This window comes from Caloenas nicobarica, chromosome Z (genome assembly GCF_036013445.1).
Source record: "Caloenas nicobarica isolate bCalNic1 chromosome Z, bCalNic1.hap1, whole genome shotgun sequence".
NCBI lineage: Eukaryota > Metazoa > Chordata > Aves > Columbiformes > Columbidae > Caloenas > Caloenas nicobarica.
Window position 1 is genome coordinate 91688483 of NC_088284.1, and position 247736 is coordinate 91936218.

The window sequence follows — 247736 nt, forward strand, 5'->3', positions numbered from 1 at the left end:
AACTTTTGTACTGACTTCTAAGTAATGACTTGAGTTATTCGGCAGCTTATTTTGAAAACAAACAGTAATGATTTTGTCGCGAGAACGGCGAATAAATGAGAACAGTTCAGGTTTGATTACCCAAATGCACTATTTGGAAATTCATGTTTTTCAAAACTGTGTCACAATCCATGTTATCTATTAATTATAGTGAACACCCTCTTGCATATCCAAAACCTTCCTTTCCGATATTATTATGTCACTCACTTCACTCTGAGATTTATCTTCCTTCGTTAGCTTAATTGCAATTGGCATACTAGCTCTCTTGTTTTTTGTTGTTCAAAGTAGTCATAGCTCTCTTGACCAGTTTTGTTTCGAGAAAAAATTTAGAGAAGACAAATTAGTATTTTAATAGAAAAATTCTTCATTCCTTCAGTGACATAGCTTATCACGACAAAGGGACTTCATGTGACACATGAATATGCTTATGTTTGCTGTTACATAGCTTAAAGTATCAGAAACAGAAAACCTATCTGAAAGAAATTTGAATTCTCCTGGACTAATAGGTATAGTACATTCCTTACTCTGGCATTTGCTACAGGGCTTAGTCCATCTTGCAAAAGCTGATCTTAGAAAAATGAGAATTGAAAACCAAGTCCACCAAACACACATCATTTCCAGCATTCTGCTGCTTCGGGAGGTAGAAGAAAAGAGAGATGAGATTTCCATGCTGTGTCCTATAGGCTAAGAGAATGAGTTAAGGCAACCCAAGCTTTCATGTCACAAAGAGATAATAAACTGAGTGCTGATTCAGCCTAGGATACTGCTCTGAATACAGATCACAAGGGCACTTCACTGGACAGTCACATTTATGTTTTGGCAGGGTTTTCAAAAATAATATAACCGGTACTTTTTTTAGAAGTTGTCATTCAGAAAAGGCTCCACTTTTATTTCGCTTTCTATTGCTCTCAGAGTCTTAAGTTTAAAAAGCTGCAGTAATGTTAGCAGACCATAATTGATGGAAGACTGTGTCATGAATGTCTTCCTCGCTTGGAAAGATCATATCAAAAGGTCTAAACCAAGGTGGTTTGTGTATATGCCACCTCATCCCTGGTGAGGGGAGAGAAAGAGTACTTACACAGGCAGTTTTGATTCTCCTTTTCCATTAGGGACTTTGCTATGAATTAAGACTTGATCACTACATCTTTTGTTGCTTTTATGATGCTTTTATCAGTTCAGTATCAAAATTCAACTCAAGTTCTTGAGAACTGGAACAAGCCCTGTAAAACATTCTGAGTGGAATGATATAGTGAGATGTTACTCAAGTGTGACTTATTATACAAGATATTTTGAGAACAGTTAACAAGATATGGATATTATGCAGTCTGCCCCAAAATTCTAAAGATCACTGGCTAAGGCTTTTACAAATTTAATGGGAATGATTTACTTGGCTAACATTCCTGCTTTTACCCTCTCTTGGTTAAAATAAACAGACTTTTGGAGCATGGGTAAAAATCGAATATTCATAAAATGTGTTTAGCAACTTTAACTTTTCAGGAGAAACTAGAACCGGTTGTGTACAAGTAGATCAGTGTATTTTCTCAATGTTTGCTGAGGAGTTCAGATTTGGTTTAACAGTTACATAACTTCTACAATTCTTTGGTTTAACTTTCTTAAAATATGAATATAAATATGACATATTTGTAACTGCTACCGTGAACAGATTAGGAGGTTATTCAAGTTTATTACTGCAGTGTGAAACTAGATGTATTTCAATCAGAATCTATTTTCAAGTGGTTTGGGGAATGCATTTTGTAATTTTCGGGTGCTGGAGTGAGGAATATATTACAGTTCCTAACGTAACATTATTTCAGAGGAAAGGACTGTTCAAACTGTCATTCACATGGTGAATTGATTTATAGATAGTTATATAACATTTCAATTAACTCACTGGAATGTTCCGAATTCTATTAATGTAGATTCAACTATTAATACAGATTCAACAACTATAGATTGTTCGGCTTCAGATGTGTTAAGCTAAATCTGATCTTGCTGTACTGCTGATGATTTCAGTGAATTTTAACTTGACTCAAACATTTTATCTCTGAAGTAGAGTGTATGTAGTTTTTGATCTCTGGACATATATCTTGCAAGGAGACAAAATGATGCCATTTGTTTATTTTTATTTGGCAGTGAAGTGCTAGAATTCTGTAAGGTAAGTTCAAGTAAAAGTAGTGGTGGTTAATATTTCTATGGGCATTTATCTTGGTGAGTAGTGTTTCTGTTCATTCTCTGGTTTTGGCTAATGAAAACAATTAAATGTATAGTTGAATTATGTGCTTGAAAAAAAAGAGCTGAATTGATTTCTGAGTTGTTCTGTTTACACCAGGATATTTACATCCTAGATAGATTTACCTATTGTATTAAAGAATTCTGGGAAGGCTGCAAAACAGGTCGATTCAGTCAGTCATACATGAGTGCAGACCGTTTTGTTTTCACAGTAGGGACTAATGGTGGTTAGCTAGTCTCCAGCCTATTATGACATGGTTTTGTTTTGTGTCTGTCTTTGACAGAGTGCTGTGTCTAAAAGCAAAGTGCCTAATCAGTTACACTGAAATGCTTGTTTTCCAGCAGTGAGCTGTACTGAAGTCAGACATCAGAAAAAAACATTAAAAAAAAAAAAAGTTAAATAAATACTAGTGTACTTACCAGGACAGAGCAAAGGCTATATTATTCTGTTTGCTGTTATTCTGAGCTTTAAACAACAGCATTGTATTTGTTGCTGGTTCAACAGTTTGCAGACAGTGCTTGATGTGATAAGTCACTTTAATATGTAAGCATTTTCACGAGGTTAATTTTATAGGACTAAACATTTCTTTGTACAGGGAAGTTAAGTTTTGGAAAAAAATAGTCAAAACGCTTTCTATTTTCTAAAATGATAACTGGTTCTGAAACTACTTTGAACAGAACATGTCTCACTACACTAAGATTTGGATTCATCCTGTCTAACTGCTCGGGCTGTGTTTCCACAGTTATTAATACCAAGATGCATTGACATAATGACCAGCAACACATTTGACCTGGATTAAATATGTGCACATGATCACCTATCTGTTGAATTAGGCAGAGTACACAAGACGAAGTTCACTGCCTTTACGCTTTTATGCTATCTTTATGCCAGCCAATAGTAGGGAAGTGATTAGAATAACTCGTTTGACATGAGTAGCATTAGCTAATCAGTAGAAAAATAACCGTTCGAAATTGTTAAACCACTTCAGTCTAGCAGAATGAATTTTATAGTGGATCAGTGCTTTGAATAATGGAGCTCTGATATTTTTCATCTGTATTAGAAAACTGAAAGGCAGCTGTGGCACTGACTCTTGACCTTAATTGAAGCTGGGGTTCCAAAATGCCAGCCTAAGCAGTCTGTGCCCTCTTCAGCTTTCTTTTAGCTGCTTTGTCCTGTCTCTGCATCATTCCTTTTGTTGTCAGTAAAACTATCCTGCAGCTGCATGGGGAGCCCGTTGAGAAATTTATCTGACTGAAAACCAACTTTTTTTCCCTCAAATTCATCCAGATCAATTCCTCATGCCACTTCACTGTTCAGTTGCACCAACACATGTAGGAGTATGAATGGCCAAGGAAGAGACAGCAGAGCTGAGCCCTGGTGCCTGAAACAGCCACGCTGCCTAAAGGGAAGCCACAGCTGAAGGTGTTGTAGAGTCACTCTGTGCTCACTCTAGGCATTAGAAAGAGAGAGATGAATTCAGCAGATTATTCAGTCCACTTTCAATTTGTATTACCTTATGTAGGTGTCTCTCTTTTTTTGTTGATTTTAGAGATATCCCAGGATGGCTGACTTCCTGGCAGGTCGCTCAGCAAGTGCTGACAGCTGGTGGAATGAATTTATGCCTAAAAGCTACATCTGCAGTTGGCCTGGAACATTTCATCTCTTCTTTTGAGTGCAGCCTTCCAAATTTCAAGAAAGCCTTTGTTTCCTTTTCTCTAAATCCCGATGATCTCAAATATTTGCTTCGGGCTTATAACTATGTTTCATTTCCTTGCCAATCAAAGTACACAAGTGGAAAAATGTTTCCAGTCTCTGCAAACTTTCGTCCTAAGTGCAAAATTGTTACCAGTTCTGAAGGTATTTCTTACCAATGTTTCACCAAGGGAAGACCACACGGCTGTGTACGGAGTCAAACTGATAGGTGCTCAAGCCAGGATCTTGTATCAGACAGTCGCAAAGCAGGTGTCAAGTGAAACATGAAAGGGCACACCAGCCCGTAGTGATGCTTTCTCATACGTTCTCAGCCTCTAAGCCAGCATCTAGGAGTAGTTACATTTATAGAGTCCTAAAATTACATTCAGCCCTTTGAAGGCAATTGCAAGACTGATGTGGCCCAAGGTGAAAATGAGTTTGACACCCCTGCTCTAAGCATTTAATCCAACAAAAATGAAGTTTCAAAAAGGTATGAATATGAAGAGCCATAAATACTCTTCCCATAATCCCTTTGCCTGTATCTTGCCTTTTGATGTGCACTGCAGCACATTCTGGATCTTGGTGTCCTGCAGTCTAGGCCAGTATCCATTCATGTATTCACAGCATGCTGTGGCTCCTTTGACATGTATGTTTTGGTTTCTGTTCCAGGGAAGTTGTAGAGTCAGAAGGTGGGGCCTGCAGCTTGCCTGGACTTGTCCCAATAGGGAATCAAAATGCATTCAAAATTTGGGTACTAAACCACTCGCAAGTAAAGCAAAATATGGGCTCTGCTTCTATCTGTGCTTGTAAGAATAATATCAGTGGCTAGCCAGCACCTTTTTGTAGTCTTGGAAATATTTATTTGGCATTGTGAAGAAGACAGGAAATAACATATCCTCTTCTAGAAGTAGCTTCTTCTGGTATGAGAGAAACTGATGACAAATTAAGTGTAATCCGACTCCTGTATTACACAAAAAGAACTTCCTTCCCAGAGCATGAGACATAGCACTCTGTCCTTTAACAATCAGCAGTTCAAGAGAGACATCCTAAAAGCTATAGCCCAGTACTTAGAGAGTAGTGCTCCAGGAAGAGACCATGGTTTTTTAAGTATCCTCTAATACAACTAAAGCAGGGTTTGATGCTCTGTGGGACTGGGACAGAGTGATATTTAAGCATGTTACCATATGATGCTACACTTTTTAGGAGTGTGGTTTTATTATTCTTTCTTATGACCTATAAAAAAAAAGAATAAATTGTGCTTCAGATGTGTTGAGGAATCCCACCATTATGTGACTAGCTCCTTCAGTGTGGTAGAAATATTACCCTTAGAGAGGATAATGTAAATATGTAGATGTAAATGTCTATTTTGATATAATAAAAACATACCTCAGATATTGCCAGACATGAAAGCTATTTCTTAGTTCCTTTATAACCATGAATTTAAATATAGAATTGTTTTGAAATGCTCTGTATCATTTTACTACTAAAATGTTTGTGTATGTATCATAGAATAGTTTGGGTTGGAAGGGACCTTCACACGTCCAACCCGCCCGCACTGAACAATGAGGGACATCTTCACCCAGATCAGGTTGCTCAGAGCCCCATCCAACCTGGACTTGAATGTCTCCAGGGATGGGGCATCCACCACCTGTCTGGGCAACCTGGGCCAGTGTTTCAACACCCTCACTGTAAAAAATTTATTCCTCATGTCTAGCCTGAGTCTCCCATCTTTTATTTTAAAACCGGTACCCCTTGTCCTATGGCAACAGACTGTCTCCCTCCTTCTTATAGGCCACTTTTAAGTACTGAAAGGCTGCAATAAGGTCTCCCTGGAGCCGTCTTCTCTCCGGGCTGAACAACCCCAACTCTCTCAGCCTGTCCTCACAGGAGAGGTGTACCGTCTTTGATCATTTTTATGGCCCTCCTCTGGACCCTCTCCATTTGTGAAGATTCATGATGTACTTCTCTATACATCATTGGTTGAATTACGAGTAGAAAGATATATAGAAAGCTAAGTGACAAGAAGTGTTTTTCTGAGGTGTTCTGAGAGCTAGAGCTTTGCTTTTCCAGTATCTTCTTTTACTGAGCTGAATTCTGATTAATAAGATTTTATGGCTTAATATGATTTCAATAACATTTTATAGTGTTCTCCTTTGGGAGGCTAAAGGTATAAAGAGTCTTTCCTTTTTGTCTTGTACAGGTTTTCTTATACAGAGAGACTGCAGTTTTAATAGGATATATATTTAGATCTTTCATAATTTTATTTGTTATACAAAGAAGGCCAGCCTTCCTGGATTTAGATAAAATATATGCATTAACATAATTTATTGTGGGTGAATATAAAATAACGTGCAAAACCTGAGTTAGATTAAATGTTACTAGTATTCCATAACTTCCTGCTTTTTGTGGGACAAAGTTTTTGCATTTAAATTCTTAAATAACTGTTTCTGCATATGTTGTGTTTCTTGCTCTGCTACAGTAGTGTAAAGTTAAATATGCCATGTGGATCTTCTCCTTGCTGTGTATTGTATAGAACACCTAAGATGTGCGCTAGTAAGAGGGAAGTTGAGCAAGCAGTACAGATCCTTGCTTGTGACAATATAAATACAGACAAGTCCATTTTCAGAGAAGGAGAGAAGGCATAAAATAACTGAGGGACTCTCTCGTGTGTTTTTGTTAGATGGCCAAAATAATTAGCGTAAAGCCATAACTGCTTTTGCCTTGTCAAACCCAAATATCTTGCCTTTGTCACTCTCATATAAAGCCCTTTTACTCATTCTGGTTCTTCTGCTTCCCTTTGAAACATTACAAACACAACCAGAGTGCTTTGGAGTAGTGGTATGTGGTGTCAACCTGGGAGATTCCAGAGTAGAGCTAAAGTATTCTGGTAGCTTTGCCAATAGATGGAGAGGAGGCTTCTTTGCACACTTTCATCTGCATAATAGTTAGAGGTGGTATTGCTACCTGTGTGGTCTATTTTGCTCTCACTGAGAGATACAAGGTTTTTGCCATTTCTGTTTAAGGAGGTCAGAAATGTAGATGCTTTTACAAAGTTGTAAACATACACCTCTGACTGTACCATTTCATCTGTTGAAAGTTCCAAATTCCTTTACTGCTCCTTTCTGGCCTTCTGTTTATCCTTTTCTCTGCATCACTTATATTCTAAGTGAAAAACTCCCCAACATCTGTCACATGCAAAAGAGAGACTGTTAATTCTCTTGTATTTGAGACTTTTTACAGAAACATGGGAAAACAGAGCTTACAAGGAAATATTAGCTCCATAGTAACAGTTCTTCCACTGCTAGAAGGAAAAAGAAGAAAATAGAGCCCCTGGTAAAAAGGAACCCATAAAACTTTGTCCAGATTCTTTCTGGTATTGCCATTTACCAAAACTAGTTAATATAAAGCAACTGGTTTTAGTGAAGTTTTACTCATCTATTTCAAACTTCTGAAATAGGTCTGTCTAATCTATGTCAGCACGAGTTGTTTGATATGATTTTTCAATACCAAATTGAAGGAGAGGGAGGAGCACAACATGTTATTGTCACAGAATATGTGCAATAATTTATTTTTACTATTTTTTAAATTACTAATTGTTTGTCGTTAAAGACGATACTCAGTTTTCTTGTATTATATCTGACATGGACTGCACTTATTTTTATTATTCTAGCAGTGACTGATACTAGCCAACTCAAAACACATGGAGTTCTGCAGCTCTGAAAACTTCTGATAGCTACAGTGAATTTTTTTTTTAAATCCTTCCAAAAGTTTCAGCTTCTTTCTGACTTAAGATTTACAATAGTGAGCTTCAGATTAGAGGAGTTCAAAAATAAACCAGTGCCTATTTTGTCAAAACTAAAGTTTTTAGCCAGTAGTAAATGAAGATCAGACATCTGGTATTACATGTACCCAGTTTGTACTCTTCTAGGTCTGTAAAAATTAAACATGCTGTAGCCAGAAACTCCAGCATGCCAGGGCACGTTCATGCTCCAGTTTGTCACTGCATTAGCTAAGGTTTATATAACTCCTCCAACTCTCCTTCTTTACTACAGCGTTATTTCCAGGATCATCAGTTGTGGGACATTTCTGCTTGCAAACTTTTCCAAGGCTAGGAGTCACGAGGCTTCTTGACTCTGACTCATAACAGATAGCTCTTTGGGAGCTTCTGAAAGACCTCACGTCTCGAGACCTAAGGCAGACCAAATAGCAAGACTGGATGTTGGTAGTTTTATTATGGAGGTCTGGATAGCTGCTGAACTAAAGTTGTCTGTTTGAGTTGGCAGCCAAGGAGGGACCTTAGAAAGCACAGTTGCTCACAGTTTTCAGACAAAATATTGTCAGATTTTGAGTACTGGAGTGTTTTTCACCTTGTATTGTCATTCTAATTAGGGCAGATATATCTTCAAATAATTTGAAAATTACCAGCAAATAAACTTGATTTCCTAAGCAATAGTTATGCTGATCATTATTTTTTTCTATGTGGCATCTGTGGGAGTTGAGGGAATGTAGCATTTTGTTTGTTTGAGTCCTTTCTCTTCTAAGACAAGTCTACAGTAGAAACTCGCTTTGACTTTTGTTTATCAGAAAATCTGCAAGAATTGCTGTGTGAGCAATCGGTGCATACCAAGTCCTCATCTTGTGTAGCTAATTCTGCATTTTGTCACTGAAGCTGCACAGCACTGCTTTTAGAGTAGATTAATTTTCTCCCAGTTATTTTGGGAAGACTGGAGTTCTGTTGTTTAAGGTCAAACCGAACAGTCCAAATGAATCCTCTTGTTTTGTCCCATCATCTCTTCTGTTATCATAAGCCAGGCACATTTTTAAAATGGTCTCTCAAGAACTGACAAGTACCCAACTCTTGGCGTGATTAAGGCACACAAGCTCACCTGGTTTAGATGGCTGCTTGTATAGGTGTCTTTGTGTGTGAGGTTGGAGGATGCACCTGTACATACTCCCTTCATAAAGCAGAAGTCAGGGGTGACCATAGAAGGCTACATCATTGTGTGATGTGTGGCCAGTGATGGCCAACACACTGCTGGTTTCTCAGCCTCCATCACCCCTAACAATTTTTGTGGCAAGCTGATAGACAGCATGATGCCATAGAAATAAACAGATGGGTAAGGGGTACAGTAGGTCAACATGGGATACTGATGGGAAGGGTTTGACAGAGGTGCTGTGCTTGTTTCAGGACATTGGTGCTTCCAGACTTCATCCCACATCTCAATAAACCCATTTCAAAAGTAAATATAAAGTATGAAAACAACAAAAATTTTGCAACAAGGAATCTAATCTAGCTTAATTCAATGTAACTCACAACTAACATAGCTAGCATAGGCAGTCCTGTGAATTCTTCATTCTTACAGGTTGCAGGCAAATTCTGCTTAACAGCTTTGCATCAAATATGTACAAGAATGGGTTGTGTAAATTATCATATGTGAAGACAAAGACCAATTTTTAATTTAATATGAAGACAGAATAAAACTCTTAGGAAAAAGATGTAGTGACTCATGCAAGAGTAATCACAGTTTATGCAGGGCTGCCGAGCTACCAGTCCCATAACTTAGCGCTCAGTCGTGTTACTAAGGAGATTGCTTCTCCTTTTCTAGTTCTTATTCATAAAATGTGACAATGAAGCATGACATTCCTTCCTATGTAGTTACAGTGCCTGAAAATTTCCTAAGGTTTTAGAACCAGCCAATAGAAACCATCTTATGTGCTAACGAATCTGAGTTTTTGCCATGCTTTTAGTTGTTTTTTACCTTAACTTTTGAACATATGATTCAGATAGAGAAGCGAGACATTTTCCTTTATGCAATGAGGAAAATAATAGTATGCACTTCTGTAGCATCTTCCACTTGTTAAGCTGATAAAGCACTATACAGTCTTTCCTGTGAAAAATATCTACCACTCTGATGCATGTTACAAAAATGTAAGTATAGGTCATACAGGAAGTGGGGCAGAATGCTAAAACTGAAAGTGTAATCTGGGTATCTCAACTCCTCTTTCAGTATTCTCACCATAATTCCATTTTTCTTGTACAAGACATGTTACTGATACATTTTGGTGTCCAAGATAAGATGACAGTCTGTTGGGTTTTGGTTCCTTTCTTCTCCCTCTGCTCTTCTCTTCCCTCACCCAGGTATATTTAGAAGAAAGATTGTGCCTGAAACGTCCTGTGGAAAATCTCTGTGTATCGGTACTTGTGGCAGTGAAATTCTGGAACCTGTCACTGTGCCTGAAACACTTCTGGTACCTCTGTGTCTTCAATACTTACCTGGTTTTGCACAGCTGGCAACAACAAAAGCAGACAATGCCATCAGCTATTCAAGATTTACTAGCTGTCCTAGTTCACTGGTAGCTCAAATGTCATTGCATTTGGGAAAATACATAATTGAAAAAAGATTGGAGTGAGTTTTTGTTGTGTGTTTAGGTGAAATTGGTTTGAATTTTGATCTTAACTTCAAGGTGCTGTTCGGTGTCAATATGATGTTATAATTTTCTGTAACTTGAGGGGATAAAGTTATGTAAGTGTAGAAGTCTGTGACCATCAATATGCCACAAGTGGTGACTGAAGTCCTAGCACCAGTGAATGAATCCTTTGGGAAACTGTTGTCTTTCACATTTACCTCAACTTTTCTGTTTCAGAAGTTGTTATTGTAAAAGGTCTGTGGCAATATGAGCAGTGATAATGCTTTCCTCCTGCTCGTGCCTGCCTTAAGGAACCAAATTGGGGTTGCTATGGGAAGGGGAGCACTGGTCAGAAATATCACTGTGAGCTTCCTTTACCTCAGTATATTAGATACATTTAATTTTCTAATCTGCTGCTGCTGCTGCTTCTTCCCTTACTGCATATTTGAGCACTCTCTGCCTTTAGGTTTTTTCTCCCTTATTTTATACTGAACTTCATCTTATTTAAGCTTTCTTATGCGAAGATTCTACTCACTTCTATGAAAATTCAGACTTTTCCAAGAACATTCCTCTCCTACTTCTGCAACATACATGATGGTTAAAGAATCTTTTCTTGATGAGCTACATGTTTCTTAAGCTCTATCTAATCTTCAAAGGAAGGTCTAATGCTCTTTCTGTTTTGAATTGCTTAATTTAAAAAAATAATTTTGCTGTAAGATATTTTAGGTAACTCAGATTGTAGAATTCAATACTCTGGATAATGCATAAAACACCAAACTACAAAGAGGTAGATGTCCTAGTTCTACCCCGTACCCATAGATGTCACTGTGGTAAACTGCCCTATGGAATTTTAATCCCGCTGTTGTCACTGGATGTAGTTTAACTTGTTTGAAGTGAGAATACCAGAGTTTCATTTATTGTTGGTGATTGTTTTGATAATACACAGAGATCCTGGAAGATGAATAATCCGCTCCTTAATGAGATTTATCATTTAGATAGTTTAGGACCACAACTTCAGCTACATCATATGATCAGGTTCTGAAGTAGATACATCAGGAGAAGCTTATTAAAACTAGTCCTGGTAAAAATGGAGAGAGCGAAAGGATTGAACATTGGAGTGAAATGAAAATAGTACACAAAGGGGATCTCCCAAAACAGAAGAACTATACAACTAGTAGGGATGAAATATTTAATGTCAAAATGTCTGGTTAGGTATATAAATATTTGCCTCTGGAAAGCTAATTCTGACAAGAGGGAAAGAATGGTGTTACCAGAGTTGCTTTGGAATACTGGAATAGCTGCGGCAAAACCAGAGAGATGTTGGCCCGGCAGCCTGGAAGAGTGAGCCAACAGGAAAGAGGCAAACACAATGCTGAAGAAAAATTTGATCTGAACAGTGCTTTAAAAGTCAACTGAGCGTGCCTTGATTTCTATTTCAGCAAAAGCCCTTTGCCTGAGTCAGTGGTAATTTGTTAAAGATGAATGTTCTATCTATAATTATCTGATTGTTTTAAATTATATACTTTACAAAAGGAGGTTAACTAGCCAGCTCTTCTGTCAATAGATGTCGATCCTTTACAGCTATTTGACTCATTGTTTTAGAAAATGCCTTTTATACCACCAACCTGTTGTACAGATAACTTCATGTAACTTCGTCAGATGAGGGGGAAGTCTGCTAATGTAAGCAAAAAGCGTATGTAAACTACGTAATAGACCCTGAATTGTCTGTGAACAGCGTGGATTTAGGAAACTGTTAATTTTTGCTGTAGTACTCGTTTGGGAGACCAAATTATGGAAGTCGAGTTCTTAAATCCACAGAAAAGGGCAAGGAGAGGTCACTGCATGTAAACGGCTTGTGTGCCGGGGGTTCGGCGAGACTCAGCCTGAAGAGCCTGCGGAGGGTGTGGTTGGAGAGCCGTAAATCACGGCTCGGCGCTGGCGGGGCGGCTGGGAGCGCCTGCGGCCGCGGCGCTGCCTGAGCTGCCGCACGCACCGCACGGCCGCGGGGGCTGGCCCGCGCCCACCAGGTGAGTGGCGCCTGGGAGTCGGTATCGTTTGCTGGGTTGGAAACGGCAGAGTCACGGAACCGGGCCCGTATTTTCGCGGCCCGGGCGAGTGAGCGATAAGGCGCTCTTAGAAGGCTCTGGTTGAGTCACCCTTAGTTTAGCTATCGCGAACTGCTCCTCTTTAGGGCAGGCTGGTGCAAGTGTACGCGCCGGCACCTACTGCGGCACGGCCATACCTCGCGCTCTCCCGACAGCGTCCCAGTTCATTTACTGGAAGCGCTCCGGCCCGCTGGCATTGCGGGTCCGGCCCCCGGCCACTCCTTTCTCCTGCCAGGCTGCCCCCTCCCGCCGGCTCCGCGGCCCGCAGGGCTCTACAACCCCAAGGGACCCGGACGGGACTCGCTGCCAGGAGGTCGCTTGGCTGGGACGAAACCTCCAGCCGATCCCCAGAAAGCCTGGAAAGAAGCAGCAGTGATCAGACTGGTAACTGTGGGGACAGCGTTGCTTTCTCGGCCTGAGAATGAAAAGCTGGTGTGTGTGTGTGAGCGTCCTTCTGTCCCTCTACCTCTCTCGGGCAGGAAACGGAGGAGCAGGGCGAGCCCTGACCCTGGCGGCGCTTGACTTGCGGGCTGCGGGAAATGCCAGAGCTGTGGCAGTAACTACTGAGACGTTTGATCCAATGCTTAGGTTTTACAGGAATGGATCCTGTGGAAATCTATTAAATATTCTTTAAGTATAAAATGCTGGTGTACTTGGGATACCAAGATCCTTCGCTCAGTAGAGGGAAAGGAAATGCTGTGGTGGTTTTTGGTGGGTTTTTTTTTGGTGGGGGTTTTTGGCCTTTTTCTTGGGGGAGAGGAGGAAGGTGTCAGTTAAAGAGGCGTTTAAATATAAGCACTTATTTCTGCCCAAATTTGTTAGTTCAAAATGAGTGCATACTTACCGCTGAAAAGGTTTTCTACCTACTTCATTTTCAGTTAGAGTGGGTAATTTTGTGTGTGTGATTTTTTTTTTTTTTTTTTTTTCTTCCCAGTAACATTGTGGGAGCAGAGGAGCAGGCAAAATAATAAATTACTTCCTATACTAAAGGAGGAACAAAAGATTGTATTTTGAAGCATTAGCTGAAAAATGCATAGATTTGGCTGTAACCTTGGTGAAGTCCTCCACTTCTGCCAGCGAGATGGGGAGAGAATGTTTATTTCAAGTCAAGGCTTCATACCATTCAGGATTACTGAGCTAACTGGTTGGGCACTTAAGTTTCTGAGATAATTTCATAGTATAGGACAAATGAGGAGTTCTCTACTTATTACTGAATCCTCTTTGATGATTATTTTTTCATGGTAGTTTTTATAGATATCAAGGCATTCTGTGTGTGAAAACTTGCAAAGTTTGGGGTTTATCTGTTTCTCTCACCTCAAAACAGAAATTTCAAAGATAACTTATCCTGGCCTCTGTGTTTTCTGTTTCCTGAGAATAATAGCTAAAAATAACATTTTAAATAGATTGTCTGATTACAGTGCAAGGATGTATGGGGGGGAGAGGTGTGGAAATTGTATGACATATATAAGGAGAAAGAGAGCACAAACATTGTGATAGCGCTTCAAGACCCTTTGGAAGCACTGACCTGGCTGTAATCTAGTGGGGAGTTTTTGATGTTTGACAGGCTCATGTTTTTTTCTGATAGTAGTTTAAAGCCTTTGAACTATTGCATATGCTTTCTCAATCTATTTCTCCTTATCATAACAGGCTGTAGGTTCTTGAACCTTAATATTCTTCTCAAAGTCCTGTGACCTGTTTGCTATAGCAGCTGCTGCATCAGTTTATCTTGTTTTTAAAAAAGCACAAAATAGAGGTTGTAGAAATCTGCTTGTAAGCTATTTTGGGAGCAGGAATCCTCTCTTTTTTGTTATACTAATGAAGAAAACTATGTTGCTTCTAGGGAGACAGTTAACGTGTAATCTACCTTGAGTTTATAGTGGCTATAGTTTTAAGTGTATTTCTTCCTATGATGTGTTAACTTCGGTGGCTTTTCAGTCGTGCTTTTTCTGTTTCCATAACTTAATCTCTTACTATACAAAAAATAAATGCAAGGAAATTGATCTAGTTTTTGTCCCGAACTTGACTTTCTTCACCATTAAGGTTGATCACTTTCATTATTTCCTGTGTGCATCTGTATAGTGCATGCAAATGTGCCAAGTTAACCTAGCAGGGAGAAAACAGTCTCATGCTTCCCACTCATTGTAATTTATTGTTACTGATTTTGAGAAAGGAAGGGCAGGTGGGTGGTAGGAGGTTGTGAGGAGATTTGCTGTGTTAAAAGTGAGCAGAATTTTCACAAAAGTTGACTCCATCTTGTAAAGACCTGAGAACATAAGGCAGTTGTTCTTCAGTTGGATGTATTGAACTATGTTCAAGCGCTATTAGCTTCATAGCATATATAATGCTAAAGACATGGTAAGATGGTAAGACTTCAAGTATTGTACCATTGGTGATATGATAACACCAGGTATAGACATTAGAGAGTTTGATCTAACAGGGAGAATCACCCAGACTGCAGATCAATAAGGCTTCAAGAGAAATATGGATCTTTTGATGTCTCAAACTGGTTTAGATATAACTCAGAGATTTGAGATAGCTTGAGAGTCTGATTCAGAACTCTGAAATTGCTCTTCTCTTTCCTTTTATGAGGTTTCTATTAGCATGAGCATATACAGCCTTGTCTGCTATTCATGAATCTCTGAGGCCAAACTGGAGATTTCCCTTTCCCTCCTCCAGTGTATTGAAACAATAAAGTAAAAGCCATTGCCACTAGTTGTGTTATGTTGTGGTATGAAAGGGGCGCTTATCTTGTACCTGTATCAGGTTGAATGAACCACCAGAAATCTTCTTCAAACTACATGAGCATCAGAAAGCTTTCATGAAGATAAGCTGAGCCAGAAAGTTTTTGTTTGCATCCCAAAGCCAAGAGGGCATGAGTAGAAGGCTATTTTATATGTTGTTTTGGGGAAGCGAAGGTTGTTTGTTTCATTATTCATATGGTTCTTTTTTGGTTTGAGCAATGATGTGAAGAGATGCACACCCCATCGGACTAGAGCTTGATGCATGTTTGGTGTTGCCCACCAGATATGTATTTTCTTCTATGCCCAATCTCATACAGTTTTCCTAAATGCTGTGTTGATTTTAGGCCTCTTAATTTTTATTCCCTTACCCTCATTCATAACAAAAAATCATGACACGTCAGAAGCTACCTGGAAACCTTTCATGCCCTCCAATTCTCTGAATTCACAGTCTGACTCCTGCCAATTCTATTCCCATATACTTTCCCAAATTAGACTGAAGAAATGCCACTCTATAGATAAATACAAATTCAGCTAGCATTTTAAACATTATATTGGCATGAGTCAATGTTGTTTGCATCTAGTTAGAGGAAACTTGTATGACTTCCAAAGTGCCCTGTTTTGTTAGATGCTGCATTTTAACAAATGGGAATGTTTACAATTTAATTTCAGTTCTTCTTGGACTATCATTCTGCTATAATGTCTACCATTTCCATTGTTGATTGCATGATGGCAGGTGTTCAAAGCACACTGTCTCTTAGGGAGTAAAAATTTCAGGGTTTCTATATGTAGTAGAGTCAAACATTCAAGTATTTGAGACATTCCAGAATCTTCAGCTACAGAGACTCCCTCCTTGCAGTGTTTATATTCAATACGAGAAAAATGGATGGATAGTTTGGCAGGACTTTTGTTACTGAGCTAATTGTTGTAGTTCTTGGTTTAAATTTCTGAAGAATACACAGTACAGCAACAGATAGGCAAGCAGTTGAATTTATGGGTAGAAGTTAGCAGACTTGGTTTTTTTGGTGTTTGTGTTTTGTTTGTTTGGTGGTTTTAAGGGTTTTGCAGGGAGGATTGCTTGAAATACTGGGTATTTCAAAAACATGGACCAATTTCAAAGCAGTATATTTTCAAATTGGGTCCATCTTTTTGAAACACTCTATTATCAAAGCTTCAGCACCCACATAATTGTGGCTGTCTTGCAAGTTCTTGAACATAGGCATTTCTTACTGACTTTGGAACTCGGTTCCTCAAAACAAAACTCAGGTATGAATTTGAGGATTGCGTATTGAATTTGTAAATCATGGGATGTTTCTGAGAGTGACTTGAAAGGTGCGATGATTAGGACATAACTGAGGTAGTTTGTTTTTCTTTCTTAAGAAGGGCTTCTTAGGAGGGAAGGTTACATGGAAAATTATATACTTCAGAGGCTCTGAAAATTCTCAGACTATTGGACTGGAAACCTACTGGATTGCTATAATAATTATCCTGTGATTTGATTAGGAGAGGGAATTTTCAGCTTTCTTTACAGATTCTCAAACATGAAGTGGTTGACAGTTTACTGTCATGGTAAGCCTATTGTGGACTCATCTGGCATCAGCTACTAAACCAAAGCTTTCATTGATTGTATTTATAGTTGCTGGATTTTGATACCCATTTGCATGAAATGTCATGTGTTTCATTTCAGCATAGTAGCATCTTGCAGGAAAGCCTAACTAAAGTCTCTATGACTGGATAACCTGCACTTAAATAGTCAGAATTCAGAAATTTGGAGTTGTTTTGTATAAACCAATAAGGAAGTATAATTATTAAGTACAGAATCTTAGCAGCCCCCAAAAAGAGAATAACAAAATGTTTGTGCAATATGAGCAAGCTAGCCTCCAATTTTTCAGACTCTTTATAAATAGTGTTTGTTGCCTTCCTACAGTAAACAAACCCGAGTTTTCAAATTAACGTGTGAATTCTAAGCAGCTTTTTTTTTTTCTATTGTTTGAGATGACTTTTATCATTCCTCTCTAATTGTAAAGCTGAATTTACTGGACCAAGCTCTGTCAGTTTGCTTTAGCTGTAGGAAGTTATAGCTTTATGGTAAGAATTAGTATTTTACAGCTTTGTATCTCTGGACCAGTTATTTTGCATAGAACAATTGTAATGCAATACTGACTTTACAGCACTTTCAAAAAATTATTTTGAAAGTAATTACATATTATTAATACTAGCCAGCTTAAACTGTGTCCTCAAACCACATGGTAAATGGAGAGGTGATTTAGTGTTTCACATCAAGGGCCCGTATAATAATTTAGGGAAGAGTTTTTTTGTGAGAGTATGGTTTGATTTCTCTAGGATTTCAAATTCTGTTTGGACCTGTGTAACCAAAAATATCCGTTCTTATTAACTTCTCAACTATTTTCTACTCTTTTCGACAAGAAACCTGACTAAAGTCAAATGGATTCTCTCTGGGCAGAGGTGCCATTTCGAAAGGCTTTTCTACTGTAGTATATAGTATCTGTGCTCAGACAAAGCCTTGGCAAATTGAAGATTTAAAAAAAAATTAAATATTATTTATCACCTGTAATTAATGAGTATTTGCTGTAGGACACTTAATAAGGGAAAAGTGGGAAGGGATTTGTTGTCAAAGCCTGGAAACCTTATCCAGCCTGTGAATCCCTGCAATGCAGCTGACAGGAAATAACAAAATTCTTTCATAAATTTGAAATCAGCTTTAGTGTTACTGTAAAACTAAGCCTGTTACGATAACCTCTGAGTAGAAGTAACAGTAGCTTCAGTGCAGCAACACTTCAATAGTACCTGTGATGCTGATGCTGGAGAAGGGAGCAGGAGGACTATAGAGCCAGCTCTGTTTTCTTTGCAACACCTGTGCATTCCCCAAAACCAGAGGAATTCTTGTGCAGCTGTAAGCAGCTGACTTCCAGGCTGCTGGGCCTTCAGGGTGCTACTGTTATTTTTCAGCATGAAACCTGACCGAAATCAGAACAGATTCTCCCTGTCTATAACTCTTATTTCCAAAAGCTCTTCTGGTTTCTGATTTCATATCAATCTCTGCTGCTCCAGTGGCTTTTCCAGTTTTTATAGGAGGCACCTGGGTGACTATCACCTAGGTTAAATAGTGTAGGTCTGGTTGACCTTTAGGTCTGTGTGTATGTTCCATAGAGTGGCTTTTGCACGCTAATGTAACTGGATAGGATGAGGCAGCCTGTCTTCTGTAATATAAAACTGTAAGGTGAGCACAAGGCAGCTTTTTTTTGAGGAACAGAACAGCAATCTGTTAATGTGCCTGAAGTGTTTGTCTCACAAAGCTTTTGCTCATGATAAGAGAAAAACCTCTACTGTACAGCAGGCTATAACTGATTGTACAAGAGACTGACAGCTATGCAAATCCCTAATGTCAACAATGCTTTGAGCCAGCAGACCGTGCATGCTGAAGAAGAGAATTCCAGTAATCTGCTTCTGCCCTTATCTCTTGGGTACAGCCCTTTAGTTTACAGCCTGTTAGAAATATGTGACCAGTTATCTGCTAGATTTATTGCTTGAGCAAGTCTCTTCTTTTCCTCACAGTATGCCAACTACTGGGTTTAGAAACATATTATTCCAAACCAAGCTGTAGAGTGTCCTTTGTATTTTGTCAGAATGTTCTTAAAACTTTGCTTTTTGTTAACAATTCTAAGTTGATGTCTAAGTCTTCAGAGAACATGAAGGACTGAAAAGAGGAACTTTGTGGTTAGAAATGTAGGATTGCTCAGGGCTTGCTCTTGCATGTATGTCCAGGTTGGTTGGGTTTTGTTGTGACTTTTCACGTGTATAAAAGTTAATATACACATATGCTTGATGCGCAGTTGGGTGCAATGTGACCGGATTATAATACAGGCTACATCTTGAGGTGTCTGACTGCCTCAAAGCAAAGCAGAAGTTCAGCTCTAGATGCCTTTGTTAGTGATACTATTTAACTTCTACTAAAGCGGGGGCTTTGATGATTGATGCACTATGATAACTCTTGTGGTTTTTGTGTTTTGTTTTTGTTTTGTTGGGTTTTTTTCCAGAACCTAAAATGATAGCTGCAGGAAAATTTTCAAGTCTTCCGAGAAATGGCCCAGTGAACCACCAGTTCTCATTAGCTTCGTCCATGGACCTTTTGACCACTAAACCTTCACCAGCTGAGCATCGCTCAGACGCCTTTCAAGATATCTCTATCCATGGCACTCTCCCCAGGAAGAAGAAGGGGACAATTCCCATTAGGTCTTGTGATATGTTTAGCCACATGGGAACATTGCCGTACACCAGAACACACCGGCAGCAGCCACCTTTTGTACAGGGTGTTATAGAAGAGTATCCTCTGCAAAATGGGAAGAGTAACAAACTCCATGCCAGGTACCTTGTAAAACCTTAATTTGCATATGTTTGTTGCATATGAATGATTATGTATTTTTCTAGACCTCTAAATATCCTGTTTATAGGTGCAACTGTTTATTATAGCTCTGTATTCTAACAAAGGTTTCTCCCTAGTACTCGATTTATGACTTGATGGAATAAGCCAAGCAAAAAACAGTATGAATCATGTGTGGGATGGGGAGGGGGAGTAGTGAATCTGATGCATAGGTTTCAGGATTCTGAGAATTTCTTCTTTTTTTGACTTACTGAATAGCTCAGGCTTCAAAATAATCTTCCTGTTGCAATAAGATCAGTCAGTATATGGGCTGTTAAATACTCATGCCTGTTTGAAATGTCCTTCTATATCACTCTTTCTGTGGGATCTCCTTATTTGGATTTTTAGTCTTTCTTTTGACATCTACGTAGTTTTTAAAAATAGGTCTCGCCTCTGGATATTTAAAAGGTATAACATTGCATTCTTCCATTCCATGGACGAAACTTCTTAAAGTCACTGAATTGCTTTGAAATGACCCTTTGTATTGTTCTACCAGAGCAGTTTTAACCAGGAAGTCAAACTGTTCAAACCCATTTTGATTTGGATTTGATGCTTATATGGATGCAGTGCAGGGGAAAAGGAGAGTGGTGCTACAGTTGCGTGCAACCTAGAGCTACATGTGAGCTGTTTTTCTTGAAGACTCAGTGGAACCCAATGTACACTGAGCTAATGTCACATTATCCCTGTTTATTATTCTTGCCTGACTTCCTGGTTATAATATCCATGACTCTTCAGAAAGAATTATACTTTCATAGCTAGTGTTTCTTTTCGGAATCTATTCTCATCACTGATATTTCATTGCTTACAAAAAATAATTAATTTCGTAAATGTCTTTTTTTCTTCTCATATTGAGGTCTATAAAATGGGAAAAAATTCTCCAGCTAACAAGAGAAAAATTTAGGGTAATGCAGTGGATCAGTTAAAGGCACAAAGGTGAAGGGAGTGTTAAGTTGCTTGGGTGACAGAGTTAAAGATTGAGAAAAGATAACCAAATGGCAACTTCTGAATTAGAATGTATAATTTTGCTGTGTTCATCACTGTAAGATTTCTTGTTCTCAAATCTTGTGAGGGAAGGACAGTTCTGATTAGGTGGGGTTGTGAGTGTGGAGTGGCATTTGTCTGCTTTTTGCTTGCAGCATACAGGATCAAGCTTTCTTCTCACTTGAAAGTAAGTCTTTCTTCTCTATACCCGTTCACTTTGAAAGAAGAAAGGGCCTCAGTGTGTTTAGTATTCCCCTGTCACTGATCTCTGGGATGTACCTGCTTACATGAACTGGCTTTTTAACATAATTTACTACTTTGATTTGCAGACTTCTAGAGAACACAAGCGGCCAGTGCTGCTACCATAAAAAGCATATGGTAGCATACACTGAAGTTTTATGTCTTCTTCTCAAGAGCAGTTACTAAACATGATTTGCAAGAGATGTTTACTTTTCTTGAGAGACCAAAACCTCCATATTAAATATATTTACAGATATAACTGGTAACTTTCCCTGTCCTGTGAAGAACACTTTTTGCACAAGCAATGAGTAAGAACAGAATGCTTGAGAGGAAAATGTTAAGAAGTTCTGCCTGCTTAGAATTAAAACACGATGCTTTTGAAGCAATAAGAGGTTCAAAGGATGTTGTTAGAGCAGCCTGTTAGTAGAATTTGCATCTCTTGAGTCATAGCAAGTGGTGTTCCCGTGTTTGATCTTCCAATTGCTTTGCTAAAACACACGCGGAATGTTACGGTAACAACTGTTAACTTTTGCTTTCTTTAATTTTTACGGTGGATCTTTATACGTTCTGCTCCATGACTTGACAGGCCAGTTTTTTTAGAGCAGAAGGCACTACCAACTTGACAGTCAGCAAATATATCACTTCTTGAGTCTTCTTGGGATGACTCTTCACCTTTCACTAGTATACTTCAAAAAAATTGAGAGAGTAAGTCTGATTTTCCTGTGGTAAGCATTCTTCCATATATGCTAAGGTATATATTCTAATGCTTACACTCACTGTGAAATTAGTTGAGACTAATAGTATAGGAAAGTCCATTTTACCTAATCAGAGTTTTATCACAAAGCCTTGTAATATTTTTATTTCAGTGTAGAAACTTGTGATTTAGTATAACATTACATAGATATTCAGGAGTAAACCAGTTTTTCATTGCTATAATGCTGTTTACAAAAATTAAAAGCACGAACATGTATTTTAATCAAACCTTTTCATGATGCATTGTTCAACCCAAGTTCTATATTTGAGGTCAGTAGGCCAGAACTAATAGTCATTAGGATTACAGTGTTCATGTGCACACAGATCCAATTTTACCAAACTGTGACTCAGGTATCTCATAGTTTAAGTTTGATTAATTCTAATTAAAGAAACATAACTAGGATAACTTTTTCAGTAATTAAAAAGAAGTAATATAATCTTTAACATATAAATACACATTACATAATTTTGTGGGACAAAAAATAAGCCAAATTGAGGAGAATAGGAAAAAGATAACAAATGGTGTCATTCCGTAATGGAACTCTTTTTTCCTGTCTCATATTACAGCTACCTAATTGCATTATTCTGCAGCCAAGATGAAGTGTATTTATACTAATTTATTTGTAGGATTATATTCCATCAGGATTTTTGCATCTATACAATCAGAAATAGTACATCTTTATGGAATTTCTAATATCTTCGGGGTTAACATGGAAAAATAAAATTCTGATGTACAAAAGTACTCTTCTAATTTTGCAGTAACTAATTCATGCGGTTTCAGGGAGGGAAGGGGAACAAAACCAAAAAAACCCCCACACAGAAAAGATGAAGTCACTTCAAACCCGATAGCCACTTCTGAAAATTTGGAGAAATTATTTTGTTAAATTTCAATACAATGAGATTATATTCCGTTCTGTTTGGTTTGGGAATATATACCTGTGCTAGTTAGTTCGAGGGGGGGAAAAAAGCATTTTCTTTCTTGAGAAAGCCTATATCTGATTTTTTTAGAGTCTCTTGGAAATAATTACATGGCCAAAGTTTGAAGCAGCTAAGCTCCTTAAAGATCTTGAAAATTAGTTTTACTGGCTAAAATTAGAATTCTCTCGTGAAAGTGAAGAACTTTCAGGAGAGAACTCTTATTTTAGCCAGTAAAACTGTAAAGCTGCTTGTGTGTAATATTCTTTATTATCTGACTTTGACAATTAAATCTAAATAAAACACAATTGGAATTTCCCTTTGATACCTGGTCCATGGGTTATCTTTGTTTAGTTAGCTTTGCCTTATATTGTGATACCTTTATTTAAAAGAAAAGTTGTTCAAATGCATATCTATTGCTAGAACCCGTAGTCTTTTTTAGGCCTATGTCTTGTCGCTACCGTCAGGAAATCCAGAATTTCGTAGCTCTTTTTAATTATTGAAATTTCACACCTGTGTGGATGAAGAAGGGAGTCAGCCCACACATCTTTCTTGCTCTTCTTACTGAGGCAAAGAGTACTGACTGCATTCACTATATCAAATGCTTCATTTCATGATGTTGATACTCATGGTCTTGTGCACCTATCTTGACTAGTATCTCTTCCAGGGAAGTAGAATAATTCTTATTTCTATATTCTAGTGTTTTGGGAAGGATAAGTGGTTCTTCCCCCTGCCCCAAATACTTTCCTAGTTTTCACAGGCAAGACTAGCTCATTTATTTGCATAATTTTAGACTCTTTAGATCTTACAAGGCATATTGCAGTTCAAATAAATGAATATTGGAAATGTTAAACTCACTTCAATATTTCTGTGACCAGACACATCAGAAGTCTGCAGTCCTTATTAGGAAGATTTGCCATGTACCTACATTTGGGCAAAAGTCAGATGATGAGTCATAGCCTCATGTTGTTAAAAGCACAAACTTGAACTTACATCGGATTAACAGAAGAAATGGTATTACTTGAAACTACCTGTACATTTGAGCGATTCTCCCTGACTGGCTTTCCAGTTTAACACATTTGTGGCATTTTCATGCTTTCTCATTAATGCAGCCACATATTCCTCAGATAAATAAGACCTAAAAGCAGTACAGAACTAGCACAATCACAGCAAGTTTGAATGTAGTGATGAAGGCAGCTGTCTAAGACCAATTTTGATATTCTGCCCTGTTTTAGTTGGTTGTCAACAATTCTCATGTAGTCTTGGGTTAAGTTAGTAGTTGTCTCTGTGGATCTGGTACTGGCTCTGATATGAACGTACTCCTCATTTCCTCATTGTAGAGATGCAAAGAATTTCTGAGGGTTGTTAAGAGCATGGAATGGAGCAAAGTTTTTTACAAATATTCCAAAGCAGATTCCAGTATTAATACTGTGCTCTTGGTTTCATGAGGCAGTGTGATTGTGAGAGATAGCAGAACAAGTAATAACTTCTTGAATTGTCTGGCATCTGACAGCTATACTATTCTGTGTTTCTAAACTTCCTACTAAAAAATGTAACAAACAGTTTCATAAAAACTAAAAGAATCTGATTCCAAAAGACATATTTCTTTTACAAGGCTTGTGTTTGGTTTGAATTTAAATAGGGCTGCATATGTACTATCCATTATTGGTAAGCCAATTCACATACCAGGGAAAGACGAAAAAGGAGCATAAGAAACATTCGGAAGGTTTTTCTTCCAGTTGAGGTTTTGAGTTGAAACTAGTGCTTTTACAAGACACACAAAAATCCATTCCCTAGTCATGGGTGCTGCTGCATGTATTCTTCAGTACTTAGTGTAGAACAAACATCAGCAAATATTTTTTTCCATGCTTAATGATATTCATTGTGTTTCTTCTTACGCGGATTTTCCGACTAATAAATTTTTAACTTCGTGCCACAGTCTTCCTCTTAGCAAGCTGTCATGGAGGAAGTCATTCCCTCTGCTGTCTCTAGCCTCTTATTTTTTGATATTGTGAGAAATATATTTTTTACACCCCACTGTCAAACAAGTCATTAGTACCAAAGTTGTTTTGTGGAAAGTGAAATAGTGCAAGTGGTATGATAGTTTTGACGTTGTATTCTTAGAGAATCAGGATAATAAAGATGCAATCTTCACAATCAGTTTAAAGCATGATGAAGGAAAGAAAAAGATGCTCCTTTGTCTGTACTTATAATTCCTCTATTGTCTGCAAAGTAACAGAAACAAAACAAAAACCACAGCCTGTATTCCTGTTGAAACAAATAGGCTTTGCAACAAAATTAAGTGAAATTCAGTTTAATAACAGTGCTGGTGTGAGATTAACTGTCAAGAGGCCAGAAATAGGATCCAAATTTGCACCAAGTTGGCATTCTTTTTGTGGTTTTGTTTTTTTTTCATTTCACGGTGCTTTGAAGGAATTTAATACAAATTTCAGGATGGATCATCTAGCACAGCAGTAAAATTAAAGCTGGACAGAATTTCTTATTAATAAGATTATTAATTTTTATGTGTTTGTAGAATAACATGCCTGTTTAAAGCCTTAGTGTTTCATGTGTTTCCAATTTACACTTTTTAGTAAAGATATTTGACTGATAAAAGTATATGTATGAGAAATTTAGCATTTAATGAAAAGAAAGGTTAGTTAATTTTGTCCTTGCCCTGTATGCGTTGTATGGGACTCTGAAGAGTTGAGCTTTGGATGTTTTAGAAGAAACCATATGGTCACACATTTGCATTAGATCACTATCTTCCCTCTGCATAGCCTACGCTTAGGAAGTGTTGAAGTACACCATCTGCCAGAAATGATCACTCTAATTTTTTATGCTAATTAAAGCCTTCAAACAAAGTTGACATTCACTCGCACTGGCTGTTTCCCATTATATGGGATGTTTGTGAATATATAGAATCATAGAATCGTTTCGGTTGGAAGAGACCTCAGGATCATCGAGTCCAACCATAACCTAACTCTAGCACTAAACCATGCCCCTAAGAGCCTCATCTACAGGTCTTTTAAACACCTCCAGGGATGGTGACTCCACCACTTCCCTGGGCAGCCTGTGCTACTGGTTCACCACACTCTTCGTGAAGAATTTTTTCCTAATATCCAATTTAAACCTCCCCTGGCGCAACTTGAGGCCACTTCCTCTCATCCTATCACTTGCTACTTGGAAGAGGAGACCAACACCCTCCATGCTACAACTTCCTTTCAGGTAGTTATAGACAGCAATAAGGTCTCCCCTCAGCCTCCTTTTCTCCAGGCTAAACAGCCTCAGTTCCCTCAACTGCTCTTCATCAGACTTGTGCTCCAGACCCTTCACCAGCTTCGTTGCCTCCTCTGCACTCTCTCCAGCACCTCGATGTCCTTCTTATGATGAGGAGTGATTGTAGCTACCACACTACTTCTCTTTTTATTGATGTGGCTACATAGTATTCCATTTTGTAGGTGGATAAGGCACAACAGCTTCTTTTTACTCAAATTTTCAGACATCAACTGTTCATATCCGAAATTTTTTTTAACGTGGTTTAGGCAAAAGTAGAAAAAAAGATAAGTTTAATTGGGTGGGTGGGGCAGGTTGTGATTAGCTTGATTCTTTCACTGAGGAAATGGGCAAACCAGTAGCTCTAACACACAGGTGTCAAACACCCGGCCTGCGGGCTGGATCCGGCGTGCCTCCTTGTTTTATGCGGCCCGGCACTATGTTTCCACCCAGCAGCAGTGCTGAGCTCCTTGTCCCCAGGCTCCTGCCAGTGCGCTGGTCACGCGTGCAGCGTGTGTGACGTGCGTTGCACTGCGGGAGCAAGAGAACGGCGTTTGAATGAGTTCAACACCTCTGCATTACAGGACTACCATTGCAATAAAGTTATGGTTAGAGAAAACAGCTTTTGGGATTTCTCTGTGCACAGAACAAATGCAGAATAGAGCACAGCATAGTTTTTAAAATAACTTTGTTCTGTTTGTTTTTCTCTGAGGTATTTATATTTTTACCAACTGTATATTACATTACTAAGTGATGCCAGCGTTTCCCTCTTCTGCTTGTGCTAACAGGAATATTTCAAGTTGCTCAAGCAAAGTGTGGAGGAGTAGTATGCTGTAATTTCTATGGTATTTCTGATTAGAAGATGTGTTTGTGTGTAACAGTTTGGAGGATGAGGAAGGTCAGAGAGGAGAGAAGTATCGAAAAAGCTCAAGGCTGCAGAAGAGTATCTGAATGTTTTGTCCCTTTTTATTTAATACGTAATTGCAGTTATTGAGTGGAAACTATTGAGTTTCCACTGGTGGTATTGAAACTTGTGAAACTAGTGCTATTGAGTTGCCATGGAGCGGAAAGAAGCCATACACCATTTCTGATTCTATTCTAAAAGCTTTTTATTTTTCTGTTGTTCTCAAAACCAGTTTCATGTCTAGTAGATTATTACAAATATTTGCTTTTGTTAATTAAACCCAACTCTAGCATTCAAAAATGCAAGATTTAAATCTATTTGATTTAGTTTATACAGATATTTTAAAACGGGACTGTATAAATGTAATTTTAGGACTATTTATACAGTCCTAAAATTACATTTGGCCCTTTGAAGGCAACCATGAGACTGATGTGGCCCCCGGTGAAAATGAGTTTGACACCCCCGGTCTAACATCTTCCAGTGCTCACTGAACCCTGTTGCAAAAGATGAAACTGGCAAATGACCTGTAAACAAGAATGTATTTTATAGATTAGCCCTAAGTATCTACAAACAAATGCTAGGAATACAGTTAACTTCTGTAGTTCTGAAAGTATGATAGGCATGTCCAACTGTATATTTAGCTAGACTTCAGACTCTTAGTTTGAATACTGGTCAGCAGACTTTTTTCTTCCCCTTATTTTTCTATGTGAGGTTTTTTCCCCATTATTTCAGATAAAGTGCTATCGTTTAGCATTGACTTTATATTGCTGCAGCAGAGTGTTATTTTAGAGCAGATTAGTTTATCTGGTCACTTAGGATATTCTGTACTCTTCAGCATTTCTGATCTTCAAGGCTCTTCATGTTTAGCTGGTTGAGACTTGTGTACTTGTCTCATCTTATATAACTGTCCAGGGAAAAGATAAAAATGTGTTCCATTTTAAACTTGACTAGTACTACTGACATTAATAGGGTAACTTCATTAGCATAAAGTTAAGCAGGCTCACTGCCCTCTGCAGGACCTTGTCCTTGGAGGGCAGTACATTTGGAAGTTATCAAGGAGTTATTCTTGAGGTAGAAAGCCATTAATGACTGGATTCTGGGTTCCTGAAACTTTTCCTTTCCTCTTCGTGGTGTTACCACAATAGGTGAGATAGGCTGAAGTCCTTGAACTGACAGTTAATTGATAAGGGAAAGGAGCTGGTAAGGCAGTACATTCAGGGATTTTATTCTTCCTTGTAAGAATTTGCAGCCCATTTTGCTCCACCAGATGCTGCAAATTTTGTTTTGTTTGGCTTCTGAGAATTTGGTGGATTGGGTATTTAGACGGCATTTATTTTGTTGTAACTAGTTATTTTTAAATTGTTATTTGTTGGATGATTTTAGTTTGAATATATGTTACTTTTTATATGAACACTGTGCATGCATTTAAAGCATATGGTTAAGTGCACTTTTAAAATTTAAAAAAATATATCAAGTTAAGATTTGAATATGTCAAGTAAAGTAAGTATTTTATATGTTTTCTATCTGGCAAAAAGTAAATAATACTCTCTGGGTTTATAGAATGAAATGTAGCTCTTCAGGTATGAAAATACTTGCAAGACTAACAGGAAGAAGATGAATACCTTTGGTTCCCTTTGAATTTTAGAGTAAGGTGGGAAGGAAGTTTTTATAAAACCACAGAATTTTTAAAGTAAAAATGGTTATGGTTTTGGTGTAATGCCTGAAACTTCCTTTCAGTATGAATTTTGTTTTCCACAAAACCTGAACCAGACTGTGAGTTTGTGGTTGTGTTTTTTAATAGGAGTAAGACAAGTTGGGTGAATTTAGGGCTGCTGAATATGTTGTTGACTTTTTCCATGCACACATAAATGGTTTTTCAAAAGGAAGGACTCCTTAGGTGTTGCCAAAGCTTCATACTTTTTGTCCTAGAATTTCCCATTCTTTTTCTTGGTCTGTCCTATTCACATACACACCTGTAAATTTGACCTCTGCTGTTTCAGAGGTGGAGCACAGCTGCCCACTAAAGCTGGTAAATGTTTGGGGTAGAAGGAATGCTCTGTTCTATAAGCAGAGAATAGCAAATGTTCTCTGCTTACATTTAGTATCAAGTCATCTTACCCTTTAACTTTTGGGGCTCCTTTCTGTTTTGGATTGTCTGCCTTTCCTTTCCAGCCCCTCTGTCCATCATTGGGGTCCTATTCTTCTGTTGTGAAGTTCTACTCAACACTTCACCCCTTTGTTCCCATTTGATGCTCACATCTGCTGCCTTTGCTTGCTTGAGAGAGACCTGCAGAACCAAAGCTTCACTTCTGTCTTCTTATGGGGATTTTGCAAACCTGGCTACAGGCAACAATTACCAAAACGTACTCATGTGGGATCTTGGGGAAGGAGATGAAGGGAGTGGAACAAAACATTGCGAAAAGAGAGACCATCTCTCCAATACTGAAGATCAATTAAACCCCAGTCCTTCGGCTCCTGGGCAGAGGAGATGAAATACCAGATGGGATGGGCACTGTTGTATCATTGTTTGAAATTAATTGTGAGATCAGGACCTTACTGTTAATGAATGACTTGCAAAGTAAAATTAGGCCCAAATTCCTCAAAGCCCAACCAAAATGAGTGTGTGTTATTTTTTTAAAACTTCCTGAATATTTCTGTCTTTTCAGGCCGTTTTTTCTTTGGGCAGAGGGAACTGTACACAGCGGTTAGTTTCTTGAAACTCTATCGCACCTGAAGTTTTTCTCCTAGCTCTTCTGTTTCCTGGTCTCTTTTGTAAAGAGAGCCTGTCAGTTGTACAAAGTACTGTATTGCTTCCTCAGCTTGCCTCCTGTCCATGTGACCACTTATTTTCCTTTCTGTCCCTTTTATGCTTTATTTAAAGATCAACTTGCCGTGACTACTGCAGGGCATAACAACAGTATGTTGGTACCTACAGCTAACAACCAACAATCTTGCAGATAAATGTGAAAGTGACTATTTTCTTTTCAGTTCCTGAATGAAAACAGGTAGAAATCATATAGCAAAAAGGCAACTACAATTTTAAAATGCCTTTTTTCTCACCTGTGCTTAGGTGCTTACTTTTAGTAAACACTTTTTCTTAATCAGGGCAGAAATCATTTTAGAGGCCTTCTTTTTAAAAACACAATAAGTCAGAAGAGATCATGATAATATTGTACTAGGACAACTGACGTTACATTTTTAGATTATGATAGACCATTTCTGTATCAAAAGTTTTACCAACTGTGTATACACTGCCAGGCACCTGTTAATCTGGTGCCTTCTGGGTGAAACTACCATTTGTAGCTGTACTTCTTTCAGCAAGAAGTGTTTGTTAGCAAAAGATATACTGCATTGCAATTTCTCCTATGGTATGATCTGATACATATTTTTATTGTAAGTTGTGAGATGCCTTATTTTATATAGAATCATATAGAATGTCCTGAGTTGGAAAGGACCCACAAGGATCATCAAGTCCAACTCCTGTCCCTGCACAGGACAAACCCACAGTTCACACCATGTGTCTGAGGACATTGTCCAGTCTCTTCTTGAACACTGTCAGGCTTGGGGCTGTGACATCTCCCTGGGGAGCCTGTTCCAGTGTCCACCACCCTCTGGGTGAAGAACCTTTTCCTAATGTCCAACCTGAACCTTCCCTGGCACATCTTCCTGACATTCCCTCGAGTCATATAATTGATCGCCAGAGAGAAGGTATCGGTGCCTACCCTTCCTCCTCCCCTTGTGAGGAAGCTGTCGACTGCGATGAGGTCTCCTCTTAGTCTCCTCTTCTCCAGGCTGAACGAACCAAGTGACTTTAGCCACTCTTCATATGGCTTCCCCTCCAAACCCTTCACCAACTTCAGAGCCCTCTTCTGGACACTCCCCAGTATCTTAATATCCTTTTAATCCTGTGGCGCCCAGACCTGCACACAGAGCTCCAGGTGAGGCCGCACCAGCGCAGAGCAGAGCGGGACAATCCCCTCCCTGCCCGGCTGGCGATGCTGTGCTGGATGCACCCAGGACACGGTTGTCCTTGTGGCTGCCAGGGCCACTGTTGGCTCGTGTTCAACTTGCCATCGACCAGAACCCCCAGATCTCTCTCCACAGAGCTGATTTCCAGCATCTCGTCCCCCAGTCTGTATGTACGGCCAGGGTTGCTGTGTCCCAGGTGCAAAATCCGGCACTTGCCCTTGTTAAACTTCATGCGGTTGGTGATTGCCCAGTTCTCCAATTTGTCCATATCCCTCTCTGTGCTTGAGAGCATCAACAGCTCCTCCCAATTTAGTGTCATTGGCAAACTTACGTAGTATTCCCTCAAGTCCTGTGTCTAAGTAATTTATAAAGACATGGAAGAGCACTGGCCCTAAGATGGATCCCCACTAGTGACTGGTTGCCAACCCAACATAACCCCATTTACTAGAACCCTTTGAGCTCAGCCTGGCAGCCAATTGCTCACCCACTGCATTGTGTGTTTATCCAGCTGTGTGCTGGACATCTTATTCAGGAGAATACTGTGAGAGACAGTATCAGAGGTTTTATTGAAATCCAAAAAATCACACGAACAGGCTTCCCTTGGTCAGCTAGGTGGGTAACCTTGTCATAGAAAGAAATTAAGTTTGATAAGCAGGACTTTCCCCTCATGAACCTGTGCTGGCTGGGACCAATGACTGCATTGTCATTCAGATGTTTTTCAATAACTCTCAGAACAATCTTCTCCATGATTTTGCCAGGAACACAAGTGAGGCTGACAGGCCTGTAGTTGCTAGGGTCATACCTCTTGCCCTTCTTGTAGATTGGGACAATGTTTGCCAGCTTACCTGCTGGCCTCTGAAAGTATTATAGAAGCTAGAGTCAGTTCTTCACAACTCCTCTTCTTCCATACCCTTGCTGTCCTTCTTAATACCTAAGAACTGCTTTGTTACACTTCACAATTTGTTCTTCTTAAAAGTATTGACAGTCTTTCTTTTCTGTAGCTGAAGAAAAGTGTAGAGCCAGTGGATTTTTGATGTCTGTTCTAGTAATAATATAATTTGATGCATCTGCATTTAAAGAATTTCAGCTACTACTGCAGAAACCACTTAGCACAGAAACATAGACACATGAAATTAAAATAAAGTCTCCCTAACATTTGCTAACTGGCCTCAATAAAGAAACAGTATATGTGCTAAGGTTGCATGCTCTTGGAGTTGTGTGCTGAGCTGTTTGCAACTCACTGGTACAAACTCGTCAAAATACAATTTATTTTGATGATGGGAGATAGTGTGGGCAGATGAGTGATCAACTGTAATACAGGATTATAAATTTCTGTCATTTAGGAGGAAGTCAGTGAAATTGAGTAGGATGTCCCCAGTGTAGTTAAATGTCCTATAGGGGGACATATTTCTAATGCTCACTTCCAATATCCAGTGCAGAGAGGCATTTGATGCAATGACCTTCTTAAGGGAATAGGGGATAAGGGATAGGGATAAGGGAATAGACAGAGACGACAGTTCTTCCCACCATCATCTTACACAGTACCAAAGCAAAGCATCAACTTTCCTATGCTTCAGTCCAAATACATATTCCTGAGACATATCTATCAGGTGACAACCATGCTTTGTAAATAAACTGTACCTAGATTTACATGAATTTCAGATGAATTGATGGAGTCTGTGATTCTACTGAGCATTTGTCAGTCTTTTGGGAATGGGCCTATTCATTTTGCAAGGTTAAATAATTTTTGAACACTTAAAAATTTGTGGAATTTGATTCTGAATAACTACAGCAACTAAAGCACTGACTATAAAGAGTTGCCAGATGAAGGTATAAGTTGAGAGATCACAGCACATGTATAGAGAAGTTTGTATAAACAGTCACCATTTTGGATAAACAGTAGTCTTGCTGCCCAACCGCTATTTTCACAACATTCTAACAGTCTTGGGAATAGAAGATTTAAGAAGGGCTTTGAAGAACAGTTTTGGTTCTGAGACTCCTAAATGTTAAGGAAAATAAAAGAAAATGAATGGGGATGCCTAGTCTGAGCTGTTGAATATGTTCTAGAGACTGGTACTGTACATGGTACAGAAGTAGAAATTTATTTGAAAAAGGTGGAAAAAATGGGGTAGATTTTCTGCTGTGACAGGTAAAATGGAGTGAGTCGGGGGATGCGGAAGAATAAAGTGGTAAAAGTAAATGGCTGTAATGTTACTTCTGCAGGGACATTCTGAACAAATACGAATGAGTGGAGATTTTACCTAATTCAGAGAAAATTACATTGTATCTTTTCTTGCATGTTAATTACTGAAGAGTCCCTACTGTTCTTGTGTGAACTGCAGGTCATTACGCAGTTAGTAATAGCAGTTTGCACGTGTTTCCACTGGTGTTTGAATGAGTCATGTCCATGGTGTTGTGCAGCTGTAGACAGAAGGGCGGAATGGCCTTAGGAATGTAGTAGGAGTGTGTGTGTGAAGCAGAAGCTGCTGGAGGATAAAATCACTGGGTCTTTAGTTTACAGTACAAATAACATCAGTCTGCAGTATATATACTTAAACACAGTATGTCTAGCATGCTCAAACTTGCACCTTCATATTTAAGTAGTAGTGTATTTCTTAAATCTACATAGATGGAGAGATTTCAAAGACACAAATTGAAGAAGGCATTTGATCCCACCTGATCTCTTTATAGAAGTTCTATCCGTGTGAGCAGCCATGCAACAGCTTGGCACACTTTCAGTTTCTCAGGCTCCCTTTGAGCCTGTACTGTCTTCGCTCCGATTTGACATTGGCACTACTGAGAATATTGTTCTTGGGATAGTTCTTTCATTGTGGTAGAAAGGAGATGCTTTTGAAAATGTCCCCAACAAAGGTCACTTTAAAATAAATAAACAAACATACTTTCATACATCAAGTACTGGCAAGATGTCCTAATGTTTTTCCCACGAGTACGTTTATAAAAAGTGTGCAGTAGCACAAAGCTGCTTCGGGGCCATTCAGCTGTTTCCATCACTTGTAAGAACATTGCTATCATAGTTGAATGATGGTGAAGATTTGGGCATCTCCGATAATACTGTTGTGTCTATGCTTAACTTTTGTTTAAGTTATTACAACTAATTTATATGTTATGTATCTGAGAGGATCCCAAAGGCTTGGAGAAAGCAGATGCTTAATATGGCTTAGTCTGTCAAGGTCTGTGTGTTTCAGGATTCTTTACAGCAATGATGATGAGAGGAGATAACATACAAGTGTTAGTAGAAAGATGGAGGTTTTCATAGAATCAGCAGCTAAAGATTACAGGATATCTGCTTAAAGGTTCATTGTTGAAGCAGTGCTATAGAGAGCTATTGGACAAACCTCAGAGTCTGGAAAAAAAAAAGACTGTTCCTGAGTTACTGAGATTCTGGCTATTCTGCACACACTGAACCAAATAATTTGTGTTAGGGTTGAACTCCAGGATTCGGCTTTTCAGTTGTAGCATTGATTGTAAGTACAAAACAATTTTATAAAATGTTTTTAGAAGAGTGACTAGTTACTCAGACTTCAGTGTTTTCTTTATTGGATTTTCATGTTTAGTTGCTCATTGTCTTCAAATCAATGCAGGATTCGAAGTTGGCAGTATTTAGTTTGTCATACCAGAAGTAGGATTCGAGTTGCTTATATGGATTTTTACTTCATTTTAGCTGATGACTGCTGATGTTGACAACTTCAAAAGGCGTTTTTTCAAATTCTTCCCACGCATTTGGCTGTCATGTAGAGGTGTTGGGAAGTGGAAGAATAGCATCCAATAAGATCTGACTTCCGTTTCCTTTTCTCATCTCAGTTAGCTTTAGCTATTTCCTGAAGGAGCCTACATATAATGATATTCCCTGTTTTCTAAGAAGTTTTGTTTGTTCTTACAGTGTTCAAAGTTATCAGTACTTGCTCGTAGACAATTTCCAACCAGTATGACACCAAGTTCTTCATTGTTGCAACAATTTTGTTTTGGGGGAAGCAAAGAGGCAGCTCCACACTTTCTGTTGTCTTGTCATCTTCATCTTTTTGTAGGGTTGCTGGAGCTCCCTGCCAGACTTTCAGGCTGTGTTTTCTTGGCAATATCAGTAAGAAGCCCATACATGCAAAACCCCCCATAATTCTAATAAGAATCTTGTGGCTGGACTGAATAGAGATTGAGATAGTTTCTAAGGACTAGTAGGGAGAGATTAAAGGTTATATGTCTGCAAGATCAGGCAGCAGAGAGGAAGGTGTTGTCAGATGTGAGCAGGGATGCTTTAGAAAAATGTATTTCTGGCCAGGACAGCCTCAGAATGGTTACGGTTAAGATTGTGATAACTAACTGCTTCCTTTTATTGATGAATTATTACCAGAGGAGTGTTTATGCTACTACAGTTTCCATACAGACCTTGTGCATGTGGAGGATGCTCAACAGAGGACTAACACTACTCAGGAGAATGGCTTAATTATATGTATCAAGTCAGGCACACTTTTTCTTTCTATGAGCAAAAAACGTTGGAAAGGGATTTGGGTTTGTCGTGAAATTAGGTCATTAAGTCTGGCAGCAATGTGAATAACTGAAATGGATGTGGGAACGTGTTTGTATCTCTTTCATAAATTCTTTTCCGTGACAGAATGAGTATGAAAAGAGCATGAATACCATGTGTCCTACTGCAGCCCTTACCCAATTCCTTAGCTTGCAGTGTTCTGAAAGCTTCTCCATTCTAGGTGACATTTTTCTGCGTTAAATGTGCTTTTTATCTGAATAGAAGTAGGGCTTATCTGATTATTAGGAAGCCAAAATGTGTAATAAAACCCAATCTGTGAGCCCACAGTTTATACAGTAATGGTTATGTGCAAAGTCTAATACACATATGTTGTAGGTACACAGGTGCAAATGAATACAGCTGTAAAATCAACTTATTATAAACACTAGCGTTGCTTGAAATGTAATAAGATCTGATGAAAGATTAAGTACTTTGTATTATTGAAACAAACTTTCAGTTGAATTTATTTGAGAGATGGCAGAGCCTGCAAGTACATTTCATCTGCTCTGGTAGTTATCTGAAAGTATTTTTTTTTTTCTGCAGATCATCTAACACAAGAAGTGAGATTGTCAGTTTATTTTTATTAAAATCCCTTGAGAGGGAAAATGGAAAGGAAAATAAGTTATTTATATTTTTCTTAGGTTCCTGACTTTATAGATTTCCTCCACTGGGAGGATAGGGCATAAAGGAGCACATCATCATTGCAAACAGAGAGCTGAGATTCAGGAGTTAGTTTGGTGATCTAGTTATTTGGTTAGTTCCTAGTTATTTGGGCTAATTGCTTAATCTATTTTTCTGCATATAATGTGGCAGTATTATGGTGGAATCAAATGGCAGGAAAATGCAGTCGTTTATGTTAGTTAATGCACATCAATGAAAGTTACCACTCCTTGAAAATCAAGTTCAAAAAACTTGCACAATGGTGAAGACTTGGACAACAAGGGAAGATGGGGAGAGATAGGGGTCAGTCTGGCAGGAGAAAGTATCTAAGGTGACCAGGGCTACAAAACAAACATCTTTATGTATAACCTGTACTTGCGGTGAATTGCAGGGTTTCCTACATTTTGTTGTGTGACAGCTTACCAGTCAAATATCATAGTACTTGTGAAGAGATTTGCTACACCTAAAGCCAAAATTTTCAAAACACTTCTGTCATGTGGATGATGTTGGTCACTGTTTTCCCACTCTTCTGATTTTCCTGCTTGATATAGCAGTAAACAGACTGTTTTGTCTTAAAGCTTTTCTGCTTCTTTCATTTTGCTTTTGCTTGGTCTGTCCTAAAGATCTTTTGTCATGTACCTGACAGTGGGAACAGTGGAGTCCCTACAGGCTAGTCTGCAGGAGGGGGGTTTGTAAACGCAGACTGTAACAAAATGTGCTCACTGCCGCAGTAAGCAAATAAAGTAGTTGTTAGTCTTGCTGCTCAGGTTCGTTCTTTTGGAGTGTGTTGCATATGCAGTGCTGGTAGACTCTTTGTCATGAAAGCTACCATAGGCAAGCAAAGAACTAAACTGCAAAGTTTTTCAGAAGCATTTGGTACTGGCACGATTTCCTGCAGATCAATTGAATATGAGAAGAGTTCAGCCATGCTTAATGACTTTGTTGAACTAATTAAGAATGAGATTTTTTTTCCCAGTCAAATTGTAAAGTGTGGAGAAAGAAAACTGTTTTCTGTTTAGAAACATCCTTTTTCTTTTTCGTCTGTGCTTTACCCCTGTTTTCTTTGGTACGCTTGTGCATATTTTATGTGCATACAGTTACCAAGCTGCCCCTTCTTTGTATATTGGCTGGGAAAAAGTTTCAAATGGTCCAAATTCTATTTCCATCAAATTTGGCAGCTTTTTTTTTTTTTTTTTTTTTTTTTAAACTAAGCTGGGAATGGAACTTGAACCTTGATCAATATTGGGATAGTGTGAAGCAGTAACCCATGATACAGCTTGAACAGCTGAGCACCTTTATTTATGGGCATGGTTAAGAAGTGAGAGGGCCCTGTTTTTCCTCTGTATAGGTATTCTGGATTAAAAGCTGTTAGGGGACCAGACTAAAAACTGAGTATAAAACAAAGGTGATATACAATTACATTCAAAACAACACAGGGAATTTAGACTGTATTCTGGGTTCGTTGATTCCACTGAAGCCCAATATTTACGTATCTGAAGCTGCTTATTAGGTTTCCATTGTTACATCATCATAACAACTTTGACCAAATGGGATTCTGTTTCTCAATTTATGAGGCGTATGTTGCCTGTGTGGCAAACTTGATTGCTGTAACAAGCTCCTGATCCCTCTGTAAATTTGCAAGGTTGTCATTGTGTCTGTTACACGTTTGTTTTCAAGGCGGCACCATGTATGTCATCCCAGGTTCTGTAGAAAGCATCCAATCATGCACTGCAAACTCTGTTAACCTGTTAGTTCTCAAAGAAAAACAAATACACAAAAACGTTTGGAAATGTATGTTTGGTTTTTATTTCTCTTATGGAAATAGTTGTAGTTGATCACAGGGCTCTTCACTTAAGCTTCTGTGCCCTTTGCCACCTTTATGTATAGCAAACCTGCAAAGAGATCTTTTATTTTTGAAATAAGGCAATGACTTGATTATCTGACTTTCAAATAATTATTATGTTGAAATGGTTATAATTTTGATAACTTTTTAAAAGAGTGCAAGAACCGTATTTATTTTTCCAAATGTAAAACATTCTACTGTTGCACATCTATGAATTCTTTGTTGTGTTATATAAAAAGTGAAGGTTTTGCTTTTTAGTTTCTTGTGTTAGCAATGCCCTCCTAATGCTATGAGTAGCAGCAGCTTAAATGGGAAAACATACAAGCAAAGAAATAAATTTAGAGGCCATTGGGAGAGCTCTCTTTAAAATTTAGTTCAGATGTTTTAGGGAGTATACAAATATTTTCAGCCATCTGTTGAAATTTCAAAATTGGTTTTGCTTTGCTTAAAACTGTATAATTAACTTTCATTCCCAAATCTATAACACACAGTTTTTAATAAGGATTTTAACATGACCTAGTAGCCTATTGCTCATATGAATGCATCTCTTCAATGTGACATTATATCTGGACTCACCATTTGTTTTGTTTTTATGTCTTCCTCCCTCCTCACCCCATTTTCTTACAGAGATCAGAACATTCTGGATCCTACTTTGGAATATGTTAAGGTAAGGTACCTTTTCTTACCCTCAAAATATTTTATTTGGTATATAAGCAACACTGCCAGAGAAATTCCAGCCGTTTATAGTCAAGTAGTGTTTCTGTCTATCTTTTGCTGCAGAAAAACTAGTTATATCTGAAAGACTATTTTCTGCATGCTTCAGTGAAATATTTGTGGGCGTTGTGCTTTGGGGGTAGGTTGCATTTTTATATTGGGGCGTCTTTTCAGTTATATCGTGTCTACGTATGATCTTGCCTTTGTTAATAGATTAAAAGAATCCATATTTCTTTCTCATGGATTTCTGAGGAAATAAAGGAATATATCTGAGAAGGTCATAAAAATGTCAGATTTAGGTTTATGGTTTTAGCAATGTACTTACTAACATTACAGTCAAAAATTCACTTCTGGTCCAAAAAGTAACTGGAATCCTGGCAAAACTGTAAGTTCTGTTTTCCTTTTGTACAAGATCAGACAGCTGAAAAAAAAATAAATATGTATTTTGTTAGAATAAACAAAAAATAATCTGGGATATTAATGAATTTTATTCAAACATAAGTCTTGGATTGGTAACATAAAAATTTTTGAAGAAACCTTAGGGCTGAGATTCTGCACTGAGAGTCTCTTGCAGTGCTGTAATTTCCACTGAATGAGTACCTTTCAACATGTTTCATTTAAGTGAGTATTATTTCTCAGAACCTTGAAAGAATCTGGCTTCTATGTCATGTCTCTCAACAACAGGCTGTTTTAATTGTTGGGCTTTGTTCCCTGGTTTTTAAAAGACCGTAATCTTCTGAAAAGTGTCTGATAAACACAGGTTATCCTTGAGCTTAGGTTATTTCTGTAGCTATTCATGTGGACAGCCTGAATTCCTCAGACACCTGAATTTCTGCTTCAGCTTAGAGTTCCGGCAAGGAAGATACTGAGGAGAGGTGGTCAGCTGGGTTCTGCGGCTAGAATTCCCTCCGTGGGCGTTCATAGTTGAGAGAAATGGAAGTGTGCCCAGATTAGGGTTCAAGTTGGTTGAAGAAGTAAGCTAGGAGAATGTAATGCAGTGTTGAGAGGGGACTGCCAAAGGAAAGTGCAGAGAATTAATTTGTCTCAAAGTGTGGAGGGTTCCTCTGCTGGACTTCCTGCTTAGGGTTGTGTGAGGTAGGAATTACGGTTTGGAAGAAGAGAAGGGGAAGAGCAGAACACAGAAGTCCATGGAAGAAGGGGCTGCCAAGGGGCTCTCAGGGCTGCTGGTGGAGTTCTGCTCTGAACAGTTAGCTCAGTGTTGCGAGCTCCCTGGCCTCAATGCCAGCCTAAAGCTGGGATATGGTAAAGTAGCCGAGACAGAGAAAGCCAAGAGCTTTCTGAAGAATACTGTAGAAGAGGGGATGCCAAAGGCAACAAAGTGGTGGACATGTTAATTGCTCTATTTAATCTACTGTGTGTCTTGCACTATGCTGTACAGAGTACGTTGTTACAGTTTTAATAATATGGACAAGTAGAAGGCAGAGGTTTCATGTGCCAGTGCATCAATATATGTGCCTTGTCTTGTTGCAGCAAGTTCTATATTATAAATGTGGTTTCTGATCTTTTCAACTTTTCTAGTAGAAGCTTGTCTTGGACCCTTGTCAATAGCAGTGGTGCTAAGTTTAGCTATTAAAACTTTGATGTTAGAGAGGAAAGCCTGGGGAAAAGAGACTTATGAGGGAGGATACAAGAGTTACAATCCCCTTCTCTTCTCCTTCCTCTTTCAGTTTTTCCTGTCTATATCCCTCTCTTTAGTGAACTGTAAGTTTGGTCCCTAGTTCAATCGTATTATAACAGAAATTCTAGACATCTTAAACTACATATTTGAAAAATATGCAGAAATTGCTTTCTAATAAGTATAGCCTCAAACCCCATTTTTTGGCTGTAAAAGTCCAGGTTAGTAACAAAACTGATTCCAGAAATGTATTCATTCACAAAAAATGATCATTAATGCCAAATAAATGAGGACCCTTATCAAGAATTTGTTATCAGTTTACTATGACTGTAAAAGATGTACCTGAATTCATAACAACGGGATCTTGGAACCCCCTTTGTTGGCTTAAGATTCAGCAGGATTTATCCATTGTCTTCTAATACTTAGATAAGGTAACTATTACATACATGTTTATAAATTTTCCAGCTCCTTGAAGAAATATGATGGCAGTGTTAAATCAAGTGTAGACTGCAGAACACTAACCTACTCAAGTTACAAAGCTGAAAGAATAGATTTCTGTAGCATCTCACTATGCTCATACCAATATTGCCATTTGCACAAGTTTATTGACATATAATGTGTGCATATTTAGTTTGAGCAAGCAGGGTTGGTGCCAGTTGGGTAGGCTTTGACAGATGTTGCTTGAGTGGTGAAAAAATACATTTAAATGAAGAAGAGATAATAAGAGAAGAGGAAGAAGACAACAGGAGCACTCTTGGGAGTGCTCATAACTAATCCACATTATCAGGCTGAACAGGCTTACCTAGGCTCCTTCAACTCCAAGAGAAGCAGCTAGTTTAAAACTAATTGTATTTTAAAAGTAATTTTTAGAAGGGAAGCTGGGCACAGAGCTCATCCTGCAGCTTCACGGTTGCACATTAGGACTATTTCTGCAGTGATGCAAACATGCTTGTGAGTCCCATGAGAAAGATAATACTTGTTCAGAATGTGCTTCTGCATCTCTTCAGGATTGGACTCTGTTGTAAATAGAATGCATAGAATTCATTCAGGTATGAGGAAAAGTAACACAGGTTGGTTTTTTTTTTATTCAGTGTGCTCTATTTCACAGCGCGAAGCATATATTGTGGAGAATATAATGGTGTTTATTGTGGCAGTAGTGACTACAAGCAGGCATTGCTGTATAGTGCAGAGAGACTGATGGTAAACTCAAAAGTTGACTGCATCAATTTGCTTTTTATATAAACCTTTCCTTGCTAGAATCCGGTGACTAAAAGCAATACAAATAATTCCTTGTATTTAGGAATACTCTGGACAAAGGAAAGGCAAACTAATTTGGTTTTTCTCCTGTTTTATTCTGTTCAAGATACAAGACAGAAAGCACTGACTATAAAATTAATTATCTAAAGGTGTTTTTTTAGAGAATGTTCTGTATGGATGCACTATGGTTTCTAATACTTGAATCTAAATTACAGCTCAGAAGTGGCAGTTTCCTGCATCTTGAATATTGATGTATTAGTTAATGCAGTATATAAAGAGAGCTAATTATGCAAAAGCAAGTTCTAGGGAAAAAAAAAAGTACTGATTTGCTGGAGTCTGAGTACTGAAATGTCCCTATGGCTTCAACTCTTCCTTTGTCTTCACAGCGTTGCTGAAACCATGGTCACAGTTAAATGGCTCTTTCAAAAACCCTTTTATGGTAGAAGAGAAAACAGGCCAGACTGCTTTGAGTCAGGCTGCTAACCAAGTCATGAAAGAGACTTACGGACACAATAGCACGTTGTACTTTCTGTGAGATTTTTACAAGTTTTATGAGCCAAATAATAGATCCATTGGTAGTCTCAGCAGGTTCTTCCCACACCCTGAGTCTGCACATCCACAGAACAGACTCCTGCAGGGGAGAAAGGATCAAGTGCTGGCAGCTTTGAGTGTGTCAGAGTCGTTTTTATCAAATTCATGTGAACTAAAGATAGCTTTCTGTCCCATTCCTATTCACTATAAATACTTTAGGATCTTTTAATAGAAGTCTGTGCTGTAATTGTTAAGATCGTATCAGGGTGGAATGAAAGAAAGAAAGAAAGAAAGAAACAAAAAACCACAAAACCCCGAGAGATTTCTCTCCTTTCCTGGAAACCTTTTGAGCATTTCCTGTGGAAATAGTGCTAATAATTACAGAAATACTTATCAGTGATTATTTGATTAATATTATTATGGCCTGAGGTTTGGAGTTTTATTTTAATCTATTAGTGGAAAAATTACAAAATTTATGACTGATTGTCTACTCAGCATGGTCATGAGGGAAGTTTATATTTAGGTTCAGACTTGAAAAAACTGTCACTGGTCTAAGGAAGTTACAACTGCAGAAAAACATTATTCCCTTGTGAAGTTCTACTTAAGATTCTTGTTAAGATTCTTAAGATTCTCGTTTATCTCAACCCCATAGTGTTCATTAACCCCCGTTTTTACTCCTCCTTGATTTTGTCAGAAAGTAAACTGTCATAGAAATTGCCATTTATGGTGGCTTTTTGAGTGCAACTGAAAATAAAACTTTGACGTTCCGATGTGTTGGTTGTTATCTGTACCTTTACAAGATAGTATTTTGTGGGTTTAATTCAACTTCACAGAACTTTGATGTACAGTTTCTACAGTTGATCGCATGAATCCATAATATTGCGGGTGCCAGACACATTTATGTGTGGGTGTTTGTCTCATCGTTCTAATAGCTGTGCCAAGAAGATAACATGGTAAGAATACTATCGAAAGCGAAGTTTCTATATATGTTTGGAAAAGGTTAGGGAAAAAAAAATCTGTGTCAGCATGACGAGTAGTCATGGTTTGGGAAAGAATTCTTCCTGATGACGTTGTAATTTGATTGCAAGGAGCCTTTTTTAGACATGGAAATATGTTAGAGACATCCCCGCTTCACTGGAAAAGTTGCCAACTACAACATGTACCTGTTCATGAGCTGCTGCATGTCGCTCTCCTGTGGAGACTTGCCTGTTGAGATGCGAGTCGTGACTTGTGAGCAGGAGGTTTGTTGGGTTTCTGCATTGCCTGATGGCTATGTACATTAGGTATCGGAGCCTGGAGGAGTGCCTGCCACTGAGGCACCAAATGATCAGGAAGTTCTTTTTCAATCTGTAGCTCTATTTTTTTTTTTCCCCTTTTTGCAACTGCAGCAAGGGCAACAGCATCACAGGAAGTGGAATTATCAGATGGAATGTATTTTGTTGAGGAGAAATGGAGTATGCCCATATAGGTGACTATGACTTCATACATCTCTTTCTGTCATTACAGACTTGACATCCAACTCAAAGATCATTATTGGTGTCAGTGATGTTTCAGTCAGAGATGTTTACCTTTTTTTCCATGTTTCTCTGCTTAGCAGAAACTGAAGCTTCGCTCTGTAGCAGTTGCCTCTTGTATAAAAACTGTATCATTCAGAAAAATAAGATCCTGTTAGCACTAATCTAATGTTAATTACATGTACCTGTCTCACAATGAAAATTTCAGTTTTGATGCTTGAGGAGTGGTTGCTGGTTATGCACTGCTCTCTGCTGGAGAAAAAAACACCTTAAGCATATTTTTTTTTAATCAGGTCATGGCTATTAAAATAACATTTTTCATAATAATTTAATTGTAACTTTCATAATAATAAAAATCTGTAGCCTGACTGTTGGAAGTTTGTTGCTCTTTTCTCCAGGGGCACAGAATGGGGGGAAAGATTCTCCCCCCCCAATCGTTAAATTGTAGAAGTAGGTCCTAGAGGGAACTTGAGAAATTTCTTTGTCAGAGTGATACTGAGATTGTTAGAATAGATTTTCTGATTTGTTCAAAGCCTCCAGTAAAAGAGATTACGTAGCCTCCCAATATAATCTGTTCTGCTTCCCAAACTAGATTAGGCTAAAGGTATTTTCATTGTTACTGTGGGAAAGTTTTTCCTAAAATGTGGTGTAAATCATCTTTTTAGCACATGCAGATTATTTTTTTTTGTCCATCTTTATTCTTTTTGTTACCTTGATTTAATTTTCTAGTGGGATAAGTTTTGGCTGTTGCAATAAATTGGACAAATAATCTGTGGGTGTTGGTCTCTTCTCCCAAGTAACAAGTGATAGGATGAGAGGAAAAGGCCTGAGGTTGTGCCAGGGGAGATTTAGATTGGATGTTAGGAAAAAATTCTGCACCGAAATGGTTATCAAGCTCTGGAACCAGTGGCTGAGTCACCATCCCTGGAGGTATTTAAAAGACGTGTAAATGGCGGCACTTAAGGACATGGTTTGGTGGTGGACTTGGTTTACGGGTGGGCTCCATGATTTTAAAGGTCTTTTCCAGACTAAATGATTCTATGATTCTATGATTCTATCTTGTCTTGTACTTTTAATCCTGTTCTGGTAGTACTGAAGTTTTGGGTAGTAGAATTTTTTCCTCAGCCTTACAGTAGGCTTGGTTCTTACAACATGTGACCTTTCTCTACTTAGAAGGGACAACTATTTCTTTAAGTATGTATGATAGTTATTCCTAAAAGTTTTCAGCAGTCCAGGAAAATTTCAAGAAATATTTTGGGTTCCACTACATATGTAGTTGAAATTCAGCAGCTCTCAAGTAGTTAATTCCCCTAAAATCATTATGCAAATATCACCCTATTTATTTGGAGTTAATGAAAACTTTTATATTTGATAGAATGCAGTTATCCATGATCTTACGCCCAAGTTTCAGTATTTTCTCATGTTGAATTTTGTTTGACCAGCTAGACTAGTCTCTGAAAAGATGGTTGAGTCAGCAATTCTGTAATCTTTTGGGTGCAAAGTGATAAATCTAAACTGGTTTTTGCAGTAAATATGGAAGAAGTAGGGTTCTACAGCTCTGAAAGACAATGCACTTTTCAGTCTACTGTCCTAGTTCATGTTTTCCTAGTAGAGAGATTCCCAAGGTAGCCTGTTACCGTTGGGGGCTTTTTATTCTTTCCCAGCCTGCAATTCCTGAATGACCTGATTAGCTCTAAGATCTGGGGATTTTGTGGGCCGTTTGTGGTTTTGTTTGTTTTCTTTTTGAATGATGATCCTCATATGAATTCAGTCAAGTAGATAGTGGCTTTCTAATTATTCTGGCCTTTATTGTGAGGTCTTGTAGCAGTGGCTCTTGCATTCCCTTCTCCTGATGCTGAAATTGAGGGGTTTTTGCTTATGGAGCATCTTTTGTAATGCTGAGTATGCTTTGGTAAATCTGAAATGTTAATAATTCTTAGAGCAGCGTGCATTCTCTCTATTTGCATGCTAAGGATTAATCTTATATCTGCCGTATAATGAATTTGACCCTGTTAATGTCTCTATTCTACTTCTTGTATTATTCCTCCGTGATTCTTAAATTATGTCTGATCTGGAGTCATCAAAAGCTACTACATGTGCTGAGATTGTGCTGAGCTTTGATTTGAAAACTGCCTATAAAATTACTTTATATTAATTTCCTTGGCACCAGTAGTAATGCGAGTGGGAGTAGCCACTTAATTGATCTTTTCAATATCTTTATTAGATGATCAGTAACTACTATCAAGCCCTATTCACAGATGAGAAACATAAGCTGGACAGGTCGGAATCTGAAACACAGGCCAGAAGTTTTGGGGTACAAAGAAATATTCATATTTTGTCTCTAGCAATCTTGTAAACCTTGGATTTAAATGAATTACCCTTTTTCTCCAAAATATTAATGTCTCTGGCTCTCAAATGATGACAGTTACATGTTGCAATTGATAATATCCCCAAGTCAAAACGACAGTGTCAATGAAAGGACTTTTCAAAGAAAGGGGAAAAAATTGGATGTGTTTTAAGACATTGTCTGGTTCACCTTGATTTGTGATCCTTTTTCATGGCAAACAGAGTTATTGTATCTTCTATCAGATACTATGATTGTTGAAGCGACTGATTGTTTCTGACAAACAGTGCTTTCCTGTACTAAATTAAGCCAAGGTGTAATCCCGGGCCCATTCCATTGCATTGCAGTAGGCACTGTATTGCCTCATTTGCCAGAGAAGAACATAGCATTCCCCCCAAAAGTGGTACCTATGGGGAAGAAAGGTAGGTGCTGAATTATACTATTGCCATGCCTGATTTTTTTCTACCTCATCTGTAGTAAACATTTTATCTATCTTGGTAGGTATCTTGCGTAATGAAAGGGATCTGAAGATTTGAGTGGAGACTGAGCACTGAAGTGCATAAAACTGAATCTCCTTTCAAGATGAGTTCAGTTTTCTTTTGGAAATACTTGTGTCAATTCACACAAAGAGAAGGAAAATATCTTTCTATCTGTGTGATGGCATCAGCTGGAATTCTTACAGTAGGCTTTTTTTTCCATATATGAATAGATGTGTGTGTATACGTGTGTGTATGTATATATATAAAATGTATAAGTGCCACACAGAATTTTACTCCTTTTCATGTGAGATATTTGAACTGTTAATAACAGTAGAGATATGACTACAGTCTACCATCTTTTGTGTTGATCATTTCTTAACTGTTGCTGAGCTGTGTCTCCTGTGTGGAATACTTATTTTTCCATTCATTTGGGGCTTTCAGTGTTGTTCTGCAGGAACTATGTCTTAAAGATGCTACTGATGATGTCGGATCCTTTTCATCATTTTGAAAATGGACTAAAAGCAAAAGCTGACTGGGACCTGGAAATTTTTATATTTAACTTCTTTGTAGCAATGCCTTCCAGAAAGATTTTTTAAATGTATATAAGCATATGAACCACAAGGGGGAGTGCATATATAGCTTGTAGAAAGCAAAGTTATTAGTAAGCATTTTGGGTACTTTACTGATAAAGCCTATGGAGGCTCCTGATCTCTTAGGGCTGTGTTTATAGATAATAATTAGAGTAAAACTGGTACATTGTACATTTTGCCTCTTTTTGGAGACATACTGTTTAGATACAGTTTGGCCTGTGGCAAGAGCAGCAGAAGGAGCATTAGTACATTTTGGTTGGGATGCCATCTGTTAATGTGTGCTGTTGAAGGTGCAGGGTTGCCTGAGATTTTTGTATGTCAGATACTATTAGGAACCAAGCACCTGCACAAATCAGGGAGTATATGTTGGCTGTCTAGAATACCCAGAAGTCGTTCACCTCCATGCCTTCTGTTAGTAAAACGTTGAGCAGTGGTGAGCTTGCTGGTTTTGCTTCATCAAAGTGTTTTGTGCGAAAATGTGGGAGAGAGACAGGCCTCTTCAAACTCTTACATGCTGGTAAAGACTTTTGAAAAACTAAGCTCTGACAGAGCCCAAGTGATTTGTGAGTTTTATTTTCAAGTGCTAGAAATCCAAAATCTCTCTTGGTATGAAAGGAAAGTATTTTAGGGTATTCAGGAGTTTTAGATAAATAGCTTGTTTTGAAATGCCTCCAGTTACCCTGATGAATAACAGATTTTTTGATCTTTGAATTGTATTTGGAGTCGGTGTAAATCTCAGACAAACAAACACTTGACGTTGACAGGACTGGGGTCACTCTCAAAACCAGAAATCTGAAGTTAGTGATTGTGGTAATGGCTTCTTTTTGTATGTGAGGGAGCTCTTGTACTGTGTCCAGCAAAGCTGAAGTTAGACTAATGACAGGTCAGCAGGAAAGAGAAGAAAACATGAGCCACAAGTTGTGAACTAATTCTGAACAAAAGGAAATTCATACTGTTTCATATTTTCTTTTTTTTTTTCCCATCCCAAGGAATAAATTGAAGATGGGTGAGACATTACAAAATTGCTTCATGTCTGTACATGGGTTGGCAGACAGTAGATGGAGCTCAAGAACATGTATAGTAGTTTTTAGTTGGCTCAATAAAACCTGGTGGCTACTTAATGGGAAGATGGCTAGTAAGAAAACCAGGCCTGTTGCCAGATGACTTTAAATTTTGTATGTTTTAGTTATAAAAGATCAGATTTTTCAAATGTATTCAGGTGTCTTAAAGTGCAAATTAGGACCTAGTAGGAAGCTCATAAGCAGTTTGTGCACTTATAGCTGCTAATCTGTTTGTTTGTTTTGGGTTTTTTTTTTGGTTTTTTTTAATACGAGTCAGATTTTCAAAGAGATTTATTCAGGCAGCATTGAAAACTAACCAGATGCAAATTCTGTTTTCTCACTATTCCTGTACAACTGCAGCACATTTCTGACTTTGCCTCATGGAACTGCAATAGAGGAGGAAGAATTCATGCTGATCTGCCCCGTACCACACCCCTGCAATGCAAACAAGTATAATTACAGTTGCAGCTGTGTCTATTGATTTATGATCAGAAGTTGCACAAACAACAGGTAGCAGGAAGTGAGGTTATAGGAGAGGATATGAAACAGTCAGTTCTTATAGGAATCGACACAGGAATGGAAGGCATGATCTGGGTGGTGCAACTTTATACACCCATAGACAGTTGAGTTAGGAACAGATAAAAGTAAGCAACACTTTCTGACAGTGTTGTCATCTGCTTTCTTCCACTTATTCTACACCATTAAAAGTGTTCAGCTGTAAACAGTTGGGCACTGCCTGTATTTGGAGACATCCCCCACAGAACTTTTTTAGAGGTGCTGGGCCATGTCTAAAGGCCTAAATACTGAAACTAAGTGGTAGTGAGCATTGTGAAGATGTTGTTTGCATGGACAAATTATTTATCAGTTGTCATCTCCTTTTCCCTGACTTTTTCTCACATTAAAAAGAACAAATAACTACTTAGAGAGAAGTCTCTTATGTATTAAATGAAGAATGTTTCAATCTGAAGATTTAAATGCTTTGATTTTTTTCCTTTTTTTTTTTAAATTTCAAATTTTATTCATATTGTACTTTATTACAACCTTACAGGTGCTGTTTTATAGCCACAGGTGCTCACAACCATAGTTTGTGCATATGCACTGTGTAATTGGGACATATCTGTATTCCATATGGCATCATTAGTGCAGCGACGATGAGCAGCGTGCTCGGGATTGGCTGCATGGTGTAGCAAGTCAGATTTATGTTGTTGACCCTTGTGCAGTACACCATGCTTGCTTTCACTTACAGCTGGCTTTCTGCCTGGTTTGTTTACTTTCATTTAGTGGAGAGAAGTCTACAGCATTACACGTATTTCACTGAATCTTGTTAGACCAATTTAAATGTTTAAACGATTTCTTGATGTAGGACTAAGTAACAGTGGCAAGCCACTAATTCCCTCATCTGCTTTAGTCTGAAATTATTTTGTGTAATATGAAATCACAAATAAAAATTGTGTGAATTATAAGCACTTCCATGAACATGAGTGATACTTGGTTCAAAATAGCTTCTAGTAGATCTGCAGAATGTTTTGATAACTTCAGACTGCTTGTGAGTTTTTGTGTGTTTATACTTATAAGGAATTTGGTAGCTTTGAAGCTGCTTTTTTTTTTGCGATGAGAGAAAAAGAAACCAAACCCCATAGAGAAATTATCCCTACATTCTATCTTGTTTAACCTGTACAATTACAGCAGCCTAAATGGATTCCCCCAGAGCAGGTTCAGACTATTCAGTGCAAAGGCTTCCAACTCCTGTATGTGCAATGTGCTGTGAGTAGAACGGGGCACAGTTTAGGTGTGTCAGAGAAAAGTCCCAATATGCAATGCTTGGTGAGTTTAATTTAAACCAGACCATGAAAACACCCTAAATACCTCTAGAGGCCTTATAATAACACAGATGGGGTCAGCAGAAACACCTTAATTTCTCTTCCTGATGGACTCTTAGGAACCCAACACAGAATATATGATCAAGTATCCTTAAACTCAGAAAACTTAGAAATCCTTTCTTAATAAATTGAGTTATCAAAACTACACTAGTCAGCCATCCTTACAAACAGATGAAGGGATTATCAGATATTTTAAGATTCTTGACAAGGATCTTTGAAAACAAAGAAATGAAGCTGATGGTTGATCTGTTGTTGCTGAAGAGCATTAGAAATACATCAATAGACGGACTTGGCAGAAAAATTGTATTTGATGTTTCTAAGATGCAAGAAACAGATGATTTATTTGTCATGTGCAGAGTTAAAGGCCCAGAAAAAAGTCATAGGACAGGAGATTGAAAATGTGACTAAACCATCCTTTGTTTCTCTAAATCAATATTTACAAGTGTGAATCTTCTCAACCTATGAAGTGTAATTTGAAGCAGCCTGAAGGCTGTTCTTGATCATGGTGGCTGAAAACAGCTTCATGATAGCCAGCAGTGCAGGGACTATCATACCAGACTTCCAGTAGTCTTAATTTTCATACTGCTGCATCACAGTGCCATGCAAAGGTTCTAGTTCTGGCTCTTAAGAATGGTGTCATCCATTCATGGAAACTATATGTGCAGAAGTCATGTTAACCTTTAATAAAAACAAAAATCCTGTCCGTTTTGTTTTGTAAAATCAGATTCACTGTCTAAATAAAGCACCCTCTTCCCTGCCAGTTATACTGTTGATAAAACATGTCAGCAGCTGCTATATGTTACTGTACAGTATTATTTTTTAAGGTTCATTATTTCTGGCATTCTCACAGCATGCATAATTTTTGATTCTTTACTTACTCCATTACAGACAGGAAATAAGGAACTGGCAATTACCATTTGTAATTTATGCCCTGCTGTTCATGTTGAGCTGTGGATGTAACACTTAAGCTTTTTTCACTGCTGCTTGGTAACAAACCTTTCAAATGAAAAATAGGCACGCCCCCATTGAATGCGTACCAGGCCAAATTTACCTTCCAGATTGAGCTGTGCTGTTCCCATTGTAGGGGGAAGATTGTGCCTACAATCCAGGGAATCTGTTGAAGATACACCCATTTTGTCCTTTTGGCTCAGTAGGGAAAAGACTGGAGGGGGAATCTAGGTCCTGTAGAAAAGGTTTGGGAAGATGATTCATATGCAAAAACTTCATTCCTTGCGTCTCTTGTGTTTTTAACTACTTGTTCAGGGGAAGGAACCATATTGAGAATTACATAATTCAAACTAGACCTATAGTACTATAGCAGTAAGTATTCTTGGGTAAATGAACCATACAAGAATTTGCAAAACTAATGGGTCTTTCTGTAAGACATGAATGTAGGCATAAAGTTATCAAGGCCTGGGGAAATATGCATGTTTTGGCTAGTGAGCCACGATAATGGTTGGATTTGCAATCTAGAGTTTAACAAAGTAGGAAAACATGAGTACATAAAGCATACTGCATCCTCTCTATTGTCACAAATACTGTATCACGCTACTATGGGGACTCGGGCATTTTTTTTTCTTTTTATAAAGTGCTTCATGTTTTACTTTATTAGAACTGCCACTCCAACCCTCATTTTTTTGGAAAGCTGGGGGGTTTTATTCTTGGTGATGACTGAGAACCTTTGTCTAAATTCCATTGTAGGTTTACCTAGGTGATAATGCTTCTTGTTCTTTTCTTTTACTCAATAAAGAATTCCTATCCATTCTGGAACTTACTTCTAATTCTTTTCAGAGCAAAAGTGGCCCACCTTATTTTTGCACTGCTAAACCAGTTGGCTTCTGCTGCCAAAAGGGATCAGTTGTCCTAACAGTCCTTCTTGTCACCTGCTATAGTTTTGAGTTACTTGTCTTGATAGTTTCTGTTCGTGATATTCCAAGTGAAACTTTAGTGTATTGTACAGTGATACTAGTACTTTTTTTGTCACCGTTATAAAGCAGAAATGCCTCAACTGATGCATCCTTGAATTTCGTCTCCCTTTTTGTCACCCCCCCCAGCCCACCACCTTCTGTAAATTGGATTAGGGTGTTATTGTAAGAATTTCTTGAGGAAGATTCTTCAGAAATACAATTCTTGATGAGATGTCCTCCCACAGTCCCCAAAAAATCCAAACAAGAAGTCAGAGTTGAGACTTTTGTGTTTGGAGTTCTGCAGGGTATAGTTTTGTCTTCTCTTCTCTGGCTACCTGTGAAAGCAATCCTATGGATTTCCTCAAAGTGGAAAGAGAAAGTAAATTAAAATGGGCTGCAGCATAGAATAGAGGAAAATGAGGATACTTTCATATCCTTAGTATTTTATCTACTCATTCATTGTCTGAGTTTGTCGTAAAGTACTTGGAAAGGCATTTCCTCTCCCCAGCTGCAGCAGGACTCCATCTTCCAAGTCATTATTTGCAACTCGTTGCAGGCGCTGAGGGCACTTCCATTGTTCAGTCAACGTGGGAAGGAAGTACTCTTATTAGGTGAGAAGTATTGCCTTGCAAGTAATACCTGAGGTCATCAATAAGCATTAAATTTATTTGTCCTGCTAATTATGGAATATATTTGTTGCTGAAGCAAAAGACAAGTAACTGTTCCTTTTAACCACTCCTTGGAACTTATTCCTAATCTGAGGTCTGAAATATTGGTGAGTTTTGGAGTTTTTGATACCAACCAAGTTATCAATGACTGATCTCTTCAAAGTTTCTCTTTTTTCTAAGTGTTACAGGCTTTCTTGTACTGCTCAATTGAGTGCATTTTGTTTCCTTTCGCCAACTCCATTAACTGGGCTGCTATGGAGGTGAGGTCTTGTCTCTAACAGCTATTATAATTAATCAAGTTATTTGCCTTCTTTTGCCTTCGTTTTTGAGATGGTCTGGAGGTATGTAGAACAGATTATTTGCTGGTGAGTGGTTTACTAGTCAGTAAGCTATGGACTGTGCTGTCCAAAAGGATAGAATCACAGGTATAAATAAAACTGCTGCTTTTTATTTTGTTTTAGTGTTTATTTTTGCTTTGCCAAATTAGAGGTGTTCTTTAATACAGTCCTTTCTTTCTCTAGCAGTTTGCACAGTCCCATGGGACTATCACCAAGCTAAAGCTGTCCACTAATGGCTTTAAATTCTAAAGGTACCTTGATTGTGCCGCTAATATTGACCATGCTGACAGTGTTGGTTTCTTGCTATTTTTTCCAAGGGCCGCTTGCCAGAAGCTTCCTAATTAAAAATAAACAGATTTATCATTTTCCTTGGTTACCTAATCTTTAAGGATGTGATTATTATTTGAGTATGAAGAGTAATAGTCATCAAACAGTAATCAACTGCTTTTTCTCTTTGCTTTTTTATTTTATGTGGTTTATGTGCATGTTACTGATGATGCAGATAGAAACATTGCATGACTGAGCTGGAGCAACTGATTAAGCCTTTATCAGCACAGGGGGACAGTCAGGTATTGCTTCTCATCAAGAAGAGAAGTTTGCCTTGGGCTGGTGGCTTAAATGCATCTCTGAGCCAGGAGATACCAAATAGAGGAGCTCGGATTTCACTGGTGAGTGAAGCAGTTCACATGGGCATTCTGGCACTCTCTATAGGGCATGCTGGAAGCAAGCGTGCCAGCAGCCACTGAATTGATAGTATCAGCTTCAGCTGTGGAAAGTGTCCCGGACGGATACGCAAGTAGGGGGGGTAGCAGCTCTGGCAGGCAGTGGTGATTCTAAGGAGCTTGCTAAACCTCTGGAAACTGCTAATAGTGATTGTTTATCTTCAGTCTTGAGGAACCACAAACAGCACAATTGAAAATGCCGAAGGATTATAATGTTTTTCAAATGCTGATTGCAGCATTTTGCTGCTTTTATCATCGTAAGTCTATTATCAGAGTCAAGGTAGGTGCCCTTTTTCAATAACAGTGAATACAGAGTGTGCTAGTCAGTAATGCTTTTAGGTTTTGTTCAGAAGTGTTTGTTTTTATACAATGGTTGAGTACAGTGTGTCTCTGTTCTAAAGAACATCTTTAGCATTCACCATTGTCTCAGAGAGAAGCTTAAACAACTTGCAGTTTTATGAGGCTGAAGCTCACTGTCTTTATTTTTAGGCACTGAGTTAAAAATGCCGCTGAAGAGAATTTCAGCAAAGTTTCAAGCTTTCAGGATTTAACTGATCAAACCACTGGGTTCCCTAACTTTTTCACCTACTTGCTGAAAGCGTAGGCAATTGTGCTCAGGAGCTCAGTTTTTCAAACATTTCAGATAATTTTGGAGTTGTCCTTATATGTTAGAACTTTTTAAATTACAAAATGCACAAAATGATATACTCATAGAATGGCTTGGGCTGGAAGAAACCTTTAAAGATCATCTAGTCCAACCCTCCTGCCATGGGCAGGGATATCTTTCACTTTATGCAAAAAAGCACTATGTGTACTGTATGCAAAGAAAAAAGCCTTTATAAACATTTAGAACCACACTTACGAAAGTGTCTAAGTGACTTGGGAATTGAATTGTAATCAGGTGGGGTATTTAACTACTTTTGAGGATCTGTGAGCTACGCTTAAGCTTTTACATCTTTTTATTTAAGTTTTATGCTTGAATTGTTCTTTGAATAACGAAGTGTCAGCTCTGTAAGTCGCTGTATAATGTGTATAGATTTTCTGGAGCACTTGCAATGAGGAAGGTTGTGAAGGTTGCTGTTTTCTGGCCTGTCAGCTTTCAAAATTTGATGGAGGCACTTGAAAGTTGGGAACAGCTGCCCCTCTTCTCTCCACTCCAGTGATGTAGCCTTTTAAGTGTTCATTTCTGAAAGTGGGGCGTGGGACTCAGTCTTTCGAGGACACTGAAAAAGTGACTCTGATCAGACTCTTCTCCGTCTCACTGGGATGAATGTCACAAGTTATCATCAGAATAGAGAGCCCAGGATGCTCTTCTGTTACTGTAATTAGTTTTCATTCAAATTTTAAGCATAAGGCTTAACTTTTCTGTTATAAAATTTTGAAAATGACATTGGGTTTTATTGTTTGCTGTCAGAACAGTTATAAAACTGCTGTTCTTGACTATGCATGCCCTTTGTTTAACTTGGCATGAATTTCTAATACCTAAAATAACGGTGATGTTGTCATGGCAACTTTCCATTTGGTCTAATCCATATAGTCTCTAGAGAAACTGAAACATTAATAGTGTTTGCTGTATGGAGGGTAAAAAATAAATCCTTTTATGTAGAAACAAATTACAGCTGGGCTCTTTCAAAAATAAGGTTCTATTTAAAGAGATTTGCAGCATTTAAAATAGACTTGAATGCATGTGTTCCAGCATGCAGATTTAGCATTAGTTAAATCTGAACTGCTATTTTAAGATGTTCTGATGGTAGTGGAAATGGGGTGCGTTTGCTGAAGAGAAAGTGGCTGCAGGTATAGAAAGAGCTGGTGGTCAAATCAAGTAAGGCCTGCACCTTGGGGCCAAATTATCTATGTTTCATGAAATGCCAAAGTGCCTAGGGATGGTGTGAACAACTGAGCCTGAGTTGTCTTCTTTCTTACTTTGTGAAAACATACCACTTCAAGGAAAATAATTTCGTGTAATTAAATGAGATTAATGCTTAGCTTTAATAGTAATTACACTTGTAATGAAATACCAAATTGATCCATAAATAAGCATGTTGAAGTCCACAACTATCTCTGAGAGATTCAGGGTTTTTTTCTGCACCGATATAAATTTATTGTAATTGTGTTGTCTGATATAATTGAAAACAGTATGTGGCTGAGCTCAGAGATGCCTCCTTATGTTCCATCAAAGCACAGGAAACAGTATAGCACTTGAGCACTCAAGTTGTGCCTTATGTAATTTTAGCATGTGAAATTACAATCTTAATAGCAGATGTTTGATTTGTTTTCTAATAGGTTAATAAAAAAAATAATTATCAGTGCAGGAGGTCTGAACTTGGATCAACTTATTCTGCAGTCATGATATGTCAGTACTTTTTACAATCCCATTTGGTTTTAATAGCTGTTTACAGTTAAGGTCAGCTTCTACATTTGAGGAAAATAAAGGGAAACTTCAAGGCAAAAGGTTCCTGTTTGTGGTTAAAAAAAAGCAAAGAGATAATTCTAAATTGTGACTTAACACCACTTCCAAGGCAAAATATTGTTCTTTAATTTTTGCATTTTTTAGAAGTTAAGAATTAAGACTAAATCGGTGATAAATTGTGACTTTAAAAAGAGGTCTAAGTTAATAAAGTTATCTTTGCCACAAGACAGTTTTTTTAGTTCCAGCTGGTATGGTTGTCATGATCGGAGGGAAAGACCTTGAAGTTCAAGTATTTTCATTCTTAATTCTCTACTATGATTCACCCTCAGCTGAAGCTGCGCAAGAAGGGAAAGCCACTCAAATTATCAGGACTGCCAAGTTTTGAAACTTCCAGCATGTTGATCTAGCTCATTACTGGGTAATGTACTAATGCTATGAATGCGGCGTGTGTAAGAAGCGTTTTATAGGCAGCTACTCATTGCGAGTGCCATCTCTTATCTTGGATGAATCGCAAACACTTTTTATAGATAGTAGATCTTAATTAATATTTCTTCAGTATGTGATGGTCTAAATCTGTTTCACTGGCGTCCTGGGGCTTCATGTATCCAGTTTCAGCATGTATGTGGAGGCAGCTGGATTTGATAACGTGAGTTTACAAACCATCACCACCCAGCGTTATGGGTCTGCCTTTTTGATGTTAGATTTGTTGTTGGAGACAGCCAGATGGGAAAAGAAGACTTATCAAAATGGCATGAGATTTTGTATAGCTCCCTGAACTGTGATTCCCCATTGTCTTGCTTGAGTTTTGATGAGTCTTATACTATATAACTTTTTTCAGTTTCCCATGGTAATTTTATACAGTTTATCAAATTTTCACTGCAGTATACCCTCATCTTATATATATATAGATAGCAGAGGGGCCACTGGAGCTCTATAAGTGATTCCTGTTCAATGGGAATGGGAACATTCTCCAGTAGATATTTATGCATTTAACTTCTTGGTAATACCTTTCATTTAGGTATTTCTCAGATTAAGGCAAAAAAACTACCCAACCTCTAAAATCCTTTTGATTTAGTAGTCAAAAACTTTGGGGTCATTGAGTATGAGGAGATTAGGATTTGACTAACTCTAAATTAAGGATTTCTCAGAATCCATATTCCAGAAATGAAGCTGTCCTCCTAGTTCCAAAAGTGGTCACCTAGAAAATTAAGGAATTGTTATCAGTGTTGTGATGTAGTGGAAGGTGGATGCAGAGTCCACTAGAATTAGGCCTTTCCATTACCTTCAGTAACATTAGACTGAACTTGGTAATAAAAGCCTTTTTTATTTTCCTTCTCCCAAACAGATATCTCCCTTAGTAGTTAATAAAAAATAGCCGCTTTTCTGTGAATGTCAGGAGGTTATGTTGTTCATAGTGGCAGACTGAAAACATGCACATGATGGAGCTTATTTGATTTTAAAGATCTATCACAGTCATGATGGAAGTTTTCATGGTGATTTGTTATCTTTTCATCAGTAACCTCAAAAATTGTCACCTGTTACCTAAAGAAGCACCCAGAAATTTTGTGGCTTCAAAACTGCCATTCTCCCGTATTAATTCATCTCTCTGATTAGTTCAAGATTTCTCTCCTATATCTTGTGCATGGAGAAAGTTTATTTTTGCTATGTCTCAACCAACCAATTAAGCCACTAGAAAGTAAAAATGAAATCCTGCAGAATTGGGAAGTCATCTATGTAAAGAGACTTTCATCATCCATTTTGTACCTCTCATTACTTAATGTAGCACTTGTTACAGTTCTGTGTGAACTTTGTGCACTATCTAACTGTAAATGTAAATTCAGGTATCTTTCTGTCATTGGGTAGGAGACAACAAAGTGTCTTAGGCTAAGGCATAAACTGAGGACATAATACTAAGTGAAGGTTTTTCTTTATAAAGTTAGTGCAAATTTACAGCATACTGTTGCTGTCCATTGACTTTTAGGTGCTATTGGGAAATGAGACTGAAGTACCTGTGTCACGTTGTGTGGAACAGGTCACCTTTTGTTTTAAAAGAAAGTCCATTGACATAGCTAATTGCTGTGTTCTAAGCTTACACTCTTCCTTATTTACAGACTAACATGCTGGCATAGGCTGTGCCTGGAGTGATTTTTGAGCCCTTACTTGCATGATGGGAAGTTCAGCCTATGCAGAGATTCATGCAGGACCAGAGGCCTTGGGTATAGCATTTAGAATCGAAGGGCATATGCTGGTATGATTACAGACAGTTCATCAATCACATTTCTACTTTAATGGATGTAGGTTGTATAAGAAATCAGTCTTAGTCAACAAAAAACTGTCCAGGAAGACGTGCGATTACTAAACTTGCTTACCTAGACAGTTTCCCCCCCTGTGTATTTTGGGATTTATGCTAGCCACAGGAGTTCTTCCACTAAGTTCAGAGTCGTGTAGGGTTATTTAAGCATGTTTGCTTCATCTCAGGAGATGTCTGACCTCTGGCAATCAGAGTATGCTCAGTGTGGCAGACCATGATGGAGAGGAATTTTAACAAACTAATAATCATGAACGTTAACAATTTAGTTGTTTTGGATTCCTTAGATGTTTTTCTTGTTGTGTTGCTAAACATAATTCAAGTGCAATATGTGTCTCATTACGTTGAGTAGTGAAAAATCCACTTCACCACCAGAGGAAATACTGGATTTCTCTGCCGTGTTTGTAGTTCGTGTGTATCTGTAGCTTGATCAGCCTGTTTTTTCCAAGATAAGTTGTGTCAATACAATGGATGAAATTAGTCTGTACGCAAAGACCTGTAGCTCTTTTTGTTAGCTCTCCTAAGCAAATTCAGTTATTGCATTTGTATGCTATAGTCTGTTCCATTTACAGTAGATTTGCCTACCACTGAGATACGGTGAGATGCTTTTGGAATGAGGTGAGCATTTGTACAGTAGTTTGGGGTTTTTTAAGATCTCTGTTCAGTCAAAAGCATATTTCAAAAACTTAAATACAGTTCACATAAAAGTAGTAGTTCCTTTCAGAAGATCAGTAAAATACACAGCTATGAATGGACACGATTCGTATACCATTAAAACTAAATCCTGTTGTTTAGGTTGGAGAGAGTAGTTTAAAAGTTCTCCAACCACTTCCTTGTGCCGTAAGGGGAAAGGTGCTCCTGAAAAGTTTACTGTCAGTTTGTGTGTTCTTCACTCTACATTCAGCTAATGTAAATGATATAATATTTACTGTCATTCTGTAAGATGTGGCAGTGAAATGGTTAATTGTTAATTCCAGTCAGCTTTAAATGGGTACCCAGCCATTTGAGTTGGGAAGTAAAGGTAGCAGGCATGTGCCATTAGCTATGTTAGTCTGCTAGGTCACAGAGGGTTGGAGTGGAGGGAGTATTTTTGGCCTTACTTGACTACATTTTGATACTTTTATGTGCTTTTGGACTTGAGCCCTCACCAAGCCTCTTCTATGACTCTTACACCCATTAACTTAGTCTTTTCATGTTGTACATGTTTTATGAAAGGGGCCTTGCAGTGAGGGTCTTTTTTTGTGGCATGGTTTGTTCTTGCACAGACTTTTCTTCTCGTAAAGTTTGGGAGGTAAAAGACCTTGACTGTACAAAAGCACAAAAGATTTATTCCTTGCTGAAAATGATTGTCCATTTTGAACCACATTTGTATGGGTAAATACCACCCTTTTATGGTTCACAGAAGCAAAACTGAGGTGAAAAGTGATTGTTTACCAGGTTGTTTTTATGTGTTGCCTTCCTGTATAAGCTATTATGCTCATTTGCGTTTGTGTAACAGAAGCCTTAGTTTTCTCTGAGAAAAGCAGAGAGAAGTGGATAATTTATCTCATAATTTCTCTGGGCTCCCAGCATGTTTAAATAATCTTGGCAGCAGGATGCCTCTTTGGCTTTATTCCACCAAAAATCTGCTGTCTAGTAATCTGTTGTAATTCAGTCTGCTTAAAATTGCAGGGAGGATTGTTGAAAGAAGTGCTAAATGTATGCCACCTGCTCCCGTGCTTAGGTGCTGTGAGTGTCCAATATGAAGAAGAAAATGCTATAGAGAGCAGTATTCACATAAAGAAATAGGATTGGTGGGTGAGGATTCCCAGATTTTTTTAAAATATTGCGTATGTTGCATATTTACATCAGTGTGTCGGTGAAGGGAACCTGTGAGCTCATATCCAGAGCTAAGAAAAAAAAAATGCATTTTGCACTTGGGAAAAATGTGGCATTTTAGTCTGCTCTGCAGCTGGAGGGCCCCCTCTCTCCCTCCCACCCTCTCTTTTTTAAAATGTACATTCTTTTAAGAGGGTATACTCAGATTATTTGATCAATATAGAGCACATTCCCTGCAATGAAGCTGTTTTGCTTGGAAATCTTAGGCTTTTGGAACTCTTCAGCAACAATGTAGATGGGTGGGAGTCCGCAGCTTTTGGAGAATGTAAAGAAGTCCAAAGAATTTCCGTCTCAGTGCTTGTGAAAGAGCACGTGACAACTCTCTACAGAAGATGCACGTTTGTTAGCAACACTGCATCTACGAGGACTAATGAGCCAGAGTGGTCCAGTATGGAACCTGTGCTCCAAGAAGATATGAAGACTGAAATTTTCCAGAAAATCTTATCATAGTTGTGTAGTTGTGATGGAGATATGTCAAAGCAGATCTCATGCTTTTCGCACTAAGAGGCAACAAGAGCTTTTTTTTCCTTAAGAAAGGAATATTTTGAACATGTAGCCTGAATGACGGTTAGAAGTAAAGCTTTTAAGGTTGAAAATTTACTTTGGCAAACTTTTTTTTTAGTGCAACAGAACTATTGAACAACTGTGTATGTACAGGTTAGCCTGTCTTGATGCATTTGGAATGTTCTTAATAGAATGGGTTTAAAGGGGTTGTGGGGGGGTAAGAATCTGAATTTACAATGGAAGTTTAAACAGGAGGAAGCATATTGGAGCAGAGCTCCGGTGGTCCAGCTCCATTTTGGGGAGTTATAGTTAGAATTCTTATTGGGAAGAGGAAGTAAGAGAAGTGACTTTGTAGGTGTGTCATGATTAGCTTGGTGTACAGACAGAACACTTTGCTCTGTTCTGTGCAGTGTATAACAATCACATGTTATCTCACCGAATGCTGAGTTTTGCAAATACAATGCAGAGAGCAAAGCCAAGCCAGTCTGCTCAAAGCAGCACCTGCATTCCAGTGGCTGGTGCAGATCATGTGATGGAAGTTATAACCCAGGTAAAATGTTAATCACTAAACTTGGCACAGTTAAAGCTTTTAATCTTTTATTACAGTTTTCTAGGGAGAGGCAGGTTATGGACAACAGCCCAGAAAAACTGAAGAAGGAGTTAGAGGAAGAACTGCAGCTAAGTAGCGAAGACTTGCGTAGCCATGCCTGGTACCATGGACGTATTCCTCGGCAGGTACGTGGTCTTTGCGTTGCCTAATGTGCTTTGAGCATTTATAGACAAGCAGAATTGCACTAAAGTACTATATACGTCTCCTGTATCTGCATTAATTTAGTAGAAACATAATGCTTATTTGTGTGAAAGCTATGGTATTTATCACAGCTTGGCATAAAACGAGCCTGAGGAAGGATTCAGGGCAGACAATGGAAAACACAGATATTTCAGGACTTGTGTGCACTGAACAAAGGCAGAAATTGAATTTAAGATTTATGTGAGGATACTATCCCCACATACTGTTCAGACACACTGACATTAATTTGGTTCGGTATCCTTGGCCAAAGTTAAAATGTTCTTGTTAATTTTCTTTCTTGCACTTAGAGTTTAGGGGATGGGGGGGAACCAAACCACAACAACAACAACAAAACTACAAAATCTATGCAATAACTTAATTTCGATCCTTACAATCATAGCTAAAAATACGTTAAAACTGCCGCTGGACTGGAGCTTCGGTTCTAGGAGCGCCGGGAGCTCCCCCTGCGGGACGCCATGCGGCTCTCGGCAGCGCTCGGGCCGCCGCGCAGCAGCCACGCACACTGCAGTTCAGGTTACTGTTAGATGCCTAGTTCAGCACATGAAAGGACTAACTCAAAACAGAAAAACAGGATTTCTCGGACTCTTCCTTGTACTACGCAGTATTCACAAAGAGTAAAAATGAAAGCTTCTGCCACTTAGGTAATAATGAAAGGACAATTTCTGAGGTCCTGCAGTAATGGCTTCTAAACTTCAGTGTGACTGTCTATTCAGGTGATTTAAACTTTAAAATCCTGAGTCATTCATTTCCCTTCATGCTTTATTTTCTACTAGCAAGCTAGAATAAATATATATGCAAAAGTCGGTCATGCTTCTGGCTGCTCGGCATTTTCCAAGAAGCCCCTCCAGATCTCTGCTGTGGGATGAGCTCTTAATTTTAGAATTAGAGTTATCGTTCTTGCACCACATTCCATGCTTTGCTTTGTTTTTCTGGCTTTGTCTGTCCTCCCAGAGCAGCCAAATTAAGTCCTATGTTTAAGAATATTTTGTTGCAATGTGTTGTCTATTTATTTTCTGATTCTGAAAGTATTTTTTGGTATGATTCTTTTTCCTCAAAGGTGGCAGAAGACCTAGTTCAGAGAGATGGAGATTTTCTGATTAGGGATTCTCTCTCCAGTCCTGGGAACTTTGTTCTTACCTGTCAGTGGAAAAACACCTCTCAGCATTTTAAAATCAACAGAACAGTTCTAAGACTCAGTGAAGCCTACTGCCGTGTTCAGTATCAGCTTGAACTGGAAAGTTTCGACAGTATCCCCGGCTTAGTTAGATACTATGTTGGGAATCGCACACCAGTATCAAAGCAGAGCGGAGCAATTATTTTTCAGCCTATCAACAGGACTGTGCCTCTCAGGTGTCTAGAAGAAAAGTATGGTATAACTCCAGTCCGACAAAAAGAACTGAGTATCTCTGAAGGAAAAACAGAAACTGCAAAAAGGCTGAGCCTTGGTGTATCCGGCATGCAATCCCCAGAGCAGAGCACACCCAGAGGAAATCTTTGGAGGTACTTTAATTTTGCTGTCCTTATGGAGGAGAATGTGGTAACTCTATCAGCTCCTGCTATAGGCGATGTGAATATTCACTCTGATTTTAGATAGAAGACTGGGTGTGAGGGTTTGCTGATTTTTAGGCCTGGATTTTTGAAACTTCCTGATGTTGTTAAGCAGATGGTAACGACTTTGTGGTTATGAGGCTTGATCTTGAGAAAATTTAAGCTACATTAAAGAGGTAAAATAAGTAGGAATAGATGAAGCCGTGATGTAAGTGGCACGGCTGCACACAGACTTCACTCATCATGTGACCCAGAGCACGCCCCAGGTTTATGGGACGCTCTTATCCCTGATATTTGCATTACAATAGTGACAAAATAGTGCTTCCTGAATGCCATTTGATTAGCCTAGCAAAATTCAGTAATTCTAGCAGACTGGTAAAAATTAGTCCAATAATCAGATTCTGAAAATATCTTTAGAAAAACAACATATGCATCTGCAGTTCCAAAGGGACTAGTTGCTAACGATGATGATGGCTTTGGCTCTGGTTCTCCATCTGCAAGTTGATGCATGTTGGGGAGAGGGAAAGGATAATTCATTTGAAATCCACAGAGTGAGAGCAAATCTAGACTCTGGAAGCAAAACAGAAGTGCAGCTTTTCTTCAGTCACTTCGCAAATATTGATTAGTATAAGACAAAGGACTAAAACAAAATCTTGCTGCTGCTTCAGAGAAGTCTTTCTTTCCATATTTGTCTTCTGCAATAAAAATACTAAGTGTGGGATAATGGATCCTAATTTCAGTGTCCCAATCAGATGTTTCATTAAAAAGTCTCAGTGTTCAAAGAAGCACCCTCACAAGTGCCGCAGGGTCACAAATACTATAGCCCATTTCATTGCTACCACAGCAGCATGAAGTACCTTTTATTCTTATAAGCTGCCCAAGTGAAAAGCTAACAATCTTTGTCCTATTTTTGATATATTCTGGCAATTAGGTATGTATGTTAAGAGTGTTGGATATATTGATACATTTTTGTTTGCACTTTTGTTTCCTGTAGAAACAAAGAAAAAAGTGGTAGCCAGCCAGCTAGTTTGGACCATGTTCTGGAGAAGAGATTCCCTCTGAAGACTCACCAGTCAGAGAGCTATCTGCTAATAGGTATGTTTTGGAATTAAATGTTTCACACTTAAAATCTGTGTGTTCCAAGGTGGTCTGTTAGGCTTCAGACCAAAGTGAGCGTTGAGAGTTCTGAGTACTGTATCTACCACTATATTTAATGGCTGATGTAAGCTGTGTTAGCATACTGCTTGTTCTTTAAGTCACTGGAACAGGTTTTTTATTTACAATGCAGCAGCTAGTTGAGTACCTTTAGCACACAACTCAGCAGGTTTCCACACTGAAAAAATGACAGCTACAGTTGGCATGAATATCCTTTTTGACAGTATTACGTTTTCTCACTTCTGCTTTACAAGAACTGGCTTGTTTCACTCATGTGATTCTGACAGGTCTATTAAGTAGAAATGGTGTTTCATGGAAATCCTGGTAACTGCCTTTTTTTCAGGGTAAAGTATGCAGATGTAGTGTTCCTCAGCAGAAGCACTACCATGGCTTTTGTATTCAGTTCTGTCCTTCTGTCTCAATCTCTTTCTCCTCCCCCATCTCTTTTGGTTTTCATTCCTTTTCAATAGTTCTCTGCTGTCTGGTTCCACTGCCTTCCTACCATGATACAAGGTATACCAGTGCTTGATCAGTTGTTGATCGTGGCTTTTTCTTTCTCAGATTCTTCAGAGGTTTAAGCAATTGTTTCCAAAGAAACACAATGTATAAGGAATCTTGCAATGATTCATCTGTTTCCATGTGGACAAATTCTCGTGTTTGACTTCCAAGCCTGCTAGTAATTTCGAATATAGTAGCTATTAAAATTTATAGTGCCTATTGTGGAAAGACTTTTCAAGACAAAGATAATATTAAGTATTTGTGAGTATAGTGAGACTGTATTTTGGTAGAAAGGACGTGCGCCTGTGTTTAATAGTGGGATGGACAGACATTTGTAAGACAAATTTCTGTCCATCTGTAATTGAACTGATTATCCTATTCCAGTCCACCGCTGCAAAAACTTTTCTTTTGGTACTATAACAGTTAACCTGAAGAGTACTGCTGTGTGTTTTGTCATAGGGTCCTCCGATCAGGTTCTGGTATCATACTGCTTATGAGTGGCAACAGGCTGTGATTTGCAGATTTTGTTGTCTGCATAAATGGAGAGTCAGCTGGAAACAAGCGGTGAAGTCCACATGACGCAACTGGCCACTTCACTGTAGATCCCAGCAAATGCACTGAAAATTGTGGATTGGGAATGGCTGATACAGGGTTCAGTTGTTTATTGGATGCAGAGGTTTGCATATGCAATGAGTATAGGAGGAGGCATAAATACACAGAAGTATATGGATGTGTTTCTCCAGCTCTTCAAATCATCTACTGTTTAGCAAAAAGATTAGCATCCCTGAAATTCATTCCTTCCTTCCATACCTTATTGCAGGTTCAGGCTTGACTTTGGGAAGCTTTTCTTTCATCTCAAACTTGTCGTTCTCAGAAATGACTCATCTTTACATGGCGTGGCTGGAAGTTTCTGTTTTTACAGCCTAGATCAGGTTACAAAGAAACCTCCTATTCCAAGCCATGGAGACTATCCAGCTCTGACAGTATAGCCTATGTATGCAGCGGGGACTGGAATTATTGTCAGCATTACCACAGAATAATATTATAGTGCAGCTGTTCTGTGTCTTGTGATTTTGGGAGGATCAGCAAGTGAATGGAATTTGATGGCTAACTCCTTCCTCAAAATATAATTTCATGTACATTTTTGTCAGCAAATAATTTACATGATCTAACAATATTTTCCTCAGGAAACAGCATTAAGATATGAACCCTGGGATAGACATCAGGAATTGTACATGTTTTGGCCGCCTAAACTACCGTTTTCCCCTGCAGGTTCACGACATCCATCTCAATTACCTGAAGCAGATGCAGACTCCTGTCCAAGCTCTCCCGCATTTAGAACAGGCAGCGAACCTTCTCTAAGCCCCACAGTTGTTCAGAAAGTCACCTCTGAGTCACAAGTAGGGGAGGCTCTTAGAGGATCAGACAGTCAGCTCTGTCCGAAGCCTCCACCTAAACCCAGCAAAGCACCCCTGATGAAGCCCCCAGGTTCTCCTTTGGCTTCCCACAGTTCAGAAGAGCACTATTGTGAACTAAGCCCTGCCAGAGATCCTGCAGCAACAAAACAACATTTATGTCAGAAAACCAGCTATGTGGAACATCTGACACGAAAGGACAGGGGAACATACTCATTCAGGAACTCTGATACAAACTATTTGATCCTGGAAGATGACTCTCCAATGAACCCTGCAGATCCTTTAGAAGCTTCAACAGAGTTGGCTGAAGAAGATGGCATCTTTTCTGCACCTGTTTTTGAGACGGTGTCCAGTTTTAAACCAAATGATTTTGAGTCCAAACTACTTCCTCCTGAAAACAAGCCATTGGAAACATCAATGTTAAGAAGAGTTAAGGAGCTTTTCACCAACAACAATCCAAAGATTATTGCACAGCATATTCTTAGGATGGACTGCAAGGTAAAAAAAAAAATCTTGCATTTTATTTTATGTTGTGCAAGTTTAGACATTTTAAAGAACTGATTTGAAAAGATTGATGGGTAGATTTGCAGCTGATGTAATAAATGTATTGACTTGCTTGCAGGAATTTTTAGGTTGCGGGTTTGGGGTTTTTTTTGGGCCTTTTTGTTTGGAGTTTTTGCGTGTGTATGTGTGTGTGTGTTTGTTTGTTTGTGGGGTTTTTTTCCCCATTTGAAGAACAAGAATGTTAACAAACCCTTTGGACTAAAGGTCTCAGACCATTCTTGACTTAAGACTCAAATTCTCGGTGTTCCATACATCTTTTTAATCTCCTATCAGTTGCTGTATATCTGTGATTCAGCCTTTCTCCTATACTCGAGGAAGGGCTATCTATGCTGGAAACCACTGTGGAAAGAACTACTAATGACAGGAAATAGCTAGTTAGTTTGCAGGAGCGAAGTGTAGCCAGACATTACCTGGTTGCCATATGGCTGGCCATAAGACATTCAATGGAACTAAATATATTTAAACTTGTAAAACTAGCTGCTCTTCTAATCTTTGTCTGAGTTTCTGTCTTACAGCTGGATAGGTGGTGTGGGAAAATAGCTATCAGGACTTCTGCACTTCTCTCCTTTGAGAGAACTGTATTGCTAGTGGAATTGTTTAGAAAGTTGTAAAACCACAAAGAACTATTTTTCACAACGTGGACTTTATTCAGCTGTCAGAGCTTGGAGATCAGCTATTGAATCAGTAATATGGAAAGACAGGAGAATTCATCTCCTTAAGAGATGATGACTGTGTAAAAAGAGAAATGCAACTGTAGTTGAATCTGCACCACGTTTCAAGTGGTGCTGCTCCAGAAGAAACGTGTCTGTGGCACTTCCCTAGCGCTGCTGCCCCGATTCCCAGAGCTCCGGGAAGGGGGCAGTGGGATGTGTGTGAGTGCTGCCAGCTGCTGGGCTCCTGCCAACAGCCAGCACAGCTCTTCTCCTCAGTAGCACTGTTGGCTGCTGCCAAATGAGGCTTCATGCAGACATAGTGACTCAGAAGAACTCAGCTCCGCAACTGCTTGGTCTTTTCAGAAGTGAGAGGCTGTGGATGCTTTACTGTTGTTCGAGGAGTCGGAACAGCACTCTCTCACATTTCAGTTCCAAAATTCACCTTTTCCTCCTTCAACCTCATAACAATAACCAGAATGTGTTTTAATATATTGTTAAAGAGCATGTTGCTTGAAAGCATAGGATATGCAACTCTTAGACAACCAGTAAGGGGTTTTATATGTATATATTATATTTAATTAGCTCATTTCTAGTCTCCTTATTTTAAATTCCGTAAAATTTGGAATGGGGCCTAGGAAACTGGCCTGCTGCTATTAGTGTGGGAGCCTCTACAATTACTTAAGAGTCACTGGAGTGTTACAGAAACAGATTTTTGGATTTTAGAGAAGGAACAGTAACTAGCTGGGACATGTAGAGAAGTCTGTTTTATCTCCATCTCACAGTGCTGAGAGCCAATGACTGTAATTCATTGGTAACTTGCTATATACTATTGCAAGTGATAAGAACTGCATGATACAATGAGATTGGCATGTGAACTGGGCCAGAACAAATGCTTTGTGCCGAGATCTGTGATAAGGCTGAAGTTTGTAGGTCTTCTCACGTGGCATCAGTAGCTCAGTTTGCCCTTTAAAGAATTACATTTCTAATAACAACTGAAGCACCGTATGGTGAGTGGTGAATATCTGCCACTTGCATGCCTGAGAGGGCTTTTTGTGATGAAGGATTAGCAATCAGTGTATCTCCAGGGGCTTCGTATCACTCCTGCGTCTCTAGAAGTGAAACAGGTTTCTCTACAATGCTAGATGTTGTACCAGTGAGGCCTGTTGTGTGTCTTTTCATAACCAAGAAAGCCTCCTGATGGATGTATCAGAAATAGCAGGCTGATTGGTTTGTAAATGTGTCAACATATAGGCCTTAAACCAGCAGATAATCTCGCCTTATAATATTAATGTGGTTTTGCTTATAATTAGCATATATAATTGTTATTGATATAACCAGTAGCTAATTCTGTGTGTTTAAAAAGCAAAGACAAATTGGTGAGGGTGTCAGCTTTCACATACTGACTTAATTAGGCACTCACCATTCAGCATCCTCCTTTAAGTCCTTTTACTAATTAACCCTTATGTGAGGACCATGTGCTGTAATCAAAAACACTCTGAGCAGTTGTCTGTTTAGAAATAAGGCAGCAAAGCAAATGGGTTCACCTTGAAGGCCAAAGAGCTGTGCCACCCTGACAAGGATCAGGCCAAGAGAGCCCCACATTTCCTGGAGCTTGCATATTCATCTCCTGAAAGTGAAGGATAGAAGTTTGATAAAGCATTTTGCTCACAACTTTATATATGTTTTCTGATGGCTCAATCGCACACACACAAATATTTATTAGTCATTTTATGTAAGGTATTGAATGTGTGTAATTTAGTTTTTTCTTAGATGAATGTTTTCTGATGTTGCATGCTCTGCACTTAGCTCTGTATGCCCTGCACTAACTTGGAGGACTTCTACATGGCTAGTTTGTTGTTTTTTTTTTTTTTAATAAGTTATGTTTCAAAACTCACGCACAAATTTTTGCATATCACAGGTAGCAAGGATACTAGAAGTTTCTGAAGAGATGAGGAGGATTATGGGAGTGAACTCTGGTCTTGAAGTGATTACCTTGCCTTACGGGCATCAACTGCGCCTTGACCTAATTGAAAGGTAGATGTTCCTGTTACTCATTTCTAGGGCAGATGGCCAGAAGATCAGAGCATTGCTAAATTGTACTCTACATTTCCTCAAAGAATGCTTTCCTGCACGTTTTCTGAACTCGTGTACAGAAGATAATTTAGTGAGATGGTATTTAACTTCTTTTTGCATAAGAGAAATTCCTTAAGGTGATGGAGCAACTCCATACATGTAATACAGAGAAAGGGGAATTGCATTGAAAGCAGGGGCCTTAGAGCTGCTGAACACCGTCAGCTCTCCTTTAAGAGCTCAGGTAAACTAAAGCTCAGGGAACCTATAATCTAGCTGAGAAGGTTTGTGGAAGAGATTGAAGGTAGTAGTCTTCTGCAACTAGAGAAGACGATAAAGGATCTGGCAAAGTAAAAAGTGATCAGCAAAGCTTTCCTGTGAAACCTCTGCACAAGGGGGAACAATTAGGGTCTTCTACCCCAATCTAGCTTTTCTGCTTCTCGGATTCAGATTTCAGTAGTTTGGTTGCTTGGAATTTAGGTGTGGAGGGCAAAGCGAATTGCGGCAATTTTCCTTTAAGTGTTCATTCATTCACTGCTTGAGCAGAATTTTGTATACCAGTAATGCTTTAGGAAAATTTATTAAAACAAAAATTCAAAGGCAATGTATATATATTCCATATAATGGCATTACTGCTCTTGATACAAATAAGTTGCTAAGTTTGCTGGCCACACCAAGATAAATATACCTTTGAATTTATTTTCCTGAACATATGTACAGCATAATGTTATTATTAATTTAATAGTTTGTAACCAGTAGTATGAATTGTTTCACTGACAGGCATAATACCATGGCTATAGGAATAGCTGTGGATATCTTGGGTTGCACAGGAAGTGTAGAAGATAGAGCGGCAACATTAAACAGGATCATCCAAGTCGCAGTGGAGCTGAAGGACTCGCTGGGGGATTTATATGCATTTTCTGCCATTATGAAAGCGCTGGAAATGCCACAGGTAAAAATTTGTTTGTCTTTATGTTCCAAAATATGGAGGAGTTTGGTTTATTTAGTTTATGCAATTTCATCAAGACTAGAGAGATCATCAGAACAGCAACTTTGTCATCAGCAGTGTACTTTTCCTGTGAATTGCTATAGAGTCAATAATTGGTATTCTCTCTTTTGTGTGAACAGATTACTAGGTTAGAACAAACGTGGACCTCTCTAAGACATCGTTATACCCAGACTGCCATTATGTATGAAAAACGGCTGAAGCCGTTCAGCAAAGCTTTGCATGAAGGACAAGATGAGTGGAACAGTGAGTATAGTGACACTCTTTTCTATTTAGCCTCTTAACTCTCCCACTACCGATTTCCTGTCTAGGCCGATGAGGCAGCTGCTGTTTCAATAGGTGTGCACCATATATTAAAATGACTATGTGAGCTTATAGCATGCAGTATAAGACAATGAAACCAAAGGAAGCAGTCTGCCAGCCAAACATCAGTATGTGTTTGTGTGCATGTACCCACGCAGAATTTAACATTCTGCCCAAACCCACACTCCCTCTTTGTGGAGCACAAACTGAAACACTCTGCACTGTCCCAAAGGCAGGCAAGGGGGAGATAACATTTCTCTAAGAGAATGGGTAGAGAATAAATACGGTGTAGCCTCAAAATTTATTTTGATGACTCAGATTTTAAACCTCATTAAAATTTCTGTGCCACTGTATAATAATTCAGCAGAGCTTTCTCATGTAGCAAATACAGTTTCCCAACACTAATTTGTCTTGGCCTTCTCCCCCAGCCAGTTCACTGGAAACTGGTAGGACAGGTGTATCTGAGGTAAGGTGCTAAATCAAAAGATGGAAAACAAAGAGTAGTTTCCATTTATGAAACAAATATTGCAGTTACAATCTTTTTCAATTAGCACGTTTTGTAATGTCTGATGATATACTTTGTTTGTTACTCTCTATACCAGAGACTGCCAATGCTCCGCAGAACGTAACAGTGCCCCTGCTGATGCCTCTTGTTACCCTGATGGAGCGACAAGCCGTCGTTTTTGAAGGCATGGACCTGTGGGAAAGCAGTGACCAAAGCTGTGAAATAATGCTCAAGCACTTGGCCACAGCACGTCAGATCGCACAGAACGCAGAAATGTACAGCCTGACTGCAGAACAGATGCTGGAAGGTAGGGAATGGGACAAACTGCTGCACATTAACGGTGTGTGGGATATGTCTGAAGAATAAGGTCTCCACCTAAGTTGCACTAGAAGTCAGTGCAAGAAATTATTCTCTTCCATAGGAGCTGAGATAGTAGCAGGAAGCTACTGCAGGAAGCTCAAAGGACAACAATATTGTTTAAAAGCTGACAATAAATTTTTCATCACTAGAGTTCTCCAGTAAGCAATAGAGCACGCATTTTTGCTAAACATACTCAAAGGTCTCATGACTTCTTATGCTGACCTTTGTAGCAAATGAATATAAGTACTATAAGGACCAAGGATAAATTCCTGTCTTCTGCAAAATTTAAAATTCCTACTCTGATTTTTGTGAATAAAACACCATGCATCATCATAAGATTCTTTACATCAACGCAAGATGCGACATTGAGATCTCAACTGCTTGCAGCCAGAAAGCAGCAACATGTAAATAATGTGACTTTGTTATTTTAAACTTGCAGTGAAAAAGCTGAAGGAGGAGAAAGGAGTGTAAGTATTTCTGCAGGCAGCACATGTATATCAGTAATTATATTTAAGATCAGGCTATAATGACAATTCTAGGTCATTAGAATTGAGCAAAGGATAGCCTGTCCCGGTGTCCCTAGAGCCATTTGTGTGCCACTAGAATGTACAGATGGAAAGGATTTTCACCGTTTGACTAGCTTGTTAAAGTTGTGCAAAATGAACCCAGTACACTAACACTCCTCTTATTTGGATGGAATGCAGTTTAAAAGCCATTTCTTCTGAATAAAAAACTTGCTGATGGTGATATTGTTGGATTCTTCTTACTTACTAGGTTTCCAGCCAGATGAAGAGATGAGTGAAATATTCAAGACAGAATTTCAAATGAGATTGCTCTGGGGCAGCAAAGGAGCACAAGTTAATCAAAACGAAAGATATGAGAAATTCAGCCAGATTTTAACTGCACTTTCCCGAAAACTGGAACCTCCTTCAGTGAAGCAGGTGGAACAATTAAGTATATAAGACTCTGTAAACACAATTTAAGTGACATACTTGAAATAACCTTTTAGCTTTCTTTTGGCGATTTGATACTGCACAAACTTCTTGCATTTCACAAGATGTTTAGAACTTTTAACTGCACAATGCACACTTGTTTTAAAACTACTGATTTCTCAACAAATTATTTATTTACTGTGTCACCAAGACATTTAATGATCCCTTTAAACAGACAGGTTATCCCTGTAAGATAGTCTTACAGCTTTCTCTATTTCCCCAGAGTTGCAATGTTTTGATAATGCCTAGGAGTAAGGGCATTGGCATCTTAATATTAAAATGAAGCAAATAGTGTAAATAAAATGATAGACTAAGTATGTGACATTGCAGAAAATTTGTTGTATACTACTACTTTAATGAATATAAAACACTGTACATAGAATGGTGAATTAAAGTGTATCTTTATGCAAAATAATTTGCAGGTTGCAGAAATGATCCTTTGTGACCACAACAGAAGGCTCAAATATCACTGCACCAATGAAAGTAGAAAATTAGTTGTGTATGTGTCGGGACAACTTACGATTTTTTTTTAAAGACAGCCTGTGTAGTATTTTGGCTTTTTCTGGAGCCTGCACAACAACTACGCTGCCAGGAATGAATGATGAAATGGCAAGAGCAAACAATCCGGATAATTAAAATGCTTTCAGGTATGAGTAAATGTGGGTGTATGTATATATTAAACTTGCTTCATTTACTGAGGTCAATCACTTTGGTAAGTAGGATTTTTTTTTTTCCCTTGGATGAAGGCAAAACATAAGCTGTTAGCACTTTTCAGCATGCATGGTGCTTATATAGTAAAGACTGCTTTAGCAGCAAATTCCACTTGGTCACATACAGAATTGGTGTATAAGCGTTATCCTCAGAGACTGTAACAAACATTTAAGCAGGAACTATGTTTCGAGCTTTATGTGCTCCTTGTCAGAAAGCATACTTCTGGAGTGAGATGTTACTTACAGCAATTGAAAGTATTTGAGTAGGCTAACAACAAAACTGACACGGACGTGGAATTATCTATTCCCCCATCTACAATCACAGCAAAGGTTCTGCCACCACAACAAGAGGTTACAGACCTCATGCTGTAAGTCTCCTTGTCAGTCTTAACAGAAGACAAATAGGGAAGCTAGTAACTTAGACCATGAAAAGATTTTTTTATTCCATGAAAATATTCTCAACAGAGAACACTATTTTTAAACAAAGCATTTAACATTTAGGAAATCAACTTGTGCACAAAAAAGGATTAAAAATTACTGGAAAGTGTAAGATTCTTTAAGACAACTCATGTTCAGAATTTTAGAATAAGTGATTTATAACTAGCTGTGCAAGTACAAATGTTTTTTCCCCTATCTTTAATAACCCTCATACAAGTTGCACTATCCCTCATGAAAGCAACCTGCCTCCAAAGGAAGCAAATCCTGGTTTTAGAAAAACAAACAGTAGCGTGAAAAGAACATTTAGTCCTTTACCAGGAAGTGTTATTACTGACCTGCAAGGCTGTTAGCCAGGCAAACCACAGGCCCTTTAGCAGAAAATACACAGATCACATTTCCTCCTTTTCTCTAACTTTAAAATAAAAAAGCACTAGATTTTTAAAACAAAAACCAAAAAAAAACCCCAACAGCCCCCCAAAAAGACCCCAAACCCAAAAAACTACCTAAGTAGTTTTGTCAGTATTGAGTAATGTCACATTATTATATAAATAACCCTGTATACAAGCTCCAAAAATCTAAACTTTAGAGTTTAACAGCCCCATAATACACTAGGTCAAGCTGTGTAATAGTGGTATACGTAACAAAAGAAACCTCTACACAAGTCACTCAAATCAGTTTTACTGGTAGTACAGTTCCTAATAACACTGAAATTAAGAAGAATCCAGCACTGCTGCATCCAAATATTGCTTCAGACCCCAGAAAAACAGGATGTTTTGATTATTATTTCATTTCCCTGAACAGCAGGTGGCTGGGTCGACAAGCTTGCCTTGATACAAGTATCCCTCCCCCCAACATCTCTAGTCTAATTCACCCTAATATCACCCTAATAAATCAGATATTATGTATTTTTTAATAGAACCACAAATGGGAGGCAAGACAACATAAGCAATAGGGGCACTGCAGACAACTATATTTACACGTATAAACATATCCAAATTTCAATTGTTTACAAGTAAAAGTGCACATAGATCATTACGAAGTATCACTCAAATTTCAACTGGTCCATACAATGAAGCATCACCTGGAAATCGACTAGCACTGCAGTAATTAAAGTTGGAACTTCATAGTGGAAAAACCAAAAGACAGTTTCCATAAAAATATTTTAAAAATATAAAGTCAAATGAAGAGATACATGTTTCAATGTATAAAATTCATGATGCGCCATGTATCCAGTAAAGTAGAGCTCTAGAAAACACCTACCGTGGCTACCTCAGCAGCTGCAGCACTGTGAAAAGAGCTGAGACACAAAGCCCTTTGTGGGATACTGTAAGTGGTAGTGTTGGCAAACAACAGATTTAGGCACTCTAGTTTAAGGCAGCATTTGAATGGCAAGTGGTTGACTTCCGAAAACAGTCATTAGCTTGCAGTGGTGAGTCTCTCTGGTGGTGTTCCGGGTTTTCAGTGCTCACAACAGGTTACTGAAGTGCTGAAGATGGACCACAGTTCTAGGAGTTTCTCTTGATTGCATTGTAGGCTAGAGCTGACATATATTTTACTTCCCCACATCAAGACAAATACATTATGGTCTCTTAGTTATGTCAAAAACTGGAATGTAATGATGGTTGCGGTGGTAGAGTTATAGCAGCATACATGGATACTGGGATGAAACTCTAGTGCTGAAGATATTTAAACAAAATGATCTGTTACAAAATAAGACAAGCATGATGGCAAAGTGTTATGCAGACATGCCTGACTGTCCTAGGCATGCAGGAGGAGGTTAAGGGCGAGCATGGAGGTGGCACAGGCAGATTGATAACTGAAATATGGGTCTAAATGACTGCCAATTAAAATGAGTTGGAAAAGAACATAATTGAGATAGTCAAAACATAGCACAAGCTAAAATATAGTTTGTGCATCTGGGACAACCTAGGACAATGAAAATAAAGCAATTTTAGGAGCAGTAGCCTTTTTACTCTGGTAGTGGAACTCTGTTTTCCTGTACAAATTGAAGAATTTGTAATACATCCTTACCTATGTATGGAGATGCTAAGATGTTAGTGACTAAATGTATGTCTGCATGCATTCATGCAACTAGCTTTTCCCCTTGGGCCTCCCAGTCTACTACCCCACACCCTCCCACCCCCCCAGCAGCTGCATGTAACCTCCTCCTTCAAGATCTCGCCCATTTTCTCAGAAACCCGCTTCAGGAACCTGCAGTCCAAGAGGAAAAAGAAAAGAACAAAGTTACTGAAGGCCTTTAGAAGACAGAGAAGCGTGCTCAGTTCTAACAGGCCATTCTCAGTGGCTACACATTAGCCTTGTATTTAACTCCACAAATTCTCATTAGAAATACAAGCCATAGTTTTTAGATTAGATTTTTTTTTCCTATTAATCAAGTAGTGCAATGTAGTTTCCAGTCCTCAGTGATTTAACAGTGAGGGAATTACTGTACATTTAAGACCTTGATTTCAAACTAAACACGATACAATTAAAAGACTTAGCTTACAGGCACATATTAAAAATATAAAATCATTCCCTTCTCAGGAGCAGAGAGAGGTTTCAGTAAGACACAGAGCATTACATGCGGTCTCTTTTTTGTTTGTTCACGGTATCTAGAGTTAAAACAATGATTTTGTGTCCAATACACAACATTCTACATTACAAGTACTGAAAAGGAAGGAGAGAGGCAGGTCAGTGGACTTTCTGTCCTTCTTAATCAAAATGTTTTTTCCTGAGTATTTTTCTTGAGCTTTCAGAATCAGAAAACACTTTCCTGTTTAAGAAGTGAAAGCTGCCAAGTATTTGCTATGGAAGGAAATTAAATAATTTTCAGTAACTGGGTTCAGTTAGTTACTACAGGAAAAATCCCTCTGTTTTAAGCAAATAGTTTAGGTCATAAAAGTGGGAACGCTACATTTGAGAAATCTTTAAAACTAAGTAATTTTTCAGTTCTCTATAAAAACAAAGTATTCTATAGAACAAGCAGGAATCCTGGGCTTTTCCAGTTTAATAGCTGAATTGGATTTAGTGCTTTTTAAAGCAGGAACACAACATCAGTTAAACAAAGCAGAAGACTTTGGTCAAAATTACAGACCAGTGTAAGATGCATAATTTAATGTGGTCATCTCTGAAAAAAACTATGGCAAACTCACATTGCAAACAACAGACCATTGCTGACTTCTGATATTCAAACGTTTTCCATGAACCTGTGTAACTTACTGTTTTTCCACTATTTTCCCTGGGGAATGTACAACCGAAAGCTGCCAGTTTACTGTTAGATATAGGTTACTGCACCTTTGCTGTTTTTCTCTAGCGTTACATCTATATATGATGTTGGCACATAGCCTTCCTCTCCGTTATGTCTTCGAGCTCTTGTCCACCCATCTCCTTTGTCCTCCTCAATAATGTACAAAATTTCCCCTTCTTTCATTGCTAGAGTGCCTTCATTATGACCTGGGAAAACACAAGAGGCAAAGAAGTCTCAATGTTCATTCAGAATTTCAAGTCATCTTTTTCCCAGGGTATAGTTTCCAAATTATATATAAATGGAAATAACCAAAAATCTCTGCACGAGAACATATGGCCAAACAGGCTTACAGACAAAAACCTAGTCCAACTTGTAAAGCTGAATATTTGCCAGTAGCTGTGTTAATATTTATCTTAGAACAGCACAAAAGTACTGCTCATGAATTACAGTGATTTATAAAATACTTCCACTGATCTTGTGAGCAACTAGTTGCTCAAACACTTAATTTACTTTAAATCATTTTACCTGTCTTCTCTATAACAAATAATCCATGTCTTACAGTCAAGTTGCCTTATACTCAAGGAATCACAGTGCATGTTGTTAACCTTACCATCAAATGGATATATTGCCTTGCAATGTCCTATAGCTGGTAATGGATCATCATCTTCAAACTCATCATCAAACTCATTTGGATGTGCATGTTGCTGCGGTGGGCCTCGAACTTCCTGATTTGCATCATCCGTGTAACTCCCTTCAGGGCTATAATGCAAGGACAGAGCATAAGGACTCTGAAGAGTTCTTAATTCTAAAACTCAGACATACAGGAACTGCAGAAAGCGTGATCACTGAATTATGCTATAAAACAAACATAATTTTGACATACCTGTTTCGATAGAACTGAGGAAACTGGATAAGCCTTTTGCAATGGAATAAGATAGCATTAAAAGGCACTGCTATTTAACGAGTAGGTGTTTTGATAACACTCACTATTTTTTAATGTTACCATAATGACATGAAGTGACCTCTAGAATTCAGAACCAGTAAGACTTCCCTTTAGAAGGACATAAACTTTCAGTAGTTAAGTAACAACCATCACCTACAGTTAACTATCAAAGTGATGGACTGACTAGTGTAAGATATAAAAGCAGTAGAGATAGAATAGTGACCTCTCTCTGCCCTGTGTTACAAGGTGGTTGATATCACTGCTGTGCCGCCTGTCGCTTCTGGCTGCGACTTTCCCTTCAACTTCAGACAGCCAGGCCTTGGGGAAAAAAGACAAATATTGGTGTCAAATAAAACAATTCTAAACCAGTAAACACGGTTTAACAAATGCACTTAACTGCGTGCAGTTTACTTGCCATTACACAGCCACGCAGGGGCTGCATTCACATGTGAAAGCTCGTAATTACTTCACATGAACTATGAACCTATCCCTCATGCTTAGCCTATACTTCATACTAATCTTAAGGAAAAAGAATAATCTTTACTCACATATGAACTTCAGAATAAGTGATTAATAAGAAATTCTTCTAAACAGTTTACAGCTTTAATAATGTTCATCCTTATTCTAGCTAGATGAACACACTTGAAAATATGGCACCTGACAAAAATTGTATCAGGAATGCTTTCTTCAATCATTTTTCTGGGTGCTATAACCCATAAAACAAACTACAATTTTACCACTCATTTACATTTTCCACAGAATTGGTTTAGAGCCTAACCTCGTTCTTGTGTATTTCCATCCGAAGACGGTCCATGTTGCTCATAGTCTCAGTTAATTTTGGTTGCAAACTGCTTGGATCACCCATCTGGGGATTTTTTTCATAAACATCCTTCATTTTGATGAGAGCATCTCTGAAAACATACAAAACCCATCAATAATTATAAAAATTACATTCATCTCTACTGATTCATTAAAATTAATGTTTATGTGCATGAGATCCTGAGCCATGTTTAGATACTAAGCACGGACATGAAGAACTACTGCTTCCCACACCACACCTCAATCCTTTTCCCATTCTGTCACCTCAGCACTTTGCCTTCCTTTCTTGTGTTGCACACAAGGATTCCGGCTGTCGACTCTTTTCTATCCAGTCTCAATATGGTTTCCCGATACTGCTTCTTAAACACAACTCACTAAATATTAATACTATTCTTTTCCAAGTTGCCACTCTCTTGCTCAACAGACCTATGCACTGATTTTTTTTTAATGCATGCTTTTAGATCCAATATTTCCTGTGCAATGATAGCATCAAATGTTCTGCAGTAATGCAGAAGGAAGCACCGCTAACAGATCCTACATACAATAAACCATGAACTAAAAAATGCTTTGTAATAGCCTGGACTAGCAGCACTGTTGGCTTAGGTAGGGAACTTCAAAAGGAACAGACAGAGAGAGAACCACAACAAAACTCAAAAAAAGCGCACTCACTTTTGGTCTGTTTCCTTCTGTAGTTCTCTGTTGAGTTCATCAATTCTCTGTTGCAGTTTCTTGCGTCTTTGTTCAGGAGGGAGATGGCTGAAGTCTTCTAGTGCAGGGCCCTGCAAGTAGAAATACTATTGAACAAGCAACACGCACTATCAGGACAGCTGAACTGACATACCCCACAGACGGACAGAGTTCACTGGAAGCAGGATGGACCTTCTGAAAACCTCTACTTGACACACAGCTCTATAAAAGGCCACAACAGAATAAATGCATGTTCTTGCTGCCAGATGGTACTCACTCATTCAAGGTTCTTTCTGCCTCCTGTAACAGTTGGCTCACCAAAGTCAGTTAAAAATCTGTAGACTTAATGATTTTTCTGAAAAGGCCAGCTACGTACCTACTATTGTATTCACTGCACTTAAAGCAGGTTTAGAAAGCACAGAATTTAATTACTACGGAGCAATTTCAGAAAAAAAAAATCTAAGATGTGTATATAACCATAACATATATATAACTGATTCTGTCTCTGGAGTGTGTATTCTATGGCAATTTGGATGCTATCAAAAGAAAAATACTACATTTTGGATCCTCATTCCACAGTAGCATTATAGTTCTCTTCCAGAAATTCAGCAATCTTGCTAGAAAAGATACTGCAAAGTTCTTACAAAGTTCTGATGCATTTTACCTCAAGTAAAACTTGTTCACCTCAAGTAAAACTAGTTCATAGAGCACAGGAAAAGCCTTTATAACATTAACATTTTTACTTAAATTCGTTAGTCTCAATGAAAACTTGTTCAAATATTCCAATTCATCTTTTTCATTATAAAAAATGACATTTCCATGGGGGAAGCAACCTCCTCCTTTCCAACTTTTAAAAATTTTTATTAAATGACAAAAAACCCCCAAACAAACAAAAAAACCCCAAACACAAAACAAACAAACCCCACACCACTTATTGTTATGAGTCCAAACCTGCAAAGGTTTGATTGCAAACTTGTGCCAAGATTATAAACAGGATGGAAGGACCTGGGTGTGAAAAGCATGGGAAGACATTTTTACATATATTGTGACTTCGTTATGAAAAGTCTTCCCCTCAGGGTGACAGACACAAATGGTGTTAAGAAGGAACTATGGTACATGTCCCACTAGCAGGGAGCTAAGTTACTTTCTTTGTGTCCTCATTGCCTAAGAAAGTTGGTTTCAGCACAAGAAACCCGCCTGCCCTTACAGTAATCCCTGTGGAGGCAAAACGAACTGGACAGCATTGATTTTGGCAAGAAGAAACTTGACAGTCGAGATGGTGCCACAAGCAGCCTTAGGCTCAGCTGCCAAGTTTCTAAGACCCCCTCTTCCTCTTAAGCTCCTCTTGCTCCTCAACTTTTTGGTTCTTTTGCACTTGTAAAATCGTAATCTCACTGCTTTTTAAGAAGAGTATACAACACAACACAAAAGGAGGGAAATCAAGATATGACATTTCCAAAATAAAGCAGAAGTGTTTCTTTCTGGAGGAAAAAAATATAATTAAAATCCTTTCAGGTGCTTTTACATACTACAAAGAAACAAAAAGACAATCACATCCTCTGTATCATTCTTCCTTGCAGGACAGTTAAACCCAGAGTATCCTACAGCAATCATCAGAAGAACAGAGGTCTTTTTCTGAATTTTTACTGACTTACTCTGCGAAACAATGATATTAATTAAGGTGTGTTTTTCATTTAATATAACAGCTTTCTAGTATTCCTAAGGATACAGGACCATCCCCCCTGCGATGTTTTGGTTGAATTCAAAGGAGTGAGTTTTGCAGTATTCAATATTTCTCCTTTGCACAATTTTTGTAATCTTTTCATATACCTATTTTATGCTGCCTTAACCATTTTCCTGCAAAGAGAAATCACCAAGTATTTCCACCAAGACCAACTCGTGACCACTGGTCAACCCAAAAATTCAAAAATGACAGACTTACTTGCAGCCAGATTGCAAGTCTAATTATCTTACATTAAGCATGGATGATTAAGAAGACTGTGCATATGAGTGGAAAATCTGACGATGTATTTCAGCACCTGACTTAAAGCAGTTATGATATGGAAACACTTTCATAAGATTACTTTCATGCTATCTTAGCAGAAGTACAGCAGACAGATCAGCACACGGGCTTACCATCTTCACCGACCACTGCACAGTTCATTTGAAAACAGAAAGAAACGGGAAATTATTCACATGCAATGACCAGTTACAAAATGATTAATGCCTAAAAATGTATCTTTAAAATATTACTTAAGGATTAAAATTTTAATTTATTAAAAGATATTTACTGTTAGCACAAAAGCAAAATACAATAATCAGAAATGCTGCTTTAAGAATTACTGATTTAAAAATTACTAGGTGATAATGGGTAGTTTAACTTACGAATTCTAATACACAACTTCATTAAACTATTTTTGAATTTTAGTGTTTCGAATAATATGCTAAAGAACTTCTATAGTAGGAGGAGAAACAAACACACAGCCAACACTGCACAAAAGAGCAGAAGTTGATGATGATGAAGGACTGGTCAGCCATATGCAAATTATTAGTTCATTATAGCTATCAATCCACTACCACCGCTTTTACAAACTTTATTTTTACAATGTATTTATTATCACAGGAGAACTACAATAAACAGAGATCTATTTCAAGTTTAGAAGTTGGTAATTTTACTTTCTGAAAACAGCTGCTATCCTAGAAATGTTTTAGTCCAGATAAAAATAAAGACATTTAAAGAGTAAAGACTTTATCCTTAGAGGAAGCAAATAAAACATGGAATGCCAGATATCATATCTTGAGCTTAACATTCACAGCATTTAGAAGATCTACCGTCTTTTCAATGACTTCGGATAACCCTCTCCAGAGAAATACCAAGAAACTTAGGAGATAGAAATCTCCAACATATTTATAACCCTCAGCAATTGTTAAGGCTGTTGATTGGGGCACACACAAAATTAGAATTTCTAGCAATGAGGAAAATAAAGCACCTTGACAAGTGATCCTTTGGTAGAAACCTCAATAAAGTCCAAAGATGTAAAATGACTATAGAATAAACTTCTTGCTCCCTTTAGAAAGAGTCTTCCAAGAAAACACAAGGTTTACACATCATTGCTGACGATGCATCTATTTATGTATCAAGTGGCGCTGAGCAAAGACATCTCATGAGCGCTGTCTGGAAACGTTAAGATTTCAAAGGATGAGCAGCAGTGTGTAACAGCAGCACTCGCAAAGCAAGGTACACTTGCTTACGCTTCAAGCCTCTTTTCAGTAACCTATTCTAGAGCACATGAAGCCCAGACTGAGGACAGGCTGGTTTTGTCATCTCCAGGGCCTTGAGTGAAATCTTGTACAGGGCACGTTAAACAGACTAACCAGGGTGGTTCCTGTCTGGTCGGTACCAACTCATGGATAAATCTCTGTAGAAGCAGCAGCAAATTAAATACCATTTGGTAGTTCTGCATGTCAATACCACTTGGACATGATTTTCCAGGGACAAAACTGTGGAAACCACCATCAGGTACTAGCAGCTATTAAACACTGAATAAAGATTCATCAGTCTTTATAATGTATGAGATTAAACTAATCTATTAGAATTAAGAGTATATATTTAAGTAAAAAAGCACTCAATATCTGATAATGTGATGTCTGCTAAAACGCTAGCAAGGAATTTCAAAATATATAAAAAACAGATGTTCATCCTGAAGATTTACAGATATTAACTCTCTGATATTGTGGGATATTTGAGTTAATCCAGATCTGTAAGATACTAGTGATCCTTGCTAATTTTACGGAACACTACTATTCTATATTCAATCAATTAACTTTTGTGCCATGAACAATGAACTGCAAGAATAAAAAAATTAAATACAGTTTCATTTTCCATTAGGATTCTGTAGTTGTTAGGAGATGATCTTTTGCTTCGGCAAGAGGTTATAGAACTCCTGTTATTACAAGGTGTCAATACATTTAGTGATCAACAAAAAGGAGGTGTGATCAAGATCTGTGCCGTTTCAACTACTATCTAATCCAGTGAGTTCCTCACTGAGTACTAAAGAAGGAACATTATCTTCATAACCAGAACAAACTATGAAATAAGTGACTCAGAAAGGCAAAGTAAAAACTGTCCTCAATCATTATGTAGAGGGCCGTAAGAATTTTCTAAAAAATGGTGGTGGTAGAAAGGGTATTTCCAAGATATCTAGGGGCCTGAGACAAGATGCCACAACATAACCTAAAGAGAAAGAAACTAAGTTTTAAGTGTAACTCATTATATTTCAGAATGACAGCAAGGGAGCCTCTAAATCATTAACTTTACTGCAATATAACGTCATTGTACTTTGATCTCCACGCTTTGTCAACAGTAGTGAGCCATTCTTGATGCACATGAGACAGCAAGTCAATATCATTTTCAAATATCAGAAAATGAATTATATATAATCAAATGCATCCAATTACCTCATTATTTGGATCCATAAATATCATAAAATGTACATAAACTGGGCAGCCTATGTTTCAATGACATAAAAGGAAGTGCCAGTACATTTATCACTAGTGCTATAGATGTTGATAGGAAACCACTTAACATTCCTCTTTGTCTTCCAAACAAATTCCATTTGCAGAATATGCCACTATAAATTAGTGAATGAATTGATAAATCTCAGAAGGTGGCATTTGGTACTAATTTTTCAATGATTTTACCCAAAAGGACCTTGGACAAACAAGAACAATTTATTAATCAGAAAATACATTAAAATTATGATGTTTCAAGAATCAGTGTTTCAAAATCTGCAAGCACCATGTGCTATAGCATTTGATGTACAGAAGAAATGAAATTTTTCCCTTCTTAGTTCAGTGTCTTGTAATCAACTACTATTATTTCAATTAAAAGTCAGCAAATAGACATCTGATGTGTCAGATATTTTTTGTGGTGACTATATACCCAATGATAAATTACTGCAAAAATATGTTACATAATGGTAGGAAAACATTTGTGAGTGTGAACAACAATGAAGAAAGGTATCGAATACATGCTGAGCACCCTCTTTATAACACCTTCCTTTTAGGCACAAGTATTTGGAATGCAGTAAAGTGTCTTTCTATTTCATTTTATTATTAACCTGTTGGTAACTTCTGTATAATATGAAACAAAGTATCCTAACAGTGACCTTGTAGCTGAAGTGTTATTTTTAACAAAGTAGCCTTATAATGAGGGTGAAGAGCATTAGAAAAGCCACATCACAAACACACTGTTCATAGCCCATCATGCATTTCAACTTGTCATCAAACTTACCCCTCTTTTGAGGCTTCTGAAAGAAGGAATTCTGGGCTTCCCTGTTTTTATGTCATTCATGCAATAATGCACTGGTTCAATGGAGAATATGGGATACTGGGACCCATTAGGAGTACTGGATGTGTATAAACTAGTAGGGGTTAGGGGTGGGGATTGTGGCTAATGTGGAAATAAAGAAAGCAATAAATAAGCCAAATGTTCCAAGTGATTTTAAAATGAAAATTCTGTCTTACAAAAATAAAATTTCCATCCAACACAGAAACAGCTTGTAACCTTCCAGACACATTTACACTATAACTGTATTGGTTTTAAAAGGTTTCTGTCATTAATTAATCTTCAGAGTTAACAGGTTGGTGCAGAGAATGAAGGAATATTCAAAACACTTCAGACTCAACACTTCCACAAGATCCTAACAAGATCCCCAAAGCTGCCTGTCTCTTTTCTTAGAACACGAAGTTCTGCTTTGCCCAACTTTAGTCACAGCTGTTCTGGAAGCTTCTGCATTCCTGCTCACCGCTGTGATGGACCCAACCAGCTAACCTGAAACAAATGACTAAACCAAAACATATACTTGTGTCTGTACTCAAGCTGGACTGACACGCTGGCTGCATGGCGACCTTAACCAGTGTCATCACGAGAACTTCCCCCACTATCTTCCACCCTTTTTTCCAAATTGCTTCCCTCATTTTTTGTCTCTCACACCTCGGCTGCTTTTTCCCCATTTGATTTTTCTATTTCTTCTGCTGCACAACTCATTCCCTTTCCAAAAGACTTACATATTTGACAACATCAAAAAATAGGTAAATGTGTATCTGGAAGTCAAGACCAGCCATAGTTTCAGCTAAACGAAGGGCCAAAGGCCACTATGAATACCCCCACCTACAATAAATCAGTATATTTTTTATATTAGCTAATTTAAGAGTATCTTTTAAAACCTGTAAATAGTATTTGGAATTAAGTACGTCTCTCCCGATAATTATTTTGCTCCCAGCTGCTGTTTTGTAGAGCACTCTTTCATCTTTCCCAAAAACAGGTGATAAAGAGGGACATAAGCTTCCATTTCCTCCAGGTCCTTAAGGAAGAGATGCATGTAGTACGTATACACGTATGTGTATCTGTGATTCCATACAGGAAACAGTAAGGCTGACTGACTCTTTGAATGCTACATACAAAGTGAGCAAACTGGGAGAAAGAAAGAAGAGGGGAAGCGCTGTCAGGTTTATTCAGCTGCCATCATACTGAGGAATTTCTCACAACAGTAAATGCCAAGGTCCAGCTTGAAAACCAACACAAATTTTCAGAGCTTCCCTCTCCAAAATTCTCAGAACGATGTCACCTTGTCCAGCTGGTAACCATGACTTAAATTCAGAACAGGCTGAATCTCGCCCACCTCTGCAGCCAAATGCAATAAATATTCTAATGCATTAATAGATTTAAACTATTATTGATCGTTAATTACACCGCATGAAAAGTAAAGTTTTCTTTTTAGCACACAGCTGCAGTTACATAATATAACTGAGGAGGGAATAAAGTATCAGCTATATCCTTTCTTTCTCTGAAGATCTGCTTTCTTGGAATCCTATCAAGTGGAAAATAAATCCTACCACTAACAACCTCTGAGAACAATTTCCTATAATAAATGGCAGAAACTGACTTGGAGCATTAAAATAACCTCGTAGAAATTTGTGGGAATCATTAAAATGACTCACTGAAATGCTCCAATACTAAACAAAGACCTAGCATAAAATTTAAGTAGGTATATGCATAATTATTAATTTATATAGCTAATGCATGTATTGATAATCCTTTTTGTTGATCCATGAAGGCATCTTGCCCAGAAAGTGTTACTTGAAACTCATATAATCATACAAGAAAGGAGTCATTTTCTCTGCTTTCAGTTTTTTCTTGGGCGCAGGAATATTTTTACCTATTTCATAGCAGTATTTCTTCTGGGACATTTACCTGTATGGAGCTTCAACAGTATATTTTATCAATGAGGTATTATAAATTTTTATGTTCTTAGACAAACCTCAGAAGTTTTGAAAACTAGCAACAGATATAATAAAAATCTATACAACACTCCCATATATAAAAATCTACAAAATGTGACATTTAGAAGAGGATTGCTTTCTGTAGTATGTTTTGTAGTACATAGAGAGATCTGAAGTCTGCCTGATTCCAAAGCATACTCCCCCTCCCCTTACTTTTACATTCACAATTAATCCCTTTTCTATGTAATTGCAGAAAGTCTTTACAGAAACTTAGAAACATTACAGAAATGGCAAATAACTACTAAAAACATTCCCAGACACAAATCACTAGAAGAAAAACTGGAAAACCTCCCCCAGTGAGAACTTGATTTTTAAGATAACTATCCAACCCTACTCAAACCTTCAGATCTCCTTACACATATTTGAATAGACAGTGGCAGGCAAGGTTATTTTAAAATAAATTTCTGCTGCCATGCACTCTAGATCTTCACATTTTTATTTTCTAAACAGTAATTTCTTAATTTTTACCTTTGGCTTCTTTCCAAATAGCCACAGCTTTCCTTTAGCCTTGCCCATGGTAGTTTTTGAATCAATTCTCATTCCTTCTTGCTTTGGTGTACTGATGGTTCCATCAGAGATAGTTCTGTAAATATTCTGACTGTAATCTTCAAATGGAAAATCTCCAGGAGGTTCAAAACCGGATTTGAAGCAGTCTATCACTAGTTGAGAGTCCTAAACATAGAACATTGAGTTTTAAAAGCAAAACAAGCAAACCCATCCAGAACCAGAGAGAAAAAAAAACACGGAGACATGCATTTTCCCTTCAACTGCAGCGATGCACAGACGGGAAGCAAGAGCGCGCTCCAAATGCATGCTTTTGGATAGATCAAGGTAAAGGATGTTCTTTTTTCTCAGCAGTGTTACCATGAGTGTAAATCAAAGCATACCGTGCTATTCAGAATCCAGCAAATACTCCCCGAGGGTTATCACAAATTTCAACAGGACACGCTTTAGGGCCAAACTACTACACTACCACCTAATCCTTCAACTTAGCACTGAAATGAAGATAACACTAAGAAACTAGATGCAGTAAGATATCATAGGGAAGAACCCATATAAGAAGGAATAAGAAAGATGTGCCAATAGCTGCCATCAAACAGCACACACTTTGTTACATGAACACCGCTTATATGATTTAATGCTACATACTGGAGAAAATGCCAATCATGCTAGGATTCCAGGGTGTTTCAGGATAACCAAAACAATGCATCCAAAATCACATACAGCAAGAAAGCATCAAAGATCTTCAGATTATGAGAAAGCAATAAAACAGGAAAAGACATCAAAAGTGGAAGCGACCATTTAGGCTAAAACTGAAGTCACAACACTTTTCAAGCAGACAAATAATTGACAACAGAAAGTTAAACGTACAGGCTAAGTCCATCTTTCCCCTCTCCAGAGCTTCCATACCAGTTAAATTGCTCATGCACATTTAAAAAGTGACACGATGCTACTTACTCTGTGTTCATCAACTGATTTTGCTGCAAGGATCATCCCTTCTAAACATTTAGAGATAATCGGAATAACCTTGCGTTCAGAGTCAGCAAAGCCTTTGTAACATTCACTAAGTTTGATAGTCCTTCTTTCATCCATTTCTTGAAGTTGCTGCAAGCGCAAAGAAAGATAAAATAAAGTTTTTATTTGCAGATTTTTCCCCAGTCCTGATGTAGGCAGTTACTGCGGTCACCACAGTGTAGTATGGAATTTCTGTGCTTTCCCAGTATTTTTATCTGCTTAACAAAACAAAACTTAATTAAGTTAAAAATCAAGTCCTTTCAGACATAGACTTAAGATGCTCAGAACAGTAACTACAAGGAGCTGATACTCATTGATTCTTAAATATTACGTAAAGGACTGGACTTGCCTTATTCTTTTAAAAAACACATGTACTGTGCCTACAGCCACCTATTTAGTTTAAAATATTTGCTTAATGAAAAAATGACAACTACAGTAAAGAAATCTTACTTATTTCTACACCTCCTCACTCTCTCCTTCTAGTTCCAAATAATTTCTCTCTGGTGATAAATAGTCTATCTGCTTTTATACTTTCCAATAAATGCCAACAAAAAAATTTTAAAACAGAAATATTAGGATTATATGCTGTTTAGACATGCTCTCCAATTTGAAATAGAAACCATGTCCTTTAGAAGCGTGCAAGAAAATAAAGAAAATAATACCATTACATGAGATTTACAATAGAAGTCTGCTGGAACACAACAAAAAAAGAAATTAAAGAGAAATGCTATTTAGATAATAGCCCTGGACCTTTCACCTAACTGAAGGTGGAAAATAAAAACAAAAGAAAACAAAATGCAATAGTCCATACACCACTAGGTTATCAAAAACAGGATAACAAGTTGGATCTTTCCCGTATCTACTCTAACAAAAGCCAATGTCCTAAACAACAGCCAATTTCATCTCTCCTAAACAAAGCAACAACTTGGTCATGCTAAATCCCTCTCGCAAGGTCTTCCCATAGAATGTTACCAAATACTTGCAAGGAAATAATAAAAATGTAGTCCCAAGAGAAACTGGGACTAGGCCTTTCCATTCTTACTGGAGATTTCAAAAAGCATAAGTAATAACTTATAAGAATAGATTTTAACCCTAGAGAAATAAAGGCAATAAAGCAAAACTCTGGTCCAAGCTACAAACAAAGAGGATCAAACTGTTTCTCCTGGGAGCTGCCTGCAATTTCTCCATCAGTGTGCAGATCTCACATCTACTGCAGTGCTGCTGAACAGTTAAAGGATTAGAAAATGCTTTAATAAGCCATGGAATTCTCCTGTGAACCTTCTAATAAGTATTTTTTTAAAATATGAACTCTCATACTTTGGGAAAAGACCAAGCATTCTTGAGTTGATACATTTTCAAATAAAGTCGGTACTTTCATTTCACATTTCCTCACTCCATGTCTCACAGCCAGTTTCTGCAGAGTGTTCTCCCAAATGGCTGACGGTACATGCCAATGCACTTCTGAATTCTCCCTCCTCTGACAGCCCCCAATTCCTTTACTTTAAAATATTTTTGCAAAGTCTGATCTAAAAGCATCTTAAAAAATAACATATCTTAAGAGTTACATGAGCACCTTGAGAAATCTCCTTTTCAGTGCAAAGTGTTGATCTAATTTGACCTTTAACTTTTATTTTGAATTATTAATTTAGAGTTCTGTGGACTACTGGTATTACTGATGAAGCGATGACCCATTGGGGGCAAGGTGTGTGGGGGAGTATTTCTGCCTCCAATCCACCCATTTATACCTGTACATGAGTGAAATTAAACCACGGTCACTGTTCAGCTTCATCTCTGCCAGATTCAAGGCATTCACACACACACAAATCTTAAGAGAACCAGTGATGAAACTTTACTAGAATGATTGTTTTAAATGTTTGCTCTCACCCAGATGTCTCAAATGTTTATTTTGCCATACCTCTTTAGCAATATTTAAACAAAGAGTCTATAAAACATAAGATCTTCGTAGAAAATGCAACAGAATTATTTTCAGTACAAGTCTGAGCATAATGACCATAAACAGTCTCATGATAAAACACAGGTTGTTATCAAGATTATGCTAATTTCTTGATAGAATTATCCACTAAAATCTCCAAAATAAAGTTTTTAAATTTGAAAAGCTACCTCTTCCCTTAAAGAAGATCGGATATTCTTTTTCTGTTAATTATTTTACCTTGTAAATCTGAGGAATGACAATGTAGTAGTGTTTGTGCTGTTCTCCATTAAAATTCTGTAGCTGTGCAGCATATTCATTTTTGTTTTCATCAGCCATGTGTGTGCGCAGGTTTAACTGTTGCTTAGCCTAGTAGGAAAGTGTTATCAGTTCAAACATGTCTTGTGCTTTTTAATGACAAACAGCATTATTTTAATTTCTTTTACCAACTATGCAAAACCACTAACCACAAGTCATCAAAACTGATATTCTTATAATTGAAACGAAAAGAACGTGCGACTTCATATATACTGACAGTCTACAGACCAGATTTGTCATATACAGAGAGAGCAATGATCATTTTAGCTCCCTTAGCCATGTCGCTTAAACACTGTCCTAAAAAGCACAGAAGTGACTGAACCACAGGATACTCGAAACGTGTAAGCCTGCCTGTTTAAGGCAGACATCATCTCAACAGCATCATTTCGAGAATAACAAAGCAGACTCCCTCTCCCTGCTCTTTTATACTTTACTGTAACTTTGATTTTGCACATAAGCATGCATATTTTATACACCCAAAGAATACTGTTCCAGTACTGATAACAAATATGAAATTTTTTTTTTATAATAGAGAGTAAAGAAAAAATGGCACCGTTCTTACCTTCTCAACATCAGCCTTTGTCGCATTAGTGTCATTGTCCAGTCTTTCGTAGCTTTGCTGTGCCTTCTCTGCCTCTCTGCATTCTCTCTCAAATTTCTTTTTGCTCTAGGAAAGCCACAAACTTACTGCTTCAACAGCCACTATCCCCTTTTGGTTTTGTACAGTAATTTTGAATTCTAAATATGGAAGCTTCCATTTAAATATCTTAAATTCACTAAGTACCTTTAAGTACTTTAAGTACTTTTAAGTACTTGTTCTCACAGCAACCAAGTCTCAAGAACTTTCGACTTTTCTATTTAAAACCTATTTCCTTGAAGTACCAACAAAGAAACAACTGTAATTATGCTATAAAATATCATATACTCAAAATAAAAAATAGTCTATTACAAAGATCTGCAGTTAATCACAAACAGACAAGTCCATGTTCTAGCCTGACTTCAATAACCTAAAAAAAGGCAGGGGGCAGAAAACTTAAACCTGGACTTCTGTAGTAAAATTTTCAAGTTCCCTTCTATGAATTTTAATTTAATCAATTCAACTAAATTATTTTGAAGGTCATTGGAAGGATTTATCTACATCATGAGATCTTAGCATACCCATCCACTGTCATCGGTATTGATATCAACCGGCGTAGCCGTAAGCAGCACAGGCAACGGTATTCAGTGTACTTGATGTTCAATATATCCGGCTGTTGTCAAGACAACTGCTGTAGGAAAAAACCTGCAGCTCAAGAAGTTACTGTGTCTAGAGACAAACTGGCAGCAGAGCCTGTGTGAGCGCTGCTCTCCCCTTCAGTGCAAAGGCAGCAATGGAGGAGAACGTGTTCCCCCAGGGCTGTGCGCAGTTCACACACTGACCCTGCACTGGGGTAGGTACAGAGCACCCAGCACAACTGACTGAGGTGAGCTCTGGAATCGGTGAAGGGAGGCAGCATCTAACACTGCCACATCCTCTCATCGTCTGACCATGAACTGAACTCTTCGACATGATACTGAAGCAAGACATTGCTTATCTGGGTCCACAACAACTAAATGGAAATTCATCTCTGGTACGGCTTCACAGTAATCTGGATCAAAGATACAATACATTTCTAAGACATAAATCCAGCAGAATATCAGAATGCATCTTGAACACGCTTGGTTGAATTTTATATTTTCTCATCTTTAAAAGCATGTGTCTCAAGAAAAAGGAGCTCATCATCTGTTCTAGAGAAATTCACTTCCTGCATTTCTCTGATAGAAAGTAATTCCACCTCCTGAAAGTACAACAGTCTACAGTGGTATTCTTGAATAGACCTCATGTAACAAGCCCCTAAACTCAAGTCAAATGCAGTGACTTAAGATTTCATCTTCATAGAAATAAACTGTCATTATTAATTACTCTCTGAACAAAAAGCAGCCTATGGAGAAGCAACCAAAGAACTCTGTACCCGTTAACAACAGATTCCTTTACGCTGGATAAATGCCAAGGCTCCACTCAAACATACACACAGCAGCTGTTTACAGGAGTTTGTTTTAAGCAGGGAACTACAAACACATTGAAGTGTATTTTGGATGTTACTAAGCCTTATTTGGACATTCAGTAATACATGGATAGGAAAACAAACACCACCACAAACTCACATTATCCATCTGTTTCCAGCACATGTCCAGATACTGTTGAGCCTTTCGCCCTTCCTGAAGATGCTAAAAACACCACAAATAAATTTAATTTACCTATCTCTTTTGTACTATTAACATTAGTTAGTCCCTGCTCTAGTTGACACACTATGATGTGCAGTATCTCCCACAAGTTACCAATACTCTTTGGAAGACATTACTAATCATGTAAGAACAGTACCATAGATGAAAATTACACTGGCAAAAAAGTTACTAGTAAGCACTGTCTCCCAAGATCTTAATTTTTAGGTTTAATCACTGTAGTAAACCAGTACATAAAAATGCATAAAAACTTTAGATATATTTTTTATCACTGTATTACAAAACCTACGTATTGCTAAGTTCATTAAATTGGGTAAACAAATATATCAGTTCATTACAAGACATACCGATTTTGATGTCCTGTTATCAAATCAAAATATAGAAATTACCATTTTCCTCTCAGTTTTTAGATCATGAGAATATCTCATCAATTCTCCGTACACTCTGTGTCCCATTTCTTCTGCAACCACTTCTCGTTGTCCTGCATAGTCATTCAACTCATTAAGGATGTTAAAAAAGGCAATACACGACGTAAACCTGACAGAAAGCACACACGCACAAACATACATATACAAAAAATGAGACAGATTTTTTAAATGGACTTTAGTATAGTCTGTACTCCTGAATAAATTTTTAAAAAGCCCAAAACTAAATCATACATATTTTACAGTAAAGCCTTATCTTAATGCTAATTGAATTATAGTAGCAACGCAAGTTGGGAAAGCCTACATTAAGCCTAGCATGTACTATACGTTGCAATGTCTTTTCAAATACATTTTATAAGAATGTGGATTTTTGTGGATGGAAAAGAAAGAAGAAGATACTACCTGGAAAGCCCTGTAGTATAGTGGTATCTCCTAAGCTGCCAACTGAGAGGCCTGAGCTTGGGAATGGATACATACGTCCCTAGGCTCGCAGGCTGAACTTGCTGCAGAGATGATGTACTTGGTAGTCTTGAGGGTGGAACATGCCAATCATAGCACTCATATGCATCCCGATGGATGATCTACAGAACAAGTATGCTGTCAGCTCTGGAGACAGCTGCCTGTTTGCCTGCCCACCTCTTGGCTGGAAGTAAGGTGCCACTATGGCTGGCACTGAAAAGGGGGAAGAGGAGGGGCAAAGGGTAGAAAGTGTGTGTGGAAGGGAAGAAAGGAAAAAAAAACACAACAGGCACCACATTAAAATATACATCTTTCTCTCTTAACTGTGGAATACTGCCATCTCCATAGGCTTGGCTCTGGGGAATTCAAATGCTACCCTAGCACTAAAAATCCCACTCTCCATGCTGCAGGGTCTTTAAACAGTCGGAAGCACCAGAGGAAATCCCAGCGCGACTTCTCAGGCACTGTGCACAGCATATGCTCTGGCTGCAACCTGAAACCTGTCTACTCTCTTTCCTTCATAAGAGTTATCCCTAAAGAAAAAAAGTACAGTGTTTTTCTAAATAAATTTTAAAATGGCTATGGACATGGACAGAAAAAGAGGCACCTCTATGATAAATAATGATAAAGTTGTTTAGTACAAATTGCTCCTCCACAGTTAGACATTCACTTATTTTGTCTCCTGAGTCAAATAAGTCAGCAGTTTAAAAGCTCTTCTTGACAAAAACACGACAATTTTGTGTGCACTCAAGTCTCAGCATACAAATGTATAGTTACGTTTGTACTGCCATACAAATGCACTGAAAAACTCTACTAAGCTAAGCAAAAAACACAGCCTAAGGACACATAATAGCTTTTCTATATATATTAAAATTCCCCTAATTTAATTGCTTTTCTATTAAAAAAAAATACTAGCCTGTACATAGCATACTAAACTTCTGCTTTCAAACTTCAAGCTAGCTAAAGATAAATTGGAATGGAGCAAGTACAACCTGCCATGTTTACTACTTTAAAATACTAATAGATGTAAACTCTGGTTTCATGCTTAAGAACTACAGCAGAACTATAGGAAGCCAAGCAGAATTATTTTGTTATCTTAGCCAATTAAATACTTTATCTTAAAAAAAAAACATAAAAGGACAGAGTATACTGTAGTCCTTGTTTCTTATACATAGAACTTAAAATGCACATTTTTACCTGGGTTCCTCATCTTTGGGTGAACGTTTAGGACAGTACTTCTTAACCAGATTTCTATTAAGGAAAAAAAAAAGGTGCTATTTCAGAGACTCTTTTGAGAAGAAGAAACATACATATAGAATACTGCATTAACAAGTTATTCTTTTTAATGACTTCAAGAAACAAACCTATTCCGTCTGTCATCTTACAAGGGTCCTTTAGATAACACAAGGCAGAAACCTGTGGCATTGTCAAAGTTCAACTTAGAACAATATAAGTATTTTAAAACCTCTATTGCACAGTGACTAGGCATAAAATAATGAGTTCTTTATTTAACATCCTTTCACACATGCAAAAGCAAGTAGCAGACAAGAAAAAAGCAAATGGATGATCACTGTGTAACATACAGATAGACGCTGTTTGCTATACCCATGAGCACAAAACCGCGTGCCTGAATTAAGCTTTGAGTGTATATTCAGGTCAAAGGCTTTAACCACAGCATCTCCAAATCTTCAAGAAGGGTATTTCCAGAGCAGAAGAGGCTACATCTCTTTTCAGGAAAGATTTTTACATTTTGCCCTACTACCAGTGTTGTAAATATCAGGTTTTCAGAAATCCAGAAAATCTCTAAGACAATCCAAGGGTCAGCACGTTACACAGTATCACAATCCAATTTCACTGGCATGAGCTCATTTGCTTCTCATACAATGCAGGAACAGCACCTTAAAAACATTATACAAACCACATCACATCACCCTAGAGCTTAAACAACACAGGCATACGCTGCTCACACAACCAACCACAAAATATTTGCAGTTACAGATATTGCTACAAATATCCCAAATCCTGTGATGAACATAAAAAAGCCACACATTTTACAGACCGAGGGATAAGAGGAGACAATGTCCAGTGATTTTTCAAATTCTGATCTTCCTGTACATCAACCTTTGCTTTAAACTCCTGAGTACATATTTTTTTCCAGCACAGCATTCTGCCTTACAATATTGTTTTTCTGACAGCAATGAGGTCTTTTAAAAATTCTTTAAATTCAAAATGATACATGTTGTCAGTCTTGGGAAAAAAATTCCAAGTTTCCTTCTCATTTCTAGTAGCTGGATGTTCATACCTTCAATTGGTTTCATTTTTTTATCCTAGCAATTTTCAAAATGGTCAGTTTTTTCCATGAAACAGAAAAATTGAAACTGTAACTCTACTATAGTTCCTTTCCCTGTGAGAGTTTGTCATTTTACAGCAAATAAAGAATCTTTTTTCATACAAAAGACAAACAGGTAAAACATAGGATTCTTCTCAAACTGCTTACCCTCAACCTTTCTGCTTTCTGTGGTTAAAGAGAAACATCTCAGTTGCTGTGCATTTTTAAAACCAGAAAACAGTATTTAAAGAGAGATCTACTACTCAAATCAAATAGAACAGTATTTAAATACAAATGGCCACCCCCATAAAAAACACTTATATTTTCCAAACATTAAAACCACTTCATCAAAATCTTGCTAGTAATGTTTAAACTGTGAACCAGGTTGCCTGTTATGATCTCTCTCACTGTAACTACCAAAGCTGTATTTTTAAGTGTGAATTAACATCTCAGCAGAAAACAATGCATGCCAATCATTTGCTTTACAACCCGCAAATAGAAGCAACACAATGCTGGCCACTTTTTCCCCTGTACACATCTAAATAATCATACCTTCCATGAAAAAAACCCAATGAACCAACCACAAACAAGCAAAAAACTCCAGCAAAACAAGTACACACAACTGAATCATTCTTCAAGAGAGAGTGTTTGCCTTGGGCTTGTCAGGGGAGACTTCTCAAAGTGCACTGAGGTGGACCTGGATTATGTAAAGAATGCTGCTGCTTTTTAGCTGGTGTGAAATAGACTTTATTCAAACTTCTGTATTGTGTAAAGAGATGATATTTTGTAAAGAAACTATTTTACACATTCACACAAGAAGAAATTAAGTACAAAACAATGCAAACCTAGCTGAGCTGCCTCAACAGTTGCCTTTTAATTGGCCTCTGGATACAGTTCTTCCATCTGTCTGCCCAGCAGTAATTGAGACAATTGGCTGTTGACTTCTTAGATTAATTATTAATATAGCCCAAAACAGTTTCCCCCAAAGCAGCAAAGGAGTGGACTACATAAAGCAATCTACACCCCCAACGCTACTGAAAAACAGGGGAGAAGGAGTAAGAAAAGATTCTATGAAACAAAATCTCGCATGCATGTCTTATATCTCATTCCCACTGTCTGTGTGTAGCTTTGGTTGTTATGAACTATGAACTACCTTATCATTAAAACCAGGGTGCTAATCCTGCTTCCATCTAAAATAACCTTGTGCAATTTCTCAAATCAATTTATTTGGAAGTCATTATCTCTATGGTGCAAGGGTCCAAGTTATGAGACTATGTTCAGTCATGAAGCATATAGCAAAATATGAGCGGGGAGCTGGTGTGGGAATAGCAAACTTAGAGCCTTTGTATCTTTCCCTACCCTCAGAGACTACAACCAGAAACCACAGCTGTGGTAAGACAGTCAAGTCCTTTTTATATCAATATGTACTAAGAAACAGAATAAACACTAACTTATAAAATTTGTAGGCACTTTTGAAGAAGAACTTTCTCACTGAAGTTAAAACAAGAACCTCTTTTCGCCATCACCAGAATCCACTGCCTGTTTTAACATTCTACTTGGTAGGGTTTAAACGCAGACATTTTGATTGGAAAATGCATAAACCCAAGTAAAAGAAAAAAAAATAACCTTATTCGCTAACAACTTCCCCATGTTTCATTTTCCCTTACATTTCTGCTTTGCTGATCAGTGTTTATTAATGAATAGGAAACTCCTAAAATTCACCTTATTGTTATTCCAAAGGTAAAATGCATAACAAGCATCCAATGCTGTAGCCAAGCAACCACGCACGAGCCTCTTCAAAGCAAGATTTTCAGGTGTTAAAAATGAGAAAATAAACCACTTAATAAAAAACATATAATTTAAAGTGTCAGGAAAGAAGGCTCAACAATATAGACTATTTACTAGTATGCTGATTTCTGTTCTGGTTTCATTTTTTAAGGCAACTGTTTACTATTTCTAGAAAGACAAAAATATGATATCTTTTCTGCTAATAAGTCAGTTTCATCAGTCAACCTCGTCTGCTTTAGGATCACAGGAACATCCAGCTTTGCGACACTGCGTGATCAGGATTTAAGATTCAATACCAGCACAAGGTACAATAATCAAAGTCAATAAATATGAAACAACAAGCAAATACAGAATTTCAGGTTCAAAGGAAAAAGCCAGTGTTCATGGGAATGATGAAGTATGAATGGCTTTTCCAAGAAGTGAACACTGACATTTAGGAAAAACAGAGAAATTAGATTTAAATTTTTGAAAAACGCAGGTTGACAAGCATCTAGTAAGAGCGTGGATGTGAAGAGTGAAGCGTTATTTCCAAGAGGAGCCAGTTGACACTTTAAGGTGGTATTACATTCTTTAACATTTTTATCTAAACGCGTGTCAAATCCTCAGGATCCAAATATGGATCTGGCATAATTTAGAAGAAAACTGCAGAAGTAATTGCAGAACCATTGGAACTGAACCAAATCTATGGAATAAATTGCTCTATACTTCCTTAGAAAAGTGTACATTGATGACACTTCAGTCCTCTCTGGAAGTACAATTTAAACTTTGTCTACCACACTCTGTCTTCCAGCCATCTAGAAGCAGATTTCATCCATCACATTCAATTGTGCTGCTCCTGTAATTTTATCAACCCCTCTTCTCAGTATAAATTGGTCTCAGGTCAACACCAGTGAAATACCAGCCTGGACTATATTACTGATTTTTAAGAGAAGTAATACTGCAGTCATGTAGCCGGAAGTTTCAAGAAGTACCCTAGTTAATAAATTAGATTTATAGCCATGTACATAAAACATCTACATAAAATTTTACGACATTTGTACAAAAATTGTGTTTAGCAATTCAAAACTAAGTTTTCTTCAGTCAATTAACATAGGACGTAAAGAACAGGAGCAGCAGCATCAAGATGGTAAACTCTGTATTAAGGCAGCAGCTCAGCAGGTCTACTTATACTAAACTCCTGCAGCTTCTACATCATATTACAAACGAGCCTGAGAACAAACCTTGAAGTCTGCTTTCATAAGTTACTAAAAAAAAAAGCAGTTAGTACTTAAAGGCATTTGAAATTTATATGTCAAGTAATACTTTCAATAGGGTTCTAGTGGCTCCAGTGATTGCATATCAACATTAGGGACTGGGTGAAAACGATGACAATGAACTGCATTTAGCAACAAGTCATCAGAGAAAGTCTCAACTGAAGAGATGACTCTTAAAAAAAGTTGTAACACAGAATTTTGGCCTACAAAGCTGAATATCCTTGGAACCGTTGAGAATTTGTATGTTTTGGCTTGCAGAAACATCACTATAAAAAAACCTGCCACATCCATATCTGGATAATAACAGTGTAAATTCTCAGCTCCAATCAAAGGAAGAAAGATTTGAGAAATGAACACATATGGTGATAATTTGTGCCCCCAACTTCACATTTGAGCTTACACCCATTTTACATAATGTTTCCAACTTTCTGCATATAAAAATGTGGTAAAAACGTCTCCATTTGACTAGACATGTGCATATATTAATATTGTATTTAGAAAAAAAACCACTTATAAACAATAGTATGCAGAAGGAACATGAAAAATACATTTCCTAAAATTAACTAGACATCTCCAGAGATCACAACGTGCAGTTTTAAAGGAGAACACTCAAACAGCTCAAGAACAATCATCTCTCTTTTCTTTAAAGTGGCAATAGAGAAAATGACCAAATTCAGAAATCTTATTCCACATGGTAGCTTCATCTATACCTGCCGGTGTAACTTGTATTTCTACCTAACATCACAGTACGTGGAACTCCTCTGTCTTCTCAAGCATCACAATGCTTCAGACAGAACAAAAAGGGAGTGAACCTCCAGAATTACTTTGTGTGTGATGATGTGGGAGTAAACAAAACAGACCTTGACCTCACCCCTTTTAAGCGACCGTGCTGATCAAAAACAGCAGCTGAGAATTCAATTACGAAATTAAGCCGAGAGCCCAGTAATTTGGCACATACTAATTTTTTTTCCAGCTATAAAGTAAGAACAAATTAAACAGTCATATAATTTAAATGAAATCTGTTAATCTACAATGCATATTGCCATATGTTTATCCTGATTCACATCCCTGTACCTCAGTAACTGCCTGTATTAACCTTCGCAATCCTTGGGGTACCACGATACACTAGTTAAGACATATACAACACAAAAGATTTTCCTTCCTTAGCTTAAAATAATGAAATCATTGTTGCTTTTTTTCAGAACAAAATATATTGCAAAGACAAGATAAGCTCTCTAGACATTTTTTTTCCTCTGTAGACATTCGAGGACTCCTCAATGGTTTCAATTTTTCTTACGTGTTTCTCAGTATCAAGAACTGCCTATCCAACAACAGCAAGGAATGAGATGTAACCTAAACCCAGCATTTGGACAGGATTCTCACAAGTTATTATTTTTCGAATTATTCAGTAGCCATAAACTGCAATAACTACATACAGTAAGAATAATGAGTTCACTCAAACAGTTCCTCATATGATGTATGTGCGTGACTTGTCATCTCCTAGAAGACCCAGAGCAGCTGTTGCATCTGGGAAAGTCTCATCACTAAGTGGTGACAGTATACAAAAAATATTTTCTCAAAATGCAAGGGTAAACACAAGTGAATATGAATTTCTGCCAGGACACAGACTCCAATTAGTGAAAACTGTTATGAAAAAGTCACTCAAGTTTTCATCCTTAGGTTTAACTCTATGAGAATAAGAATCATCAACAATCTCAACAGAATGTTCATAGCCCACACTGAAACCAAGACAGAAAAAAATACCACCATACATCACTAGCACTATCTTCCTCATTGAACTTGTTTTTCCTTGGTCTCTCATCCAAATACCGAGAGCCACAGAACTACCAGACGACTCACTGTACTGTTTATACATCTACTAAACAATGGCACAATAAATCTCAGTTACAAGGAAAAAATTATTATAAGCTAGAAATTTCTATCAGAGATATTAATATCTATCTCACAGGCCATATGCTGCTAGCAGTTAATTCACTGGAACCCTAGTCCATCCCAAAGATCTCCTCTCTCAGAACTTGTCAGGAGCAAGCTACAGGATGGCTAACGCTTCTGGAGGTGAAAATTTTGCTTCATCTCAATCTCTCCTGAGACCTCAGGACTGTTTTACATGGGTAAAACAGTGAATGTCCTCAAGAGCATCAATGGCTGAAGTCAAGCTGTTATCACAAGACAGTTCACTACTTACTAACAATAAATTTCCACCTCCCTCCCCGCCAAGGAATACACAGGCAAGAAGATCAAAGAGCAGCTTCATGAACTGGTCTACTGGCAGAAAATCAATCACCCTCTTGTGTACGTGCTGTCCAGACGCTCGTTGGCAGCGGGCAGGAGTGCATGCATGCGCCGTACAACACGTGTGCAGCAAAACTTGTGCTTCCCAAAACTGTCGTACTTACTGCATGTGGACTGGCAGTCCAGTCATCTGACAGAAGGGGTAACTTGACATAGCTCTTTCGTTTTTGAAAGACACTTTGAGAAAAATCACTAGTTTTACCCCAAAGAGTAAAATGCTGAACAGAGGTTTCCTATTTTCAGTCAGATCCTGAAGTAATAATGTGGTGTCTCATCTTGCTAGCTGTGGAATGAATCTTTAAATATAATTAAGCAAAATGGCATTTGTTCATACTATTTAAGGAAAACATCTGGATAGATCCGTGCAAATAAAACACATTTCCATTTTTAAACAGACAACTGAAAATAAATCAAAACTGGGCCATGAACTGGTGCTGTGCATGCTTCAAACTTTCTTTTACCTCCTGAAGTTCTTCTACATCAGCTTTGGAAAAGTGGTATTTATTTCCTTCCTTTTAAGTAAAAAATTCCTTCAGTAAAGTAATGGATTATTATGTTAGGTGAATACACAACTGAATCAAACAAACACGCAAACTGATGAAGAAATCAAAAAGGAAATGAGCAGCCTAGACAGAGAACACTCATACCCTCAGCTGTGAACCTCATTACTGCATTTATGAGCAAGGATTCCTCAACTCTGTATCCGGTGACAATCTAGTTTGCCAATGATAAGATGATGGAAGACACCACAGGAGAGGAGTAACTATGAGTTTCAGTCTGACAAGGGCTAGGCAGCAGCTTGGGCTGAATCCCCAAAGGAGTTCAAGACAGCAGATTATAGAGAAGTCCAAGTTCACAGGAGTGTCTTATTTTAAATCTTGTTCTTGAAGCACTGCGTGCACCTTTCAGTAAAAATCCATCCTACTTTATTCCAAAGAATGTGCTTCTCTGTCATTTCATTGCTGCTGCTCTTCTTGTGTGATACCTGAGCAGAAATTCCTATTGGACCTAAAAGATGTTTCACTGACACCGACAGAAAGTAAACTGGGGAGGTAAGACAAAGGTTGGGTTACAGTCTCACCCAAAGGGACAAGAGCAGCTACGGAAAGGGCGTGCTCGAAGGACAGGAAGATCTGCTGCTTTCTCACGTTGTACTCAATGATCTCAATCAGATTTCTTAACACAATGTAGTGTAGCTCTTGCCAATTCAACATGAGAAATTAATTAGTAGCAGAGGCTTGAACCTGGTTAAACACACACAAAGACATAGATACGGATAATGCACTTTGCAACAAACATGCTGATAGTGGAAAAATATCACCATGGTTCTTTTTGAATCTTAAAATTTAAGTCTTAGACCTTTTTAGTTCAAAGATTTGAAGGGTGATTGGGAATAGAAGGAAGAAGGCAAAACAAGAAAGCGAGTAAGCGCACACCTAAAAATAATTTTCTGGTTTGGAGTGGTAGAGAAAAAATTGGCTGTGATAAAAAAAACTGCTGATCTAATTCAGTCTGTAAATGAAAAATGGTCAATAATCATGACATTTCATACTTGCCCATCATCTGATACAGTAATTTTAAGCGTTAAGATTTTTTTAAAAAAGAAAAAATCCTTACCTCAGTTGTTTTGCATAGTTTTGCTCAATTTCTATCCTTTCTTTTACAAATTTTGCATATTTCTCCAAGAAATCAATGCCCCATTGCGTATGCTTGTCCAAGTTATCAAACTGATCCTTTAAAAACAAAGGGAAACAAAACCAGACAGAATTAGTTAAGAATCACAGCAGCGCCAGAAATGACATATAATTTATGAGTTGTGCTGTGAGGGAATGTGTGCTACTTGGATAGAAGTTATTAAAGTTATTAATCAGTCACATGTATATGTATATGCCAGCCATATACCAGAATAGTAAGCTGTATGTGCAGGCAGTGATCTCCTTCTGTAAAAACTGCTCTAAATACTTGCATTTTAAGTTGTATGCGGTCTTTGATCACTTACAAATGTAAATGTGGGGTTTTTTCCCTCCTAAAAATCTTCCAATTCACAAGTGGGTCTTTTCCACTGAGATAATGAAGACATAACCAAAGATCAGTATTAGGTAAATAAGAAACTGTTCAACAAGAGAGATGTGTTTGACATTTTTAAAAGACATTAAGTTGTAATTTCATTGGATACAAAGAATTACTCCTGCTCTTACAATTACCCACTGAAAGAAAACTAATACAAATTATAGCTGCATGACTACGTTGGGTGTAGTCTGCGTATGACAAACATTTATTAAAGCAAATCTATATACACAGAGTTCACTATCAGCTCTAGCAAGAGATTCCAAAGAAAGCAAACTTGTCCTTAGCCATTAAGAAAATTATAGCAAAACAAAGGCACAAAACAATTAAGTGAAACAGTCAAAAATAGACCAGGCTTCCAAAGAAAGTTGGAGATTTTTAATACATTAAATAATCTTCAGAACCAATCTTTCACTGTATTCTGTACTGATCAATAGGTGGAGGATACGCTAATTAGAACAAGTTGAAAATTAAAAAACAAGTGGAACAAAGGTACAAAATAGAGTCTAGCCCATTTTTTTAGTCTAGTGCATATTGTATTTTATGCTAAAAAATCTGCCACAGTGGAAAAACCACGGTTTTTCAGCTTACAACAGCATCTACAGTAAATTTTTCTTAACAGTTACTTATTAATCCAAAAAGACAAGCAACTGCAACATCGAAGCTTGTGCCCTGTATATGCTGAATCCAAATACATTCCACAGTAAATTTAAAAAATAAAAAGAAGAAAAATAAAAGCTAGAGAAAGCATTTTAAGGCAAAGGTTATTTAACCTGCACAAAAAACTGTGAGCGGTGCTTATCAGAAGCTGTATCTTGCAGATTCAGTAACTTGCCTGAACCTTACCAATTATGTCGAACTTTAGTATTAGCAATTTAAGTTCACTTTCAACATGCAGTGGAGTGATCCCAAGTTAAATCAAAAAATGCCATAAAATGCTGCAGGGCTTAAGACTCAAGGAAAATGTATTCACCAAAACAGACACTGAAGACAACACGACTATATACAACCAACAAGAATAATAAAAAATAACTTAATGGGCGTAAGGTTGTTCTGCAATCTTGCCTTGCAGCTGTTAGTATCCTACACCATGGGCTAACAGCCATGGCTGTTACGCCTCCAACCCTTCAACCCAATGGCATGCAATGGCACCCAGAGCACCCCTCCTGTTCCCCACCAGCCGTGTGCTCCTGCCTCTGCACTATTCCATCAACACCACCGCCACCTTCCCTGTTTCACCAGAGAGCCATAGAAACCACCGACATGAGTGGGACTAAATACAAGATTTTAATATATCTGGGAAACCATGGCCCGTATCTCATATTGTTCTGATGCATTCACCTTACATCAGCTGGACATCTCCACACTAAGTATCTTTGCTGTTTTTAGAAAAGTTGCATATGCATTGTTTGGGTGTGGGAAGAGGGAGACAGTTACCATACTGCAGTGTCAAACCACTGTCGCGTATATACATAAAAATACATCACCAATCAGAAGAAGCCTTTCTTTTTTACATTCCACTCATTTTTGTAATTACTCTGACAACATGAAACTCAACATTAAACTGGCATCCAAAAGAAGTTTCCAAAAGGTGCTTTTTGCCTGAAGCCAACATCCAGTACTATTAAGAAGCGACTTCCCCTAGTGCACAGCCAAACAAAGCCTTTGCTGTCCTACTTAGGCTCTTCAGTCCACAAAGCTCCCATTTGCTGCTAAGGTTTCATTAGCATTACGGAACACCACGTTACTTACATTTCCAAACATGTAACCAGAAAGGATGGCTTTCCAAATATTTTGTTCCAACAAAAAAAGACTCTACTCATCAAAATTCCTTCTCTGCTACTAATATGAAACTGGAATGGAAAAAAGTGAGTGCACTTGACATGCTATTCTCCCCTCATGCTTTACTACAAGTACTTCATCCCTTACCAAGTGCCAAAACCTCTTGCTTTCCTCAATTCCTCTTCATCTAATTCTAGAATCAGTATGCTCTGGGCAAAGACAGCTGTGTAGGATTATCCCAGAGCCCCTCGAGGGAAGAAAGAATTTTCTTCCTCCCTTATGAGAAACATGCATAGAACATACACAGAACAACCTGAGTGGAGTAAATCCTGTGTAAGAAAAAAAAAAAAACCCATTAGCTATCCTCACCGCTCTGCAGACTTTTACATTAGCCCAGCTCCTCCACCATTAGTGACATCTATGAAACTACTTACGGATGCATTCATGATCTCCTAGACAAGGAATGGCTGACCTAATTTAGTGGGCCATTAGTCCACATTTACTGGAATTTAAAAAACAATTCACACGAAACAAGCCATATGTTCCCTATGAATGACCGAAGTCGGATGCCTAAAAAAGAACAAACCCACAAACAAACAAACAAAAAAAATCGCCAAAAACTATAGATGATTTGTAGATTTGTATTCAAAATAAAGACACTACAATAAATTCTCATGTAAAAACTGATTATTGGGATTACATTGGACATCCTGATGATGCCTCAAGTTCTCTTAAGTCATGTATGTAGAACAGAGCTCTCAATTTACAAAGAAAATACATCAAGCAAACACAGCTTCACAATTTTCAAATTCTCTATAAATAATAAACCAGTGAATGAAAGTCTGCAGTCACAAAAATCACCTTACACTGCTCAAGAATGACACTGAGATAAATGAGCAAAAGATAAAGGCAGCATCAATGAATACACAGAAGGGAATGGACTTCCCAGAAAGGCTTGTAGAGGTGAGTCACAAATTTACTCATGGTCCTTTTAACTTCTCTCCAGAGGCACCCATGTTTGAGCTCTGCGTCTTGATTCAGCAGAAAGTTTCCTTTTCATCCAAAAAACACAAGCAGAAAATCTTCCACACTGCTACAAAGGAAATCAAATTAATGCACTGAGACACAAGCCAATCGATATCTTAAATGGGAAAAATTTTAAAAAGGCACAAAAATCAGGCAATAGTGTACAGAGGAGAAAATGGACCAAAGATTTGCGATAAAATTTAAGCCTGGAATTTCAAAAGAAATATATCAGTGTATTAATTTGGCCGACTCCTTTATAAGAAATGTGAAAACTGTATTAACTAAAGGTGAGCAAAAGGCATTTTTTTAAAAAAAGCACATCCTACAATATCTACCTTGATAGCAAAGTATGTTCTCAACAATATTCCAAGGCAAATACATATTGCTGTTTGTCTAGTAACTCCCCACACTTCTTAGCAGCTGAGCAGGCAATTTTTGTAAAAAACTTTATTAAAACTGCAGTTGACTATCATTAAACTGACTAATGTCAGCTAATGGATGGTGACCCTAAGTAGAAACTGCCCACTCGAAAGCTGGAATGTAGTCCAAAGTCTCTACACGATAAACAAACAAATCTGACACTTCACAAAAAAATTTGTAGTAGGTCAACACAGACTATTCCAAAAGAAACGTTACCTCCCTAAATTCTACTTCCAGATTATTTACTGGAACCACAGATCAATGTTATGAAAACTTCAGGTATGAAGTTCTAAACTTATCAGGTTTTTGTAGATAGCAGGAAGCTTTACAATAGCTGAGGCATCAAATCAAGGAGCCAAGCTGAATCAAATCTGCACCAAAGACAAAACAGCCTTTCCTAGGTTAAACCATCTGTTCTCCCCCTCTTACAGATACCTGGGGTTTTTTTCCCCAAACAAGCCCCAAGAACCAATAACGAAAAAACAAAACAAACCACCAAAACACAAAACCACCAACCCACCTACACAGAGAATCTCTTCAGAGGGATGAGCGAGGAGAGAATGCTCCAGCATAAATACCAAACCTTTAGTCTTCCCAAAGCTATCAGCAGCTAGTCCAGACACTATTTTATACAGTAGTTGCAAGTAAATGGCACTAAACCAGACTGAAATTTTAAAAGGTTAGTGTTCAGCTTTCATCAACTTCGGAAAGCATTTCTACTTGCATTAAAAGCTAAGATTGTGGCATCAACTTCTGTAAAAGTTTTACTGATTCCTTTACAATAAAATCCAGTTCACTGCATCAACATTAAATTGCTGATTAGTTTCCATTTCACTGACCTCCATTTTGGCCATCTCCAGATAACACAGCTGAAAGCCTTAAGAAACCTAAACACAGATCTACATACAAGTTTAATCAAACTATCTCAATTAATTACTGTAACTAATGAAATCGGCACTATCTTTAAAATATATTCTTTAATAAAACATTTTATTTTAAATCATGACACTTTGCATTCATTATGCTACCATCATTTTATTCTCTTTTGACTCAATTGTACATCATTATTTCCATACTTTCATCTGACCATAACTTTAGTCTCCAGTTAGCCAAGTGATCCGATTTGCAGTTTTGAAGCACCGGCACAAGATCAGTTTCTTTCCCCAATTCTTGGTTCTCTGGGCTGCTTAGCTTGGCCAGTCTAAACTTCCAATTTAGTGAGTGGGAGATTAAAAACTCAATCCCATATTTTGCTCTCTAAATTCTTAACACTTATGCAGTCCAGTGTAAGGATATACATACTACAGCCTAACGATATTCCACTAATAGTGTTCAGAGCACGGAAAAGCAGGAATTGGGTCTTGTTCACGGAAAAACCCAGAACATTTAGCACCAAAAAAGCCTCTGTGCATTTGTGGATAGAAATGTTGTATTTTATTATCAGTTTAGCAAAAGTAACAAATTACTTGACCACACAAATGCAAGTCCACAGTAATCCAACTAAGAAAATGTGGCTAATGATATAACTCAACACTGATCATAGCAGCTCTTGTTTACTCAATTAAAGCCCATGAGGGTTTCTCAAATGAACCCAAATTATGGATAAATTTAAATGATAGGTTAAATTCTGCGTAATGTCTTTCCTTCCGGAGTCAGCAGTACTCCAGAAGACAAAGAGACTCAACTCTTTTCAGTAAGTTTAATATTTTAAGTTACAAAGCATTACAAAAGCAACTACTTCACATATTAAGAGATGCGAAATATGAAACTCTTATCCTGAAATATCTGAAGTGTTTCTATGAAACATTTTGCAGCTTGCTTTTTTCTGTTATTGTGGTGAGTGGGGTTTTGTGGTGGTGGGTTTTGTTTGTTTGTTGGGGGGGGGGTTGGTTTGTTTGTTTTAATATAGATGAAGGCCTTGAACTAAGTTCAAACAATTCAACAATTTACAAGAAATTACTCCAGGTGAATTTATTTATTTTAAAAATAACTTGCTGTGTTTGTGCAAAGAACTACTTGATGTGATACATTAAAAATTATAAGAAACATAATCAGACATAAACATAAATAATGAGAAGTTACCAGTAAAGTATACTATACCTTGGTCTATTTGTCTTCATGACAAATTAATTATAAAATTGTATTTTAATCAGACTATGTTATGCAAATCTACTTCTGAGAACGTATTTCAGTTTTTCTGATCTTTGAAAGCTCTTCAGTGCCTAATTGTTTTTTTTTTTCTACTTTTGTCTCTATGCATTCCTGCTTCCTATCCTAGAATAATAGCTCTTCTATTTTACTGTCTGAACTGATTATCACTTCTCTCTCTTCCAGCCTGCATGTTTTTGTAATTACCAATTTGGTCTTCTGGTCTCTCTCTTTTTCTTGCAACTGTAACGTGCTTCTTCCTAACAGGCAGACAAGAGCTGCTTCCAGCTAAACAGTAGTTTATTGTTTTTTAAAACATCCTGCTAGTTTTAAATCTAAAAGCTAGAAAAGAACTGTTTCTATACCAAGAGCAAAATAGAAGGTGTCTTGCTTTTCTGCTTTCTGTGAGTTCTGGATTGTAGCTTCCAGACTAACCTGCAAATTATACCCCATTCATCTCTGAAAACGATGTATGTATTGAAGTTAAGAGAGTGGAAAAAATGTGGCTGTTAGCAAACTTAAAGGTTAAGCATTCTGTAGACTAGAAGATTAATATCAATGAGAAGGTTCAGAGCAGCAACACCAAAAGCCATAGCTACACTCGAAACAAAGCAGAGGTGCTCAGAGATTAAGTTGGAAAAAAAAAAAAGTTACAGGTATATGCCATGCTGTATGATAATATATACAGCAATCAGGTTTCTGAAGTGAAGCTAGAAACAGAGAGCCACAACTGAGGAAAAGAAATACAAAGTTTATGCTTTTCTCTTTAAAGATCTCCTCAGACCAGCAGCAAGGGATGGAAAGTCAGGTGTGGCAAGGAAGGCACGTCTGGTTTGGCGGCTAACAACTTCACAGCTGCGACAGGAAAGCGCAGGAACCTACCGCAGACAGAACAGGAATAGAGATGTTTGTGACTGCTTGTGGAATGAACAGCCAGAATCACAACAAAATAAAGTTCTGCATCAGATCAGGTGAAAGACATTAGAGACGGGCATTAGAGATGACAGCTGTGCACTCCAGTTCACCCATGCCACTGAATGGATCAGCTGGACTAACAAGATTTTAACAGCATTCCTTCTACCAGCGGAGCAAATTCATTGAAACAGTTCCCAGCTGGGACACTGACCACCAAAGTTCAGACAAGAGAGGAAAGGAATACGTTGTCACAGGGGGTCTCTCAACAACCACTCCTATTTGTCCAGTTTATGAATTGTCTTCAGAATTCTTCAATTACTGAATGGGCATCTTCATATGAACTAAAACAGTGTATTCACCTCACCGTATCAGGCAGCAAACAAGCTTACCTATGGATCTGCTTTCCATTTCCCTCAGGGGACTCCCACTCACCAGCTGCCCCCCTCCGCAGCTTCTCCTCCTCAGAAAGTTCTACCCAGTGGCATGCATCAGCCACACCACAGCTCCAGGCACCCTTCACAGCCTCTTCACATCCTGCTTATCAACAAACCACCAGGGGACGGATCAGCTTTAATTTAACACCTTTAACTACACGTTAGCAAGGAGGTAAGATACTCTATCCCAAGCAAACAGAATGGACTTCCTTACCACCACCACTGGAGAAAAATATGAACACACACATCTAAAACAGGTATCGCTAATCATACATCCCTGCTTGTAGAATACAAACAGACCAGGAAATCCCACTTTGCAAACTGGATCAGAATCCATTCACTTAGCTTTCAAATAGTCCCTTAATCTGATTAAACTTTTAATTAGGAGGAAATTTGTTTAACTAAACAACTTTTGATTTAAAAAGATTAACCAGATTTTTTTTCACATATGCTTTTTAGAAAGATGTGTAAAATACTTGAGTTCTATTTGCATTTGAACGAAAGCTTAATTCTGAAGCACTAATTCTCCACTTAGTTTTACTTTACGCTTAATTCCTCCTTTAACACATATCAGACCATTCATTATTAAACAGCTCTGTGCAAGATAACAGCAGATCACAAATCATACGTTTTCAAGCATTATTGGATTACAATAGTTGACACTTTAACACAAGGACAGCATTACACTTGCCTTGTACATACAAAGGACTTAACTACGTCCATTCCCCTAAACAGCAAAAAAATCTTATTTTCGCCATAGCCAAGCCAGAAAGCAAGGACTTGCTGAGTCTTCTGAGTGCCTGAATGCTGTTAACAAACAGACAGAAGCATAAATAGATTTTAGTCCCAGTTATGTCACTTGCAAAAGGAGCCAGAAAGACTTCAAGTTAAACCACAAATGAAGTGCGATATGATGCATCACAGTAAAAAAAGTATTAGTGTTTGTACAATGCTTAGAGATGCTGTTGGTCATTTTAAGAACTATCTGGAGAAAATCCCGTCTTTACAGTGACACTGGAATAACATGGAGTATAAGGCAGTGGGGTAATACAATGAAGCAGCAGAATGCTGAATAGTCACACAAGGCCTCATATGAAGCAGAAGTTCTGTACAAAACCAGCACATTTACTGCACAATTAACGTTCGCCTGCAGAAAATCTGCAAGAACAAAGTATGTGGCTTGGAAAACAATGCTGTAAGTTGTTTATTTCTGGAAAACTGTTTAAAGGATCATTTCATTCTTCAGTTAGAAAAGATGTTTTGGTTTGACACTCAGCGTACAAGGTGAATATCTTACTGTATGACTAAGCAATCCCTTGGTGAAGATACTGAAAACTTCAAAAATTTTTAAATGGCTCTCTACAAATTATAGACACTTCCGCAATATTATTAAAAAGGCATCCACAGGAAACAGAATGGGCAAGCAGCCCTGACACTCTCTAGTTCTTGCACATGTGACTCAACAATCTATTTTTGCATTCCAGAGGATCAGTTTTCTAAAAACTTGTAGAAACAGGAAACAGATCTTAGCTACTGCCAGCTTCTCCAGAGAAGGGTTAAGCGCCTGCTCTGGCCAGTCTGGCACAGCATCCAACAGGCAGAGTACGCACTGCTTGCATACTCTGCTTTTTTCCTCTCCATACACTAGGGGAGTGAGAAGAAGGGAGTGACATTGCTGTTACAAAGCTAAATGGTTCCCAGAGAGCAGTGGCTTACTACCCTGGAGGTATAATGACAAAGGGAGAGCTACAGAGAAGACAACAGGAGAAAGATAAAGGTTTTGCAAATGGAATACTACAGAACACCTAGATGCCCTACATGACAAACTGGCAAGAAAACAAGTTCCACAAGGTTTGCTGTGCATTCTTTTGCAATAAGCCTGTGTCCACTGCTTTGCAGGACACAGTCATTGCTTATCAAGTTACATCTCCAGCCCTTTACATGTACATGCACAACTCTGTACAACCTGTATAACAGTATGTCCAGTTGCACTACCATGAAACCCAGATGACACCGCACTATTTTTAGTGAAAGTTTTACTGCACTGAAATGTGACATAAATAAAATAACTACTAGTTTGCATTTAACTTAGCAGAGTCTATACTATAGACTTATAACGGCCATAGGTCTGAACTCACCAAAAAGCCAAGATGACTGTGATAGCAAGCGACACAAATTTAAAACGAGGAAGTACTTTCCGCCAGCTGGGGGAGGTAAAATAGAAGGGAGAGTATCAACTTCCCTGGCATCCAAATATCACTTCCTTGTATTTATCTGCTCAGCTCTTAAGCAGACCATTCTGAGGATATCATTCTTAACTGACTTTAAAACCGTGTTTAACAAGTAGGTTGCACAATCCCATGTAGAAGAGTCAATCTGGTGTGTTTCACATTTGAGGATTTCATGTTAGAGGATGCACATTTAAGCCTTATCTCAGGGGAATAAGTAGAAAGCAGAAAAACTTGTTTGGTGTGGGTTGAATCATACTGTTCGTCATTCCGACAATTAGTACGAACATAGTACAAAAATATCTATACAGAATCCCAGCATTGAGCATCAGCAACTGAACTTCACTGGTTCAAACCACAGAGAGCAAGGTATATCCATTATAACTTTCCTCATACATATTTAATAAAGGTGCACATTATTTAGAATATTAAACTCAACGCATCCTTAAACAAAATATCTTTCATGGCACTATTTCTAAACAGTAATTGGAGTAAACAATGACCTTATAAAACTTAAAGCACAGGAATAAAACAAACATATCCTGGTGTTAACTATTAGATTACTTCTCACAATAGGTGTAATTAAAATACACAGTAAATCTACAGGAACTTGGTACTAAAATAACACATATTGATCTTCTGGTAAATGTGAATCTTTTACCTTTAAACAAAGACATAGAGATCCAGACAGAATCTCCTTATTTAGCACAGCTTTGATAAGCTGTTTCAACTACTCTCACTATTCGTAACGGAGGTACACTGTAGTACTGTGAATGCAACTGGAATATAGGAAGCTATTTCCTAGTGCTATTATCAGCTCCCATCAGATAGATTTATGATGAAGCCATGTACTTTACATCTGTTGTTACTGGTATTCAAAAGATACAACTGTACTATACAGATCATCAAGTATTTGCTCTTCTAAATCACTCAGAGTCAGATATCCACATAGAGGTATTCTGATCAGCTCGATTTTATTGAACTGAATCATTTGCCTTTTATTGTTTAGGAAAGGCTGCTAATATTAACTGAATTAATCACCATAGACTGTTCTGAGCACATGTACTTCCCATTAAAGGGGAGCAGGTGCTGTTCAATACTTCAGAGGATCAGAGATCACTGGGGACTGGGTAAGCAAACAGCTACAGAGCTGGAAGGCTCATCTGTTAACTGATTCACTGTCTGCTGTTTGGTTTTGTCAATTTAATGGACGTGGGGATTTTTCTGTAAAAAGTCCTAATCTAAGGTGAACTTCCCTTTTCAGTGTCACCTGTGAATATTCTAGTGTTCAAGAGAAAGAGTATACAAGCCACATCTTTTTCCCTTCATTAATATCTTGCAAACAACAGTAAATACTTTTCAAACTTGATTATAAAAACAGACTCATACTTAACAGTAAAGTAACATGACAGTAAATTAGAGCCTTCCCATCTTCTTTCAAACATTATTTCAGACAAAGATAACACCTGGGCAGAGGGGGGAACAAAACAACCAAAACCAAACAAAACCACAAAACAATACAAACACATAAAAATCATTCTCTATTCGCAATGCAATCTACTGCACTCATTGTTTTCAAAGCAAAATTTGTAGTAACATTAACATAACTGAATAAAGAATTTAAACTAAAATCAGATGTTATTACTGGCATCTTCGTAAAAATGGAATTTTTCAAGGTTTTGTGATTCAGGTAGCTTATCATTAAGATGTAACACAATTCTGCTCTGTGTCGGTTTGCCTCAGTTTTTAAGATATAAACCTAGAAATATAAAATCCTAGAAATATACAGTCCTCTCATACTTCACCATAGACTTCATACTTTTTTTTTTCTAGTAGAAACATACTTTTTTGCAAGATCAAATAAAACAAGCACCTACTGTTCCCCGTCCAGGTTAACAAGGTGTTTTTCCTTCTCAAACACCTTAAATTGCAAAGGAAATTATCATAGCGATGTAATTGACCCATAAGCATATGCACTTTCACTTAAAAAGTTACATTTTTAAGCAGTTTTAAAAGAACCCTATTACAGCATATTTGGTCACTGAAGTTGCATACACAAAAGCTGAATACAAACCCCCACATTTTTAAACTGTCACAGCTCCATTTCTCCTTCTTTCCAAGACATATACAAAGCCCAAACTCAAACCAGCTCCATTTCATACTGTTTCTGTAATCCAGCATAGCAATTGCATCTGTATTACAAAGACAATGGGCTCCATAAATATATTCCACACGACTGCAGGAGTTCAATACTGAAAACAAGCAATTCTATAGCATAATCAGTGCAAATATTTCTGAAGCAAGATGAATAGTACTCAGACTCAAGACAGAAGTAAACATGGAACAGGGTCACATCTGGCAATAGGAGGCACTAGTCTGCCTCCATTTCTTTTTGAAGAGACAAATTTCTAGAAATGCAAAGGTCCTTCAGCAGGAGCCTACCTTCTGCAGTTATTTCCTTCCTGACTGAACTAATAAAAATATAGGGGTATTCACACTGAAATACAGTGGAGATCAGAAAGGTACAGATAAACAAGCGTGAAATCTGGGTACCTTATGTGTGACTGGAACAGAAGCATCTTGGCCACTTCTTCCTTTTCAGAACTTCTCAGGACCAGTTTTTAATAATCTTCTAATCTCATTTTTTCATCTGTCCATCCACTGCTTCCCTTTTAATTCCTTCTTTAAGCGTCTTTCGCACAATTTACCCTACTGATGTAACTTCACTTAATAAGCAGATACCAAGAACCTTCTCTCTGTCCTAATCAAGAAATAGTTTGGAAAACCAATTTAACAGCAACATTTTAAGCACTATGCAGCTTGTTGCATTGATGACAGCCACAGAAAAACTGCTACTGTAGTAAATAATTATTAGGTCTCTTTCCTAGTGACTTTTCATTATTACCAAATCAGATATAATAGAGAGCAAAACAGAAAAAAGTGTTCAGCAGTATACTGGAGATGTAGCTCAAAATTCAATCGCAGATCAGCACAGTAAGTCACTATGATTCATAGTATTTCCCTTTCAAAATCTAGTTCTAACCAAAGAACCCCATAAAACTAACACTCCTTACTACACATTGACCTCTAAGCACAAGAAAATGGCACAGTCTTTTTCTCGCCTAAAGATGTGGAACCTCTCCTGTATTTTATGTCATTGCCACATCACATTCTTTATGTCCTATACTGAAAAACCAACTATTTGTAACTTCATTCTTCAGGATGAAGTGCTACTCAGGCCTTTACTAAGTACTCATTTTACAAAGTCCTCAGGGAATTAAAATAGAAAAATATTAAACAATAAGTGATAAAACTCAGTAAATAATCAATGTTCTAAGAACTGCCATAAAATGCTAAATAAATTCTGAGAAACAGCCTCAAATATTGAATAAAACATGAAATAAAGACAAAACCACAGAACAGTTCCTTTTACACTGATTAAAACTGTTATGTCTTTTCTTATTACATTGACTATAAAACTGAAACCACCTAATTGCATATGGGAGTTCTAACTTTGGTTTTAACGTTATCAGCTTGATTAAAAATCCACTGAAAATTTACATTTCGTATCTGGGGAGCCTTAATACTTTATATCCTAGCAAAACCATTTTCAAATCAGTGATCAAAGCATGCCTATTTGTAATCAAAAACACATCTGGATTTTATGGTAGAAAAAAATGCAAGAGAAGTGCCTTTCCCCTAAGTATCTGGTTTTTATAATATTCCATCACACTAATGTGTAAAACCAGGCTTATCTTTTAAAAAGAAAATAAATAAAACCAAAATAAAATTAATTAGTCATTTGCTTATCTGTGTCAGTACCTGAATTCAATGCATCTTTAACATACAACGGCAAATTAAAGAAACTAAAGACACTTTCCAGCTGGTCAATTTTTCTGAAGATAATTACTTGCAAAACAAGTAAGAAAGAGTTCAAAACCAACTACATCTCATTACTGCAAAGGACCAGAACACTGTCATGAATGGTTTTTATCTGTAACTGTTGTCCCCATAAGTCTCAGAAACATACTGAATATTTAAAATTTCAAAAGATCATTTATCAAAATATATTTGGCTAAGTTTTGAATGTTCTTCTGTATCACACAACGATACAACAAAACCAGTTGCATATACAGAAGATGAGTTGAGAAAGGCAGAGGAGAAACTTCGCTTAGCTGCTCAGGAAGAGATGTGCCAGCATTATTACTTACACATTTTCCATTATTCCATTAGGCTGGAAATACTCATTTGATATGAACGTGTTACAGTTGAAAATGCACTGCTGATAGTGAAATTAAAGTTTCTTTTTTTCATCACATACAAAGCCAAATTTTTAGGCCTCTCAAGAAAATACAGTAGCACAAACCCATAGTAAATACTGGAATCTCTAGCACTGCACAAACCAGTTCATTCACACAACGATCAAATGAATCAGCCAGTTCATAAACGCAATCACTAGTAAAAAGAGAGCAATTTAAAATTAACTTCATGCTTTCTAAACTGCTATGGTCCTCAGCATCCATCTTTATGGTTGTCACCATCACCAGTTTCATTTGTTCTACTTGCATTTTAAAAATCACACTGAGATACAATATACTACTAGCTTAATAATCATACTTTTCAGTAAGCCTATATAGTGTTTTGATTGATATGGAACTTTGTTGCTCATGAGTTCTGCAAAAATCTCACATCAAGGATTCCAAACTCAACAATAAACTAAAACATTAATTAAAATGTTTTTCACCGTGTTGCAAAATAGTTTTCCCCATTTCAACAAACAACTGGAGAGATTACACAATACATTTTCCAGCACATCTGCATAGTCATCTCTGACTTCTGAATCTGGGTGTCTTAAAAACAACTCATTTTAACAACTGTAACTTGTAAACTAATAATAGCTTTTTTTGCAATAAAACAGATGTAACAGGTAAAGAACTCAAATTGAAACAAGTAGATTCCCAGTAACAACAGCATAATACTGAATAGCAGTAAGACTGGGCCACAACACCAGTAAATGCACAACTAGCACACAAATACAGAGGTGAAATCAGGCATATAAAATCATGGAGAAAATACTGAATAAAGGTGCTTTTCTCAAGATGTAACTCAGGATTCCTAATATTAATGCAGGGTAACAGCATACCAAATGTAATTCAAATAAACTACTTGCAGTTGAAACAGTAAACTGTTTCCAGCCAGAGTAATGTAATTGGATGAGCCGTGCTACCTTCTGTATCAGCTAGTATTAAATACAGCTTTACTGGAAATGTCTTAAGGTTTAAATCCAAAAGATAAACTCAAGAACTGCACATTAAATCACTACATAACATATATTTACCATTGTTTCTGCTTAAAAAAAGTTAAAGCAATGACAGCTATGAAAAGTGTTCTTCATATGGCAACACCGATTATGAAAGACTGCCGAAATATTAACATTAAAGCCTTCAGTAACACCTTTTTAATATGTTGCAATGTTTTACACCACATAATATAGATGATAAACCACAGGTCATACAAAGCCCAGGAGAAAACTGCACACATCAGAAAGCACGCTGTACCCCAAAAGAAGATGACCTTTTCACACATCACTGCGCATAACTTGTACTTCATTGTTAACCTGCCATGCCAACTCTTTATTCTTCTAATTTCCTCATAAAACAGAAGTTAATAGTAAGCAGAATACAGAAACTAATGCTGTTGAAGCAACTGAATGAATTGTAATTCTAAAGAGATAAAAGATTATGAATGAACGTAACATAAGAAGATAGTCTAAACAAACTAAAAATGGAGCAAGTAAATTGTTAGGAACTTCCAGCAAATGAAGATAAAAAGAAGTTGTGTTCAGGAAAAAGAAAAACAGAATCTCACGTCAAAAAATTGCTTATTGCATTAGCTTGTTTAGTGGCAGAGAATATTGAAAGATAAAGGATCCACTTTAAGCAAAGCCTCGAACCTTTTATTTATGACAGGAACACGTAGATTTTTATTCAGATTTTTCAAGTGCCCTCATAAGCTTACTACAAAATACAGTAACATCTCAAAAAAAAATTCTTGAAATGAGGTTAAACTGCATGCCACACTACTTTGAGATAATGGAAATCAACCGGAAATAAATGAAAAAAATTCCAAAGTGCTCTTGAAGAAATGCTTTAAAACTCATCACCAGAAATCAGCGATATGGAGAGCTGTAAGGCATTTCTGCTATGTACATGCAGCTGACTCAACAATTTGTGTACCTTTACAACATATAAAACATTGTTTTACATTGATTGCTTTAGGACGCATGAAGCCTGCAAGTGTTCCATCTTTCCAATTACTAGACAAAAAAAGTACAGAAGTTTAAAAATATGCACTCATTCCTCAATGTTTAAAAAACAAAATATATAACCAGAACTGAAAAGAAAGTATTCCACAACAGACATACAGTGAAATTAATTACTGAAAAGTCAACTATAACAAGTTTGAGGGTACATAGTATTGAGTATGAGGAATTAACAACCTAAGAAAGGACGGGAAGGAATGACATGATGAGAAGCTATGCTGTTTCCCTAACAGAGTAACTGGTACTAGTCTAGAAGTATTGCAGGCAACATCCAAACAACCGTCAGATTAACTTAGAGATACAGGAGCACGGTGCTCTTCCCACAAATGAACAGCAGTCAGCAAAAAGTTAAGCCTCTTTTCCAATGACCCAAGGAAGAAAGAGAGTCATGAAAGCCACAAGTTTCAGGTTTGACTTATGGTCTGATTATATCTCTATGATAAAAGTTTAAAATGCTAAGTACAAAGTACTGCAAATAGTCTATCCAGACCATAAGAAACATTTACAAGCTCTTTGTTAGAAATCCACCATCGTCAGTTTCCCAGCATCCAGCATAGATAAACTGACAGCAGTACTCCCACCTAAGGTCTGTATAAAGATGAAACGACAGCTCATCTTTCAGAATTAAAACTCAAGATTGAAAATTGTGCTTGAAGCACTGATATTCTGTTGAATCTCATTATTGAAAAAAAAGCATGAATGCTGGCCATTCAGTCCTATCACCTTCAGTTGATTACATAGTTTCTCAAAAATTGCAAGGCATTTCATACAAATGATGTCATGATGTATTTGTAACACAGCCCACCATTACAGCCTTGCAGTATAAACCAGGCAGATCATGGAAAAATGTTTTACTTAAGAACCACTAAACACAAATACCACCAGCATCTCATCTTTAAGACTTTATTTTAAACCTCTAAAAAAATTACTTCAGTTCAACTATTGAAATTTCAGTGAAACTAAATGAGTAGCATGCACAGTCTGTCACTGGTTTTGTTTGCACCTACTGAAGGTTTTAACATAGAGAGCCAGTTCCTGGTTTTACAAGACTCCAATTCCAATCCCCTGACTAGATGTTTCTTCTAGTAAAAACTTCTTAGTTACACGCAACAACCCTCTCAGGAATGCAGAAGATAAAGCTGAAACTCCTGGAATCCCACTCATATCTCTCAAGTGCTGGGCTAGTACCTGAGGAACCGCAACATTGTTCCTGGAAAGAGATAACCACTGCACTCCCTAGCACCATTACCAAAGCAAAAACGTTTCTTTTAAGAAACCCATTTTAGAAAGAAGTTGCCCTTGTTCTTAGAGAGAGGTCAGGAAAAAACTACTTAATGTTAATGGCATCTCAAACTCAGGGAGACAGTTTAAAAAAAATCTAGGTTATACAAATGAAATACTTGGGCAGGAATGAGAACAGGAAAAGGAACACAAAAGGCCTTCCAGTTTTTGCGAAACAAAGAAGCAATCAAGCTAAACCAAAACAAATAACAAGCCCTAGTTCTTAGTCTCAACCTAAAGACTTAATAGACCACCACACCTCTTGCTTCAGGAATAGAGATTTGAGTATCATACCAAAGGGCCAGGATATCTCACAAAATTGCTTGGCTTGCCTCACATGGTGACATTTCTATTTACGTTTCATGGAACTGTACAGTGTACATTCCCCTCACATCACTTGTGAAGTAGAAAAATCCCAGGCATTTGGATTTTCCTGATAAGTTACTATTTATTTTCAAGAAACTCATTTCTCCTCTTTTAAATATGTCATCTTCTTAGACAGGAGACGTAACCAGATATTCCAGTTGATTTTTTCCTCATTTTTATTACAAAATGCTGAAGAACCTTTCAACACAAGTTTATCCTTTTCTTCCTCTCCTCCAGATAAATTTGTAACACCTTCCTGACCATATTGCACAGATCTCAAATGTCATCATCTACTGTTTAGCAAATTCTCCAGATAATAAAAGCCACAGATATTAAAATAAAACTTTTAATGAGATTAATTCTAAACCATGTGAGAGTGAAGTTTTCACAATTCATAAATCCAAGTACTAATCTATGTCCTTGTTCTACTAGATCCCAGTTTATAGCAGTCAAAGCTCATAAGCCTGAAAAGAGATACCATTAAATTAAGAAATGACAAAACATCAGTAATTTTTGCTGATTTAAATAATGCTGTGCAGTAAGTATAAGCTACAGGTATAGTCAGGAAGCTCAGATGCAAAGTGGTAACTCAGGATATACTGCACAGAAACACATTGGACAGGCCAGGCAGGGTGAAAAATAGGAGACTGTCCTGTAGAGTTACCTTGAAGAATGCGTTAGTGCTGCAGTGTCACTGGAGCATCTGCAAGTCTCATCAGCTTTGCAATTACGCCCTCTCTTAAAAAAAAACCTCTGCGCTGAAAAGTTCCCAGTATACGATACTTGCTCTCAAGCACACTAATGAGTTTCACTGATCCTGTGAGACCTTTGCTCATAAAATGAACAAATATTGGTAACATTAAATATATGACAAGTACCTGCACTATTAGGATCTAACTAAAAGTAGTCTAAGGGGGATGAGGGAACCCATACCTGACTCTTGAGAACAAAATTGTTTTATCAGTCCTCATTAATGAACCCTCATGTAGTTTTCCATTTACTAATCACAAATTTGAACTTATTTTCAGACAAAAACTAACATAAAGCATGTTTCATTAAAATCCAGATAATGTGTATAATATCTTATCTGCTAGTGCACTTAATTGCTTTGTACATTTTATAAACTAGAGCTTTAACTTTTAACTTTTCTTTCACCTGAATATTCTACTTCTTTCCTGAATCTCAAATCTATCTTCTATCCTAAGGCTTGTTAACAATTTCTACATAATTTTTCGAAAATCAGGCTCTAACCATTCCCATAGCTTCAATCTTCGTCCATTCTTTAGCCATCCCATTTCTCAATTACAACAACGTCCTTTTCTCCAGTATTGGGAGATTATAATTTCACCTGCCTACGTTTCTTGAGTGTCATCTCTCCCTGCCTCTTTGCATCCTTCTCTATTGCATCAAACATGAGCCTCTAACCTCACTTTCGAGGGCACCGCTGGCTGTTTCCAGCTCTCCTACCTCATTATACCAAAGGCTTACTGTTTGCTTTTCATGCGACTCCGACACTCCCTTGTACATTTCAACAAGTATTTCCTGCATTCTCTTGGGTTGCTTATGTGCTAATCCCCTGCAAACATGACCAAGGTTCACCCCATTGCTACCCTTTGCTTGCAAGGCTTACCAAAAGAAACAGTTTAAGGTGCTACAGTTGAGATCACTGCCCCTCATGCTGAAGAATACTTGGGTTTGCACAGTTCCCTCATTTGGCGTGACCAGTAAATGACCCATCTTCTGCTGGAATTGAAAGTTAAGGGAATTGGGGATGGCCTTTGTACCCTGTGTTTGTGTAGAAGGCAGCACAACACAAGCCCACTGTGTGACTAATGGTTCTAGGCCCTGAAGAAATACAAACATAATAAAATACACTCCAACTATTGATTACGGATGTCAAATACCCTAAATATTCCTCTAATTGTGATTGACTTCATATAAATAGGGGGGAAATGCAGGACAATTAGATGTCAAACAGCTACAACAGAAATAATTTATTCACTTACTATAGAAAAAATTGTGTTGGGCACTAGAAACGTTACCATTTCCTCTACTGCAGAGAAAGCCACAAATATTGTTTTCAATTGTTTTCCTACTCACAGTCACAAGAAAGTCCTATGCCACCTAGCACAAATGCTTATTTGAAAACATTGTTAGAGTAAAACATTATTTACCGTCTTTGAAAGTCATGAAGCATCTAGGAGAAAAACAAAGCGTACAAGAATCACACCACACATTCAGAGAAAACCCCCTCTATTACTCTGCCAACCAGAATTTACAAAGTGAGGTTTTCACATCCACATGAGTTGGGCACCCATCATTAAACGGATTCAGCAATCAAATGCTGTCTTTCCAAAGGGTTTACAAAGCAGATAAAGATCCAAAAGGCACACCCATCTTCATCGCTTCACTCACATCTGCTTCCCCCAAGTGTGCCAAAACTAAGGCTGCCTCAATTCTCCAGTGCAACTGCTGTGATATTTCAGAAGTTCTTCAGTATTTAAACAACACTCCAAACTCCAATAAAGGAGACGTCATTTCATTGCACAATGCTGAAAACATATTTACTTAATACGGAACTACAAAAAAGCATCTTGTACTATTTCTTGTGTACCAGCTAATGAGAAGTGATCTGCAGGGTACCTGCCTTCTGAACAAATACTTGTAAGCATTATATAAATAGATACCATGATAAAATGGTAAACTTTCCTGTTAGTATACAGTAGATTTTACCCATTCGAGTGAGGTTTTAAATACTTACTTCAAGTGGATCAAAGAGAAAGAGGACAAGTTATTGGAATTTACTGCTTTTTGTGTTTTACTAACATTTTAAAACACTATATTGCACTTACACATTAAAGAATGTTGAAGGAATGTTGAAGTATTCAACAAATGCAGCTACTGTTGCAATATTAACTTGATTTTTTAAAAAAATTTTTAAAAAATTAAAACTCCACTTTATTCCAATTTTACAACACAACTAGCAGAGACAACAAATAAGCATGCTTGCCCAAGACCACACAAGAGTTGCACAGTAAAGCCCAACAAAAATTCAGGTCTTCCAATCTTAGCTTTTTAGCTCACTGTAAGGCTGCACTTCTCCTTTGAAAGATGTAAAAAGTAACAAAACTATGTACAAACATATAAACTACAATGCCAGAAAGCAGTTCTAGCAGTCTACTCCCCTTTTAATTGTAAATGACAGTTTTAACTAAAGAAAAAAAAATCAAGGAAAAGTTATTAACGAATCTCACATGTAACTATTTCAAAATTTCAATACTATTGAAATAACAGAAAAATATACACCCCTGAAATTAAGCCCTTTCTTGTTCTTGTCACCCAGCAGGAAAGACAATACTGCTGCCACTCTCCTCTTAGAATAGAAATTCTAGTGGAGAAAAATCAGCAACCCAGACTAACAAATTTATTGCAGATAATTCCATAAACAAAGTCAGCGTAGAGGGTCAGCATTTTAATGAAAACCAGAGGGTTTTCATTAGTATAATACTTCTTTTTTTTCCTTCTCCTCCCATCCAGCTGAAGCACTGACATGCATCTGAAGACGAACCTCTAAGCTTTCTGCCAAGAGAGCACTGGGACTGGGGTACGTAAACTCACTAGGGGCAAAATGAAACAAGCTGATTGGAATCTCAGCTTTCACTGAACAATTTGTTCACCAACACAAGGGAAGAGCTGAACATATCTGGACTTTGGGGAATTCTTTTTCTACCAAGAAGAATTCAAACTGCTGAAAAAGTATGCACATGTGTGCTACGAACAATGAAAACTAATCTGAAATGTGTTAAAGAACCTCTCCTCTGAAAAAAAAAAAAAACCTGTGTTACTCAATCAAGCTTTATCAAGCACGCTAAAAAAACTGCTCTGCAAATGTAAGGACTGAAGTATTTAACTACTGTATCAATAATAGAGGGTCTCACTCGGAACAATTCAGTATAAGAGTTAATTTAAATGCACAAATGAACTTTTAGACACTTTTAGACTTCTTTCAACATGTCTATAGCATCACTGACAACCCTACAGAAGCATTAACACAAACCTCCTGTCTTCCAGTATTTACTTGTGAACTGTTGAAAGCACAAATCATGCCTACTTGGACACTCCTCACTAAGAACAGAAACCTGAAGACATTGACAACAGACTGTTCTCTACATATGTTTTTCTCCATCTCAAATTCTGATGGATTTGTCGTTCCAAAGGATCGTTATCTTGACAGGTACACTTTTTAGAGAAATCCTCTGCTTGGCTGACATGCAAGATCTTGCAATCTCAAACAAACTCCTGCTATTCTCACTCAGGAAATCAAACTGCCAGCTGCAGCATTTACAACCTTTTTATAGGCAACTCTCAGACTTCGTTCTATGAATAAGGATGCTACATACATTTTTCAAAAGATGGAAATATTTTTCCAGCATTCAACATCTCCGGATTAGTAAAGTCACATGTATGTTTGTACAAACTTCCTTGAAGAGCATCTACATTTCCCAGTACATACACAAGTGGAGCCATAAATAAAAACAGATGCCATTTTAATAGATATCAGGTGACAAACATTTTTCAAAACTGAAAAAATACTTTCTAAACATGGGCACAAACACTTCTGCATTCTTAAATTATGTCCAACATCAAACCCAAACTGATAAAGTCTCAAGACAATGACTCACACCCCTTCCTGGAAAAATCAGTAAAAGGTCAGATGTTTACGAACCAGACAATTGCTGGAAAAATACAGACAAACATTATTTCTAACTAAAACTCAATACAATTGTTTTCATTCCAAAGCCTGAAGTAACTACACATTCAATAATCAACTATTTCATCCTTACATAACTTTCCATTTGGAAATCTCAGAGGTCTTTGCAAGGATGAGAAAAGCTGCACGATACCCCTTGTAAAAGACTGTAACCTTGCAGAGGTTAAACGTTCTGTCAAGGATCTCACCCATGACAGAGGACATGCACAGCCATCCCATGCATCTGGAAAACTCTAATTTCATACTTTAGCCACAATACACATTCCTTGCACGCATCTGCAGACCACAAAAGCAAGAACACTAAATGAGAAGAGAATCGATAGAGTACGGCTTGCAATCTTTGGGTTACGTTGAAAGAGAAATCTGGCAAAAAAAGAAAAAATAAATAAAATCGGGGTTTCATCTCACGAACACCTATGTATTAAATAAAATACTGCCTTTTACACAGTATATGCTAGCACACTGAAAAAGAAGCTTATGAAAAATTAAGATTCAGAAGTACAGAAGAATTTCCATATGAGATATGGTTTGATATTTAGAATTATTTTCAATGCATTTTTAACTTTTTTAAAAGCCAATTTAATAGCATTAACAATGCTAGTGACTACATAAACACAGTCATATTAATGGGAGAGGAAGGTTTCTCCGTGTCAAAGTGCTTTGAAAAAGATTTTTATCTGAAAAAAATCAAATTTTCTAATCTAGTGAACAAAAGTATGAGAAATTATTACAACAGAAACACGTTTAGCTACTTTCTGAAGTCAACTTTTTCATATTTACATTCTGTGGATATTTTCCATATAATTAAATTTGGCAACTTTCAAGATTAGACAACGCCACACAATTTACTTTCTACTACAAAAAGAGAATACATTATTTTAAAACAAGATGGAAACAATGTCTGAAACAATGATCGAAAGCATAAGAAAAATTTTAACAGCTTTTGAAGAACTGATGCAACTGAAAATTATTTAATATTTTAGTAAATAAAATTTGAGTTCAGGCACAGAATGAATTTTGTTTAAGGAAAGATTAAAAAGAGCTCATCGCCAAACAGACTTTGATCTTTCTTTGGTCAAAAGTAACTCATTTCTAAAACAGTACTCTACAGTGCCAGTGGTTTCTTAATTATAAAAGATAATGTGCTTCTGGCCCCAAGAAGCTCACAATAATAGTATCATTAAATCTTCTATAGTCTTTTTTTTTTAATCATAAAATCTCATCCCAAAAGCCCTCAGCAAAACTTCTGCTTTAAATATTTATCAAGAGGTGAGAAACAGATGGCTAGACTGGTTTCACAGACTGAAAATGTTCTGACATGGTATTCAAACTCTTTTTCTGAAAACTGCTATTAAAGGGTTCACAGAGGTTCAAAGCACAAAACGTGCACCAAAAGTTGAAAAACATCCTGATTTTTTTAAAGAGACAGCACAAACTCTAATTAATTTCCAAGGAAGCCACTTCAGAGTGTCAATCACACAGTTTCACTTGCTTCCACTCATTAAGCCAAGAACTTCATTATCAACCATCCTCCAGTCTCCAAAGCTCAGTAAGCCTTTAGCGTCTAAGCAAACGCACTACATATTCAATTGAAGTGAACAAAATCCAAGACGATAATAACCAGACACAATTTGTTAAAAATCCTATCTTATTAATAATGTTATTTGTAGACTTTATGTCCATCACAAAAAGAACTCCAGATGTACAGAAACACACACACTGAAGAGATGCTTATGCTAAATAGATTCTTTAACATATCAGAATCCATAATTTTTATTTCTAAATATTTCAAGTTACTAAAAAAAAAAAAAAATCGTTCCATTGATCTATTCTATTGCCTCAGATATTGCAGTACAGTTTAACAGAAGTCAGAAAAGGGCACATTAAGCAAGTATGCAAGTCTGCCCAGCACTTCAACGCACAAACCCTCTTACTGCTCATGAGGTGAAGAGAAGCACACTGCATTTGAAAAAAGCATTTTTAAAAAAGCTAAAACTCTGAAAAGTGTATCCAAATAAACAGCAACAATTTTCTCTTACTAATGAAGCACAGCAATGCTATTTTGCAATTATGTGCCCCTTTCATCAGATTATTATTGTTTTACAAACATGACCTAGAAAAAGGTTAAATATTACAGATAGGAAAATTTAGCACACAACAGTCAAATTCTCAGAAAATATAATTTCAACTGGATTACAGAAGGCTAGACTTCCCAGTTCTCACTACTCTGTTCTAATCATTAAGAGAATATTATCGTGCAAGACAGTTCACTGCACACCATAAGGAATATGCTGCAGAGCGAACACAAAGATAAATGCACTAATGAAAATAAAAGTATTTGTGGAATAATACTTTCAAAATTGATCGAAATTTTTTGTTGTCATAAAAAAGCATACAAAAGGGAACACATTTCACAAAGCATAGAAAACACTGTAGAGTGAAACAGTTCTAATGACAGAATGGCTTAAATCAATCAACATTTATTTTACTATTATTAATTCACATTATGTCATACAATGTTATCGAAGGAAATACGTTCATAATTGGAAGCAGTAACACAACACAGAGCATGCTGTTCAGCTGAGACATACTGAAAAGCACAAAGGGCCTCTAACTATTTCACCTTACCCAAGACCACCTACATTTTGGCCAATGCACATCCACTTCAGAGAATGGTGGTATACTGACAAAAATAGTTGCTTGAAAAACAAAAAGCCTCATAATCCATAAACAGAAATAGCAGCTACAGAATTTAAAGAATTAGAAAATACTGGCCCAAAGAAAATCTTTCCCTTGATATGTCCCTGACATAACCATTTAATAAATAAGAGTAGCATATGCATTGCTTCAATACCAGAACAGCCATATTTAATAAGTACCACATAAATACCAGACATGAGTTGTTTTACTAATCTCATCGGTTTTCTTCTGGCTCCTTATTTGTCTGTAAATTCATCCATGCACACCTTTTACTCCAACAGAAATTGCATAAAGACTCCAGCGAAAAAATCAGAACTGTGAATCAGCGCAAAATACCAATAAATCGGCATGAAGATATACAATTTGAGAAGGCAGGATTAAGAAGATATTAAAACATCTGATAGAAAATCATCAGATTTGCCTCAGTGAATCAGCAAAGCCTACACACATTTTGCAAATATTCTGAAAAACTATAATCTAGATACCAGTCTTAATCCTGTAAAATGCCACTTTATGACCACAGGTGCAAGCACTAATGGGAGAGAGCTTTGGGCTCAATGAGGTCTCCAGAAAACCTGTGCAGAACAGCTCCCAACAGCTCGAGCTTCTCCACAGGTGAGTGGGCTGCCCAGGGGGCTTGGGCTGCCCTTGGAACACAGAACAGTGAAGGAAAAGTTCCAGTAGAACACAAACACATCTAATAGTTTATTTACTCCTTCTTCGGTGCCCTGTCTTTGAAGTTCTACAAATACTGGTTTTTCCTTGTGTTTTTAACCTAGGTTTAAGCTAATTTTTAATGAATTTGATTTTGTGCCAGACTTTTTAAAAATATTCTTTGCCCAACACAAGTTGTTAAAACAAGTAAATGTTCAATACTCTTTTTGATCAATAAGAATATTTTTCCAACTAAGAAAACTGCTTGCTTTATAACCATAATAGATTTCTTAAGTATGATTAGATTCAACAGAAAAAGTAACCCAAGTAAAAACTGATATTGTCTGAGTCTAGTTGTATAGTTATGAACAGACCATTTTATGCAGTTACCTCATTAGTGTAGAGTTTCAGGTATCTTCTGATATCACACAAAAAGTATATTAAATTTTGCTGAAATAAGAGTGTTGCAGCAAAACTTTCAGCTTAAAATTCTGATATTATTTCTTCAAGGTAACACATAAGAATTATTGAATTAGGAGAAAAAAACCAACATACAGTTGGTCTAGACAAAATTTAGCTAGTTTCATGACACTACCAATAAAATGTCTTCATTAAAAGGAAGTCTCATGTCAAAATCCACCTGTTTGTATATATTTCTTAAGCACACGGGAGGATAAACACCTTCTTACAAAACTGAATACAAGATAGACTACCAAACATTAACTCTCATTTATAAGCTGAACAAATAAAAGAGGCTACCAAAATGAACAGAGATGAGGAAGCTAAAACTCTCTTTTCTAAAGCAATACACACTTAAATGCTTACAGAAAAAAATTCAGCGCTCACCTAAAATGAAAACCCCCACTCTTCCAAAACACTGACATACAACCCCTCATCTGAAGTATGTACAAGCATGAGCTACAAAGACACACTTCTGCTGCCAAGAAAAATCATGGCTTTTGCTTATTCCTTACTGCTAATATTAAAAGTTTTATATTTCAGTTTTGTTACAGCAGTGCTGTCAGAACTTCACAACTGTACTTTACCTGAATTCTAATCACACCTATAAATCCTAGTTAAGTACAAGGTACTGTACAAAACACTAAAGCAACCCCCAAATATCTTGAACTCAGGCTTCTCCAAATGGCACACCTGATGCAATGCTATCACATTTTCATTTTGCATAGCCAGACACGACTTATTCAGGTGGCTTCAGGAGCTTCCCCGGCCCAAGTGCTACACAGCACCCACATCCCATTGCAATGCCCCCCCAGCTCACTCGGGCAACCAGCCGTCTGGCTGCTGAGCAGATCTTTGCTCCTCTAAAGGCTAATAGTCCTGTACTAGAAACTACTGATAATGGAATTTAAGTCAAATTAAAAAAAAAAAAAAAAATGAGTGTAAGGTGAGAGCTCCTCAATAGCCTTTAAGTTACACTGTTTAGCTTTCTGTAAATTTTCTTCTGAGTGTAAGTGTCTGTGTTTCACAGCGTTTGGTCTTTAAAAGCAAATAAAGGGCAGGCAGCATTTAAATCGGGCACGTTAAACCCTCCTTGGAACTACAATTTTTTTTGCTTAGGCTTTCCCACGATCGGTGTCAGCTCCAGCTATAGCTGCTGCAGCAGTAGGAAATCTGACAGAAAATTAAAGCTCGCACAGCTGCCTGCGCGCAGACATCACTGTGCTCCCTCGGGAGAAGCCCCTTCCCTTCCTCGCCGCCCTCGGCACAGCCGAGAAACCGGCGGAGGACGAGTGGAGGTTTAGGATCCAACGCGACACAGGCGCACAGACACTGTCCCCTTGCTGCCAATTCTTCGTATTTAAAAAAAAAAAAAAAATACAATGCCGTATTAGCCAATGTTCCATGGTACTTTCAGAGACGGGGCTATATAATAGCTGCTCCCAATTAGGGGCGACAGCTCCAGGCGCTTTACTCGTCAGAGCAGTCCGGTGGTTTTCGGGTGAGGAGCAGCTCCGGGACCGCCCGGCACCGCCGCCCACGGGGTGCCCGGTGCGGGCCGCGGCCGCTGCCCCTGCCCGAGCCGCGCCGGGACCCCGCCCCACGCCACCTCCAGGCAGGCCGCCGGCCCCAGCCGCCTCGCACCGAGAGCCCTCCCTCCTTTCGCCTCACGGAATGGCGGCGGGGGGGGGCGGCGGGCGCACAAAGAAGCCCGACCTGCCGCGACCGTTACCGGGCGAGGCGCCCCGCGCCCCCCCCCCCCCCCCCCCAATCCCCGGTGAGCGCCATGGCCGCGCGGGCGGCGCGCGCCCACACCCCGGACGAGGCGCTCCCGCCCCGCCGCCCCGCCCCAGCTCCCCCTCCCCAACGCGCACGCCGCCCCCCGCCGCCGCTCCCAGCGCCTCGCCCCCCGCCACGGCCCCCCCCGGCCCCCCTGCCCGCCACCCGCCACCCCAACGCCGAACAAAGCGCCTCGGCGGCCGCCTCAGCTCCGGCCGCTCCGCGCCTCCCCCGGGGAAGCCGCCTCAGCAGACAAGGGAAGGCGGCGAATCCCAGACACAATGAGAGGCGAGCCGGGACTCACCCACAGCTCCGTGCCCCAGCTCATGGCTGCTCCGCGGGCAGCGCCGGCTCCAGCAGAGGCGACGGCGAGGACTAAGGGTCGGGCGGCGGCCGGAGAAGGGGTCCCGCCGGGAAGCGCCGGTGCGCTCGGTCACTGGGGAGAGGCAGCGGGCGGCCGCGAACGACGTCGCTCCGGCTCCGGCTCCGCCTGGCTCGGGGAGGGGGAGCCGCGGAGGAGACTGGGAGAGGGGCGGGCCCGGCTGGGGCGGCGGGGGTCGGGCCGGGGTGAGGCCGCCGCACAGCGGGAGGGAGGCAGGCCGGGCGCCGAGCTGCCCGCCGGGCAGCCCCGCGGAGGTTGGGTGCCGGCCGCCCTGCGCGGCGCCACACGCACCCCGGAGCCTCCAGCTGCGGCAGGGCGGCGGGCTGCCACGGCCTGAGGCCGCTCCCGTTGCCGGCTGCCTCGTCACTCATTGCCGAGGAGGAGGGGGCGCCTGGCGGGAGGAGGCGACGAGGCCCCGGGTCTTTGTATCGCGCCCGGCTGCGAGGCCTCCTGGGCTCCCCCGGGAAGCGCTGACTCACGGCCGGGACAGGCGGCGGTCCCGCCGGCCCGAGGCTCGCGCCGCCTCACCTGCCGCCATGGCGCCGGAGACAAACGGGAGTGATGGTCGGCTCTTGGGGGGGGTTTGGTTTGGCCCCACCAAAAAATAGTAAACGCGAGGCTGGCATCTGAGGAAAAATAAGCGATTTTTGATGGAGGAGTTGGATTCATATTTTAATAGTTGAATTACCATATCAGAGAGTTTCCTCAGCAGTTAGGAAAGGAGGGATGTTAAATCCTTGTCAAAGATTATATTTTCCACCAAGGTGCCTGTTTTGAAGCTACTAATAGAAAGCAAAGGCTTTGAAAGCCACCAGAATTAGAATCCTCTCTCAGGGCATCGATTTCTTCATTTTCCTCTCATTTTTACTTAAAACCATTTTTATAGACTGCAATAAAAACTCAGTGAAAAGACTGCTGTTCTGTGTCTATATCATGAAACAAAAATTACTTCAATCACTTTTTCATTTCCAAGTCACCTTTCAGGTAATGTGCCTTTGCACCACGCCTAATCTGGGTTTAGTTCTATTTTCCATATGAAAGGAAAATCCAAGCTCTCCTGGGTCTATATGAAATTATTGTATTAGAAGAATATTAATATCAGTATTTATCAAAATAAGCAGATGAGATCATATCAACGATGTAATTTCTGGAGTGAAATGTTTAAGCTGGTCACGTTACACAGGAAATGGATTTGGTCTGTGGGGTTCCACAGAATGAATAATTGTGCCACATGCCATGGTGGCCTACATTTGCATTTTAGCAAGCCAGTGGTCACATAACCCCCAAATTTTAGACTCCAAAGATTAAATTCCACACTTGGGCACACTTCAATTGAACTCTGACACAATAACTCAGTTTGTAGATTGCATACATTACTGAAAATATTAATCAAGCAGAATACATGTTGAGGATTTGGGTAATGAAGCAGAAATAAATTGTAAAAATTATGAATAAATATGTATTTGGATTCACTCAACTTACATGCCTTTCAGGATTAGGAAAAAAACATTTCCATCACTCTAAACTTCAACTTTTTGCTTAGCTACCAATTCATCACATACCTTTATACAATTCTTCAAAAAATATGGTCAGATGATATAATGAGATAACCTGGTTCAAAACATAACTAAGTAAAAATTAAAATAATTTGTTCATTTGATATGCTTTTCAATGTATCTTTTTAAAATGAATACTTGTGCTCTAAGTTGCTACGAATGTCATCATTTTAAAGAGGGATTTAAAAATCTTTGATCATGCATTAATCCATATTCTACTGTATCCTAACCAAGGTTTATAATTGCACCCAATGATCAGGGCACCTTTGGGTTTGGATGCCTGATTTGGCACATTTTTTTTAAAAAGCATATTTTTGAGAAACAAATGTACACTGAACCTTTAAACACGGGGAAGGAGAGTCCTGACTATTTAAGTGAATTAGGAATTTGCTGATGGCTTCAGGAGAGCCAGGATTATTCACTTTCCGATCATTTCAGGAAAATTGTTTCAGCTTAGATATCTAAAAATGAACCCTAAAAAAAACCCAAAACCCAAAAACTTTTGAGTTAAAAATTTCAACCTTAGAAGACCCAATGGAGTATTGAAAATTAATCTACTGGAAAATGGATCATAAATTATGGATCTATGGATCCAGAAGCTTTGAAAGTCAGGCACTTACTTGGCACTCCAATTTGAAATACTGGCCTTTCATTGCATGAAACATACATTAAGAGAGTATTAAAGTGTAATATGTATATTTGTGGTTGATTGATTCATACCTGAACCCTCAGGTTCTTCTACTTAACTCTAAGAATTAACTAAATACTCCTATTTCTGCAAAATGTGCAAGACCAACATTCTAAACATATCGGGATTTGTTTTCAATTCAGAGCACTATAGCAAAATCAAATGTTTTATGATGATCTCTAGTCATTTTAGGAGAAGGAAACTGCAGCCTATACCTCTCTTCAATGTCTTCATAGAAGACTTGGACTCAGGACTTGAGGGAATACTACGTAAGTTTGCCAATGACACTAAATTGGGAGGAGCTGTTGATGCTCTCAAGCACAGAGAGGCCCTGCAGAGGGATCTGGACAAATTGGAGAACTGGGCAATCACCAACCGCATGAAGTTTAACAAGGGCAAGTGCCGGATTTTGCACCTGGGACACGGCAACCCTGGCCGTACATACAGACTGGGGGACGAGATGCTGGAAAGCAGCTCTGTGGAGAGAGATCTGGGGGTTCTGGTCGATGGCAAGTTGAACATGAGCCAACAGTGGCCCTGGCAGCCACAAGGACAACCGTGTCCTGGGTGCATCCAGCACAGCATCGCCAGCCGGGCAGGGAGGGGATTGTCCCGCTCTGCTCTGCACTGGGGCGGCCTCACCTGGAGCTCTGTGTGCAGGGCTGGGTACCACAGGATAAAAAAGATATTAAGCTACTAGAGAGTGTCCAGAAGAGGGCTATGAAGTTGGTGAAGGGTTTGGAGGGGAAGCCGTATGAGGAGCAGCCAAAGTCACTTGGTTTGTTCAAGCCTGGAGGAGACTGAGGGGAAACCTCATGGCGGCTACAGCTTCCTCACAAGGGGAGGAGGAAGGACAGGCACCGATATCTTCTCTCTGGCGATCAATGACATCAGTCAAGGGAATGTCAGGAAGATGTGCCAGAGGAGGTTCAGGTTGGACATTAGGAAAGGTTCTTCACCCAGAGGGTGCTGGAGCACTGGAACAGGCTCCCCAGGGAGGTGTCACAGCCCCAAGCCTGACCGTGTTCAAGAGACTGGACAATGTCCTCAGACACATGGTGTGAACTGTGGGCTTGTCCTGTGCAGGGACAGGAGTTGGACTTGATGATCCTTGTGGGTCTCTTCCAACTCAGGACATTCTATGATTCTACACTATAAAGAGGAGCAATCAAAAGATATTACTGAACAGGCTTTGAGCAAGCTAGCACCGGAAGGGGAAACTCTGTCATTGCATTAGAGCATTACTGCACTTTGGCTAATTATTCATGTTCAAAGGTTAACAATTAGACTTGGGTGGTAAGACTGATTAGGCCAGAAGCTGTACACATTAACATACTGTGGCTGCAACCCCACCCATGAGCCACGGAGCCATATCGTTCATTCACAACTAGCTCAGATCTTGGACCTTTGTAGCGCAATGCAGAAGCACCCCTAGAGAATTAGCACAAAATCCACCTCAAAGGGCACAGTTCACAATTATCTGAGACACTGCTGATAGCCATTGCTTCTTCAGGTAAAGTAAATGAAACAAGTTGGGGAGAGTTGGACAATGTGTATACACTCTATGGAAATGGAGGAACGATTGCTTCCAATATTACTGGAGAGGCAGTAAGTATTTCTTAATCTAATCTAGACATATTATTTTACAACATCAAAAAACCCAATGTAAGCCTGCGTAATATGGGATAAAAATCTTCATAATGCCTTTTATACAGTTTTCATATTACAGGATTCAAACGATTCAACTGCCAAGCCTATTTCTTGGCAACAGATTTCAGTAGCTTTATTAGTGTCTTAATTGAAATATGAGCACAACTGTTTTCAAGATTGGTTTCTGATTTTTAGTTTGCTTCCAACCTACACTTCTTCCAAAAACGGAAGTATATATATGTATCAGGTATATATACAGAGATGTACATTTCAGCTTCACTTCAACCAGGAGCCACCTCTTCATCAGTAAAGAGGATATTATAGATCATTACACCAATAAACTACAAAGGCAGTTGATTTTAAGTTAGTTAAAAGACAAAAAGTACTTAGATATGTTACCACTGAACCTGGACTTCATAAACAATACACTAATTAAGACTACGTGATCAAATCAAATTTTAACTCATTAAAAATAACACAGAAGTCTTAGGAGCATAAGACTTACCATTTCAGCTCAGCTAGCAGGCTGACACCGGTTACCATTAGGCCCTTTTCCTGCTTGAGTTCACTCTTGCTATAGGAGATTCCATCTCCATACTGAGCTACGCTGTCCTCCAGCTCAGCAGCTCAGGATGCAAAATGACCTGGCTGTAAGATGAGGGAAAGAGTCTACTGCATGTCCACAGGATACTGCCAGAAATATTATATCATTTGGAATTATATTTAGAAATATAATCATTTAGAATTTTGCCATTGTTCTCATTATCAGGGATTGCAATTGGCCCTAGGCCTAGAAGTAATTAAACAAACATTACCCTACAGATTTTTATTCTAGTCACAACCTTAAAAACATTAGTCTTGGGAGGGAGGGGAATAAATACAAAAATGTCTCACTAAAGGGACTCAAGAATACATTAAAAGACATATTTAAGTTAATTTTTACATGCAGTAAAGGCTTCATGATAAACTCCATTGTTCTAGTATCCTTGTAAACAATTAGCATTTTCTGGAAGATGATGACAACTTATTTTTAGCTTAGAAAATGTACTGTTATTTAGCTGTTTTCCCCATCACTGACTTATTAATGCAGGCTTTAAAAGAAAACTCCCTGATTTTATTTCTAGACTGAACCCACACCATTCCAGTTATTGCAATAGTTATATTTTGTCAATTCTGTTCACTTCTCGACAGAATCTACTTGAGTTTACAAGCATACCTAAGGATATTATCTTGGCAGAATAATAATTTAGATGATTAATTTAGAGTGGCAGAAAAGCTGTCTGGCACTCCCTGTGGGCGCACTTTCTAAAGAGAAAAGCAGCTTTGCTTTCCATTGCCACAAAAATCCATGGGACCAAACAAATTACTTCCAAATATCTCTTTCTCAGCGTGAGGTGCCATTAATCCTTTTCTCTGCTAGCCAGCAGTCTCTTTGTCATATTAAAATCGGATTTTTACTCCACAAAGAAAATGAAGTGTTCCAAAACACATATTATCTCTTTTTGCTTCAAAACCAAAGTAATTTAGTTCCCTCCCCGCTTTACACATGTATATCCCCCATCACCAGCACTCTGAGTGCTCTAATTTTTTAAAATATTAATGTTCATAACGCCTCCATGTGGCCAGTACATAATCCTTAATTTAAAGCTCAGGAAATACTTTGAGACAAAAGAATCACTGTCTTGACACTTCAACGTGTGCCGAGTTCACCACTGACTTCCTCTGTCTCCCCGAGGCTGGTTATTTAACTGCAGCCAGCAGCTTCCAAAGAGTTTGTAGCTGTGCATCTGACTAGAGGCTTACTTCCATGGGTCTCCTATTTCAGCTATTAGTCAAAATAAATTTACGGTCTGAGTACTGATTTTTAAATTATTTTTTTTAAAGCAGAAAATTAGCAGGAAACTATATTAGTTAGATCACACCACCCCTGCTTCAAGGCTGAAGGAAAACTGCACTTCCTACTGCAGGCGCAGCTACTGCTTAGGGTGACCTAATTCTGATTTTACTACTATCTCTGATTTTTGTGGGAAGAACTGTAGCCCTCATCTTTTCCAGTCTGTACTGAAATGCATTTTATATAGCAGAAGAAAGGTGTGTTTCTTTTCTTCCCCTCGTCTCAGCAAGCAAAACAGAAAGACATCATCAGTGATCGGATAACAGAACTGAAAGGACACTATTCACACCAGCTATAAATAGGAGGAAAATGAGAACTTCCATCTGCTTTTATGAAATATCTTGTGTTCACTCTTTTTGCCTGCACTATAGCCAAGACCACATCTTTCCATGCCACACGTAGCAGAGAAAATGTGGTGTCAATCAGCATCAACTAGCAATATTCTAAGTACAAACAGCCCCTTATCTCACAGGAATTTGCTTTTTTCCAGTAAAGCAAGACTATCACATGATAACTTAGCATTTCCTTTCGACAACATGTAACTGTATTCCAAGCTGGAGGCTGGACAATTACAAAATACCAGGGAATACCCATAAATCATTATCTCAAAATATGATTTTCAATTATTTAATGCTTGCATTACCTGCTTGAATACTATAAATCCATTTGTTTTCATTCCACATACATTCTGAATTATATCAAAACATAACCCTAAGTGCCATGACTTTGCTACCTTAATTTCTGATATCTCCACCTAACCCATGTCTTCTCTGTTCTCACACCAACCCCACCCATGCACACTTCCTTACATGGAAAGAACATTGAGCTGTATCTAATATACTGAGTCAGGTATTGCTATGGTGAATTCTGATAGTCAAAATTTTTCATTACGGTATTATCTACAGGCATAAAGATGATTAGTTTTGTGATAATAACCAAAGAATTGAATAGTGGCTGCTATCTGCATCCATTAGCTAGCTTTCAAGCAAAGTGCATGTATTGACATACTGTATCAATATTGAAAGATGGAGAGTCTGGCGTGGTACTAATTCAAGCTGTAGAAAATGAATAGTGGGTGAATGTGTAGCTAAGGATGAACGCCACTCATTTTCAGACTTGCTAAGATATTTTACTATCATCTGACTTTGAATTATGATCAGAAACACAGATATATTTGCAAAATTTGCTGTAACATTTGAACATCATCAGTATCCTGGGTTACTGGTTAATCTCATTAAAGGAATTTTAATTTAAAACTGGTTCATGGATTATCACCATAGTCTGCAACGTTAACAGGTTTTCAGGAGTTTCAACACATTCAGCTGAAACCCGTGTTTCCTGGACTTGACAGCCACCTCCTGGCAAGCGAAAGAACAAGCAATTTAACATAATACCAACGTGTTTTCTGCTGTAATCAATCAGATCCTGTTTCATTGAATAAGGTGTGAGTTACATTAATTTGAAACTGAGGAGGCCAACGATCCCTTGATTGTCCTACCTTCCGTACCACTGCAGGTCTCGACTCCTCTCCTTTAAAGGATTTAATTTCAGTGGTCAGTGGCTTAATTTCAGGTGTCCCTCCCTTCTTATTTTAAATGTCGTCATTCCTCCTTTTCTCATGAGAAAGTTGATGTCCACATTGTGTAATGCCACATTTAATTGGTGCACGAAAAAACTGTAAAAGGATCACAATCTGGAAAGAAACTCAAGAGTAATTCATATATCCAAGAAAACTCTCTCCCCCACACTATTAATCACTTTAAAAGAACAGGAATCAGTAAATAAATCAACAATGGGAACAAGAACACAGCATGCTGTGCCTAGAATAGTTATCCCACTAAGCAAGTCAATTACCTTCCTATGTCTCCTTCTCACATTAATAAAGATAGCTACAACTCCATTTATCATTCTTATTTGTTCCAAGTGAGATTCTGATCAGAGACTAACTGCAGAAATCTTCAAGTAATCCCAAAGAAACAAAACCTAAAAATAAGGAAATCACTTGTTCAGAAATGAATCTAATTTGTGTGACATTGCATTTTTGGAGGTCTATTTACCTAAATTTAAAGACCAATGCCTGCTCTTTGGACTGAAAAGGCAGAGGATATCTAACAGGTAGTCAACTGAATCCTAATGAGAGTCTTTCCTCCCACACCCCTTTGCCTTTGCATATTCCCTTTGAGACAAGGTGAGATGGAAAGGGAAGAATATACACAATTTCTTAACACTGTTCTTTTCCCTAATACACTCATCTTCTGGTAGCCAGGCTTTTTCTCTTTGGACATACCACTGCCTTGGGTACTCTCCTTATGTCTAGATCTCCTCAGCTGATGAATTTTTGAAAATGAAATACCAGAAGTACACATAGGGCTCACTTGTATTGCTACTGCCTTTGTGTCTGTGCTGGTTTTGGCTGGGGTAGAGTTAATTTTGTTCACAGTAGATGGTATGGGGCTGGTTTGGATTTGTGCTGGAAACAGGGTGGATAACACAGGGATGTTTTAGTTACCGCTGAGCAGTGCTTAACACAGTCGAGGCCTTTTCTGCCTCTCACACCAGCCCACCAGCAAGTGGGCTGGAGGTGCACAAGGAGTTGGGAGGGGACACAGCTGGGACAGCTCAGGACCAAAGAGATTACAGAATCACAGAATGTTAGGGATTGGAAGGGACCTCAAAAGATCATCTAGTCCAATTCCCCTGTCGGAGCAGGAACACCTAGGTGAGGTTACACAGGAAGGCGTCCAGGCGGGTTTTGAATGTCTCCAGAGAAGGAGACTCCACAACCTCCCTGGGCAGCCTGTTCCAGGCTCTGTCACCCTCACTGTGAAGAAGTTTCTTCTCAAATTTAAGTGGGACCTCCTGTGTTCCAGTTTGTACCCCTCGCCCCTTCTCCTATCATTGGTTGTCACCGAGAAGAGCCTGGCTCCATCCTTGTGACACTCACCCTTTACATATTTATAAACATGAATGAAGTCACCCTTCAGTCTCCTCTTCTCCAAGCTAAAGAGACCCAGCTCCCTCAGCCGTTCCTCATAAGGGAGATGCTCCACTCCCTTCATCATCTTTGTGGCCCTGCGCTGGACTCTCTCCAGCAGTTCCCTGTCCTTCTTGAACTGGGGGGCCCAGAACTGGACACAATATTCCAGATGCAGTCTCACCAGGGCAGAGTAGAGGAGAAGGAGAACCTCTCTCGACCTACTAACCACCCCCCTTCTAATCCACCCCAGGATGCCATTGGCCTTCTTGGCCACAAGGGCACAGTGCTGGCTCATGGTCATCCTGCTGTCCACCAGGACCCCCAGGTCCCTTTCCCCTACACTGCTCTCTAATAGGTCATTCCCCAACCTGTACTGGAACCTGGGGTTGTTCCTGCCCAGATGCAAGACTCTACATTTTCCCTTGTTATATTTCATTAAATTTTTCCCTGGCCAACTCTCCAGCCTGTCCAGGTCTCACTGGATGGCAGCACAGCCTTCTGGCATGCCAGCCACTCCTCCCAGCTTGGTGTCATCAGCAAACTTGCTGATAGTACACTCAATTCCCTCATCCATGTCGTTGATGAATATATTGAATAATACTGGTCCCAGAACTGACCCTTGAGGCACTCCACTAGATACAGGCCTCCAACCAGACTCTGTCCTATTGACCACAACTCTCTGGCTTCTTTCCTTCAGCCAGTTCCCGGTCCACCTCACTACCCGATTGTCCAGACCACACTTCCTCAGTTTAGCTGCAATGATGCTGTGGGAGACTCTGTCAAATGCTTCACTGAAATCAAGGTAGACCACATCCACTGCTTTGCCATCATCTAGCCACCTTGTTATGTCTTCATAAAAGGCTATGAGGTTGGTCAAGCAGACCATATGACATCATGCTCAGCATATAAAGCTGGGAGAAGGAGGAAGGGGGGTACATTTGGAGCAATGGTGTTTGTCTTCCCAAGTAACCATGATGCGTGATGTGGCCCAGCATTCCTGGAGATGGCTGAACCCCTGCCTGACCATGGGAAGTGGTGAATTTAATGCTTTGCTTGCGTGCACAGCTCTTGCTTTACCTATTAAACTGTCTTTATCTCAACCCACCAGTTTTCTCACTTTTTACTTTCTCTCCCCCACCCCACTGGGGGAGTGAGCAAGCGGCTGTGTGGGGCTGAGTTGCCGGCTGGGGTTAAACAACAACAGTGCCTTTAATAGCTAGTCCACAAAAAGAAGTTATCATCTGTCACTATTTCCCATGACCTTTTTTTCATACACACAATGAGCGCGTAATTTTCAGCACTAAGTAAAAAATTGGACTGAATTTGAGGACTAAACTGGCCCTCTGGGTTGGAATATATAGACCACTTAGGCAAGTTACAAAAATATATCCAAACACAGATATATATGAAAAATCTATTTCAGCATCCAGAAGCTTTATTCTACGTTCATAAAGGAGAAACTTTTAAAATATGCCATTATAACACAGTCAATACCAGAGATTTCATTCTAGGGCAACGTCCAATTCTCAATCCCTTTTTCACATCACTAAAGCAAAAAAAACAGTTAAAGCATTAAACTAAATGTTCTCTCCCTCCAGGCTTGTCTGCTACTATAGTTCTTCCCACAGGACTCTGGGATTCATGCCCTAGATTCTTTTCATCTACGAAGGGAAGCCAGTTCATTTTACTGAAAGAAAAGGTTGAGGGGTGATTTTTGTCCCAGAACATCAACTAACACTTTTAAAATAGGTAAAATAACATTTTTTCACATTTTGGAAAAGATAACTAACAGCCATGACAGTTTAGCCCATGTTTTCAAATCCTTCAGACAGAATAAATATATTTTTCACATTCAGTCAAAAATTGACCCTTCTATTTTAATGGTACAATATATTAAGATAAACCAAAATTGCTTTAATAAGCTTTAATAAAATTGCTTTAATAAGCAATAAAGCTTTAGTTTTGTTTGAATTTTATTTGGAACTATGTTTAAGACAATTTTGTAAGCATCTTAAAAAATGTAAAGTTTTTGTAGAAATTTAAATGATTGTTTCCAACAGTTTCAAGTTTCAAAACATTAGAACATATTGAAAGCAAATAACATTCATAATTTAAGGGTAACGAGTTTCGCTGTATGCAGTTTACCCAGCAATCCCAGACAATTAAATTACCATAGGTATAAAATATATAACACCATTAGAGAATACGGAAGAGTTATGTAAGTCCATATTTAAGAAGCAACTGTCTTTATTTAAAATATTTGAATTTTACATGCCTGAAAAAGAATTACCTCTGCATGAAAAGTCATACCAGTTAGCTGTTTGCATAACAGTAGGGGGAAAAAAAAAACCCAAACGAACCAACCACATCTTTGTTGGTCATATTCCTCTTTCAACATACAGATTTTCTAACCTTTTTAGAAGTGAAGCCTTCTTTACTGCAGAATGGGATTGTGAAGACACTTACAATTTTTGCATTAGTAACACTGCCACTGCCCTAATAAACTTAGTTCTCTTCCATGGGTTACACTGTTGCCTGAGAAAACAAATTTGTACCTGAAACAAAAAGGATAATGAATCTGATTTCTAATTCAGCTGTGGTTTTTCACTCTGTAGGTGACAGAACGAAACTTGAACGCAAAATATTAATAAATGAAACCAAGTCCTGGCCCATAACCAGCAATGCCAAGCACTGTGCTATTACAAATAAATGCATTTGTCGCTTAACAATGACTTCTATGACATCACTGCTTGTTTTCCCAATTACTTGCTCTCTAGATGAGTCAACCGTCCATGAAGTCTAACATGAAGATAACATCTTTTTCCTCTACAAAGTGTACCACCTTTTAGTTCTGCAGCATGTGAAAGTGTTAACTTCAAAGCACAGCATGGACTGCTCAAATACCAACATGATGACACTGGGCAGCGTAACACTGCCTATGCCTAATTAATGCTTGTAGAATGCTTTGAAGATATAAAAGTTTACGATTACTGACTAGTAACTGTACTGAACTAATACAAAAATTGCATTAATTCCTACTGAAATGAGTGTGGAAATCATTCAAATTTACACCACGCAATACTACTACTCCAACAATAGGTATCCTAGTTGGGGGCTGCAGAGGAAGGGGAGAAATCAAGTCCAGACCTTGCAATGGTGTGATTCTTTTGTCTTTGACACAAATGGAGTTCAGTGCCTCTAGTTTAATACCCACAACTTTCTTTGAAACAAGAAAAAACAGCATCTCTAATGTATTACCACATGAACATTCAGCCTTAAAATTAATCTTTACATAATTTAATATGCTTCTTATAAATCTTCACCCCAGATACGTAAAGCGTAGTAGCTCTTCACATTTAGAACTCAGGAAAAAGGAAACAGGTTGTAGCAAGTACTGTCAATCCTTACTGGAACATTCCATTCAGGCTGTGGGATAGAAGTCTGCATGTTGTATTCCTGTATTTGCCGTGAGAATATATCACAGTCGTGAAGTATTAATATCAGATGTCCCCTTCCCCAACACACACAAGAGCATGATCCGCTACATATTTCTACCATAGGTTATGCAAGTTTATGCTAGACTCATCCACATAGCAAACCCCACACTTATGTGATTTATGAATGATTGATGTGTGGGATCTGGTGTATCCAATTGGGTCCACTGTCTAATCATTTTGCTGCAAAACCTCCACTCCCCAAGTATTGGCTCAGTTGCATTCTAGCAGAGTACCACAGAAAAAAACAGCTTCCAAGTCAAGCATTCACTGGCTCCGTTTCCAGGAATGCGCAGCTCTAGCTTACTTGTTTCCCCACATATCCAAGAACTGGGATAACTACTTCCAATGACATTATTAATTTCTCAAAATCACTCATTTCTGTAGCTACGTTTGCATGGAACCAAAAAGATAACCACTCATTTCAATCAGGAAAAAATAATATTCAAACTAAGCACAAACATCTTTTGAAAAGGAACCTATCATTCCTGATGTCCAGCAAACCTCAGCTGGCCTAGGCTAAGCCTCACTGATACTCCTTCTAATCACGGAGTTAGACCTGGAATTCTTCAGTCACAGCTGGCACATTCACTGAGTAGCCTCTTAGGGCAAGTCCAAGGGATCAAAGAGCTAGACTGTCTAATTTATCTGTAGGCAAAATCCATCTTAAGACTGACCAGTATCCCACTGATGTGCCCACTGGGTAAGGTGTAAAGTAAAACTTTTCCATCTTAGATTAACAGTGTAATACTAAAAGTAAATTCAATCACACCATTCTCCACCATTCTTACACTCTTCCTTCAACATTGTTTTTTACATGGTTTACACAAAATCACACTCTGACACTGGGAGACTAAGCTGAGGTGCACATTTTAGAATAAGGGTTTTCCTGTGCCATAATGATCATAAAGTCACTTTATACCCTTGACTTGGCACTGTTTCAAAACTATGAAAATATCAACACAGGCATTATTACGTAGAGTCCTCCTTAATGGAGGTGCTTTTACAAAATCTGAAGAGCACCATTTATAACTGTGGCTTCTGGAGACTTTTTCCAATCTTGCAGAAATTACTTTCCAGTGTTTCAATACCAAACTCAACTAGCCACATTTAAGTAGTAAAATTCAAATACCATTTTAAGTATCTGACGTCTAGGATCCTTAAGACCCCTCCTTTGAAAGTACCTCAGTGTAGTAAATACAACTATATTCATTATCCACAATGTCATGCAGACATTCGCTTTATTAAAGTAACAGAAAAGAAAGATTTTGCAAGGAAGTCACTTCGTGAAAGCACTCTGAAACGGACTGTCAGAATAACTAGGGGAAATCTCATCAACTCAGTATTTAAGAAACAGACACATCCTTACATGTTTCTCCTGAGACAAAGTAACAATACAGTTCACCAACCAAACTTTACACTACATGTATCTGGTGTACCAAAAAAAGTCAGTGGTACCACAAATTCAGAAATCTCATCTTCACTGAACAGCTAGTACATGGAAGCACAACAGGAAAGTAATACCAAATTCTTAGTTTGTTGAAAGCTCAGTGTGAAGATTCTCCCCCTGCAACTGCCAGAGTTTACTTTTCATACTTGAGGTGGAATGGCTGAATAAGTAAAGTATTCTCTGCACAAGACTATCAACATGAAACTAATTCAACAGGAGACTAACATATATTCTTATTTCCCCAGCCTCTGTCGGTGGTCTTTCACTTCGTTAAAATGAAAGTATTTCTGTAGGTCACACCTGATCTACAGGGGTTTTGTCCAGCTTTTCAAGTTAAGAAGGTCAGGTTATAAAAATGCATATACATAAAATGCAATTCCCAAGAGGAAAGAGAGCAGGTCAAGCCCAGAAATATTGTTTACAAGCATTAAGAACCCCAGTAAACAGCAACGCCACCCGAGAGCACTCAGGTTGTAAAGACTTTGGTCACAAGAAGTGTTCAGTGGGTTAAAACAACAGCAGAGTTGAAATAGTCTTAACTTTTTCTTTTTTTATAAATGCAATGAAGAAAACAGACTATTCATTAAATATAAAAGCAATTTTATAAAAACACATCAGAATTTTATTGCTTGAAGAATATAGCATATGAAAAAGCACAAGAATGTCGAAAAAAAGGTCACAAGGATCCAAACATATTACACCATACATACCAGATGCAGTAAAATGTTAACCTGAATTCTGCATCAGAAAAGAAAGGTGTGAAAATATACCTAATATTATTTAAAAGGAAAAGACTCACTTAAAATAGAAAGTGTGAAGGTGTTACAGTACAAATTAGAAAAGCCAACACTGCACATTAACGTTGTATCACTAGACTAGATTTTCTACCTTTGGTACTTAAACCTTTACAGAAAACCACTTCCTCAGTCACACCTTGCCTAACATTTTTCATATAGTATCCATGACAGGGGTTTTTTCTGTGTTTTTTAAACTTAAACATTCAAACAAATACCTTTCCGAGTTTTCACAACATTAATGCATTTAAGGAAGTGTTCGCATTTATTCAATATGCAACTTAATGTATCTCAAATTTAAACCAAAAAGTCACTAAGTGACTGAGATCTGACTACATGCCAATTGTCCTTTGCTCAGATCTTTATGTAAAAATGGACATATCATTTTCTGTTTGCATCTGTATGTAAACAGACTGCTGCAGCCCTCCTCGAGAATTCAGACTAGAGCAACCTTCTGGGGACATAGGTTAATAAAACAATCCACATTGTTAGAGAGCTATGGGATCACCTACAGCAGCATGCAAGTGGCTTTTCTAGTCTGCTCAGATTAGTGTACCAGAAGATATGCCAGTATTACTTCAAGTAACACATTAAAACTCAGCAGTGGACACTACTGTGCTTTATTTCAACACAAAGAACAGCTGCTCATCCATTAATCAACAGAATTTTCAAATCAACTATCAAAAGGACTACTACATCACTTCTCTTCCGTGTATTGCTGATCACTCTTGGGGAATAGTTTATCAAAAACCTGGACTCACCTATGAACAAATCTGAATTAAGAAAGTGTTATCTTTCAACAAGGTATCTTAGTAATCCGGTGTCAATCTAGTCTGGAGAATGTTAGCATTATGCTGACAACAATGACTACTCAAAGTTAAATAAATTCCCTCTTTTACGGTAAGCATGCTCTTAGCTTCAGCTTTTGCCTTCTTATGCTTGAATACTTTATCGTTCCCAGTTACGTCAGTGGAACTAAAACAATTTTGTTTCATCAAGTTCCAGCTTTATATTTCAACAATATGAATAGATCTGGACTACAAAATACCATCAACAACAGTTAACACTAAGTTGGAGTGAAATAATAGAAGAGCTAGCTCTTCAAACCAGATGGTCTTTGAAGTGAAATATTCAGTTAGGACTGTCTAAGGATGCCATAATAAAACCGTGGGTTTATTTTTTCACCCCTATACAAAAAAATGACTGAATTTGTACAACTCCTATTAAACATACTTTTTCCTAGCTTGGTGAAAATGTATCATTTTCAAATTTTAACAAGTGTGGTATTTGAGCATATAATATTTATTGCCATATACATCCTCATTTTAAAAGAACTGAGAATTCAGACTCTATTATGCTGAACCCCGCTTTTTTCCCATTAACAGATTATGTCTACTGTACCACTGCCTCAAAAAAACAATTAAAAATTCTGAGTAAGATTTTATAGTTTAGTTAAAAGGGAAGAAATGCAAATGTGGGTTTAGAGCTTCTTGTATAAATCTCACTATATTTTATAAACTCGTTGTTTATTGTAACACTGTTTATTGATCAAATAAATGACGCACTGCTATCTAAAATTTCCATATACACCATTAAAAATCCAAAGTTGATATGATACTGAACCTTAAATCTTCAAGAGTTCAAAAAAAAGACAGTTTATACATGTACAGCACACAACAGCAGACACCCCTAGAATACCAACTGCCAGTCCATGATGCATACAAACTTACAGGTAAGCATTCATTTCACTGTTTTCATTGTGCAGGAACAATATTTCTTAGTAAAGACAAACTCAGCTGGTGAATTTCAGATATCATCTTCATCATCTTCATCCTGAGAGGATCCTGCCTGATTGGATGCACTGGCTGAGGCAGCAGCAAGCTGTGCCTGTTGAGCGGCTTGTTGCATCTGTAGCCATTCCTGCTGCGCCAGTTCTGCTTGCTGTTGTCTAGCCTAAAGACAGGAATTTAATCGTTAAGGCCATACATAGCTTGTGAACGACCTCTAGAGCAAGTTATCTTTAAAAGCACCTGCAGATTCCTTTTGCATATTTTTTATTAATTATACATACAAAAACACATCTAGAAGTACCTTAATTATTTACACCAAGATGTCTCTTTAGCTTGGAGGAGACTGAGGGGTGACCTCATTAATGTTTATAAATATATAAAGGGTGGGTGTCACAAGGATGGAGCCAGGCTCTTCTCGGTGACAACCCACAGTAAGACAAGGGGTAGTGGGTTCAAGCTGGAACACAAGAGGTTCCACTTGAATTTGAGAAAAAACTTCTTCACAGTGAGGGTGACAGACACTGGAACAGGCTGCCCAGGGAGGTTGTGGATTCTCCTTCTCTGGAGACATTCAAAACCCGCCTGGACACCGTCCTGTGTAACCTCACCTAGGTGTTCCTGCTCTGGCAGGGGGATTGGACTAGATCTTCTGAGGTCCCTTCCAATCCCTAACATTCTGTGATTCTGTGATATTCTGTCTTCCTCTGAAGAGGTGACCATTTGGAGGATTAACAGTTACAAAAACAAAAGACAGGAGCTAGTGTACTCAAGTTCCATTGCAAGGATTGTGCTGAACCACTTCTTAATGGAAAAATTAAATGAGGCAAAGCAATGGAGATTTTAGGGTTCAATTTCAAGGGATCTTAACATTAATCACAGTTCAGAGATGAGAACATTCATACTTTTTTGATTACAAATACTAAAACTCACAATTATGAAGTCATCTAATTATACTACAAAAGCACGCATTATTACAAAAACATAAAGAAAGCCATGATCTCTACTTTGCTAAGCAATCTTTGGAAAGCAAAGCAATGCAAGGTCTTCCCAAATTCAGGTATGCAGATTGAGGATGGCTTTGCTACAGAAAGGCACAGTCCTTTACTGGAAGGCACAAGATGTTCTAACAAAACATTTCAAATAGTTTAACTGGTGACCTCTCATTTTTCTATCCAGGGTTTTCACTTGTTTCTCAGCAACTCCTGTTGATTTCAACAGTATACTAGTCAATTGTGTTAAAGTTAAAACTTCTATTTCTATTTTGAGTGAACATTAGGAAAAAGTTCATAAGATTAAAAATCTTCAGTCTACTTTTCTACTTTTACCAGTCATCACTAAGACTGTGATGATTTCCTTTCTAACCCCATTGCACTCACTGAATTTTCCTATTTTTTTCCAAAGCATAAACAAATTTTACAGTTTTGCAAACCTCAAGATGCCAAAAGAAAACGCTTTGGAAAACAACCAAAACCAGTTTTACCTACTTAGCGATGGGAAAAAATGGGCATCTTCTCTTCTAAGAAATGTCACATTTCCTCAGTCTGTTCTAGCACTAAAATATAAAAAATCTTTTTACAGTACTAGAAAACTTTTCCCAATGAAGACTCCTCAGTATTTCAAACCTCAAGTGGTAGTGAAATTACAAGGGTTGGAAAACAATTGAAGGCATTGTAAAGTTTTAAACAAAGGAAGATAGCAGCATCTGTACACATAGGAGAGGCTTCAATATTTAGCACACACAAGATAACAATAGGGCTTCCTACTGACCCCGCAACAATTAAGTTTACTGTACACTCAACCAGGTGATACAAACCCATGCACCAGGAATCAGAGGCTCAGCACTTTACACTGGGTGGATTGTTTTGTCAGTGCCTACCCTTGCTGCTATATTTATAACAATATCACTTAGCCATTTCAAAAAGGGAAAAAAAGAAGAAAAATTGAGTCATATTGACTAAGAAGCTTTATAAGCATCTGGTAAACTTAACTCATGTCTTGCAGAGCTGAACGTTAGTGAGGAAGCTTCAAAAAAACCCCAAATCTGTTAAGGCCCTTGTCTTGCACAGAAACCTTTAGACATGCATGAACATTGGGATAAGTCATTCCACTGACTGCAAGTATTTAACATCATCCTAGCTATAGACAAACATTCATAACATTAACAGGCAAGTACTTCAAAACCAGAGCAAGAAGTCAGCATTAGTGTCATGCTCTAGAATATAAACAAGATTAGCACAAAGAAATGAACATGCACTTGTGTAACTATTTTTAAGAATAATTACAGCACCTCCAATAGCGTATCACAACTAGTATTTCTGAAAAATGAGACTGCCATCTTTGAACCCAAGCAAAAATTTTCCAAATTACAAAAGACTATTTTAAAAAATAATTCATACAATCTTGTTCGACTTGCACGCATTGCCATAATTTAAACATTAAGGCACAGTATTACAGAATTTAAAAAGAACATACCTCAAGGTGTCATTCCTTACATAAAGCGTGGGTTACAGAAGGTGGCCAAGGTTTCAGCATTTTTTTTAATGTTATTCAAGAGCTAATACTCAACACACTTTATATTTGGTGCTTTTTCATTTTGTATACCATGGCAAGTTACTTGAACAAAAGAGTAAATAAAGAATAGGTATCAAACTTAGTATTATTTGTAAGTCTCACCCTTAATCCAGAAGTAGCCGTAATGGTCTTTCTAACGATAGCAGCCAAATAAAAGTTGGGCATACATAAATTTACCATAACTAGTTCACTGCATGCTGACAACAGCATTGTGGTATGCTGAAATTTTAAATGCCTTAAAATTCATCGTGCAATTAAGATTAAAACAGTCAGAATGTTGTAACATGAAAAACAACAGATTTTGGCAAGATACAAGTATAGCAAAGGGGAGAAAAGGTCACAGTAATCAGACAGGATAACAGGTAACCGAATAAGCATTTTCACCTGAGGAATCTAAAGTGAGTAATTTGAGAAAATAAGACTCATGCCTTGGGTAAGAGGAAAGAGAAATCCAAGATAATTTTCACATCACTTAGAGAATGGTGGTCTTGTCAAAATAAGAGAATTGTAAAGAGAAAAATGGTGTAGAAAGATAAAGAAATAAAATTGGCTTTTAGTAATTTAAACTTGGAGATGTTCGCAAACTATCTGGGAAAGCACGGAGTGGAGAAGGCTGGGATGAAGGAGAGAATGTGTGCGTGCACACACATGTGTGTGCATGTGTGTGTGTGTGTGTGTGTGTGTGCGCACACGTGTGCGGGCAATTTTCCTATGCCTGAATTTCCTCTTTAAAAATTTATGCATTAATTCACCCAGTCAGAGTCTTGCCAAGAGTAAAAGATGAGAATGGACAAATTAGAAAATTTGAACAACTAAATGTTTCTTTCGAAGCCTAAGAAATAACATTTGTGCACTGACAGACAGAAACAAAAAGGATATTTTCACTTTTTTAATGCATCAAAACTGGTAATTTCCCAGAACACCAGCTGTCATCCTTTTATTTCCTCAGCCAAGTAATTCTTAATGTGTTCTCTATAGTAGAACGGAAATACCTAAGTAGTGGCAAACACCCATGCTTTTTAAACCTAGAATATAAAATTCATTTGTATAAGAATGTATATGCCAAATCACAGAAGTAACAAGTAGCAGCATTTTAATTGTTGACTTTACTTTCCCCAGTTCAAACAGGCCAAGGTCAATGGCATCTTAGATGCCACAGTAACTCACAAGGAAGGAGATACTTCTTGAGGTGTGCAATGTTTTTTGGCACTAGATCTGCAGCATTAATTATCCCAACCTCATCAGCACAAGTATTGCTTCACTTACTTTTGCAAATAATTCCTGTTGCTGCCTTAGAAGCTCTTCTTCCGGAATGCCGAGGTTCTCCAAGCGTGAACTGGCCTTTCTTCTCTTTAGTGCTACTGTTTTGCATTCTTGTAAGACTTCTTTTACTTCACTGATATAGGAGCCAAACCCTAAACTTTCTAGCGCTAGAAAGAAAAAAAGAAAACACATTGTTCATCTTTTACAAGCTTTTGATTAGAGATATCAATTTGTTTATTTAAGAGATTTTTTAAAAAGTAGTAAGAAGTTTGACCACTTTTCTACTATTTGGTGATGAAAAATCTGTGTTCATAAGAAGATCTGACAGCTATTTTCCCTGTGTCTTCTCCTATGTCATTTAAGAGGATATGTTTTCAGCTCGAAAAATTAAGGTTAGTCAAATGCAACCAAAGAAGTCTGCGCTGGCAGAGGATTCAGGGCTCTCAAATCCATTTTGCTAGAGACTGGCATTCTTCAAAAGACATCTTTCCCCATCTTCTACATACCAGAATCGATAATTTATTAAATAAGAAGTCCTTCCTATCTGATTGTTAACCTTTAATCTCTCAGGGATTTTGTCTTTCCAGTTTTGTTGCAAGTCTTTGTAGAAGGTAAATTAGCAACCTATAAAAGACTGGAAGTGATGCATGTAAAATGATCACAGATCCCTCATTAAGACAGAAATCATTAATATTACCTTACACCTATGAATTTTAGCGTTTACCTTTTAATATCTAAATTCATATTTCAAGTGCCAAGAAGCTAAAAATGCATAGTTCACACATAGAAATTTACATAAAATTATGTATGAGTTCTTCATTGTTTTATTTCTCAACAGAAACCCTTTCATTTATCTCCACATGAAAATATATTCAGAAACTAAAATCTTACACTTTTATTTGCCCAAAGAAATCTGAAATGCAGCTATATCGTGCAATAACAGGTTTTTTAGAGAACATAAGAGTAACAGGAAGGATTATAAAAATCCAGGTAGAACATGTGACAAAAGGCACACTCTGTTTCCTGATTCACCATTTAGTACGACATGCCTCCACGCATACACACACCCCACAGCATAACCTGTTACAGAATATGCCAGACATATTACATAAACACCAATCATACTAGAAACAAGTCTCATTTTAATAAAATACCTGGTTCATTTCCAGTATTCACACAAATCAGTTTTCTTTACAGAATAGTAGTTATTTGCACTTTTATCTTACTTTACTTCAACCTTAAGTCACAAGCTATTCAAGAAATAGCACTAAAATAAACTGCACAACAGCAATCAACAACTTGTTATAAACAAGTTCTCAGTTACACTCACTCAAACTATATTCTAACATTAATTTTGTAAGCAATCTTTTCCTACCCATAATTACAGCAGCAGCCCATTGTATCATACACCTAAACAATAAGCCAAAGGCATTCTGTAAGGTTTCAGCTTCCAATCTGTACCCAAGGAGACAATTACTACACTGTCTTCACTAGGGCACTATGGTGAAGCTGACTAGTCATGCAGGACCACCATTCCTTTAACAGATAATATTTGGCAAATATTAAGAAAAATGAATTATTAATAAAAACAACGTTAAAAGAAACTGATTTAGAGATAAGCTAATTATTTCAGAGACAGTTTGTCAGTTCAGCCTCAGCCCACATGCACTGGAAAGCCTTTTTTCAATTAGCCCACAGTTTCTACCAGAATTACCAAAAGCCTTCAGTGACTTGTTTAATCCAGCCTCAGCAGATAGGAGGCAAATCCATGTCTCACGGTTCAGAACTGGTTAGCTAAGCAGTCTATAAATATTTAAGAATGCATTTTAAAAGGTAAACCTCATGTACAGTGAACTATTCAAAGTCATAATTTTTTTAACCAAAGTATAAATTTTTAAGAACTCTACAAGTCTAACATCACTAAGACAAATCAATAAAGCAAATACATAGGTGTTCGTCAAAAGAACATTCACAGTGACCAGGGTTGGCAATCTGTTGCATCAGAATATGAACAACAGCCCAATCTGAAGTCACCAGCAAGATGTGTTTATAGAAATTTCAAATGGCCCTTAAAAGAAAATAAACTAATGGAAAGAACTTCCAGTTATGTATTTAATGTACCACACTAAAAAAAAAAAAAAATATATATCTCTATATATATACATATGTCCAAAAGAAAACATGTGATATAACCAAGACAGATTTGTACAACTGTTCAACATAATAAAGCTATGAAGAGCCATATCTGCACCATAGGTCTAGTGCATCAAAATTCTGCTGGTTGTGAATCGACTTCAGAAATGTACTATCTTGTTGAAACACACCACAGCTTTACAGAACACCTGCACGGAAGAGCTGTGAATCCCTTTACAGCAGCATGGTACTAAAATGTGAGGCAAGAGACCACTAATTTAGCAGAGCTACTGTTCCACCAAAACTCAGAGTCTTTCTGTTTCTTGAGTCTGAAATCTACATGTCTAACCAGATTGCCAAAAATTCAGTATCTTACTGAGGTTAAAATGATCACTTGAAATTTAAACAACTGAATCCAAAAATACAGCATCTTTTTTTGGTGGGAAGAAGGGAAGTTCTCATATTTACAAACACCAAATCACAACTATCCTTTCCTCGGTTTCCTCCCGCTCTTAAAGACTGCATGAAGGTGCAGATCTCCAATTAATCAGCTAAGCATAATTAGTTCTACATTCGATTTTTTTTTTAATAAAATCAGGTCATTCATATCTGAGATTTTTAATTTTTTTTTGAAAGGAGCATAAAAATTTAACTTCCAAAGTAAAATCCCAAACATTAACAGTTGTTTGGGGTTTTTTAACCTTAAATGCTAACATAAACACTGCCAGTAACCTAACAGTCCATGAAAAGAAGACAGAGGATTTGCCATCAATCCATGGACTACCTTACTGCACAACAGTTCTATGTAAACGAAGTAATCAGAGTAATCAACTTCATAAAAACGGTGATTTAACATCTCACCAATTTCAGAATTCAATGGAAGTTTAATTTCTCATAAAAAGCCTGCTTTGTCACAACTCGCATAACTATCAAATAAGGCTATTGTCTGTTCCAGGGTGGAAGGATATTCATTTCCTTATTAGAGTCCCAGACTCACAACTGGGTTCCTGATGGTAGGATTCAACAATAAACAGGGAGACTATCTCCACTCACGAGTATGACGTAGGCTCGATGCCTTTGGGTACTCTCCAGGGAAGCTGCTTTGTGTTTTATCACTAGCAGCGAGCGCTTGGCATAGTCTGAGTACATCTACCACATCAGATCTCTTCATGGGATGCGAGAAGCCTCTCCTTTCCTTTCCCTGTGCTGCTGACGGCACTGTGCCAGTCAAGTGTTTGTGCTACCACACAACGAAACATGGCAGGGACTTCACCCATCTGAAGCATAACCCAGTGGCAGGGGGAAAGCATTCTAGCTCAGCACATGGCCACACAATCATTTTAACAGTGCAGCAAAGGAGGGGCATCTTCACCACCACTGCTGCCAAACACCTAAAACAGTGACGAAGTTTCAGATTACTTCTAATACAGTCCAATGGCAGAGTGTCACCAACTGTAGTGTCTCCTTTCCCTTCCTCCTTCCAGCGAAATACCCTTCCTGCTCCTTGCTTCCAATCCAGTAATTTCTTTTTCACAGGGACAGTAAGGTCAGCAAAGTCACCTGACAGAAAGCTGCACTCCCCCCTAGATTCTCAAAAAGCAACAGGGTCAGTTGGATCAGCAATTGCGAGATCCAGCTCTAGGGAGGTTAGAGATTTTTCTTGGCAGCAGCCTGTGTTTAGACTGGACCAGGCACGATGCGATGGCCATTAGCCTCATTTTACTTCTAAATGAACTAGTTTAAGCATTCAAAAGGAACAAGATACCTGGATGACCACAACAAACATACTTCAATCACTTAATTTGTTAGTATCACTATCATGAAGCTCCACTGAGAGGCAGTTAGCATAGCCAGGACCTAGAATGTATGAAGATGGATGAAAGCTGAAATGCTATGCCTATATACATACAACTACTGTTTCCAAAATTAGTGCTCTAAACCCTCACACCTCACAGAGTGATCATCTGCCAACTGACCAGTATCTGGAAGAAGTTAATAGCACACACATCTCCCTAAAGACAACAACAGCAAAAAATCCAATAACAACTCCTTCCATATCCAGAGCATTACAAAAATGGATACATTGCCAAAGTTCTCCTTAGCAATAATTGACTAAAAAGTACACATCTAATTTGAAATTAGTTTTTCTTCACTCTAAAATCTGGTAATATGAAGACATGGAACCCAGCAAAATGCTTGGTTTGTGACCATCTGATGATGATATGCACATGTGCCTGTGTGTATACACACACACATTTTGGTTTCAACTTGTTTTCCAAAAGATCCAGGCTACCCCTAGCGCAGCAATAGGTCAAATATTTTTCTAAGGACCACAGCTACTGAGCAAAAAAATATCTTCATATGTGAATTCTTTATTGTCCTCAACCTTAAAGATCATGTCTATTCCTGTGTTAAGAACTGAGCTCAAACGCTTTGGTGGTCACTTGAAGAAACTATCCATGTATTTAGAAGCAACATACCCAAAGTATGCCTGCATGCACAAGCACAAGTTTTACTCTTTATATCCCGAGCTTCTTTGACAGAGCTGCTTTGCTAAACTCCTAGATTCACCTGTATTTTATTTAATATTAGAGCTCACAAAAGCTACATATTTTCTTTTGTTGTTCATAATCCAGTCAAGCACTCAAAACTCTTCTGGTGAGCAAGTTAATATAATCCAAAGGAATCAGATTTTTTTTTTTGTTTCAGAGAATCATTACAAAAAAAACAAAACATTTTTTAAACTAACTTGATACCATCACAGTCCTGAAAATAGCTCTACTGTAAATGCTACTGTTAATACCTCTACCAGGCAGCAAAGTACTCTTTCACTATTACTGCTATAAATTTCTTTGCAGCAGACACTGGTATCAAAAACCTTTGCTTAAGCAAAGTGAATTATTCCTGACAAACGATGCCTGTTGCAGACTTAACAATGAAGCGACAAAACTCCTTGTTTGTGGCAAAATTTAAAGAAAAGCAAATGAGAGGCAGAGAGCAAGGGAAAGTGGAAGTCAACAGCAGAAAAAGATGCAAGGGCATAAGTCACGTTTAAATGCCTTCTACAACAGAAACAAGTACTTAATGTTAAACAATCAGACTCCAAGGATAGCCTTAGAGGAATATTTTACTCTTTACAGGATCCAGACAGGATGATCCTGGATAAAAGCCTGGGCCCCACATACCCAATCATACATCTTTTGTCATTCTCCAATCAGAAAGGCATTCAATAAGTTCAGGACCTTAAAGCAATTTGTGAAAGAACCCTGCAGAACCATTCGAGAAAATAGACCTATTTTCACAGGTAGCAAAGATGAATGGATTCGGCGACTTCACTCAAAATATCACAGAGTTCCCTGAACCGCAAAACGAGAGCTGGTCCTGAGCACACTCAACAGCCGCTCTGAGCACACAAAGACAACCTTCCCTTGCAATGCGACTGACAAGCCAGACAGCACAGCCTTCTATTCCAGACCCGCAGAAGACCCCTGCCTTTTGTCTGCTGTGCAGCTGCAAGACACCACCGAGGAAGAAGCCGCAGGAGAACAGGAGCGGCTCGGAGCCGCGGGCAGAAGCACACCGCCTACCTTGTATGACATGCTCCGGGGAGATGGTTTTCTTCTCCGACTTGTTGCAGATCTCGTTGGCCTCGGAGGAGATGAGGTGGATGAACTCAGTGCAGCAGTTGACCACCAGCTCCCGGGCATCGTTTGCCACGCGGACGTTGGGGAGCGTTTCTTTGATCATCTTGTTGATGGCAGCCCTGGGGATGGTCAGGTCGTCGTCGTTGCCCGACGACGAGGCCATCCTGGCTGCCGCCGGCTCCCCGGGAGGCGATCAGCTCCCGCGCTCAGAGCTGCCCTCAGCCCCCGCCCGGGGCTCCAGCGCGCGGGGAGCCGGCGAGGGGCGGGCGGGGCCGCGGGAGGCGACGCTGCGGAGGGCGAGCGGGCCGGGCCGGGGGACGCTGCGGGGCCGCCGGTGCGCAGAGCCGGGAGCGCTGCTCGGGCTCAGGGCTCCCTCGGCCGCGGCGTCTGCCACTGCCGCCTCTGCCGCATCCTTCGGGCGCGAGCGCCGCCGCCTTATGAACCGCCCGAGGGACGGCGAACGGACACGGCGAGCGGACACACCGCCCGAGCGCGGCCCGGCCCGTCGCCCTCAGCCCGGCGGCGGCGGCTGGCCGAGCGGGGAGGGCGGCCGCGAGGCGGAAACGCTCTGGCTACGGGCTCGACCTGCGAGCGACGTCGCTTCCGCCGGAAGCCGGAGCAAGCTTCCGCCGCCTGCCCCCACCCGCCCGGGGAGCGCCGGAAGCGCTAGCGGCGCGCGGCGTGTGCGGCGGCGCCACGTGCGGGGGCAGCGGCGGGAGCGCGGGTCGGGGCGCTGCTCCCTGGCCCCTGGGCTCCCCGGGCCCGCACCTCCTTCCCTCAGCTTCAGTAGCGGCGGCGGCTTTTGCACCCTCACCAAGCTGGCTCCCAGAGCAGGACGAGGGGCCGGTGCTCGGCTCGTCACCCGCCGTCTGTCCACGGGCTGCAGTCGGTGCAGTCACGGCCGGGTTTGCTCGGGAGCCATCTCTGCAGCTGCGTTTTCTGCCTTCCATCCGCCCGCCCGTGACCCGCAGCAGAAGGCTTGCCCGAACGGCAGCAGCTGCGCTGCCTGCGGTGGCACGGTGGAACCGCGGCCCTGGCAGCTGCCAAGGACAAAGCCGCCCAGCCCCGAGCTGCAGCCCACAGGGACACCGGCTGCACCCCGAGCTGCTGACAGGCCCCGCTCTTCGGACATCTCTGCCCAAGCCATAACCCTGCAGCGAACCTCGACCCTTGGCAGACTGCGACAGGGTCTCTGGCTGCAGCCTGGGGCGCGGAGGGTCGAGTGGCCGTGCTCCCTTCAGCCCCGGCAGCACTCTGCTGTCACTTCATTCCTGCCTCCCCAGCTGCAGCCCGGCTGCTATTCGCACCTCTGCCCCCCCCCCCGCTGATGCTGGGGCGCAGGCACCAGCCTGGTATTTTATAGAATCATGCAGGTTAGAAGAGACCCTCAAGATCATCAAGTCCAATCATAATGTAACTCTAGCACCAAAACGTGTCCCTAAGAACCTCCAGGGATGGTGACTTGATTACTTCCCTGGGCAGCCTGTTCTGCTGCTTCACAACCCTTTCCGTGAAGGAATTTTTTCCTAATATCCCATCTGAACCTTCCCTGGTGCAACCTGGGGCCACTGCCTCTTGTATTCTGAAGGTCTCCAGCTGTGTGCCAGGGCTGCTGTGGGCACTGTCCTCCAAGCTCTCCCCCACCTGCAGTCTAGGGAGGTCCCTGCGCACCCCCACACTCTGAGCCCCACCAAAGGGTCACGACTACAAAGTAAGCCTGGCCTTACCTGAAGTGTGTGGAGCTGCCTGGCTCTGAGCTGGCCTTTGGGGCAAGGCAGGGCCACTGCAAGTCCCAGCACAGTGTTAGATTTAGGCTCAGTGAGGAAGCACTGAAGGAAGGAGGAAGCCAACTCCTGTGTCCCCAGTGAGCTCCAGCCAGGCTTTCCCAGTGAAACCAGGACTGCTTCTGGAAGGTGCTGAGAAACTGCAGCCTGGAGGCCTGGGGCACTGGGCAGTGCTGAGGCCAGGCTGGAGCTCAGAGATCAAGAGTGCTGTGCAGGAACTGTGCTTAAATGCAGGTCCCCAGCTTAGCCTCAACTGACTTGTAGGACTAGGCTGAAAGAAAGAGAGGGAAAAGACCTTCTGCTCATGCTAGAATCTCAGATGGCTTGGAAAAGGAGAGCCACTCAAGACACTGAAGGCATCTGATGGATTTAAATTACTTCTTACTGATAATATTTTGTTATTTTTTTCAAAAAATAGTACCCAGACAGTAAGAAGATATTTTATTTTGAGATGCTTTTAAAAAACATTTTTTTGTTCACTATGTGTAATATGCCAGTAGCCATTGCATATGAAGGAAGCATTCAGAGTATTATAACATATAAATATATATGAATAATAAATAGTCTAGTTGTGACATTTTAAGATTGATGAGGCTTTCTCTTATGCTACTAGTAAGTAGACCTGATTTCTGAAAATAAGAATGCTATCGTAATTGAGAGATGACTGTACTAATTCCATTCTAATAAGTAAAAAGATAAAATATTTAAATTATATTAAGAATCTAAATTTACATACAGTACACATCTCGGTATGTATTATATTCTAATAAGTGAAGGGGACTGGGTCAATACTGCACATGCAAGCATATTGTATATGCAAGTGTCAGTCGACGGTCATGCTCCCATGAAAACAGATTGCTGTAAAATCATACACTAAACAGAATAAACCTATAGTTAGAGGATTTTAGTTTCAAGATTCTGCAAACTGTGAAGTTCAAGATAAACACATTGAGGTGAATATCTTAGCTAAGCTCAAATAAACATCTTGAGTGCCTTTTCACAATTACAGAGCAAAGGCATTTGAATAACAACATACCGTGTTATCAGTGGCTACAAGACGTAACTCCAATTTGCACTATATAATCTCATTGTGAGGGTTTTCCCAGGTCAAAGCTCTTTCTACTTCTCCACCTTAGCAATTTGATAAAGTTAAGACTCGCACTGAAGATTTTGTCATGATGAAAAACCATTTTGTAGAAAATATCAATGGGTAGATCTCCATTTGGATCTGCATATTTCAGAGTTGTCATTGGAGTATACAGAGTGTTGGTCTGATGGCGAAAAGGTGGATTTTCTGCAAGAATTATCTTTACTGTATGCTGTCAAGAATGAGAAATAGAATTATTAAAGAACCTTTACCAAAATAATAAAGTAAAAAACTAGTTCTCAGTTAAGTAGAGGAAGAGTGGAAGAATAAAGTGCTAGAAGTATGTAAAACCCTGTAGGTAGTTTTATTAGATTTTTTTTTTTTTTTTTTTAAGGCCATAAGAAGTACTTCTTATTTCTTCTTAGACCTATTTCTGTTTCTCTATACCACGGTGATAGCACCTAAGTATCCTGATAGTCCCCCCAAATTATGCCTATATGCCCATAACAGGTAGATCCTTTCTTTTACAGTTCACTGGAAAAGGATCGGAACAGTGCACTTTACAGCAAGATCTGGGAACCTTCACTTGACACTGAAGCTGTTCCTTAGCAGCAAGCACCTGCACTCGTCCCCTTCCACAGCTTGCCTAAACTTGTCTGCCTGCAGGAAGCCCCAAGCACCAGAAAATACATCCATGATGTTCTACTGTGCCTTGGTGGTCCAGGGTAGCTGCATGAACTTCACGTTAGTGAATGGATTACTAGTGAGATGGAGAGGACAGTGGCTTTAATCAATGGTGGGAACCCTGTGTAGATGGATGGTAACACTGCAGAATGTCTAGACTTCATCGGATGTGCATCTAATACCTCAGTGGTATTTAAGTTACAATTCACAGTTGTCTTCAATACCTCAAAACGAACATTCTTTTAATATTCTAAAGGGGTTTTTTAAACTCTTGAGATTCTCTTGACTTTTTAAAAATAATTTTAAATCGTGTCAATTACATTTAATTAAATCTAATGCTTCTGCCAAAAAAATCCCACAAACCAAGCACTGCATTTGTAAATTACAAAGAAGAAAAACATTGAAGAAAAAAGAAGATAGAGAATTTTTGATGAGTTACCTCTGCAACGTCTTCAGCACTTTGTCCCAGGCTCTGGAAAATTTGTTTGTAATTTTTAAGGTAAATATTAGTAAACATCTCAGCTGTTTCCCCATCTGCAGCTGAAAGATCCATTTTCATTCCATCTTCAAACACTTTTCTTTCAAACTCTGTAACTACCGGGCCTGGTTCAATCAAACTTAACCTGTTCGAAAATCAAAGTTATACTGGTTATTGACTGTCCTTCATGGGAAATGCCCTTCTCTGTGCTTCTCAAAAAAGAATATTGAAGAGTTGCACTGTGAGTACATGTTAGCAAGCAACATTAAACAGTACATTCTGTAAAGGCAATGCACACTACACACTCCTCTCATCCACATGCAGCAGTAGAAATCTGCGGAGCTTAAATTTCAGGGAAGTGCTGTAACTTAGTTCATGGCAGAAATGAGTGCAGTTGTTATCTGCTGACTCACAGCTGTGGAATCTAAGGATAATTTATCCGTAAGAACTTATAAAATATTAAGAAAAATAATTAAAGGATTATAACAAAATTCATTACTTTCTGGACAAAATCCTACACAGATTTCTTTGTTATAGCTTTCCCACAATAATACTAGAAGTAGCTGAAAGAGAGGAGGGAATTACCCAAACATGGATTTTCTTTGTCAAGCTGTCAGTGTTACATAATTCAAGATCCATCTACAATATTTTAATAAAATACAATATAGAGAATTTTTCTCTGGGTGGACAGATTTTGACCGCTGCCAAATCTGAAAAACTTTCTTTTGCTCACTAGTGTATTATAGCAAATGACTCAAATACTGGTCAGTTCTTTCCTGGTTCTTTTCCTCAGGCAGTAATTACTCCCAGCCACTGTGTTTATCAAAACACTCTTCGGGATCAGACCTCTTCTTAGACTTGAGTTCTGATCAGGCTCTTCTTTAGAACTAAATCAGGCTATTGCCCCTCAAGGGCTGCTGAAACTAAAGCCTTTTCTTTTGCATGACTCCTCACACTGGACCTGGAACTTCTCCCATTCTACATCTTTTTTTTAACCCCCTTTTTTCTGTATCTTATACTCATGAAATCTTATGAATTCTGGAATATCCTTGTGTATCATTACAATATATTTATTTTAAAGCCCTCCAGACTTTTCAGAGCAGTATGCAAAAATCACAGTTTGGATACTGCTTTGTCTCAAATCCCGTGACAGCAGCCGTCTCTGCTCCCGTAGCACAAGGTCTAAATGCTTATGCACACGGAGATGCAATGGATATTTGACAACTGTTGGACTTCACACGAAGAATAGTAGCAGAATTACACAAATGTAAATATGCATGTGACAAATCAAACTCCAAAGTCCCACAGATGATGAACAGGACATTCTCTTACATACCGCCTTAAACATTAAGAAACAGAACACCACATTCTTCTCACTCTCCTCCCACCTCCTGTCCTTATAGGTATCTCACCCTCTGTTCCATTTAGATGGATTTCCACTTGGTCTCTCTCTATGATGAGCCCTTGAATTCTTTTATCTGTGAATTGCCTAAGAAGTTTGTTATCCTTTCTAAAGAAAATATTACAGGTTGATATTATAACTTTATTCCTATGATAGTCTATGCAAGAATCTGTTTTCAGAAGTGTTACATAAACTGTATTTTATCCAAAGCTAAACAGCCTTCAACTGCTCAAGAGAAAATGTTTATTTTAGCATCTAGATCTTTTTATTTGCTTATGTAGTGTGAAGAAATTGGACATTTCTATGCCTTTTATGATGTTCAATTTCCATGGGTTCCTCAGCCTTTTTCTGCTAGATAACAGCAAGCTTTAAAAATCTGTTTGCTAGCTCTGAATATATTTAAAACTATCCAAAATACAGTTTACACCAGTGGATGAATACTTACTGCAGTTTGAATTTGAGTGCTTGTATAGCTAAACTTTCACAGAATCCTTCCACAGCAAACTTAGATGCAGCATAAACATCATTAAATAAGATACCTGAGGGTACAAGCAAAACATCCTGAGAATGTGATCGTATTCAACATACTAATAGTTTAGTTTTAAAAACCTTGTATTTTCCCAAAATTTACAATCTTGCTTGGAAAAAATTAGAAAAATCCTTGCATATACTGAATCTAAACACTGACTTTTTGGATATATTCTCAAAATAGCACATTCTAGGAAAAGATACTTGTCTAATGCTTTTCCTCCTCCTAGAGGATGCCATGATCTCTTTGGATGATATGAAATATTTTGTAGTCCAAGATATGAAAGTGTCTCTACATACAATACCATCTGCATTATTTGTCAGCAGGACTTTAATAGGCTGTAGATGAACACGGAAGCTGATTATGCAAGAGATCCACCTTGCACCTGAGTGATTTAGAAAAAGCACCACATCAATCCATCAAGGTGGATGGTAAGTATTGTATTAAACAATAACAAATCTTGCAGTTTGTCTTAAGACCCTCACTCACCAGAATAATCCAGGTAAGATCAATGCCACTGTTGTAATAATTGAAACAAATACAGCTAGGCTGGATGGAGCACAAGAGTAGGAGCATCATTGTCTGTCACTAAAATCAGATTCTGCGGAGTTTTATGACAGGAGAAACTTTACAAAAGGGTGGTACAGTTGTCCAGGACATGATTGGATTTTATTGCATTATTATTGTGCAGAGTGTAGTAAGTATGTTTGCGTGTCCCCGTTATCTTTTCCAATAGGAAAGAGAAAAGTAATGCTACAAAGCCCTGTTTCCCAGATAATGAAAATAATAACATTTAAAAAAATAAATAAAAATCATTAGAATCTGAGTTAAAACTAAAAAAAAAAATAGCACTCTGCAGGTTTTGTTGTTAAAATGTCTTGAGAGTAGATGTGTAGTAACATTCTACCTAGATGCATAAAAAGGTCAGGTCTAAGTGCTGTGCTTTTTAGAGTTAAAACTACAAAGCACAATAGTTAGATATGCTAGTTCTTACCTTTTTTTTTTTCCAGATAAAATAGATAAACTTTAGATTTTGAATACTGAACTCTTAGTTCAAACAAACAAAAAAACCAACTTGCCTTGTATTCCCATAACACTGCTTATTATAACTATATGGCCGCTCTTTCTCCTCTTCATGTCAGGCAAAATCTCCTTCAGGAGTCGAACCAGTCCAAAGAAGTTGGTATCCATCACAGTTTTCATTTCCTCAATGGTCTGACACTCAATAGGTCCAATGAGCCCCATTCCAGCATTGCTAACTGCACAAAATGGAAAACAACAGTGAACGATAACCTCCATAAACACTAACTTGTAATCTTTACTGGAAAGCATTTGAAAGTAAAATGAGGATTAAGGATTAAGTGATCCTTAAATAAACCTTAAAGAAAGGAATAAAAGATGTTACTCTGTCACTAAACCTTTGCAAATACACTTGAAATTTCCATTTAAAAAATTTTTAATTATGCTTTTAATCCAATTTAAATTATCTGATGTTTTGCATTTTAACTGATTTATTCCTGACTAGTCATTTTTTTAAAATTATAAAAGGATTACAGGAAAATGAGCCAAGAATTATCTATATTTGTTTATAATTCAGCGTTAAGGATTAGGGACTACAGACAACACCCACAGGAAAGAATAGAAGTCTCCATTCCAAAAATTGATGGACCAGGCGATATTTGGTCTGCTTTTTACTTTTTTTAACATTCACATCTGCAAGGTAAAAAAACCAACCAAACAACAACAAAAAACCAAAACCCAAAACCAACCAACCAACCAAACACAAACCACAAAACCAAAGCAAAACAAACCACACACTTCCATTGATTTTTTTTTTCCTCCTGGATATTTCTAAGTGGGAAACGAGTGATAGAACTGGCATTCTGCACTAGAACCAGTGTGTCAGATTAGAGTATAATACAGTTTGCAGAAGCAGCTTGTTAGGCAGTGCTTTAATAATTAATCCAAATAAAGGCAGGTCCATAACTTTCTATTAGAGAAGATTTAATAGTTGATGGTGTAAGCAATTTCCATCCTACTAACATATTAATATTTATTTTTAGCAAAGCAGTCTGAAAACGCATCTCGTTGAATGATTTGTAAATTACAATTCTCAAGACAAAAATGGAAGTACTCTTAATGTTCTTTGCATTTTTCTTTTACTTGCCAGTTCCCAAATGCGGTTTGCCTTCCTTGTACATAGGGCTACACTTCATCGATAAGGCAGAAAGACTTGTACATGAAGATGCCCATTTAGGCAAAAATTCTCACATTTACTACAAACTGTATAATCCAAGACACTTCTCTGTGATCAAGTTTCTCCTTTGTAAACAGGGCGAACAAGCTTCCCTACTTCATAGAAGCATGATGAGATTTAATCCATTCATGTCTGCATGAAGCCTTAAAAATCTTGAGCAGAATACACTATATAATTATTATTACTTTGATCCTTAAAAAAATACACTAATGAAACTTCTCCAGAGTATTCGAAAAGATGTTTGATAGAAAACCGCTATCTGTTCATAGCATACGCATCCTGTACTTGCCTAGGACATCAATCCTTCTGTCAGGGATACTATTCACACAAGTTTTAATAGACTGTTCATCACAGACATCCAGTTGTTTAATTTCGAGGGTTTTGCCCAGCCTGCGACCTGCAGCTTCCTCGAGTGGCTCTTTCTTGGCCAGATTCCGCATTGTGGCATACACTGCAACACACCAGAAGCAACAGTTATCAGAAAGAAAACTTGCCGTGGCAGTCTTACTGAGAAGTATTAAAGAATATTGCTTTTACATCTATATCTAAAATATCAATGATAGAACCCACATAAAAACTTAAGGTAGAAAGAATCTATTTTCAATATATATTGCCACTGATTTCCCAGAGTCTGGTTCTGAAACCTTCACAAAATTCTAAAGGAGAATAATTAAACCACTACGCACATGAAAAACACAGAGTGTCTGAAGATAATATTATCACCAAAACTTCAAATAATGAGTATCAAGCTATGCCACCAAATAATTTTTAGGTACCTAAAACCTAATTTTGGATTCCAGATGTAGTGGTTTGGGGTTTATTTTTGGTTTTGGTTTTGGGGGTGGTTGTGGGGTTTTTTTGGTTGGTTGGGTTAGGTTTTGGTTTGTTTTTTAAACACTGTCAACATGTTTAGCAGAACAACCATAATCTTATTAAAAAGTGGAAGACAGATGCTTCCTTAGGTTTGCAAAAATGTCTATTTTTGCAAGCTACTTCTCAAAATAGAGATTATCATTATTGTGGCCTAATTACCCAGAAGACTGTGAATCTGCATCCAGTCAGTTAGGAGTAAAATACTGTAAGAGTAAGTGTGAGAAACTGAATCACCACAGATTGCTGTATTTGCCTTGCCAGCCATTTTTAATCATAGCAAATATCTCATTTTGCAGCAGAAAGACAAATCCCAACCCCTTTTTTCACCCTGTTATGCCTACACAGGGCTGGAATAATGAAACTTACTTTAAGGACAAAATTGCAAATTCAAGAACTGTTTTCCTAAAGTCTTTTATTTGGTCCTCAAATGGGCACGTACCTTTCATTCAACAAAGATTTTAGTAGCCAGAAGCAAAGCTAACTACGACTGTGAATGTATAACCAAGGTAGCATACCTCAGACGTTTTCAGCTATTTGTTTTCATACTAGTGGTTTATGCTTTTTTTTTTCCTTTGCGAACTATTCAGTGTAAGTAGCTGTTGAGTTTCAATACAGGTACAGAAACAGCATCTGCTTACAGAAAGCAGTATATTTTCACTGTATTGCATTTTCATGACAGTAGGAGGAGGGAAACTAACAAGAAACAAGTCACCAAACTGAGTACAATCACCTGTTAGATCACAGAGTCAAAAACAGTACTGCCTTGAAGAATATATTTTTATAAAGATAAATAGCAGATATATTGTTACCTTTAAATCTTTTCTGTTCGTCTTTTGCCATTTTTACAGCTAAGGCAAATCCAATTCCTGAGGAGCAACCTGTGATAAGGACATTTCTTCTCGCCATTCTTTTCACGAGGTGGTTCAAGCAACAGTTCTTGTTCAGAGGAGCAACAACCTAAATGTAGCTCCAGTATAACGTCATTGGCCTTTAATGCTATCTCCAGCTTTCCTGAGTCAACAAATCTGAAAATGCACACCTTGGCCCTGCATGATTAAGGGATAATCTCCAACTAGACAAAAACACAAAGCAGATGCTCCTTCATGAGCTTATAATCTGCATTATCAACATGGGCTATATTTAACAGAAACTTGATTCATCTTTAAAATGAGACATTTGTAAGCTACATGGACTTTTTTTTGAATAGTGGAATAACCAGTTTGCATACCACTGGCAGGAACAGCCTTGCCCCAATTACAATTGGTCTGCAGTGTCAAGTCCTCCACTCATGTCTATGGAAAATAAACTGCACCCAAAGTGGGATCCCGCTGCTAAAGGTGTTCACTCTTGTGAAAGTTATAAACCAACCTGAGCGACAGAAAAAGAACCACCTTAATTAGCAATTGGCCTTCTGAACAGTATTCAGCTAATTGCAATGCCATTATATATAGAAAAATGTTTCCCAAGATTCAATAACTCCACGTCGAGGCAATGCAGGATTTGCAGAGATGTAAATTGGTTAGTTACTTAAGAAACGTAGGACTCTACAGAAACATTTAACTGAAATTACGATGCTAAAAAAAATGCCCCTCCTTATCCAAACAAATAAATTCACTTGAACAGTATAATGGGTGGAATTATTAACTTCTCAGGCAAGCAACAAAATAGCAAGACAGCATAAAAAGTTAATGAGAAAATGTAATTATGATTCTACTCATTCATCAGGTTTGACCCACAGAGTTCTACCAGAGAAGTTAGCATCGAGATACACAATTTTAGTGCAAATACTATTTAGCTGATTCAGATATTAGGCAAATTGCTTTTGCTGCTCATGCACATTTATATTTAGTGCATGTAGGAGGAGCAAGTGAGGCTTTATGCAATGCTACGTTAGTGGAATTCCACTAGTGGTGTGATGCAACTGTAATTCCAGATTGGTTATATTTTCCACTTGAAATCCCAGTTTGAAGGGCTTACATGTTCCTTTGCTTTAAAAAGAACAAAACAAAACAAAACAAACTTCCTGAAATGTAATGCATAGATTTCTAGCCTAAAGGCAAATTGATCTGCCTAAAGAGAGGAAAAAAAAATTGTAGTTTAATATTTTTCAATTATTACACTGGTCAACCTAGTTCTAATGTTTTTCATTTGCTATAATGGAGAGAAACAAATAACTTGATCTAAAACACACAATGTATTTATTTCCATAAGTAAACAGTATATTTTTGCTACATCATAATTTTCATAATAGCAAAATACATAATCTGAAACTGCAGAAATACTTTAGATGAGTGTATCTTGACCTTGTCAAACGTAGCGAAATGTGTGCCTGGTTTTGTATAACTGCGTAAAGTAGAACAGTTGCATTTGTGGAACATGTTTCCATAAACGGTGAAAGACCTACCTACTACCCAAGCAGTTTATCACACTTCTACCTGCAGAGCTGCTGAAATACAACAGATAAGTTTGTTGGCTGAGACGCACTTTTAACATACAAAACACTTGAGCCTAATCCTTAAATTGCAATACATTCAATTCTGTTCCTCTGCTTTGTATCAAATAACTTTACTAACTTGATTTTCTGAAGTAGGAGTCGCATCTTAATGCACATAAATCATGTTTGCATTAGTCAGATTTAGGCCTCAATCATATTTACAGTTTCTGACACTTATGTAAACATAGATTATTATTCTGTTAGAAACTGGGGCCACTTAGCCACATGTACTAGCTAAATTGTGTAGTATTTTTTGAAAACTGGAAAGAAATATGTTTTAGAATGCACAGTTATGATGCCATTTTAATCAATGGTAATGTTTGTATGGATTTTGGCTTGGAAAAAAAAAGGGTTCAAGCTTTATGGCCCTGGCCCACCCACATCTGCATTTGAAAGATATGTCTGGACTAAAGCAAACAGGTTTTGCCAGTGTCTATGATCAAATCAGTGTCCTAAACCATCTTACAAACAGGTCGACTTATTAATAAGATTTTGTGTCTGCAACATTGTCTGTGTCCAAAAAAGAAAAAAAAAGATAAAATATTTCCAAACAAAAATTGTTAATAAGGTAATACCATTGTGCTCTTAATTAGAAGTTGGATGTGAAACACAAGTAAACAGTTTAAAATAATTGGAAAAAAATGACAGCTGAAATCACTTTCTGCAACTCAAGATACTTAAAAAATAAAATTTATTTCTCAAAAATAAATTAAGATGTTATTACAGCAAGATGATAAGCTCAAAAACAGTTGGAAAAATAAAAAGGTTGTCATTTGTGTCAGTACAAAACCCCCACATTATTTACAAATCCAATACAAAAATTTTCTCTTTGAACACACAATTACGTTGCCAGCAAGAGCATTCCTGGGTTGCTGCTTATCCAATTGGAAACATTCCTTCCTTCCTTGACAATTCTTGCCCCTGAAACAAAACGCCTGTGATCAGAACCTTTCTTTAAACTTACGCACTCAATTTACTGTATCTCATCATACAGAGTATTGTTTCATTTCATTTCAAGGAAGACCATGTTCATAGCCAGAACATCAAGTTACTAAAGATAATCAATATTCAAATTTCTCCATAAAGCAAACAGTTAAGAGTGTGCCATTAAAACTGTAGCTTTTAAATCATTAAACTGGTTTAACTTTAGGGGATTAAGATTCAGCAAACACCAGGATATAAAATAGAATTACGTGGGGAGAAGTAATGACATTTATTCTAAAGAGACACCGTGTTGTTCCTTCTAGGCAGTTAGAGTAATGGCATTAAAAATTGATAATTTGTGTATCCAAGGAACACTTTACGTTTTCAAGAGCTTCTGGGCTCTGTTGTTTTCTTTCAATTCTTTTCTTCAGCTGATTTATTTCTTGATCTCTCTGGAGCAACTCAAACTCTTTTTCACGAAGTTCATCTTTAGAGTGCTGAAGTTTCTTCTCTAAGATCTTTATCTGAACAGAAAATGTAATTAAATCAGAACAGATATTTTACCAAAATCAGAACAAATTTAAAGGGGGAAAAAAGCCAACACACACACAAAACAAACCCAAAAGACTCACAAATACTGTCAGTATTACCTCTGACTTTGGACTCCTTTGTACATTTTTTATTTTATTTTCGTCAACATTTTCCTTTATTAAAAGATCGGTTTGGGAGCTATACCATATCAGGTAAAAGAAAACACATTTTCCTTTTTATACTGATATATTCCTGCAAATTTTTTAGTTTTAACTGACAAACATTAAATATTTTTGCTAGTACATTATTAAGATACTCCCTCCTTCCCTCTCCCTACAATAAGGAACCAGTTTTACTCTTCTAGATTAAACCTGGCCAGCTATAGCGGACCAGACTTTCTCAGAGAATTAGCTGCCCTTTGTTAAGGAAACTGGGTTTTAATTTAAGCAAGAGTTACCTGTTTGTTGCATTCCTTAATTTCTAACTCTGACTTCTCTAAATTGCACTCTAATCGAATTATTTGTTGTTCCATTTCTCCCCTATGTTCACGAACTGTCATATCCAACTGTGTAATCTAGAGGTAAAAAAGAAAAGGAAATATTTTATTTTGAACTAGTATGCAGATTTGAAGTAATATTACAAAATAGGATAGCAAAAAGAATGAAACAAATTCTTTGTAGTCTCAAGAATATTCTCTCAAGCAGCCAATATAAAAATGCACCCTAGCTATCTTGTTTAAAAACTAAGAGTCAAACACAAAGAGACAAGTGGAAAATTGGGAAAAAGTCCATAACTGAGTATGTTTGGTCCTTGGATGCACAGAACACAAACCTATTTCTCATTTTAACTGGCATATAATGAGTGGCTTATTATACTAATCCATCTTGTTAGAAAGTGCTGAATTTTGCCAAAGCAAAAAAAATCCAATCGTTCTGATGAATTTTTTTTTTTAATCCCCACCCCTTCTCTCTGAACCTCAAATATTCTTGTATACGAAGGCTGGTAACTCCTGCAGGAAGTAGCTATTAGAAGGCTGATTATAAGTGACAGAAGAACAGTTCTGTCATGATGGGTATAAAATCCTGAAGGCAGACCAAAAGACTGAGCTACAGAAATTTATTCATAACAAAGATGCTGTTTCATATTTAGAGGCTGCTTTAAGGCTAATCAAACATGCTCCAGTCTAAACAAGGAAAGAAATCTATCATCTCCAAGCACACTTCAGTGCAGATCTTTCCTTCATTTTATCAAACACCAACACAACAGTTGTCCTGTAACAGAACAAAACCAAAACAGTAGCCTGTGGTCCCTTGGAGGAGTACAACCTGATTTTCCTGGTACCATAAGTCTTCAGTAACATACAGCTGGTTTTGAGCTTGACACTGTGGCTATATAAACAGTACAGTTTGGAACGATACATGAAGGCAATTCAACCTAGAAGGCTTTTTATAAGTTATCTGCTATATAACAGGAATAATTGTCAGTAACATAGTTAAAATGATCTGACCTGAGCCGCTCTTTGTTTCAGTTCCCAGTTCCTTTCTTTTAATGCTTGGTCCATGTCAAGGAGTTCTTGGTTTTTGTCTTCAATTTCTCCCTTGCAATACCTGAAATTCTCATGTTTAATTGCTTAATGCACATTCAGTTGCTTAGCTTCAAGTATCCAGCTTGAAAATCATGAGATCTATTACTTAAAGCCAAATTACTCTAAAACGTTAATCAACTAGTTGATTGCAATAAACAACCCCAAATGGAATAACTTCTTATTCAAGTTATTTAATTGGTTATCAGGAAAACTGTTCTTAAAAAAAGAATACTACAGAAGCAAGTATCATTAATTTACAGTCAGAAAGGAAACTGGACCATTTCAGTATAAAAGAAAGTAATTATCTTACAATTATTTCACAGCTTTGGGATTCAGAAAATAATTGTAGCAGATTTTAAAATAGAATTCCCAAAAAAGAATTCAGCACTTTTAGAAATTAAAAGGGAGCCAAGGAGCTACTGTATCAAGTTACCATACAGCCACAGACCACCTAAAAATTACAGAGAGTTGGCAAGAAAATTTAAAAAGACCATCCAAACTATTTGCTAAGTAACACGACTAAGTTTTCCTTATGGAAAAGATACTCACCTGAGCTCAGTTGTTAGATCCCTAATAGCAACATGCTTCTCCTCCAGAGAGGACTGTGCATTCTGTAATGAATCTTGCAATTCCTGAAGCTGTGTTAAAGCAACTTTTAATTCTCCATGGGCATTCTGTAACGCAGATTCTAGTTCTGCTGTTTTCTGTAAGGCTTCCCTGTGGCAAGTCTCACTTTGAAGCAGCTTATCTTCTAAATCATTCACTGTTTCACAGACGCATACACACACACCAGAAAACACAAAACATTTAATCATTAGTAGTGTCAGAGTCTTTATGCAACACCACTGCCTACTAGCACTTGTGGTCATCATGAATTTTCGGTATCACCATCTTTAGGAAAAACTAGAAAAACAGTGACTTATGAGGTTATAAACAACCTTTTAATGATACCTAAGTCTCTGCTGGTTTTATTCAGCTCATAATATATAATTGGCTTGAAATATGAGGATGTATCTAAAAACATTTCACCAAGGAGAAAGTACAGAGACAACATAGTAACCAAATACGTAGTGCTACGAAAAATGCAAGCAGAATTGCTTGTAAGCCTCCAGTTTAAAAGTATGGTAAAATTAAATTAAATAATGGAGGAGGAGGGGCTGGAGAGTTTGTTATTTCCATAAACTCTCTTGTGGGGTTTTCTGTTTGTATTCTGTGCTGTATTTTTGGGAATAGCATATGCCTTTATTAAATCTATGTGTCTTGTTCGATTAACCACATTAAGAATCTGTAAGACCAACTTATAGGGAACACTACCTATTCATCTCACCTGGGGTAAAGGTACACCACACAAAAGAGAGAATTTGCAAAGTTACATTAAAAAAGAGTTTGTAGGGTTTTGGGAGCATGGGTTGTTTGGGGGAAGAAGGTTTAGTGTTTGATTGTTTTTAAATTATGGAATTACCAACACACAAAAAAACCCCACAACATATTTTGACTCTCATGTACTTGATTATAAAACAGAGTAAAAAGGAAAAAAAGTCTAACACATACAGAGAAGTGGCATGATGAAAGGAAGCCTGAGAAACAAAATAACAAAATTACCCTTGTTTGCCTTTTCATTGAGCTCTGATCGTGCTTCTTCCAAGGTAATATCCAGCTGATTTATCTGCATTGCTTTGTCTTCACAGTCTTGTTTTAATTGCGCTACTTCTTCTTCCATACGGGTAAGTTCATTCTTGCACTGATTCATCTCCAATTTAATTTGTCTAAATAGAAGAAGCAACCAGAACAAATTGAACCTTGTAATAACAAAAGCAACATATTTATGGCCTTAGTGGCTCTAAGACAACAAGCATTTGTGAATAAAATAGGGATAAAAAGAAATTCAAGTTAAGCAGGCTTTTCTCACAATTAAAACACAACAACACACAAAAAAGGTATTCTTTAAGACTACCAAGCTCTCCTAGAATGTACTATCTAAAATTACAAGCAACTTGATACATTTATGAATTGAATTGCATTATGAAGTGCTATCTTAAGGCTAAATAGGTTGCCAAGACACACTTTAATTCCAGTGGAAGACTGTTCCACAAACTCATGTCTCTGCTAGTTAGAAACTTCCCTTCTGATTTCCAATCTATACTCATACAGAAACTGAACTGTATGACTACACAGCTGAATACCATTTCAGACAGCAATCTTTCTTATTGATATGTCTATTTGCAGAATATACCTCTCAGTTATTCTAAACCTACCTGATTGTACCATTAAGTTCATCCACCTTCTGTCTGTTTACATCTGCTTCCTGAGCAGCTAAGCCAAGTTTCTTCTCTGCCTTTCTCAACTCATCTTCTGCATATGCTTTCTGCTTCTGAAGCTCTTGTTCCAAATTGGATACCTATGTAAAAGGGTATTTTAGACGTGTTGGTACTTCGAAGTTACATTCCAAAGAAACATATATCCTTGTGTTGCAACTCATATAGTGAGAGTTTTAACACAGATTTTTTTAGTCTAAAATTTGATATAATTTAAGACTAGAACTTTGCAGTTGTATTTGAAAGACAAATAGTTTCTAGTAAATATAACAAGATTCAACTTTCTGAATTTCAATACACCTCTCCTTAATTGCAGTCTACGGTTTGATTTTCCAAGTAGTTAGCCACTCTAATGCTAGCTAGAGTTTCTGAAAGCACAGAACCTGGTTTAAGACAAAACAAACCACTAAACTCTTTATTTTAGATACATCTAAAATTACAACTATCAACTCGAATATCAAAGAAACATTCAGATTTTAAAGGTATTAGAAAAACATATATAAAAGCATTTAATTATCTGTCTTGATGTAGACACTTCTCACCATACTGTACCTGTTTTTCAAGTTTAATTTGAATATCTTCCAGCTCCCCATTTCTAATAGTTTCTTGCTGTAACATTTGCTGCTGATGATGCAAAGTTTGTTGTAGGCGAATATTTTGTTCACTTGTACCCTGAATATTCTGATCTTTTAGTTTTATTTCTTTCTGTAAATAATGAACCTGAAAACACATTTATTTTCCATTACAATAAAACATTTTAATTTGCATTTGCATCAGGTATTCTCTTCCTTCTTAATGAGCATAGAATCACACCTATGATTCAATGAAACTTCTGACTCCGAATTTATGTTGCATTATAGTTTTGACAGTATAACACATATCTCATAATTCATTACTGAGTGGTGCTTTATAAAGTGAGGAAAGAAGTAACTTACTAGCCCCAGTTGTTGCCTTATTGCTTTCTAAATATATCGAAAGTGGTCAATATTTTAAAAACATATATAACAAAGATTTTTCATTTCTAAATTAGTGAACTGTTTTTCTTTCTGTCACTCTTCTTTATTTCTCAGAAAGTCCTTGTTTTCCCCTTGAGATTTTGTTCTCATTCCTCCCCTTTGTTTCTTCCTCCCTCTATGACAACATTCATTCCAATAAAAAACTGGAATTCTGAGTGCCTAACTTGTCACATGTTGAATTGTCTGATTTCTCAATTATGAGTAACAATAATTTCCAGGGAGGGAGCGTGCGCGTGGGAAGCAGCAAATGTTCTTAAAAAAAAAAAATTTAAAAAAGTCACTAACTGCTCACCCCAAAGTGGAAGTAGTGACTGTCACTTACTTCTGAAGACACTGGTCACAAATGCAAAACCTCATTTGCTGCCCTCAGGTTTTACACAGCATCCAGTCTCTTCATGCAGTATAAGAACACCAGATTTTAGGGCTTAGAAAGCAGCAGTAATTATCACAAGCTTATGCGTAACGCAGACCATAGGTTTCCATCCATCCTCCTGCACAGGCTGTAGTAACCTCCGGCTGACTAAAGCCCATCTCTGAGCAGGTAGGACAGTACTGACACCAACAGCCTACTATGATAATTAGTTCATGTGGTTAGTCATCCCCACAAATAAAAATTAGTGCTAATAATATGTAAATTTAATCATTCCTTGTTTTCATATAGTAAAGGAAAGTATGATAAAACTCAGGGCTTGATGTAAAAATTTTCTTAGGCCCAGGACTTCTTCTCCATTAAGATACTTGAAACACAAATCAATTATATGCACCTATGTTTAAATTGCAGTAGCGCTCTCCCAATTTTCTCCAAGACAATGTTTTATTTTACTTAATTCTGATTTTGTTACTTCTTTCAACAATTCATTTATCTTGGTACTTCCTTTTCCTATGCTCATCCAGTGTTTCTTAGTTCTGATTTTCCCCTTTACCCTCATAAAATGCATATTCTTCTCCCAGCTTGCTTCCTATTCACATTTCTTGCTGCAAATGTTTTGTCTCTTATTTCACAGACAAACTTTTAGATTAAATAATTTGTAACAAGCGTTCTCTGCAATACAGAAGAATTGTTAAAACAAGCTGTTACCTCTTCAGACCTTTTTTTGAGCTGATTTTCAAATATCTCCTTATTTTCTTGTGACTGACTCAAATACAGTGCAACTTCTTCCTTACAGATGTCTAGTGCTGACTCAAGTTGTCCCACCTAATTGAACGTAACAGATTAGTTAAAATTGCGTGCCATAGTTTTTATTAACTAGTCTAACTGAAATGTTAAAAACCACCTTTGTATAAAATGCCTGAAAAGTTACATTTTTATCTTAAGAGTATTAAAACAGGCACAGATGACTGTGATAAACTTTAAAACTGAAACAGTATTCAGAAATTAAAATTATTTGTGAAATTAAAATATTTTAGTCTATGTTTAAATCATGAGACTATCAGTTATGAGAAGTTATTCCAGTATTTGTCAGCAGCTAGAATTTAAAAGCAAACATATGTCACATACCAAATCATTAATCCACCATGTTTTATTACACATAGACTTGTATAAATAAGTTTGGAATAATCATCACATTTTTGAAAAAGACTTGTCACAGCTTGCATAACATTCAGATCTTAATACAATTCCTCTCATAAAGCTACTAAGCAGCAATTTTTTTCCTTTCTGCACTGAGAGACAGCACCTGAGTTCTACCAAAAGGGAAAGGAAAAGCTTTTAGCAACGTCAACACTATTAAGCTATTTTACCCTTTTACTATTAATTTGTATTTGAGTAATCTCTATCAAATCTCTTATAACTTCAAACAGATTAAAATTATAACAAATAAACCCCCAGAGGTCTTAAGCCATAGAAATTAAACTTTTCTCAACTGTTTGGTTTCAATGCTAAGAAGGCTTCTCTCATCAATGAGAGCTGTGCTGAATTCAGCTAATTTGGCTAATGCTTTCAGTGCTACCGATTTTCTAAACCACATTGGATTTCGTACCTCTCTCCCCACCCAAGTCAAGAGCTTTATGAAGAAAAGTGATCATGGGTCTTAATTTTAAATCTCTGAAAAACCTCCTAAATACTACAAATAGAAAAGTGGTGCAACACAAGTTCAGAAAGAGCCACCAGCTAATCCCCAGTATCTTCTAGTGATAACCTGAAGATTTAATGCTGTTTGAAACCTGACCCTGGTAAATCACTACATGGTAACTGTATATTAAAATACTCTTGCAAATGCTGCATGGAAATATGGAACAAACACTAGGAAGAAGTATAGATGACTAAAAATATGACCAATTTTACAATATCACATGTCTAAAATATATGTCCTGTCTAGAACAAAAACCTACATAACATTATCTTCATTAGACAGCATTTTACTGTAAGAGTACAAGAACAAATCTGCCCTATTTGTAACTACAGTAATTTTATAAAGCAATTATGCATTGTGTAACATTTCTTACTGCAAGCTTCACCATACTTTCAATTAAAAAAAAAATGGAAATGCTTCAGGTTAATGACTTCTGAAATATCTATGAGTCAAAGTTCTATAAAGCAGCCTTGAAATAGTTTTTCTGTGGAGGATAAAAGGAAATACACCATTACTGCAAACTTTAAAACTATTAATTGAAAATTACAAAGAGCTTACTAACTTTGATTCTTTCTTCTGTTAACTGACTTTTCAGCACCTTCAATCCTTGATCTTTCCTGATATTTTGATTTTCCATTTCCTGTTTGTACACATTTTTATGCAAGAGAACAAAATTTAAATATAGTTACAGTAATTTAACTAATAAAAAAATCATACTGAGAATCAGAAAAAAACTCCCACAAAAAAAGAGATCAGTGTATTTAAAACACAATTGCTTGTATACTATATTTGTGTGCATCATACTTTGAAGTGAATTTGGTTGCCAATAGCTTCATATTCTGCAGCAGCAGGTATTATTAAAAGGAATAAAACATTGCCATAATAGAACATCCTTGGTTTTCCAGCTAGTGCAGAACAGATGCAATTGTTCTTTAGCCAGACCTCTTTCCTTTGATTAGAGCAAGAAGCCCAAGGGGCAAACCAGAGGCATTAACAGAATGCTGAGGCAGAATATAATGAAAGGTCATTAAAGGCTGTAAAATTTATATTATATTACTAGTAGCTGGGGATTTATACTAGATTCAGTCAACTACTCAAAAAAGAATTAACAAGAAAAAACTTAAGTATCTTTAATTTTCTCATTTTTTCCCATGTGTTCATGTATATGCTTTTCACCATTATCAGTCGGTTGATTTACATTTGAAGAATGTCAAGATCCAGCCTTACCTCTCTGCTTTCTATCAGCAGCCTATCCAGTGATTCAATGTGATGCTGTTTATGTATAACATCTTGTTGCAGAATAGATATTATTTTCTCTTGTTCAATAAATTGTTGATGTTTCTTCTCTAGCTGTGTCTGAAGCTGTCCATAAGTAATTAATGATTTATTATTTAATAAGCTTTTTCAGAGAATTAGTGCATCTAAATATGTCATTCATTTCTATTCACCCATCACTTAAGAATTAAAAGGAAATACATTCCTGCCATCAGCAGTATTGCACAGTATCAAAAATATCAAGAAATCCCAAACCCTTAATATTTTAAAGCAAGAGGAGAATTAAGAGAATGAGGGCAGGCAGAGTGTCATTGCCTGTCACCAGCCAAGACAGTGAGACATGCATACATTCTTTAGTAAAAGATGACAAGCTTCTCGAACAGCTAGAAATAGCCACAGTTACATCTCTAATCACATGAAGCAATGGAATTCTTCTCTGAAGACTGAAAACCCTACCGGCAGTTCTCCCTGAACACAGATGCACATAAGGCTCAGGCTGGCAGAGGTGCAGCAAATGAGATAATACTGTTAGAAGCTGTCATGGTTTAACCCCAGTAGGCAAAAAAAGCTATGCTTTTTTTTGAGCTAGGTGTTTCGATCAAAGAACAACAGTATTATTCCTAAATCACTATTTCTCTTCAGTTGAGGAGAATAGAGGATATTAATATCCCAGAGGGAAATAATGGGATTGTGTAGTGTTACATGGAAAATGAACTAAAATCAGGAAATGTAGGGAGAAGATAATATCACTTTTTAATTGGACATCTGCCTCAGAATTACTAAAAAGACAAAGAGATTAACATAGGAAAAATGTTACCAAGTATATCACTCATACATACTAGCACATAAGGAAGGCCTTACCATTTCAATCTGTTTCTCCATCTCTTTGTGCTGCTCAAGGTGAACCAACTTTTCTTTTTCAAAAGCAGAAGTTATTTGCTTATGTTCTTCATTGATAGTTGTTTCCAGCTCATGAATTCGTCTGTTTTTCCCCTGGGTAACAGCAACAGCAAAAAGGACTTAATAAAAATATTTAGCTGTGATATTAAATAGTGGTTTGTTTGATGATACAGTTCCTAGATTTCATAAAAGAACACCACAGAAAATACCGAAGTTATATACAGCATGTTTCATCTCAAAAGATGTCACACCTATAATATAGGCATAGAATGACACTAAACGCAGCCACTACACAGAGACTAGGTGTCTGCCAAGGTGGATGATGCAGAGGAGCAACTAAAGCAAGGAACTTCTCATAGACACAAAAAGAAATTCCATGCTCACATGGATAAATGGAATCTTTAAAATGCAGCTTTGCATTCGAAAGGGTCCACATGAAAAATTTCCTTTTCTAGCAAACTTAGATCCCTTCTCAAAACTGAAAAAGTTCGTATAACAATACCCAGACCAGAATTTACAGTGCTCCAAGTGTTAGATCACCTTCACTTATTACCACTTAGAAGACTTCTTTTTATTCACAGGTCTGCATCTATTTCTTGAAAATACATTTTAAGAACAACAACAAAAAAAGAAACAGAAAAGTGATTTGTCCAATGTCTTGGTTAACATTTGGAATCCACCTCTGTTACCTTTTACCCTAATAATTTTACGTGGAAGACTACTTGAGAATTTCAGAAAAAGAAACAGAACAGTGCCAACACAGTACATTCTAACCTACTCATCATATACACCAAACCAACAGTGTATAAGCTAATTTTAGGAGTGGTTTTGTTCTGTTGCAGGGAGGGAAAGCAGTTTCACTAAGTGGGGATTAAAAGGAGATTTAGAGAGTGAGCTCAAGGGATGGAAAAATCTTCATTTTTTCATAGAGACGATAAAATTCTGATCTCCCTAAAACTATTGGCAGTGCTACAACTGATTTCAATATGACCAGATTTTCATTGCATATATCATCACAAGGAAAAAGTAACATATCCATTAATAACTTAACATGTTCAAAAGCAGGAAAAAGGGGATATTTTATTTGATGCAAGATTATTCTGTTTCTAAGAACTTCACTGTCTAAAAATTGCAGAGATTGTTTAGCAGATGTGAAACTCTATCCGTTTTGAATACATGAAATACCACAGTTTCAACTTAAACTTTAACCTCTATGTATGTCTCTTTACATAAATGTAGTTTCTCATTGAGAATATGGTACCATGAGTTCCTCTTCCAACTCAGTATTTCTTGCTGCAGCAGCAGAATAAGCAATAGTCTTTTCTTCCAATTGTTTCTCAAGTGCAGAAAGTTGAGAAGATTTCTTTGTTATCTGGAATTAAATATGGCACAAAACAGCATGAAGACAAATGTTCTGAGTTTATTCAAGTATTTGTATCTACTTTCTTACCATCAATTCACTTTATTACTTAAAGAGAACAATTCAGGACAACTACCCCAATTTTTCCAATTCATTATAATTATCAGTGTCATACAAGTGAATTAACTATTACAGAATTATGACATTTATGGCCATTATTAGGAAATACTGCAAATGCCTTTATGCTGGAATTCTACAAACACGTTGGGACCAGAATGTAAACATTATCACTTTAACTTATTCAACCAGAGAAGAGCTAGCCAAATTTTTCTTAGATATGCCAGATTTTAAAATGAATATGGCAAATGCAGTTTTTCCAGAACTATTGTCTTAAGTATCTTCGACTACTGAACTAAACAAAAGATGACGTGTTTTTTCAGTGCTACTAAAAACTTACTTCTCTCTCTAAGCTACTAGTTTTTGAAGCCTTCTTCAATAAGTCTTCTTGTATGATTTGAAACTGACTGGCTCTCTGAGCCATGCTGGTCTTCAAAGAAGAATTCTCATCATCTGCTTTTGTCAGTTTAGTGTGTAACTCTTCTATTTCTTTCTGGAATCTTTGCCTCTCCTTTTCAAATTGTTTGCTGATAAGTTCCAACTGTTGACAATTTCTCCTCTCTCAAAGTAGAAAAAAAAAAAAGTTAAGATCAATTTATAAGAGAACATACAAACCAGTACTCAAGCAAATAATCACACAAACCAAAGAGCAATGGAATATAATTTAATGACAGCATATTGAACTAACAAATATAGTATTCAGATATATTTTTTCCTTGTAATGTAACTGAAGGCTGTGATTCATGAAAACAAACAAAAAACCCCAACAAACAAACAAAAAAATGAAGACAGCATCATTATATAGGTGCCCTGAAGTCATTCCATGGAGCAGTCCTAATAGGAGTTGCAGAAGTGATTACAGAAATTCTGCAACAGCAAGATACACAGAAAATAGTCAAATAAAATATGGAGACATTAGCATAACCTGCATAAAGAAAAAAAATACATGTTTCTATTTCAACACAACTCATAGCTTGGTTACCGCTGAACAAGTAACTTAACTAAAATAGCAAAAGGATGAAGAATATTGTGCCTGGAAAACATGACAATTTCCAGAATTACAAGGTGGCAAAAATGCTCCCTGTTCAACCAAACCATACCTGTTGGCTCACATAGATGCATTTTAACAAACACTATAAAAACAATTTAACCCCCCCCCCCAAAAAAAAAAAAGTCCTACTCTGTGGATTAATCAGACAGAACTGCACAACTATTTTGGTCAGCTTACCTCCTTGGCTTCTGATCAATTTGATGAGATCTTCTTCCACGCCACATAACCCGCTATTTTCTTGTCCTTCATTATCATTAGAAAGATGCTCAGCACAATTACAGACAGTTAAGTTTGCACGAGGCTTTTGAATTTCTGCTTCTTTCATTGTCAGCTTAATGCTATTATAAAGGAGGGGACAATTATTTAACATTCCTTATACATGCCAGTTCTAATATCACCCTTATTATCTGCCTATTCTTGCCATAATTCAGTAACCAGAAAGTTATACCTTGATTCGCAAGATTCAGAGAGAGCTTCTTTTGTTGTGAAACTGGATAGCTGGTGTTTCAAGTGGTGCCATTTAAACTAAAAGTTAAGGGAAAACCAAGATCAACGCAAAAATTTACTGTTTATTGATTCACAATTCATGTGTTATACCAGCATATAAATTTTTAGATACATATTCCAGGATGGTAAAAGTTGGGATAATTTGATCTTTAAATTTATTCTCCTAAGTGCTTGTAGAGTGCTACAGGTTTGTCTCACATTAGTAGAAATCATAGGCATTAAGACCCTCTGGAATGGAGACTATTCTTTTAGATATCTTTGTACAGGTACTAAAAGCATGAACATTTTTGCTGTGAAAAAGTAAATAAATGGAGATACTATCAGTAATTCCATGTTTTGAACTTCTCACATCATGCTTCCTTACAGATTTTGATGACTGCGTTTAATATCAGTTTTTCCTCAAGTTACAGAAGGCTTCTGAATATTCCATTAAATTACTAGAATTATACCAAATTTTTCCTGAAAATCATATATTAGTTTGCGTTGGAAGGGGCCTTCAAAGCTCATCCAGTCCAACCCCCCTGCAATGACCAGGGACATCCTCACCCAGATCAGGTTGCCCAGAGCCCCGTCCAGCCTGGCCTGGGATGTCTCCAGGGATGGGGCATCCACCACCTCTCTGGGCAACCTGGGCCAGGGTTTCACCACCCTCATGGTAAAAAATTTCTTCCTTATACCTAGTGTATCTCTCCTGTGTTTTAGTTTAAAACCATTAGTCCCTATTCTATCACAAGTTCCTACTAAAAACTTTGTCCCCGTCTTTCTTATAGGCCCCTTTTAAGTACTGAAAGGCTGCAATAAGGTCTCCCTGGAGCCTTCTCTTCTCCAGGCTGAACAACCCCAACTTTCTCAGCCTGTCCTCACAGGTAGTATAGAATGTCCTGAGTTGGAAGGGACCCACAAGGATCATCGAGTCTAACTCCTGTCCCTGCACAGGACAACCCCACAGTTCACACCATGTGTCTGAGGACATTGTCCAGTCTCTTGAACACTGTCAGGCTTGGGGCTGTGACACCTCCCTGGGGAGCCTGTTCCAGTGCTCCACCACCCTCTGGGTGAAGAACCTTTCCTAATGTCCGACCTGAACCTCCCCTGGCACATCTTCCTGCCATTTCCTTGAGTGCTGTCATGGGTCACCAGAGAGAAGAGATCAGCGCCTGCCGCTCCTCATCCCCTTGTGAAGAAGCTGTATCCACAAGCAGGTCTCCCCTCAGTCTCCTCCTCTCCAGGCTGAATGAACCAAGTGACTTTAACTGCTCCTCATACAGCTTCCCCTCCAAACCCTGCACCAACTTCAGAGCCCTCTTCTGGACACTCCCCAGTATCTTAATATCTTTTCTATCCTGTGGTACCCAGCCCTGCACACAGAGCTCCAGGTGAGGCCGCCCCAGTGCAGAGCAGAGCGGGACAATCCCCTCCCTGCCCGGCTGGCGATGCTGTGCTGGATGCACCCAGGACACTGTTGTCCTTGTGGCTGCCAGGGCCGCTGTTGGCTCGTGTTCAACTTGCCATCGACCAGAACGCCCAGATCTCTCTCTCCACAGAGCTGTTTTCCAGCATCTCGTCCCCCAGTCCGTATGTACAGCCAGGGTTGCCGTGTCCCAGGTGCAAAAACTACACTTGCCCTTGTTAAACTTCATGCGGTTGGTGATTGCCCAGTTCTCCAATTTGTCCAGATCCCTCTGCAGGGCCTCTCTCTGCTTGAGAGTGTCAACAGCTCCTCCCAGTTTTGTGTCATCAGGAAACTTACTAAGCAATCCCTCAAGTCCTGTGTCTAAGTAATTTATAAAGACATTGAAGAGCACTGGCCCTAAGATGGATCTCTGCAGAACCCCACGCCAGCCCAACATAACCCCATTTACTAGAACCCTTTGAGCCCAGCCCGTCAGCCAATTGCTCACCCACTGCATTGTGTGTTTATCCAGCTGTGTGCTGGACATCTTGTCCAGGAGGATACTGTGAGAGACAGTATCAGAGGCTTTACTGAAATCCAAAAAGATCACATCAACAGGCTTCCCTTGGTCAACGAGGTGGGTAACCTTGTTGTAGAAAAAATTAAGTTTGTCAAGCAAGACTTTCCCCTCATGAACCCGTGCTGGCTAGGACCAATGACTGTGTTGTCATTCAGATGTTTTTCGATATCTCCCAGAACAATCTTCTCCATGATTTTGCCAGGAACACAAGTGAGGCTGACAGGCCTGTAGTTGCCAAGGTCATATCTCTTGCCCTTCTTGAAGATTGGGACAATGTTTGCCAGCTTCCAGTCAACTGGGACCTCTCCAGATTCCCAACAGCATTGAAAAATTACGGAGAGAGGTCTCACTATGAAAGTTCCTACAAACATCTCTCCTGCTCTAATTTCTCCATTGCTGAGGTTGACACATCAACTCTGGCTGTGTGATCCAGTGTGTCTGACACATGGGAAATGTCATACTGTTCTACCGAGAAGAACCTCACTGTCATATAATAGGACACCATCGTGCTTTAGAGATTATGCCTACATCTGAAGAATCAATACACAGAACAGAGAAACAGAAAGTTTAATTTTAAATGCTTGCTGATTAATCAGTTCCAACACCCCTATTCCTTGTTCTTGAATGAGAAGACAAAAGTAACATAATTTAAGAAAGCATTTCATCCACGCATCTTGATAACTGAAGATATTTTAGCCACATTATTTCTCAAGAACCTCACAGGATTTCTACGCAATGTCAGTTAGAGTTGTTCAAGACACATAATAAAATCTATAAGGGTGTATCAGTTACCATACCTCTTCAGATGTACTTTGAGAAAACTGGGAAATAATGGTTTCTAGTATGTTGAGCTCTTCCCTTGAATCCTCAATTTCTTGATGGCATAATTTCAAGCAGTTATGCTGCTGTGCAGTAAGTGCTTTCAGCTCTGCATTTTCACTTATTAGAGCATTTTTTTCTTTAAGTATGATTCCTTTTTCACTAAGTTCACTCTCAAGCTCAATGATCTTCTCATCAGACCAAGTCAGCATTGATACCATTTCAGTATTCTTTGCCTCTAGAGTCTTAATTTCTTCTTTTGTGCTATGATTCTCTTCCCTTAATTGCCTAAAAAAAGTATATCCATTTAAAAGGTATAGTTCAACATAGAGAAGTAGAATAGGAGTTCCATTATTAGAAGTACTAGAAGACACCATAACTTTACTGTTTTACTAGTTTCCTCCCTCTCATAATCTAAGATTACATCTATTTAAAGGACAGAAAGATTTTCACAGCTTTACTAAGCTTACACTGTTCCTAAGGACCAAATGCAAACAACTATCACCAAACAAAAGGAAAGAACAAACCACTTGTCATTCTTAAGCAACTTAATAAACTTTTAAGCACTATCAGGAAAGTCACTGGCAGGAAATAGATCAAGGTGGCTTTAAGTGTGCTGAAACCAAAGAAATTTAAGAACAGGATAAAATAACTATATAACTATACCTAAAATGTCCATGGATGAAGATAACATATTAAGACTGAGCTAGTCTAGCATTCTGCTACTAACAAGAGAGGGAGGAGTCCTATTTCTTCTCTCGCTTCACATCTGACTGTACCGTGAGCCAATTTTTAGCCCATCACAAGTTATTCACTTTGTTAGGTACCTGTTGATTTAGAAAACTGATTTAGCTTTGCAAAGGTCCAGATGAGTGCCAAATTAAGTGCAAGTTCACACAGAAAAAAACGGCAGGGTAGAGGAAAGACCCCAATCTGCATCAGAGAGCTATTAAATAGGCTCAGGCTAGGGTAAGGGTGCTCACATGCTGCCTACCCTTGCCAAAACGGCTTAGAGAACAATTGTGAAGACAAGAATGTGGATATGAGCAGTGTGTATGAATGGGACATCCAAAACTGTCTGAGAAGGTGTTTGTCCAAACCTAATAATGCTAAAGACAACCAGCTGATGGTTGTCTTTCCTCATTAAAGTAATGAGGGAATTACCAAAAGACTTATGAAATAGAGGGAGGTTCACTTTGAAAAGAAACAGACAAGGAGCATAAAAATTTGTAACAGTGGGAGAGGACTTTGGAGCGGGAACAGAGTAGCAGTCAAAACCTGGTTTGACACTTCCAGAAGTTGCATCACAACCTCTGCTCAGGCCCGAGTGCAGCTTCCCTATCCGATGTCAAGAGTATCCTTCATTCTACCTAGGGACTGACAAAATGCTGTACAGCAAGTAGGAACTTGCACCTGGCCGTGTAAGTGAACTCATGGACTGCTTTCTCATCAGCACGTACACTAGCGGGCTGCAAGCAGCAAAGCACTCACACATGGAGCCAGAGTACTCACCTCCCACAGCAGCAGTGGGCAAGGGAACCTGTGCTCCCTGTGCTCCCAGGAGCCTTGGTGGTGTTGCTTGTCACTGTGACTATGGCAGCGTGTGGGATTAGAACTTCTAAGAGTTCGTTATAGAAAACCATTTAGAAATTTGCAAGTGCATGCTAACATTTTTTACCTGTTAGGATTATGGTTTCGCCGTTGCACTGCTGATACTGATCCTAAGTGTTCGCTGATGCTGCTCCTGATTTGGTTTGAACTATGTGAATTGATCAACACGTTCACAGTAAAAATTGTAACATGTAATTTCTTCCCAAATAACTGTACAGAAATTTTTAAAAGCTTTTGCATTACCTTAATTGCTCTTCTAAGCTCTCTAGATCCTTTCTGTAGCTGACACACTTTTCATTCAACTTATCTTTTTCTTTTTCACAGTTTATTAAATGTTTTCTTAAGAGTACTTCTTCAGCTTTAACCTTAAAAAAAGCAATTTTTTCGTTACTGTATAACAATAATCTAAGATTCCAAGGCCAATAGGCTCTTTAAAAAGAATACTAAACACTCCATTGTTTCTTTTTAAATTCTGGTAAGCCTGTAGATAAGGGCAAATAAGTTTTCAGTTTCTATGTCATTTGGTAAAAAGTAATGTTATTTTGGTTTAATATTTTAGGGCATATTTGTAGTTGGCAATTTCCTTCCTCAAGGAGACAAGTCTAATCAAATAAAAAGTTTCTTTAAAAGCTAACTGTCTCAGGCCTGTATTTTTCTCCTTTCACAAGGCAGGAAGCATTAACAATTTTGACCACTGGAACTTTGGTAGATGACTTCATTTTCATCTTAGCTCTTCTCTAGCTCATGTTTCATTGAATAGGTTATATAGAAGGAATCAAAAGAATTCTTTTAAAATGATGATAAGCTTTTAAAATGTAAAAGTCCCAGCTGGCAAGCAGAAGACAGAAGAAACCGCATCATTATCGAGATACCTCAAAGATGCAGACTGCCCAAACTGCGTGAAGACGGTTTAAAACTGGATAACTGAAGTTATCACCACAGTTGCTTATCCTGTCCCAACTCTCTTAAGACTTTGCCACCAACAAGCAGAAACTATTAACCCACTGGTGAGCTCACTGCTCTTTGCTGCCTACATGACAAAACCAAAGAAAAATCTCTTACTTTTTCTAATTTTTCAGCTGCCTTCTCTTTAAACTTTTTGAAAGATCTTGTCAGCTCCTCTGCATTTAACAAAGCTTCATTTCTTTGCTGTTCTGTTCTGCAAAGAAGCATATAAATTATAAAAAAACACAAATTTCAGTCATTATGTAACTATCTCCTCCAGTTACTAAAAACAACTGCTAAATTAACTGCTCCAGGTAACATCCTTTCTTCTTCCACCTTTTAAGCCCTAGATAAAAAAAGTTTCACATGAGGTATAAATTAATTTTAAATACAATTTTTGCATATTAACATAAATTGAATTCCAATAAGATTAAGGATATAAAAATAAACACTTTTGAATTCCCTTCAAAAAGAGTTTGATTCAAATCATCCTCCTGTTCCTACCAGTAAGGAGCCCGTTTTAGAGACTGGGATAGCAGGCATGATAAGGAAGACAAGACAGCAGTGCTTAAAATTCAGACTACTTGAGGAGATCTGGAAAAGACTTTGATACTGAAGGGAGCTCTCGTAGTGGAATTATGGTGAGACTGACAGGAACTGCTCAAATGATAAATTGTTTGAGGGATACTGGAGAGATGGCATCAATCATAGTAAAGGAAGCTAAAACAGGGACACTATCAGGTGAGCAACTGTTCAAAGCAGCAACCCAGACTGACTACTATTTTGCTCTATTACTCCGCACCCCTGGCCCTTTCTCACTTACCCCTGTCACTACTCCCTAGGGAAGAAGTTGGAATAGTGACCTGGGGACAGCTCAGGTGTGGAGTCTGTTCAGGAAACCCAGTACAAACACATAAGAATTACCACTGCTCAGTAACAGTTGTTCCTCTTCCGTTAAGGGAACTGTGGGGATGGAGCAAGTGCCTCATCTAAGGAATGACAGCCCACGCTCAGATCGGCGTTTCTCAGTCTGAGGATCACTGCCCATTTGGAGACAGTAGGAGTATTCAGGGAATTCAGAATAACCAACAAAACAGTGTTAGTCTGAAGCACTTCAGTTTGCTTCGCCAAAGAATAGTAGGTAGTTGTAATTACTGATTTAAAGCAAACTGTAATAATTGTTAATACTAACCATAACATTACATGTTGCCTTTAACACCTGGCAGAAGCTCAGCTTTTCTAAAGTACCTAAATATTTATATTTGCAACTATTAACTAAGTACAGCTAGTTCCAACCCCACACATGCTCTGGATGAACAGTGAACATAAATCAACGTATATTTCTTCACCAGTAGTGTGAGCCACACAGCATTTCTGTTTGCCTAGCATGGGAATGTTACAGGTAATTTCATGGGTAGATACACAAGCCAAACAAGGGTTTTGCATTCAAAACACTTAAGAAAAGCTTTCATAGCTCATTAATTCAGTTAATTTTTGCCCGAAGTAATGCAGTTAAATGAATTGGGCACATAGAAATCTTTTTATTTATACCTCTCATTCCTTTAAAATTACATTTTGGAAGTGATAGGATTGTACATGGTAACTTCCAAAGTCAAAATAAATCACCTAACCCTCCCAGTAGCCACAAAACCACTATGCTAAAGGAGGCAATAGGAAAGGGAAATGGGGATGGAATTACAGCACCCTTTTCAATAGTACCAGAAAGACAGATAAGATTAAGGATAACATAAAAGTGTTCTCTGAATTAAGTTGTGCTTCAATCTCTTTCCTCACACCAAGCCCAAAAATACAGCACTCAGTACTGTTCAATACTGAGTACTGAGCATATGCTGTAGGTTCTTGCAAGACAAAGTCAAAAATAATTCAGGAAAAACATATTCTGAACACATTTTGGCTCTCCACTGCAGTACATCTATTCTGAGACAAAAAAAAACAGGTGATAAACTGATTACTAGTGTATGCTATCAGCCTGCAACTACCAGCAATTTCAAGATTTTAAAAATGCCTGTTCAAATAATAAGTATCTTCACACAGAACTTCCCCATTTTTTTAAATAACAGTCATAAAGCAAAGAAATAATTTGATCCCACAAAGTAAATATCTGCCAATGGAAAGAAACATTTATGCACTATTATTTTGTATTCAATTTATTAAAATGACTTAGCTACCTCTTTCGTTGTTCGCTTCGTTCAATTAACTCAATTTTCAGATTTTTATAGTCCTTTTTATATCTTTGCAACATGTTTTCTTTTTCCATTTCTATTTTCCGGCTTTGATCTAGTTTATCTTCTGCATCTCTAGCAAATAAACAAACCATAATTTAAAAATCAGAACTTTTTTTGTAAAGAAAATATACTTTTGTTCTTTTCTGCACATGTTTGAGAAGCACTAGTGAAATACACTGCAACTCTCAAAATGAGGTTTGAACACCCATAGCAGTGTGTCTGCAGTCTGGAGCGGTGTCCAAACCTCATCAAAAAGCATCAGGTGTCAGGATTGCCAAGGACCCAGAGGGCTGATTGTGTGCCATGAGAGCTGAACACAGAAATCACTGTTTTCCTGGCAATAGGTATGACTGGTCAGGATACACATGTGGGAAACAACACTGAAACAGAAATTAAATAAGTATTTTACTTGTTTTATGAAGACAGACTATTGAGATATGAATTGACTATTACATAGCATGAGGTTGTAAGATAAACTGACAGCCAGGTAGTCTTCCTGACAGCCTCTGGACACTTTACATTAGCTTTATTTGGCCATTTGCCTTGATTAATATATTCATGAAGAAAGAATCCTTTACACTACATGGCTGCAGAGTCATGTTTGAAAATATATGTTCATTTACTACAGAAGATGTGCAGACATGTACCATACAATCACTCTAGTCAGTTATGAGGGCACATTCATGTTTTGTGTACATTATAAACTGGTTTTTTTTTTTTTTTTTTTACAACCCTTTATTATTTTTCACCATTTCCTGAAGTACATTCCCCATACATAAGATATCAATACAAAATAAAACACCTTCCTCCACCTAAAAAAGGCTTTGAAATGAAAGCTTCGAGCCACAGATTACATGACCCACACAGTACCAGTAATTACATTATCCAGAAAAAGAGAGTGGACTAGCAATCATACCACAATAAAATGTTGATTTTAAAGTACATTTATTACCTCAGAATTTTATCTTGAGCTGAAACTTCTGCTTCCAAGTTTATAATCTGTTCTTTTAACTTCAGAATGCTGACTAAATGTGTACCTACAGTCGATTCAAGATAAGAAATCTGAAATACAGACACATTTGGGCTTTAATTAACATCTGCATATATACCTTCAAGTGAGACACAAAAATCTGCGCACTGAGTGACACAGTACCCCTAACCTTCCTGGAGAAGATGCTTGTTCATCTACACAAACCGAGCTCCAATTTTCCCCTCATTTAACATCCTTCCAGTTCCCTAGCACCATCACAGTGTGACACACTGTCTCGTAGATTATTTCTTTATACGTTGATCTTGTCTCTTGTTTTTCCTCAAAAGTTTATATTCTGCTATTTCTTCTTTCCATGCCAGACAGTCAAACCTTTTATCTACTTACTTGCATTCGGATATAACATTTCTCAAACAAAAAGCATTAAGCATACCTATGTTATATTAATGTTACATATACAAGAATATAGTTGTCCTGAAAAACACTGTACATACAAGTAGAGATTAAATCAGTAATGATTTATTAGATACAATATTTCCTTCTAACTCACCTGCACTTTTTCAAAACAGTAATATTAATACAACCAGAAATGACAACATTTTTCATTTCCTACATTAATCTTAACATGGTCAGACACATGAACGTACAGCACTAAATACATTATTGAAGTATTTTTCTTATATAAGGTATTCTTCACTCTGTGACTTATTGGCATTAAACTTCGGAACACAAATAGGTAGAATTCAAAATTAATATAGTTCTTTTGCTCATGGAGAAATAGATTCCAAACTATTCTGTTCCAAGATTCATGCTGAATATTATGAAGAAATAGAATATCAGACTTTAAAGTTTAGTTTTTGACAAATACACTAAAGATACATACTCTTGTTTTTGACTGCATCAATTCAACATTCATTGTTTCCGCTCTGTTCTTTAGGTAGCAGTTCTGGGAAGCCAAATACGCATTTTGCTGATGAAGGGCATTCAGCTTCTCCTTTAGACATTCATTTTCTTCCACAATTTTATCAGGAGTTGTGGACACTGAGTAAGACTAGACAAAAAAAAGTTATATATACATACATACACACACACACACTCTCTCTTATACATGCATATGTAAGCAACGTATACATCAATGGAAACTCTGCAGAACAAATGTATCTAAACCATGCTACCTTTAACAGCGCTCCATGATATAATTGCCCAATGCTACAGTGTATCAACTACAAGCCCTAAATGAAAAAAAAAAAAAAAAAGTAATGAAGTACATTTACTTTTGATTTTCTTTGAAAATCATGGCAAGATGTTTTACCAGCATTCTTCTTACAGTTGGAAATGCCTTGATAGTTGCAATTCGGCTGAGCAAGGTCCTTCAGAGTCAAGTCTACAGCCTCATCAAAGCAGTGGCCATAATGTTCGCTTGTACTAGTGCTAGGAGGGAGAGCAAAATGTTGCTACACCATTTTTTTCTTTAGAATTTTCGTATTGCTCATAAAGAGTATTTAAAAGAAAAGCACAAAAGGAGTTACAATAATATATGACACTGATTAAGACAGATTTACACTACAAGAAATAGGTTGTTCTCATTCCCAAACACACTCATACCTGGAAAGCTCTTCCTCTACAGTTTGTAGGTCTTTTTCAGTTCTCCTCAGCTGATTCTGTAACGACTGTAAATTTGCAAACAGGTCTCCAGCAGCAGCACTTTCAGAGCAAGTCCACATACTATACTCCATTGGTACCACACATATGGCTAAAAAAATATTTAATATTAAAACATTGTTAAATGTGAATACTATTTGCAAAGATACTTTTAAAGATACCAAAATAAGGCAAACCAAAAAGAAAAAAAAAACAAAACTGAATTTCTAAGTGTAAACAAGCATTTTGCACAAAACCTCTTCCACATTCACTTGATAAAAATTACTCTGTAGAAACTGGTTTTTTTGAGGGGAAAAAGAAAAGTTACATATGTATTTGTGAAGTATGAGAAGCTTCATGAACTTATGAAAACTGGAAAAACCTGCTTTCCGTTGGTTGCCAAAAGTGTCTTATGTAACGCATCTCGGTTACTCGAGAAGGCCGATGCAGCTGGCAGGCGCCCGGAAGGCGGCAGCACGTCCAGGGCGCACGCACACAGCTGGCCTCGCCATCCAGCGGCCGGCGGGGGCAAACAAATCCGAGCGGCCGCGGCTTGCCGGCGCAGAGCGCACCACCCGCTAGGCCGGGGCGGGCGGCCCCACCACAGCACGTAGCACCGGGGACATTCTGACGGGGAACGAGTCAGCGGGTTCAGAGAAACCAGCGCGCCCGCCCTGTCCCGCAGCACGGGGGTCCCTCGGCGGCCGCCTGCGCAGGCCGGAGCTGCCCGGCACCCGGCCCGCCCGCAGCCCTCCCCCGCCTTCGCGCCGCTCCGCCCGCCCTCCGCAACGGCTGCCCCGGGCGGCCGGAAAGCACCAGGCCCTCCCCGCAGGAACCAGCGCTGCTCAGCGCCAGCAGCCGCCGCTCCTGTAGGGCGCCCGGCGGCGGAGGGGTCGCGCCCGGAGGACCGAGAGCCACAGCGCCCAGGGCGGCTGAGAGCGGGCGGCACCGGACCCGCGCCTGCCGCAGCGCTCCCCGACCAGCGGCCCGCAGGGAAGGGACAGGCGGGAAGGGGCTGTACCTCAGCCCGAGGAGACCCGGCCTCAGCCGCTTCAAACAGCGCGGGCATCGGCGCCCGGCCCCGCCCCGCTCCGCACAGCGCGCGCGCAGCCCCGCCCCCGCGCCCCGTGCGCAGCCGCCGCCGCTGCAGCGGGGAGGCGGAAGCGGCCTTGGAGCAGAGGCAAGCCCCGCCCCCGCGGCTCTCCGCCGCGGTGCACTGTGGGCGGCGAGGAGCGGCGCTGCCGTGGCTGCGATTGGGCAGCGGCGCGAGGGGCGGGGCCAGCCCCGCCCACGGCCCGTCGGCAGGCTCCGCCCTTCGCTCGCGCCGCGGCGGTGGGTGTGCGCCGCGCGCCGCCGGGATGTGCCGGTCGCCGCGGCCGCGGCCGCTGCTGCTGCTGCCGCTCGGGTGCCTCGCGCTGCTCCTGCCGCCGCGCGGCGCCGCGGAGTTCAGCCCCTCGCTGGACAGCGACTTCACCTTCACGCTCCCCGCCGGCCGCAAGGAGTGCTTCTACCAGCCCATGCGCAAGGAGGCCTCGCTGGAGCTGGAGTACCAGGTGGGGCGGGGCCGGCCCGGGTCTCCCCGGGGCCCGAGGGGCCTCCCGGTGAAGCAGCCCTGGAGGGCGCCGGGCGGCGCCGCATCCTGTCGCGGCGGCCTCGCTGCCTTCCCCGGGCCGTGGGCGGGGCCGGGCGGTTCGGCTGCCGGTTCCTTTTTACACAGGCGAGGGTGCCCCCGCGGCGGCAGCGCCCGCCCCGGCTGCCGGCAGCTCGGTCCAGCCCTCCCCGGGGCTCCTCGCTGGGCTGCGGCCGCAGCCGCCTGGCGGTGCCCTGGCAGCGGGCGGTGCCCTGGCAGCGGGCGGTGCCCGGGGGGGCGGCCGCCGGTGCCCTTCCGCCAGCAGCGGCCCCGCCGCCTTCCCCAGGGCGCTGCCCGCCGTGCTGGGCGCTGCTGCGGGTCCGCGCTGCCCACGCACCGGTAACAGCTGTATGTCTGCGAGAAGAAAAATGCTTCAACAACTTAAAAAAAAATTCTAATAGATTTTTTTTTTTCTTTATACGATCTCAGGTTGCCATCCTTTAAAACGCCAAGGATATAGAAAGCTGATGGCTGTGACCTTGTGCAGTAACTCTAAAGCACCAACAGAATTGTTGCTGATGCACAAACCCTCACCTATCTTTGTGTTGATATTAAACACCTTTTATCTCAGTGATGAAAGTTTTTCAAAAAGAATCTTATTTAGCAGACTAACATTAAGGTCTTGATGCCCTTCTTGGGGAGAGCAGAGTTCCCCAGATATCTCTGGGAAAGATCTGGGCCTTTTTTTTTTCTCTTTTTTTCTTTCCATAAAGACTTTTTTTCAGTAGAACAGGCACAGTGAGAGAAGCTGCAGTGTATATTTTCCCATCCTGCTACTGTGCCTCAGAGTTGTCTGGGATCTGTCTTACCTTCTTTTTTCCTCTCTGCTTCCCAACTAAAAACATAATGCTGAAATTCTTGATTATTTTCTAGTTATTGTTACATGCAGAACTGAGCAAGAAAGATTGAGGTGTCGAAGCTTTGTTCAGAGCCTCGTCTAAGCAATACAGAAGTTTATTTTGCACTGACAAAGTAGGACTTTCTTTTAATCGTAATAAAAAAGTATTTTAGAGAGAACAAACGTATATAACAGTGAATTTATTTCTACTCAGGCATAAATTTCTCGGCACAGCTGGTAACAGTAGCAATTCATCTTTATATTTGAATGTGTACAAATGGAGCTCTGCATGTTATTGGAAATATATATTTATTTTGTACTTAATTATCCTGCATTGTTAGTGGCTAAAATATAGGAATATTTAACAGAGATGCAGGTCATTCTCCAAAGACATAGTGCAATAAACACAGATATGAAGTTTTGCTCTAGGTGTCTAGCCCTAAAGGTATTTCACTACGTATGGTTTTTAATTTGATCAGCTACTAGCTACTGATTTTCATTGTCCTTTCCCTTTTTTTGGTAAGTCTCCAGTGTCACTTTAAGTCGGTGTAAACTTTGCCCTCAATTTCTGCAGGAGCAGACTGCTATACTCAAATAGCTCACTGGAAAACAAGCAAACAAAGAAATCCCCTGGCATGGGCCTTAGTAATGTTGTAAAAATGATCTCACTCTGCCCCCTTATGCAGTTACTGCTTTCCCTATAGAGAATTTCTACAACACAACAAATGTGATGATACAGCTGTAGTCGTGTTGTACAGTTAAAGCAGCACAGCTTTATAATACTGTATACACTTATTATCAGCTTAGGAAGCTAAATACCTTCAATTCCGTCTCCCTTTGAGAAATGAGAATGCCCTGGGAGAATTCAGACCTTAAACCTGTGTTAAAAGGTGAGAACGTCTGTGGTGCAGCTTGGATTGCCATAAGTCTGCTCCTGTCATCTGCGCTGTTGATTCACACAGTAAAAGATCTTGAGGATGACCCGGCATAGATTGTGTTCTTGTACAAATATATATGTGCATATACATAAATGTGACATCTTTGTTATCCAGTTTCTTTTCTACCACTGACCTAGCACTGGTACTTACCCATCGATGATGTCTGCCAGAGAAGTGCTTGATTTAGCCATCTGTTGGTGTTCTTACAGGTTGTCTAACTCTGCCCGTTGATGAAATTGTATGCAGTCTTAAAAACTATTAGAGAAAGGTTCAGTCCAGCCTAGTGTGATTAGGTCATATTTAGTTTAAGATTTTAAATGGCTAAAATGCTTTTGGATTGAACCAGTTTTTAATCTGTTTCCAATTAACTTGGTGTGAACCCAGACAGATTCAGCTTTCAGATTCTGTGTCAGTTCCCTTACCTAAAAACGTTTGCCTTGCATAAAAACGTTGCCATCAGCAATGCAAACAGGAATTCCACTGGCTGGAAGGTTGTTTTTCTTTGTTTCACAGGTTCTAGATGGAGCAGGATTAGATGTTGATTTTCATCTACTGTCTCCAAAAGGTGAAACTCTCGTTTTTGAGGAACGAAAATCAGATGGAGTTCATACGTAAGTTTAAAATCTTCAAACTTAAAAAAAGCACTTTATGTAAAACTTCTGGTTTCTTTAACAGATATAACTAAAATAAAGGTTGAGTACTTTTTATTCCTTAGTTTACAAAAGACTTTCTAATAGGACAGTTTGAGAATACCCATTACCTTTTGATGAACACTGAATACTTTTTACATGGATTTTACCATGAAGTAAAGGATGTTTTTGTTTTAATTGTGGCTGCTAATGGTCAGTGAGCAAAAATAATTATTGTGAAAAAGGTCTCTACATTTAGTATCAAAATATCTTGTCAGTCATCTAAATAATAAGCTGAAAACTCCTGCATTTTTCCAGCCTTCTATCAACATATGTAGTAATTATTGTAATTGTACTATAGAATTAAGAATTCCACTCATATTATAGCTTCTTTGTCATGATTAACAATGGTTCAAACTCCTGATAAAGTCAAATGAAAGTAAAGTGCTGTTTTAAGCCTTTAGAGTCAGCGAGATTGTTTTGCTCTGTCTGCAATCTGTAATATGTCTTTAGAGTTCTTATTTTTATATACAAAGGTTATCCAGTTATTTCTAAGTGCATGATTGTCAGTCTTAGAGGGGAAAGTTACCTTTAAAAAACTCACTTTTTGAGAACCAGCACAAAAAGTGTAGTTAATTTGATTATATTTTGCTTTTATACACAGAGTGGAAACAGAAGATGGTGATTACATGTTCTGCTTTGACAACACATTCAGTACAATTTCTGAAAAGGTGATTTTCTTTGAACTGATCCTGGACAATATGGGAGAAGACAGGCAAGATCAGGAAGACTGGAAGAAGTATGTTACAGGCACGGACCTCCTAGATATGAAACTGGAAGACATTCTGGTTAGTATTTGATCTTTAATTCTTTTGAATGAAAGAACATTTTAAAAAAACCCTCAGCGTCATTTAGCCATTCTGCCTTGGTCTGGTGGTGCATCATCCTGGAAATTATTCCATTTCCATATATTGCTTTTACTGAGACATGAAGCCTCGCACCATGGGTCTCTTGTTTCCACACAGAAGTTGACAGTATTTACAGAAAGACCCTTGATCAGCAAGAAGAAACTGCATAGCACTCAAAGTCACTCTGTTTCCAACCCAGCTTCCTTTATTCCTTCTGCTGAAATGGGACATTTTTCCCTAGCAGCAATGAAATGCATATTTACAGTATTAACATATTCCTTAATCCCAACGATGTAGTTAGAATCACTGCGTAGATTTTTATCCTGTATTTGAAAATAAAGTACTGGCTCAGCCTCTTCTTCTCACCTTTGCAGAAGTGCCCCAAATAGTATATGGATTAATATTTCTATCTTCAGTAATTTATACATTATTTTATTAGTTTTTTTCCCCAAAATTTTTATTTCCATCTTTTCAAACTAGTGAACAGGACAGGAGTTAATCTGTACTCCACTGCAGGTTCACTTGTGCAGACGTTCTGTGAATGGTAATGTTTGCTTAAACTGTACACAGACCCTGTTTGATGTAGGATGAAGACTATTGCCAACTCAAAGCTTTTATTTCCTTTCATGATCATTAAATATTGATATTACTTCTGAAGTAAAGGATCATTTGGTGTTGTTAGTGCTTGGTAGGATGCAGTAAGCCATTGTTTGTTTGCTCATAGCTGCAGACAAAACAAAAAACCCAAACTACCATGCACAAACACTTAGTGAAGACACTGGTGTAGAGAATGACATTGTTTGTATTCTGTTTCTTGCCGTAAACAAAATGCAGACTTTTAAACAACAGAGTTAACGTTTAAGATCTTTTATAGGTGTTCAATACACATTTAAATAGTTACAACCAAATATGGCATCTGAAAAGCTGACCAGATCTTTAAAATTGGCAATTAGACAATTAGAGAAAACAAAGTTTATAGGGGAAATTGTAAAGAAAATCCCTCTCACACTAATCTCAATCAATATTTGAATGGATTTGATTGTTTCTTGTGTACATGTTGGTATCTCTTCCAAGAAAAAAAAAGGGCAGAACTTGTCTTTTTATTTGAGGTCATTGCAGATATTATAAAGAAGGTAATTTTTGTAAAGTTAACATTAGTATTTTTTTGCCATTGTTTACTTAGTCAAGTTATTACTTTCAAGTTCTGTAAGGACTTATATAAACACTTAATACTTTAACGTTTTAAAGATAAACAACATGTTTTCTGGGGAAAATGGGGACTTGTGTCTTATTTTTAAAGCTCTTTTATGGTGTTGATGTTCCTTATTGTGTAACGTATCAACTTTAGTATCATCTTAAAATTATTTGACTTCCAAAAATAGCTCTTTTGAAATATTTGCTAAATATGCAATAGAGGAAACGTCCATGGAGAAAATGTTACTGCTGGGTTTAACTTTGTTTGTTTGTTTTTTAAAAAAGAAATTTAAGTTTTTTTCTTTTTTCTTAATTTTTTTCTTATTTTTTTAAAAGTATATAGCTTCCTGTTACTGCACACATTACTCTTCTCACTAAGAGTTACTTCAGAGTCCCATAATTATATCAAGAACATAATTCAGCACTTCATGAAATGAGATTTTAGGTTTTGACTATTATGTTGTAGATGAAATATTAATAGATCATAGGATCAGGCATTTACTTTGTAAATGCAGAATAAGGAGTAGTGGGGCACAGCATAAGGAGTGGATGTTGAGCTGCTGTTGTGGCCACAGTGTTCATGTACTTCCTCTGGTTCCCAGAGACACAGTGCGTGTCCTTTGATTTATTATTGAAATTCTGTCAAAGGTGAAGCAGCAGTTTATAGCCACCACAGTGAAAGTATAAAAGATGGAAATATAACATTATTGTACTAATTTTCTTTTGCTACAGCTAGAGTCCTGATGGTAGTTTGCATTAAAAAGTGCCTTAATTTGATCATCCAGCAGGAGAAAAAACATCCTACATTTGCGTGCAGCTATGTAACTTGCTTTGAGACTCCTGTAGGGATCATTGCTTTTTACTTGTGTGAATACCTGGAGTCACAGTTCCCCCAAGATACGTGGCATATTAAAAAACTGATTTTAGGTTTGATTTCTGTCTCACTTCACTAGTCTGTAAAAGGGAAAAAACAAATTACAGGGTGTTTCAAAAAGATGGACCCAATTTCAAAGCAGTGTGATTTCAAATTGGGTCCATCTTTTTGAAACACCCTATACTATAGAACCTTAATCCTACGTTAATTAAGCCTTTTTAGGTGACATACAATACACAAGCTAGACAAATTAATGAAAATTCTGAGATGAGGTATATATTTTAAAGTGAAATTAACTGTCCGCTTGGCAAGAAATTAAATTATATGTAGTAATACAGTATTAGTATGTGTTGCAAGCTATACATTTAATTAAATGTCATTTTTTTTTTCTAAAAATATTCTTTTGTTACTTATCAGGAATCCATCAACAGTGTCAAAGCCAGATTAAGCAAAAGTGTCCAGATTCAGACCCTGCTCAGAGCATTTGAAGCTCGCGATCGAAATATCCAAGAAAGCAACTTTGACCGAGTGAATTTCTGGTCCATGGTCAACCTGGGAGTAATGGTGGTGGTATCAGCGGTTCAGGTTTACATGCTGAAAAGTCTCTTTGAAGAGAAGAGGAAAAGTAGAACTTAACATTCAGTATGACCGTAACAGTATAATGGGAGAGGGCAAGCAATAAACTACCAGTGAAGAAAAAAAAAAAAAAGAAAACATGACCTTTCAGATTGTTTTGAACAGGCAGTAGACATCAGGTTTTCAATTCTTGGTGGGCTTTTTAGTTATTTGGGGTTTTTTTACATGAACAGAAGGCCTTGCCCCCAAGCTCTTCCATTTTTGCAAGTGCTACTAACTATTTTTTTGTACTTGTAGCATTTGTTAATGACTAACTTCTGCAAAGTGCACAGGATGCTTGGTGCATATGCAAGGTAATGTTAATAACGTCATTTTTTTCATGTTCATGTAATACTTTAAATGGTAACTTAGACATTGGTTTATTTGCTGTTAAACATTGAGTGAATTTACATATGTGCCTAAGTGTTTACAGGATTGGGGCCCACAGGTGTGGTCTGTAGTTACTGTCATTTATCTTCAAAGTTACATGTTTTTAAAATCCTAAGCTTTTGTTGTACAGCATCATGGAGAAACACTGGGCTAACATGTAAGAACAAAATGACAACTCTTTTTATATACAGATGACTAACATTAGCACTTTAAATAAGCACAGTCAATGTGAAATTGAAAAGAATTGGAGAAAATAGGTGCAATTCCTGTTCATAAATCTTTCTGTCCTGTAGTTATACAACCCTATTTTCCTTTTTGACTGTCACATGAGATTTAAGAGACAATGACCATATGATATGCAAAGAAATGCACACACACCTTGAAATACGCTTTGCAAACTTTTAGTTACTGTAACCTCATGTAATAGATAATTTCCCAGTAACTGATTTCCACATTATTCTTTCCCTTTCCTAAAGGGAGGTGTCACAGTATGTGAAAACATTATCTGCACATTAATTTCTGTAGTCTCAAAATCCCCAAATTGCCAACTTATTATTAGTTTTTGTCTACTACATCAATGACTAACATAGCAGTTAATAGGGTGACTCACACAGGTGTGAAAAACCAAAGCTGTTCGCCTAAACTTTCCCTTTTTGCTGTCCCTTGTAAGTCTTTGAGCTGTGCAAGTACAGTGCAGTGCTCTCCTTTCTGGCTGTTTATATGAGTAAGGCATGAATTACATGAACAATAAGTACAGGCTTCAAATTTTAGGCTCAACTGAATATGTAATATCACTTAACTAAGGCAAAGCTTATCCTCAGATCAGCAATTTGTAATTTCTAGACAAAGTGGCTTTTAACAGTGTAGTGAGGGCATTTTTGCCAAATTGAGAGAACTTTTGCCAAAACCCCAGTGTGCAAGAATTAACCTTTTTTAGTAGTTCAAAGTTAGTCATTTTTACAATGTGCCGAGTCACTGACATTTCCTGTATAAATGTGTTAAACTACATTTTGTCACGTTAAAAAAATACTTTCTTAAAAAAAACCGCACACTTTTTAAAAAAAAAAAAAGTGTGTATTAGTGTTCTGCCAGTCATTGGTTCATCTGGGTATGAACAGCAGAATTGCAACTTTGAGACTTTGTGATTAAAAATTATTTTATGGAGATAAAACAGGGTCAACAGATGCATGAAGAAACACTTTGTTCAAGTGAAGCAGATGCTAGCAACTGCTACAGTACATAGAAACAGCACTTCAGCTTTAACTTCAGACAATTGGACATAGCAATAATATTTCTAAATAGTTTTTATAAGCAGAAGTATTATTCCTCACAGAATTTGTTATAGAGGGCTCCAAATGCTCAAAAGCTGTTGAGCTACCTTTTTTTTTTTCTGCAAAGCTTTGTCCAAAGCAAGATTGTTTCTCTTTAGGGTTCTGTGTATTTTGTTTTTCCACATGCTGCTTTCTATACTAAACTGCCTGGAACTAGAAAGCTTATGTCTGTGATCAGGACAAAGTCTAGGAAAAGTCTGTTTTTCCTGCTAGAGTGGCAAATAACATTTTTCTGCTGTTTCCCTGGACATCTCCCAGTACCAATATGCCACATATCTACATGAAGGCATAAGCCAAAGCTTACCGAAGTCAACTTGCAAGGTTTTGATCAGGTTCCTTCAGGACAGGCAATTAAGATTCTTAGGGCTGCGCCCTGTTTGCTATAAGAAAGAGGAGACTGATCTTCCCTCGCATCACCATGAGCGTGATGTTACAAACCATCTGCAAAATGCTGAACCAGCTCTGTGAAGCTGCGACTAAGACATCTACCTCTCACAGCAAAGCAACTAGATTGCAGCTTAGACCTCCACTAGGTGAGCTCTGCCAAGTTTTCCAAGGGCACCTCAGGGGATTTGGTTCCCCGGCTGCTCTGCTGGGCCCCTGACTGTGGTTATAAATCCGGTGGCAAAACAGCCCGGGCTATTAGCTTAAGCTGCTAATGAATGCAGACTTCTCTGATCAAAGACACAAGACTGAACTGCAGCGGTTTCTCCGATTACACATAGCAGGCTCTGGTAGAAGGAAAATAACAAAACAATTGTCAGCAGAGTTCATCTGGAAAAAGTTATTTTGCAACTCTGTATTTTCTCCCCATTCAAGGTTCTTTACAGAAAATGAAATGGAATAACTAGAAGGCTAACTGTGCTTTGACTTTGGCAGCTGGAATATGTTTATAAAAAGGTGAATGATTTGGCATTTCAGCTTGCAGTTAAATAAAATTTGATTAGGATTTTGAAGAGTAGATCGCTTTTGATTGTATAAAATTTACAGAGGAGAATATACTTTTTTCTTAATGGACTTTTTATTCAGAATTAAATGTTTTAAGACTTGCAGGTGTTGAATAAAATTATGCAAAACTGAAATTTTCAATAAAGAAAGTTCAAACCTGTGTTCGTGTTTATTTTATAACAAAAGAACAACGTTTTATCTATGAATGCTGCAAAAGATCAAGGATACTAAGCTAATAAACACTTTGTTTTTAGTAATGCAGCTTTTTCATTTCTTCCTCATGCAGCATTCAAATCCTGTTCTTATTGTAACCCCCAAAATCAACTTTATCAGTATAAATAACTTAAAGATTTACATAGGTGGCAGATCAGAATGACACCAACCTCTGATCTTTGTAACTTCAAAACAAAGTGTATTTTCTGTTATCAGATGCATGTCAGGTACAAACCTTATCCCCCCCCCCCCCTAATATTTGCACCTTGATTAATACTTTATTCCATATGGCACCTGCAGCTTATTACACAGAACAGCATAGCTCCCAGTTAGGCAGACAATAAGATTAGGAACAGTTCCAGAAGGGATAGCAGGTACTGTCTTGAGCAAAATTATTGTAGCAATCAATAATATTACTGAGACTTGTAAAGTTCTGCATTCAAAGCAAGAGACAGTAAGATCCTCAGGCCAGCCTAAATCAAGATAGTTTGGTATTAAATCAGCACCTGTGACTTTGGGAAACTGTTTGTCTAGTTGAGTGTTACTTGTTAGTAACTAAGAGTCCCAAGTTTCTCACCTCAAAAAAAAAAAAAGTATCCCAAGGAACAGATTAAGGGAATTTGTAAACTTGTGATACCACAGAAAAACAGCAGCAAATGATAACTGAACTCCAAAAACACTTCACTGCTCTAACCCAGTGGTCATTTATCTGTCCTCACAAACACTTTTTAGAAAGGATTTTACAGAAGGTACTTTGTCTTGATATTCTAACTTGTATACATGTTTGTGCATTTCTAACAGCGGTACATAAGTCACATGAAACTGAGAAGAATTTTAAAAATTTATTTTTCAGCAGCAAACATCAGTAGACAATCTGATGACTTGTTGAGTGCTTCCATTAATTCTTACATTTTCCTCCTCTAAAGAAACAATTTCACAATGTATTTTCATTTCTGATTTGGTATAGTCGACACATTAAAAACACAGGGAAAACCAGAAGGAAAACAGGAAACTAGTACCACAGAATATCAAACTCTAGCAATTAAGAATCCTATAAGTTACTACTATTACTGTAATAATTTCACATTATTCATAAGAGAATATGGAAGGTCCTGAGACTGAAAGCTCAGAACTTTGGAGCAGTTTTTCCAGCTTAACCAACTAATGCACATGACAAATCCAAGCTTGTTTACCATTTCGTAAGACTTCTGAGAAACCTGGGCTAGTCCGGAAGCCTGCAAACTACATTGTTCCAATAATGAAACAGGAACTTCCTTCTTGTGTTTTGAATCGATGAAGTAGATATAATAGAATACTAAGGGTACAATGTTATGCTGCCAGATTGTGTAATTAATAGTAGAAGAAACAGTGGTTTGACTTGAAAAGGTACCCAGGCAGTGAAAACTCTCCAAAGCCATTTTGGACAGACATCAGGAACACCTGCAGAAGTTCCCTTTCCTGGTCTCTCAACCATGACAGGCAACACCTTCTGCCTTATCTTCTACGTATAACACACCACATGCACCTCAGACTGGCCCGAGCCCACAGCAGCATCTCCTGTGCCCACAGAGCAGCACTGCCCATTCAGTCAGCTCCTTTGGCAGGTTGCAGCACTATCCTGGGAGTTCAGGACCACGTGGTACAGTGGCACCACTACATTAAAAAAATTTTATTCCATCAGCCACAGCACTTACAGTTTTTTTTCCCTTTCCTGAGTATTTTTAAAATAAATACTTACATGGCAATCTGTCCTAAGGACTCATTATCCCCAACAGTTACTTAAGACAGCCTGGGACTCAGTAGATTGAGCTATATCTGATGTCTTTAAAAACTAAGAGTTCCTGTGCCTCCCCTACAAGAACAATTCTCTTTGAGATTGTTTAATGTCAAAACTTACCAACTTTTGGCACAGGCAGGAGACATGCAGCTTTAGTTACCGCTGAGAAACGGCTTATGTCAACCCCTTCCTTTTCCATGCTTTCCTCTAGCTGCAGTAATACCCTACCACAAGAACTCACTATTTGGACAGGAGGAATGCCACCACAGAGGGGAAGCAGCACCACGATTCATTAATTCTCACAGAGCAGATCAAAAGCTATATGCCTTATTGTATGATTTTGTTTTCAAAACCAACAGTTTACTTCAGGTACCTGTTGATTTTTGTCACAGATGAAAATAATAAAATGGTAAAAAAACCCCTGAAATATGATAGTAAACACACCTAGACTGCTTAAGTTTCACCAGAAGCATCTGAACATCATCATCTTCTCTCATATTTCAATTGCTATAGTTGAGGACAGTTAATGAGACTCGGAACCCACACAGCTTAGAAGTCCCTTTCTTCCCCTAGAGTGTAATGAGTTTCTGGAAACAAGAGATCTTCCTTCATTCTCCATCTGCTACCTGCTAAATTGGAATACAGGTGTGTAAGGAAGGCACAGAGCTGCCAATAAGAGTTCTAAAAGCATACATCTGTAGTCTGTATCTTTGACATTATGTTAAAGGACCCGACATTAACCATCTAATTAAAGACATTTTTCTATTATGCTGGAGGGTTTCAGGGAGTGGTAAAAAAAAGAAAAAAAAAAATCGAAGTCTTAAGTTGAAAGATACCTATGACTGTCCATACCAAAAGCTTCTGTCAGTTCCAGCAATCTCTGTTCCAGTTACTGAGAAGACTCTTGATCACATTCTCTGGACAGGAAGAGGGCAGAACCAGACCCCAGAACTGATGCTGCCTCTCCTGACACCATTCTTCCCCATCACTTCTCTCCCACAAGCTGGTACCACAAGATGGGGAAGAGGAAGGTGGCTCAGGGGCCAAGCAGCCAAACAAGTAGGAGTTCTAAAGCTTCAGCACTTACCTCTGAATGACTGGGAGGCAGGTAAGCACCTACGATACCTTGGCTCATTACCACAGAAGAAAACACATGGGAGGAAAGAAGGCAAGGATTGAATTAACAAGTTTTATATATATATATATTTTTTATATATATATATATATATTTTACAGCCCAAAGGCTCTTTTTAATAAACATTTCATAGCCCATTTAAACTTCCTTAAAAACTAATAATTTCCATTGTAAATAAATACATCCAAGTTGTTTCTCATTGTATTACTTGGACTTGTGTATTTCTACACATAAATACACATATTACATATATTTATATATACATTTCTGCAACAAGCCAGTCACTCTCCCTAGCCAGTTTGTCAGAAAGGACAGTTCTGAGTGTGGATTTTGTAAAAAAAGCAGCACTTTCCCTGATGAAGGGAAATCCTCTATTGTTCTCTTAACCAATTCTTAGTTTTACCTTATCTCACCCTTTTTAAACTCACTTTTTTCTCCTGCTACCACTATAAACATGTTAACATCCTACAGCCTGAAAACCTTCCCAATCATTCATTATTTCCCTTTCCCTGAATTTCCAACCATTGCTGATCATCTCTAGGATTTTACTATCTTAGTGCTTTTTCCATCTCTGCTATCATGCTACCAATTCGTGAAGTTACAAATACCAAGTTAGAGCAAGCAGGCAAAAAACCACAAAGTAGGCAACCTGATTAGTGTTCATGAATGAGAGAAACATGTACATAGCAAAACAATATAACTATTGCATTGGATAATGACACAAGTGAAAGCAATAGCAACAGTATTGTGAATATTCATTAGAGAATGGCAGAGCACAAATGAAGTACTTTGAAATGGTGATTATAAAACGACAAACTTTATTTAAAGATAGAGCTATTAATTAGCTTCTTGCTACAAAGCAGGTTTTGAAGTAAATGAGCTTATTAGAGTAAGACTACAGATATCAAGATCACAAGTTAATGCCACTAGACTGGACATTAAGTAAAGAGAAGACTAGGAAACAAAACCACATGGAAGTCAATCAATGCCAAACACAAAATAGCTGATGATGCAAAGATAAAAGAATATTTTCAAATTCAGAAGCTGGAAACAAATTAGAACAAGCGTAAAGAAATACACACTGGTGAAATAATGTCAGTGAACAGGTTAGGAGAAAGACAGTATGAACTTTGAGCTACAACAGTATTTGAAAAACTAGTATCTGCAAGGCAAAAATATCTTTGTATCAATGAAAACGGGAACAACTGTTGATGTTATGGTATATGGATCTCAATACCGGAATATGAAAAAACTTGGAAAAAAAATAGCAGAGATGAGCTACCTGAGATGAATATTAAGGGATTCAGAAATGAAAACCAAAAAATCATAACAATACAAAAATCTTGTTTCACTGTTGCTGAACAACAGAAGCAAAAGATTAGCAAAAGCATTGAATTCCAAGCCCATTCCCAGACTGTGCACAGCTTCTAGTCATCTTTTGCTTCTCTTCCTATTGTCCTGCACTATCTCTTCTAGAAGACAGTCACTCCCCTTTCAACTTTCTTCAAGGACTCCAAAGGTGTCTCTTCCTCTGCCTTTCTCTCCTGTATACCTCACCCATAGATGATTCCATTTACAAAAAAAGAAATCAGCTTTTCTACAAACTTTAGGTTGACAACTTGGGATTTTTTTCCTCACGCATTACTGTATTTTTGGACAGAACTGGGGTCTCAATAGATCTGACACCTCCACACGGGTGTTTAGGCAGTAGCTTAAGTTCAGCATCAACCACACACAACTCACCATCCCAAACTCTTTTCTCCATTTCTAGAAAATAACTCTTTCTGCCATCACACCCTTAACTGCAGCATTATTTTTCATTCAGGCAGATGTGAGGGAACTAGAGAAGTGACCCAATTTAAAGCCTGAAAGTGTTACCTGCACAGCAAGATTCATCCTCTTCCTTCTGTGCACAGAACTGACGCTGCTGTCTACCTCATCCTTGTTACTATGTCCTGACTACTGCTCCATCTCCAGCCTTGGCCTGTTCCATCTCAATTCACCAATTTCCTTTTAAAATATAACACTGAAGATCACTTTAGTAGGATGTTCCAAAGGCACAACTATTTTTCTATTTATCCACTTTCCCCCCACTCCCTAAACAACAAACTTTGTCTTATCCTTCAAGGCCTTTTTTGGTTTATTTCTGTCTTCACAATAAATCAAAATATTGACCTTCATTTCACAGATCACACAGAGGTTTTTCAAAATTCCTTTGTAATCTCACTCAAAGTATCTGTTATGCATAGAAAAGCACAGTTTTTATTCAAAATTCCTTTCAAAATTTTTGTTGAGAACAATGATTTGACAAGTAGTTTGCTGTGACAATTATTTTACAGTTCTGACCAGTAAGGAGCCATTATTTCTTTGCTGTCTTGTTCATGTGATGCCTAGATTTTTAGAATGGTCTCAGGAGACAATTACCTACCTAAATATCACCGTAGTACAAATAACATATATGGAAAAATATTACATCTGATACACATAGAAATGCTTCTAAAGCAGCGACCACAATGAAGTTGAATTACATATATTTACACACATGCATACATACAATGATCAAGTCATACCAAAAGGCAATCCTTACATACAGCAACATTCATATTTTTCCTTTAGAGACTCCATTACTACATACAATGAAATTCACATCAAATGAGAGAAAGGCATTTGTAGGTGTGCTTGAATTACTACTCTAGCTGTATCTTCAGCAGAACTACTGCAGCATTTTCCAGCACATGACACCTGTAACAACGAATCCCGCAAGCATAGCTGGAACACCAGTCAGTGTCTATGCGCCCAGGGCAAGGGTTTCCAGGGTAGCAGCAGGAAAGCTGGAGAGAGAAGCAATGGACAGGAAGATGCCACCAAACAGGTACTTCACAAGAATACAGAATCAGAACTCATTCCTCTCTCAAAAAATACACGCATTTAATGTTGGTCTTTTAATTCTAAGAAAAAAACAATTCCAAAAATACAAACTGAACATCAGAGTCAAGTCAATCACCATAATAAAACGAAACAATGACATTCACAATAGTTAAGTCTATGGACAGCTTGACAAGTATTTTCTCCCCTCCCCACTAAAGTCCCCAAGTACATTCCAATGTTTATCTTTAAATGAAACTTTACGAAAAACACTGCTGGTGTTCAGTTAGAATTAAAGGACTTGGATAAAGTGAAACAATAAAGACAGATACAGATGTGTGAGTAAGGTTACAAAGGCTTTACATTTTGCAGTATCCCAAGATATAAACATTCAAAAATTAACATGAATTTGCTGTGTTATCAAAATATTGCAGCTATAGGCAAGGCAACATTAAATTAATAGCTGAGGGTGTGAGAAAAAACCACACATTTTAGTGAAGGTAAACAGAAGTGGCAGTTTTTAATTAGCATTCTTATAAAACTAACATTACTCAGCCAGCCATAAACCAAGCACAGAATAAAAAGCTTTCTCTGCATCCTTTGGCTATAAGGTGACAGGAAAAAAAAAAGTCACCTTTTCAAGATGTTCAAGATCAGCAGAAAAAGTCAAATAATCAAGTAATGGAATAAATAAGTACTAACCTAGGCAGTACACTTTAAACCACTCTGTCATTTGTAAATGTTACATAATTTTATTCTGCTGGTAAACTGTAAGCATGTAAGAAAACTAACCTTATGCAGTACAGTGAATAACCACCAAAGTATTCTTCTGTTTACTCTTTGGCTAAAACCCCCTCAAAAGTAGCAGACAAAGAAAAAACATCTAATACTGGCAAGAGACTTCAACTTTTTTTTTTTTAAACAAGTAAAATAAACTTATCAATTTAAAACTTGGTACATTTTATAAAAACAAAAGAGGTAATGTTGTAATAAAATCAGTAACGTTACTTCAAATGGCAACAAACTGTTGACCCTGTGCAATAATACACTTTGTTCATACTACATTTATCAAAATATGACTGTTTCTACAGATACATAGGAATCTTGTGTGTGACTCCTGTCAACTTAGTTTATTATTGGGCACAAAATTTACAATCAGTGTGCCACAATAACTTTAAAAATGTTATTTCTAGTAGAGTCAATTTCAAAATGTTCAGATCCTACATTATTTTTTAACAGATAATTCACATGGAAAAGAATGGAATATGTTACTTAGCGCACATGAACAATGACTGCACCCACTGCCAGAACACGCTGCACTGGTTTGACGCTTCTCCTTAGTACATAGAAAGCAACAGCACCCGATAAGCCTGAGAAGAAATGCTGCTGTGTAAATATTGGCAACTATTCCTGAAAAAAGAATTATGGGATGTATTCTCAGAAGCTGCCCAATCCCATAATTTGTATTGCATAGGTCACAATCACACATATATATACACGCACAAGTATGTGTGTGCATATATACATATGTATATACACACACGCGCACACACACAAAGAATATATTAAAAAGACAATGAAGTCTGGTCACAGAGCAATTTACAGGCTCAATATATTTTTTCTTTTTTTTTTTCTTTTTTTGTTACACTTTGAAAGGAAACTTTAGTATTTTACAGTCTTCGGTAGGCATTATATACACTGCACTTATGAAATCTAAAAAGTATTGAAATAGAAATACATTTCTGCAAACATTTGGGTAAGAAAAGAAACCAAAATTTTTTCAAAGATTTGTGCTATCTACATAATATTTTCTCTAAATCACAATAACTGTATCCATGGAATGTCCTCTAGAAAATGCCGTCTTTTTTTTAAACATCATGCACATTTTTAAGCAACTGTAACCCAAAATATCCCAACCTAAACCAATCTAACAATGTTCAGATTAAAAAATTTAAGTTTCAGATCAGATTTTAAAAAGATAAGTCTTTATCACAAGAGCTGTAATGATAACAGTTACATGTTAAGGCTAAACTGGTTTTGTTTTGTTTTTAGATACACATTAAAGACACACTTCTCTCGTGGCTCTGCATTATGAACTGTACTTACAGATGACAGTGCAGTGAACATAATGTTCAGTCCTACAGTCAGGATGCAGTTGCTCCTTCCCACTCCACAAGATACTGCACCTTTCCATCAAGCGTCACCCGACGAGCCAAAACACGGTATTTTTCCCCACAAGCTATTCTACCTGCTGCACCAAAATAACTAGTGATTGAGTTCTTTAGATGATTGAGCTGTAACTCCTGATCTGCCAGGTTGTTAAGGATCTCCGTATTGAGTTCATCATACTGGTAATCTTCCTTGCTCTCATCATCTTTCACAATTTCTGAATTTTGAGTCTGGAGTGCTTTTCGTGGAAAGCGACCTCTCCTTCTCAAATGTGGTATTGCAGCAGGCCAAGTTCTTCCTGTACGAGTCCTTTTTCTCGAGTCAGATAAACTATTAAAAAAACAAAAACCAACAACACAAAAGCAAACAGCATTAACTCCAAGGAACTTATTAAAAATATATGCTTTATCATGAGTTACTTCCATGCAACTCGTATCGTCACTTCTTTGCCGTTTTTCACTGATAAAACTACTTCTTGCCTATAGATAGATGACTATAAATATAGCACTTGCACAATAAAGATTTATGTAAGGAAAAATTGTACTAATTTAACAAAATGTCAGAAAGGTTAGCTAAATTATTTAACATATGCGTAGATAAGAGTACTATTTTGATCCAGCTTAACCCCATTCTTAAGCAATTTTATTTTAAAAAACCTGTCTTCAGAGAAGTCTGCACCAAATGTGCTTTAATTTGCAAATTAAAAATACAGCTTTATCACACAGGTAGGCCTCAATTACAAAAGCTATAATATAAAGAGTTAGAGATTTGATGTTAGTTGAGACTAAAAAAAATGAATTCATGCATAGTTTTTTTTTTTCCCAAGCTGAATTTATCTAAATAAATTAGAAATCTAAAATATGAAAGAACATGTTGCAAAATCTATTCTATTTTTAGGAAGACATGCCTTTCTAAAGATTTATTTTGTGTCACCAGAAAGATACGTATATCCAAAACCTGTATGAGTTTGGTTATGAAAAAAGAAGCTTCTGATATTATTGAAGAGTAAACCATCACCCAAATATTAGAAGTGTCCAAGATCTAAACCCTTATGTAAAAACCTGTATCTATGATTTGTACACAGTAAAACATGTTCGATAAAGCCCTAAACTAAACCATATGCAATCTTCAATATTCAAGACTCCTACGTAACATACCGGGTGAGATGGGGGAGTGGTGGGTGGGGTGGTACACAAGGGGAAATCACAACTTTTTAATGCAAAAAAAAAAAAAAAAAAAAAAAGGCAGAAATACAAAATTGTTACTTAAATCCTCAGGTAACAATTTCAGAAGTTTAAGTTAAACATGATTTTGAAGATAAAAATTTGTAGCAGCAATGCACACAAAAATGAATCATGAAAGCACTTGATAGCATGAACCAGAAAGAGAAGAGACAAAATAAGTAGATTGAGGATCCATGTATCTCAGTAAAAGAGAAATTTCTGTTTGCTGAACTTGAGAGAGGGAAAAGTTAAGTAACAATTTGCAGAAAAGTCGATTGTAGTTAACAATTTATTTATGAAGACCATGCCAAAGTTTCTTCATGCTCTACTGACTACAGAAAATCACGGCATACTCGCTATTCTTTAATAAGAATAGACAAATCTACAAGAACAAAAGCTGCTAAAATCATTCAGGGTACACATCAGCTCTTTTGCAGCCTTTACCAGAAAACTAAGCTCAGGAAATGTTTATGAAGTTTAATTCTTTTCAGTAAATGTAATTTAGGTACATTTTTTACATCAACAAAGAAGATTAGTTAGTGAGCACCCTGTGTGTTTCAAGCAGAACTAATTAAGACTAGTTTTCTTTTGTCCCATTTCTTTAGATTTCCCTATGCAACTAAGACTCAGAGTTCCAGTTGCTCATTACTCAAAATCCCAGTGAATTCCCACATCCACAATGTTATACCCCCTGCAATATCCTCAGCTCTTCTCTATTTATTCTCCCACCAGTTCTGCAATACTCTTACCTCCATTTCACATCTACTATGGCTGCCTCATACAGTCTCCTACCTTATCTTCTACTTTGTTTTGCCAGTGTTTCAACTAAAAAAATATTTTTTTAAAAAATCCAGAAAACAGCATTGGCAATGACTACGCCACAAATGATTGGAACATCATCTGCCTTCCATAAGCGTGGGCTGCTGGTTTGGGTCTTTCTCATCCAAGTGTTTACCTTCATGAATCTTGTTAGACTAATTTCTTCGTAACTACCCGGGGCAGAATTCATGGAAGTTTCCCAAAAGGTTCAGAACTGACTGGAAGTACAACAGAACCTCAGGTTTTAAGAAGCCACATTTAGAACATCCTGCTTTGGCAAGATTTCTCTTGTAGGACACCTGCAATTTCTGTTTATTAAGTGTGAAGTATATCGCTGAACCAATTGTTTCTTGCCCCCCCTTTCAATAATTTTAATAAAAATTAATATATTGCAAATTTTAATCTGTACAGCAGAGTAACTGAATTATTACCTATAATGTCTGGAAATACTAGATGAGGTAGTTTCTTTCATACTGGCAGCACCTGTGGATTCCACATCTGAGGTATTGGATGAATGTGCAGTTCCATCAGATTTCCTGATATGCAAGATAATAGGGTTGCCATGTAATGAAAATAATCTCATATTAAAAACTGAGCTGACATTTCAGAAGCAAACAGATAAATGACATGGTAATATAAAGTTTTACAGGGGTTTTTTTGTTTTGTTTTTAATTTACCCAACAGTGCAAGGTAATTCCAAGGCTGGGTTCTCGATTGCTGGAACTGGTTCATTATCCTAAACAGAAAAAACAAAAACAATTTCAAATAAAGTTTTAATTGCTGTGTCAATTTTGTTTGAGGTTGAATGGGGGAATATCATGATTCAGATTAACTGGTTATATTTTTCTTCAAAAATAATAATCCAGTTAGAGGGAAAAGGAGGAAAAAAAAATTCAAAACCTTACCAGAGGAGAAGACTCTGGAGTTTTGTGAATCATTTTTCTTGTATAGGGACCAGGTGGACGACCTACTGATTTTTTTTTCCCCTTTCTTTCTATACCATTACTTAATTCCCTAGAAGAAAAGTTATATTTTGTTCTGTATTATTGAAGATAATTTCCATTGAATACATGTTTTCCTTTGGCAATGAATACACAATTAGATGTCTATTGCTAAAACATTGTGTTAAAGGAGGTTATTCCAATAATCGAAATTGTCAGGTACAAAGCTACATATTTTTGCCTCTAGAATAAAATTAATAAATACAAGCCCTTCCTAGTGACACTACTGATTCCCTAGTGTTGGACAGGAATGGACAAGCGTTAAATGTTATTTGTTCATAAGGTCACACTTTGTAGAAAAGATGGTACATTTATCAATACAAGTTACAAACTCACATCATGCTTCCTATTTAGAAATCTAGTTAGATTATAGCATAAGAGCTCCAGAAAGGCAAGAGATTTTGTTTCCCAAATGGCAGCAAAGTTGGGATATTTTCTATTGTTCTTACTGCTAAATTTCATGTTGTTTGGGGTTTATGTTTGGTTGGGTGGGTTTTGTTCGTTTTTAAAGATCCTAATAGAAAGCTAATTAAATTCATTCAAAGACCTTGTTCTCACAAATAGTACACCTGTACAGTTATTTTAAAAAATATATTATACAATGAAAACGCCTTTTTTGTAGGCACCAAAAACGTACTCAAAGTAGCCCAAATTTACTACAGCATTGCTAGAATGACTGAGTTACTTTACCTCACATCAGGGATTGGTTTAGATGATTTTCTGCCTTTAATTTTGAACTCATGAGAAGTTCCTTCTGGTTCTTTCTCAGCCTTTAAAGCAGCATTTGGTGGCACAGGAGGAACACGAATTCTCAAGCCAAACAAATGCTTCTTTTTCTTTATTTCTTTTCCAGACATAAACCTATATGATTTAAAATTAATTGTTAAAATTCTGACCCCAGGGAAAGCAACTTTTAAAATAACAGTGTACATGCAAAACAACACTATGCAAATGAGAGTATCCATCCTAATGTTATTTTATTCCTCCCTTTCCCCTAATACAATCCTCAGTCTCAAATACAGAATGTGAAGAGGGAAGAGGATGGAAGTTAAAACAAATTTTCTCATGATCTGGGTTCCACTCAAATAGGTATGTAATACTACAGTTTGACATAGAAACAGTATTTAAAATTTAAATGTTATCTGCAGCCAAAGTGATTATCAGATAGACTGAGCAAAGGAGATTGAAGACTATATATAAACCATGTCAGATCACATAGGCAAACAACACTTAAAACAAAAAGTACCAACAACTTACATGGTCTTGTAATCATTTAGTGCCTCCAATACATGCTCATATCTTTCAGATTTTGGGGTATCTGCCAGCTGTGAAGTATTAAGAAATCATTTAACCTGTCAAATTCTCTAGTAACAGAAAGATGCCAGTTACTTTGAGTCACTGTAACTACAGATTTGGATGTGAATAAGGATTAGCTGTGGAAACTACCTAACAGCAAAGGATATTAATCATTATCCCATACATTCTGTGATTTACATCCACAGAATTCATGCCAGGATCAAGCCCAGGCCAAAGAATTTGAGTTTCACTTGTAAGTGCAAGAAAAATATCTCAAAGAATTTTACTATACTCAAAGAACATAATGCTAGCTTGCCCTCCAAAGACAGATAGAAACAATAATTCTGTGGCATTATGCACTCCCAAATTAATTCAGATTGCAAGCAGAAGACAACCTGAGACTTAATATGACAGAATTTTGACTTGATATGACTTGCTAAGAGATGCCATACATGCTAAAGTAAACAACATGTCTATTCATAATGACACTAATTGTCATTTTTTAGCAATGCTTGAGCATTTGCTTGTTTTTATTACAAGCTATTGACACAGTCTAAACACATGCATTCTAAACTGTTTTCTATTATTTACAAACAGCAGTCAATCATTTAAACCTAGAACATACATTTGATTTTCAAATTGTGTCTGCTAGTAAAAATGGATTACAGCTGTATGAATTTACTGATGAAACAGTAGAAAAAGTAAGATGCACTCAAGATAAGAAAATTTTAAGCCAGTTATATGCCACCTGTATTTAAAAAAATTCAAAACCCTAAGCAATTTTTATGCAAGAAAAAAGTGCAGCATACTGTACTAGCAGTATGCCAATTTGAATTCAGACATAAATTTTGCATCCAACCCTACCATGCAGAAACAAATACCTACACTGCTCCTCTTAGTTAAATTTTAAGTCACTCTGCATGGGGAAACAGATTTCCTCTAATGCTAAGATAACTGTCCACTAAATCAATAGCTGGATAATAACTAGTATAGTAGCGAACCAAAAACACGATGCCTTGACAAGTGGCAGAATCAGACCGAAAAAAGATCAAAACAGTCTTGGACCTGGACACAAACTGATCACCCCCATGTTTGGAAGAGTGAAGGAAAGGAAATGTTTGTGTACAATAATTTGTTATGTGTTACACCTTAGAGACTCTGAAGACTTCTTCATATGCAATGTACTGTGCATTCAATTCAACAGATTCTCTGGTCTGCGCACATGAAAATATCGAAGAACTATGAGACAATTATAAAATGAAAGGAAAAATATATATGCAACAGAATAAACAGCTCAGTATAAATAACTGAAGTTGCTACGCAAATAGTAATAGCTACATGGATCACTTGAGGAATTTTACAGCTCAGAAGAACATAACACCACTTCAACAGCATTCTATTTCTGCAAGGAATTAAACATGATCTTCTCATTACGCGGATTATCAGATTTTTAGGTAATAAAAGGATTTCACATCCAGAATAAAACAGTCATATGTCACCAACTTCCAGGACATACGCATGCACTGTGAAGAAAACCAAGAAAGTGTATTCCAGTTACCTACCTCACCAGGATGTAATCTATCCCAGTTCTCATTAATATATGCCATGAGTTCAAGCTCTGAGTCGAAGTATTTCTTCTTATGAATAACACTTAGGTTGTAAAGGCATAAATGTGCTATATCTACCCTGGATATTCAGAAATAAACAGAGAAAGAAAAGGTCTTTTTTCTTCCAATTGCTTTTCTTCAACATAATTTAGTAGAAAAGATATTACCATTATATAGTTATACGAACACAAAGCACAACATCAAACACTCAATCCAGGGAATAACATTATGAAGTTTCCTGTCATTTCTCTTCCACTAGTGATTCCTTCTGCTTTGAATCTTACTTTCATCTCTGCCTCATCCCATTGTCACACCACTCTTTTAAACTCCAAAACTGGTCTAAATCATGGGATATTTAAGTCCAAATTAAGACTTGGACATATCAATTCTGAATTCATACAAGTATTTTGGCGAATTAATGTTTAACAAGATTATTGCCACCATATACTTGTTTGCACACATATCCACTAAATTGGATATAATTTCTTGTATGTGTTAGTTCAAAAATTCCAAACTACAACTGACTGTTAAATGTCACTGAGGAAACGACTACTAAAATACGTCAAGATGTGTACTGTAGTAGTCACTACATTTGGTAGCTGCTTGCTATTTCACTGAACAATCCCAGGAATAAACCCTTCGAGCACACAATTCCAATATAACTCTAGATTTAAGGATAAACTTTGAAGGAAAAGTTGGTTCCTGTTCATACAAGCAGTAAGAACAGCTCAGGAAACAACCTGAGACAGCAAGTGGATTTCCTTTTTCGCAAGGAGAATTATAACACCAAAAAGAAGAGCAGAGCATGTATTCAACTCACCCATTCTTTTTTTTTTTTTTAATTCATACTTACCATCTTAAGGGTAAACGTTTGAGGTATTCTGGTCCGGAACTGCAAACTGAGCAAATGAACGTATAAAACCTAAAAACATAAACATATGTGTATGTACATGTGTCTCGGTGGTGGATGTCTGCGCACACACACACAGTCTTAACGTTTTAACACCCTATTCATGAAAAAAAAAAGTTAAGCAGGCTAGAAACCCAGCCCATATGATATTTGAGAGTCCCTTTGTCCTCTACCTTTCTTTATCAACTTCAGAAGTCTGTGCTGCTACCTACCAGGCCAGACACAAGGTACTTCCTCAATTTTATCCTGGTACCAGTTTCATATTCCCCAAGAAAGTCCCTCAATGTGTGACTATCTCAGTGAAGATGCTCTGTAATGTCCCCACACCATTCTCTCAAATGCAGAAACCTGCATCTCAGTGTAAGCACAGATTTAAAGGACCCATGGGTTCTTGGGCCCTAACTCAGTTCCTTCACACTAACATTCCAGCACAACCAACAGCTAAAAGAAAGTACAGCGGATAAAGAATGAGATACTCCTCAATTCCCTTCTCCAGTTCTCATCTGCTCCAGGCTCCTCTTAAAATGAAAGCAAAGATCAGCACTTCATTTCCTTTTGTCCCAGCTGATACCACATGAACCGAGGATGTACAGAGCTCCCTTCAGTCTAACTGTCCTTCCAGCTTTCTCCAGTTGCCTGTGTGTTAGTACAGGGAGCTACTGACAACACACACACACTGACAGCCCACCTTGACGCACGATGCCTGTTGCGTACAGATTAGTCACCTACACAATATGAACTTGAAAGCTCTTATCTAACTCACAGGCTCACTAAAGTGCTCTGCCTTAAAGCTTCCAATTTCCCAGTAGCCAGCACGTATAGGATAATGGAATTCCACACAAAGCCAAGCCAGTAACAGTTTGAATCCAACGATCCATTGGTTCTCTCTCCACCACCCACCAGCCCACCTCACCCTCCTTCATCAAACTGAGATGAAGACCTGCATTTTTCCTGGCACCTGAACACATCCTTATAAACTCACTCCATTTTTGGAAAATACTGTTGTATTATGGATGCCTTAATAAAAGCTCACATGTGAGACAGCCTCCACGTTTTAAATAAAGATAGCCATAAAGCACAGTTTAAGTTTCTTACCTGTCACCAAAAAGCATAGGCTTTTGGAGGCACTGCACGCAAGCCTCATGAAACCACTGTTTACATTTGCAGCACTGCAACATCTTCAGATACCAGCTTCACCAACAGAAAGAAAAAACAAGATATGTTAAAAGAGTTACTGAAAATTGTTCGTTATGTTTAAACTAAATAGCAAAAGATCTTCTGACACAAGTTGACTTTCACATAAATTATCACTGGAAAAGAGTGACTAAGAACAACAAAAAATAGTCTAGTAAAAGGATTAATTCAGTTATGAAATAAGGAAAATAAAAATTTAATTTCCTCTGACAACCACCTTTTAATTGTTAATAATAAGAATTCAGTAACTCCATATAAGCTTCTTCTCACATACCAGATTAGCTGCTTCATTATTTTTCAAAGCACAGTACGGTTGCATTAAGTCAAACATTTTTTCTGAGGATTCAACTACTCGAATCCTAAAAATTAATCTCATCGTTTATACTTCTTTTTTCTTTTTTTTCAGCTTCTCCCTTGAGTAAAGGAACCATGCAAAATTGAAGGCTACATTTGTCCAAGTCTGCAAAATTCTCAAACCAGAGCTCTGTCCTGTGAGTATAAACTCAAAGGCTTTGCTTCTCTGTGGGACTCTTAACTCGCCTTGACTTCAAATATTTAATGCTATTTTATTAATTTACTCATACATGCAGACACCACAGTATTTATCTCTACCTGCTTAAGACGACCTCTTTTTGCCTTTCTTGTAATAAAGAGCCAGCAAAGGACTCCGTAATGCCTTAAGAGGAAAAAGTCTCCCCTGCCAATAATTGCAATCCAGGGTATGATGTGGCAGAATCAAACAGTTGTCTGTTCCAACAAAATTTAATAAACTAACATTTATATTTGTGACTAATGGCAGAGCCAAGCTAACATCAGAAAAACACCGCCTAGAATTGCAAGATCAACTAACAACTCCACCCAATCTCAGCACATTAACAGTAGCAATGCAAAAGAAACCAACAAACAACATTCTTGCTTCTTGTAGAATGGACTGTGATGATATGTGATGGCTACATAGCAAAACTTAAATGAATCAAAAGATCTGATGGGAAAAGGAAAACCATTAATAATGTATTTCCCATAAGACATTAAAAAATATATATATACAAAAAATTCAAAATTCCGCTTCGCATCGAGTTGAATACCTACACACAGCAGAAACAGAAACCAACGTGTTCATGAGTAAAAGTCTACAAGGTCAGGGCCAAAGTTCGCAGCTGCACCACAGAGAACAGTTCATATATATTATCTGTTTACTTACTCTCCAGGTCCTCCACAATAGCAGTAACACTGCTGGACATTGGTTTTATGACCCGCATCCCACTCAAGGTCTGTCGCGTTATATGGTAATGTTTGTTTCATGACTTGCAGTGCTTTGGCATTTGGTCCTTTCTTAAGTGCACCACCCCTCTGGGCCAAAACAAATACATTAGTTTACAGAAACAATACTGTATTTCTGAAACTTTCAAATCCTTTCATTTGAAAGTTATGAAAATTTGCCTATAATCACCTAATATAGTTTCACTTTATTTTAATACTAGCATATTTGTTTAAAAATGAATTGAAAGCCAAATGTGATCTATTTCTAAAATAAATATTAATTCCCACCATATAAAACTTATATTCAGATCAAAGTTAACAAAAAAGAAATCACTGAAAAAGGTGCTACTTCTTCAACTTTAAAAACAAAGCATGCATGCAATATGGGATGTATTAAGAAACATTTTCTAGAAACACACCTTTGTTGTTGTTGCAAACACACACTGTCGACAAAGCCATTTGTCATCTGAATCGATCACGCTCGAATCAATATTTGGTGTGTGACATAGCTGATGATAACCTGTATAAAAAAAAAAAAAGGATCAACCAAAGTTTTATTAAAATGGCAAAAGACACACAGAATTAACTACATATAATTTAAATGCAACTATAAGGCATTATCCATCATTAAGTGCCAAAAATCTGATCAGAAAGATTGGGGTAACATTCAAAATGGTCTTAAATTTTCTTAGTGGAAAAAATAAACTTTACTTACATAACAGGTGTTAGTCACTTTAACTGAGCTGTTAATAGCCACTAAGGGCTATAAAATTTAAGATCAGTTGAGCAGTCAGTCATAGCCAGGCAAATATCCTCCTTCACAAAACAAATCAAAACATCTTTTAAAATGCAGTAGATAGAAAAAAAAAAATCTAGTTACCTTGCCCACATTTATCACATATAACCATTTCATTCGGTGCTTCTGAATATTCTTCCTGACATATTGTACAGACCATTTCCCCACTCTCAGTGGCTCCTAGACAAAGATCAAAGTGTGATTTTTTTTTTTCAGGTTACATCTGCAGTTGGATTGGTTACCACACATATGTCTTTTTTCAGAATTTCAGTCACAGATCCACGCGTTGCAGAAACATACTGTTACAGAGCCTAACTTCCCAACAAAAATAAATGCAGACATCTTGTACAGACTGTGTTACAAATCTTGATATCACTTATCATAGGCTATATATTGCCTATTTACTACGCAGTCTATGGTTCCTTAACATCAGCAATTAAAATTAAGTAACTGAATAAAGAATGTAAATGCAGGCTAAAAAAATATGTATAAACAAGTCTTATCTGGACAACTGATAGATACGTATTGTATTGACGGTAATTTGTGCTTCTCTTCTTCTAAGTATCTGCACAATTTGGTGCAGGTCTTTTTGACAGATCTGCCCATGGTGCTTTAATATTGAACTCCAACACTCTTCTGAAATATGTTGTTACATTTTATCCATGCAAGCATATAGAAGCACACAGTAACAGCAGACGTAAGAAAAAGCTAGCTTGCAAACTGGAAACAAAACTACATCTTGCTCCAATTATACCACGTATCAATGTAAAAATCTGGATTAAAATACAAGGCACTTAATCTACATATTATCATACTCATGAACTAAAGTTTGATAGTTATGATAAATGAATTAAAGATCATAAATTAGTACTACACAGAAGCTGAACAGCAGTATTTTAAAAGCTGCTCAGAAATAAAGCAGTTGATTTTTTTGCTACTATGAATACAAAGCTTCTCCTTTAGCAGCTAAAGTGTTTAGTCCAAACATCAAGAATCAGCGAGAGCCCAACCGGACTTCTATTGCCTTTATGAGGAAATTGCAACTGATTTTCAGAAGAAATTGTCACTGAAGTTGTCATCCACACTTCATTAGATCAAAATACTAGCTACTCCCCAAATACCAGAAAAATTAAAGCTAATATGCAATAGACATCTCACTTGATAATTGCACATTTCTTTATACTACATGAATACTCCAAATTCTGTAATGGTTTCTTATGTGCAAAACTTATTGTGTTACTTTTAAATGTGAAAACTCCATTCAAACCTAGGATTTTCCAGTCTTTGGTTTCTTTCCACATCATGTTGTTTTAACTGACAATAACAGGAGGACATAAACTTTATGTAAATTAGGGCCTGGAGTTTTCTGTTAAGACATAGTAGTATACTCTATCCCCATCTAAATAAACTCAAATGTGATTATTTTTAGAAGTGTTCTCCCCTCCCTGCACATAGTTCTGTGAAAAAAAACAACCACTGCAATGATAGAGTTGTTTGAAAAGATTTTTTTTAATTTGCCCAGTTTGTGATACTGAGTCATTAAACTATATCACTCTTTACAATACAAGAATATAATGTAATAATTTATTTTAACAGATAAAGTAATCTAAACAAATAAAATACCAAACAATGACTACTTCACTGAAGTTCTTGCCTGTTTGTATGTCCTTCCAGAGAACCCAGGATTTGGAACTGTCTTCAAATATGATGAAGCAGTTCTGTTTCAGTTTGTTTATCTGAAAAACAAAAATACAGTGGAAGCCGTGAATTAAAGACTAAGCAGGAGAATATATTTAATACTAAGTCAGACTGTAATACTTATTCTGTAATATTTAAACAACATATGATACTGTAAGACTGCAGTGAAATTAAAAATAGTTTACCTTTTTGATAGTTCCAAGATAAAACAAGCCATCTGACCACCTAGCTAGGACATCCTGACCTTCTTCAAATTTACACAGTGGCTTTTTGGCTTTCTGTCCATCACATAACGACAGCTTGGTCAGAGATGCTGAGGTCTTATGGCTTCGACGTAACGGAGACCGCTTATGGACCAGTGAATTACCCACTGCTGTAGAGTCTCTAAAGAAAGGGAAGCAAGAAAAAATGTAATCAGAATTAGGTTAAAGTGAAAAAAAACATATTTTAAAAATATTAATGTGATTCACAGCTAGAATTCACTTCCCTAAACTCCAGAGCTTCAGGTAACTAAAAGTCTGTTAATGTTTTCAGACTTTACATACCTTCAGTAGCAGTGCCTCTGCTACTGTAAGAGTCTACAAAACTTGAAAGAGACAAGTTTGTATAAAGAAAAAACTTCTATGAAATTAAGTAGCGTAAATAAGAATGGGGAGACACAAGCTTTCCAGGTCAGAGTAACAGGCAGAATTTGAGACTATTAAAAAAGTTACCATTCCTTTATCCAAAAGTATTTTCTCTTTAGAAACTAAATGTGTATATGACTAGGACAAACACAAGGACAAATCAGAGAGTTAAATAGGATAGAGTCAATTGAACGAGCAGTTTCACCTTACCCAAGGTAGCTTATGTACCTTAACAGCACCAGAAACATTTTAATTCATCACAAAGTACCAATGAAACCAGTAAATGAATCAGTGTCCTATATAGTTTGATGATAATTACTATTAAAGATGTTAGAGAAGTTACTGTAAAGTTTCAAAGAGGAGGAAATCCCTTCTCCATAAAAAGTTTACTATTTACATTCTATATGAAAATAAAACTGGAATTGTAATGGCTTAAGACATCAAAAATGTGAAAATTAAGAAGTTAATATTCTAGAGAATTTGTACTAAATAGTTTAAGCCACGAAGGTTAGACACAAGAAAATTAGACAACTGTTTTAAGCATAATCGGTGTAAATCTAAACAATGACGCGACCATAGGAGCAGCCATAATGGGCCAGACAGCGGTTCCATCCAGCCCAATAACTCTGGCATCCTCATGCACAACTGAGTCACCAGTTTAAGTCCTGCCTGATCCCAAACACAGAAATAGTCAGATGACTGGGGAAGACCAGAGGAAAAGAAGAAGAAAAAAAACACCACACACCACACACACACACCACACAAAAAAACCGAGAACAGCACTCCTCTCCAAAATATTCTCTAGGTCTCTTACAGGCTGCAGATCCAAAGATCAGTAATGTTTGTTGGGGTTTGTTTGTTGGTTGGGGTTTTTTTGTTTGGTTGGTTGGGGTTTTTTGGTGGGTTTTTTTAGTCTTGAATGGAATTTTTTTCTGCAAGTTTTCCTACATGTTTGTTGAACCTTCTTTTGGCTTGTCTCACAGCTGGCACCTTGCCACTCCACGTGATACCCTTCATCATTGCATCAGAAAACTAAACTATCATTTTCCATCTTTTCCCTTTATGTCCCAGCAAGAATATTTAGACCCACCCAGCTACATTTCCCAGATAAAGAATCCTACCAATTTTGCTGCTTCTCAAGTGAAAGCTGTTTAAAGTTACCACTGCTTTTCCCCATTTCTACTCCAACCCCTGATAAATGGGACTGGATGCATGTAGCATTCAAAATAAGTTTCCAATAACAGGATAACAGTGTGACAGCACAGGCCATTTTGCTCCTTTCCAGTAACAACATTTGTAGCCTTCCCTGACCTTCCCCACTGCAAGGAGGCATTAAGTTAAAAACTTCAAAGAATGACTGGAAACTGCAGGTTCTCATTCCAACAGCTCCCAGACTAATGTTGCTCTTCCCACTGTGTATTACTTCTGTTTTTCAGTTGTCACTTCATCATCCAGTCACTCAGTAGGCTCAAAGTTCTCTACACGGTCTACATTATTCTGAATAACCTCATACCCTTAGCACATTTCATCATTTAAACTTACCCTATTTTGTACATCACTGCAAGATTTTGCCCCTTGTCTCGTACAGTAGCTTGAATTTTTGCAAGGACCCCTGAAGCAGAGCTCTAGCCCTTAACACTTGTTGCAACCACATTCTACTCCCTCCTTTGTATCTGTACAACCATTTACACACCCAAGTACCAAAAAGGCTCAGAAACAAATGTGTCTGAAGTCAGACAGTTAAGAGAGAGGGGAAAAAAAAAGTTTTACCTTCATCAATTCCTCAAACCTTTCTGACTATACACACACCCAACTTAACACAGAGCAAGCAATATTCGAAGGCTAGGCAAGGCTTGATCAAAACAGCCTAGAAACAGTTGTGAAACTATAACCTGGTCTTAGCCCATAATTCTTTTCTTGGAAAGGACTCACCATTACAAAGTATTAAAGTATTTAGATACTTCATATTACATCTATGAACTTGACTCAGCAATATTAAACAGGTCAATAAGTTGCCACATGTAGTTCAAAGCACCTGGAGCAAACTCACTAGTGCACCTTGAAACAGTTGAACAAGTGTTTTGACAGGACTACTCTCTTCTAGAGGTTCAAATATTTTCTTTCCAGCTTTTTATCTAGTTTAAGAGACTAGAGAAAGCAGTTAGAAGGCAGGAATGTTGGCTCTTCTTTTCAAATACCTGAAGAAAGGTGTGAAAACTTGTATAGTACATATTTCCACTCAAAAATCAACAACTATTTTTGAGTTTTATATTAGAGTCTTCAAAAGCATACAACATTCCTTTAAGTACAGAAGTGTGTCCCATAACTCCATTCCAACTTATAGAAAATGCACAACACATTTTTTGCTGGCACAAAGCACTTAAATGAGTCCATACATTGACTTATACAACAGCCTAAATTCACAATAGCTACTTCAGACATTGAAGGATCTTGACACACAGTAAAGGTCTGAGCCAATAAAGCAGACGCTTCTCCATTGTCCACATTGCTCTCTTTGTGGGAGATAGCACTGCTGAAGTGATGATTAAACAGCTCATGAAGTAGCTCCTGCTGTGGCAGTTTATGGTTTATCTAACACACAGACTGAAAATAGGGTTAGTTATCACAATAGGCTGACACTTAGAGCTAGCTTAACAGTTGCTTTCCACAGGGATAAGAAGTTCCTCTTCAGGGAAGCATTCCCTCAATGTTTTTGATGGAGATTAAGTGGGAAGAGCTACTCTTTTAACAAGTTTACTTTAATTAGCAAGCCATAAGTTGCTTAAAGTAGGTGTCTCTAAAGTGCCTTCTGGAAACACTGCACAAGAAATCACAAGAAATTCAGTGCAGACCAGCATAAAAACTACATCTGAAGTGCTAATAACTTTCTCGTCTGTCTTGCAACAGCCCTCTCTGCTGTAGTGGAGTACCAAAAAGTCGCACCAGCCATTTAAATAATTTTTTTTGTTGGATGGGTGTATTTTCACCTGACTTCCAATCTTTCCTAAGTTAGTAGGGGAAGTCAGTGAATTGTGTCTGCATGTTGAAATACACTTCAAAATAAAACTGTACCTTCACTATTTATCGAGGAGTTGATCTTGTGAAGTACTGAAAATGCTCACTGATTTTTTTCACTTTGGGGTCTAGATCATAATCATAGATACTCTCAAGCAAGACAGGCAGAAGACCTATTCATCTACTTAACGAACCAGACTCCCTCTGAAGGTAAGCTACCTAAAAGAAAAAAAAAATCTTACCACTCATTTGTGAATCATGACAACTTACTATGCAAAGCATTTTATTTATCAAAATCGGGTTTCTGTTAGTTTTGACTTGTCTGTAACTCTTTCTAACCTCTTTACTAGAAGTTAGAAAGTGTCAGTGTTCATTCGGTGCCTCTGACTCCTGTATCTCCACAGCAATCCTACAGAAAGAAGAAGTGGAAAAGTTAGGGAAAAATATGTGAAGAGGCTGGAGGATGCAAGACTGAGCACTCTCTCTTGTTTCCAAGTGTCTTTTTCCTCAGCAGCACTGCCAGGTTAAGGTCATTCCATACTCCTGTATTCCTTCAGTTGTAACAACTGCTGTGAATCAACTCCTGTTAAAAAAAAAAATCCCTTGACAGAGCTGGGTTTTTTTTTCCAGCCATCTCAGTTCACTGATTTGTTTCACAGAATGGTTTGTCAGCACAACAGAACAAATGCAAACAAGCAACTTGGGACACAAACTCCCTCAATTGGTACTGCCAGATGGCACAACTAAACAACAGGCACTTCCAGTGACAATCCATGCAACTTCAGGAAATTTCTTCAGAAGGGCTACACGATTCACAAATACTGCAACAGTAATAGATGATAGCTACCCTATGAGTACAGATAGTTGTTAAATTTTAATGTCTTTAAATTGACTTCCAAAAACTAAGTGCCCAAAGCATATTAAGAGAAAATTTTAATCTACTGAAACGACTCAAAAGTGGGACCTACAGATAATTCATTTATTCCCAGTAAACACAAGTCACATTGAAGGGAAGATGAGTTTAGAGAGTCCAGCAGATTTAGCAGCAGGGAATTCAAACTAGAAATAATGCACACAGAGAGCACTCTACTAAGACAACTCACATAGGTTTAGGATCTATCTCAAAACTGGAAAATGTGGCATCATATAGGGGAGGAAGAACTAGTGAAAGAATTTATGATAACTAGAGATAACCAGTTCAAGATCCAAAGGTGTGACATTAGTGCTAATTAATCACAAATGTTGTGTCTGAAGTTACAGCCAAACTACACTTTTATTCAACTTCAGAGAAAACTGAACCATGAAGAAGGGCTGCAAAATACCAGCAGTCTGCTCTGCTCTCCTTCAAACAGGACAGTTACTCCACACAGGGAATGGGCAGGAGCAAGAGGTCTAAGCAAGGGCTCAGAACACACAAAACCGAGAGCAGTTTCACACATGGCTTCCCCAATACAGCAGCTCACTCCCCTCCCACCACAACTGAAGCAAAAAGTGGACCTCCCCATAGGCTTTCTATTTGGTTTTCTTGCCTTTAATATGGATTAATTTTTTGCTATTTTAAACAAATTAAAGCACCTCACAGAAAATTTCAGTGACTAGACAAGCCAGGTAAGCAGCTCACAGCCAGAAGGCAGCAGAAAAGAGAAATGAGTCTTTTGTGAGAGCCACAATCTCAGCTGGTTTACCCAGCACCGCATAACCAAGCCCCAGCCACACTGCCAGTGAGACTGCTGACCTGCAACTGGGATCCAGTACCTCTGCTGGCAGCTGGAGAGACGCTGGATCCCAGCCACGTGTTTCTCCCCATTTTCCCTGTATCTTCTCTGATGTATGAGATCGCATGCCAAACATTATCTGTTCGGTGTGTCAGCCATACCTCCTCATGCAAATAAAAATATTTTGCTGGGCCAAGACGACAGACAGACTTAAGAGGATACTTCACAACTCCAGCCTAGGACCAAACTTAGGATCAGTCAGATTCAAAAAACCAAAAAGTTCACTTTGCTTTTCATAATAGCAACTTTGTTGCAACGGTCACTGTTCCAGTTATACATGAACAGGTTATTATATTAGTAAATTGCCACAAACCTCTTCCAAGCAGAGGATCCAGTACAAATCTAGATCACAGTCTATCCTGTTACGCTACCTCGTGTAGCCAAATGAATATTGAGCCTCCAGTGTGCTATATCATGGAACATCTACAAGATACACTTTGAGCTCCTTATCTTTACACTACTTTGTATTCTGATACAATCAAAAGCCTATGTGACATCGCCAACTGTGTAGAAGGATAACAAAACGAGCCTAAGCATCCCTCAGTCTAGAAAAGCCAAGAGTAATGGTTGGGGGATAAGAAGAAATATATTCTCAACTATTTTCAATGTTTACAGTTATTTAAGATAACAGTAATTCAGGTTAGAAGGGGTCTCAGGAGTTCTGTGGTCCTGCTCCGTGTAGCGTCAGCCACAAGGCCAGACCAGATGGCTTTATCCAGTCAGCTCTTGAAAGCCTCCAGTGATGGAGGCCACACAACCACCATGGGCCCTGGTTCTACTGCTGAACTGGCCTCATGGCGTGGGAAAAAGTATTCGCCCTCCAACCTCTCTTATTTCAACATATGCATGTTCTCTCTCCTCCTCCTGCCGTGCTTTACTGTGAAGAGACTAAATCCATCTCACTAATGCTCTCACAGGAGCTGGAAAGCTGCTGTTAGGCCTCCCTGAAGCCTCTTGTTCTCCAGGCCGAATGAGCCTGGTTCCCTCAGCCTCCTCTCATGGGGCAAGTGCTGCGGTCCCAGACTGTCCTGGCAGCCCTTCATCAAACTCATCTAGTTTAATGTCTCTCTTGAACGGGCAGAACCAAACCACAGTATTCTAGATGCTGTCTAACAAGATCTGTGTAGAAGAAAATAATCACTTCCCCTCCATCTTCTGGTTCTGTTCCTGTTAATATAGCCCAGGATACCACTTGCCTTTGCTTGCAGGACACACTGCTGGCTCATGTTCTGCTTTCTCTCTGTCAGACCCTCAGCCAATCTTGCAAAGCTGACCCCCAGCCAATCTCAGCCTGGGGTTCCTCCATCAGATGCAGGACTTTGCAACAGTCTCTGTTGAACTTCATGAGGTTCCTGTCAGCCATTTCCTTCAATCTTGCCAAAGTTGAGGTAGGTGATATCCACTCTTCTCCCCTCATCCACAAATCCTGCCATTTTTAACACAGAAGGTGGTCAGGTTGGTCAGGCCATGATTTATCCTTGGTAAACATATGCTGCCTGTTCCTAATCACCACCTTTCAATGTGTCCAGAAATGTCTTCCAGAAGACTTGCTCTGTGCCTTTCCTACAGACCCAAGTGAGTCTAACCTGCCTGTGGTTCCCTGGGTTAAACTTTTGACCCATTCTAAAGATGTGTGACATTTGCTACTCTCTAATCATTACGCATCACACCTGTTCTCCATAACCTGTGATGGTAAATAACGGCTCCATGAGAACACCACACAGTTATCTTGGTGCTCTTGAAAGCAGCCTGCCTGGTCACATGGGCCTGCATGAGTCAAGTTCAGGTGTTCAGTTCAATGTGTAGCAAGCCAATTCACAGGTCACTCAAGCAAGCAATGCTTAACAAATCCACAATGGACAGAAGTTAAAGTATCATTGAAGGCAGAAAAACTTTGTCCTGACAATGACTTAATGACAACCACTCTACATAAGCTGCTCCTTGTCAGCAAGATGAGAAATTGTAACTTGTTTACTTCGCAGCTCTACCCAGTCAGCCATAACACTACCATCGTGACCGTATGGGATTTTCAAGCAATACATTACTATTCCAATAGGGTGGTGGTTGGTTTTTTTTTTTTAATCCTTTGAAAGAGCCTTACACTTTGGCTACGAATTTTACTCTAAATGCTTCTGTCTGGATAAACACTTTAAAGAACTCTCTAGTAGTCATGGAAAATCTTTTCTATAGTGCTACCTAAAAAAACCCCACAACACACTATGTTTTCAGAAGTATTTCCACCACATTACCTGACAAAAGTAGTAAGGTTTGTTGGTTTGGTTTTTTTTTTGTTCAGGAGCAAAAGAAGTGGTAATAAGAACTGAGTCCTTGCAGCCCATTCAGCTGATTAGCAGTTAGGTCTATGAATCTGTTGCACATTAGAAGTTTAGCTAGAAGATTGAGGGGAAACGATCATTTCACAGAATAGTGATTATATAGACAGAACTCATTAGACAGCACCTAGAATACCATGTTTTGGTTCTCCCAGTTCAAGAGAGACATCAAAATAGGTGAGTTTGATGGAGGGCCACCAAGACAGTCTGGGACTGCAGCACTTGACCCATGAGAGGAGGCTGAGGGAACCAGGCTCATTCGGCCTGGAGAACAAGAGGCTTCAGGGAGGCCTAACAGCAGCTTTCCAGCTCCTGTGAGAACATTAGTGAGATGGACTTAGTCTCTTCACAGTAAAGCACGGCAGGAGGAGAGATAATGTGCATATATTGAAATAAAAGCAATGGAAGCGGGGGAAATGCTTTTTCCCATGCCATGAGGCCGGTTCAGCAGTAGAACCAGGGCCCATGGTGGCTGTGTGGCCTCCATCACTGGAGGCTTTCAAGGGCTGACTGGATAAAGCCATCTGGTCTGGCCTTGTGGCTGATGCTACACGGAGCAGGACCACAGAACTCCTGAGACCCCTTCTAACCTGAATGATCTTTTGACCCTGTTTAGTATGACTAGCCTTTAGCCTTAATAAGATTGATTCATACTATTAAAAAGAGGTAGACACCAGGGTAAGTGCATTCTTGTGTCCATAATACTACAATAATTTGTGATTTTGGTTTCACTTGCTCACAGTCTCCCTCAAGAAACAGTAACTAACTACAAGTGTTTTAATTCTATTTGATATGCAAAGTGAAAGTATTAGTCTTTAAATGATCATTACAGACTAACATATTTCCCTACTTATTTAGTATATAGGAAAATAGGGTAGGGCAGCCCTGTACTGTAAAAACTATTTGTTTGGGACTGATCATGTGTTTGTACACAAAGAGAAAAGGTAGAAGGTAAGTATCAGGGAGAGAACAATGGTATCAGGTCACAACACACCTTTTCAGATCAGATTTTCTCTTAATTGTATACTTAGCGCCTCCTTGAACACAGCAACTGCCTTTTCAGTTTCTACAATATCCAAATACGGGATGCCCAGCAACACACATAAGGGAGTATAATATGAGCCTGCACCTGAGCAGTGAAAGTCGTGATAGACAACATGCTGAATTGTGCTGGGGGGAGAGGGGGTAGAAAAAGAATTTCAGAGGTGATCGAAACCCCATAAGTTTCCTGCTTTAAGACTAGCCTACAAAAACAGCAATCTCCATTAGCTCCCCACAGAAGGAAATTAAAAATATATCAGTCTAAACCATAAATAGAAAATTATTATACTCCAAGATACTTAGTGAATGAAATATGTCCAGACTCATCAGGAATGCTCTCATCATTAGCTCTCTTTCTGTGAAAGAAAATTAAGTCTCTTGATTTCACTCCTCCACAGAGATTATGCCTTCTAGGAAGAGACCATCAGCTTGAAATCTAGATTGTTCAAAGTGTAAATTCAACTAGTTTCAGTGCTTTCAGTAACAGGTATCACCCTGCCCAAGGACCCTCCAGCAATACCACTGATTTTATAATTCTTCTGGTGTGTTTTACTCAGACACACTTCCCCTCCATCTCCTGCAAGGAAGGCCTGTAAAGAAGGTGGAACCAACCCTATAGCAAGCTCAGAGTCCAGTCACAGAAAAAGTACTGTCAATTCACTAACTAAGAGAAGATTCACATTGGCTTCTAGTCACATGTGCTTCTTCCCTCCAAGCTTTCTCCACCACAACTAGCATGAGGAGCACAAAATATGCTTTAAAGCAATTTTAGGTGCCTCTAGTACTATATTCATCCACATCCATGCCCAGGAAATACAGGAGTCCACTCTCTACTAGGAAATGAACTGCAATTTATTTGTTACCTTTGCTCTTCTCAAAAACTTTACCTGATGTCCTAAGGGAAGGAAGGACAAACGTAACTGTATCCGAAGCCAGCCTTGATACTGACTACCAGTGCTTGTGTCTTTCACCTATTCAGAAAAAATATACACCTCAACAACTGGCGACTAGCCATATTAAGCCAACTTTTGAGGGGCAACCTACATCTGATTCAAAATTCCTCCCAGAGTAGACAAGTTCTTGAGAAGCCAGACATATATATTCGACAAAATAACAGTTAACTGTGGAAAAACTTACTACATTATACTCTCAGTGCAGATCCACATTTCATCAGCTGGTAGCTCCTTGCAAAGATCCTTCTCACTTTCACTACTTCATTACACACCTTTTTTTCATATTTCCAGTCTTTGTGTTCCCTTATTCTCCTTCCACTAAAGAGCTATAAACCTATCAATCTATATTTTAATACTAGAGGAATTAAGTTTTTCTTCTTTTAACCTCAAATGCTTTCAAATTAGTTATAAGTTGAGGTCTCAAAAAAGAGACAAACATTAACTTTTTAACTTTTACCAACCCGATTACAGACGCACACAAAAAACCCCCACACCAAAAGGGAAACCGTTTTCTTATCATCCCATGCTTTTGACAGTTTAGGTAAAAAGCATTGATCACTTTCCCTTACACTAAGTCAGGAGAAAATTATGCTGTTATCCATTGCATTCAGCCTTTTAAAGTCATGAGCAGGGCCTAACTATCAGAAATTCCAGAAACGCGCATAGTCCTATACTGCTTTCCTGGCAGGCCCTTTCGTTTAGTTATGCAGGCCCTCTCCTTCAAATAGCACCCAAATACTTCATGAATGGATGACAACTTCTAGTATTTCAACACGAATATCGGTGTCCAGAGCATCCAACACAGTACCATATTGTTCTCTTTGACTAACAAAAGTATTAACCCATTCTTCCCAGAGGATTCAAATACCAAATAAAAGAAAATGCATTACTGCAAATCTTTTCAGCCATCAACAGTTACTATATTTTAGTGGACTAAAAATTTAAGCTTTCAAGCACATTCGAATTGTCTAGCCCGACAGCGACTAAGAGCTGAGGCGCTGCAAACAAAAAAAAGAAACCAAAAACAAAGTTACCAGAGACCACCACCACCTCTTTTGTGCTGCTCTCTTCGCACTCGAGCGAATGCAGCCTACTCGGGCAATATCCTTAAACGAGACGATAAAGGCACTGCTGGCGCAAGCCTCACCGCAGCCTCCCCGCCGCAGCACCTCCACGGACCCCGTGAGCTGGCCCAGCGCCTCCTTCCCTTTGTTTTGGTCACCGCGGAGCACCGCTGACCCCCGCCTCGCCCGCCAGCGTCCGCCTCGGAGGGAGCTTCCTCCCCCTCCCCCAAAGGCCTCCGGGCCCCCCGCGCCGGAGCGGGGCCCCTCGCACCCCCTCCCCGGCGGGTGGCGTGGCCGCCGCGGGGGGTGGGATGCGGCACCGGCGGCCCGAGCTGCGGGGCGCGCCCGCCCCCCCCCCACCCCGCCCCACGCAGGGCCCGGCCGCCCCTCCCTCCCACCCCCCCGCGCCGCCGCGGCCCGCCCCCCACCCCTCACCTCATTCGGTCTCTCCAGTGGTGCCAACCGCCTCATACAGGGAAATCAGCGAGCTCGGGAGCCTCCCCCCGGCGCCCCGGTGCGGCCGGGCCCTCGGTGCGCAGCGGGACCCCCCCGAGCACGGACCCTGCGGCACGGCGGAGGAAAGGGGGCGGAGGAGGGGTCAGACCCGCTTCACAGACAGCCCAGCTCTACCGTAGCCCCTCGCCATTTTTGTTTCCCGCGGAGGAGAAGCTGGTGCATTCTGGGAGCACAAAGGGCCTCGGCCCCGCCCCGGCGGGCCCCGCCTGCGCCGACAGGCAGCTCCTGGGCCAGGGGGCGGGGAGGAAGAGCGCCGCGGCGGAAGGACACAGGTGAAGCCAAACCTTTGCCGCTGGTGAACAAAGAGGGACTACTTTAGGCGTGCTTACCGAAAGAGAGATCCCTGCCCGCCGGCCGGGACTCGTTGCGGCAGTGCGGAGGGGTGCGCGCTGCCCCGCCGGCCGCTCTGCCTATTGTTCCAGCCGCACCTGCGGGAGGCGGCCCGGCCCGGGCAGCGCCGCCCGCCCCGCCGCACACACCGCCCGGCAGCACTGGGGGCCCCCGCCCAGGCTTGGGGGCGCGGCGCAGCTCCCCGCGTTGCCGGGGGTCGGCCCTGGCATCTGGAGTGATCCGGGGCGGGCATGAGGAGAGCCCGGCTTCGCGTCCGGGTGAGGCGAGGCGAGGGGAGGCCTGGCCCGCCCCCGGCCCGGGTACCGCGGGCTGCTGCGGCCGGCGCGTTGGTACCAAGGGCACGGGGGCTGAACAGAGTTGTCCTCTGCGGTGACAAGCCATCGGCATGCTGCCATTTTAGGAGACAAGCTAAGCCTCAGTTTCTAGCAGTAGCTGCATTAGCCAGCTGAAACAGGCTTTTCACTTTCTGTCACTGAGAACAGCTCGGTTTCCTGAATAGTTTCTTAGACTGTAGCGTTGGCCTGGTCTCACTAGTCCCCGAGGTTAAAGGCAGCTATTGCCCCGTACAGCGCTGACGTACCTTACAAACCCCTGACCCCAGCAGGGCAGCTACTCTGCGCTGCTCGGGCCTCTGCGCAATCCCGAAATGCAAATATTGACTGGATCAGGTCTCACCAACTGGTGTCACACTCGGGGAATGGCTGAACTCAGTGGTCTGGAGGGTGAATTCCCGATTCCCGGCCCTGCTGGTCTTGCTGCCGCAGTTCTCAAAACCGCCGTCCCTGCCAGGATAAGCCCCTGAAAGGGAGAGATGGGGTCAGTTCATCATCCTGGGAAGGGGCACAGGAGGGAAGCCTGGGCAGAGCACCCAAGTACAGCTTAGTCTGGTTAACTCCTCATTACATCAGAACAAAACTATTTAAGATCGAAATCTCTTGTTCATAGTTATTTTAAATACAAGTTTTACAGGATAGTTCTACCCTGGATGTGCTAACGAGACGCTGTTCAGTAATCAGTGGCATTTCCCTTGGCCAATGGCCCTTCTCTCAAAGGTTAACATATTTTTTAAAGGCTGGTGCTCTGTTTCTATACTTTCCTTGCCACGATGGCCACATAAATATTAAATAAGCAAACCAAAATACTCAAAAACCAAAAGTATAAGTCAGCGGTATATGTAGATGAGAGCACCAACTGCTGCACAGTATTATTTTCCACTGCCTTATTGTATCACACAACATTACGTCAAAATGATACCCTTGAACAAGACAATACTGCAAAGCTTATCCTTGTACAGATGGTTGTCATGACCACGATTCAGTAAGGGGGGAAAATTAGATCCCAGGCCATTTTCTCTGCATTGTTTAAGCATTGGAACAGCAAGGAAGCTCACCTGGGATCTTCCTATCTCAAACCAAAATGAATACAGTATGTCTGTTTTCACAGAAACATAATAAGTAGTGAGACAATGCACATATGCTGCATTTAATACAGATTAACTCAGAAAAGAATCTTCAATTTCAAAATTTAAAAAATAGGCAAGTAATATTATAAGATAATAAAAAAATGGATTGTCTTACAACTAGCTAACAATTGTTATCATAAAATTACAGTAATTATTCTGTCTTTATACTAAAGATATAAAAATAGCACTGACAACATTTAAAAATAGACAACTGTAAATATTTTTCTAGATAGACAAGAATACGAATAATTTTTCATTCTCATATATCATCAATTCAGAGGAAAATAATATTACTGACTGTAAGATACCCTGATATTGGTCTTTACACAGAAACACTTTTTTCCTAGTACAAGCACTTTGCCATTCCCATCTTTTTTATCTTCTCAGAGATCAGGAAATCCTGCAAAACAACTGTAATGTACTCCATCATCTTCTTATGAATGTTGGGATCTTGCTTGGTAAATCTTAAACTGTAAATATCCTTTTAAATGTGTTCACTATCATGGTCATTGTTGACTCAATTTAGCCAGTCAAATGCTATTCTGTTAAATTCAACTAATAGAAAAACAACATATTTGCCCTACCAATCCTAAGCAATTATTTCTTCTTTCTTATCTCCTTAATATTTAACCATCTACTGCTTGTAACTTTTGCCGATAGAATATTAGGAGAGTATTGCAGTCCTGGTTTTAACTGTACATCTCTAAAGTGCTTCTGCAACACATGCATTAAACAGCAGTTACTGTGTGGGCTAGTATATGATCTGTTTGTATCACAATCTTTATTATTTGAACTAAACCACATTTAAACTTGAAAACCATTAGAAGGTTGTTTACCTTCTAAAAATTAACATTTAGCAATCTAACTCTGTTCTTTAAGTCCTTCCCTGGCACTATTACTCAGAAGCACCAAAGACTTATTAGTAAAAAATAAAACTATGGGTGTTAGCTCTGCATCTAATAACAGACACTTCAGATGCTTGAAAAAATGTCAAGCTGCAGCTTCAAAAGTCCTTAATACTTGATTCACTTAAAATTTTATTCCAGGTGTGTAACCTTTCTGAAATTATTTGTAAAACATAAGTCAGGATTTTGTATGACTGAATGGTCTTTGGTAGGTGGACAGATATTTCTTCGGGTGCTCTATAGTTCACTATTCAAAGCACTTACAAGCTATTAAACGTTCATGTAATTCTAATATGAGACCTTAGTTTTTCCTAATTTGTAGTTCATCTCTCTGCTGGAAGTGGCTGAACAAGGAGCAACCCCTCTGTCCACGTATATGTAACAGTGGCAAAAATAAAACTCGTAATAGACTGAGATACTTGAGGACTGAAGTAGTAAGAGACATAGTGTTTCTACATTATTTACATCTTTGAGTATGATAGCTGAAGCGTGGGAAAGGCATTTCTTGTGAGAGATTATGTGTTTCACATCTACCTTAGTTATACTAACGTAGTTTTTTGTACCTAAAGGCAGTGAGAGAGGTCCAAAGGGGGGGAAAAGAAATGCTTGACTAGGTGCTGAAGGTGCTTATGTATGAGTCACTGTGTTCTTACTGATAATGCTGTCTTTTCTGTTTTGCAGACTTACCAGAATATGTAGCATTATTTTAGCTCCAGAAAACAGCTGTGAGAGAACTGCAGCTTATTGCTATTCTAGCTAGTGGGAATTTTGTGAAGGTATGCAAGCATTGTCCTGAGTAATCTTTCTTCCTGTCTTATTTTTCTGAGACCAGTGCATAAAAATATGAGCTTATTACTCAGAGTTGGAATTTAAGAGAGGTTTACTACTCTCTGCACTGTAATTCTGCTGCTGTGGTCATATAATCACCTTCTTTCAGACAACAAACAGCTGCCAAAACTTGAAATTTTGGTTAATTTCCTGGATCAGAAAGAGGTTCCAGTTCCCAAATCCCTGAGGATTCGATCATGCACTGGTGTGATGCATTCCTTCCCCTGCTCTCTACGCACAGAGCTGAAAGTGGTTGCTGAAGCTCTAGTGACTAAAGTTAAAATGCATAGTCAGCATTTCAGAGTTAAAGCCTAAACGAGCATTTTATTCATTCGCTTTAGCTCTGTTCTGCGGATTTGCAAAACTAATTGCAGCCTCAGATACTTTATATCGTGATGAGTTGTATCGTAACTTCTTGAAGAGTGTGGCATCATACAGTTTTATGGCAAGGTTTTGTCCATCACAGCATCTGTGCTCCTATGTGAACTGTAAAAATGTCTGCTATAGCAGAATTTCCAGCTCTTGCGTGGTTAAATTTTGTAGCAGTACAGACCAGACTTACCTCTTAACTCTAAACTGAAGTAAAAAAATGTTTAATGGCCCCTCAGGACACACTTACATGGCAGAATATTGCTGTTTCATCTGCGGTGAAAAGTCTGTTCTGGACATTAGTCTGGCCAGAGGGAGAACTAGTGCAGCATTCCTGGTCTTGCACCACCTGGAATGCAGCATGGGCCTTCTCACAAGCTTTCAGCAGACCTGCCAAGTCCCACTCAAATGGAAAGTCCCTCACTTCTCTTATTTTCCTTTTTTTCCTTTTTTCCTAGTAGTTTATCTGATGAGGACAGAGACAAAATACTTTCGAACAGTGCAGCATGACAGGATCTTGCTAACACGGCTGTTTGCAGCCCAGTAACTTCAGCTGCAGGGGCTGAAGATAAGGCAGGAGCCCTTTCTGTAGCTGCTGCCAGAACTGTAAGCGGTCCCAGGCTGACACACTAACCAAGTCACCAGGTCCATGCTTCATTATTCCACTGCTTATAAATTAGTGACACTGTTACATCTGTTAACTTTGATACGCTTAAGTAAAAGGTGCAATCTAAGTGTCATTGTTTTGACTAATCCACATGTCATAGTTCTTGTCTGACACGTTTTGATCTTTCCACATTGATGTCATGTTATCTCAGCGTGAAAGCCCAGATTCTGTTCTAACACAGTGTTACTCATCTGCATTCAGCTAAAAAATGATACAGAAACAGGATCAAAATAAATTCTCCTTACTTCAGTCATTCATTTTCTATTTTGACATCCTTCGCACTGGCACTGACATCCCCATCCATACAGTCATGACTCTATCTCTGAAATCTGAGGCTGCCAGCACAATGTTTTTTCTTTTTCTTTTTTTTTTTCCTGTTTCATCCTATGTGCTTTTCTGATGAGTTTTACATTAAATATCAATGTAAAACCAAAGCAACAGTGCATTCACTTGAAACATCATGAAGCTGCAAAAGTATACTGTAATCCAGACTGTGCCTCAGTTAACAGTGAAATTCTTATAATGCACCAATAAAATAGCAGAAAAAAAGTCTTAGCAACACAGAAGAGCTGTATCTCTACTAGATTAATGTAGTTAAAATAGTACAATCTGAAGTTGTTGTAGCATGGATGTAGTTAACAGATAGCTAAACTTAAAGATGGGTTTGGGAGAAGTGTGGGGATGTGGCACATGAACACAGCCAGCTGAGCGGTTCCCTGTCCAACCTTTCACAGCCAAGTGGAAGTGTGAATTTTGCAAAGTAGCTGGTCTGAGCCAAGGGCTGGCAGTCCCACGGCTGCCCTGGCTGCCCTCTGAGCATGCTGCCAGGGCTCTCCCTCCACCCACTTTGGGTGTTCCCATGACCTTAGAGCAAACCGCTTCACAGCACAAGCAGTACAAACTAACCCCACAGCAGTGGTACATCGTTTTTGGCTGGTTCGGTCCCCCGAGCTCACTCCTCCTGAGGGAGGCAGGGGAGGTCTGGGCCCAAGGTGGGGAGGGGAGGTGAGTCCCAGCTGTGAATCCAGCTCTTCTATGCAGTTGTAGCTGAGGGTGCAGTTTCCCGATGCAGCCAAACTCGTCTGGCAGCTGCTGCCAGCTCAGGTTGCGCTCAGCTCTTCTCAGGGGGCTGCTGTGTTCTCGGCCCTGGTGGCTGTCCCCTGTGCCACGAGCCATGCACAGCTGCCCATCTGACTGGCCAGGTCGGTGAACTGCTCCAGCTGAAAAACATTACTTCTATGCATGTATGTATACATAACACATATATGTATGGATAAAAATGGGTTTGTTTTCAGCCAGATCAGCTTGAAGTAACTTCATGGGTCTAGAAGACGACAGGATGTATACATTGAGGAGGGAGGACAGAACCAAGGCAGCAGAAGAGGCGATAGAAATGTTCATTTTAGAAAATGGAAATGCAAAGAGAAAAGGCTTATTTCTTCCTCTGTTCCAGTTACAGAATGAAACATCTACAACAAGCCAACAGGGAAACATGAAGTGGCCTTCAGTTTGTCCCCAGGGACTGCCATCTCTCTTTCAGATGATCAAATGTATGGTTGTGGGCAGTTCATGAAGTGACAACTGAAGTATTTCTGATTATGGGACAAGTGAGCTGCGTCTCGAGTCAGGAAAGCAGACGTGTGCCAAGCAGCACTGCCAGGCAGACATGCTGGCCCTGTGAGTTCACGGCTACTGAAAAGCATTTTGTGATGGCCTCACCCAGCTGGAATTGAGTACCACGTGCCTTCCCAACCTGGGTAGCCCTGGTGGCCGTTCGAGGGGTCTCGATGGCTCTGCTGTGTGCCATTACAGCAAATCAAAGTCCATCCTCCTGCCCACGAGGAATGCAAAGGGAAATATACAGACCTAGCATAAAGAGATGTGAAGACAACTTCGGGATGAGAAAGACTATATTCGAAGGGCTCACCTATGTGAAAACACCCTAAAAAGCTGAGACAAATTAAACTTACAAAGACAATGCACAAAAGAGAAAGCGTACTAAGTATATGTGAGGATTATCTAATTCAGAAGCCAATTTGCTATAGTTTAATTCTCCTTCAAATTACAACTGTCTATTGTCAGTTTGCCTCACCCCGGATCTCTACCAACTGTCTCAGATTTCTCAGGTAGGAACAATTCTAGAGCTGTACTTGCCAAGGATAGGAGGAAATGCAGGCAAGCATCACCAAGAAACTGTGCTACCATGCAGATGACTGCTAAAAGTAGAACTGATTGTCTTTTGCCCTGCTTGGAATTCAGCAAACAGACCAAGAGGTCAAGTAGTGATGGCCTCCAAGGATTTGTTAATTTACTGCAGATTCTAGGATGTAAAACGTCTGTGGCAGTGCTATCATACTAGTAAAAATATAATGCTGTATCAGATTACTGGTGTGATTTAATTACCAGTTAATAGCCTGTGGTGAAAAGGGCATCCTTACTTGATAGACCTGTAAATCCAGGTCTTATTTTAAAATATTTTTAAACAGAAACAGCAATTCTAGTATGAATTAATAACTGGTCAAATATGTAATTTTATTCTGTTTATAATCCACTTGGAATCATACATGATGACTGGGAAGAGAGATCGAAAAGAGATGGACAAGTTGTGTGGTTTCCACTTTGTTCTGATTTTAAATTAAAACAAATTGTAACCATAAATTTCTGACATGTGGGAAACAATAGTTGTGGTTAGAGTTTGACTTGAAGTAAAACTGGAGTTACACCTATATCCTCAGTTGTGTAAATAAGCCCAAGTTCAAACAATACTGTGCGGAAGGGGTTTTATGTGGACAGTTGCAGGATGTGAACAGGGAGCTGGGATAAAACATAGGTGAAAGGAGGTCAGCCTGGATGTCAGCACACAGCAAGTCATTTTCTTTGTGTATACAGAAGCAGTCACAAAATAAGTTGATTGAAAACTCTGCAAATCTCACATGAAAGTTGACCTAAACCATAACAAGTTATTTAGTAGATATGTAGACAAAATAGAAAATACCTGTTGTCATCCGAAATATCTTCAAAGAAATGGCACTGCCTGTGTAAAATACAATGACTGCATTGACCAGCTACCAGTTAACCCTTATTAGAGGTGTAAAAGTCTAACAAAGACTCCCTATGTTTTCAGAGAACTTTGCAGTGTACCTCACCCACTACTACTATTTTTGCAGGTATACTCCCAAATCCCAAACCCAAATTGGTTTTGTGAGTTGGAAATAACGAGTTTGTGGATTAAATCTCCTTTTGTGCAGGTACTTTGTAATACAAAAGATCTAGAAAGGGTCTGATTGCCTGCTTGGTCTAAAGAAAATGCCTCATCTGCTACAACTTCTGTCTGAGGGTGATGGTGGTGTCATTTGAATGCTCTGTTTGGAAAGAGAGCTCTGAGCCTAAGGACAATGAGAACTCAGAGCATGCACAACAGTTGCACTGTTCACCATAATAGCACTGAATATATTCAATTTATCACAAAATATATATTTTCAGTGTGTTTCTTCTGAGATAGTAAATGATTAATTAACTGCAGTAGTTTATTCTTTATACATTTAGACAAAATATAGCATGATTTCTGATGTAGATTCATACAGCGAAATCTTAAAATACATCTTTGAAGCCAATGTTCCTACCATATCATCAAATAACTAAATTACTGTAGTTGCAGTTCCACAATACATTTCCTTTAGCAGTCAGGCTGGATTAAGAAGTTCCCACTACAGCCTCCTTCTCCAGCACTCTCTCCACACACCCTTGGTGCAGGCAAAAAAATGTTTGTTCAGCTGTGCTGTGAATTTCATCACAGAAACAATCTGGGTTAAAATAACCTCTAATTAAAAATAATTGAATAATATTGATGGGCTAGGTCATAAAGCTGTCACAAAATAGTTTTATCCAGACTGGGGGGTGAAAGGGGGATGACTGTGACACAGAAATAAAATGAGCTGGGAGGGGGTTGGGGAAAAATGACTTGTGCTGTGAACTTCACTGTTGCTGGAGAAGTCTGCGTCGCTGCGCCAGGCCAGGATTGCAGCCTCGCAGGAACCGGGCAGAAGCCTCATTTGACAAGATAATTTTACCGTATATTGGTACGATGTAGTCAATCTTTGACTGCAGTGATACTTATCTCCCTAAAGTTAAATGAAGGATATAGATAAATATAAGACTGTATACTATATTAGCATAAGCTCGATCATTTACTTAAAGAGTTTTAAACTGTTACTGCTCCAAATTGCCTTTTGTCATTCAATTAGAAAAATACACCTTTAGAAATGCTGTAACCCAGTAGTTATTGTGTTGTCATTCATTATTTTGTATAGATGGATCAAAACCATCTGTTGTTCAGAAATGCATACTATTACATAGAGAAGAACTCAAAGAATATATTTTACACTACTGAATTTATTCTGCTTGGGTATTTTTAATGGTGTAAGAAAATTTGTGTGTGAATGCAGTTCTGTACTTTGCTTAAAACAGCATTTTTGCTTTTAAAAAACTCCTTCTAAATATAACATAGTTTTACTTTAGTAATTATGTTTATACTGGGAATTGCTCCAAGCTACTGTAGAAGTTCAGATATTTACAAATTTAAAATAATTGAATTAATACCTTATGTCTATTGGGATATTTTCTATCAAAAATCTCACAGTACCTTCTATAAAGTAGGCTACAGGAATTAATATACGATCAATAGACTGCTTACTCCAGGGATTTAAAAAGGCATCTGCTCTGTGCCAGGAATATACTTGACTGTCTGGCTGTTTCTTTTGTTATTTATTTAAAGGGAAGTGAAAAATGTTTTATCTGGAAAAAACAATGGTGAAAACTTAAGTACATCAACTGTACATATAGTTAGTTAATAGCTTGAAATTTAAGCAATACATTGCTGCTTCCTTTGTAAGGGCTGATAAGCTTTTTAAAACAGCTCATGTATTACGAATGACCTCAGAATTACCCGATTTAGTAGGATAATATAAAAAAAATATTTAGACCTAACAAATTTATAATGCTTACAAATAGAGGTTTCCTAAAAAGAAATATTTATGTCCTAAAGATTTCTGCTGATTGTTACTCCTTTTCCAGGGTGCTGTCAAAATCTATTAACAATTCAGTACAAAATTTCTGTATTTCATGTATAGAGATTTTGCATGCAGAACAAGTATGACAAAGTGTTATGTTTTCAGTAATTTCTGCCAGTATCAGAAAGACTGTTTGATAAGCCATGTCATTACATTGTATTAATTATTGCATACAGGGACAGATTCTCAGCTTCATTAAAGCCTGCAAACTGAAGCAGATGTACTTATATATGATTTAAGGCCTGCAGGAACAATTAGTTCAGTTCAAATTCCTATATAACACAACGATCCATTCACTCTGCCCAACAAATCACTGGGATAGAGTATGTATTTTAAGGAGACATCAGTTTTAGGGCAGATTTGAAGAGCTTTTCTTTTTGCCTCCTTTTAGACAGTTCCTGTTTCTTCTGCTTCTGCCAAATGCCAAACTACTCCTGCAATTCTGAATATGACAGTCTTTTGAGTGGCATGTGGAATCAAACCAGAGAACCGATGTGGCTTTTTTTCTTTTTCTGGGTTATTTTTAGTTTGAGTTCAACAAACAGTTCACTGCTGAGCTACACGAACAGTTGCATGGCAGAAGAGAGGGAATAGCATAGGAATAGGTGTAAGTAGCAGAGGACAAGAGAGGAAAGGGCTTCATGTAGCAGCTCTGTTCTCTGTAGTTGCTCTTCTGCCCATTTTTCTCGTCTGTGTCACAGCTGGCAGAAGGCAGGACACATCTGTACCTCACTAGCTGGGCCTCACAATCTAGCATTTTAGTGTGAGCTGATGTTCACAGGCAATTAAAGCAAATATGCTAGACTGTGAACTGAAACAGTTCTGTTGTGGAAATGTCCTCGGGCAGAGGGGATGGCAGGGCAGCTGGGGGTAGCAATGCATTAAACCATTGCAGCTGTTCTCATTGCGCCTAAGTCAGAGCTCTTAATTAAGAGCATCGCATGATGAAAAATGTACTACGCTGCTAGGTGATTTGTTCCAACACTGAACTTCCTCGGGACTTAAAACCAAACATCTTTCTGAATTGAATTTTGCTGACACCTCATCATCATTATTGACCTTCTTATGTCAGTGTCTACTGGCTTCAGTACTGGGATTCAATATTGAGAACTTAGCAGTATTTTTGAAAGAGTTTGGGCTAGAACGTGGATGTTTCCTAGCTCCCTCAGATACCTTATAAAGTAAGGAGGAAGGTCAAAGTGCTAATTCAGGGTAAGAAGTTTTGGGAAGTGGCAGTAGGACATTAAGAAAATGCCAGCTTTATCTTTATGGGAAAGTCCATCAATAGGAATTAAGATTCTCACATTCAGATTATAAAAATGTTTGGGTTTTTTTAACAAATGACTACTGTGAGTGTAGGAGAAACAGAATAAGCGAAGTATTTTACTTGAAGTAGTTTGGACAAAAGTTCATATTATATTACAACTAATTCAAAGAACGAAACAGCCTGGATAATTAAGCAAACTACTCATGTTGAAAGCTGGGCACATTTTTTAAATCATTAGGCAAAAATAATTTGTGCCAAAATGATAAAATTATTTCCAAATCAGAAATAGATTAATGATAGCAAGTGTTACTCTGACCATGGATTTTAACATATAACCTCAATTAATCTTGAGTAAAATTCTTGAATCTCGTAACTCCCAACTCCAGCAACTAATAGAGGAAATTGACTTGAAAGAACAAGTACATACAAAGGAAAATTAACTTCATTGGTTGATTGATTCTGAACTGAGTTGTCTTTGTAGACTTTGAAACAATGAGAACACAAACTTTTGTTTAGCATTCGCTTACAATTGACCATTAATGAGGTAACGACTACCTTCAAATCTTCAGAGCAAAGTATTTTTAGTTTCCTCAGTCTGCTAACATATAAAGGATTGTAATATATAAAGCTTCTAATCCAAATTTATGAAGACCTCTTTACTCCAAACACATCATGTTATTAAGACCTAATAACTGTAATGTTTTCTAATACATTTTTAATTTTAAACAATATACCAGAAAAAAAAACCCAGTAGATATTGTGTCTCTCAAAGCAAAGACTTGTACCTCAAATTAATCAGCATCCCTGAATGTTTAATAATAGTTGAATCTTGTCTTGGTCAAAAGCTAGAAGTGAGTCGTGTATATTTATGTCATTTATCTGACTGCATTAAGATATGATTTTTGATGCAGATATGTTTAAACAAGGTAAAAGTTTCAGTGGTGTTGCAAACAGCCACTTTACTCTGGTGTAAATCCAAGCTACTGACGAAAGGAATTGGACTGCCTCTAACCTAACTCAGAAGAAAAAATAATTAAGATTAGTTTTTAGTTCAGATCATTGATCTAGTTCTTTATGCAACAACAGAAATGGTTGTGCAACCCAAGGGAGAAGGTAGGCACCAAGAGCAAGGAGAAGAAGGTGATACCATCTGCTTCTGCAGCAGGGTGGATTTATGCAACATTAAAGTGACCATATAAATACTGCCTTAGAAAGGAAACCTGCTGGCTAGAAGAGTCTGTTTCCTCAAATAGATTAATGATTTGTTTATTACAAGTTAAGCCACAAGGGAATCCTTAACAGGCTTTGTCTGCTTTCTGGGTAAGAAATGGCTCCACCTATTCATGCACTAGAAGCATTAACACTTTTAAGAATTTGAATGTGATAGGAAATAATCTACTAGGATAAAATTCAAGTTAACACACCAATTAAATCAGAGTTCACATAAATTTGCAGGAGGGGAAGGAAATAAGATCTCACTCCAAAGGGAATATGAGGGAAAGTTTGGGTCTAAAGGTTGGATGAGCTTCTGTAAAAAAGAGAAGTCTTGTGATTATTAACATTAGAAGCCTTGTGATTATTAAATTAGCAGTCTTGTGATTAGCCAGAGGCTCCCTGCGTATAATATGATGGTGGGGAGAATATGTGAACCCTGAGGATTTCCCATGGAGTCTCTCATGATAGTATTTGAGTTAAACTGCTCTGTGGGTGTAGCTGCTTCAAATAACTGTGTAAGAAGCAAGCTGAGCACCATTGCAGTAAGTTAATGTTCAGCTTTCGTTTAATGTTAAATCCTGTATTACTTGCTCAAGTAATACAGACTTTCCTTCAAAAGAAATTGGATAAAATTCGTTATTGTATTTATAAAGGTGCACATTATACTGAGTATCTTGAAGAATTCAGATTCTACTCTGTAGTTTTCCATTCTCCTCATTAGTCTCATATTTTCATTCATTGTATGTCCAGAATTCCTGGCTGCTTCAGCACTTGTAACCACTCGTAGGTTTTTCTGAGTTATACTTAGCATGTACTAAGCTCCAAGTTGTCATAGAACTGAACGTGAAGGTAAGAAAGTATTATAAAACCTCATTTACCTTTTGACACCGTGAGTGACAAACACTGTACTTGTATAATCAGCAGTTGATTTTTATCTAATACACAAATCATGCATCACTAGAATAACAACACTCAATGTTGATATAGCTGGATAGAAAACTTAAATATTAACAGGTAGCAATAAATCAGCATAACTTTTACTTCTTGGGCATTAAGATACACCAAAGTTTTGGCACTGGCATACAAAAATGGATAATGTGTGAACTGCAGAATGGAAAGCTATGTGTGAATGGAAAAGCTGTACTCTAAATAACACATCAGTATGATTTATGTTCTACCTCTGCTGCTTTTCTGCATCTGCCCCCTGGTCTTTAGAATATTCTTTTGGCGTTGCGCACTCACTGAATGCCAAGTCAGTGCATGCTACACCTTTTCTGTTACTATTCTGGTTTATGTGGCCTAGCTTTTCATGGGAGTTGCCTCTGCTGAGGCTTATCTGGGAATTCTGTTTTTAACAGGTACCTGTAAAAGGCTGAAATGACCTTCCGTTTTAGCATTCAGCAAAACCAGGGCAAAAAGAGTACTTCAAGAATAACTAAACAGTTTGGTGCTGGAATAAAGCACCTGCTCTCACAGATGACAAAGATCTCATGTACTAAGTGAAAAATATATCCCCTAATGAACATATGCTAGGAACTGTTTGGATCCAGACATAACAGGAACGAAACATTTAGATCCCTGCCTGCCATATGGGAAACCCACATTTCACGATTACTCCCAGCCTGTCATTCCAAGGGTTGGCATAGAGCACTGGATGAAGTAATGGCTTGAAATTATTCAGCAAAATATTTAAATGTTTGTTCTGTAGTCTCCTCTCATGTTGCCTTTCTGTTGTGTGCCCGTAATCTAGCTGAACTTGTGCAAACCACTGAACTGCAGAGGGAG

At 38.3% G+C, this 247736-nt stretch overlaps 7 protein-coding genes across 11 annotated transcripts; 2 read left to right on the forward strand and 5 right to left on the reverse strand.

Moving 5' to 3' along the window:
- The first annotated feature begins 19304 nt into the window (after positions 1-19304).
- On the forward strand, positions 19305-73085 carry BCAR3 (BCAR3 adaptor protein, NSP family member). 2 transcript variants are annotated; one of them, XM_065655760.1, is made up of 12 exons: positions 19305-19598; positions 38362-38401; positions 61082-61210; positions 62344-62786; positions 63829-63929; positions 65760-66400; positions 69038-69153; positions 69970-70141; positions 70318-70441; positions 71101-71310; positions 72138-72304; positions 72778-73085. In XM_065655760.1, exons 1-12 carry the CDS (start codon positions 19354-19356, stop codon positions 72886-72888), a joined length of 2499 nt encoding a protein of 832 aa, XP_065511832.1. In that variant the 5' UTR covers positions 19305-19353; the 3' UTR covers positions 72889-73085. The 2 variants fall into 2 exon arrangements, with proteins under 2 accessions (XP_065511832.1, XP_065511833.1); XM_065655761.1 differs by lacking the exons at positions 19305-19598; positions 38362-38401 and adding an exon at positions 53399-53655.
- Positions 73086-73515: 430 nt separating this feature from the next.
- Positions 73516-135336, reverse strand: FNBP1L (formin binding protein 1 like). Of its 4 annotated transcripts, XM_065657752.1 has the most exons (16): positions 130792-130993; positions 102753-102868; positions 94650-94703; positions 92958-93105; positions 92491-92553; positions 90869-90973; positions 90229-90357; positions 88002-88148; positions 87012-87215; positions 84493-84651; positions 81336-81350; positions 79182-79291; positions 78472-78604; positions 77917-78011; positions 77361-77509; positions 75722-76956 (listed from the first exon to the last, which is right to left on the reverse strand). In XM_065657752.1, exons 1-16 carry the CDS (start codon positions 130813-130815, stop codon positions 76778-76780), a joined length of 1830 nt encoding a protein of 609 aa, XP_065513824.1. In that variant the 5' UTR covers positions 130816-130993; the 3' UTR covers positions 75722-76777. The 4 variants fall into 4 exon arrangements, with proteins under 4 accessions (XP_065513822.1, XP_065513824.1, XP_065513823.1 ...); XM_065657750.1 differs by lacking the exons at positions 81336-81350; positions 84493-84651 and adding an exon at positions 73516-75714 and having other exon boundaries at positions 76798-76956; XM_065657751.1 differs by lacking the exons at positions 81336-81350; positions 84493-84651; positions 130792-130993 and adding an exon at positions 135269-135336.
- Positions 135337-145197: 9861 nt separating this feature from the next.
- DR1 (down-regulator of transcription 1) lies at positions 145198-157345 on the reverse strand. The gene is made up of 3 exons (XM_065656603.1): positions 156717-157345; positions 151000-151163; positions 145198-147325 (listed from the first exon to the last, which is right to left on the reverse strand). Exons 1-3 carry the CDS (start codon positions 156934-156936, stop codon positions 147179-147181), a joined length of 531 nt encoding a protein of 176 aa, XP_065512675.1. The 5' UTR covers positions 156937-157345; the 3' UTR covers positions 145198-147178.
- Positions 157346-159642: 2297 nt separating this feature from the next.
- On the reverse strand, positions 159643-166773 carry LOC136002388 (retinol dehydrogenase 8-like). The gene is made up of 6 exons (XM_065657351.1): positions 166677-166773; positions 165284-165445; positions 163817-163996; positions 162654-162747; positions 160768-160951; positions 159643-159876 (listed from the first exon to the last, which is right to left on the reverse strand). Exons 1-6 carry the CDS (start codon positions 166771-166773, stop codon positions 159643-159645), a joined length of 951 nt encoding a protein of 316 aa, XP_065513423.1.
- A 2853-nt stretch (positions 166774-169626) lies between these two features.
- CCDC18 (coiled-coil domain containing 18) lies at positions 169627-192689 on the reverse strand. The gene is made up of 24 exons (XM_065657100.1): positions 192620-192689; positions 192202-192349; positions 191871-192027; positions 191480-191647; positions 190561-190670; positions 189552-189680; positions 187480-187576; positions 186661-186782; positions 184785-185094; positions 181956-182032; positions 181685-181845; positions 180797-181017; positions 180241-180351; positions 178941-179072; positions 178032-178166; positions 177367-177444; positions 175811-175927; positions 174269-174436; positions 173657-173799; positions 173004-173167; positions 171951-172164; positions 171324-171423; positions 170274-170390; positions 169627-169809 (listed from the first exon to the last, which is right to left on the reverse strand). The coding sequence occupies exons 2-24, from the start codon at positions 192330-192332 to the stop codon at positions 169627-169629; spliced, it is 3345 nt and encodes a 1114-aa protein (XP_065513172.1). The 5' UTR covers positions 192333-192349; positions 192620-192689.
- An 845-nt stretch (positions 192690-193534) lies between these two features.
- TMED5 (transmembrane p24 trafficking protein 5) lies at positions 193535-200787 on the forward strand. The gene is made up of 4 exons (XM_065657723.1): positions 193535-193790; positions 196157-196254; positions 196937-197120; positions 199666-200787. Exons 1-4 carry the CDS (start codon positions 193596-193598, stop codon positions 199882-199884), a joined length of 696 nt encoding a protein of 231 aa, XP_065513795.1. The 5' UTR covers positions 193535-193595; the 3' UTR covers positions 199885-200787.
- Positions 200788-207892: 7105 nt separating this feature from the next.
- MTF2 (metal response element binding transcription factor 2) lies at positions 207893-233954 on the reverse strand. The gene is made up of 15 exons (XM_065656105.1): positions 233738-233954; positions 222681-222879; positions 222452-222533; positions 220882-220977; positions 220421-220521; positions 219943-220091; positions 218643-218738; positions 217491-217559; positions 216593-216716; positions 214992-215059; positions 214425-214595; positions 213639-213747; positions 213411-213469; positions 213165-213269; positions 207893-211021 (listed from the first exon to the last, which is right to left on the reverse strand). Exons 1-15 carry the CDS (start codon positions 233740-233742, stop codon positions 210667-210669), a joined length of 1788 nt encoding a protein of 595 aa, XP_065512177.1. The 5' UTR covers positions 233743-233954; the 3' UTR covers positions 207893-210666.
- Between the last annotated feature and the right edge of the window lie 13782 nt (positions 233955-247736).

What these genes read in the sequence shown, in the direction of transcription:
- FNBP1L (XM_065657752.1), bottom strand. Translation starts at nt 130,815, where the DNA reads ATGAGCTGGGGCACGGAGCTGTGG. An exon ending in CCCAAAGATGAGGAACCCAG is followed by an intron (nt 93,106 to 94,649) that starts GTAAAAATGTGC and finishes GCTTTCTGTCAG; the next exon opens with GTTTACGTCGTGTATTGCCT. An exon ending in TATTTGGAAAGAAGCCAAAG is followed by an intron (nt 84,652 to 87,011) that starts GTAAAAATTAAG and finishes TTTCCACATTAG; the next exon opens with CCACAATCCCCACCCCTAAC.
- LOC136002388 (XM_065657351.1), bottom strand. Translation starts at nt 166,773, where the DNA reads ATGGCGAGAAGAAATGTCCTTATCACAGGTTGCTCCTCAGGAATTGGA. An exon ending in CGAACAGAAAAGATTTAAAG is followed by an intron (nt 165,446 to 166,676) that starts GTAACAATATAT and finishes GGTGTGTTGCAG; the next exon opens with TGTATGCCACAATGCGGAAT. An exon ending in CAGTGTTATGGGAATACAAG is followed by an intron (nt 162,748 to 163,816) that starts GCAAGTTGGTTT and finishes TTGTACCCTCAG; the next exon opens with GTATCTTATTTAATGATGTT.
- MTF2 (XM_065656105.1), bottom strand. An exon ending in CTGGAAGGACATACAAACAG is followed by an intron (nt 220,978 to 222,451) that starts GCAAGAACTTCA and finishes ATCTTTGTCTAG; the next exon opens with GAGCCACTGAGAGTGGGGAA. An exon ending in ATAGATTACATCCTGGTGAG is followed by an intron (nt 215,060 to 216,592) that starts GTAGGTAACTGG and finishes AATACTTCACAG; the next exon opens with CTGGCAGATACCCCAAAATC.
- CCDC18 (XM_065657100.1), bottom strand. Translation starts at nt 192,332, where the DNA reads ATGGAGTATAGTATGTGGACTTGCTCTGAAAGTGCTGCTGCTGGAGAC. An exon ending in TGCTGATAGAAAGCAGAGAG is followed by an intron (nt 177,445 to 178,031) that starts GTAAGGCTGGAT and finishes GTGTACAAACAG; the next exon opens with GAAATGGAAAATCAAAATAT. An exon ending in TCAAAAAAAGGTCTGAAGAG is followed by an intron (nt 174,437 to 175,810) that starts GTAACAGCTTGT and finishes ATGTGTTTTCAG; the next exon opens with GTTCATTATTTACAGAAAGA.
- BCAR3 (XM_065655760.1), top strand. Translation starts at nt 19,354, where the DNA reads ATGGACCTTTTGACCACTAAACCTTCACCAGCTGAGCATCGCTCAGAC. An exon ending in AGTAACAAACTCCATGCCAG is followed by an intron (nt 19,599 to 38,361) that starts GTACCTTGTAAA and finishes ATTTTCTTACAG; the next exon opens with AGATCAGAACATTCTGGATC. An exon ending in TGCAGAACAGATGCTGGAAG is followed by an intron (nt 71,311 to 72,137) that starts GTAGGGAATGGG and finishes CTTACTTACTAG; the next exon opens with GTTTCCAGCCAGATGAAGAG.
- TMED5 (XM_065657723.1), top strand. Translation starts at nt 193,596, where the DNA reads ATGTGCCGGTCGCCGCGGCCGCGGCCGCTGCTGCTGCTGCCGCTCGGG. An exon ending in CGCTGGAGCTGGAGTACCAG is followed by an intron (nt 193,791 to 196,156) that starts GTGGGGCGGGGC and finishes TTTGTTTCACAG; the next exon opens with GTTCTAGATGGAGCAGGATT. An exon ending in TGAAACTGGAAGACATTCTG is followed by an intron (nt 197,121 to 199,665) that starts GTTAGTATTTGA and finishes GTTACTTATCAG; the next exon opens with GAATCCATCAACAGTGTCAA.
- DR1 (XM_065656603.1), bottom strand. Translation starts at nt 156,936, where the DNA reads ATGGCCTCGTCGTCGGGCAACGACGACGACCTGACCATCCCCAGGGCT. An exon ending in CCCGGAGCATGTCATACAAG is followed by an intron (nt 151,164 to 156,716) that starts GTAGGCGGTGTG and finishes TTTTCTTTCTAG; the next exon opens with CGCTAGAAAGTTTAGGGTTT. An exon ending in AACAGGAATTATTTGCAAAA is followed by an intron (nt 147,326 to 150,999) that starts GTAAGTGAAGCA and finishes TCCTGTCTTTAG; the next exon opens with GCTAGACAACAGCAAGCAGA.